This window comes from Cryptomeria japonica, chromosome 5 (genome assembly GCF_030272615.1).
Source record: "Cryptomeria japonica chromosome 5, Sugi_1.0, whole genome shotgun sequence".
Lineage (NCBI taxonomy): Eukaryota > Viridiplantae > Streptophyta > Pinopsida > Cupressales > Cupressaceae > Cryptomeria > Cryptomeria japonica.
This window is the reverse complement of record NC_081409.1, coordinates 59299100-59587457: the sequence shown is the minus strand read 5'-3', so window position 1 is coordinate 59587457 and position 288358 is coordinate 59299100. Positions and strand designations below refer to the sequence as shown.

General features: G+C 38.3%; 1 protein-coding gene across 1 annotated transcript; it reads left to right on the top strand.

Moving 5' to 3' along the window:
- The first annotated feature begins 111532 nt into the window (after window positions 1-111532).
- Window positions 111533-280592, top strand: LOC131032723 (probable leucine-rich repeat receptor-like serine/threonine-protein kinase At3g14840). The gene is made up of 20 exons (XM_059220329.1): window positions 111533-111625; window positions 111776-111871; window positions 112013-112084; window positions 130295-130384; window positions 130734-130773; window positions 130894-131065; window positions 131145-131216; window positions 159881-159952; window positions 160364-160435; window positions 160542-160613; window positions 176678-176749; window positions 176843-176914; window positions 177111-177182; window positions 177437-177508; window positions 177629-177700; window positions 197956-198039; window positions 199029-199091; window positions 279731-279793; window positions 280023-280067; window positions 280249-280592. Exons 1-20 carry the CDS (start codon window positions 111533-111535, stop codon window positions 280325-280327), a joined length of 1545 nt encoding a protein of 514 aa, XP_059076312.1. The 3' UTR covers window positions 280328-280592.
- The last annotated feature ends 7766 nt before the right edge of the window (window positions 280593-288358 follow it).

Here is a 288358-nt window from a genome sequence, read left to right as displayed (position 1 = left end):
GATGTAAGATGATTAAGGGTGCTGTGGTAGTTGCTAGAGGTGTCAGGTTTGACACTTTGTATAAGCTTGAAGCATAAACTGTTGAGTGTAATAGCACTTCTGTAAAAAGTAAATCTGTGGATACCTCACTGGAAGATTTGAAGGTTTCACCTTCAGCAGATGGAAATGGTTTTTGGGTACCTAAGGGTGCACTTTCATCTGAAGCAAAGTTACCTGCAGAGAAGACTATGTTATGGCACCAGAGACTTGGCCACATTGGAGAAAAGGGTCTAAGGACCTTGAAAAATAAAAACCTTGTTGAAGGTTTGAATGATTGTAATCTTGACTTTGATTTCTGTGAGCATTGCATTTATGGAAAACAAAACCGTGTTCAGTTTTACTCGAGTTCTCATAAAACTTGTGGTGTTTTGGATCTTATCCATTCTGATGTGTTTGGTCCAGTAGATGTCTCTTCGATTGGAAAATCCACATATTATGTTTCATTTATTGATGATTTTAGTAGAAGGACATGGGTATATTTTCTAAAGAGTAAATCTGAAGTTTTTAGTCGTTTTAAAGAATTTAAAGCAATGGTTGAGTTGCAGACTGGAAAGAAAATAAAATGTTTGAGAACTGATAATGGCGGTGAGTTTTGCTCTAATGATTTTGATAGATTCTGTAAAGACTGTGGAATTAACAGGCAGAAGACAACTCCGTATTCTCCACAGCAGAATGGAGTTGCAGAAAGAATGAAGAGGACACTGATGGAAAAGGCTAGGAGTATGTTGAGTGGTGCTGGTCTTGAACAAAAGTTTTGGGCTGAAGCTGTTGCCATTGCTTGCTACCTAATTAACAGGTCTCCTACATCAGCTCTTGTTGATAAAATGCCTATGGAAGCATGGTCAGGTCACAAGCCTTCATTGAGACATCTTAGAGTTTTTGGTTGCGAGGCATATGCACATGTGCCAAAGGAGAAGCGAACAAAGTTGGAGAACAAGGCTGTGAAATGTATCTTCATCGGGTATAGTTGTGGTGTGAAAGGATACAAGCTTTGGGACCCTGTTGCACAAAAGGTAATTCACAGTAGAAGTGTTATTTTTAGAGAAATTAAGTCTCCTTCTGTTACATTGCAGCCAGAACAGACTAAAAAAGAAGATGTGATTCAACTTCCTTCTACACCTGAAAGAGTTGAATCAAGACCCCTAGATAGGCAAGAATTTGAGGAGAGCTCGTCTAGCTCTGAATCTTCAGAAGAGGAGGAAGAACCTCCAACTCAGCTTGTTCGAAGGTCTACAAGACATAGACAACCACCTGAAAGGTATTCACCTGATGATTGGAGATGTATTTTTGCTCTGAATACTAGTGTGGATGAACCGAAATCTGTAGAAGAGGCATTAGGTATGAATGATGCAGAATCCTGGAAGATTGCTATGGAAGAAGAAATGGCAGCTTTGAAAAAGAATGATACATGGGATCTTGTACCATTGTCTGAAGGACGAAAACCTGTTGGTTGTAAATGGGTGTTCAAGAAAAAGATTGGTTCAGATGGAAGCATTGAGAAGTATAAAGCAAGGTTGGTTGCAAAAGGCTACTCTCAGGTTGAGGGTGTTGATTACGGTGAGATATTTTCTCCTGTTGCAAAAATGACGTCCATTAGATTTTTGCTTTCTATTGCTACTGCTTATGATTTAGAGGTTGAGCAAATGGACATGAAAACTATTTTCCTTCATGGTGATTTGGAGGAAGATATTTATATGACACAGCCGGAGCACTATGTGGTGAAAGGCAAAAGTAATTTGGTCTGTAAATTGAAGAAATCTTTGTATGGCCTCAAACAAAGTCCTAGGATGTGGTACCAGAAATTTGATACATATGTGTTGAGTTTGGGTTTTGAACGTTCTAAATCAGATCACTATGTTTATTATAAATCTTATGGTGATCATTTCTTATTCATTGCATTGTATGTTGATGATATGTTATTCATTGGTAAAGGGAAAGGTATGATTTCAGAACTGAAGTCTCAGCTCGCTGCTAAATTTGAAATGAAAGATCTTGGTGCAGCAAAGCACATTCTTGGCATGGAAATTAGAAGAGATAGGGTGAACAGAAAGCTATGGCTAGGCCGGAGTAAGTATGTGAATTCAGTGTTACAGAGGTTCAACATGCAGAATTGTAGACCATTGAGTGTTCCTTTTACAGTTGGAACGAAACTATCTGTTTCAGATTGTCCTACATCCCCATTGGAGATGGAAGACATGAGCAGAGTGCCTTACCAGAGTGCAGTTGGAAGCTTGATGTATGCTATGGTCTGTACTAGACCAGATATTGCCCAAGTAGTGGGAGTACTTTCTAGATATATGTCTAATCCTGGTAGAGTTCATTGGGATGCAGTCAAAAGAGTTTTCAGATATTTGAAGGGTACTTCAGAGTATTCTTTGTGTTATCATGGTAATTTAGTTGGAGACATGACTTCCCTTGATATCCATGGTTATGTAGATTCAGATTGGGCAGGTGATATTGATAGCAGAAGATCCACCAGTGCTTATATGTTTACTTTGTTTGGTGGTGCAATTAGTTGGATGAGTAAGCGACAGGCTGTGGTTGCTTTATCCACTACTGAAGCAGAGTATATGGCAGCTACTCATGCTTGTAAAGAGGCCATTTGGCTTAAGAGACTGTGTTCGGATATTGGAATAAAACAAGGTACAGTGACAGTTTACTGTGACAGTCAGAGTGCAATTAGCCTAGCTAAGAACCCGACATTTCATGCCCGGACCAAACATATTGATGTTCAGTATCATTTTGTTAGAGATATGGTCGAAGATGGTAGGGTGAAGCTGGTTAAGGTGGACACTTTGATGAATGTTGCAGATGCTTTAACTAAGGCTGTGAGCACAGAGAAGTTCAGATGGTGTTCAGAGTCTATGGGCCTTATGGCCCCTAGCAATTGATTCATTGTGTTGACATTCCCTTCCGCTCATGCAAGGTGTTCGACAAGTGGGAGATTTGTTGGGAAAAATGGTGTCTCAACCTTGCATTTATGCGAGGTTACTATTTATAGTAAGTTTTTATTTGAGCACGAAATGGTGCGAAACTCTCCCTGAAGCTTCTGGTTGGCTAGATAAGCATTCCGGTAAAGTTGCGTCGCAAGGTCACAGCTAGTTTTGAAGATATTAAAGTTTTCGTCTTGGAGGGGTGCAATAAAATGTTTAAACTTAATTTTGGGGACTTTAGAGGCTCCGAAATGCCCTGAAAAGTTTCCATAACCGGTGAAGCGGGTTACAAGGTGATAGAGCACTTCGCGAGCTTTCCGGCGCTTCAAACGGTTCGTCAATCGGACACCCGGTTCTCAAGTTATGGCCTCCGGAAGTTTGTACTCCTGAAATAGGAAAAATAATTTGTATCGAATACATAAATGAGCTGTAAAAGGGAGCGACACGTGTTGATGTGTGCTTTAACATGTCATAGGGCATCTAGAAGGGAGATAAGGTTGGCTACACCTTATTGGGTGGTTTTAGCCCATGGTTTTGTAATACCGTTTGACGGTTTCTTGTATTGTATCTCCTATTTATGAGGTGTGTGAGATAGAGGTTGTGTGTAAGAGTCTTATGGCTATTGAGTTGCCTCTGAATCTCTGATTAGTGGTACTCCTGCGAAGAGCTTGCTCTGCAAGTATTTTGTAATCTGTTTTTGATTGCTGAATAAAATATTGAGCTGCTTTTGGAGGGTGGGGTTTTTCTCCCGAAAGGGTTTTCCCCACGTAAATCATTGTGTTGTGGTATGATTGCTATTATATCTATTTCTATTTTCTGTAACTGTTGTAATGATCTGAAAAAGTTTTGCATTACCCTCCTCTCAAGGTTAGTGTAGGAAGTTGTTTCCGCTACTTAACTTCCTTACACTACAGTGCAGATTGAACCGCAATAAACTTGTGAAAGTTCCAAGATAGGAATGCAAGTCCCGAGGTAAGGTAAAACATTTTCAGATCGGAAGGATACATTGAACCTGGTCAAGTTTGAAGATCTGATGGCTAAGATTGATCATGGGAAATGTGATCAAGGAGATTTAGCAGTTAGCAATTGTTTATAAATAAGGAATTGTTGATAAACAATGTATGCGAGCAAGTGTATGCACAGGGATGCTACATAGTGATTACCGAGCATAGAAGCTTGAAGACCTATTTGAATAACAGAGTAGAGAGCCCAATAGAGGGACAAGATAAGTCCTATGACTAGATTGTTTTGAGCAAATAAAAATCTACTTTATTATTTTAGATGTGAAGTTGCAGATAGATTTTTATTACTGTTATTTTGTAAGTGACAGAAAATCTCTTAACCGAGTGGACTTAACAGTCTTATATGTAAACCCTCTAGCAAGGTAACATTCTAAATGAGTGTTTGAAATCCTTTAACAAGGTCACTTCTAACAAAGTGAAGATCCTAACAGATCTGAGGGAAATCCCTTAACCGGGTCACATCTAGCAATGTGTTTGTAATCTTTAACAGGATTTGCTTTTAACCGAGCATACTCTAGAAGAGTATATTTCTTAGTGGGTCTGAAATCCCATAGTGGTTTTTCCCTATTTAGGTTTCCACGTTAAATCTGGTGTTATGAGTGTTATTATGATTATGTGTTCATAAGTTTGCATGTTTAGCAGTTTTTGTTAAGTTGTTGAAGTATAAGTTACCAAGGTTGAATCTATTGATTTTATGGAAGTTTAAGTTTGTATGATTCACCCCCCCCCTCTCATCTTGTTAGCTATTGGCATCTGTACTTTACATTTAGTATCAGAACTAACAACAACACACTACAAAACTTCGCACAAGTTATCACATCAATCATCAATCGGATTTAGATTTTCAATCTCGCATATCTTCCATTGCATTATTCATTTTGATAATCCTTTACTTATACTATCCTCCTAACTACATAACCTTCCAAGTCGACCAGACAAAATTTGAAATAGGTCTGCACTAAGCATTCCTATGGTGGGAAGAAATGAGAAGTGGACCACACCACAACATGCTTCATCGGTCAACTCAACACGTTACACATCCATCACAAAAACTCATATGCTACATGAATGTTGTTACACAGTCTCCAATTCCAGATTGGATCAGACCCAAAATAACACTTCTTAACTAATCAAAATGAGAATGAAACTAAGATAATCATGAATCCAAGTGATCAAAACCATATCCAGAGAATGAATAAATCCAGACCAAAAACAACACTATAAATTACCAGTCAACACTAAACATCATCCGGAGCACAACTTCCGAAGCACCAAATAGATCAGAAAACACATGTCGGATCAACAACTCAGAAAACCTCATAGAAACCCACATGTTGACATCAATCACAACCATGACGAACATATCAACACCATCAACAATCTCCCCTTTTGTCTTTGATGGAAACATCCATCAACAACAAACATGCTTACTGTATCTCTCCAACTCTGCAACTCTCTCTGCATCATCATAATCATTAATAATAATACTGCATCACTCCCCCTTTGACATTGAGGAAAAAGGCAAGAACATCTCCCCCTATGAAATGTACTTTGCACCCCCTACGAGGAATCCCTCAAGCATTAGTCCATAAAAAATATAATCATGCAAGTCTCTGGACCAATGCACATTAGTTCAAACTAGTAGGGGGTAGTACCCCAAACTTTTGCCAGAGATACTCAATAGTATCTTTACACAACACCTTGGTGAAAATGTCTACAATATGCTCTTTCATGGGTACATATTCAAGCCTTACTTCATTATCCAATACCTTTTCCCTCAAGAAGTGATATCGAATAGATACATGCTTTGTTCTGGAATGTTGTATCAAATTCTTAGAAATGTTTATTGTACTGGTGTTATCACACATAATTGAGATAGGTTCATCAAACAACACACCAATATCCTTCAGTGTTTGTTTCATCCAAAGTACCTACATGGAGCATGAAGATTCTACAATATATTTAGCTTTAGCAGTGGATAATGACACAGAATCCTGCTTCTTACTTGACCAAGCAACTAACTGGGAGCCAAGGAAAAATGCTCCACTAGTTGTACTTTTTTTTGTCTTCAACGCTTCCTTCCCAATCTGCATCTGTATAAGTTGTTAAAGTGAATTATGAATATTTGGGATACCATAATCTAAAGTCTTTTGTTCCCTTCAAATATTGAAAAATCCTTTTCATAGCAACAACATGTGATTCTTTTGGTTCTTGTTGAAATCTAGTTGCTAAACAAATAACATACATGATATCTGGTCTAGTTGCAGTCAAATATAACAGTCTTCCAATCATTGATTTGTACTTACTTACATCCACCTTAGGATATTTATCATGTTTTGTTAACTTGCATCTAGTGGTCATTGGTGTACACACCGGTTTGGAATTCTCCAACCCAAACTTCTTTAGCAATTCATTGACATATTTAGACTGAGAAATGAAAATTCCTTTGCTAGTCTCATTCACTTGCAATCCACGAAATAAATTCAACTCACCGATCATGGACATCTCAAATTCCTTATGTATCTCACCGGCAAACCTTTTGCACATACCATCATTTCCTTCAAAAATTATGTCATCAACATATACCACAATAATAGACTTTACCTAAATCAACTTTGAAATAAAAATTATTGTTAGCAGATCCCTTCTCAAAACCTTGACCAATCAAATACTTGTCTAGCCTTCAATACAAAGCTCTAAGAGCTTGTTTTAATCTATATAGAGCCCTTCTTCAACTTGCAAACAATATCCAGATCATCTCTTAACTTAAATCCTTCTAGTTGTTCAATATAAACTTATTATTTCAATTCACCATTCAAAAATGTTGATTTTACATCCATCTAATAAACTTTGAAATCCTTGAAATCTACAAAAGCTAAGAACATCCTAATAGCTTCCATCCTAGCAACTAGAGTAAATGTTTATTCAAAGTCAATGCCTTCAACTTGAGTGTAACCCTTGCAAACCAACCTTGCTTTGATTCTTATAACCTTTCCATCTTCATCCAGCTTGTTCCAGAATACTCACTTTGTTCCAATTACATTTTTATCTGCCAGTCTGTGTACAAGTTCCCATGTCTATTTTTCTCAATCTGGTCTAGTTCTTCTCTCATTGCCTTCATCCAATTTTTATCATTGCAAGATTATTCTACTAATTTTGGTTCAATCTCAAAAAGTAAACATAACAAAAATTGTTCTTGAGTTGTCTTACTTCTTGTAACAACTCATTTGTTCTTGCTTCTAATAATCTGATCCTTAGAGTGATTCATCTACACATACCTCGGGGTCTTTGATGTAGTCGCTCAAGCATCCTGAGTTTCATTTTTCTTCTCTTCTTCTTTATTTTCTTCTTCCCTTCTTCTATCAAAGGACTCATCTGATTCATATCCTACCAATTTATCAGTGCCTTTAGAAATATCTTCATCAACCTTCACATTTGCACTTTCAACAATTTTTTAGTCTTTTTTTGTAATACCAATAATCTTTTCTCCTTGTAGAGTATCCTAGGACTATGCCTTCATCTACTCTACTGTCAAATTTTCCAAGATTATCCTCATCTCTTTGGATATAGTTGTAGACACCTACAAATGTCTCATTGATCATGTACTAATTATTCCTCTAATTGATTAAATAATTCTTTAATTAAGTTAATTAATCTTATTCTTCTAATCTCATATTTCTTTGTAATCTTACTAATTAATTCATTTCCAATTTTGTCATCATTTAATCATTTAAACCATTTTTCTACTGTTAATTAAATTTTTATTATTTAATTAATTCTGACTAATTCTCCAATTTAAATAATCTTTATTATTTAAATAAATTAATTTCTCAATTTCTATCTGTATTCAATTAATCATTAACACTTTTCTAAAAATTAATTAAATATTTATTATTTAATTAATTGTGATTTAATTCCTTTAATTAAAATAAACTTTATTATTTAATTAAAGTTCATTTCTAAATAATTAAATAGTTTCTTAAAAATTTTAATTAACTAATTAATTCTTCAAATTCCAATTCCAAATCCCCAAATTCTAATTTCATTTAATTGCATAATTCTTCTAATTTAATTTAATTTCATATTCTTCTAATTTAATTTAATTTCTAATTTCTTCCAGTTCCAAATACATGTGCATGATTTCAAAAATCAAATTGAATTTCAAAGTCAAGTTCTAAATATATTCAAATACTAAATTGAATTTAAAATAAATTAAATTATTTGAATTAAATCTCATGCAAAGATTAAATTGAAAATCCAAGTTAAAGTTCAAGCACATGCTAAATTAATTAATTCAATCAATTGATTAATTAATTCAATTATCTCTCCAATTCCTATTTCTATCTTTTAGTTATCTTTTTCTAAATAAAGCTCTCAATCAGTTAACTATTTCCTCCTCTTAATTCTCCTCCAATCATTCTTTTTCATCTTCCAATCAGTTTTTTTCTCAATCAGTTAACTCATTTTATCTATTTTATCTATTTTGTTCCACCTCTAAATCAATAGTTCAACTATCAATCAACATGTGAGCTCACCTGAGTTCCACCTCTTGATAATTTCGTTTCACCTTTCAATCAATCCTCTCCAATTATCTATAAATTGAGCATTCAATCTCCATTTTCAACAATCACAAACTTTGAATCTTTGTATCAATTGCAGGTTGCCAGCATGATATCTGAGAGTCACCATACCACAAAGAGGAGAAGAGCAATGGAAGCTATACACAGTCTTGGAATAAGGGGGAATTGATTGATTTTAATTATATTCCTATTTCTTGTTTCTGTGTTATTTCATTGTCTGTTTGTTTGAATTCTGATTAGGATAGGGATTCGTGATTTCCCTAGTATTCCTAGTTTACTTTACATTAGATGAATTTATACATGCGACATTTTGGTGAACCCGACGTGAATCTAAGAGCAATTTAACCTTTTTTTCTTATGTGTGAGTTTGCAAATCGTACGATTTTTTATTTTTTTTTGAAGGTTTGTACGGATTTGCAGAACAAATTCTGAATCACGCAATCGTGCTTACATCATCACGTAATCGCATAGATAGGCTCACGCAATCGAGTAGATCGGGTCACACATTCGTGCGGAACCCATCATGCAAAAAGCCCTTATAGGATCATGCAATCGTTATATTAGGATCACACATTCGTCAAGAATATTGTTGTTTTGTTTACTTTATGTTTTTTATTTGCTGCTCTTTGTTCTATCAAATTTTGTATAAAATTAGGTAAATCTGAATACGGTTTATTTTTATTGCATACTAAATTATGACATTTTATGGCACGTAAGGTACAATTCAAAATTTCAGGTGCTAAGAGGATGAAGGAACACAAAAGACGAGCTAGATGCTATCAGCAAATCCTAAAGGCAGAAAAGAAGATACCAGATCTAGAGGATCAACCAGCCATCGATAGATACAATAGCCTAGTTCTCTCTTATAGAGTGAAATGTGATTTGCTTAACATAGAATGGATAATGAGAGATCTTGTTAGGGCATCACAATCTATTTTGCAGGTTCCTAATCAGAATTAGCTTTCTTTTATTTTTAATTTTTTGTTGTTGTTGTTTTATCTATGGATCATGCAATCTCTCTGTTAGGATCACACAATCGCTCTGTTAGGATCATGCAATTGCTCTGTCAGAATTACGCAATCGTTATGTCAGAATTACGCAATCAATCATATAGGATCACGCAATCACTCAGGTATCATCATGCATTCGTATTTGTCATAGTTTATTTCTCTGTCTTCTGTGGGTTTTATTGGGTTACTGATTATCTATTTGCAGCATGTGGTGAGTTTACAGAGAGGATTGGATCTTTACTGAATCATAAACACTCATGCTCTCACACTTCAGTTTTGGGTTTAAAATAAACAATGGTTAAAATGGGCATGCATGTTATAACACTTCAGATTTGGGCTTAAAATAAATATTTGACATGCATGCATTCACATTTCAGTTTGGTGTTTTAACATTGACATGCACATGCGTATCTCACACCTAAAATTGGGTTTTAAAACAAACATGAATCAGGCTGCTGAATAGATTAACTCACATTTTATTTTCTTAAGGAAAAACTTTTATTGTGTTTGGGGTGGACCTACTATTGCATCAACTACCTTTCCACCCACCTTTGAGGTCTTGAGAGAAAGGGAGAAGGTGATAACAACGCCCAAATTTATCATCTTAGTAGAGAGTGGTATCTTTGACTATGGATTTCATCACCCCACATAGGTACTTCAAATTGGGATGCGTTAGGGATATCATCTCTCCCAACGTACTCTCGATCAGGTTTTTTGAGCCGCTATATAAATATATTGGTCAAGCGGCTAGAGTGTTGAGTGAATTCAATGTATGTGGGAGCCTTCCTTGCACCAATAAGTTCAACTAAAGTCTTAAGTGGCTTGCTCTGAGAATCCATCGTTGGATCGAGACCCCTCAAAATTTTACAATAAGAACCAACTTAGTAGCCCAAATCCTACATTCAGTGATTCTGGGAGTGTGGATCGTACCCCATAGATACCCTTCATGTACCTTACATATGATACAGAAATCCCTCAATGATAAGATCTTCGGATCTTCAGGGTAAGAGAGACTGACATGCCCAAGAAGTGTGTGTCATGGAGTGGAGCCAGTGCTGCCAAACTCTCTATATGTTCATTTTGTTTCGATATTTTATTGTAAGGGCCTCATTTGAATGGTTTCCAATATCCAGTCTAAGATTGTATTCTGTGCTTTTTTATGTATCGTTGTACTAGACTAGTATTGAGTTAGTTTTTTTGGGCTATTTCAAGCCCTATCTTGTGTATCTCTGAATTTTCAGAATTGGTCATAACATAGTTCAGTCAGCTATACTTGTCTTCAAACAATTGTTCTCAGATTTGGAAAACAACAAACTTGTCCTACACATAGAATTACCGGAAACAATCCATCTTGATACAAACTCAAAATTTTATATACTTGTGACTATAGGCAGTCCTTGCCTAGTCCCTGCACAGTCCTCATTAGTCTTCATTTACGTCCTTATTATCATCCTTAGTACTTGCATAGTCCTTGCATAGTCTTCATTTACCTCCTTATTATCATCCTTTTTCCTTGCATAGTCCTTGCGTAGTCTTCATTTACATCCTTGTTATTGTCCATTGTCCTTACATAGTTCTTGCATAATCTTTATTTACGTCCTTATTATCATCCTTGGTCCTTGCATAGTCATTGCATAGTTTTCATTTACGTCCTTATTATCATCCTTAGAAGTTGCATAGTCCTTATTTACATCATCATTATCATCCTCATATACGTCCTTAGATTTAAGTCCTTGTCTAGACCTCATATACATATGTCTTAGTCTGTCAACATTTGCATAATCATCTTAGAAAGTAATAGCATGCATCCTAATGGGTCTCCCAGGTGATGGTTTCCTCCCCTTCGAGCAACCTAATCTAGTGCCAAACGATGGTCAATGAGAAATTATTGACGGTTTAGATAACTTGGCATGGAAATTAAAGAGAAACACACCCCATTATATAGGAGTCGAGTATGAACTAAATATAGAGTATAACATTGCCCGTAGAATTGATAGAGAAATTGCTGTAGAATGTCTGAGAGAAGAACTTGAAAAATTTGCGTTGCAAAAATCGCAAAATAATCAACAAGTCTCACATCAAAATCCTCAATAGAGAGTCTGGTATAGTGTTGCATATTCCATATTTAGGTCTAGAGTCTTGTATTAGGTTCTAAACCATTTTCATATAGAATTCTTAAATGCCCGTCACAAGGTCACAAAAGGAAAAGAGTAAAATGGACCCAAATAGCGACTTGTTAGTAAATACAACTTGGAACATGGACATATCAACTAGTCAAGAGTCAAATTCTCAGGCAATGCCACAATACATGAACTACAACAAAGTTTAACATGCAAAGAAAATGAATCAGCTCAATAGGACCCACATGTCCTTATGATCTTAGAAGCTCTTATATATAATGATAGGGACAAGTATCTCTCGTTGTTATTACAAAATGGGGCTAAATTACCTGAAGATTTTGATATCACAACAATCTTACCACTAGGAAATATTCTAGGTCAAAATAGCAGTCAAATACCACATATGACACAAATGCAAGCGACGACCTCAAGTTTTCCTCAAAATATATTAATATCATATATACAAACAAATGACATTTCAAATGCGAATTCTCAATCAAGTGCATCATCCTCAACAATAAACGTCAGCACACCAACACAGGCTATACCAATGATGTCAAGTGTCTCAGCACCTATTCAAACACAAGTTCCTCATACAACAAGTGCAACCCAACCTCTGGTTTTCTATTCTATAGGATCTACATACAATCATCAAAATGCAAACCTAGGTTCCGCTAATACAACGAGTACAACTCAGTCAAACATGGGTTCACATATCGCTTACTTCACATTACCTAGTGGAACTCATAACACGCAAAATTATAATTATGGTACCTTTTAACAACCTCCTAGTTATACTACTATGAATCCTTTTGTGGGAAATATACATGCGCAAAGTGTACCTCTGACTCAAACGAATATTCTATCCCAACAAGTACAAAATCTACAACAACAGATGACAAAGCTATGCAAACCAGTAATGATAAAAAGAGCTATACAATGCAGGGTTTACGTCCTTATCCTTTTGATCACACATTATACATGTCAGCTTTCCCACCACATTTTGAAACACCAAAATTTGATATATATCAAGGGAAAGGTGATCCTTGAGATCACATCAAAGAGTTTTTTACGACATGTATAGAGGTTGCAACTAAAGACACTTATCTAATGAGACTATTTCCTAAAAGTCTGGGAGGCTCAACCTTGGAGTGGTTTTCACATTTACCACCAACTATCACATCATGGGGGGAATTAGTTGAACACTTCATTGCTAACTTTTCACCTAACATTGAAACCCCAGTCACTTTGATGGACTTATGTGTCGCAAAACAATATGAGAATAAAACATTCATGTCCATACAACGATGGAGAGCTCTCTATAGGAGGTGCAAAACTATTATTCCAGAAATAGAGCAAGTTGAAATGTTCATAGAAAACTTAATTCCTAAAATCAAATACCTGATAAAAATGCAATGATTGACCATGTTTAAAAAAATCACTGAAAAATCCCTAACGTATGAGAAAGGAATTGTAGAACAAAGTCTCATAAAATATGGCAATAACAACAACGATAAATCCAAATTTTAGTCGAAAAACAAAAATGTGACCAACGATGGTGTTGTAGACGCCTGTACAGTGAACAAAACTCAATCGATTTTGTCTTTACAAGGTCCAAGTCAATCATTTAGTCCACACACAAAGAATAACACTATCTCGACAAATGTAAACACTGCACAAACTATGAACACAAAATTTCCAAGGGTAAATGCTCCAAGAGGGAATTACACACCTCTAGGGGACCCTATTGAATCAGCGTTAAAAAAGTTGATACAGACAAACATGATCACTTTTCCAGAAGTAAGAGTATATGAACCAGGTCCTTTCAAACCTACATGATGGAATGATAGTGATTTCTGTGACTATCATCATACTAAAGGTCAGAAAACTGCAAGTTTCTATAAATTGAAAAACTTAGTCCAAGACATGATCGATCAAGGTGACATCACAATTGACACCAACAAAACATCAGCAAACACGAATCATACCATCTTTAAAGATCCATTTGTCCAACATGACAAAGGGAAGGCATCTACACTAGGAACACAAGATAATACAACTAACTACACAAAAGTCTCATACGACTACACTATTCATGCCATTATCTCAGGAGATGTGGTAAACGGCGATTCACAAGAAGCACTTGATAATTATGAGAAATATCAAGAGACTCACAGCGATGATAACCAAATTTGCATGCTATCAGAAGCACTAAAATATGACGAAGACAAGAATCTTTGTCTTGTGGACTAGGGCATGAAGAACTATTTCATTCGGGATGGTTTGAAGATGAACTTATAGCACATATCATGGATGTCATACTTGCACATGATGACTATAGGAAGGGATATGACATAAACCTTGATAACACAGCATATGTTACAGACAATTCCTTCACAAGATATGATATAGTGGCTACAATCACAATAAATCCCAGAGACAGAGATTGCGTAGTAGTTACTCATAGGAGTACCATCAAACCCACCATCAGCAGTAAGGACTTATAATATTGTTGAGAAACTCAAGAAAACCTCGACACATATATCACTCTTTGAGCTACTACATATATCACCAACTCATAAAGCTATTCTGGAGAAAACACTTCAAGATTCAGTAGTGGACAAAAATATAGATGAAAATGCCTTCCAATCCATGGTGGGGAATTTGGTACAGGGTACCCGCATTGCATTCACAGAACAAGCTATTCCTAGTGATAGAATTCTCCATAATAACCCGCTACATCTAGAAGCTTACATACATAATAAAAGAATCAGAAGAGTACTTATAGATGGAGGAATTGGTCTCAACATTTGTACATTAAATTTGGTTAAGGCATTGGGATATTCTAAGCTTCATATTGATTCTTTAAAGAGAATAAACATCAAAGCATATGATGATGAAGAGAGCCCCTCAAAAGGTATAGTTATGCTACTAGTGCAAATAGGACCTATAAAAATAGAGGTTGTTGGCATTATGTGAACCGGTATGAGGTCATAATGACATTGTATGTTGTCATTGATGTCAATATGCTGAAGAGGTGAGAACTGGCATATGTGAGAACCGGTGTAACACTGTGAACCGACATTTGTGCCAAAGTGAAGTGATGTGTTTGTTCAAGGTGAACCGGCATATGGTTATGGGAACCGGCACATGAAAGCGTTGTATGACTACCGGTTGGTAGTCTCAACTTTAGGGTTTCCAGTTGAAGTGCTTCAAGCCTATGTGGCTCAACCAATGACTTTGTGTGATGAGTTAGCATGGTAACAAAGAACAGATCATGTTGCCACGTAAGCCTTGTGCGCGTGAAGGATCTTGCATGAAGGAGATTGTTCCTATCTACCTCGGGAATGTGCAAAGTCTGTAAATGGTGATAACGTGTGATGGGTTATCAGCTGCTATGAAATCGGTGGAAAATGGATGATGGAGATTGGATCAAGACTGTTGCATTTAATGCAGTGTTCTCAACAGTCAGGATTGAACCGTTTGAATTCCTTAACCTAACAGGTTTTAGGGTTTAGGTTTTATGCTACCGACCTATCTGTTTTCCTATAAGGTCGATGTTGTGATTCTTTCTAAGGTTGTTTGGAAAAGTTGTGTGTGTGTATCCAAGAGAAGTGATACGTGATTCTTGCCAGACCAAAGGAGAGAAGTGATACCTGCAGAGTGTAAGTGCAGAAGGTGAAGAGGAGCTTAAGTGGATTTGCATTGGCATTGAGTGTTGTTATCAGATCATTGTAATACCTGTTGATCTCTAACCACTTCAATAGTTGAGAAATCCTTTAACAGGGTAGCTTTATCCGGCTTGGTGAAAATCCTTTAATAGGGTGACTCAAAACCATTGAGTTCTTGAAATCCTCTAACAAGGTAACCTTTAACAAGGTTCAACCCTTAACCGGGTATTCTAGCCATCCCTTAACCGGGTAATCCCTAACAGGATTGGTTCCTAATAGAACCTATTGTATCAGTCTTTAACCGGACAAGGCTCCTAACAGAGCGGACTTCTAAAGAGTTCAAAAACAAGCTTGTGGGTATTCATCCCCATCGTGGTTTTTCCCAGTTGGGTTTCCACGTGAAAAATATGTGTGTCATGTGTGATGTCTTCTTCATGTGATGCTTTGTTTTTTTTTTTGTCAAGCAGTGAATCATGTTGATCTAGTTGCTTATATGTATATCTTTGATGGTAGATTACTTGTTCATGCATAAGGGTGAAATGGAAATGAAGTGTTAGGGCATATGAGAAATAGGTGTCAACCGGTTTATGCTTGTCTTAGTTATTTTAAGTTCTGCCAGTTGTACTCTATTTTAGGACTGGTGTTACTGTTTGTCTGTCAATGCACAGTGTCTACTTACAAACCGGTTTAAGAGTATGTTTTTGCCTATACTGATTCACCCCCCCCCTCTCAGTACGGGTTTGGTACTATCCATTCATCATTGAGTTATCAATTGGTATCAGAGCATCCTCCAAGTCCTCTGTGTTATAAGCTTAACCACTTGAGGTAAAGATCCCAGTCTAATGATGAAGAGGGAAGGTGCAAAGTTTAACAGAGAAAATTTCAGTATATGGAAAGACAGAATGAAGATATACATCAGAAGCATGGGTGCTCAACACTGGAGCTATGTTGAGAATGCCTATGTTTCCCCTACCAGTACTCTCACCGATGACCAAAAGAGAGAGATGCAGGAGAATGGGCAAGTCATGGAAGCCCTAATTAGTAGTTTATCCGACATTGAGTTTATTGATGTCCAAGATAAGGTAAATCCCAAAGAGGTATGGGATACTCTTGAAAATATCTATGGTAGTGATGAGCATGTAAAACAGGCTAAGGAAGAAAGCCTTAGAGGGAAGTTTGAAGACATGTGGATGGTTGAAGGTGAGACCATTCAACAGTATGGAATAAGAATCAAAACCGTTGTTGGAGATATCAAGAGTGCCGGTGGTAAAATAGAAGATTCCACTGTGGTAAGAAAAGTCCCAAGATCCCTATTGCCGGTCTATGCAATAAGGGTTGCTGCTATTTAGGAGCTGAGATAAATAGATAAGACTAATGTATCCCTAGACTCCATTATTGCAAAGTTGACAGCCTATGAGCTAAATAGTTTTGATGGTAGTGCTCTAAAGACTGAATTAGCTTTTAAAGCTTTTGCGGTACCATCCAGAAAAGGAAAAGAAGCTAGCAGTAGTGGTGAACCAAGACAGAGCAGAGAAATGGATGGCGAGGAGATTTTGATGGCATTTTAAGCTCTCCTTGCCAGGAAACTTCCTAAAGGGATCGGCAAATACAGAGGTAAGCTACCTTTGAAATGCTTTTCTTGTAACCGGATAGGACATATTGTTGTAAACTATCCTAATGGCGACAACAAGGACAAACCAGAAAGGTTCAAGAAATTCAAATGAGGAAACCAGAGAAACTGTTTTGTGGCAGTTGATGAAGGTGTCACAAATGAGGAATCAGAGGATGAAGAAAATGAAGATATTGTGTTTGTTGTTGTCAAGGAAGATGTGTAAGACAAGAAGGCTCTTGTCTCCCGGTTTGATAATTCCAATGAGTGGATCATTGACAGTGGTTGTTCTCACCATATGACACCTGACCGAAGCAAGTTTCTATCCTTGGGAGAGTATGATGGTGGTGTGGTTCACTTTGGAAATGATGCACCATGTATGGTCAAAGGTAGAGGGTCCATCTCTCTACACGGAAAGAGTAGTGCTAACAATGTGTACTGGGTTGATGGTCTTAGACACAATCTCCTAAGTGTTGCCCAGCTGAATGACAGTGGCCTCACTCTGGAATTCAAGAATGGAGTTTGCAGAATCAAAGGAAAGAATGGTGAATTGGTGGCCACCGGCATGCAGACCAAAGGTAACCTATTCTAGCTAAATGCAAATATAAGTACATGTCTTATGGCTAAATTTGATGATAGCCGGATATGGCATAGGAGACTCTGCCATGTAAACTTTGATAACATTGTGAAGGCTAGTAAGATCAAGGTAGTTAGAGGGTTGCCGATGCTAAGAAAATTGGATAACACCTTGTGTAGAGAGTGTCAATTGGGGAAAATGTCTTCCTCAACCTTTAAAGGCAAATCTTTCAATACTGACAATTTGCTTGATCTTGTGCATACTGATTTGTGTGGTCCTATGAAAACTAGGAGTGTGTAGGGTGATAGGTACTTCATGATTCTCACTGATGATTGCTCAAGAATGATGTGGGTCAAATTCTTGAAAAATAAGTCTAAAGCTTTTATAAAGTTCAAAGCCTTCAAAGCATTAGTGGAGAAGGAAAGCAGTAAAAGGATCAAGTTCCTGAGAACTGATCAAGGAGGGGAATTCACTTCTAGTGAATTCAACAAGTACTATGAAGAACATGGCATCAAGAGACAATTGTCTGCCCCCCGGACTCCACAGCAGAATGGCCTAGCAGAGAGGAATAACCGGACTGTGGTTGAAGCAGCTAGAACCATGTTGATTCAAGGAAAGGTAGCTCACACCTTTTGGAGAGAAGCGGTGAGCACTGCAGTCTACACAATGAACCGGGTACTCATCAAGAAAGGTAAGGATAAAACTCCTTATGAGTATTGGACCGATAAGAAACCTATGGTTAGCTACTTTAGAGTGTTTGGTAGCAAATGTTACATCAAAAGGAGTGAACACCAGAGCAAATTTGATGCAAAATGTGATGAGGGAATATTCCTAGGATATTCCACCAAGAGCAAAGCTCTCAAGTGTTTCAACAATAGGACTCAGAGAATTATGGAACGCATCAATGTAAGAGTTGATGAAACCTCTGAGAAAACTAAGGAAACTGGTAGTGAGCAAGTGATAAATGAACCGGTTGTAACCTTCTGGGAACCGGTTGTCAGTCAACCAAGTACCAGTAACAGTGTTCCTACACCGGTAGATGTAGATGTTGATACTGATGGAGATGAGGATGAAGAAGAAAAGCAAGAGGAATCCATCAAGACCATTCCTTGGTATATCAATCTAAATCATGATCCTAAGCAGATCATAGGAGATAAGGATGCAGGAATCCTTACAAGAAGAAAGGTTAGAGAAAACTCATGTATGATCTCTGAATTTGAGCCTAAATCAATTAAAGAGGCCCATAAAGATGAAGACTGGATCAATGCAATGGAAGAGGAACTTGACCAGATAGAGAAAAATGGTACATGGTCTTTGGTACCTAGACCGGAGCATAAAAATGTCATTGGTACCAAATGGGTTTTCAAAAATAAGTTGAATGAGGATGGCATAGTGATTAGAAACAAAGCCAGATTGGTGTGCAAAGGATATGCTCAAGAAGAAGGAGAAGACTATGGAGAAACCTTTGCTCCTGTAGCGAGATTGGAAGGAGTCTGTATGCTTCTTGCATATGCAGCTATTAAAGGTTTCAAAGTATATCAAATGGATCTAAAATCTGCATTCCTAAATGGTGTACTTGAAGAGGTGTATATTGAGAAACCAGATGGGTTTACCCTATCTGAAGGCAGTGACATGGTATGTAGACTACATAAAGCCTTATATGGTCTAAAGCAGGCACCTAGAGCATGGTATGAATGTCTGCAGTCCCATCTTGTGAAGATAGAAATATCTACTTGAAGTCTGAAGGAGATCAAATCTTGATCTGTGAGGTATTTGTTGATGATATTATCTTTGGTGGAGATGACAAGATGAGTCATGAGTTTGCAAATGAGATGAAGAAAGACTTTGAAATGTCACTCATAGGGAAGATTAAATTCTTCATTGGACTACAGATCCAGTAGATGAAAGATGGAATCTTTATCACTCAGTCCAAGTATGTCAAAGAGGTGTTGAAGACCTTTGGCATGGAAGATAGCAAACCGGTTGGTACTCCGATGGTGACTAGTTGTAAACTATCCAAAGAAGATGACTCAACATTGGTTGATGAGAAGGAATACCGATCAATGATTGGTAAGTTGCATTATGTAGTGCATAGCAGACCGGATATTGCACATGCAGTTGGCGTTACTGCAAGATTCCAGAAAAGCCCAAGAGAATCCCACTTGGTTGCAGTCAAGCGGATTCTTAGGTATCTGAAGGGAACTGTTGACTATGGATTGTGGTATACATATAGCAAGGATTTCAACTTGAAAGTATACACAGATGCTGACTGGGCAGGCAATATAGATGACCGGAAAAGCACAACCGGTGGTGCATTCTTTCTCGGTGGTAGACCGGTCTCATGGATGAGTAAGAAGCAAAGTTGTATCTCTCGGTCTACAGCCGAAGCAGAGTATGTCGTAGCTTTCATGAACTGCACTCAGACAATTTAGATGAAGCGTGTATTAAATGGCTTCAAAGTTCCTGTATCTGAACTGGTAAGTATATTTTGTGACAATACTAGTGCAATTAATATCTCCAAGAATCCGGTTTTACATTCTAGAACCAAGCACTTTGAGCTTAAGTATCATTTCTTGAGGGAAAAGGTTCAGAACAAAGAGATTGCACTGGAACATGTTTCCAGTTAGGAGCAGTTAGCAGACATATTCACCAAGCCTCTCCCAAAGGCTACATTTATGCACTTAAGAGGTGAATTGGGGGTGTTGCCCCTTTAGGAGGTAAACTAAAGGTATATGCTCCACATCAGTTAGGTATTGCATAGTCAAACTTTTCTTCAGGATTGATGTGTTGAAGGATGCTACTCCTTAGGGGGAGCAGCATAATGGAACAGGGAAGCTTGTGCCTCCACTTTGGTATTGTTGTCAAAGGGGGAGAAGATGTGAAGCAGAGAAGATATTTGTAGAAATTAGGGGAGAAGATGTGAAGAGGATAGATATCTATGTATATTGCCATCAATGCCAAAGGGGGAGATTGTTGGCATTATGTGAACCAGTATGAGGTCATAATGACATTGTATTGTGTCATTGATGTCAATATGCTGAAGAGGTGAGAACCGACATATGTGAGAACCAGTATAACACTGTGAACCGGCATTTGTGCAAAAGTGAAGTGGTGTGTTTGTTCAAGGTGAACCGGCATATGGTTATGGGAACCAGCACATGGAAGCGTTGTATGACTACCGGTTGGTAGTCTCAACTTCAGGGTTTTCGGTTGAAGTGCTTCAAGCCTATGTGGCTCAACTGGTGACTTTGTGTGATGAGTTAGCATGGTAACAAAGAACAGATCATGTTTCCATGTAAGCCTTGTGCGCGTGAAGGATATTGCATGAAGGAGATTGTTCCTATCTACCTCGGGAATGTGCGAAGTGTGTAAACAGTGATAACATGTGATGGGTTATCAGCCGCTATGAAATCGGTGGAAAATGGACGATGGAGATTGGATCAAGACTATTGCATTTAATGCAGTGTGCTCAATGGTCAGGATTGAACCATTTGAATTCCTTAACCTAACGGGTTTTAGGGTTTAGGGTTTATGCTACCGACCTATCTGTTTTCCTACAAGGTCGATGTTGTGATTCTTTCTGAGGTTGTTGGCAAAAGTTGTTTGTGTGTATCCAAGAGAAGTGATACGTGATTATTGCCAGACTAGAGGAGAGAAGTGATACCTGCAGAGTGTAAGTGCAGAAGGTGAAGAGGAGATTAAGCGGATCTGCATTGGCATTGAGTGCTGTTATCAAATCATTGTAATACCTGTTGATCTCTAACCACTTCAACAGTTGAGAAATCCCTTAACAGGGTAGCTTTAACCGGCTTGGTGAAAATCCTTTAACAGGGTGACTCAAAACCATTGAGTTCTTGAAATCCTCTAACAAGGTAACCTTTAATAGGATTTAACCCTTAACCGGGTATTCTAGCCATCCCTTAACCGAGTGATCTCTAACAGGATTGGTTCCTAACAGAACCTATTGTATCAATCTTTAACCGGACAAAGCTCCTAATAGAGCGGACTTCTAAAGAGTTCAAAAACAAGCTTGTTGGTATTCATCCCCATCGTGGTTTTTCCCAATTGGGTTTCCACGTGAAAAATATGTGTGTCATGTGTGATGTCTTCTTCATGTGATGCTTTGTTATTTTTTTTGTCAAGCGGTGAATCATGTTGATCTAGTTGCTTATATGTATATCTTTGATGGTAGATTACTTGTTCATGCATAAGGGTGAAATGGAAATGAAGTGTTAGGGTATATGACAAGATAGGTGCCAATCGGTTTGTGCTTATCTCAGTTATTCTGAGTTCTGCCAGTTGTAGTATGTTTTAGGACCAGTGTTACTGTTTGTCTGTCAATGCATAGTGTCTGCTGACAAACCAGTTTAAGAGTGTGTTTTTGCCTATATTGATTCACCCACCACCCCCTCTCAGTACCGGTTTGGTACTATCCGTTCATCATTGGGTTATCTAAGGTTGCTTATTAAGTGTTGGATAGGGAACTAGCATACACCATGTTATTGGGTCGCCCATGGATTCACACCATGCAAGTTGTACCATGAATATTTTATGAATGTGTCAAATTCCCATACAATGGCATTGAAATCAACATAAAAGGTGATCCAAATCCATTCCAATACTGTAATCATTTAAAGGAAAGTGTAGATAACCAAGTACCAATTAATCAAGCAGCACCACTCACTACACAAATGAAGTCATTAACAATCACAGAAACACAAAAGAATTTGCCTACAACATCTTCTTTGCAGATAAAAGATATGGGTTGTGGAGAATACTCTATTTCAAGTACCTCAAATGGAAAACAATTATCTTTGTCTCCTAGGTCTTTTGGGAACCTCAAAACGTAGTAATGAAACAAGACAAAGGAAAAGAAATAGTCAGATACTCAGATTCATGCTCTAGGTGGAGAGATTTACAAGAAGAATCTCTGAATGAAGATGTCAATCACTGGATTTACAGAGAAGAATATGACATGACAATACCCTTGTTACCTTTAGATCAGTATGGCAATAGATTCAAGATGCTACAAAACATGGGTATGATGGTACCATAGGCTTGGGATTACAAAATTAAGGAAGATTAGAACCTGTTGTACCAAATGACAATCCAAAGAATCAAGGGTTAGGATATAAACATGTACCAAATATAACGGAAGCAAGACAACGTACATTGGATATACTGAACAAACCAAGGCTACCGTCACAATACATATCTCAAAGTCAATCGTCAACATGAGTGTTTCCCTCTTCATCTCAGACAAGCAAGAAAGTACCAACATCGCCTAGTGCGGAATCAGATGGTGAAGATATGAGACAACTTTTACAAGAACCTAGCATGAAATCACCCAGCAATACATTATCTGACACATCTGCATAGACAAATATGGTAACAGACATAGGCTTAGCACCAGTAAGTGAGCCTAATCCTTGGTTGTTGTCAATACTTCTACTAAGGGAAACAACTCAATCTCCACCCAATGAATCAGATGAAGAAGACTATAATAACTTATACCAGGTTTAAGAAGGGTAAGCCCCATTCAAAGGATGCCCGCCAATCTACAACAAAATCAGATGCAATAATAAGAGGAGATAAGTGATACAACCTCAGAAGCTGAAACATACATAGTGTCATGCCTGTGAAGTGTGATACCTGCAGCTACAACACAAACACTCAATAGATCATTACAAGCATGGCTAGGAAATAATAAGCAAATGAAAGATGAACCATGACAAAGAGACCTATCACCTCCTAAGAGATGTGAGTATGGATTTTCTCTCAGATCTAGATAAGCAATCCCAGTGACTTGACTACACCTAGATGGAGGATTTGAAATGATAATGATATGCAAAGATGAGATTGATTAAGCTAGATTGATCCAAGAGACTAATTAAGATAAAGATATGCATGATTAAGCTATGATAATTATGCAATTAAGCTAGAAAAGAGATTGATTAAGCTACATGTTTCAACAATTATGTTAGAAAATGACCAAATTAAGCTAAATCTAAGATGCAAATGCCTATACAACAATGATCAAATGACATGCCTATAGTAACAATGCCTAAATTGATAATGAGATGGGATCCTTTGTGCTCCAAAATGGGGGATATTTATAGGATTTCCAAGGCGAGGGATGAGGTGGTAGGAATCAACGGTCAAGATTGAGTCTAAAGATATCAAGGGTGAAATTGGAGGAGGTTGGAGAAGAGGTTGGAGGAAGATACACTCGTCATCTCTGTGGTGACAAGTGTCAAGAGGCATTGCTCATGAGAGGGCAAGTGTCCAAGGGAGGAGACATGTGGCCAAAGTGCCATGTTTCTCAAGGGAAGAATATCCACACCATAAGAGGTTAGGATAAGGAGGTTAGAATGTACAAGATAGGATAGGGTTAGGAAAACCCAAGGTTAGGTGAAATGGGTTAGGTTAGAGGGATGGTTAGGTTAGGTGGTTAGAAGTTAGGAGGCATGTGGGTAATTTGAATTTAAAAATTCAAATAATAGGAAAAGACTAATTAATTTTCAACAACTCATAAATTGATTTGTTTTAATTAATTAGAGGATTAGAAGAGTTGATTGAAATGGGGGGAAGGATTAATTAATTTGAATTAATTAATCAAAGGAGACCATGGAATGAACTTAATGAATAAATCCTTAGATTTATTAATAAGTAGATGAAAGGGAGAATTTAATCAAATTGCTAATGAATTCAATTAAATTAGGGAGGGGGATTAATTAAATAATTTCTTATTTAATTAATTATCTTTAGACCATTTTTAGGTGTATAAATTTTTCCCCTCTTTGAAGCGAGGTGTGATGACGTGTTCATTCAAAGAATAATATCATTTTGATGATGATATTAGTTTGATAGGATGCCCCAGACATTGATTGATAAATTGTGATACGATGATGCCCCCTCGGGAGATCAATTGAGATAATTTATTTTTGGAGTGTGTTAATTTTCGTGAAATTGATATCCCGATTAGAAATGATTTGATTTTTGCAACTGTGGTGGATAAAAATGTGAGTTCTACGATCACGGTGATGTGGTTCTTGATTATTGATAAAGCTTGATTGATTAGATTGATAAGATTGAGATTCAGTCTAGTTTCAGGAATGACACCTCTTGTATAAGACAAAGATGATAAAAGCATCTGGTTTCAGGAACGATATATCCTGTATAAGACATGATCAGAATGTCTGGTTCCAAGAAAGATACATCCTGTATAAGACATGGTAGAATCAATTTAGATGTGATTGATTGATAGAATTGATAAGTTTGATTGAGCAAAGAACTGATAGATTTGTTGATATCAAGTTGCAGGAAGATTTAGATATGTTGATGTTGGTTCGGTTGAGAGGGTAACATATGATTTGGGTTGGGTTGACAATATCTGGAGAGGGACAAGTCATCAATCTGATTGTGTATACACTTATGGTGATACCTTGATGATTCCTATGATAGATTTAACCTTGGATAAAATTAGCATGCAGGATCCCATGCAAGAATGAGATGCAAGCTAAATGCAAATGAAATGCAAAGCTACAACTGGACTAGTCACTAGGTTATTGCATTTTTTCATCATTGAGCTTTTTAAAATGTGGTAAGTGAGTGTAAACATTGATGGTATAATTAAACCATGATGACCTGAGCACTACTTTCCTGGATTTTGTATTGCAAGTTAGCACAAGCATCGAGGTATAATTGAACCAAGATGACTTGAGTGTTGCTTGCGTAAAACAGGTAGTATTAACCATTTCAATACACAAATTGGAAATGTCTTCGATGATACTCCGATGATCATGTCCTTAGACAAATTTTCACATATTAATGATTAATTTACAGACAACAGATAATAAAAATATCACATTCCTTCCTTGCTCCTCTAGTTAGAGACATCTTGGAGTCACTCAGAAATCATGATAGCAAAAATCAAGATAGAAAAGTTGAATAATTATGTTAAAATAATTATCTAAAAGATATTATCTATTGAAAGGTGTGTGAATGTGCTTAGACTGATATATGATAGTTTGATGGTTGAAAATTTAATCTTATGTTCAACGTTGGATGTGTCTCAATTTTTTCTTGATAAGAGTTGCCTGACTATTGTTCTTCCTGTTTGATTAAGCTCAAAAGTGATCAATAATTTTGCCCCCGGTTAGGTGCGGGATTTTGCACCAAGCTTAGAAACAAATTCATTATGATATACCCAATGATCCAAACCATGGCGAGAATCCACCTGGGATGCCTGCATATGTACAAAGGCTTTATTATGGATATAAACAACGTTGATGGAAAAATGAATGCAAGCGGAAGGATGCATGAACCAATAGATGGAAGAGCTAGCTGATAGATAGCACTTGTTTGCCAGGTTTTCACCATCTATTTTTATTACACTTTTTCTCACATTTGATTTTTTTTTCACTATTTTCGTATTTTCTGCTTTTTCACTGTTTTGGATTTTTCTGCTTTTTCATTGTTTTTGGATTTTTCTACTTTTTCAGACATAAAATTTCTTCAGATGCATGCTATTGATGGGTTCCTTAAGCTGATCCCCATCCTGTGTTGATAGTTAATATGCTCCTGACCCAAATACAGTTGTGACCACAACCGGACCTAACCAATTTGGTTCAAACTTCCCTTTCTTTTCTTGATCTGACTGGTTGCGTGGATTTTCTTTTAGTACTATTTCCCCAACTTGAAATGTTCGCGGTTTGACCTTATGATTATAATTGCGACACATTCTTTGTTGATATACCTTTAAATGATCAAAGGCATTTTTTCTTCACTCATGGATCAATTCTAACTCCTGCAATCTAGATACACGTTGTTCTTCATTTGGGATAAGACTTTTTAATGATACTCGTAGAGAAGGTATCTCTACTTCTATTGGCAGTATTGCTTCTGATCCATAAACAAGAGAGAAAGGTGTGGCACCTATTGGTGTGTGGATACTTGTACAGTAGGCCCATAGAGCAGGGTTCAATTGAATATGCCAATATCTGTCAGCATCATTCACTGTCTTTTTAAGGATTTTCAAAATAGTTTTGTTTGATGATTCTGCTTGCCCATTCCCTTATGGATAGTAGGGTGTGGAAAATTTGTGTTGGATCTTGAATTTCTCACATAGTTCTTGGACATCCTGATTCTTGAATGGTCGCCCATTATCAGTGATAATGGACATGGGTATTCTATAACGACAAATGATGTAGTTCAAGATAAATGCAGCAATTTGTTTTCCTATGATATTGATGAGAGGTACCGCCTCAAACCATTTTGTGAAATATTTTATAGCTACAAGGATGAATTTGTGACAATTAGATGAAGAAGGATTTATCTTTCCTACTAGATCAAAACCCCATTGGCAGAAAGGCCAAGATGTTGCCAAAGCATGAAGTTATTATACTAGAGCATGAATCAAATTCCCATAGATCTGACATTGTTTGCATGTTCTAGCTATCTGAAAAGAATCTCATTCCATAGTTGGCCAATAATAGCCCAAGCGTATGATTTTTTTCGAAAGGGTAAGACCACTTGAATGAGTTCCACAAATTCCATTATGGACTTCATTTAAGGCCTTCTCATATTCTTCTTGTTCGAGACATCTTAAAATAATATCATCCGGACCTTGTTTAAATAGGGTATCTGCGACGAGAGTATAATGGGAGGATTGGAGAATAAAGTTTCTCTTTTTATTTTTTGATAAGTCAAGCGGGAGGATATTATCTTTCAAATATGTGTAAGTTTGGCCATAGCAGGAGGAATCATGCCCAACAAGGTGACAGATAGTTTGGGAATCAGGAAAATTATGAGCAGGGTAAAACAACTCTTCCACCAGGAATTCATAACATTGTTGATTTACTTGTGTCTGAAGGAGAGAAGCAAGTGTTTCCATGACATCTACCACTTTGTTATCATTCCTTGGAATCTACTGAAAAGTTATTTCTATAAAGTATTTATTGATATCATCAACCATATTTTTATAAGGAATTAACTTTTCATCCTTTGGTTGATAATCATAATTTATTTGATTGATGACGAGCTGAGAGTCTCCAAAGACTTGAAGTTGTGTAATTTTCCATTCTATAGCCATTTTGATACCTATAACCAAAGCTTAATATTATGTTGTATTGTTGGTGCATGGAAAGATTAATTCGTATGCTTTTGGAATTGTATGTCCTTGTGGTGTGATGAATAGAATACCTGCTCCTGATCCATGTTGTGTATATGAACCATCAAATTATAATTGCCATGTTTTTGTGGTGACCGTTAGGATATAAGCATCGGGAAACTCAATCTATAAAGGAATATCATCTTGAAGTAGTGCCTCTGCTAGTTGGTCTGCAATGACTTACCCCTTGATAGCTTTTATGTCTACATACTCAATATCAAACTCGCTTAGAATCATGATCCATTTTGCTAATCTTCTTGTTAATGTTGCCTTACTGAGTAAATACTTTAATGGATCGATTTTAGCTATCAACTTGATGGAGTGAGATAGTAGATAGTGTCTTAATTTTTGAGAAGCAAAAACTACCGCCAAGCATGCTTTTTCTATTGGTGAATAGTTGATCTCGTATCCCACTAATGTTTTGTTGATGTAGTAGATGACTCGTTCTTTTTCTTCATTATCTTGTTGTGCAGGCAGAACTCCTAATGATACTTTGATGGTTGATACATGGAGTAATAATGGCTTTCCTGGAATTGGCAACATTAGGATGGGTGGTTGCATGAGATAGGCCTTGATCTGAACGCGTCCTCACATTGATGGTCCCACTTGAAATGAACATTTTTTTGCAATAGCTGAGTAAATGGTTGACATTTATTTGCCAGTTGAGCAACAAATCTTCTAATTGACTGAAGTCTTCCTTGGAGTGATCTGAGTTGACTGATATTCTTGGGAGATGCCATTTCAATGATTGCTTTGACCTTAGCTGGATCTACTTCAATACCTCTAGCTAAAACAATGTATCCCAATAGCTTGCCTGAAGTGACACCAAAGGCACATTTCTTAGGATTTAGTTGTAGCTTATATTGTTCTAACATGTTAAAGGTCTTTTCTAGTATTCCTATATGGTATTCTTTGTTGTATAATTTGGCCAAGATGTCATCTACATAATCTTCCATGAAAGTATGCATCATTTCATGGAATATCGTTGTCATAGTTCTCTGATATGTAGCACCTACGTTCTTTAGTCCAAAAGGCATGACGTTCTAGTAGAAAGTACCCCACGGACATGTGAAAGTTGTCTTTTCTTGATCTTCATGTGCTATTTTAATCTGATTGTATCCAGACAAACCATCCATTAGAGAAAACATGGAGTGTCCAGTCATTAAATCTATGATAATGTCAATGTTAGGCTAAGGAAATTCATCCTTTGGACATACATTATTAATATCTCTGAAGTCTATGCATATTTTGATACTTTTATCTGGTTTGGAAATAGGAACAATGTTTTATATCCATTGAGGATATGCTACAGGTCTGATGAATCCTACATTCAGTAATTTCTTTAGTTCTTCTTTGACCAGGAGAGTGATATATGGATGCATCTTCCTTGATTTTTGTTTAATTGGTTTGGCTCCTGGACTAACATTTAAGTGGTGCATAATAAGCTTTGGATCCAATCCTGGCATGTCTGCATATGACCAGGCAAAATTGATTTGTCATCATTTGAAGAATTCCATATATTGTTGCATTTCTTCTTCTAACAGAGAAGTTGTTGGATATAGGATCTTTGGTTGCTTTGTTGTCCCAATGTTAACTGCCTCTATTGGTTCGATCAAAATTGATGACCTTTCTTGATAGTACTTAGGTAAAGTGTCAATTCTCCCATCTTCTGGAACCTCAAGGAGGTTTTCACCATTAGATACATCCTTTCTTTTTACTTTTTCCTGATCTAATGTTGCCAAGAAATGGTTTTCAGCATTAGACTTGATATTGTTTTCTTTATTTTTCTTTTTGTGACAAGGAGATTTGGCACCTACTTGACTAGAAGATGCGTTATTGAAATTCCTAGTGAAATTTGTTGTGGGTTTGATTGCATTAAGATATACGGATATGGCATGGTCATTCAGAAAGGTATCAATGGCAGTATGTCCTTTATTTTCCCAATTAATAAATTCGGGGTGCATTAGAGGTAAGGGGTCCTCAGGTTGAGATGTTTCAAGGGTATAAAGGGTCATGATAGATATGTCAAAGTTTTTGATATGTATATGAATGTCTAGAATGATACCCTCATTGGAATGACCTCTCACAAGGATTTCTTGATCATCCTCAATTAAGTCCAAGTCAACCGAATGTGATTCTAATTTAAGTGAGCTAGTTCCTAACGTTTTCCCTGCATACATGTGAACTACATCGACTCCTACATCTTCTTCAAATCAATTTTCTTCAGTTGATTCCTCATAGTGATAGGAATCCCATTCCCATTCATCAGAATTCATCTCACTTGCAGCTTGAAAACTAAAAATTTGTTCATATAGCTTTTGATTTATTTCTTCTGCTTTTCTTGCTATATCTTTTCTTCTTTCATATTCAACTTCTTCTAGAATGAAATTGAGTTTCGTCAATCTTGCTATGACTTCTCCTTGAGTAATACTAGTTTCATGCTTGTTTTGATTGAGATTTAATGTTGCTTGGGAGGTGTTTTTAGTTTGTTTTTCATGTTGATTTGAAGCTTGCTTCTTTTTCCATTTCATGTTTTCTTGTGCTTTTTGCTTAGCTGATGTTTCTTCTCTTTCAATTGCCAGTTGTTCTTGTCTATTTTCATATTCTGCTTGTTGTTGGTTAAAAGATGTGTCTTCTGTTAGAGTAGCTTGTCCATACCCTAAGCCTGCTTTGTCTGTAGCCTGCTGAGTGTAAGGTTGGATAGGTTCTGTTATACCTTCTTTTATTTTTCCTATAGTACCCGTTCCAATGTATCCCATTTTTCTAAGAATGTTAAATCCTTTTCCATACTTTTTTGTAGGTATACAAACATTGTTGATCTTTTGTTGGACTTCTTCATCCTTGTATAGCCACTGTAGTACATATTTGTCTTATGTTTTCTCTGATGAGGTCCCAGCACTAACAAATGCTCAATCAAATATCGAAATATGTTTCACAATTGGTTGTTGTTTAGAGTTTGATGGTTTTCCAAAGGATTTAGGAGAAAGTGGTAATTGTGATATTGAATATCCTCCATTCCCTCGATCTCTTAGTTGCATTTGTTTTTCCATACTTGACAAAATTGAGGCAAATGATTGTTCCTTAGATTGTGTGTATGAAGATGATGCCTCCCTATTATGAGGAACAATGACTTCTTGAACTGGTTTGAGTTTACTATAGTACTGAAATGGATTTGAATCTGCTAAGATCGTGATTTCCTGCCCATTGTAGGGAAACTTTAGGCACTGATGATATGTTGATGGAACAACTTGTATATCATGTATCCAGGGTCTTCCCATGAGTATGTTGTATGATAAGTCCAAGTCTAGAACTTGGCATGTTGTGTCTTTCTATAAAGGTCCCACTCTGATGGGTAACATCACAATTCCTTTAGAGGAATGCTCTTCTTCATCATAGGCTTTGATGGTGATCTTTTTATGAGGATCAACTACATCTTCTGAATAACCTAGAGCACATACTAGACTCAAAGAGCAAATGTTTAAGACAACTCCTCCATCTATAAGGACATGTTTAACTTGTGTCTTATGAATGATGACTTTGATATGCAAGGGAGCATTATGGGGATGTTGCAATGGCATGTCGTCTTCTTCGGTGAATGATAAGCAGTGAGGGGTTGTGAGGTGTGATGAATAATGATGAAGAATAACTATCCAACAGGTACTAAGAGGGGGGGGTGAATTAGTATAGACAAAAACTTTCTCCACAACTCAAATAGCAAAGACTACATTAACCAGTAAATAGCATTACCGATATAAGTCAGGGCACTATCGGTAAAACATAGTGAGGCTGTGAAAAACTCAAACCGGTAACACCTAGATCAATTCAAGACCTAATACCTTATCACAACTTCACCCAAAATCTTAAGCAAGTAATACATCAGAAATACTTATGATCATTGAATCAACTTGCATTACCACTTAACATCAAACACTAACCATCACATGAAAAGCATCACACATGACACACTGATTTTTCATGTGGAAACCCAACTAGGAAAAACCACGATGGGGATGAATACCCACAAGTTGTTCTTTGAACTTATCTGAAGTCCACTCTGTTAGGAGCCTAGTCTGGTTAAAGACTTTTACAATAGGTTCTATTAGGAACCGATCCTGGTAGGGATCGCCCGGTTAAGGGATGGATAAATACCCAATTAAAGGTTAGAACCCTGTTAAAGGTTACCTCGCAAGAGGATTTGAAGAACTCATTGAATTGAGTCACCCTATTAAAGGATTTACACAAAAGCCTATTAAAGCTACCCGGTTAAGGGATTTTCCAACTGCTGAAATGATTAGAAGTCAACAGGTAATACACTGATCTGATAACAGCACACAATGCCAAGGCAAATCCACTTTAGCTCTTTTACTTCTGCAATCACACTTTGCAGGTAACAACACACTTCTTCAGTCTGGCAAGAATCAAGTATCTCTTCACTTGGATACACACATAACATTTGCCAACAACTTCACAATGCAAATTATCATTGACCTTATAGGAAACAGATAGGTCGGTAGCATAAACCCTAAACCCTAAAAATTTAGGTTATCAATACAATCGGTCCAATCCTGATAGTTCAAACAATTTGAATAGTGTAAAACAATCTTGAATACATCTCAATACGTTCTCCATTGTTTGTTCTTTTCCGCTTCTAGAAGTTGATAACCCATCACGCGCTCTCCACCGTTTACAGAGACTTCGCACATTCCCAAGGTAGATAGGATCAATCTCCATGCAAGATCCTCAAGGAAATCCTTCATGCATAAAAGATTGACGTAGCAACACGATCTGATCTTCATTTCAATGCTAACCCATCACTAGATGTAATCGGTCGAATTACACAGTCTTGAAATGCATGAACTGGAAACCCTGAAGCTGAGACTACCAACCAATAGTCATAGAAAATGAAACTCTGATACTGGTTCATATTTCAACATACCAGTTCACCACTTCGCATATACCGGTTCATAACATCATATCGGTTGTCTTCCTAGTTTGCTTTCTTCAATATTCTGGTTCACTCTTCAGCATATTGACATCAATGACAACATACAATATCATCATGTCATCAACCTCTACACAAATGCCAACAATCTCCTCCTTTGGCATTGATGGAAATATACAAAGATATCTCTCTACTTCACATCTTCTCCTCAATACTGCAGATATCTTCTTCGCTTCACATATTTTCCCCCTTTGACAACAATGCCAAAGTGGAGGCACAAACAACTATGTTGCTCCCCCTGAGGAGTAGCATCCATCAACTCATCAATCCTAAAAAGATTTATCAATGCAATACCTGACTGATGTGGAGCACACACCTTTAGTTCACCTCTTGAAGGGGTAGTACCCCTAATTCACCTCTTAAATAGGTAAATGTAGCCTTTGGTAGAGGCTTGGTGAATATATCTACTGGAAACATGTTCCAATATAACTTCTTTGTTCTGAACCTTCTCCCTCAAGAAATGATACTTGAGCTCGAAGTGCTTCGTTCTAGCATGCAAAACCGAATTCTTGGAAATATTAATTGTACTTGTGTTGTCACAAAATATACTCATCGGTTTAGATACATGGACTTTGAAACCACTTAATACATGCTTCATCCAAATTGTCTGGGTGTAGTTTATAAATGCTGCTATATATTCTACTTCTGTGGTAGACTGAGAGATACAACTCTTCTTCTTACTCATCCATGAGACTAGTCTACCACCAAGAAAGAATGCACCACTGGTTGTGCTCTTCCGGTCGTCCACATTACCAGCCAAATCGACATCTGTAAACACTTTGAGGTTGAAATCATTATTGTATGGATACCACAATCCATAGTCTATAGTTCCCTTCAGATATCTAAGAATCCGCTTGACTGCTACCAAGTGGGATTCTCTTGGACTTTTTTGGAAACATGCAGTTATGCCCACTGCATGTACAATGTCTAGTCTACTATGTACTACATAGTGCAACTTACCAATCATTGATCGGTATTCTTTCTCATTCACTAATGCTGAGTCATCTTCTTTTGATAGTTTACAACCGGTCACCATCGGTGTACCAACCGATTTGTTGTCTTCCATGCCAAAGGTCTTCAACACCTCTTTGACATACTTGGACTGAGTGATAAAGATACCATCTTTCATTTGTTGAATCTGTAGTCCAATGAAGAACTTAATCTCTCCAATTAGTGACATTTCAAATTCCTTCTTCATCTCATTTGCAAATGCATGACTCATCTTGTCATCTCCACCAAAAATTATGTCATCAACAAACACTTCACAAATCAGGATCCGATATCCTTCTGACTTCAGATAGATATTGCTATCTTCACTTGTTCTTTCAAATCCAATCTTTACAAGATGTGAGTGTAAGCGTTCATACCATGCTCTAGGTGCCTGCTTCAATCCATACAAGGTTTTATATAGCCTACACACCATATCACTGTCTTCTGATAGGGAAAACCCATCTAGTTGTTCTATAGACACTTCCTCTTCAAGTATTCCATTCAAAAATATAGATTTTACATCCATCTGATACACTTTGAATCCCTTGAAGGCTGAATATGCAAGAAGCATTCAAACTCCTTCCAATCTGGCTATAGGAGCAAAGGTTTCTCCATAGTCTTCTCCTTCTTCTTGAGCATAACCCTTACACATGAGTCTGGCTTTGTTCCTTACTATTGTGCCATCTTCATTCAGCTTGTTTCTGAAAACCCATTTGGTGCCAATGATATTTTTATGCTCAGGTCTGGGTACTAAAGACCATGTACCATTCTTTTCTATCCGGTCAAGTTCCTCTTTCATAGCCTTGATCCAGTCTTCATTTTTATATACCTCTTTAAATGTTTTAGGCTCAAATTCAGAGATCATGCAAGAGTTTTCTTTGACCTTTCTTCTTGTAAGAATTCCTTCATCCTTATCTCCTATGATCTTCTTTGGATCGTGATTCAGCTTAACATACCTAGGAATTATCTTAGTTGTTTCCTCTTACTTTTCTTCTTCATCTTCATCTTCATCAGCATCAGCATCTACCAGTGTAGGAGCACTGTTACTGGTACTAGGTTGTTTTGCAGTTGGTTCCTAGAAGGTTACAACCGGTTCATCTACCACTTTCTCACTGTCGGTTTCGATAGGTTTCTCAGAGGTTTCATCAACTCTAACATTGACACTTTCAACAATTCTCTGAGTCCTATTATTGAAACATTTGAGAGCTTTTCTCTTGGTGGAATACCCTAGGACTATTCCATCATCACATTTTGCATCAAAATTGCTCTGGTGTTCACTCCTCTTGATATAACACTTGCTACCAAACACTCTAAAGTAGCTTACTACAGGAGTCTTACCGGTCCAATACTCATAAGGTGTTTTCTCCTTAACTTTCTTGATGAGTACCTGGTTCATTGTGTAAACTGCAGTGCTCACCGCTTCTCTCCAAAAAGTGTGAGCAACATTTCCTTGAATTAGCATGGTTCTGGCTCCTTGAACTACAGTCCGGTTGTTCCTTTCTGCTAGGCCATTCTACTATGGAGTCCAGGGGGCAGACAGTTGCCTCTTGATGCCATTTTCTTCATAGTACTTATTGAACTCACTAGAAGTGAACTCACCTCCTTGGTCAGTTCTAAGGTATTTGATTCTCTTACCACTTTCTTTTTCAACCAGTACTCTGAAGGCTTTGAACTTTCCAAAAGCTTCAGACTTGTCTTTCAAGAATGTGACCCACATCATTCTTGAGCAATCATCAGTAAGAATCATAAAGTACCTATCTCCTTGAACACTCCAAGTCTTCATAGGACCACACAAATCAGTATGCACAAGATCAAGTAGATTTTCTATTGTGAAGGATTTACCTTTGAAGGTTGAGGAAGACATTTTCCCCTCTTGAAATTTTCTACACAGAGGATTCTCCAGTTTGTTCAGCACAAGCAATCCTCAAACTACCTTGATCTTACTAGGCTTCACAATGTTATCAAAATTAACATGGCAGAGTCTCCTATGCCATATCCAACTGTCATAAAACTTAGCCATTAGACATTGACTGATATTTGTATTTAACTGAAATAGGTTACCTTTGGTCTGCATACTGGTGACCATTAGTTCACCATTCTTTCCTTTGATTTTGCATACTCCATCTTTGAATTCCAGAGTGAGTCCATTATCATTCAGTTGAGCAACACTCAGAAGGTTATTCCTGAGACCTTCTACCCAATATACATTATCAGCACTTCTTTTTACATTTATAGAGATGGACCCTCTTCCTTTTACCATACAAGGTGCATCATTACCAAATCGGACTACACCTCCATCATATTCTTCCAGAGACAGAAACTTTCTCTGGTCACCAGTCATATGGTGAGAACAACCACTGTCAGTAATCCATTCATTAGAATTATCAAAGCGGGAGACAAGAGCCTTCTTGTCTGACACATCTTCCTTAACAACTACAAATACTATGTCTTCACTTTCTTCATCTTCTGATTCATCATCAGTGACACCTTCATCAACTACAACAAGACAGTTTCTCCTATTTCCTCCTTTGAACTTTTTCAACCTCTCAGGTTTGTCCTTATTATCACCATTAGGACAGTTAACAACAATGTGTCCAATCCTATTGCAAGAAAAGCATTTCAAAGGGAGCTTACCTCTGTATTTACCAGTTCCCTTAAGAAGTCTCTTGGCCAGAAGAACTTCTAATTCCATCAGGATTTCTTCATCATCCATATCTTTGCTTTGTCTAGGTTAACAACTGGTACTAACCTCTTTACCCTTTCTAGATAGTGTAGCAGATGCTTTAAAGGCTGAATCAGTCTTCTGAACACTACCATCATAACTATTTAGCTCATAAGCAGTCAACTTAGCAATGATAGAATCAAGGGACACCTTTGTCTTGTAAATAGATCTCAACTCCTGAATAGTGGCAACCATTATTGCATAGACCGGTAATAAGGTTCTCAAGACTTTTCTCACAAGGGTGGGATCATCTATTTTGCCTCCTGCACTCTTGCTATCTCCTACAATAGTTTTGATTCTTATCCCATACTATTGAATGGTCTCTCCTTCAACCATTCGCATATCTTCAAACTTTCCTCTAAGGCTTTCTTCCTTATCCTTCTTTACATGTTTATCACCGCCATAGATAGACTCTAGACTATCCCATACATCTTTGGGATTTTCTTTATACTAAACATCTATAAACTCAAAATCAGATAGGCTGTTGATAAGAGCTTCCATTACTTGTCCATTCTCCTGAATTTCTCTTCTTTGATCATTGGTGAGAGTACCGGTAGGGACAATATAGGTATTCTCAACATAGTTCCAGTGTTGAGCACCCATGCTCTTAATGTATATCTTCATTATGTCCTTCCATATCTTAAAGTTGTCTATGTTGAACTTAGGACCTTCCCTCTTCATCATTAGAATAGGATCTTTTCCTAAAGCGGTTAAGCTTATAGCATAGAGGACCTGGAGGACGCTCTGATACCAATTGATTAATAATGATGAACAATAACTATCCAACAGGTACTGAGAGGGGGGGGGTGAATCAGTATAGACAAAAACTTTCTCCGCAACTCAAATAGCAGAGACCGCACTAACCGGTAAACAACATTACCGATCTAAGTTAGAGCACTATCGGTAAAACATAGTGAGACTATGAAAAACTCAAACCAGTAACACCTAGATCAATTCAAGACCTAATACAACTTCACTCAAAAGCTTAAGCAAGTAATACATCAAAAATACTTAAGATCATTGAACCAACTTGCATTACCACTTAACATCAAACACTAAACCATCACATGAAAAGCATCACACATGACACACTGATTTTTCACGTGGAAACCGAACTGGGAAAAACCACGGTGGGGATGAATACCCACAAGCTATTCTTTGAACTTTTTTGAAGTACATTCAGTTAGGAGCCTAGTCTAGTTAAAGACTTTTACAATAGGTTCTGCTAGGAACCGATCCTGCTAGGGATCACCTGATTAAGGGATGGCTGAATACCTGGTTAAAGGTTAGAACCCTATTAAAGGTTACCTCGCAAGAGGATTTGAAGAACTCATTGAATTGATTCACCTTATTAAAGGATTTACACAAAATCCTATTAAAGCTACTCGATTAAGGGATTTTCCAACTGCTGAAATGATTAGAAGTCAAAAGGTAATACATTGATCTGATAATAGCACACAATGCCAAGGCAGATCCACTTTAGCTCCTTTACTTCTACAATCACACTTTGCAGGTAACAACACACTTCTCCGGTCTGGCAAGAATCAAGTATCTCTTCACTTGGATACACACATAACATTTGCCAACAACTTCACAATACAAATCATAATCGACCTTATAGGAAACAGATAGGTCAGTAGTATAAACCCTAAACCCTAAACATTTAGGTTATCAATACAATCAGTCCAATCTTGACCATTCAAACACTTTTCATAGTGTAAAACAATCTTGAACTCATCTCAAGATGTTCTCCATCGTTCGTTCTTTGCCGCTTCTAGAAGTTGATAACCCATCACACGCTCTCCACCGTTTACAAAGACTTCGCACATTCTTGAGGTAGATATGATCAATCTCCATGCAAGATCCTCAAGGAAATCCTTCACGTGCAGAAGGTTGATGTGGCAACACGATATGATCTTCATTTCAATGCTAACCCATCACTGGATGTCATCAATTGAATCACACAGTCCTGAAATGCATCAACTGGAAACCCTGAAGTTGAGACTACCAACTAGTAGTCATAGAAAATGAAAACCCGATACCGGTTCATATTTCAACATACCGGTTCACCACTTCGCATATACCGGTTCACATCATCATACCGGTTGTCTTGCCAGTTTGCTTTCTTCAATATTTCGGTTCACTCTTCATTATATTGACATCAATGACAACATACAATATCATCATGTCATCAAGATCCGCACAAATGCCAACAAGGTGTCCCATAATGGTTTGGAATTTATCTATATCAAGATCTTTGGACATTGTTGTATATACTAATGCTCTTTCAAGAATTTCTTTGTGTGCAGGTGAAAGCTTTAAAAGTTCTAAGATGGGTATTTGCGCGGGCATTTTCTACAATTGCTCCACTAGATTATATTGTTTTGGAGTAGATGACATATTAGTGGTAGGACCTAGCAAAACAACTTTAGCTTTACTTCTTATGATAGCATGAGTAGGTTCTTAATTTTTCTTTTCTTTAACTACAATCACATTTACCATATTATCATATGTGTGAGCCTAGTTTACCTTTGCTTTACCCTTACCATTATTTATTGTTGATGATTCACCCTTCTCATAGTTTGGAAGCGGAGTTTTAAAAGTTTTATGAGATTCATTTTTTCGTATGTCCATCCACATTTATTACTCCATTGTCAATCAAATCTTGGATGACATGTTTCAACCACCGACAATTATCTATGTGATGTCCCTTGTTTCAATGGAAATCACAATAATGGTTATCATTCCACCAAGGGGGTTTTACTTGAGCTTCGTAGTTCCTTCCTTCTAGAAAAGTAATGAATTTATTTGCGAGAAGTGTCTTTAGTGCTGACCCAAGGGGTTCACCAATGTTTGTAAATTGCCTTTGAAAGAAATGTTTGATAGTTATTTTTTGGTGATTTTTATTTTGCTAAGCTGCTGTTGAGTGATTGGATAAATTAAAAAATGATTGTTTTGGTTTCACATTCTTGTTATCCATTATCCCATCATTGATGATATTATGATTTCTATTCCAAAACTTTGGCTTATCATTGTTGTTGTTGTTAGTGTTGTTAGGAGGGTGAACTCCTTTGTATATTTTCAACTCACCCTTCTTTATCATGGCTTCCTCCATTCTGATTCCATTATCAATCATCTTTCCAAAACTTTGATTTACTTTCATTTTTAGATGATAACTCATTTGATCATTTAGGTTGTCGATGAATATGTCCATTTTTTCATACTCTGGCACTGTACGAGGATATCGTGAAGCTAACAGTCTCCATCTCTGTAAAAATGTCATGAAAGGTTCTCCACTCTTTTGTTTGGCCTTACATAGGTCTAGCATTGTTACTTCATGTTGTATGTTGTAAGCGTATTGTGAAACAAACTTATCCACCAATTCTGAGAATGATCTGATTCCAGGTGAAAGTTTGGGGAACCATTCCATAGCTAGTCCAGTTAAGCTTTTTGGAAATAATATCATCAAGTAGGTATCCTCATGTGCAAACTCCATACTCATTGTGAAAAATTCTTGTATATGATCTTGAGGGTCAGTGATTCCATCATATTTTTTGTATCTAGGAGTTTCACAACCTATAGGAAATGGTATCATGTTTAGATTTTTGTCGAATCGATAAGGACAAATTTCTTGAAGTGAGTATCTTCTAACATTTCCTCTCTGCATATCTTGAGTTTGTGTTTGCACTGTTTGTATTTGTTGTGTGAGAGTTGTGATAGGATTATCAACATGATTTTTTCTTGCATAACCATGATTTTTCATTCTAGGAGGATCTTGATCTCTTCTTGTATCATCTCTACCCCTTCTTGTATCCTCATTGGATTGAACGTTATTTTGAACTTCCACATCATCCCTTTTGGGAATGTAAGTTTCCTCATTGGTTCTGGTGTTACTAGTAATTGACGTGTCATTATTTTTTAGACCAAAAATATTGTTCGTTATTAAGGGGGGGGTCACTATTCTTTTGTGTCAATTTGTTCACATCAAAATCTTGGGAGAGTGTAGCACCAAATTTTGCTAACATTAGGAGATATTTTTCTTTGTCTCCCTCCAATATTTTCTCCATAAATTTATCGAACTGAGGATCTTTTTTGATGTCTCTGACATGTTGTTTTGTTATTTCCTCTTCAACTTTTATTCAATCTTTGTGTTTCATGTTTCTATAATCTTCATTTATTTCAAATATTTCTATTTTTGTTTCTGCAATCTTTCGTCTCTGAGCCCTAGTTAAAATGGGCATACACGTGTGTTAGATATTGCGCTAGGATTCGATTGTCCAAAATTTGTTTCGATAATTGATCAACTATCAATGTAAATGTGATATAATGATATGACACAAAAAGATGATTCAAGTGTTTTAAAAGTTTGCAAGTTTTTCAATCTTTGGTTTTGGCGTGCAATGATGATGATTTTGATAAAAACCAATTCCAATAGGAACGATATATCCTACGATGTGGGACAAGGTTGTCCTGACCAAGCGTTGTAGTTTCGTGATAGAGGATGATAGATCCTGATGAGAAACTATGTTTTGAGTGATCAATTTATCAAAGAGGTTGATAATGCACTTTCAGACATTAGATCTTGAACTTGTTGAAGTCGAATACTTGAAAATCTTGAGGTGTCTATTTCTAGAATCTGACTTGACAGATGATAACTTGATCAAGAAAACCAAGAAGACAATCTAAGCACAAAATGACAGATAACAGGTGTTTATGCTCACTGTAAACTGACCAAGCAAATATGGCAGATCTGAAAAAGACATGCAAGAAGACAGTTCTAGATAGACAAAGACATAAATTCGTATGACACCTTATACAACCCCAAATGACAATTTAGACAGGCTCCTACGACAAACCAAAAATTTTGCACGACAAAAGATATAAACTCATACGAGCTTTCTCACAGAACCAGATGACAAAAGATGACACAAAATTCTCTGCTAAAATGACTCGTACGACAATTCTCACTGGGCCATACGATAAAAGATAACACAAAGTTTTATGCTAAGATGACTCACATGACAATTCTCACTGGACCGGATGATAAACTAGAGGCCTCGTACGAAAAATTAACAAACTCGTACAACAAAGGATAGAATAGAGATAAAAACTTTGTTTGGACAGATTTTTTATTAATGAAGTTTGATGTTTTGCTTCTGTTTTCCAGTTTTTTTAGATGTCTGATTTTTTTTTGTTTTAGGGGTGAAGACAGAACAAACACACGATATGATAAGTGACCTCAATAACAACATGCTAAACCCTAAGGAAGTTGGCTGAGAGAGAAAACATTTTCTTGCAAACTTAGTTACACACCCAATAGCTAATTAGAATACAGTCGTTGAGTCTCACGCAATGGATTCTCAATGTCATATTATCTGACTCCAAACGCTAATGGGGGCACGATATGGCAAGTGTCTTGGGATAGTTACTATCTCTCTTGTACAAAGATTATCCCCCTTTTGGAGGTGAATCAGATAGCTTATAATTTTAATTGGAACTAGTGAGGGATTAGTTCGGTGCGTCTGGGTATAAACTCAATTAAGAGGTCTCCCAGCCTTGAAAACCAAGGTTTGATATACCCGAAGGTATGGAGGAAATCTATTCTCAAGCACTGTCATTGACTTGATTTTCATCAAATCACATTTATTTTATAGTGGGTTGGAGTACTTGGCATTAGCCATTCCCACTTGGGTCATTCTCCTATCACCAGCCTTAATGGCTTTGGCCTTATAGGCTCCTCGGGAGGGCAGGGCTACTAAAGATATGCACTATTGAAAGCAAAGGATGAGTCTGGATTTTTGTTCACCTAAAAAAGGTGAGAGCATACTCGCCTATCATCAAGACACATAAAACATGTTTGTTCATTTCCATTAGCCAAAACAAGTGTGCCTAGAAAATTTAAAGAAGACATAAAGTTTGGTTAAGTCCTCCTAGGCAACCTACAAAATAGATACGTTAGTAGTCATGATGTTTGGATGAAATGAAGCTTTGACAAGTGTAATCTTCAACAATCGTCCTGCAAAAACCAGTTAGGCTACCGAAAAACTCACAAATAGACCAAGTTAGCATTAGTAATAATCAAATTGAAGCATGGTTAGCAAATAATAAGCAAATGATACCTGCAACTACAACACAAACACTCAATAGATCATTACAAGCATGGTTAGCAAATAATAAGCAAATGAAAGATGAACCATGACAAAGTGACCTATAACCTCCTAAGAGATGCGATTATGGATTTGTTCTCAGATCTAGATAAGCAATCCTAGTGACTTGACTACACCTAGATGGAGGATTTGAAATGATAACGATATGCAAAGATGAGATTGATTAAGCTAGATTGATCCAAGAAACCAATTAAGCTAAAGATATGCATGATTAAGCTATGATGATGATGCAATTAAGCTAGAAAAGAGATTGATTAAGCTACATGATTCAACAATTATGCTAGAAAATGATCAAATTAAACTAAATCTAATATGCAATTGCCCATAACAACAATGCTCAAATGACATGCCTATAGTAACAATGCCTAAATTGATAATGAGATGGGATCCTTTATGCTCCAAAATGGGGGATATTTATAGGATTTCCAAGGCCAAGGATGAGGTGGCAGGAATCAATGGTCAAGATTGAGTTTGAAGATATCAAGGGTGAAATTGGAGGAGGTTGGAGAAGAGGTTGGAGGAAGGGACACTTGTCATCTCTGTGGTGACAAGTGTCAAGAGGCATTTCTCATGAGAGACCAAGTGTCCAAGGGAGGAGACATGTGGCCAAAGTGCCATGTTTCTCAAGGGAAGAATATCCACACCATAAGAGGTTAGGATAAGGAGGTTAGAATGTGCAAGATAGGATAGGGTTAGGCAAACCCAAGGTTAGGTGAAATGGGTTAGGTTAGAGGGAAGGTTAGGTTAGGTGGTTAGAAGTTAGGAGGCATGTGGGTAATTTGAATTTAAAAATTCAAATAATAGGAAAAGACTAATTAATTTTTAACAACTCATAGATTGATTTGTTTTAATTAATTAGAGGATTAGAAGAGTTGATTGAAATGGGGGGAGGATTAATTAATTTGAATTACTTAATCAAAGGAGGCCATGGAATGAACTTAATGAATAAATCCTTAGATTTATTAATAAGTAGATGAAAGGGAGAATTTAATCAAATTGCTAATGAATTCAATTAAATTAAGGAGAGGGATTAATTAAATAATTGCTTATTTAATTAATTATCTTCAGCCCATTTTTAGGTGTATACACATAGAAAGTGAGACAGATTCTCATGACTATGAATTTTTATCTAATCATGATTCCAGCCCATGAACAATTGACATGATAAGGTATCACAAATCGCCTATAGATGAAAATATACCACATCCCTCAAATAACCAGGTATGCATGTTATCAAAATCTGTTACAACAGAAGGGAGTAATGAATTACCCCTTGTACACTCACATTTGATTCATTGAGGACAAGAAGGAAAACCAACTCTAGATTGGTTTGAGAATGATGAAGCCATTGCAAAATTCCTTGGTGTCAGAGAAGGATTTCCACAAGGTGATCACAAGGCAGGATTTGTTGTAGACCTGGATAGAACAACATACTTTGGAGAGGCAAGCACCTTTGTAATAGAAGATATGGATTAAAGTGACCGCAATGGTAAGAGTGAGTTAGACAACTTCCCTATTGAAAAAGAGAATTCAGCGTTACTCATGGAAGAGACTGAAGAAGTGAATATAGCAGAAGGAGAAGTTGTACATAATATCTGATGCTCTGCAAAATTAACAATGTTAGACTAAAACCTGTGGTCGTATAACACACAAAAACACAAGAAATAAAGATAGATTTTAGTGTCAATCAACCAAAAACTAGTCTAAGTAGGCATATCAAAAGAGACCCTAAAAACATGATGAAATATTTAACTATGGAAGAAAATACAAGGCATCTCCAAATACCTTCTAACATGCTCTTAGCTCCTTCTCCCTTGTTCCTCTCCTCTCCAAGTTCCAAATTAGTGTAGCTCTCAGCAGCTTTTTGCACTATGGATGCCTTATGAAGATTCAAGATTGAAAAGATGATTAATCTAACATGTTATGCAAATGTGAACAAGAGCTAAAACAAGAGATTATTTAATTAGCTAGTGTTGATTTTAAAACAAAAGAGTGAATATAATTGATTATCTAATGCTCTCTAAAAATGGCTATAATATAAATGCATACAAGTTTTCAAGATTTGGATTATGAAGAAATGGGCTCTATTTATAGGAAAAATAGAGCAATGGATGGTTGAGATTGAGTAATCTAAACAAGGGTCTAGATTGAATGATATTCAATCCATGTGAGGAATTTCAACCTAATCTTAGGATGACAAGTGTCAATATGAGATAGGTTGAGAGGAGAGGGAACAAGCATTAAATGCTTGACATGACCTGAGAGTTAACTTGGGAGTTAAGGTCAAGGTTGGGTTGAGTGAATAAATTCATTATTCAAAGAATAATGCTTTTATCCAATGGATAAACTCTTGTGCAAAGGTTAAAGGGACAACCATGGTCAAAGAAATAAAAGCTTGAGAAGACACATGGGTCACATGAATGTTGAGTTAGGGGTTAACCATAAATGGTCATGTAAGAGCCATTAGTGGTTTGGAAGACTTTAGAGGTTAGCTTGTTGAACACATAAAGCATTAAATGTTTTTCAAAGACTTTGGAGTTTTTGAGAAGTGACTTCAAGTTTCTTAGGAATGTGACAATAATTTGGGAATGGATTAGGCTAATTAGGAAGGGGTTAGAAGAATCTAGAAGGGGTTTTAGAAGTGCAAGTGGATTTGGTAGGTGAGGGAAAATAGGATTTTAATTAAAATAAAATTAATTTATTTCAACTTGTCGTTGCAACTTGCATTTGTAGGAAAATGCAAGTGGGGGGGGTGTGATTTAAATAAATGTTTTTAATTATTTATTTAAAAGAGGAAAGGGGGATTTAAATTGAATAAATAGGATTTATTCATTTCATTGATTTGTGAATTTGGTTTAATGAATGAATTAAAATAAATTGAATAGTTTATTTAATTAATAGGAGAATGTTTGAAGATTAATTAATTAAATATTTAATTTAATTAACTAATGGCTAGTGGATTTTAATCAAGTAAATAACAAATATTCATTTAATTAAAATGGATAGATTTATGTGACTACATTTGCCCCTCTTTGAGATAGTGCGGTTTTATCACGTCGTTTCAAACAAAGAAAAATAGGTGTGAAGAATTATGCCCCATAAAATGTTAATTTAATGGGTGGTATGCCCCCTCGAGAGATGGGCCGAAAATTTTAAAAAATCGCTCGAAAAAGAATAAAAATTGGCAGGGAGGTAGAGGAGAAGAAATAAGTAATACTGGTGAAAAATAGAAGAAATCGGAGATAAAATGGAGAAATGGGAGCTTTTGGAAGTTCACGGGGACCACGGTGATGAGCGGGGTAAAATTAGGGTTACGACAAAGGGTATATATGAGGAGGAAGGGGTGAAAATAGGGTCATTTGCATTCGTGCCCATAGTGAAATTTGAGCTCTGGGAGTGACCTTTTAGAAAAGTAAGGAGCAGTCAGGATGTTGGTTCTCATAGAAGAGCACTGATTAGAACGAGTCTAACAATTCCAGTGGCCAGACGACTACGGACCACCGGTATGTGAATTTGAATTTTTGAATTTCATGCATTTTTATAGGTTTTTTGCTGGGTCCAAGTTGAGTCAACACAATAGCGCTAAAACTGTGTTTTGGCGCTATTGTTAACTAAATTAGCGCTATTGTGCCGCTATAGCGCTATTGCATAGTGGTTTTAGCGTTGTTGCCAAAAGTAGCGCTATTGTATAGTTGTTTTAGCGCTTTTGTTTGTGTAGCGCTATTGAGTAGTTGATTGAGTGTTGTTGTTGTCAGGTGGCGCTATTGTATAGTCAATGTAGCGCTATTGTTGGTTTAGCGCTATTGCATAGTTGAGTTAGCGCTTTTGTTTAGGAAATAGATGCCCCAATGTTTTTGAACAAGAATTTCCTGATGCCAATGATGGATGGATGGAGATGTGAGGTGAGAACTATTTTGAATCATAGCAGCCCTGGTGAGACTTAGGTCATTTAGGATAAATGCATGTTGTAGTCTAGGTGTGCTATGATTGCTTACCTATTAAGACCCGAAGATACTTGATCAAAGTATCTATTGATAGTCTAGGTTTAAACTTAAGAAAGTTTAAAACAAAACAACTGATGATGATGGTCGATGCATGTGTGTAGGAGGATCTTCGCGTCTTACAGATGCACGAGAGGCATCCCGCCACACAGGTGTTATACGATCGATTGACAGAGGTTGAGGTGGATTGCATTGTAGCGATAGGCCTGTATGATGTTATATATATTCCTGTGATCTAGATGAATCGCGAGTTGATCATAGCATTGGCAGAGCGATGGCATAGTGAGACATGCACGTTTCACTTGGCGCAGGGGGAGATGGCAGTTACACTAGAGGATGTATGGTGCATCCTGCACATTCTTATTCGAGGAGAGATGGTGACGTATGACCGAGCTTGGGGGATAGCAACAGTATAGAGATTTTTTCAAGAGGATGTCTACATTGATGATGGATCAATAGCCTGGGAGGATATAGCAGCTTTATATGAGCCATTACCATCAGTGCTATCAGGGATCATTGGGGGACTACTATGTCCAGATCGATGATCGCATGGACTTGTCATTGGTTGGGGTTAGGTGATCGAGCAGATGATGACAGAGGGGACCCAATTTGCATGGGGACCATGCATGCTATCGCACTTATATTGGGATCTACATGAGGTAGCATACCGAAGGGTGGGCTCATTGGGAGTGGGGATCACTCTGCTGCATATTTGGGCGTGGGAGGACTTACCGGTTACCTGACTAGTTAGTTTGAGATTCCAAGCAATGGATCAGCCATATGTATACATGTATGGAGGTATGATAAGTCAGCCCCACCTAGGGAAGTTAGAGTGGTGGCGGCAGGCACTGGACGATTTAGAAATAGTGATATGGAGGTCGTACATTGAGTGTGTGCCATGGGAGGATGATGCAGAGGCATTGTTGTATGTGTTCATGACATGATACCTCATTTGTAAGACAACCTACAATATGGAGAGACAAATTCCTGGCATATTTTTGAGACAGTTGGGGCGGCGGCAAGGATTGCCTAGTGGATCGGGAGAGTATGCACAGGTGGTACGAGAGAGGTACTTATGGGGACTAGTGTTACCTTATGATCAGGCATTGGCAGAGTTCTGCACATTACAGGCGAGAGCATGGCAGATGAGGTCAGGGGTAGTAGATGTTGGGGTGTCAGATGAGTACACTCAGTACATTGCAGCACATCTGATTCCTCGGATATCAGATCTAGCAGAGCTGATTCTAGATTTTGAGGAGAATAGAGGACGGAGACGGAGGAGGAGAGGAGGTCATGGAGTGGTAGGTGGAGGAGGGAGAGGGGATGGTGGTGGTGGGGATGGAGGAGGTGGTGATGGAGGAGGAGGAGGAGGGGGTGGGGGTTTTGGAGGAGGTGGTGGATTTAGAGGTGGAGAGGGGATGGTGGATGATTACAGCGGAGAGGGAGAGGTGGGTATCCTTTGTGGCTATCTCAGGGACCTTTGATGTAGGGAGGCATGATATTAGGTGGCAGGGATGTAGGTGAGGGACAGGTACCTATGGATACAGGGGAGGGAACCACTGGAGAGAGAGCCACTAAAGAGGCACCTATTGATATGGGGGAGGGAGCTATAGGTGGAGATCTGTGGAACTGTATGATACTATTTTTGCAGACTCGACTAGAGGATATGGAGGTAGAGGTGGTCACTAAAGATGTGCAATTGTTTGCATGAGAGTCAGAGCTAATGGTAGTGCTGCGAGAGAGAGATCGGGTCGTGGAGAGATTTGCGACATTGTAGGAGAGAGTACGAGTGGGAGCAGGAGTAGGAGCACAGGGTCCTATTGGGGATGTGATGAGGGAGATGCGACGAGAATAGGAGGAGATAGATTATTGGTAAGGGTTATATGAGCAAGTGGTGCCGGCTAGTCAGCGAGCACTTAGCTATTCATAGATGCAGCGGACGAGATCAGAGTGGTCTCAAAGGATGCAGAGCAGTGGTGGTGTGATGGGTCCTCAACGGAGAGATAGATCAAGTGATGCGGGGGCTAGTGGGGGAGTAGGTGGTGATGGTGGTGCAGCATCTGGTCAAAGTGGCATCTAAGAGAGCATTTTGTATGCATTTACATTGTCATTTTGGACTGTGTCTTGGATGGCTCTTGGTAGCCGATATTTTGGACTTCATTGTACTCTGATACATGTATTTTTTTGTCGATATGATATGATATATGAGGAGATCCCATATTTTGTGATGATATGCATGTTGATGATATGTATGGATGCTTATGCAAGATGATGATCTTATGATTTTTCTTAGATGGATACTTGTACTTTCTATATGGATGTGTTGATGAGATGATTTATTTATGCATGTTTCATGATGATTTATTCCTACATGATGTCTACATGCATATTTTATGAATGGGATGCTAATATGTGGATACAGGTTTATATATGTCCATGATGTGTTGGTGAAATGCTTTATGTATGTAATACCATGATGTTGATGTATGCATATTGAAATGATGATTATGATGGTATAGATAGTATCTTGAACTTTATGTTGCTACAATGATGAGATAATGATATGCAATGATGTTAATGTAATGTGTTGAATGAATGATTTATTTATGTAAATGCATCTAGATGGTTTTTAGATGAATGTAATATGGATAAACAAATGTAAAGTACAAATGTTTAAATGATGATTTTTAAATGAATGCATATGTATAATGTATGAACCAATGTTGAGACAAATGGTTTTGTTATGATTCTAAATGGCAAAAAATATGATGAAGCGAAATGATAATGTAATGATAATGCAACTCATGGGTAACGAATAACTGAACCTTAATGCAATTAAAAGGATAATGAATGCATTTTTAATGAATCTTAAATGGTATTGAATGCATTTGTAATGGTTAATCATGGTAGTAAATGCAAACAAAGACAATTTTATCATATAAATGAATCTAAATGTCACGATTATGCAATGATGAAAGGATATAATGATACTAATGCAAGTAAATGAGAATGAACTATATGTGTAAAATGTAACTAAATGATATTAAATGCACGCTAATGAAGATTTAAGATTGTAATAAACCTACATGCAAGTAAATGATAATGAAATAGGCTTATGCAAATACAACTAAATGTAATGAAATGATGATGTGATTATGATAAATGAATGCAAGGTTGTGTTAACTTTTGCATGATGCACTGATGATGTATCAAAGTACTTTGTCATGATTGTATCCAAGACCAACTCAATTTTCATATAACTCCTCATATTAATCTTGTTCACACTTGCATACAAAACCATACATATGAATAAGTGTTGGTGTAAATAATTATTCATCATGGATATTATTACACTTTACTTAAGTTTACTTAGTAAATGCATTTCATAGTAGTTTGGGTATGAGACACTTGGGTGTTTGTGCCACATTGGGATAGTGTGTGTAGGAGAAATTCCACCTTTATGGTGTGATCTTGTTGTTACACTCCACACTCAATGGGTGATCCACCTAATGTGGACTATTATATTATTTCTCCTACCTACCCTTGTTTCTTATTGAGCCACATGTCATGTTTGTGTGCTCACATATCCATATAGCCTTGCCTATATAAGCAAACTCATATTCATTGTATGTAACAACGAATGCTTAATGATCCAGTTGATCATATTTTTCATCTTGATAGAATACAGTTTATTTCTATCATCTATTTTGTTCTCTCTTATCTGTTCTTTCCATTGCCTCTTGATCTTTGCAAAATCTCACATGGTATACGAGTTGGTCCATGTCTCACATGGTATCAGAGCCATTAGAGTACCATTGGTTTGCCAATTGAGAGAATTTTGGGGTTTGCATTTTGGATCTTTCTATTGCAGGTTATTATTGGAGCTTGTTGGGTCAGATCTGAGGTCACCATTGGATTGAGGAGGTTTGAGAAAGTAAGAATCGCCTTTTATTTCATCCAAATCCGACATCTGAGGCCAAATCTAGAGTCGTTTGAAGGTGGAGGGTGGTGACTTATCCCGACAGTGATCTGCAATTTTGGAGCATTTTTTGTCAAATTTGTCATCACCATTGCGCTCAGAAGGCCCAAAAACCCCAAGATCGACTGTCAATTCATTAAAATCGGCCTCCGTCACCCCGAGTTGAAAAAATCTCTCCTCCTAGCCCGCCATACAGACTTGCAGGTACAGGTCTAAATTTTTTTTATTTTTTCTGTTTTTTAATTTTCGGAAAACAAAAAAAAAAATTTGGGGGGTGTGCGTTTTAAAAGTTTTTGTTTTAAAAAAAAAAATTTGGGGGTTTGACCCCGCAGGTGTACCTGCGAGTTCCGCAGGCCACCTACGGCCCCGTAGTGCACTGCGGGTCACCGTAGGGTACCTGCGGCCCCGCAGTGTACCTGCAGGTGACCGCAGTCATTGCGGCCCCGCAGTGTACCTGCAGTGGTCCCGCAGTTGTCTGTGGGCCCCTCCTCGTGTGGGGGCGGTACAATTTTTTTTTTTTTCTTTTTTTTTAGTAAATAATTATTCATCATGGATATTATTACACTTTACTTAAGTTTACTTAGTAAATGCATTTCATAGTAGTTTGGGTATGAGACACTTGGGTGTTTGTGCCACATTGAGATAGTGTGTGTAGGAGAAATTCCACCCTTTATGGTGTGATCTTGTTGTTACACTCCACATTCAGTGGGTGATCCACCTCATGTGGACTATTATATTATTTCTCCTACCTACCCACACCTATTTCCTACCTACCCTTGTTTCTTATTGAGCCACATGTCATGTTTGTGTGCTCACATATCCATATAGCCTTGCCTATATAAGCAAGCTCATATTCATTGTATGTAACAACGAATGCTTAATGATCCAGTTGAGCATATTTTTCATCTTGATAGAATACAGTTTATTTCTATCATCTATTTTGTTCTCTCTTATTTGTGCTTTCCATTGCCTCTTGATCGTGGAAAAATCTCACAATAAGGAATGAGTAAATGGATGGGTGATATGCAATGGAATACAATATAAACAAATGAGATGGAATGATGATCCATAGTGTTTTTATTTTCATCATTGAGAATGATAATATCAAACTTGGATGAGGCAATAGGAACCAAGGATGGAGCATTGTACCTGCAAACAAACAACATAAATAAAGAATACAGAATATGGGCCCTCCATAATGGTTCATACTCATATGGTCGAGGTATACGCTGTAGTCAGCAAGCCATAGTGATCCATGACTATATTTTACATATGATCACATAGCTTAGTGAACTTCCCACGTAGATACCATTAGGACATGCCCCAGAATTTCATCAGAATAATTCGTAGAAGACATACAAACAATGCTTAGGAATGATCCCGATCACTCTAATCACTTGTGGATATCTCGGAGTAGTGTAGGAACCTGATATAAATGAATAAATAACCTATAAATCTAACCAAGTATTTGATAGCTTAAACAGAATTTTCTTGTCAAAGAAAAATGTTATCATGTCTTTGTTTTGGTAAGGAAGGATGCATCCTTGCTAAGACAGTTTGTGTGTCGATTGTTGATTGTTTGGTTATTCAGACAAGTGGTCATCGTTTGATTATTTCACAATGTTTGTTTGGTATCTGCTTTGAAAAACGTATGTACAAGGTGTTGCCATGTTTTTGTTTGTTTTATGTTTTCTGATGTTTTTTGGATTTTGTGAGATAGTTTTCCAATGTTTTTGGTATTTTGATGATTGTTTTGAATGTTTTTGGAGTTTTGTGAGATAGTTTTGAATGAAGAACTCAATAAATCATAAGTAATGTAGAATCCACTTCCATCAACTAGATTAAGGGCATTGCCCCCAGTTTAGATATGACTATGAAAAAGCGGGATGCAAGACGCGTGAAGTACTATCCTTGATTGCAGATCAATAACAAGCCATGGTTTTGGATTGATGGATGAGTGAATGTAGTGAATGTGATTGCAATAAGTCTAAAAGATAATGGATCCATAGCCTTTATGAGTGGCACCTATTTGCCAAGTTTTCACCATCGCACTTACCCAAGGTGCCACCGGAGTGGTTGTTCACCGTTTGGATGCATGATTTTTCTTTACTATTTTGATGTTTTTGTATTTTCATCAGGACATTTATCTGAATGTTTTTAGTCTTTTTCCTGATATGTATGGGAGCATGATTCTCTGTGCAACTTAGGTATAAAACCATTTGAGGTGTATGTTGTTGATCGGATCTGCTAGCGCTTCTCCTTTGGACGTAGCCAACTGATATGCCCCAGACCCAAATACAACAGTGATAACATATGGACCCAGCCAGTTTGATTCAAACTTTCCCTGATGTTCTTTGTTTGACTGGTTACGAGGATTCTCTCAAAGAACAAGATCACCTACCTCAAATGTGCAAGGTTTAACTCGATGATTATAGCTTCTACTCATGCGTTGTTGATAGGCTTTGAGGTGATTGTATCTAGCTTGTTGTTTCTCATCAAGTAGCTCTAAATCTTGGAGACGTGAGACTCTGTATGCTTCATCATCTATGAGATTATGCAAGGAAACCCATAGAGATGGTATCTCAACCTCAATAGGAAGGATGGATTCTGCTCCATAGACTAGTGATTAGGGATTTACACCTGTAGGGGTTCGAATGCTAGTTTGATATGCCCATAGTGTTGCATTCAATTGAACATGCCATTCATGGCTGGAATCATTGACTGTTTTCTTGAGGATTCTTAATATGTTTTTGTTTGATGCTTCAGCTTGACCATTTCCTTGTGGGTAATAGGGAGTGGAAAAGCGGTGTTGGTTATGAAACTTCTCACAGAGCTCATAGACATCTTGATTTTTGAAAGGAAGACCGTTATCTGTGATGATGGACATGGGTACACCATACCGGCAGATGATTTAATTAAGGATGAATGAGGCGATCTGTTTGCCGGTGACTTGGGTAAGTGGAACATCTTCGATCCACTTGGTGAAGTATTCAGTGGCAGTAATGATGAACTTGTGGCAATTGGATGAAGATGGTTGGATTTGACCCACAAGGTCAAGGCGCCATTGACAAAAAGGCCATGGTTTTGTGATTCGTTGCAATTTTTGTGCTGGTGCATGTATCAGGTCTCCATGAACTTGGCATTTCTTGCACTTTCTGACAAAGTAGTAGGAGTCTTTTTCCATGGATGGCCAATAGTATCTAGTGTGCATGAGTTTCTTGGCTAGGGACGGATCGCTTGCATGTGTTCCACAAATTCCTTCATGTACTTCTTCCAAGGCCTTTGTTATGTCATCATGTTCCAAACATCGAAGGAGAGTACCATCAAGACTGCATCGGTATAGGGTTTCAGCAATAATGGTATATCGAGCGGTTTGGCGAATGAAGGTTTTATGTTGGTTATTTGATTGGTTAGGAGGAAGTGTGTGATCCCAGAGGTAGGTGTAGAACTCACTGTATCATGGGGATTTGGAACCGATAAGGTGACATATCATCTCGGATTCGGGGATATCATAAGCGGGAATCCAAAGCTGTTCGACCAAGAACTCGTAGCGTGTTGAATTTTGTGGCAGATCTAGGAGAGATGCAATGGTAGCCATAGCGTTAGCAGCTCGATTTTGAACTCTGGGTATCTGCTCAAAGGTGACAGTAGTGAATGATGCTTTTAAATTATCCACCATTTGTTTGTACGACATGAGTTTGTCATCCTTGGTCTGATATTCATCTGTTACTTGTCAGATGACCAGTTGTGAGTCATCATATATCTGTAACTCTTTCAATTTCCATTCTATGGCTAGCCTAAGTCTTGTGATCAAGGCCTCATATTCAACTATGTTGTTTATGCATGGAAATGTGAGTCTGTAAGACTTCGAGATATTGTTACCTTGAGGTGTGATAAACAGAATGTCGGCTCCCAAGCCATGCCTAATGTATGAACCATCAAAGTATAGTTTCCAAGGTTGTGTTGTTGTGATCATGAATATCTCTTCTTCTGGAAAATTGGAAATGAGAGGATGATCGCCTATGAGGGGAGCATCAGCTAGCTGATCTGCAATAACTTGACCCTTGATAACCTTATAGTCCACATACTCGATGTCAAATTCACTTAGAATCATCACCCACTTGGCCAAGGGGCCTATCAATGCTGCTTTGTTGAGTAAGTACTTTAATGGATCGATCTTTGCAATGAGTTTTACTTTATGTGTTAATAGATAATGTATCAGTTTAGTAGCTACCAAGATTACTGCTAAGCAAGCTCACTCGATAGGTGTGTAACTGAGTTCATAGCCAACCAGTGTGCAAGAGATGTAGTAAACAACACACTCTTTTCCTTCTGCATTGTGTTGAGCCAGTAGCACTCCCAATGCTATATTAGTTGCTGAAATATAGAGTAATAGAGGCTTAATCGGATCCGGTGGGATCAGCAATGGTGTATTCATGAGATAGTCCTTAACCATCTAGAATGCTTGTTGGCATCTGGTATCCCATTGAAAGCGGATATTTTTGTGTAACAGGTGTGTAAAGGGGTGACACTTATCTTCTAGTTGTGCAATGAATCTTAGGATGGATTGAAGTCACCCTTGTAATGTCCTTAGTTGACTGATATTCTTTGGAGGTGGCATGTCCATGATTGCTTTGACCTTTGCAGGATCGACCTCAATGCCTTTGCTTGAGACAATGTATCCTAGTAGCTTCCCTGAGGTTACTCCAAAGACACCTTTTTTTGAGTTGAGTCGAACATGATATTGTTCCAGTCTATCAAATATTTTCTCTAATATTTCCAAATGACCTTCTCTTGTGAGTGATTTTGCCAGTAAGTCATCAACATAATCTTCCATTATGGTATGCATAATATCATGGAAGATAGTGGTCATTGCGCGTTGGTAGGTTGCTCCTGCATTCTTTAGACCGAAAGGCATTACATTCCAGCAGTATGTTCCCCATGGACATGTGAAGGTTGTCTTATGTTGATCTTCTGGTGTGATCTTTATCTGGTTGTACCCTGAAAAGCCATCCATGAGAGAAAGCATGACATGTCCTACTGTTAGGTCTATGATTATGTCAATGTTTGGTAGGGGGAAGTCATCTTTAGGACATGCTTTATTCAGATCTCTGAAGTCAGTACAGATACAGATGCCCCCATTGGGTTTGCCAACAGGTACAATATTGGATATCCAATCCACATAATCAATTGGTCTAATAAAACCAACATCTAGGAGTTTCTTAAGTTCTGCTTTGACTAGCACCACAATCTAGGGATGCATCTTGCAAAGTTTCTGCGACAGTGAGGTGATGCATGACTAAGTCAAGATCAAGCCCAGGCATGTCTGCATATGACCATGCAAAGTTAATATGGTTCTTCTGGAAGAATTCTACAAACTTAGGCTATTCCTCTGGAGTTAAAAGAGATGCCTGATGTATGTGGTGAGGAGTTTCAGGAGTCCCCACATTGTACTCTTTTGTCTCTTCAATAAGGATTATTGATCATTCCTGCTATGTACTAGAGGGGAGAATGTCAAACCTTTCATCCTCAGGTGCCTCAGAGAGGTTTTCACCATTGGATAGGCTCTTTCTTATTACTTTTGTGGGATCAAACAGTGTCATAGTGTGGTTTTCATTGGAAGATCCATGTTTTATTGTTATATTTTTGCAGCTGAAAGGTTTGGCATCTGCCCCAAAGCATGTTGCACTATTAAGTTCAATGGAGAATCCATCTTTGTGATCCCCGCTTAGTATGTTATCCCATAGTTCCAAAAAGTCAATGATCGCCTCATTATTTTGGAAATGGTCAAGGCATGGGGGATTAGGTTGGTTCCATTCAATGAGTTCAGGATGGATAATGGGCATTACCTCATTGATTAGGTTAAGTTCGTTAGAGGTGTCAGTGAGGGTTAAGACGTTGTGGTGAAGGTCGTACTCTCCCTGTCAGAATTAGGCATAGGATGTGACGTAGGGTTTGTGGAGGATGTTTCCACTTCAAGAACCCAAGAGGTCTTTATCTGTGCTTCTCTGTAAATAGGGATGTCTTTGCAAGGTGGAGGTAGTGATGTGTCATCCTCATCTGAAGTATTAAGTTGGACGAAATCAAATTCCCACTCATGTGAATCAGTATCTGAGTCACGTTCCAGTATCTGATTACTATACCATACTGGGATGTCCTTTGAGTTAAACACTGCAGGTGTGATCGGATGATGTACCTAGATAGATGGAATGATTGGTACTACAAGAAGAATTATAGGGATCAGTGAATCTGATACGAGGAGTATCGATAGTGTTGAATCTGCTACTTTTGCTAGAATTGTCAGTGTCATAGATACTGTTGGGGGTTTTGATAGTGCTAATGGTGTTGTTGATGCGGTTGATGTGGTTGATAGGATTGTTGGTTTGATTGGTGGGATGATTGGTGTTTTGGATGGTTTTGCTAGGATTTTTAGCCTCAATGGGGTAGTTATTATGGTGCGCAGTGCTGCTGATATAATCAAAGGTGACCTCTTTAGAGTTTTAGGCTGATATAGAGGTTTGCTGGGTTTTCCTTTGAATATGAGTTTAGGAAGGATCTCCTTTTGAAAGCCTAAGCCTGTGTTATCTTCGGGTTTTAATTCTGGCTACAGTGGTTCATGTCATCCTTGCTTGCAAGGTCCCAAAGCACTCTGACCATCATAACCCATTCTTTGCATAATGAGAAGGCCTCTTCCATACTGATCTGTTAGAAGCTTAGCTTGTGGAATGTCTGTGGTGATTGGGTCTTTATAGATCCATTCTGCTAAGTCTTCGTCTCTAGTTTCTTCCTCTTGACTCTTTCCAAGGATGAAAGGAGTCAAAGTGCATGCTAGCTTGACCAGTGGCATTTGAAGTAACAATTGAGGTTTACCATGAGTTCTAGGAGAAGTGGGCATTTGTCCAACACAAAAGAGTTGGCTTAGATTGTACTCTCCATGACCTTCCTCTGCTATTTTCATCTTGAGCTTCTCTTGCTTGGGTATAGTGGTGTTTGAACTGGAAAGAGAGGCCGGACTTACGTATGATGTAGATGAAATGGCTTCTCTATTGTTGGGAATGGTAATCTCTGGTTGATGAATTATATTATGACAATATGCAAAGGGGTTTGCATCTCCCAGGATTGTAATTTCCACACCATTATGAGGGAATTTGATACACTGATGGTAAGTGGATGGAACGGCTTGCATGGCATGTATCCAAGGTCTTCATAACAATAAATTGTATGACAAAGGAAGGTCCAGAACTTGATAAATGATGTATTTCACCACAAGGCCCACTCGGATTGGTAGCACAATAGCTCCTTTGGATGAACACTTTGCATCATCATAGGATTTTATTGTTATCTTCTTGCGGGGATCCACTGATTCAATCGCATATCCCAAAGCTGTGACTAATTGTAGTGTACAAATATTCAGGCCTGCTCCATTATCAATCAAGACTCGCTTGATCCTATGTTGGTTGATAAATCCTTCAATGTGGAGTGAGGTGTTATGAGGTTGCTGTAAGGATATGTTGTCACTTTCAAAGAAAGTGAGCCAAGGTGATGACCTTAGATTTCCAACCATGGCATGGAATTGATCTATATTTAGGTTTACAGGGACTGACGCCTCTTGGAGAGCTTGATCCAAGATTGTTTTATGAGATGGGGATAGGTGTAATATCTCTAAGATAGATATCAGTGCGGGCATCTTATCTAATTGATCCACAAGGTTATACTACTTTGGGATAGATAGGGTGCCTTGTGGAGCTGCTTTTATGGTGATCTTGCCACAACGTGTAACAACATTGTAGTTAGAACTAGGATTTTTTATGGTAATAGTTGCAATTTGTTCAATGGCATCATATAGATTATTCACAGTGTAATTATACGTGGCTTGCGTATAATCAGTGGTATCTATGTTTCTCCCTGAAGTGGAAGGACCCATTTGATTGTGTGATGGAAGTGGATTTTTAAACATGAGATGATCATTGTTTGTTGTCTTTGGGTCATGCCCTTCAATTTCGATTTCACCTCGATCAATAAGATCCTGAATAAGATCTTTCAATCTGTGACAATTGCTTGTCTTATGCCCTTTCCCTTGATGGAAATCACAATGTTCAGTATCTCTCCACCATGAAGGTTTAACTTGAGGTTCGTAGTTTGATGTTTTGGATAAGGTCACCAGATTTTGAGAAACCAACTGACGTAACACTGTTTCAATGGGTTCCCCTAAGGGAGTGTATGTTCATTTTGGTTTAAAATTTTGCTAGCGTTGTTTGGGTTCCTCTTGAGATACGTTGTGTCCTTGATTTGGAGGAGCAACTGTGTTATTCTTGGGTGGGGATTCTGTCCTACAAACCGGACCACAGGTTGTGCACTTTTGATAGTTCTTGCATCCACAACCCCATCGTTGACAACGTTTTTGTTTTTGTTCCAAAAGTTAGGCTTGTCACTATTGAAGCGTGGGTGAGGGCCATCCTTGGGCTCATCATATATCTTGATAAGCCCTTTTTTGATGAAATCCCGCTCACATTTTAAACCTTTCATGATCATGTCATTGAAAGAGTCTGTCTTTTACATCTAAGTGAAATTCCATTTCTTTGTTTAAGTTGGAAATAAATATTTCCACTAGTTCTTGTTTAGGTAATTGAAGGGAACGTCTGCTAGACATTTGACACCATCATTATAGAAAAACTGAAAATAGCTCTCCTGGTTTTTGTTTAGTGTTACATAGATCCGCCATGGTGATATCACGTTCAATGTTGTGTGAGTAATGTGCCAGGAACTTCTGGACTAGTTCTCCGAAGGTCCTAATGTCACCTAGTAGTCGGGAGAACCATGATGTGGTTGTTCCTCCCAAGCTTTGGGGAAAAAGTAGCTTTGGGGAAAAAGTCGCATTAGGTATGTGTCCTCGTATGCCACTTCGAGGCAAGCTGAATGGAATTCTCCAACATGATCATGAGGATCTCCTTTTCCTCTATACTTTTCGAACTTGGGTGTTTCAAACCCTCATGGAAAAGGTGGCATATGTAGATTCATATCAAAGGGATAGGGAGAAATATCATTAAGCAAAAACTGGTTAGTTTTCACACCACTATGAAGTTGTTAGGCAAGATTTTCAACTTGTTTCCGCAACATATCTATTTCATTTGGATGATGAGGAGGTGGGGGATTACCTTGATGAAGGTTGTATCTAATGTGAACTCGACCTCTTTCATCCTCATTATGATTATGGTGTTCTGATGCTTGCCTTAGTTGTGCAACATCAAAGTTAGAGGGTAGTTTAGCTCCCTCTTGAGCAAGACTTAAAAAGTGAGCATCAGTATTGCTCCTGAGTATTTTGTCAAAAAGTCTACTAAAAAGAGGGTTGTGTTGTGCCCTTTCTATTTCCACAAGAGTAGGAGTACTTGGATTTTCATCATTTGGATTTCCTCCAAGAGCTTCTTGGAATTCATTGATATTTTCCTCCTCTTCTTCCTCAATTTCTTGTTGTCTAGACCTTGATCTGGTTTGAGCCATTTTGTTGACAAGTTTTTGTTGAAGTTCGATGAAAATGATGATAAGTTGTTGATGAAAAGAGAGATTTATGTTTGGTGGGGTGTTTTGCATATGAATCTCTAGCACTAAAGGTAGATGGTACCAAAGTTCTTTCTTGAATTGCTTATTGTGTTTGATTGACAAAGTTTGATGTGACAAGGTTTAGAGAAATCTGAGATGTGTTACAGACTCAACTACGTAGTAATGAGAGGATGCACTCATAGACTAGTTTTAACCTACGTAGAAATGCCTCTTAGGATGAGTTTATCCTAGATGTAGAGACACTCTAAAAGCGATGTGTTTGTGTTTGATTCAAGCAATATCGAAATAGAACTTAGAACAAAAACCTCTTCATGTTTTGAGAGTTGGAATGGATTTGATGAGATGTGAATATGATAATGGATGAAATGTGAACTTAAATAGAAACTTTGTGTTACAAAAGGAACAAACTCTTCCTCTTCTTGTTCAGGGGTTGGTGGTTCTTCCCTAGTTGAGTTATATGTGATACAAATGTCTGGAAAAAAGGCAGGATTGATCTTGCCTCCCTTGTTTTTGTGATAACTCAAAGCTCGATATTGAGTAAAAGCTTTGTGGTTTAATGACTCTTGATCAAACTCATTTGATTTCCCTTGAAGGTAAAGACGAATGTGATGTAAGAAGGTTCTATGAGAGACAAAGATTTGTCTATTAAGATAGAAGAATTTCCTCCTTTTTATAAAAGCCTTTGAGCTCAATGATATTTTCTTCAAGTTGATGTGTTGATGAAGATCCTTCTTTCTCAAGATGTGAAGAATGGTCATATAGTTTGATACTTTTGGTTGTTGCTCTTTGTTTTTTTGATCTTTTTGTTGGTATTTTGAAAAATGTTTATGTTGGATGAATACTTGTTTTTGGAACTAATTTCTTATCTTTCCTTTGACAAGAAAACAAAATCAACCACACAAACACAAGAATGTTGCCTCAAAAGGCACAAATAGGTGTGGGTCTAGATCAACCCAATCTTTTGAACTTTTTATGACCCTTTCCTCTAATGTTTTTTAGGTGTTTCCAAAGCCTGAAGTTGGCTCAATTTGCACCGGTCTTAACTCACAATGAAAAACACTTCAAACACTCTTTATCCCTAAGGTCAAATAGCCAGTTGCGATAATTTCAGCCCACATCTTGATATTTCTTCGACTTTGGTACTACATACCTTATGAATCCCGTCGTGGCAGGTAAGGATGTGATATACTATGTCTTGCATGAGCATAACAAATAGATGATCCCTATGATGGGGGAGTCACCACTTTTATCAGGCTACAAGTAACCTTTCAAAAAGCTATGTTCCTACTCAAGGAAATATGTATGTGTAGACGTCTAAAACTGGTCAACGCTTGCGGAGTCGTATTTTAACATTGGTGCATTGCCTTATTTTAGGGTTTTTACATCGCATTAACATTTCTCCTATGTTGCGCACTTGGTCTTTATCATTTGCAAGCATCAAGTCCTCCTTCTGCATTCTTCATTTGTCTCGCTTTCGAATTTGGTCTTGTCGATAACAATCTTCAATCATGATTTTGGTCGATCTTATCCTGTCGCATCAATGTGCATGCTCATTTGGCATATTTTGACATCATCAATTCGATTTCATTTTGGACATCATCAATCCTAATCGATGATGGAATTAGGGTTTTGTCCTCTTATCAATCTTATCATCTTGCGATCGATTTGTCATCAATCGTTGTCATTTTCAATCTTGTCATCTTGCGATCAATTTGTCATCGATCGTTGTCATTTTCAATCTTGTCGTTTTGTGATCGATTTGTCATCGATCCTTGTCCTCTCCTCAATCTAGTCATTTTGCGATCGATTCGTCATCAATCGTCGTCCTTCTCAATCATGTCAATTTGGATCAATTAGTCATTGTTCCTCGTCAATTGGTGCATTTATCAATCAAATCATTTATCAGCATTGGTCTTTTATCAAGTCAGAATCATGATCAAATCAATCTTACATCAAGACCTAATTGTCGTCCTTGCATTTCTAATTCATCTTCCAAGGTTTTATGATTTATTCATTTAATCTTGTTTGGCATTTTCCCTCTAGGATTAATAATTTGTTTATCCTAAGTCTTCTTGTCACAATTAAATGTTTATTTAATTGGCTAACTAATTTCTCCTCTCTTTGTGAATTAATTAATAAATGAAAATTTATTAATTAATTTACCTAATTTTCCAATTTACTAATTTCTCCTAATTCCTAATTTTCTAATTTTCATCAATTTTCTAATTTCCTAATATCTAATTCATCTTTTTTCTCCTATATTTCCCCTAATTTCATGGGAATGACAAAGCAATTTGTCATAATTTGTCATAATTGACAATCAATCAATTTTGACATAGCAATTTGTCATAATTATCAATCAATCAATCTTGCATAGAAAGTGTCAATTTGTCATAATTTGTCATAATTTGTCATTCTTGATTTGAAATTTCCTTTCAAATCTCCTCATGCTAATCTTGTCTTTTCTCCAATTTATCTATAAATTGGATGAATTTCTTCAATCAAAAGGTCAAATCAATCACGCTTCTAGTACCCTTATGCTGTCGTCTCGTCTTGACAATATTGCTTTCACATTATGCTTATGCACTTGAAGGTGAGATCTACAAAACAATGCTATTTGAAGGAGAAAGAAGGACAATGGAGCCACATGAAGGAGACATCTGCATTTGGTTTGCTTAGATTTCATTCTAAATGTCTTGTTTTCATGTTTTCATTGAATGTTTTTAGGATTGTTGTCATTGCATTTTAGTTTTCATGATTGAGCTAGTTTAATTTCAATTTGCTTTGATGAATTCTAGATTCCTATCCTACATTAATTGGTGAAACCGACGTGAATGCTTGGATCTAATATTTTTTTGAATGTTTTGTGAAGTTGCAGATTTTTTTGTGGAGAAATTGCAGATTTTTTTTCTAAAAAAAAAATAGTCATAATCAATTGATCACGTAAAAACTTTCATGTAGAATTAAAATAAACGATTTCTGGGTATATTAGATCACGTTTTTACCTTTCGAGATCATCTTACGTTTTGTGATTTGGATAAATATTGAGGAAGTTATGACATTTTTAATTATGCTGCTGTAAATGGTCAAAATTTTCAAAAACAAAATCATGCAACCTTCATCTAGATTAATTTAGCTTGGCAAATTAATCATGCATTCATGCAAATTTTATCTAGATTAATCTAGGGTGGTAAATTTGATAAATTTCACATAGATTAATCTAAGAGGACAAAGAATCACAACTTTTATGGATTAATTTTGATGGTGATTCATTTCTCTTGATTCTCTAACGTTGTTGGTAGCTTTGTGGCGAAACGCTTGACAAAGAATTATTTCACAAACTACTAATGAATTTGTTGCAGGACGCAGTCAAAGATTCATATTCAAAACTATGTGTTTGTGATTTCTATAGTAGTTGCACATTTCATTTCTTAAAGGTTAATGAACACCATGCATGCTTTGTCTGTTTTTAATTTGATTGCATGTTTTAACCCTTAGAACTGGGCCTGCCTCCTGATTTGCCTGGCACTTCGCACAGGCATTGGTGAGAGGGAATGACCCAAAGTGGTGATGGGCTAAAGCCAAGCTCTTTCAAACCACTCTAAATAATTGTGGATGCAATGAAAGTTGTAGACAACGGGTGCTGGAATGGTATTGCGACGATTTATTCGTCGGATCAATACCCACCCGAACGGATGCCCTTACTAGAATCTCTTATTTTTAGAGGCCAAAAATCCTTCTAGTTTCTTGAGAAGGACAAGTTCGGATACTTGGAAGAGATACTAAGTTCGCCATGGGGAGATTTCCATGGGGACTGATGCTTGGCTACCCCAAGAAGTGAGTGTCGTGGAGAGGAGCCCATGGGGTCAAGCATCTATGTATTCTCCTTGAATCTCATAACGAGTCTACCTCTCAAGTACCTACTACCCTTGCCATCCATAAGAAATGTGTGAATGAGCATGATTGTTTTGAGTCTAAGTTAAAATATCTTTTCTTCTTTGCTTGTCAAAAGTTGAGTTGTGTCTCATTTCAAAAACAAGACAAATTGATTCAAAACAAGGTTAAACACAAGAGTATTTCATTCAACAAACTTCAAAACACCTTCAAACGTGGTTGTCAAACATTTTTCAAAATCTTGTCTCAACACTCATGTCACTTAGATTTAGGTTCATCCTAGGTTTGCATTTTGCAAATTCATTGTCAACTACCAAGGTTAAGTTTCACCTAGGTCATACTCCTTTGCATATCAATAAAGGTCATCCATTTGCATGTGTCCTCTTGCATTAGAGTAATACCATTTCATAATTCAACCTTAGGTTGACATTGTCATACATTTACATTTGCAACCTTGTCCTCATAACATTAGGTCACATTTGCATACCCTAGGTCCCTTCATTAAGCTTAAGTCATTATCATATCATATTAGGGTCACTTGCATAGTAATTGTCCCTTTGCATATAGTGTCAAAACTAGGTTTTGTCATACTTGAGTAATCCAAATCTTTGATAAACCCTAAGTCATTGTTAGGAAGTCTAGACCTTATCAAACCTTTCTCTTTTTTTCATTATTGTCATTTGGTCAAACCTAGCTTAGTATCCAAGCATATAGGTGAGACATTGTCAATTTGTCCTATTGTCACTTGGTCCTTTTGTCCTTTGAGGTCTAGACATCATTTCAATTTCCTAAGGGTCTCATTTTTAGAATTGCATTCGTAAGTTTGTCAAAATCTTGAAAAAAAACAAAAACATTAAGTTGCATTGTCATCCTTTAGGTTGCATTTGTCAATCCCATTAGTTGCATTGCATAGTGACATGTTTGTTGAAATGAGGTCTCAACCTTCTTACGAATCCATGTCATCACAATTGAGCAATCAATCATGTCAATCCAATCTCTACATGTCTCAGAACTTGGATCAAACTTATCATGATGATGTAAATGTCCAAATACAAAAACTAGAGGAGAAACTAGCTCAAGAAAATGAGATTTTGGAACAAAGAGTGAAAAACATTGAGAAGAATAGATCACAAATGTCCAAAATGTTTTGAAAATTTCCAGGTCAAAATCCAAAGATTGAGCCAATTGATGTAAGATCTCTTCTTGAATGATCAGACATACCAACTCTCCTCTCCCAAATAGAGATGATGAAACAATTTCAAGAAAAGAGACAATATCAATTTCAACATTATGTGCCTCCACAACAAGAACAAGAAGGTGTTTGCTATCAATCAGATTTTCAACCAATACAACCAATGGTTCAACATATACAACCAATACAACCAATGGTCCAATTTCAACAATATGTCCAACCAACTATACAATGTCCACAAATGGTTCAACCAATGGTGGAATATCAATGTCAACAACCACAACCAAACATTCAAAAACAAAGGTTGCAGCACACACCAACCCAAGTTTCAAACATGTCAGAACAATTGAACCAAGTCCAATATCAAAACATGACATCAAATCAGAACCAACTCCTTGCCAAACAAGTTCAAATTCCAGATACAACTATGTCAAAACCTCGAAAGAAAGGTGGCTTTATTGCAATGATCTTAAGGAAATTACCAAGTGAGTTCTTTGAGGAAGATCAAGATAATACACTTATGTCTAGCAATGCCTCATACCCCCACAAGCAAATTGACTCTCCAGTGGCATCTATCCCTACACCTCTAGAAGTTTCACAAGAACCTTCCATATTGTCCTCATCAAACAATACACCCAAGGATGACATTATCCAAGGGCTATCCATAGGTGATTGCCAAGATAATCCAATTCATGATGCACATCCTTGTCATGTTTCAGAAATACAAGACCCAATGCCACCATACACTTTATGCCATTACCTATTTTAGAGGACCCCATTCGAAGTCCCTCTTCCTCATGTTCAAGCATTGATTCCTTGCCAGAATCCATCACAAATGTTCAAAGTGCATTTCCTTCATGTCAAAACATTAATCCCTTGCCAAAATCCCCCATGCATATCCAAAGTCCAACCTCATGTCAAGAGGATAATTTAGAGCATGAAGAAATGTGTCCTAAAGAAGATCAAGATCAAGATCTTGAAACCTTATCATCCCATCCAATTTTTGACCAGAACCCCATGTTCCCAGACACTCATGATGATTCCCCTATTCTTGTCCATCCTATCCAAAGTCCTATTGACACTTCATTCCCCAAGCAAGATAAAGATATCCTAGTCCATCCAATCCCAAATGATCCCCTTCCATTTCATGAAAAAAATGTCCTTTCAAATCCCATTGGCATTCCACTTCCTAAACAAGATAAAGATATCCCTTCCATTCTTTCCGATGATCCCTTTAAAAGTCAAGAGCAAAGCACCTTTAAAGGGGATTCCAATGATCTTCCTCCTTGTCAAGATCAAATTATTCCTTTAAATCCTCCACAAGATCCTTTTGTTCCTCCATCTCCTTGTCTTAATGCTCCATATACACCCCAAGATCTCATTTCTTTTGATGATCCCATTATTTCTCCCATTCCATCTCTTGAAGAGCCTGTCATTGAACCATGTCCACTACACAATCCTAATCCCCCTCATGATTCTAATGTGTCAGTGCAAGATGTTCATGAACCCTCGACATGCATAATGGGTTCTTCCACTTTGGTGCAATCCGATCCACTTCAAGATCTCATTATTTCTCTCATATCATATCCACCTCATAATGGACTCACGTCTTCTTCCCAAAGAAAAGAGTACCCTACAAGTCAAGATATTCATAAAGGCAAAGGAGTAGATCTCCATAAGAAAGCATCTCTTCATGTTAAAGAAAATATTAAGGGTCATTGCCTCAGTGAAATTCCTCAAGATGTGGGTACCCCTACTAAATCCAACATCCCTTCAAAATCAAAACATACACCTTCCCCATCATACTTTCCATCCATCTTAGGTCCTTATATCCCTTCATCCTCTATGCAAGGTCAGCAAAGGCACACATCCTTGAGTAAATTCCATCCATCCAAAAGAACTCCATTTCATTCATATCCATCCATGCATTTCATTCCCCCTCCAAGCAATTTGGATGCCAAGCATAAACGTCATCAGTCTCGCAATCCACATGTATTCAAGGATCAACATGTCCAATCTAATCAGCATGTCAAAACAAAGAACAATATGATCTATAAAGAAAAAGAAATATCCAAAAGGCCACAAAGGCCCACTGAGCAAAATAAAGCAAAGTCAAAATATATATGGGTTCCTAAATCCCTTGTGCAAGCAATGCACTCCAAGGAACCACAAAAGCATGAAAAATCAAAAACCATGTGGATCCCTAAGCAGCTCCTTGAAGCACAAAAGCCTAAAGAAACATCCAAATTGGCATCTAAAATTGCTATTCCTCCATCCAACCCTCTCAAATTTGTTCCTCCATCACCTTCTTCATCCATTTTTGGCCCTTATGTCCCAAAATCCCAAGCTATTCCTCCATCCAAATCTCAATATCCAAAATACATTTTTTCTCCATCAGTCCACCACCCATCAAGGTGTGTTCCAATGTTGATCTTGCCTTCATTTCCATCTAGTGAAGCCCAATCCTTCCAATACCCTATCCATTATCCAATGCATATTTTCCATCCTTCCATCCCTATGGTCCAATCCTTTGCATAAATCCTTGCCTTAATTTCATCTCTTTTTCCATGTCCTTATCCTACCAATGTCTTTGAGCATACTTTTAAAAGTCATGGTCTATTTTTTTCAAGGCTACTATCCAAAAAAAAAAAAAGATGCTTGAGTCCTTCTTCCATCCCCTATCATGTGTCCATCTTCTATTGAAAAAGTCAAAATACAAAAAAAAAACAAAAAAAAGTGAAAAAAAAAAAGACAAAAGAAAAAAGTAAAGCAAAAATAATTCGTCCACTGGTGAAAACCTGGCAAACAGGCGCCTTGGGCAAGTACCATGATGAAAACCTGGCAAACAGGCATCATGCGTAATCTATGAACTTCTTGCATATCGTACTTGGGGGCAGGTTTCCTCCTTCATATCCTATTGCCCTTCATTATCCTATCATACCATGTCATACTCCTTCATGTCCTATTACCCCTTCCTTGTCCTATCATCCCTCATGTCCAGTTTCTCTTTCCACCTTTGATCTTGACAAGGCTGAGGATCATCATGAGCATCATGCATCTTGTTTGCAGCTTTTAGTCCATCATAGCTTTTGGTCTTTATCCATTTGCTTATTACAACCTTTCATCCATATTCCCTGGCTTATTGCAACTTTCTGCCACTATCCCTTAGCCTACCCCGACCTTCAGTCCATGTCCCTTATCCATTCTTGGTCTTGCTTATCCTATCCATATCTTATCACTATCCATACACTCTTTTTTTGTCCCTTGATCTTGATCTGACATAAAGACGCAAAATTTAAACATGTTTTTCAAAACCTCTTGACATGTCCCTCATGCCATGTTCCTGCTTTACATTGTCATATCCAATCTCTTGTCCCATCACGCAATAGCCCTTGAAAATTGCATCCGTGTTGTCTCCATAATAAAAGGCCTTTGTCTTCCCTCTATCCACCAACATTTCAGAAAGCCTATTTATTCACCTATCATATTCCTTGCCTTGCTAGACACTGGGGGCAAAATCAAAAAAATTGAAAAATGTCCTGAAATAATCAAAAAAAATTGAAAAATGTCCTGAAATAATCAAAAAAATTGAAAAATGTCCTGAAAAAATCATAAAAATTGAAAAATGTCCTTAAAAAAATCATAAAAATCATATAATGTTCTGAAAAACTCCCTAAAAAGTCAAATACAGTCCTAAAAAAATGAACACAAAAAAATTGCATAGACAGATCGTTGAGCATACCTCCAACGACACGCAATCACACATTGCGCTTTAATGAAATCATGCGTTCATAGATGAACTTTTTCAATCCAACCAGACATTCAAACTGATCACAATTGTCTTCTCAATCAAACGTTAACATCAATATCATTTGACCTTGTCACCATTATCATGAGTCTTATACAAGGTGTGGTATACTCGAAACTAGACTGTGTCCTTTCTTAGACGGGGTACCTCATGTCCTGAAACCAGACAGCATGATCGTCCTATCAACACTTTCAACTTTTGACAATGAAGATCAAGATGTTTGTTTGACTTGTTGAAATTAGTGAGTCTTATCTTTTTATTGATTTATCTTTGGCTTCGATCATGTTCCTATGTTGCTCGATGATGTCACTGAGTGATTTAGAGTGACCGGGATGGTTCGTGGTCCCTTTCTTTTTTTTGTTGTGATTGCTATTTGTGGAATGTTTGTTACAAACTGGGGCAACTATATCATTGGGTGTTTATGATAAGTACGTTCGCTTTGTGAATGCCACACATACCTAGACCCTTGATGTATGCACCCTAGGATGCTTCACTCATTCCTTATGTGCAATGTGTCTATCTTTTGCAAAAAGGGTTGCGTTTCAGCTCTGGCCTTCAATGCCATGATGCTATGCATCCATTTTGCTACATTAAATAAAGGTTCTCACCTACAAAGTGCATTACTGAAAGCAAGTTTTTCTTCGTCTCTAACTGTCCTCTGTCTCATTTCTTCTTACTAACATTTCTTCTGTTAGTTCGGATAGTCAGTTCGGTCTAGTGCTATGATTTCCCCAAACACATATGTTGCATCTTGCATTCATTGGTTAGTACATTTGCATTATATCAAACATCACATCAAGTATCATATCAAGCATTTTATCCATTTCATATTATAAATGCATCAAAAACACATAAAAAAATATATCCATACATTTTCCACAATAGTACATCAACAGTGCATAAGTCATCCATACAGGGAAAGTAAACATAATTCATAACCCATTGCATCCCATCATATCGATGCATATCATATCATATATCAAAATAATATCAGAGTACAAAATTGGACTGTCTGTCCTAAGTATGGCCCGCAGGCTGACTACAAAAAATCAACTGTTTGTCATAAAGAGCACATGCCTCTGTCACTGGGTGCTCCCCCTGTCCTCCTCATCTCAGCCATGTCTCAAGGATGATGTCCCTCCTGTCCTTGGTCCTAGCTGTGGTGGTCTCCTAGGTCCACTCACCCCCATGCTGCTCACTGACCTACGAGAGCGTGCCCTGCTCTCTATCCTCATTCATGCCCGATATGATGATGCTCTCTGCTCTGGTGGAATTGTACTCTCATATAGTGTCCTCCAATGGCATATCTCCTCTTCGGTCTCTACCAACATCTGTGCCATCTCACGTGCACTGGCATCCCTAATCGACCCAATGTACTCAGTGACTCTTTGCCCTTCTCGTTGTGCCTGGGCTATTGTTGTATCTCGAGCCACTGTAAGTCTGGCTATCTCTGCTCTGAACTGATCATGCTCTATCCTCAAGATGGAATTCTGTCTCTCTCTAATGTCGCAATGCGATCATGCTAACTCGTTATGGTAGCCCTGCACATCTCCATCTCCTCTATCCTCGTTGTCTTCGGCTCTATGGGTATATCCTGCAATAACTCCTGATCGGCTGAATCTGGCTCATAATCTTCATCCTCATCACTGCCCTCATCCTCCTCATCCTCATCTTTGTCCTCATCCTCTCTAGCGAGTGGGAAGTCCTCCTGTCTCCTCGGTACTGGAATATCCAAATCTGTCAATGGCACTGGCCGTCGTCGTGCAAACCATCGCTCATACTCCTCTGTCATCCCGGTGCCCACCACATCTGATCTCCAATCCCACTATCTCTGTTGTAGCTGTGTGAAGTCAGCATATGCTATGTGTGGATGAATCATCCTCCCCCACTGACTCGTCTCTCTATGAGATCGGGCAAAGTGTGCAGTCCCTCTAGGTACATCCTGCCTCTCTCCAAACTGTCGTCTAACTCTCTCTGGCAGGTACATCTCAATCACTCTCTGGCAATTCACTGGTCACCCAATCAGGTATCTCTCTTGTCTGCAATATGATAGCTCATCACTATCATCTGACCATCCAGGACAATCAAGATATGGCCTCCATGTGAACTCTCTCAATCTGTCTAGCTTATGTCGCCAATACAATATGTATCCAAAAGGACCTTGTCTCAGTGCTCCCCCATAGTAGTACACATATGGTCGGTGTGCTACTACCTGTCTCTCTATGATTGGTCGACATATAGCTATGTGCTCAAATGCCCATACCTGTAACAGTGTGACTCCACAGCTCAAAGTCTGCACTCCCTGGTATGTTATCTGATGCAGCTGAAAATATAGCATAGCAAGCACACATGGTCCCCATGTGTACACTGTCCCCTCTGTCACCATCCACTCTAGCACTCTTCCCCATCCAATAAGGAATCCATGTCCTCGTCTGTCCCCTGCTAGTAGGCATGCTATAACCACGGCTATCACCACATATCGCCGATCATACTCTGATGCCATGGTTTCCCAGCCAATCTCCCTCTCTACAATATCTAGATCATCTATGTTGCACTCAAATAATCTGCACAAAGCATCTCTCCCTATCACTGGGTCATACTCTATCATCTCCCCATGAATCAGAATGCGGAGGATACACCATACATCCTCTAGTGTCACAGTCACCTCTCCAGTCGCCAGATGGAAGAAGGAAGTCTCCGAATGCCATCGCTCTGCCAATGCGGTCAGTAGTCCTGTGTTTGCCCTAATCTTAGGCATGAATGTGATATAGTATATTCCAAGTTCTGCTAATGTATCTCTGTCCGTGCTCCTGAGTCTATGTCGTAACATGAAGCAGTCAGGTCGGTTCTCCCGCGTGATCAATGGATATTGTCGACTCTGCATCACAATTGGGGCACATTTTGTCAGTTTTAGGCTTTTCTCCTATGGGCTGCATTTCCTTGTTTCATGTCCAAATCAGGGTGTTTCTAGTCTATTTTGACCTATCCTACCCTTATCCCCCTTTTTGGACCCTTCGCATGCTGTTTTTGACCAAATTTGAGTTCCCAGTGCACAACTGCGCCTGAGTATTGTGTCTTGCGCCTGTGTTGCATCAACTTGCACCTGTGTACCCTACACAAGCGCAGGATACCCTACACAAGCGCAGGATGCGCTCACACAGGTGCAGAAGTCACTTTCTGCATTCTCTGTGGGCCCCGCAATGTCCCGCAAGCAAGTCAAATTCATAAAATTGACAATATGAGTCTTTGAGATACATACCATTGCTCCTACATCATCCAATCATCTGTAGGTGCGTACATGTTCCCCGAGGTGATCTGCCATTGGAATGTTCACCATCTCTCTGCAAGTGTCCTTTTCCAGAGCAACAAATTCTCCTCTTTGGCTAGTGCAAATGAGCTCTTTTCACTCTCTTTGTCTCATTTATAGATCTTTGTCAGTGCATAGATGGACGTGCACCCTCTCCATCTTATGCTAGTCGCGGTCTTTTGCACCTTCAATTGCTTGTCCTTCATGCATCCGGTCTTCGATTGTCAGTCTGTTTGCTCCTATCATGTTCTATCATTATTATCGATCAATTAGCCTCTTTTCTGGATGTTTCTAGCCAATTCCTCGAGGGGGCATGCATATGTCATTGTCATTGTCTGGGGCATTTTCATTATTGTTCTTTGAAACAATGCTTAATATCGCATTGTCTCAAAGAGGGGCAAAATGTAGACGTCTAAAACTGGTCAACGCTTGCGGAGTCGTATTTTAACATTGGTGCATTGCCTTATTTTAGGGTTTTTACGTCGCATTAACATTTCTCCTATGTTGCGCACTTGGTCTTTATCATTTGCGAGCATCGAGTCCTTCTTCTGCATTCTTCATTTGTCTCGCTTTCAAATTTGGTCTTGTCGATAACAATCTTTAGTAATGATTTTGGTTGATCTTATCCTGTCGCATCAATGTGCGTGCTCATTTGGCATATTTTGACGTCATCAATTCGATTTCATTTTGGACATCGTCAATCCTAATCGATGATGGAATTAGGGTTTTGTCCTCTTATCAATCTTATCATCTTGTGATCGATTTGTCATCAATCGTTGTCATTTTCAATCTTGTCATCTTGCGATCGATTTGTCATCGATCGTTGTCATTTTCAATCTTGTCATTTTGTGATCGATTTGTCATCAATCCTTGTCCTCTCCTCAATCTAGTCATTTTGCGATCGATTTGTCATCGATTCGTCATCAATCATCGTCCTTCTCAATCATGTCAATCTGGATCATTTAGTCATTGTTCCTCATCAATTGGCGCATTTATCAATCAAATCATTTATCAGCATTGGTCTTTTATCAAGTCAAAATCATTATCAAATCAATCTTACATCAAGACCTAATTGTCGTCCTTGCATTTCTAATTCATCTTCCAAGGTTTTATGATTTATTCATTTAATCTTGTTTGTCATTTTCCCTCTAGGATTAATAATTTATTTATCCTAAGTCTTCTTGTCACAATTAAATGTTTAATTGGCTAACTAATTTCTCCTCTCTTTGTGAATTAATTAATAAATGAAAAATTATTAATTAATTTACCTAATTTTCCAATTTACTAATTTCTCCTAATTCCTAATTTTCTAATTTTCATCAATTTTCTAATTTCCTAATATCTAATTCATCTTTTTTCTCCTATATTTCCCTTAATTTCATGGGAATGACATAGCAATTTGTCATAATTTGTCATAATTGACAATCAATCAATTTTGACATAGCAATTTGTCATAATTATCAATCAATCAATCTTGCATAGAAAGTGTCAATTTGTCATAATTTGTCATAATTTGTCATTCTTGATTTGAAATTTCCTTTCAAATCTCCTCATGCTAATCTTGTCTTTTCTCCAATTTATCTATAAATTGAATGAATTTCTTCAAACAAAAGGTCGAATCAATCACGCTTCTAGTACCCTTATGCTGTCGTCTCATCTTGACAATCTTGCTTTCACATTATGCTTATGCACTTGAAGGTGAGATCTACAAAACAAAGCTATGTGAAGGAGAAAGAAGGACAATGGAGCCACATGAAGGAGACATCTGCATTTGGTTTGCTTAGATTTCATTCTGAATGTCTTGTTTTCATGTTTTCATTGAATGTTTTTAGGATTGTTGTCATTGCATTTTAGTTTTCGTGATTGAGCTAGTTTAATTTTGATTTGCTTTGATGAATTCTAGATTCCTATCATACAGTATGGTGAGTATCTTGGGAGGAAAACCTTATATGCTCTTGCATTGAATTTATCACAAATATACTCAATCAATAGAATGGGTGGGCTACTACATAAAGGTGTTTAGTAATTTTTGATGTCTTTGGACATAAGTTCATTCTGCAGTGACTCACTTAAGAGCCTTGTAACTTGTGGTGGGGCCCATTTGTCCTCTTGGCAAGTTACACTGTAGGAACAGCTATACCCAAGGCTACAGCTTTCGCTCTCACCTGATTTCTATAGCGGCTCGAAGGATTTACCGCGTGAGGTCGTTCCCAAGAGTGATGTGTCTCTTGGCAGTCCTCTCTTAAAAAGATAAAATTTTGAGTGTTACTAACACTTTTCTCTTGCACCTAGGACCACGAAAGCCAAGGGAGAGGATAGTGTGTGTTAGAAGTAGGACCACTCGACAAACTCTTTTGCACAAGTGTGCCAAACACAAAATAAACTTGTTCTTTTTAACTTGTCATTGTAATGATGTTCTATCTATTTGGAGATGTTGCTCCAACAACCATGATGTTCTTTTTAACTTCAAAGGCAATATGTTTGAGTAAACTAGGAATTTGAAATCCTGGTCAACACGTATGCATGAAGTAAATTGTTTTGCAAATGAGACAAGTTGATTGTTCTTTTTACTTGGAAAAAAATTGAAGTGTTGATTGTGAATTTCCTTAAGTTTGATGCAAGAAATGAGATTTGTCTTGTCTTGTTTTAAGCACCAAATATAAGTGAATCCTAACTTGCAATGAAAGCAAATTTGTTTGTGAGTTTTAGAGCACCAAAAATGAAGTGTTTCTATGGTTGATTTTTAAGCACCAAATGAAAATTTTCAAGTTTGCCTATCTTGCATAAAAAACAAAATTTGTTTGTAAGTTTTAAAGCACCAAATGAAAATTTTGATCTTAAGCAACAAAGTTTAAAACCTGCACATGAAACAAAATGTTAGTAAAATCCAAATATATGGTGGGCTTCCACAAGCCTAAAAAAATAATTTTATTAGTTACAAGGCCTTTTTTACAACGTTCTGTTACAATAACGCTACTCTGTGTGAAAATAGAAGTGCTACTTAACACAAATGCGCACAAGTATAGACAAAAGCGCTAAAGAAGGATATTAATGCAGAAGGACAATGTGCTAAAATAGAAACAAAAGCGCTAATAAAAAGACAAAAGCACTAGAATACTAAATGACAATAGCGCTAAAGCGCGAACAAAAGCGTCGAAGCGCGACTTGTGTGTCAAGCTAAACAGTCAAAAAGTTAGTTGTCAAAAAAAAATTTGTTGTTGGGATTCACGTCGGGTTCACCAAATGATGCTCTACAAAATTAACAATTTTAGACTAAAACCTGTGGTCGTATAACACACAAAAACACAAGAAATAAAGATAGACGTTAGTGTCAATCAACCAAAAACTAGTCTAAACAGGCATATCAAAAGAGACACTAAAAACATGATGAAATATTTAACTATGGAAGCAAATACAACAAGGCATCTCCAAATGCCTTCTAACATGCTCTTAGCTCCTTCTCCCTTGTTCCTCTCCTCTCCAAGTTCCAAATTAGTGTAGCTCTCAGCAGCTTTTTGCACTATGGATGCCTTATGAAGATTCAAGATTGAAATGATGATTAATCTAAAATGTTATGCAAATGTGAACAAGAGCTAAAACAAGAGATTATCTAATTAGCTAGTGTTGATTTTAAAACAAAAGAGTTAATATGATTGATTATCTAATGCTCTCTAAAAATGGCTATAATGTAAATGCATACAAGTTTTCAGGATCTGGATTATGAAGAAATGGGCTCTATTTATACGAAAAATGGAGCAATGGATGGTTGAGATTGAGTAATCTAAACAAGGGTCAGGATTGAATGATATTCAATCTATGTGAGGGCTTTCAACCCAATCCTAGGATGACAAGTGTCAATATGAGATAGGTTGAGAGGAGAGGGAACAAGCATTAAATGCTTGACATGACCTGAGAGTTAACTTGGGAGTTAAGGTCAAGGTTGGGTTGAGTGAATAAATTCATTATTCAAAGAATAATGCTTTTATCCAATGGATAAACTCTTGTGCAAAGGTTAAAGGGATAACCATGGTCAAAGTAATAAATGTTTGAGAAGACACATGGGTCACATGAAGGTTGAGTTAGGGGTTAACCATAAATGGTCATGTAAGAGCCATTCGTGGTTTGGAAGACTTTAGAGGTTAGCTTGTTGAACACATAAAGCATTAAATGCTTTTCAAAGACTTTGGAGTCTTTGAGAAGTGACTTCAAGTTGCTTAGGAATGTGACAATAATTAGGAGATGGATTAGGCTAATTAGGAAGGGGTTAGAAGAATCTAGAAGGGGTTTTAGAAGTACAAGTGGATTTGGTGGGTGAGGGAAAATAGGATTTTAATTAAAATAAAATTAATTTATTTCAACGTGTGGTTGCAACTTGCATTTGTAGGAAAATGCAAGTGGGGGGGTGAATGATTTAAATAAATGTTTTTAATTATTTATTTAAAAGAGGAAAGGGGGATTTAAATTGAATAAATAGGATTTATTCATTTAATTGATTTGTGAATTTGGTTTAATGAATGAATTAAAATAAATTGAATAATTTATTAAATTAATAGGAGAATGTTTGAAGGTTAATTAATTTAATTAACTAATGGCTAGTGGGTTTTTAATCAAATAAATAGCAAATATTCATTTAATTAAAATGGACAGATTTATGTGACTACAATATCCACTTAGCAAAATCATTGAACCAGGAAGAAAAGGATAAATTCATAGAGTTTTTCAAACAACTCCCTATCAATTTCGTTTGGTCCTATGCGGATATGCCAAGCTTAGATCCAAAATTGGTATTACATCATTTACCCTTGCTACTAGGAATTAAACCGTACAAACAAAAGCTAAGAAAAATGCATCCCCAAATTGCATTACTGGTCAAAATAGAACTCCAAAAGTTGTTGGATGTGGGCTTCATTCGACCTATTGACTATGTAGAATGGATATCCAATCTGGTACCTGTGACTAAGCCCACTGAGGGCATAAGAATCTCTATTGACTTTCAAGATCTAAAAAAAGCATGTCCCAAGGATGATTTCCCATTACCAAACATAGACATGATAGGGAATAAAATGCTTTCATTAATGGATGGTTTCTTGGGATATAACCAGATCAAGATTGCACCGGAAGATCAACACAAGATGACATTTACCTATCCATGGGGAACATCATGTCATTTGGTCTTAAGAATGTAGGAGAAACATATCAAAGGGCTATGATGACACTATTTCATGACATGATCCACAATATCATGGAAGATTATGTGGACGATCTACTAGCTAAATCACAGACAAGAGAAGGTCATCTTGAAGTTCTTGCCAAGATATTTGATCGATTATAGCAATACAATGTCAGGATAAACCCAAAAAAGTGTGTGTTTGGAGTAACAACAGGTAAAATTCTAGGGTTTATTGTATCTAACAGAGGAATTGAAGTAGATCCTGCAAAGGTCAAAGCAATCGTGGCTATGCAACCTCCATCAATAATTAAGCAGTTAAGAGGGTTACAAGGAAGACTACAATCCATAAGGAGGTTCATAGCACAACTAGCAAATAAATGTCATCCATTCCAATATATAATCAGAAAAGGAGTTACCTTCAAATGGACAGAACAGTGCCAAGAAGCTTTCCAAGCTTTAAATTTTTATCTTCTGAATACTCCAGTGTTAGTTCCACCCACTTCAGGAAAACCCCTATTACTATATATATCAACAATAAACTCATCTTTAGGGGCTCTGTTGGCACAACATGATGATCAAGGAAAGGAAAGAGCAATCTACTATATAAGTAGAACCTTGATTGTATATGAGCGTAATTACACTCCTATAGAACGAGCATGTCTAGAGGTGATTTTTGCATCTCATAAACTTAGGCATTATATGCTGAGTCACAAAGTACAGCTCATCGCACACTTTGATCCACTCAAATATTGTTAAGCAGAGAAAATTGACTGGGAGATTGGCTAAGTGGGTCATGATTTTAAGTGAGTTTGTATAGAGTATGTGGATAGAAAGGCAATCAAAGGGCAGATTATAGTAGATCAATTAGCAGAGGCTCCTTTGCAAGACAATCACTCGCTACTAATAGACTTTCCTAATGGATCTATGTTTACATTGACAACATCTACCATGTGGAAATTATACTTTGATGGGTCCTTGGTGTAGGAGCACCCTTCCAAGCTCTCCCTCCTTTTTTTGTTGGTACTATGCTTCTTATGAAGCCATTGTATATAAAATAATGAGCCATGTGCTCATAGGTCCTAGTTAGGGTCCTAGAGGAGATCTTAGGGGTACAAAGTCAAGATTGTGATTTTCTTGAAAATGGAGGGTATGTGTGTCCTTGTGGTGTTTAGGAGTCCTTCATAACATGGTGGTGTCCTTAGGTTGGCCCAATGTGGGTTTAGGAGTCATGAAAAGCAACATTGAGAAAGTTGCTCAAAAGTTGCAAAAGTTGCATGACAACTTTTAAAAGTTGTCAAGCAACTTTTCCACCAGGAGGACTAAATCCTTAGTTTGGCATGGACAACCCTAATATGGGAACACAAATAAAGGCAAGGGTGGTATAAGTATTTGAAAACCCTAAGTTAATGGGTTGGATGTCAGAGATTGTACAGCTCAAGCAAACTGAATTGACTGTGACTATTTTTTTGGTTACCAGTCAGTTTGAATGAAGCTACCGAGCAAGATAATGGATTGATTTGCATGCAAAATTGTGTGAAATGTCTTCTAAGGTGTATATATCTTCATTGTGAGTGATTAGATTAGCTTTTTGTTTACCGGTTGAGTGTGTTTGTAAATAGTTTGTAAATTGCAGTCTCATTGTCCAGTTTTGGACTGGTTTGTGCAAATGAAGTCTTAACTCCATTCCCCATTGTGGAATCACCATGAAACCATGGGGAATGAGAGTGAAGACCCTATACTATAGTCCCATGCAAGAAGGGCCCTTGGCAATGCAAGGAGGCCAAGAAGAGACCCACTCCTTGGCAAGACTGGACAGTGCCCGGTTAGGAGAGGTCAAATTGCAGAGGTCTTAAAGAGCAAGGTTGGTTAGTGGAGAGTGCATCCTTTGGAGGAGAAGTAGAGGAGTGAGTGAAGAATCAATGGTGTGAAGGAGGAGCCTCCACGAATCCAAACAAGGTGGCTAAAACTCAAATCACTCACTATGACCCAGGTAGACCCTAAAAACCCTCACAAAAACCCTTGAAAACCTTAAAATCCACCTAGGACAGTGTACGAACTCTTGGGGGCCTAAAACGTAGAAAATCCTTGAGTCCTTGCCAAATGAATGGTAGTCCATTTTGGGAGTTTGGGTTGTTTGTGCATTGTTTGTGAGAGGGATCCCTAAAGGACTGGGTAGGAGGCCTAATTGGTCCTAATCCTTGTAGCCCTATTTGAAGGCAAAAACCCAAATTTGTGAAATCGGTAAGGGGTTAGAATCTTGAAACCTCTTGGGGGCATATGAATAGGTGGAAACATCATGAAATAGACTTGATACAACCTTGCTAAGACCTTGGAAGGTGTGGAAAAATCCTAGCCCTTATTAGCCATAGTAAGGGGTTTTGAGTCTCATGAGTAGGTGAGACCTTAGGAGCAGCATTGCAACTCATTGGTGGGTGGATTGGGCAAGGTCAGGGGATTCCTCAAGAAAAGGAAGTCCTAGAGACCCTAGGGTGTGTAGAGAACACCAGGTGATCCAAGGAAAGGATCCAAGAGCATAGACTAGGCTAGTCTATCCCATTCCCCATCCCATCAAATTGGTATCAGAGCCAGTAAAAGACTTGTTGGACAGTGTATGTCTCTATATACTAGTGAATCAGTAGGGGAGAGAAAAATGGTCACTAATGCAGAGCTGGCTAAAGAGGTGGAAGAACAGAAGGAGAAAAATAGACTCCTTGAAGAAGCTATGAGTGAGATAAGGGATAAACTGCAGGAAGTGGTGGATCAGAGGACACAAGGACCTTGGGATGAAGACACCAAGGGTAAAGGCAAGAAAACAATAGACATAGATGATATTATCCCTGAACCAGATCCCTTGTTCAATGAAGAACCTTTTGTGAAGGTTATTAAGGCCTTGAACACCAAAGCTTTTGAAGGATTGCCACATTTCAGTGGAAGAATGGACATTGACACTGTTATGGAATGGATTGAGGGCATGGAAAACCACTTTGAGTGTGAAGGAGTGACAGAGGCTCAGAAGGTTAAAGTTGCCAAATTAAGATTAAGGGGAGTAGCTTTGACATGGTGGAAGTACCTGCAAGAAGAAAGAGTTAGTATGGGGAAGCTACCTGTAGCTAGGAAATTGGAAATCATCAAAGCAAATATCAATATTAGTAATCTAGCTCAATCACAAAACCTCAAATGCAATGATCAATCCTAATTACATCCAATAGAGACATGAAAACAAGATATTCAAGATTAAAAACTAAGCAAACCAAATGCAGATCTGAATGTCTCCTTCATGTGGCTCCATTGTCCTTCTTTCTCCTTCAAATAGCTTTGTTGTGGATCTCACCTACTAGTGCATGATCATGATATGAAAGCAAGTAGAAAAGATGATTGCTCAAGAGTACTCGAAGCATGATTGATTCAACAAAGTGATTATTAGCTCAGGTTTGAAGAAATTCATCCAATTTATAGATAAGTTGGAGAAAAGACAAGATTAGCATGAAATTGATATTAGAGGCAATTGATTTCAAAAATGGCACAATTGAGTGGAAAGAAGAAGGTTATGACACCTTCTATGTCATGAATTATGACATATTGCCAATGCAAAGGTTAGAGGACTAAAAGCCTATGACATCTTGCTATGCCAATAGTATGACGCATGAGAAATTCATGCTTCCACCAAAGCACAAAAATGGGGAAAGACTAGAGAGAAATTAATTAGGTGGAAATTAGGAATTAGGAAAATTAGAAAATTAGAAATGATGTGGAAATTAGGAAATTAGAAATTGATGAATTAGAAAATTAGGTGAATTAATTAATAAATTTTCATTCATTAATTAATTTACAAAAATAGGAGGAATTAATTAGCCAATTAAATAAACATTTAATTGTGCCAAGAAGACTTAGGATAAATAAATAAATTATTTAACCTAGAGGGAGAATGGAGAGAAAATGACAAACAAGGTTAAATTAGAAATGCAAGGACGACAATTAGGTCTTGATATAAAATTGATTTGATGTTGATTCGATCATGATTTTGAATTGATAAATGATTTGATTGATAAATGCGCCAATTTACAAGGAATAATGACAAATTGATCCAAATTGACACGATTGAGAAGGACGACGATCGATGACAAATTGATCGCAAAATGACAAGATTGAAAATGATAACGCAAAATGACAAGATTGAAAATGATAACGATCGATGACAAATCGATTGCAAAATGACAAGATTGAGAAGAGGGAAAAACCCTAATTAGGATTGACGATGTCCAAAATGATGACAAATTAGCACGCACATTGATGCGACAGGATAAGATTGACCAAAATCATGACTGAAGATTGTTGTTGACAAGACCAAATTCGAAAGTGAGACAACTGAAGAATGCAGAAGAAGGACTCGATGCTCACAAATGATAAAGACTAAATGTGTGACATAGGAGAAATGTTAATGCGATGCAAAAACCCTAAAATAAGGCAATGCATAAATGTTAAAGTACGATTCCGCAAGCGTTGACCATTTTTAGGTGTCTACACTACCTATTGCCAATTGGAAGGCCATGGTGAGTAAGATTAAAGAGAACTACTTACCAGAGGATTATGAAGTCCAACTTCATAAGAAGAGACAAGGATTGAAGCAAAAAGACCTTGATGTAACCTCCTACACCGAAGAATTCCAAAAGCTATGTCTTAGATCTAAAGTTCAAGAAGATGAATCCATTAAGGTGGCTAGGTATCTAAGCGGCCTAAAGTGGAACATTCAAGAGGAGATAAGCCTATGGACTCCTACTACTGTACAAAAGTGTCATCAGCTTGCTGCCAAGGTAGAAGAGAGGAACAAAAGGAAAGGAGACTCCAATAATAGGGGTAGAGGCAGAGGTAGAGATCAAATGAACCACCGGGGTGGTTACCAAAGCAAGTCAAATGAGCAGAGGAACCAAGGAGAAGCCAAGTTGACTGAGCATGGCAGTGAAACCAATCTTAAAGGAGGACATTCTAGAGGAAGAGGTGCACAAGGTGGTCCAAGTAGGGGCAGAGGTACCAATAGAGGTAACTCCTACTTTGCAACTATGAAGTGTTACAACTGTGGACAATTGGGACACCCGACATATAGATGCCCTGACAAGCCTACATCATCAAACAGTGGAAAGAGGGTTTCTTATGCACATGAAGATTCTTCAAGCTACAAGACACCTGAGGTGGACCATATTGAATTAGAGATTGGAGAAAATTTGATGTTCAATAGGGTCTTGATAAGGCAACCAGAGAAGAATGAACCCAAGCATAGGAGAGCATTGTTTAGGGTGAGATGCAAGATTCTTGGTAAAGTTTGCAAGGTGATAGTTGATTCAGGGTCAACTAACAATATCGTATCCGAAGAGGCAATTAGGAAGCTGAAACTCACAAGGATGCCCCACACTAACCCATACAAGGTGACATGGTTGAATCATGAGTAGAGTGTGCTAGTCAATGAACAGACTTGGGTAGAGTTTTCTATTGGAGGATATAAGGATAAGATCCTTTGTGATATGTTACCTGTGGATGCTAGTCACTTATTGCAAGGAAGACCCTGGTAATTTGATAGGAAGGTGATCTATGATGGAGAGGAGAACTCCATTTCCTTTAAGAAGGACAACAAGACCTTCAAGATTCAGTCTTTGACAGAGAATGAAGAGGGAACTTCAAGAACACCAAGTGTTTTATTGGCTACCGATAAAGAGTTATTAAACTTTCTACATGAGGAGGAGATAGTGAAGTGTGCCATCTTTGTGAAACCAAAGGAGGAAGAAGACAAGTTGCAGGCAGAAGTACCCAAGGAGGTGAAGCACATGTTGCAAGAGTATAAAGACATAGTGAGTGATGGAACACCTGCAACACTCCCACCAAGAAGGTCTATAAGTCATCAAATAGACTTTGTTCCTGGTGCATCCTTACCTAACAAGGCTGCATATAAGCTCACACCTGATTAGAATAAGGAGGTAGCAAGGCAAGTGCAGGAGTTATAGGAACAAGGACTGATTAAGAAGAGCATCAGCCCATGTGCAATCCCGGTAGTGCTAGCATCAAAGAAGGGAGGTAAGTGGAAACTATGCACTGACTCAAGAGAAATCAATACGATCACCATAAGGTATAGGTTTCCTATTCCTAGAATAGAGGATTTGATGGACTGTTTAGGAGGGGCTATGTATTTTACCAAGCTAGACCTTAAAAGTGGTTATCACCATATAAGAATTAAGGAGGGTGATGAGTGGAAGATTGCTTTCAAAACCACAGAGGGATTGTATGAATGGCTTGTGATGCCATTTGGACTCACCAATGCTCCAAGCACCTTCATGAGGTTGATGAATGAGGTGTTGAAAGATTTCACAGGCAGATTTCTAGTGGTGTACCTAGATGACATTCTCATCTATAGCAGAACCAAAGAGGAGCACCTTGAGCATTTGAGGTTAGTCTTGGAGAGGTTGCATGAGGAGAAGCTATCCATCAACCTAGAGAAGTGTGACTTCTTGAAGTAAGATTTTTTCTACATAGGATTTGTGGTGTCTAAAGGAACCTTGAAGATGGATCCAAGCAAAGTGGAGGCAATCTTGACTTGGCTTGCACCTAAAATAGGGACTGAAGTTAGAATTTTCCATGGATTAGCTCAATTCTATAGGAAGTTTGTGAGGAACTTCAGTGGTATATGTGCACCAGTCCTTGACACAATTAAAGGAGGTCTCAAAACCAAGTTTAAATGGACTGAGCAGGTTGACAACGCATTTTAATTGTTGAAGCAAGAAGTAGCCACAAAACCTATCCTTCTCCTACCTACGTTTGATAAGCTATTCACTTTGGAGTGTGATGCAAGTGGAATTGCAGTAGGTGGTGTATTGAGTCAAGAGGGAAAACCTATGGCATTTTTCAGTGAGAATCTTAATGAAGCAAAGAAGAAGTACTCAGCCTATGACCTAGAGTTGTAAGCATTAGTGCAGTCTCTAAAGAAATAGAGGCATTACCTACTTCCAAAAGAGTTTGTAGTGTTCATAGACAATCAGGCATTGAGTTACATCAACACTCAAGAGAAGCTTAGCAATAGACATCTGAAATGGATGGAATACCTCCAATCCTTCACCTTCACCATCAAGCATAAGAAGGGGCAACTTAACAAGGTGGCAGATGCATTAAGTAGGAAGTTGTTGATAGTTCAAGAGTTACAGTTGTAGAGCATAGGAATAGAAGGTTTCAAGGACCTCTATGAAGGAGATGAAGACTTCTCATTAGCTTACAAGGTTTGCAAGGAGTTTGAGAACCATTTCCATGGTGAGTATGTAGATTACACTCTCCAAAATGGTCTCTTGTTCAAAGGTAATCAGTTGTGTGTACCAAGAGGATCCATGAGGGAGAACCTCATCCAAGAGAAACATAATGGCAGTTTAAGTGGACACTTTGGAGTCAACAAAACCTTGGATTTAGTACAAAGGTACTACTATTGGCCAAAGTTTCCAAGAGATGTGAAAAGATATGTAGAGCAATGTGGTGTATGCCAAAGAGAAAAAGGGGGATCAAGCAATGTTGGTCTCTATCAACCATTACCGGTCCCAAATAGACCTTGGGAATGTATAAGCATGGACTTTGGAGTAGGACTTCCCAAGACTAAAATAGGTATGGACAGCATCTATGTGGTAGTAGATAGATTTTCCAAGATGAGTCATTTCATTCCATGTAAGACTACACATGATGCTAGCTATGTTGCACATCTCTTCTTCAAAGAGATTGTTAGGATTCATGGACTCCCTTTAAGCATTGTTTCAGACAGGGACAGCAAGTTCATGGGTCATTTTTGGCAAACATTATGGAGGATATTAGGAACTACCTTGTCATTTAGCTCAGCATACCATCCACAAATAGATGGTCAAACTGAAGTCATCAATAGAGTGTTAGGCAATTTGTTGAGGTGTCTAACTAAGGAGTATGGGAAGACATGGGATCTAATCATTCCACAAGTAGAGTATGCATATAATGACAGTGTGAATAGAACCACCGGTAGAAGCCCTTTTGAGGTTGTCTATGGTAGACATCCAAGGGGAGTATGTGAGTTGAGAGACCTTGGTACTTTGGAAATGAAGAGTGGGCAAGCAGAGGACTTCACTCAAACCATCAAGGAAGTCCAAGAGCAAGTTAAGAAGGCCATCCTTGAATCCACTCAAAACTAAAAGCCAAAGTGTATGAGAAAAGGAGAGAAGTTCAGTTCAAGGTGGGTGACTATGTGATGGTCCATTTGAGCAAAGCTAGGATGCAAAGTGGTAAGCCTACCAAACTGCAGATGAAGAGGGTAGGACCTTGTCAAATTTTGGAAAAATATGGTGAGAATGCCTATAAGGTTGATTTACCTTCAGACTTAGCCATTTCACCAGTCTTTAATGTTGTTGATCTGGTAATGTACAAGGGAGAGATAGCAGGGCAAATTGAGAACCAAGCCAAGGTACTACAATACTTGGATGTAAATACCTTACCTCAAGTGAAGAAGCCTATAACAGAGGAGATCTTGGAGTCAAGAGTGAAGAAATCTACCAAACACCAAGTCTACATGGAGCACTTAGTGAAGTGGGTAGATCAACCAGTATCTGAAGCTACATGTGGAGGAGAGCAAGTTCAAGAAGCTTGGCATAGACCCAGCTCTCATCTCTTCTCCTATTTGTTAATTGTGTGTAGAGGAGGAGTATGGTGTAGGAGAACCCTTCCAATCTCTCCCTCCTTCTTTTTGTGTTGGTACTATGCTTCTTATGAAGCCATTGTATATAAAATAATGAGCCATGTGCTCATAGGTCCTAGTTAGGGTCCTAGAGGAGATCTTAAGGGTCAGAAGTCAAGATTGTGATTTTCTTGAAAATGGAGGGTATGTGTGTCCTTGTGGTGTTTAGGGGTCCTTCATAACATGGTGGTGTCCTTAGGTTGGCCCAATGTGGGTTTAGGAGTCATGAAAAGAAACATTGAGAATTTGCTCAAAAGTTGCAAAAGTTGCATGACAACTTTTAAAAGTTGTCAAGCAACTTTTCCACCAGGAGGACTAAATCCTTAGTTTGGCATGGAAAACCCTAATATGGGCACACAAATCGAGGAAAGGGTGGTATAAGTATTTTCAAACCCTAATTTAATGGGTTAGATGTCAGAGATTGTACGGCTCAAGCAAACTAAATTGACTGTGACTATTTTTTTGGTTACCAGTCAGCTTGAATGAAGCTACCGAGCAAGATAATGGATTGATTTACGTGCAAAATTGTGTTAAATGTCTTCTAAGGTGTATATATCTTCATTGTGAGTGATTAGATTAGCTTTTTGTTTACTGGTTGAGTGTGTTTGTAAATAGTTTGTAAATTGCAATCTCACTGTCCAGTTTTGGACTGGTTTGTGCAAATGAAGTCTTAACTCCATTCCCCATTGTGGAATCACCATGAAACCATGGGGAATGAGAGTGAAGACCCTGTACTATAGTCCCATGCAAGAAGGGCCCTTATAAATGCAAGGAGGCCAACCAAAGACCCACTCCTAGGTGAGATTGGACAGTGCCCGATTAGGAGAGGTCAAATTGCAGAGGTCTTGAAGAGCAAGGTTGGTTAGTGGAGAGTGCATCCTTTGGAGGAGGAGCAGAGGAGTGAGTGAAGCATCAATGGTGTGAAGGAGGAGCCTCCACCAATCCAAAAAAGGTGGCTAAAACTCAAATCACTCACTGTGACTCTGGCAGACCCTAAAAACCCTCACAAAAACCCTTGAAAACCTTAAAATCCACCTAGGACAGTGTACGGACTCTCGGGGGCCTAAAACATAGAAAATCCTTGAGTCCTTGCCAAATGAATGGTAGTCCATTTTGGGAGTTTGGGTTGTTTATGCATTTTTTGTGAGAGGGAGCCCTAAAGGATCAGGTAGGAGGCCTAATTAGTCTTAATCCTTGTAGCCCTATTTGAAGGCAAAAACCCAAATTTGTGAAATCGGTAAGGGGTTAGAATCTTGAAACCTCTTGGGGGCATATGAATAGGTGGAAAGATCATGAAATATACCTGATACAACCTTGCTAAGACCTTGGAAGGTGTGGAACAAGCCTAGCCCTTATTAGCCATAGTAAGGGGTTTTGAGTCTCATGAGTAGGTGAGGCCTTAGAAGCAGCATTGCAACTCATTGGTTGGTGGATTGGGCAAGGTCAAGGGATTCCTCAAGCAAAGGAAGTCCTAGAGACCCCAGGGTGTGTAGAGAACACCAGGTGATCCAAGGAAAGGATCCAAGAGCATAGACTAGGCTAGTCTATCCCATTCCCCATCCCATCAGTCATTTACAAATCATGGAGCTGGAGCTGGGATTATTTTCATCACCCCTCAAGGTGATTCTATCCCTAAGTTATTCAGAATAAATTTTCCCTGTACAAACAATATAGCTGAATATGAAGCTCTCATCATAGGACTTCGTACCTTTGTACAGTGGAGGATAAAATAATTACAGGTCTACGGTGACTCACAACTGATTGTAAATCAAGTCAATGATGACTACAACACAAAAGATGATAAATTGTCACCTTATAAACAAATGGTAGAAGATTACAAAGAACATTTCAGTAACATCACTTTTGAACAGATTCCAAGAATGCAGAACAAAGCAGCCGACGCCATGGCTATAGTAGGATCTCTGCTAAATATGCCTAATAATGAAACTCGATTTGAGTTCATTATAGAACAATTTATGATACCGGTATATGAGATTACCTCATAAAAATATGTATGTGCAATTGTGGGTCCAGAATCCCTGTGGTTTAATGAGATATACACATACTAACATACTTAGTATATGTCTCCTTATTTGTCTAGAAATCAAAAGAAAACTCTTATTCGTCAGGCATCCAGGCACACTATTATTGATGACACATTGTATAGAAAGGGCTTTGATGGAACCCTTCTTTGATGTCTTGATGAAAGAGAAGATCAACTTGCCCTAAAGGAGGTACATGATGGAATTTGTAGGGTGCATCAAAGTGGCCCACCACTATCAAAGAAATTATTAAGAACATGATACTATTGGCCAACTATGGAAAAGGATGCCAATAAATATGTACAAAAATGTAAACAATGTCAAATGCATGGAGACCTCATTCATGCACCAGCACAAGATCTTCAACCTATTACATCACCATGGCCATTTTCATAATGGGGGTTAGATATAGTTGGTAAATTCAATCCTATTTCTTACATTATCTGTCGGTACGGGATTCCAATGTGCATAGTGACAAACAATGAACATCCATTCAAAAACCAAAAAATGAGAGAATTGTGTGAAAAAATTCCGTTTATGGTAAAAATGGAATAACCATATTGAAAGACTGAATGAATTCAACCACAAAAACCCTAGCCTAACAACAACAAAGATCCACCATAACATATGAAGATTACCTAAGACAATACAAATCAAATGAAATCACAAACATTATACCATCACATGTCCAATAGGGTTTAGATCTCCATTCTTCCTATCTCCATTGATCTTGCTTAATATATTTGTTCTTAGATTTTATATGTGCATAAGAGCTCAACAAAGAACGGAAATGTGGTTGCAAGTAGGCTTGATCGCATATGAAAGTTCAAAGTGTAGTTGGGGATTGATAATGAAGGAAGTATCCTCTTATATATAAGACACTATAAGAAATTGAAGGATAAGATTGAGAGGTGTAAAAGATAAATGATCGGCTAGGATTAGAGGGTAGGTAGAGGAAATAATAAAATAATGAGATGGTAGGTAGTGTAGGAATTAAGAGATGAATGACATGTGTCATGGGTAGAAAAGGCTAATGAATTAATTAAATAAATAGAGATTCATTTAATTAATAGAGGAAGTGAGATCAATTAAATAAATAAAGTATTTATTTAATTTAGAAAAAGGATAATTTAAATAAATAAATGTATTTATTTAAAAGAGAAATAAGGCTAGAAGAGGATAAATAAATGAATTAAATAAATAAGAATTAGGCTAAAATAATTAAATAAATAAAGATATTTATTTAATTAGACTGGACAATTTTAGGTGTCTATATTTTGCCCCTCTTTGAGACAATGCAGCTTGTCACATTGTTTCAAAGAAGATAAGATGAACTGATACAAAGTTGCCCCAAGACGGGAATGATATGCTCCCTCGAGAGATTGGATGAAAAATGTCTGAAAAGATTGCAGACACTCTCTCGATAAGAAAGAAAGGCTAGAATGAATTGACCAGATAGGATAGAGTGGCAGTCACGGGATAAAGAAGTCTGACTCGAGAAACAAGGGCTAGGGTAGTCTATAAGATAGACTACGAGGGAAAACATCCTCATTGTCATCCTCACACTGAAGAGATCAGAGTGCAGAGAGAGCAGAGAGCAGTCAACAGCGATGGCACTGGTGCACATATTCGATCACGTTCGTCAATTTCAGAGGCCAGCAGAGGCAGGAGAGTCGGTAAGTACCACAAAACCTCCTTGTACTTTGTTGCATTAATGGTTGTCATAAATGCATTTTAGGTAGTGAAATAAATGCACTTTAGGTAGGTCTAGAAAAATGTCAAGCGAGGGGAAAAAACGTTAAGGTGCATCTACGTTGGTGCCAAGCGTGTCTGGGTAGGATAGGCACATCTGGGTTGGTGTTAGGTGCGTCTGTGATTATAATAGTGTCTGTGATCAATGCGATCATGTTTGTGTCTTGCAGGCACGTTTATGAAGGACAAAAGTGTTTGGGTAGAGCAGAGGCACATCTGTGTGATGCAGGCGCGTATGTGCAGAGCAGGCATGTCTGGGTAGGAATCGACAGTTCTATGATAAACATACGTTGTCGATTGGATAAGATGCTAAGAGGATACACTCAAGCAGGTCCTCCAGGGAAGAATAGGATAGCAAATAAGGCTAGGATTGACAATTCTGTGATAGAACATACATTGCCAATTAGGAAACTACTCAAGAGGATACACTCAAGTAGAGGCCCTAGGATAGGATAGATCGAGGCACTTTGTGATCAACATGGAGTACCAAATAAATTGATAATTATGTGATAGAACATACATTGCCAATTGGATTAGGCTAGAATTGACAATTTTGTGATAGAACATACGTTGTCAATTGGATAAGCTACTCAAGAGGATACACTCAAGTAGGTCCCCTAAAAGATAGGATCAAAGCAGTATTTTGTGATGAACAGGGGATGCCACTAGGATAAAAAGTAGTACATTGTGATGAATAGGGAATACCACTAGGATAGAAAGCAACACTTCGTGATGAACAGGGAGTACCACTAGGATAGAGTGCCATATGATAGATATAAGCACTAGGGTAAAAAGAAGCACTTTGTGATGAACAGGGAGTACCACTAGGATTGACACAGTTGATTTGCTTGATTGTAGGAGGACTTACCTATGCTGGAGTCATGGGAGAGATTCCCTTCGACCCAGAGTTTGCGAGCGGAGGTGACATTCGAGGATAGAGCAGCAGTAGAGGTCACGGGACTGCGATATATTTTGTATGTGTCTAAGTTTCGAGTGAACATGAGTTTGCTGACTGCATTAGCTGAGAGATGGCACTCAAAGACTTGCACTTTTCATTTGCCAATGGGTGAGATGACAGTCACCTTAGAGGATGTATATAGGATACTATGGATACTGATCGATGGGGAGTTGGTTCCTTATGATTGAGATGGAGATAGGGATGCATTGAGACAAGTGTTTCAGGATCCAGGACTAGAGATGAGGGCAGGACATGTAGCTTGGGACGCCATGACAGCGACAAGATTGGTGCTACCAGCGGTGCTGGCAAGAGTTATCAGTGGGTTCCTCTATCCAGATAGGGTGACATGAGGGTTGGCTATGGGATGGGGGAGGACTTTGGAGATATTGGTGACCGGGCACACCAAGTTTGCATGGGGACTATGTTTGCTACCACACTTGTACTATGAGCTGCATCAGTTTGTGTATCACGGATCAACGGGATTAGGATGCGGAGTGACACTATTGCAGGTATGGGCATATGAGCATCTATCACTTACACATCTGATACACTTCAGGGGCAGAGGACATGGGCACAACTATGTCCACCTGTATGATATGATTACATCTCACCCACGGATTGGGAGACTGGAGTATTGGCGTCGGGTTATTGATGAGATAGATAGTGTGGTATGGAGGCCTTATTGGGATTGTGAGGGGTGGGAGGATGAAGCAGTGGAGAAGCCATATGTATTTAGGAGTAGGTATCTGATAGGGAGGACACCATATGTCATTGAGTGGAAGTTTATTAACAGAGTATGCAGGCAGTTTGGCAGGATACAACGGATGCCACGGGGATCTGGGATGTATGCACGGACAGTGAGGGATCAGGTGCATTTGGGTCCGCTATTGTCATATGATCGGGTAGTGATGCAACTGCAGGAGATGGTTCCCATGCCTTGGGACATATGGGCAGATGTGGAGGATGCAGGGATGGATGTAGAGTATACTGCATATTGGGCAGAGCATCCATTTCCATGGCTGATGGATATAGGGGAGTCGATAGAGGGAGATGGTGGAGGTGATGGAGATGATAGTGGGGATGGAAAAGGTAGAGGCCGATGGTGGAGGTGAGGCACAATGATAGAGAGGAGAGTGGCTCAGAGGAGAGAGGGTGGAGAGGAGAGACAAGCTCAGCAGGCTCATGTAGTGAGGGGCAGAGGTGGATTTCCATTACAGGTGGTAGCAGCACAGGTTCCTAGATAGGTACAGACTCCTAGATAAGTACAGGGACGGGGACAGGGACAGGAGTAGCCACAGAAGTAGCCACGGGGATATGGTGAGGGGAGAGAGGAGGATGATGAGCTACTATCCTTGAGGGAGATCTGTTAGGGATAGGTAGATGAGATCCAAGATCTGGAGAGGGATATAGCTAGACTCAGGAGACAACTAAGGGACATTGAGCAAGAGAGGGATTAGGCTATTCAATGCTATACGGAAGCTGAGACAACATTGAGGGTAGGGAGGCAGGTGATAGAGGACACAGGGGCTGGATACGCCTATGTTCTATGAGCAGGGGAGGAGATAGCCTACTGGAGAGACCTGTATTATGGAGTGGTGCCACCAAATCAGCGGGCTAGGAGCTTCCGAAGACCATCATGAACTGCAACGACCTCCGAAGGGAGAGACATGAGATAGGCATCTAACGGTGGGGTAATGGGTCCTCCACCACCGCCAGATAGAGGGGGCAGGAGAGATGATCCTAGGGTGGGTCCTTCCAGGGCTCAGACTTCGTCAAGGCCAACCAGCTCCAAGGGAGGGAGTTCATCATAGCCTTAGAGGGATCCCTATGTATCAGTTTTGTACCATTTTGTATGATGATGTAGACACCTTCAGGTGATTGTAGCCATATGATTTTGACATCATTGTATCATGACACTTATGATTTTTAAGATATATATATATATATATGAGATGATTCATTCTTGCGGCAGCTATATGCATGTGTACCTTATGTGATATTGGTTCTATGTGATCCATGTTTCTATGTGTTTCTTATGATATGGATGCAAATATGTACATGATGAAATGCAATATTTTTGTTCTTTTATGTTTTTATTTGTAAATGTGAATGTGAATGTATGAAATGCAGATGAATATGATAATGCCAATGATTATTTACATGATGAGAATGTAAAATGTGCTAACATGTGTTGTGTGTAGGATAAGATGCAATTGTGATATCTATATGTATGTATGAAATGCTTAATATGTGGTAATGCAGGTGCAGACTACATGAAATGCAAATATTTTTGGTGTGTCATTATACTCAGTCATGTGATAGCAGGCTACACAGACTCAAGAAGGACGATGGAGGTCAATCAAGAAAGGGGTATGGAAGATAGAAGATATGGAAGTGAAAGAGCTTCTTGTGCTATTATCATCATTGAGCTTTATTATGGCAAATAGGTTATGACAATCCAGATATATGTTCGACCCAAAAATTCATTGTACTTGTTTGCATGAAGATCAGACAATTGCAAACAAGGAATGCCCCAGTTCACACTAGACTCATAGTGTCCTCATATCCTTGGACAAGTCATAGCATTACTAAGAGACAATCCACAGACAGCAAAGAAAAATAGGTGACGATACCCCATCCTCACTTTTCTAGTCAAAGACATCCTGGAGATAAAATCTCTAGATAGAGACATCTCGGAAAAGCTAAAAGACATGTCACCAAAAGATAAAATCAAAAGAAAACCAAGACTCGACACCAACATCCACTGTAGTCCTCAAGTTTAGTGTCTCTTGTCACTTGTATGAGTCTATTTGATTGTGGTCACAATGTTTACTTTAACAAAAGGATAGATAGCACTGAACCATAATATTGCCTGAGTCAGTTGAAAGATTGATTTATGGAAGCCCATTGTTGTCGTTGTGCCTCATCTAAAACTAACTGAACCCATGAAACCGATACTTTATTGCAGAGAAGATGGAACTTTATTGTGGATCTGTGATGCAAGGGTTTCTTTATTATGGATTGTGCGTAGATAGACTGAAGAAAATTGGAAGAAACTGTACTCCTCGGAATGTTTCATGCTCTTAGTTCCACACCCATCACTAGAGTTGGGATTTTCCTTAGCCACAGATAGGAGTTGATTTATTATGGATGGAAAGGTTGTGAGTGTGTGCAAAGTGAAAGGATGAGATGGAATCCTGAAGGAGGGAGGAGCAATGTCTCTATACACGACGTCGGTGACCCGGTTTTGACCATGGTACTTGCCCAGGGTGCCACCAAAGTGGTTTTCACCATTGGACGAAATGTTTTTTTTTTACTTTTTTTTATTTTTCAAATTTTTTTATTTTTTGATATTTTTGAATTTTTTGATTTTTTTTGTATTTTTGAATTAGGATACTCTGAAGAGCTATGTGTAAAACCTGTGAAGGTGCATGTTGTTGATAGGATCCTCCAAAGGTTCTCCCTCTATGGTTGAGAGATGATATGCATCAGATCCATAAGCCATTGTGATGATGTAAGGACCAAGCCAGTTTGGTTTGAACTTGCCCTTCTTCTCTCTGTCTTGCTTATTTTTGGGGTTTTCTTTGGGAACTAAGTCACCTACCTCAAATGTGTGAGGATTTACCTTGTGATTGTAACTGCAACTCATTTGTTGTTGATAAGCCTTGAGATGATTAAAAGTAGTTTGTCTTCGTTCATCCAATAGTTCTAGTTCTTGTAAGCGAGAGACCCTGTAGTCTTCATCATTCATAATGTTGTGCAAAGAGACTCGTAAAGATGGTAACTTGACCTCAATAGACAAGATAGATTTAGTGCCATAGACAAGTGAATAAGGTGTGGCTTTTTTAGGTGTGTGAACACTTGTGCGATAATCCCAAAGTGTGGGATTAAGTTGGATATGCCAATTTCACCCACGGTCATCGATTGTCTTTTTGAGGATTTTAAGAATAGTTTTATTAGACACCTCAGCTTGACCATTACCTCAGGGGTAATAGGGAGTGGAGAAATGATGAGTAATATGGAAGCAATCACAAAGTTCACGAACATCTTGGTTTTTGAAGGGACATCCGTTGTTGGTGTTGATGGAAAGAGGAATACCGTACCGACAAATGATATAGTTGAGAATGAATATAGGAATCTATTTTCCAATGACTTGTTTGAGAGGCACAACTTCAATCCATTTTGTGAAATACTCAGTGGCAGTAATAATGAATTTGTGTCCATTAGAAGGAGGGTGAATCTTTCCTATAAGATCGAGTCCCCAATGACAAAAGGGCCAAGGGGTCATAATCGGTTGAAGTTATTGTGCTGGTGCATGAATAAGGTCTCCATGAATTTGACATTGCTTACATTTCTTGACAAACTGATATGAATATTTTTCCATGTTGGGCCAGTAGTATCCAGTCCTGATGAGTTTCTTGGCTAAGGTAGGACCACTAAAATGAGGACCACATATTCCTTCATGAACTTCGTGTAATGCAATTTGAGCTTCATCCCTTTCTAAACATCTAAGGAGAGTGCCATCTAGTCCTCGATGGTATAGGATATCAGCTAAAATGACGTATCAGGAAGATTGGCAAATGAAAGTGTGGCGTTGGTTGTTGGATAAGTCAGGAGGAAGGGTGTTGTTATGAAGGTATGTGAAAATGGAACCGTATAACTCAGAATCAGGACCAACGACACATATCATCTTAGTAGGAGTGATCTCATACGAGGGAACCAAAAGGTTATCCACCAAGAACTCATAGTGGGTTTCATTCTACGGTAGATCGATCAATGAGGAAATAGTAGCCATGGCATCTGCGACTCGATTCTACTCTCTTGGTATCTGCTCAAAGGTTAACTTCATGAAATGTTTCTTGAATCCATCTACCTTTTTTTTGTAAGGCATTCATTTTTCATAATTTGTTTGATAGTCATCTGTTGCTTGATGAATTACTAGTTGAGAGTCCCCAAAAACATGAAGTTCCTGGATCTCCCACTAAATTGCAATCCATAGTCCAATTGTTAATGCCTTGTATTATGCTATGTTATTAGTGCAAGGAAATGACAATCAATATGATTTTGGAATGGAATCCCCTTGAGGTGTGATAAAGAGTATGCTAGCTCCTGCACCATGTTGTGTGTATGAGTCGTCAAAGTACAGTTGCCAAGGCTTTGTGTGTGATACCATCAAGATGGATTCATCTGGAAACTCTAAAATTGGAGGAGCATCATCTATCATGGGTGCATCTGCTAACTGATCTGCGATAGTTGGTCCCTTTATTACTTTTCTGTCCACATATTCAATGTCGAATTCACTCAAGAGCATCACCCATTTGGCCAGTCTGCCAGTAAGCGTCGCCTTATTGAGAAAGTATTTTAATGGATTGATCCTTGCGACCAGCTTAATTTTATGAGTTAGCATGTAATGTTGTAATTTTTGCGAAGCAAAAACCACAGCGAGACACACACACTCAATTGGTGTGTATTTTAACTCATAACCAACCAAAGTATGACTGATGTAATAGACTATCTTTTCTTTGCCCTCAGCATCTTGTTGCGCTAAGAGTGCCCCTAGTGTTGTTGATGTAGCTGATATGTAGAGTAATAGGGGTTGTTCTAGGACCAATGGCATCAAGACTAGTGGATTCAGAAGATGATCTTTGATAATCTGAAAAGCCTATTGATAGTTATCATCCCATTTGAATTTGATGTTTTTGTGTAGCAAATGCTAAAAAGGATGACATTTATCCGCAAGTTGTGCTATGAATCTTCATATGGACTAGAGTCTTCCTTGTAAAGATCGAAGTTGACTGATATTTATTGGTGGTGCCATTTCTAGGATCTTTTTTACTTTTGTTGGATCAGCTTCAATTCCTCTTTTTGAAATAATGAATCCCAAGAGCTTCCCAGAGATTACTCCAAAGACACGTTTCTTGGGGTTTAGTCTTACATTGTATTTTTTCAATCGATCAAAAATGACTGAAAGGATGTCCAAATGTGTATCTTTGTCTATTGATTTTCCCAAGAGTTCATCAACATAATATTCTATAGTTACATGCATGAGATCATGAAATACAGTAGTCATGGCTCATTGGTATGTAGCACCTGCATTCTTTATCCCGAAGGGCATAACATTCCAACAGAAAGTTCCCCAAGGACAAGTAAATGTTGTTGTGTGCCAACCCTCGAATGCAATTTTGATTTGATTGTAGCTAGAGAATCCGTCTACCAAAGATAACATTGCATGACCCACTGTGGGATCTACAATCAGGTCTATGTTTGGTAATGGAAAGTTGTCTTTAGGACAAGCTTTGTTTATGTCTCTGAAATCTGTACATATTCTGATTCATCTTATTGACTGGTACCAAGTTGGAGATCCATTCAAGATAATAAATTAGGCATATGAATCCGACATCCAATAATTTTTCAAACTCTGCCTTGACTAATAATGGCACTTGTGGATGCATCTTTCTTAATTTCTGTTTCACTGGTTTTGCCCCCAGTTTAACTATCAAATGATGCATTACTAAATCCGGATCCAGTCTAGGCATATTGACATATGACCATACAAAATTCATTTGTCGCTCTGTGAAGAAACTTATGAACTTTGATCTTTCTGCCTCTATCAAAGATTGTACCAGGAATATGCTATGTGAAATCTCTTATGTGCCAATGTTTGTTTTGATGGTCTCCTCTACTAACATAGATGAATGTTGAGCCTTCCATCTCTGGGTGCCTTAGAGAAATTTTCACCCTCAGATACGTCCTTTCTTTTTACTGTTTTGGGGTCAGACAGCACCACAATGTGGTTTTCACCATTAAACCCTTTATTTGTTTTTATCTTTACATTTTTGTGACTGGAAGGCCCAACACCCTCACCAAAATATGCCATGTTGTTGAGTTCTATAGTGTATCCCGCCTTATGGTCCCCAAGTGGAAGATCATCTCATATGATAATCGATAAAGGCTTCATCATTTTGGAATGTGTCAAATTGTGCAGGTCCTCCATGGTCCCAATCAATAAGTTGGTGGTGAACAAGGGGAAGGCATTCAATGTTTTCAAAGTTAGCAGGTGTTAGGGTGTAGATACAGTTATATTCAGGTATGTCAAGGTAGTTGTCGAGGTCATCATTGGCACTTTCCTCATCTGTCTTGATTGTGAATGGGTCCAAATTGTCATTATTAAAAGCGAATTTGGAACTAGTGTCCTCATCCTTCATGATTTTGACCTAGAACATAGAGACAAAGACTGTGTGGGATCCTCAGGGGTTATTTCTTGACCAACTCTGAATTTTCTATGAAATTCCTCTTCTTTTGTGGGTTCGCCTAGTCCTCTGAAAGTCTTAGTGAGTTCATAGTCACTGGAGGATTTGTCTGAACCCCACTCCCATTCATTAGAGTCGGTGGAATAGTGGTTATCTTGTTGATCATTGGACATCATGATTTATAATGCTTCTTCTGATTTGTGAGTGTTTATCCTGGAAGAGATGAAACCAAGCCCTTTTGAGCGCTGATTTTTAAATGTTAATTCTGGTTGCAAAGGTTGAGTGATACCTTCTTTTCTTAAGCCAATAGGACTTTTACCATCATACCCAAACTTTTGTAGGATCTTGAATCCTTTGCCATATTTTTCACATGGTATGCTAATGATCTTATGTACCATCTTCAGGGTCTTTGTAAAGCATTTTGTATAAGTCTTCTTCTTCCATTTCACCCCACTTTTGGAAAATATTAGGATCCCATTTTAGTGTAATGATAGATAGCTATTTAGAAGGATGTGGTCGTACATATTCTTTTTGTGAGCTCATAACTTGTCGTAAGCACATGGTTTGATTCATAGTGTATTCACCCATGCCTTTGCTTTGATATTTCCCTTTAAGCTCACCTTGCTTTGATGTTGAAGGTTTCAATGATTCAAGTTCAATGTATGCAGAAGATGGGATAGCTTCTCTATTAATTGGAATTATTGTCTCGGATTTTGGTCTTAAGTTATTGCAGTATATAAATGGATTAGGATCACCATTAACTATTACTTCGACTCTATTGTGAGGAAACTTAATGCATTGGTGGTATGTAGATGGGACTTCTCTCATCTCATCAATCCATGGACGTCCTAGCAATATGTTGTTTGTGAGATCTATGTCTAGGACTTGACAAACCACATCCTTCGTAACTAGCCCAACTCTGAGAGGTAAGGTGACTATGCCCTTGGATGAGTGTTCTTCATCATCATATGCCTTGATGGTAATTTTATTTGTAGCATTCGCAACTTTATCTAAATATCCCAATTGTATTATTGTGTTCAAAGTACATATATTAAGACCATCTCCTCCATCTACTAGGACTCATTTTATTTGATGTTTGTGTAGGAAGGCTTCAATGTGTAAACATGCCTTATGGGTTTGCTCACAGAGGTATCATCAGCTTCTGTGAATGTAAGAGAATGTGGAACGGAAAGGTATCCCACCATGTCTTGAAACTGGTCCACGTTCAGATCAGTGGGTATAGTAGTATCTCTCAAAGTTTTGTCAAGAATGGCTTTATGTGCAGGGGATATGCATAAGAGATCAAGGATGGAGATAAGCGTGGGCGTCTTCCCTAATTGTTCTACTAGGTCATACTCAGGTTTGGCTGATGAGGAAGCGGTGTTTTTAGCTGGAGCACCTTGTAAAGTGGCCTTTCCTCAACGAGTTGTAACATTACATTTAGAGGTAGATTCAGAAGAAGGTCTAATGCCTTTTAGGACAACTTTGGGTCTTTGGGCAGAATTTTCAGGTGCTTTGTCGTTTATGATAATGGTAGAGATATAATTGTCCATCGAAATGTGATTAACAGTTGAATCATAGTTACAAGATGCTTTGGTATAGTTAGTATGCTCATATGTGGCTTTGGCTTTTCCCTTGTCATGTCTAGGGAATGGATCCTTAAACATCTCATGTTCCTGATTGGATGAATGTCCTTTGATCTCAATGTCACCTCTATCAATAAGATCTTGTATAATGTTCTTCAGCCAATGACAATTTCCTATTTTATGTCCTTTGCTCTTGTGAAATCCATAATACTCATCATCATTCCACCAATTTGGTTTGACCTTTGGTTCATATGGAGGATTTTCAGGAATTATTATTATCTTGTTTGCCACTAGCTTCTTGAAAGTTGATTCAAGTGGTTCTCCCAATGGGGTATATTTCCTTCATGGTTTGGAAGTTGTTTGAGTATTCACTTGCTTATTTGTAGAACTTGATCCAGAAAGAATGATTTTTGGTTATTTGTATTATCCGCAAAGCAATGGACAAGCAGAGGCAACAAACAAGACAATATTGAAGATCCTAAAGAAAGTTGTCACTGACGTAGGACGAGATTGACATCTCCAGCTAAATCCCTCTCTTTAGGCTTACAGAACAGGAATACACACCCCTATAGGAGCAACACCAGATTCATTGGTCTATAGTACATAAGTGATACTACCTATTGAAATTGAACTACCATCTTTAAGAGTCTCCTTAAAAAACATCATATCAGAGGAAGACTATCGGGTTGCAAGATTACAAGAGCTTAAAACGCTCGATGAAAAGAGACAAACTACTTTAATTCATTTGCAAGGTTATTAGAACAGATTGAGAAGGACTTACAATAAACAAGTATGCCCAAGAAATTTTGAAGTCGGAGATCTAGTTCTCAAGGAGAACCAAAGGAACCTAGTAGAACGAGAAAAGCCAAGGAAGTTTGAACCTAACTGGCTAGGTCCTTTTATCATAACAAGGGTTATAGGAAATGGAGCATACAATTTGGCTACCATGGAGGAAGATCCACTCCTTGACCCTATGAACAACATGCACCTTAAATGATATTATATCTAAGGGTCGGGTTAGTTTAGGTTTTACTTTTCGCATTGCATATCATTTTTATTCAAAGCACTGCATTGCATATAGTTTCTTTTTCAAATGCATTGCATTTGTAAAGTTTTTGCATTATCATATAGCAACATCAATAAAACAAGGCAACTGTCCAAGTTTATCATCTGTTTGCATTCAAGAGAAACAAGGGTTGTCTCCTTTCTTGGATATTTGAACATGAATTCTTTGAGGTCCTAAGGTCATTCAATTTCAACATTACCTGTGACGACACTTTACTTATGGTTGGGTAGTGATTTCACTATTTGAGACTTTTTAACCAAAAATCTATTATTTGCTATATCTCAAACACATTAACAAAATCTCTAATTCATTCGAGACACCTAGTTGATCATATGACTAGTGAAAAATCTAAAATTCTACTTCAACACCATTGTAATGCCAAATATCCATCTCAAGGCAAAAGAACAATGATATATAACTAAAATATCATGCATACAAAGTGTGACAATTTTTTTTAATACATGGGAACATATGAGTAACTCCATCAGGACTATGAACGTTTGTTGGCAATGGAGCAATATTTGAGAAATTACAATCTATAACCTCATCGGAGCTCTAAAAGCTTGCTGGCAGCGAGGCTCTATTCGGGATTCTTTTGAAGTTAGAATAATCTATGTAGCTAGTCATATGGGATGCTAAGGATCTTTAGTGAATATAAGAGCGGGAATTAACTCATTTGCACACACATGGGTGAAAGAAGATCAAAGTTTCAAGAACCAATGGGGAAGTTTTTTGCGTCTCCATTTGTAAATCCTAGTCACTAAGTGTGTTAATTTTGATGTTCCAAGGGACCTTAAGGGTTGATTGACTGCTATCTATGAAATTTTTTGTACCTCCAATTCAATTGGTGTATTATGACATGCTAAACAAACACAGTCATCCTTGTTCTAATAGGAAATGCATCTTAATCATGCATATTACATTAACATAGGCCATGTCAAAAATTCATTGTCTCCACATGCATTCTATAAATCATCATGTCATATAGGTCTGCACCCTGGGGTCATAACTGAAAAAATCCTAAAAATCCTAAAAAGTCCTGAAAAAATCCAAAAACAGTGAAAAACATAAAATCCAAAAACATTCAGAAAATGTCCTGAAAAATTTATCAAAAACATCCATATAATGTCCTGAAAAAATCAACCAAAAACATTCAAATAATATCAATCCACAAATATATCAAACATTCATATAAAGTCTGGAAAAAATCAACCAAAAACATTCAAATATCTATCCACAAAATCCAAAAAATATCAAAAAACAATCAAAAAACTTGCAATAAAATGCCTTGCAAGAAACAAATACCCTAGCAGATATCCAACAAACGCTTCACACGAAGTTAACAAAGGATACAACTATCCAGTCAAACATCTACAATCAATTAATCAAACTATCTTATCAATCATGTCATATCCATATCAAGTGATCATTATCTTGTCTTAAACAGAAGAGGATACACTCGAAATCAGACAGGTCAGTGTTAAATGAGGTCCGCAACTTTCTGAGATCAGACATTATCAACCATCACATCAAGCAACTGAGAACGAAGGCACAAGGTCAGTATAGCTGCTGAATTTTGTCTGGGTCAGTCTTTATCTTTTATCATTTGGTGACAGATTATGTTCCTATGCTACTCAAGGATGTCCACAAGTTTCTAGAGGAGCCATATGGGCATTATCTTTTTCTTTGTTTGTTGTTTGTGGTGTGAAACGATGAAGTTCTAGGGAAATTTCTCTAGTGGGTGTCTGTGATAGGAGCATTCAACTAGTGAATGCCACACATACCTCGACCCCTAGTGTATTTCCCAGAATGGAGGGGTTCACTCCTTGTCTGCTACGTTTTTGTTTCTTCAATGAGACATCTTTACATCTTGGTTCCTTACACCCTGATATGCTAATCTCCATTGTTCAATAAAAAGGCTTAATGATGAATATATATTATGCAATAAATAATGACACAGGTTTGTGAATCATTCGTTCTCATTCTCATCTCATCTGTTTATTGATAGTTTGTTGATTTCTCATCTTCTTTCTAAATCATTTTCTTTTCTAACATTATTCTTTCATCAATCTCTTCTTTCTTTCATTTTACTAACATTTCTTCAAGATGCATTTGAGTTAAGAGAATATTCTGGCATTATCATACAAAAACAAAAGTTGCATCTGTTGGTATTTTGGTATGGTTTGGTCATTGATGTCAACACCTACTAATACACCTACTTTGGAGATCCAACAACATTCACCGACAAGCAGTAAACTGTGCAACAGTTACTGGTATATGGTTCACCGGCAGGATATATTGTTCACTGGTACCTGGAATGATATGGAAGACACTTGGTAATGACGAAGACATAATGATGACACTTTATTTTGAAGAAATAATCATTGGTATATTCATATTTGCATATTTTCTTTTACCAGCAAATAGGTCCAGGTTAACTAGGGTTACACCGGCAGGTTTATCTTTTCCAGATCAACATGGCACGCTATGGAGATGATTTATTCTTGTTGTAAATGCATTAAGCTGACATTTTCAATCGGTTATTGCATCGGATATTATATTGTATGTAAAATGTTTTTATTGTAATATCTTGTAGAGCCGACCTACTAAAATTGGTCTTAGGGTATGGTATAAATATAAGATCTTATTTGTAAGATCAAGTGTGGAATGTGAAAAAGAATTAAGTGAAGGTATATGCCAAATCAAGTAGGGATATACATGAAGACATCATTTGAAGGTAAAGTTAGGTTTTTGTAGAATCATATCAGCATTACACCGATACTGAATCAAGCATATGAAGATGCTATTTTGTGCAGTACATTCTTATTGGATTTAACCATCCAACTGTAGTCAGTGTGACTCCCATTTTTTGATTGAGCAATGAGCTCTAGGCTGTTGGCCTTTCTGCATGTGTAGACCCCATTTATGTACACTTACTATCTGTAGTAGTATCATCTAATTGTGGGTAAGGTTTCCCACCGTGGTTTTTCCCCTTACAGGGTTTCCACGTACAAATATTGGTGTCATGTGTTGTGGATGACTTTTATGTTTATGTTTCATACATTAATCCTTACCGGTATAGCAATTTACTGTTAACACTGTCTACCGGCACAATTAACTGGTTTACCAGTATTAAGCATTAAGTTGGTTAATAAGTTTTTGGTTTGAATTTATTTGACAACTGATTCACCCTCCCCCCTCTCACTTATCCCTGGGACCTAACAACATCCATATAGCTAAAAGTTTCATCCATAAAGTTACATCCATAATTCTGCATCCGTATAGTTTTAAGTTGCATTCATCTAGTTTAAATTGCATTTAATAACCATTGTATTCATAACATTATTCATAAATCATATAGAAATCATGTAGACATGCATTGCATAACTCATAGCATCATGCAACATACATACAAAACAAGGCATAATAGATCGCCGCAAAAAAACAACTGCATATCATATATATATAACTCAAAAATGGTAATGTGTCTGAATACAATAATCATAAATAAGCTCGAAGGCTCAGATAACATGATCTAAATGTCTCAACCAACATTGCCTCTGTCAACAGGTGGATCCTACCCACTAGATCATGCCCCAGGATGTCGAGGTGGACCCATAACACCACCACTGTTTGTCCTTAGTGTAGAAGTCCTACTGGAACCAGAATGACCTCTAACCTCACTAGAGCTAGGAGTTCTCTATCCCTCAGGTACAGTGTCATAGTAGAGTTGTCGGTAATAAAAAACCTCCTATGCAGCATAATAGAGTCTGTCAGACTGTTTGCGTGCATCAATACCTAGAGCAAAATGTTGATTATAGGTAGCCTGAATCATCTGTGACCATATAACTGCCTCATCTCTCTCTCTGGAGACAATCTCTCTTGGTCTCTAGTGCACCATAGTCTATGTGGAATGTCTCTCGCTCAATATCTCGTCATTGCCTAAGTCTGGCAACCTCGTCCTCTAGACTCTGGATCCGCACTCTGTGAATCTGTGGATCATCATCATCATCTACATCACCACCCTATCCTCCTCCCCCCTCTATAGCAGGCACATCATCTAGCTCTAGCATATCATCATCACCCCCGTCCTCACTGCTCGATGACTCTAAAGAATCATCGTCATCTCCGCTGCTCACAGACTCAGTGTCTCCACCAATGTCTACATCCTCATCTCCTCCTCCCTCCTCTCCTCCTCCTCCCTCCTCTCCTCTATCGTCTCCCCTCCTCTCCCCCATGTCGATCCTCGATCCCTGTCTAGGATGTCGTATTTGTTGTGCTGTGATCAGAACAGTCATATCAGTCAGTGGAATAGGCCTATGTCTGGCCCACCATGCATATTTAGAAAGGAATTTTCTCCATATTGTTGCCTTAACGTACTATTCAATCTCTAACGGTTGATTTTTTTTGTGATTTTAAATATTCAATTTTTAATTGTCCCCATTTCTAACATCGTAATTGTAAAATGGTAGTTTTGCTCCTATATTTTGGCACGAGCTATCCAAGATGTTATGTAGGGAATAAAATGGGCTATAATGTACATGATGGGGTGGGAATAAACCACCCCATCTCTATGTGGTACAATCTATAAAGAGTTACAATTAGGATGAAAACAACTCTAAGGATTATCATTTATTTTTATGTGCAATTTATGACTGTTATGTATTAATGACATACTGTAATTATTTTTGTCTAGTTTTATCTAATTAAATAAAAATATTTTGAATTTTAGTTTAGTTTATTATCGTGATTTTAATGGGAGTTTAATTTTTAAAACTATATTTAATGTTTGTATAATATAATTATTAAATTTATTTTTTATTGAATTGCTTATTTTTTTAATATTAGATATATTATGTGTTTAATATTTAATTGTATTTTCAATATATAAAATTTATATTTATTATTATTATACAATATGTTTTATATAATATATATTTTTAAATAAAAATTAAATAATATATTTAAAATTTATTAAAATATCATATATATTATATGGTAACTATTTATTTATATTTATTTTTTAATATGGCTAGAAGTGGGTCATTCAATGGAATGATGAGATTTTGCCACTTTCTTGCTCACCATTTTTTTCATTTGAATTGTTTTGGTCATTTGTTTCTCTTTTTTTTTCATCCACATCATTTATTTTCTTGTTTTTCCCTTTCTTGCTTTATAGGAGATTACTTTATTTTTCTTTGGTAGGGTTTCCTAGCATCTTTCTATCAAACTCTATTCATTTTTTTCCTTGTTGGCTTCCTTGCCAACATGCCAAAATATGTGTAGAATATAGCACATAAATTTTTATGAATGGTGCGCAACACAAACCAATGAATGGTCCTCATCATAGTGGCCCTTGTGTCTCCATCCAATGGCCATGATCTCCCTCTTTGTTCTAATCCAACAAACACAATGAGATACTATCCACGATCTTGAGTAAATAAAGTATGTAAGGAAAACCTAATATTTTGGATTGTTTTTATAATATTTATTATTCTTTAATCATTTATTTTAATAATTGTTATATATATATATATATATATATATATATATAAAAGTTAAATTAAATCAATAAGGGCTTCGGCCCTAGCTCACCCGGTCGTGGATCGCAACTTAAGGTGTGGGTATGCTCCCCATGATCTTGAGTTCGAGTCCCCGGCTGTGTTAACTCTGTGTGTGTTGCTACCTTGTGAGTGGGTTGTACACACTGGGGGATTAGTCTTGCTTCGGCAAGGACACCTCCAGATTCCACGATAGTGAATATAAAAAAAAAATTAAATCAATCATAAAATTATGAATTATTTTTTTATCTTTTTAATTGGTTTCATTTTAACTGAGATTTAAGTTTGATTTTTTTTAATTATGTGTCTTTTTTAGAAATTACCAATAATAAATCATAAAATTAGGAATTGATTTTTTATCTTTTTAATAGGTTTGAATTTGATTTATATTTAAGTTTGAAAGTTATTTAAATTAATTATTTTTTTATGGGATTACAAATAATAATTAAAAGTAATTAGAATTAGGGTAAGTGCAAGAAGTTGTGTCCACTTAATGTGGAAGTTTTGGACTTAGTTAAAAAGTGGAAATCGGGTGGAGTCAATGGGAGACAAATCGGGATCCCGTCTACAAACGGGATCTTGAGCCGAAAAACAAACGGGATCCCGAGCCTAGAACCCCAAACGGGATCCCGTGTTGAAATGAAACGTGATCTCGTGTCATTTCAACACGTGATCCCGTTTCGAATATATAATTTATTTTTTTAAACAAAATGGGGTTCATTTTTGCCATAGGGATCCCAATTGAAGTAGTGGAGCCCTCCCAGAAAGTGCCAGCAAGCCGCCTGCAAGTCTTCCAGGTATACCCAACACCCATTTTTATTCAATATTTCATGTTTAAATTAATTTTTTAGTTAAAAAATTAGATTGTTAGTTTAAAAATTATTATTTTTTGTTAAAAAATATTGATTTTTAGTTTAATAATTAATTTTTTTATTAGAAAAGTATGTTTTTAGTTTAAAAATTAGTTAAATTTAGTTTGATTTTTTTTTAATTATTGATAATGAATTTTTTTTATGAATTGATTAGATTAGGATTTTTTTTAAATGAATAAATTTAATAAAAATGTTGAAAACCTTGAAACAAAACCAAAACCCCCCAAAAAATCAAAACCAAAACATTTAATTTACAAGATCAAAACAAAAACAAAAATGAAAACCAAAACCCAAAAATTGTACAACAAAAACGAAACTATTTAAAACATTGTTAAAATTTACCAAAACGAAAATCAAAACATAGAAATTTAACTAAAACGTAGAAAAACCAAAACCAAAACCCTTTTTTTTAAATAAAATGAAAATGTTGAAAAACCAAAACTTATAGGATCACATACATGACCATTTGACCCATATGACCTAATATATGACCATATAGGAGCACAATCGACCGTGAGGGGTCATATGTAGTCCTAAGGGGTCACGCATGTGTTCTAACACATGTGCGACTGCTTAGGACCACATATGATCCCATAGGATCACATGATGTCCTAAGGGGTCATATTTGGTCCTAAGGGGTCATGCATGTGTTTTTTAACATGTATGCATGTGACCCCTTAGGACCACATATGACCCAAGTTGTTAACATCTATTATATACAACATGCCCCTATGACCACATAGGATCACATCACATCCAACCCCTTACGACCACATATGACCCCATAGGATCAACCATAGTGTCCAAAGGGGTCATGTATGTGGTCCTAAGGGGTCACACATGCACATTCTAATGTACATGTGTGACCCCTTAGGACACTATGCATGATCCTATGGGGTCATACATGTACATGGTCTTAAGGGGTTGAACGCATGTGTGACGGGCCTTTAGGACCACATTGTGTTCTAAGGGGTCATATATGTGATCCTAAGGGATCACGCATGTGTTAGAACACATGTGTGACCCCTTAGGACAACATATGAGCCATATTAACATCCTATTAGAAAGGGGTCACACATGTGTTTGAACACATGTGTGACCCCTTAGGACCACATATGACCCCATTTACCATCCTAGTAGTTGGGGTATATTGTATACACTAAGTATAGGATGTTAAAAGGGCTCATATGTGGTCCTAAGGGGTCACGCATGTGTTAGAACACATGTGTGGCCCCTTAGGATCACATATGACCCCTTAGAACACAATGTGGTTCTAAAGGCCTGTCACACACATGCACTCACTCTAACTCATGCATTCAACCCCTTCTAGGACCATGTACATGTATGACCCCATAGGATCACATGGTGTCATAAGGGGTCATATTATTTGCTCCTAAGGGGTCATGCATGTATGTATTAGAACATGTATGCGTGTCCCCTTAAGCTATGTCTCATTCCCCTTTTAAGACACATGTCCTAATAAATAGTTTGATCCCCTTTCAAGTGCCACATGTCCCAATTAGGCCTGCATCCCCTTAAGACATATATATCTAGTTTAAACACATTCCCTTAGGACACAATGCAACCTTCTTAACATTTATGTACACAACATGTACCCCTTATGAACCAACTTGACCACATAAGATCTCATATATTGTGTACATACGTCCATCCCCTTAAGTCATGTGTCTTTTAAAATGATTAATTACAAATTTTGTAGATGTTAAATTTAAAATTCATATTCTAAGTACATGAAATTAACTAATTACGACTATCCCCTTAAGACACGTGTAATTAGGAAATGCATGTACATCCTATAATTTAGGCCTATCGCCTTAAGCCACATACATCCTAATTAGGCCTATAGATCATCTTAAGCCGCATACATCCTAATCAGGCCAATCCCTTTAAGATGTGTCTTAAATGATTAATTACAAAATTTGTAGATGCTAAATTTGAAATCCCCATTCTAAGTACACATGAAATTAACTAATTATGACCATGTACCCCTTCTAACATGTATATTATTATGACCATGCCCATTAAGCCACATGTGTTTCCTATTTAAAGTTTCTTCCCCTTAAGCCACATACATCCTAATTAGGCCTATCCCCTTAAGCCACTTTTCCTAGTTAGGCCAATCCCTTTAAGTCGTGTGTCTTAAATGATTAATTACAAAATTTGTAGATGCTAAATTTAATTACGACCTATTTAAGCCTATCCCCTTAAGTCAAAATTGTCCTAGATTTCTAGTTTCATCCCCTTAAGCCAAGTGTCCAAGTTAGGCCAATCCCCTTAAGTCATGTGTATTACAATAATTAATTACAAAAAAATTCATAGATGTTAAATTTTAAATTCTTATACATGATCAGATATGTAAAAACACATGTTCTTTATTTCATGTACACATACATACATACATACATACATACATACATACATACATACATACATACATATAGATATATATGTGTGTGTGTGTGTGTGTGTGTGTGTGTGTGTGTGTGTGTGTGTGTGTGTGTGTGTGTGTAAAAAAATTATGATTTATCCATCTGTAGAGATTGTATATGTATATGTTTACAATTTATATATATGTAGATTGGACATGTTTTAAAATAGAGATTGTATATGTATTTTTTTACAATGTATATATATGTAGATTGGACATGTTTTAAAATTATTTATAATTTATTCATGTTTTAGTTTCAAAAGTTAGATTTTAAATTTTTATTTGATTTACATAATTAAATGTATGTACATATATATATATATATATATATATATATATATATATATATATATATATATATATATATATATATATATATATATATATATATATATATATATATATATATATATATATATATATATATATATATATATATATATATATATATATATATATATATATATATATATATATATGTAGAGCTCAGATTACATACACATCATCACACATGGATGAGTTTGATATAGAAGATTTGCTTAATGCAGCTGAGCCTCAACCCCCTCAGATGACCCTGCCCATGGTGCACCACCTCCACCCCCACCTCCACCCCCACCCCCTCCTCCACCTCCACCCCCACCCCATCATCATCCTCCACCTCCTGATTGTACTAAGGCTCAATTTCGAGCCATTATTGATGAGAATGTTGTTTTCATACAAGGAAAAGTAAATGAGATCCTTAGAGTACCACATATATCCCCACACATGCACCATTTTGCATCGAAGATGCAAAACGCTATTGATGCAGTTAGGTCTATAGATGCAGAGCTCGATTCACATCGAGCATGGAGAGAGGAGAGACATCGATTTTATTTTGATGGCCTCTCCTATAGGGATATTTTGAGCTTAAGAATAGACAAATCTCACTTTGTTCCATATTTTTCAAACCCCATCATAGGTGAACCCATTCCACCAAACAAATGTTGCATATCCATGGGGTGGTGTACACATCGGGGCATGGCCGATAATTTTTGGGATCGATGGCAGATGGTATTTGACACCCCACCACATGTCAACTTAGAGTGCCCTTTATACTTCTTGAGAAAATTATATGCAGAGTTTGTTTTGGGTTTAAAGCCCAATTATTTTGATATTAGAGCATTCCAGGGTGTTGGTGGTGGTATGCCATAGGATAGGTTGGGGGCATGTATTGACCCCAACAGACATGCCCATTGCCAGGCCATTGTGTCTCCTATGTCTGTTATATCTATGGTTATTCATCAACATTTTGTTATCTCCACATTGGATTCATTGACCACACTCACTAGTGGCCTTAGTTAACAGACAACTGATTTGTTGGACCGTGGCCACATTGAGACTGGTCAGGATGATGTTGACATGAGTACAACCATTCCACATACATTAGCACCTCATTTTTGTATGAGTTGCCATCGACTATGCTATGGGCCTTGTAATGGTCCAGACCTTGCTTCGAGTTCACATCATGGTCCATCCTCTTCAGCTACACAGGGAGCATCCACTGATCATGATAATATTGGTTCATATGTCTATTTTATTTGTGTCGATGATCATCCCATAGATCATGATTCACGTGGTAAACAGGTATGGGGAGATCCAATACATACATGTACAATTTGCACTATATATATTTAAATTTTTATTTATATAGATCTCTCTATCTATATGTCTTCATTATTTACACATGAATGTCTCCAACCCATGTTTGGGGCCACTATGACATCGACTTCCATGTCGGATTATCCACCTACCACTGTGGTGAGTGCATCTCCTCCAACATCAGTTGTTGCAGATGAGAAGAGAGATTCAGTACGTTGACACTCTATCATATTATAAATTATATATATATTCAAAGATTTAATTAATTGTGTTCATCAAACTTACATGATATTTTAAATAAATAAATAAATGTATGTACAATTAATTTAATATCTAGATTTTATTGATTTTATTGTATAGGTGGACACGACCATCAGGATGAATTTACATTCAGATGGGCCATATGATCATCCTGATCTTCTTGTTAGTTTTCTGCAGACATTGTCTGCATTTCAGGTATTTAATGTTGATTTAAATTTAAAAAATTTAATACAAGTTTTAGAGTTTTTATTTAAAAATTAAATTAATTTGTATATATATATATGTACATGCGTGCATATAATTGACATGTGCAACTCTTTTTTAAATACCTTGTAGGATCTTGTTGATAGTGGAGCTTTTGTTGATGTCGCCCAGGATACATTGCGTAGAGGAGATGATCTGAGTCAGGTACATGCGTATGAACATTAAACTATCTCTAGTTCAAATTGAATATTTTAAATATAAATTTAATTTATATTTATATTTTAAATCATTGATCTTGATCTATATATATGTGTATGTACTATATAGCATGAGATGCCAGTGCCATTGACTGCACCTATAGCACCTATAGCACCTAGAGATGCAGAGCCCTTAGTGGAGTCTAGAGGAGATGAGCCTACTCATGTACACGTATGTGCTACTGAACTTATTAATTAATAATTAAAAATTATTTTTAAATATATATATAATTACACATGAACTACATAGAACTCTCACAAACATGAACATTTTTGTCTTGCAGAGTGGATCTTCTCCTCATTCTTGTCCACGTGGCTTGAAGAGGAATCTAGAATGATTTAGGGCTTACAGTCGTCTTAATTTTAAGGGCTGTATATATAGAGAGAGAGATAGATAGATAGATATATAGATAGATAGATAGATAGATAGATAGATGTTTCTTGCAGTTTACTGACATTTGTTCATTCCATCCCATGGGACTTGTTTATTTTGCACACTTTGATTATATATTTCATTTTGAGCATGGACTTGATGTACATGTGTACATGTGTACACATGGACTTGTTTATTTTGCACGTACACTTTGATTATATTTCATGTTGACCACATGTGGACTTGTTGAAAATCACACATAGACTTGATATACAAATGCACGTGTACATGTGATATATATATATATATATATATATATATATATATATATATATATATATATATATATATATATATATATATATATATATATGTATGTATGTATTTTTGTGTGTGTGTGTGTTTTACGTTCGAGTGAACTTCTAGTACACATACATACATGTTGCATGGACATTATATATGTGTGTGTGTGTGTGTATCTATACATATATGTATATATCTATATAGATATATGTATATGTATATACATATACATATATGTATATACGTATATGTATATGTATATACGCATATATACGTATATATGTATATACATATACATATATATGTATATGTATATACATATATACGTATATATGCGTATATACATATACATATACGTATATACACATATGTATATATGTATATATATACACATATATATCTATATAATCATTTGGAGCTATGTATTTTATTTAAATTTTTAATTTAAATCTATATACATGTGTACATGTGTACGTACAGACTAAAAATAAATAAATACACTAAAAATAAATGAAGCTTGCAATTGTTTAAGTAGAGATAACATAAATAAATGCATTAAAAATAAATGAAGCAAGTGCAATTGTACATATATACACATGAGCAATTGATATGTAAATAAAAATAGCACACTTGTACACATACATATATGTACATTAAAAATAAAACACTTGCAATTTCGGCATTTTTAAAAATAAGACATGTACACACATTGTATACATTAAAAATTTAATTAAAAGCAATTGATAATTTTTAAAACAACGCATGTACATGCACGCATATACATACTAAAAGCTTATATAAAAAAGTTTAATCCAGGTGCATCTCTTGAATATAATAATTTAGCTTCATCCACATGTCTCAAATTTAAAAGTTTCAAGATCCACACATCTTAAATCTTTATAAATTTAAAGAACTCAATATTCTGAAATCTAAAGTATTACATAAGTTTGATCCAATCTAAGACATTAAAATCAGTTTCAAAAGCGAGATCTAGATAAATTAGATCTCCACATTTTCAAAAGCGATCTAGATAAATTAGATCTCCACAGTTAAAAGTAGTTACAAGATGTACCTAAATGCACAAAAAAATAATAATAATCATAACTTAATTAGAATTAAATTATTAAATGCATGTATATAATTAACTAAGTCAAATTTAATTAAAAATACAAAAATATTAACTAAGTCAAATTTAACCAAAAAAATGATGCACATGTACCAGTTAGGACATGGCTTAAGGGGATGTAGGCCTTATTGGGACATGTGGCAAGAAAGGGGATCGAACTAAATAGGACATGGCTTAAAAGGGAAAATTTAAGTTAAAACTAGGACAATGTGGCTTAAGGGGAAATTAACTAATTAGGACATGCATGAGGCAAGCTGAAGGTGATGGGCATAATTGGGACGTGACTTAAGGGGATCAAACCAGAAATAAGACATGTGGCTTAAAAGAGGATCATTTGAACTAAATAGGACATGGCTTAAGGGGAAATTAACTGATTAGGACATGACTCGGCTTAAGGGGATGGGTGTACAATTGGGACAAGTGGCTTAAGGGAATCAAAATAATAAGGACATGTGGCTTAAGGGGACAAAAAAAATTAGAATCTAGATGGAAGTGCAAAATAGTCAAGTTCACATTTTAAATGAATTATGAAAACCTATATATATTTTAAAAGCAATTTATCAATTTAAATCATTGAAAGACATGTAATTTAAAAAACAAGTATGTACGTACCTCTATATATTAAATACTTATTCCATTACATCATGTACCACAATTGTGTAAGAGCTCTCAATAAGGGGATGGACCTATATATCAAACAATAATATTTAAACCATCTACATGATCAAATGGTACAATCAAAAGAAATTGTATATATATATATATATATACTTATTCCATTGTACCATCTGTATCCTCTTTTTTTTCCAAAGCATCTATAATTGTCTCATGATCTTTCATAGAAATTGTTCACAACTTTTTATTACTAGGTTTGTCATGATATCTCACTAGTTGTATATTTGTTACAACAATCAAATGTGAGTGGTGTGTTATCTTCTTATGTGTTTCATAATCTTCAAAAGCAGGAAAACCATTCTTCCTTGTCAAATATTTCCTTAGCCAAGTTCCAACAACTACCACTGAACCAATCGGATAATGAAAACCATCATCATCTTCTCCAAGATTAACTAGTTTATGTTTAGTCTCAACACATCGAGCCAACCAATATAATGTTTCCTCTTCATTGTCATCAAGTGCAACAACAACATACACATGTCCTACAAACAAAAAATTAATAAATTATCAAAATTTAGAATTAAAAAATTACCATTTTTAATTCACACGAAATATAAAAAAGTTTGAAACTAATTTTATTAAATGGCCAAAAAAATAATTAAAAATGATTACACGATCATAATCATCTGATGCAAATAGTTGATCATTATCTTCAATTGTGTTAATCTAATCTTGTGCTTGAGTAGGAGTCAATGATCTTTGATTCCAATCTTCAACCCATTCATTATTCTCACATACATCAGAATCACTGAAATACAAAATTGACAAAAACATGCAAGTTCACTTATCCATTTTGTCAATCCCCTAATTGTCTCACAGTCAAGTTTTGACACAATGTTTTCGTCTTCAACTAACCAAAAGAATTGCTGAATTGTAGAGTTCACACCTGATCCAGTAGATAAGGTTGTCTTGCACCAATCTACAATTGCAGGTGCATCTTTAAATTTAACATTATCTTCAAATTTTAATTGCTCTCTAGCAAAAATTCTTTTAACACATGCACTAGCTCCATCATGTTCTCCTTTACCATGTCCAGCTTCAAAAAAACTCCATATATGTTGGATATTGTATTCCTTGTGAGCCCTGCTTAACCAATAAAACATTCAAGCATTCTTGAATTGTCCAATACAATTATCTGACCATATAAGATGTTCTGTCATCTAGATTCTTCTTTCTCTTATATTTCTGTAAAATATGCTGAAACAATATTGAACAAACTCTGACAATTGCATCCTATTATCACTCACATAGAAATGATACTCCCTTGGGATTTTTCTATCATCCTCTGTGTTATCATCTGCGTGTCTATAAACAATATGAACAAAAATAGCAACTTGAGTGGAATTGTAATATTGAGATTGAATTTCCTCTTGTGGCTTAAGAGTATAGTTTTCTGCAAAGTCCACCACTGATAGTATACTTCCAACTGGAAATGTATTTCTACATGTGCGAAATTGAGAATCAAGCCATCTAGCATGTTGAGAGTGCGTCACATATTTTGGTACAATCTTACTTTTAAATTATGACATGAATGCATGTACACTAACCTTCTCTATGATTAAATAGACACACTTTCCTATTGTCCCATCCTTTAAGGGATACTCAACATTCTTAAATCTTCTAACATCCACTAGTTATTGTCCAAATTCAGTTTCACTACTCTCATGCATACATTCTACTAGTGATGAAAAATTGACACAACTAGAACATTATCCAGAGATACATGAATGTAAATAAAATAATTGTCCATCAGTTCTTTGACAAAATAAACTTGCTACAAATTCCTTGATTGATTCAGGTGGCATATCAATACCACATTCCTGGATAAGCATGTTACTATGCAAAACACAACGTATGTATCGAAAAACATCATAATAGTAATGAAATTGCATGTGCGTTTTACAACAACAGGAGACTCTTTACTTATTAATTTTCACATACCAAGGCTTGCATTTTTTAAATGATCTTTGAATTATAGTAATATTTCCAAGTAACATAACTTCATCCAAAAAATTTCTAGAAAATTCAGTTTCAGTTTTGTCTAATAGGTGTTTTGGATGAGGGTCACGAATTTTACACCCCACTCTCAACTTTAGAACATCTCTAGCATTAGATGATACCCTTCTATTATCATGCCAAAACTTTTCAACCAAAGATTTCACTTCAATATTCAATTTCATATCTGACCTGCGAAGTCTACCACTAAAACTCCAACTTTGGTTGATTGGATCATTTTCAATACTTTCTCTTCTTTTAGCTTCTCTAACCAATTTTTTAGGATGCATCTTTAAAATTCTACTAATGTTGCTTACCATTCTTTTATTCAAGGTTTCTTTATTCACTATGGAAGTTGTTATAGCTCGTCATGCCAAATTCTTATCTTTAGATCGACTCGTTGTACCGATAAATTCAATGACATTTGCAACAACAAACATAACATGCTTAACAGATTCATCTTTTTTTTTATGGTTTATCATAGATGCCTATTTTTTTCATCACTTTTCTTCTCATTTTCCACATTCTCATCAATTGCATCATAAGTTGATATTGAATTGCAAGTTTTTTTTGATAAAAAAAATCTTTGTATATTATATTGGCATATGTTCTTATCTGTCTCCAAGAAATCTTACCAGGAAGGTTATCCAAAACCTTTTTTTCAATTTTAATAAAAAAGTTTCCTTGATCTTCAACAATTGGAGGATTTTCATTTTCACCATATTCAAAAGGATTTTCACTTTCAACATTCAAAAGAATTTCATCTTTACCAACATGAAGGTTTTCATTTTCATGGACAATTCTACCAATCTCAGCATTGGTATATCCAGCTTTTACTAAACCATCAATATGAATATCACCTATAATCACATTATCCATGTCTTCTAGGGAAGGATTTGAAGATGTACCTGGATAATTTGAAGATGTACCTGGATTTGAGGATGTTGTACTTGGAATATTCTTCATAATTGTTTCATTCACATCAACATCATCCATAATTGCATCATCTACGTCCATCTGATCCCCCAAGGCATCATCTTGAATGTTTATCTCTTCCATTGTCGTGGATCCAGAAGCATCGGGATTATTCATTTGTCGAATCCTCATTCTTCTATCTCTTTGACATTTGGCCTCCTTCTCTCTTTCTGCTTGAATATCCTCGATGGTCAATTCCCTCCTTTGTTTCTTCTTCTGACGTTGTTTAGACCCCATGACTAAAAAAATATGCAATAAATGCCACCTTAAAAAAAATGGATCTAAAATTGCAACAAAAGAGCATCCAAATGACAACTAAATCAAAATATATTATGTAAAAACTCGCACATTTGAAGACATGTTTTATTATGTCTAATTATCTCTTATTTATACAAATCCGAAAAACAAAATTAATGAAAAATAGAACGGGATCCCGTTTTCAACACAGGATCTCGTTTTAATTCAAAATGGGATCTCGTATTGTTTTTGCATTTTTAATTAATTTGCAAAATAGAACGGGATCCCGTTTTAGATACGAGATCCCGTTTGTAAAAAGATATTTTTGGGGCCTGCTTGTAGGTTCAGAATTTGGCTTGGAAAATGGTTCGAAAAGCTGAACCTGAGGCTTGGAATTGGTTTGACTTGCAACTTGAAGGCCAAATCAAGCTTCATACAAAAAAATGACTTAAAAAATATATCTGAACACCTAATTTTCAGAATTTTTTTAAACAACAAAAACCCATTATAGTACACACTGTCTAGATTCCAAATATGTAATTTTTAAAAAGAATGGATCAATATATTTAATTTTAAAATAATTTCTAATGAAAGAGATTCATAAACTTGAAATAACAGGGATTTTTAAAATTTTAATATTTTTTTTGTCTTTAAGTTTTTTGAAAAAAAATTCTATGGCATCAAACTAGAGACAAATATATATAGTTTTAAAAAAATAAAAAAAATGTTAAAGTTTAGCTCAAATTATGCTTGCCATACACGCGGATTTTTCAAAACAGTGATTATGCCCAATTAAAAAATAACAAAAATAAATATATATGGAAAACAATTACAAAAAAATATCCTCATCAAAGGTGAGTGAGTTATAGATATTTTCCCAAAAGAACAAAGACAAATACTTTCATTTAGGTCAAATTATGCTTTTCGTACACGGGCATGGTATGGTCCTAAAAAGTGACTTTTAAACTATAGGTTTTACTAATGCCTATTCAAACTTCATTTTTAAGATCTGGGTATTAAAATAAATTACATATTTGGAAAGTAGACTTCTATCACTACATTTTCTATTACTGAATTTTTTCAAGAATCATTCTTTAAGTGCCTCAAATATTTAGGTCAAACGGGACGAAATCGAAAGAAAGGGAAAAAACTTCCACTTTTTGGCCAAAAAGTGGACACAACTTCTTGCAGGCAAATAAATTTAATTTATAACTATTTGTCTCATTTTCTCTACTTATATCATATTCACTCCATCTCTCTTACTCTTTATCTCTATCTTCCTATCTCTCTCTCCCCTCTAATTCCGCTCTCTCTCTCTCTCTCTCTCTCTCTCTCTCTCTCTCTCTCTCTCTCTCTCTCTCTCTCTCTTCATTTCTTTCTCTCTCTATTTCTCTCTCTCTCCCTATCTCTTTCCCTATCCCTCTCTATCTCTTTCCCTCTATCTATATCTATCCCTCTCTCCCTCTCCCCCTTTTCTTATCTCTCTCCTTCCCCCCCCATCTTCTCTATCTTTCCCCTCTACCTATCTCTCTCCCTTTTCCTCCATCTCTCTATCTTTCCCCATCACTCCCTTCCTCCATCCCTCCCCCTATTGATCTTTCTATCTCTACCTCTCTCTCCCTTTCTCTTCCCATATATCTTTGTTCTGCCCTGTACACTGTCTCAGTTAGCTACCAGATCAAGAATGCGCACGTGAAACTACGCCAAAATGGATTCTTGATCACTTCTCACTCACATATGATCATATCATCGACCAAAAATATCACCCACACCAAATTTATATACTAGTAACTACAAAAATAGGTTATACATCATGTCATCTTGAGAGTGTAACGTGTAGATACATGTCGGCTTGATCAGATCTAAAAAGATAAATGTGGATCACCAAAATGATAATAAGATGATGTATCTAAGTCGGCTCAATCAATAAAAACATGATTCAATGCACCGCAATCACCAGAAACTTCCAGACCCAAAAATGATATGTTCTTCCTGAAATATCGATTCACACGCTACCGATTAACACCTACTTTTGGATAGGAAGAATCATTACTACCGAATCAGATCTCCATGAAGAGTTGCCATCAATGACAACCCTAAACCAAAAATCAGTCATTGAAAACCACCAGAAATCATCAGATGAGTGTCAATTGCCAACAATCTCCCCCTTTGGCATTGTTGGCAACACCTGTGAAAAATGACTAAGTGTTGAAACCTGTGAAACCTGCACACCAGATCACGAATGAAAGAATTCTAAGGCTCCCCCTTAGATCAACAATCCAAAATCTGCATCACTGAATTGTATACTCCTGTACATTTTTCACCTTATCTCTCCCCTTTTGACAACAATGCCAAAGATGGGGTGTTGTCCAAAATTTATATACAGATGAAAAACACTTTACAAATACTTGAAGAGGTTAGCATAAAAACTCTTCAAAAATCCTAGGTGAGTATACCACCCACTCTTCAAGTTTCCCAAAACTATGATAAATGCATTAAATACAATAGAATGAATTTCTAACTCTTTCAAATATGATGATATAGGTCGGGCCATCTCCTTCATACAGTCCACCTTATTACTTAGCATAGTGTCTAATCGGACAGAAATCAGGTTTCGGAGTTCACCCAATTTCCTCAATACTTTTGGTTAATGTTACATTAGGGTCAAAAGATTGAGAAATGCTAGCAAGCTTGCCCTAGCAGACACCTATTTGTTTATCAATATCAACAGTGAACTTAGGCAAAATAAGGCAAGATTTATATAGTTTACCGGCTTCTGACAATGTGTCAGAAATAGTCTGCAATCTCTTATTCAGATTTACCCTATCATCTTTAATCATCTTTAGGAATGTTTGTTTCCTAACCTCCTTAAACTTATCCAAAAATTTATGAGTAGTCGTCTTCTCCAAAGAATCTAAATTGGCATTTACACTGTCAATCAATTGTAATAATTTACCAGAGGGGTTGTTATTTAAATCTAATTGTACACTGGGAGCCACCTTCTACAAAACATCTACATACATCAAAATTAGCTTTTTGTCTTCAGTCTCTGATTTCACAAGATCTTGACTGGATTGGGCTTGTACTGCAGCTGCGAGCATAAGCTTCTCTATAGGAGACATCTTCCTAAGATCAACTAAACCATCAAGATTGATTGGAATCTAAGGCGGGATCCCTGTAATTGAAGGAGTGGCAATTGCCGGATCATCTATGCCTTTACCTTTGTCAACCTCAGCTACCTTAGCCTCTGCTGGCACAACATCCTTCATCTCTCCCTTATCCCCTTTATCTATTGCACCGATGTCGCCACTTGGTGCAATATCAACCTGTTGAATCAAAGGGGCTACAGAGTTATCTACCACCAGAGGATTGCCATTGGTCTCAACATCAAGTGTGGTATTTCCTTGGTCTTCCGGTTGATCTTCAGATTGAGTCTCAACCTTTTGACTTCCCGAAACACCTTGCTTATCTTCCAACTGAGATGGTTTAAATGCATCTTTGTATAGAGGGTCATTCTAAATAATCTTTCTCCATATCTCTTCCATTTCTTTCCTTACCTCCTCTATATTCACAATCATCAATCTATTGATCCTATTTTTACTTCTGAATTCCTTTTTATTTGCCTCTTCAATTAGCCTATTCACTTCATCATGAGTAATAAAAGTACATACATTTACTAGCTCTCTCCTTCATTTCTCTATCAATTTTGCTTGCATTCATTCTTCTAGCATCTATTAAATTGTATAAGTCCTTTGGAATTGACTTTTCTAATTCAATTAATGTCTTACTGAAATTATGTAAGTATAATACAACTGCTTCCTCAACTTTCCTTTTGTCACCTTCATCAAAATACTCAAAAATTGCTTCAAGATTCTTTAAATTGCCATCCACTATTATTTCATCTATCAACTAGTCTGCTGATAGTGGAGGAATGATTGTGTACTTACCTTGTATGTTGGCAGACTTAAGGTCTTTGTCAAGTTGACTTTTGACCTATCTACCTCTTCGGGATCTTCCGGTAGGAACAAGGTCTGACTTAGCCTTTTTGCTTTGTTGTGCTCCACCGGATTGAGGCTTCCTCACTAATCTGACAAACTCTCCCCTTTTATTTTCTCTTCTTGCCTCTTCCTCAGATTTAGTTTCTAAGGCCACTAGAGATACAACAACATAGGTTCTTTTTGGCTTTTCTTTCTGCTTTGACACACTATTTCCGGATTGGCTAGGTTTTGCAGACTGTGCCACTGGAGTATGAGTAGACTTTGTCACTTTAGGTTTTTCCTTGGAGGGAACCAGATCAACCATGGGTTTATTGGTTTCCTCTTTGGCCTCCTTTTGTGCATATTTCTCTCTTTCTTTCTTTCTTTACTTCCTCCTTGGTGAAACCCATATGAGCAGCTACTTCTTCTGCCATCTTAGTGACTTTTCTCTTCCGGGCAGGGGCAGTGAATTGTGTATGCAGAGTGAGGTCTTTCTCCTTGAATGTGCCAAATCTCCCTTCCTTGGGATCCACCGATTGACTCAGAAGGTGTGCATATGCCTCAAGTGTATTAGAGTCAACTTCATACCCCATGGGCATGATCTGAACTATTAGGGGCTCCACTGCTTCCATCAGACACTGATCCTTATCGACCATGAAGCAAATGGTTTGTTCATATTTCTCAACTACCTTCTTAGGAATCCTTTCCCTATTCTTCATTGCAGCTTGGAAGGTTTTAAAGTATCCCCAGAGGGAAGATATCCTCATGATTGCATCACCGACTCCCCATAGACCTTCTTTGATCTGCATGACCACCGATCTATCATAGGCCCACTGGACCTTACCTTTGATACTGGGTATCTCATTTAGGAAGTACAATGCCAGACAAATTAGGAGTGTACCATATTTAAATGTATGCTTTTTATCCTTCTTGATATTCTTTAGATTACTCAACAATTCATTCAGAAGTGCAATGCATAGATCATACCTCTTATCTTCCTTGAGCAATTAGTACACAAAGTAAATAGTAGTACCAAAGACATAGGTGTACCGGTTGGACTGGTAAACCTTGTATCCAACTACCATTGATGCAAACTTCAAATCATTCTCCAAAATGTCATTCACAGTCATGGCTCTACTATTAAATTTGGATCCTGTGGTAGCTATGACGGTGTCATTTGATACTTTCCGTAAACTGGGCACATCACTAATTTCTGCTAAGATAGTTACAACATGGACCACTTGCTTGGTGATTTTGTGTGGCCTATCAAGCCATATAAACTCATCATGCAAACGACTAAGGATGTACCGAATCCATTCTGCCTCGTCAAACAACGAAAAATGCACAAACTGTGAGAAACCCTTATCCTGTAGCACCTTATACTCGGGTTTGAGATTTCCCAAACTGTCCACCAAAATGCTTGTTTTATAGGTCCAACATATCTGCATTTCCAAGCTCTTAAAAGGTCACAATAAATGTAGGCCCTGATATCTTCGTTGTGCAGCACGCGCGTAGGGCACTGATGAGAATGCACCTTCTGGATCATCCTCAACCGATTTAAAAGGATGTTTCTTGAAGACTAGACAAGCCCTATCCTTAATCTCAACCACCAAAGGAGTCGCAATACCAGAGACTAAAGCCATTTCAAATCCTAGGGTTTGTGAAAAACTGAGAGTCTAAACAGATAAATATCTTGCTCCACAACTAGGCGCTGAAATTCACTTTGAAGTCGTTGAAATCGTCAAGTTGCTTTTCTCTCTTCTCTGCTCTATTCGCTTGATCACATTGTGACAAATAAGACTTCAAAATGCACTTTTATCCTTCAAAAACCTAATTTTCCATTGTAATAAATGTAGCAACTGGTTATCATGATCTTCATGAAATTGCATACTAGAGCACCAAATCCTTTAGAAACTTTCGGATATCATCAACACACGTGATTCAATCCTTCTGCAATCTTTCAGAATCAATTGCAGACCACCGAAGAGGGGTTTCTTAGAATCTGCATGAAAAGCTCCCCCTAAGGCATAAAGCCCTAGTTATCGGATGAAGATCCTGCATCGGATTCGGGTGCAGACCCACTATCAGCTTTGGATTCATCCTTTCTTACCCATATTTTCTCATGCTTCTCCTTGATCTCTTCTACTTTCGCTTTTCCTTTCTCAGCTGATTTGTTTTTATCTACTGGAGCACTACTCTTGCTTTTGCAGTACTTTGCAATGTGACCGGTTTTGTTGCATGCTTGACAAACAACATTATTCTGCATAGGTCTGAAGTTCATCTGATTTGGTCTTGTCCTACACTAATTAGAGATGTGTTCAAACATTCCACAAGAATATCACCTTTTGTTTTGAAAATTATTCATTACTTCTCTACACACATTTGACTTGTGACCAAAATTATTGTATATAAAGCACTGACCAAAAAAGGTAGGAACATTATTCATGTTATCAATTCCATTACTCATCCTACTTTTGCATTGATTCGCCATATGACCAAACTTATTGCAAGTAAAGCATCTACCATTGAATTTATGAGCATTAGGTTGCCTTATCGAAGGATTCTTGCTCTTCTTCTGATCAGGTTTTGCATTGCCTTGTCCAGATCCGGAGGATTCACCTTTCTCAAATCCTAGACCTCGCACATCTTTACCATGTCTCCGACTTTCCAGCATCTCATCAAGCCTTGCTGAGCTAGCTTTGAATTTGTCTTTGTATTCATTGGTAGTAGCAAGTTCATCCCTTAAAGTTGCAACCTATCTTTCAAGTTCTTGACCATTATTTCTTGATTGTGTCAACTCAAGCTTCAACTGATCATTCTCATAGGTAAGCCTGAAGCATTCATCTGCTTTTTCCTTCAATGATTGTGCCAAATTCTCTTCATTCTTCTTCCGGTCCTCAATCTCCTTAGTCAACCTCATCACAATGGATTGCATCTCATTTTTGAAAGCAACATTCTCTCTCTTAAGCTTTTTAACTTCATCAGTTTTATCCTGGTATTCCATGATCTAATCTTCCTTTTCCTTTAACTTGTCCATCAATTCCTTCCTCTTCTCTCTAGAGATGTTTTCTTGATCTTTCAGGTCATTAATGAAATCATCAACAACATTCTTCAAGTTCTTTTTCAAGGTACAAATCTCATTTCTAGTTGCATCAAGATCCTCAAGTGCCACATTGAGTTGTCTCTGAAAACTGGAAGCCATTGAATCAATCTCCCGGATCTTCCTCAAGTGGTTAAACTTCCTTAGAGGTACTTGGGTTTGATACCAATTGTTGGAATCAGGGATCACTGAGAGGGGGGGTGAATCAATGATCTATGTAATGTCCCTACTAGTTAGGGATCACTATCCTGCAAAAACAGATTGTTAGAATACAACAGACATAAAAATATATATCTAATCTAAATTGCAATCGAACTTAAATATACTTAATTAACATATCATAATTTTAATCTAAAAAAAGGATACGAATGCTATACAAAGTATGTCCTTAGGCGGCCGCGAAGCTCGCCTTCTTGGAACCCATCTTGATTCCAAGCCCTCCAGGAAGTCGAAGGTGAATTTAACTCCTATCTTGAATGTAATTTCTTACATCCAAGCCCTCCAGGAAATCAAAGGTTAATTTGATTCCTGTCTTGGGTGTAACCTTTTACGCCCAAGCCATCCAAGGAGGACCATGTGTTCATTCCTTGCCTTGGGTGATGCATCCCATCACCCAAGTCCTCAGAGTGGACTGGCCAGATCCATCTCCTCTTGGTTGAACTTAATCAACCAAGCCATACATATGCATATCAATAATCAGTATATATTGCCCTAGGGATTAGCATAATCCCTCCCTTAAACTAAGGAAGTTTCCTCCCTATAGTTTCCATCATGTGATAATATATTTTTGCCTTTCCTTAATATTTTCCTATTCCCTATTCCATATGTTTATATTCCTGATTTAGCATGTATTTTTTTTCATATATTCCTTAAAACATTCATTAACCCATATTCACATATATTTTAACCAAGCATTGACATATATTCCTTAATAGTTGAAATCCTTTCATTAAAGCATTTATTAACATGAATATTATATATACATTAACTACATTAATTATATCCCTTCATTACCTATTTAATAGATTAATGCATTTATTATAACATTCATTATTTATATCCATTAATTACTTATATTATAATGTTAATTATTTGTATCCCTCTAAAATACACAATAATTAACATTACTACGACCTTGCCTATATTCATTACCTCCTTAGTATATTTACCCCTTACCTGTTGGCTTGCAACAAAATTCCCTTTTTATTCCTCTACTTCTTGTGCCTCTCCTTTTTCCTTTCATTGCTGCAACTGCTTCCCTTTAATGCCTCGTGAAGGGCTGTGACCCCCCACGATCCCCTTCTGCATGAAGGGGTGCGGTGGTAATCGCAGCCCAGGCTACGATTACCGTCGCACTTCTTTGTGCGGGGTGATTCGGGGGGGTTTATTTAATTTGTTTGTTTGCTTTTTTTAAGATGTATATACATGTGTATAACGCTTTATTTTAATATTGCTTTTTAATAATAATGTTTGCCTTTTAATATATATAAATGTGTAGTAAACAACACTTCATTTGTTATATATTTAAAATAATAACATAACACTTCTTTCATTATATGTATATATTAAATATATTACATATTAAATAATGCTTTCCTTTATTATATAAATATATTTCCTCTATTTAATATAATATTTCTATTATCGTATTAATCATGTATTTACAATAATCTTATTTACTCGATCCATATCCTTTAATATTATTACATAACTCTACATTAGGTGATAACGCAGGGGTTATCACAATCTACCAGTTGAGAGATTTTCAAATTTAACTTTTAACCACTAGAAGCATACACTTAAAACTGAAATGCATAAACAAATAACAAACAACCACAAGATCATAACTCTAGTATTTTTACGTGGAAACCCAAATGGGAAAAACCACAATGGGATTTGAACCCACAATATTATTCCACTATGGCCAGTAGCAAAACAATATTACAAATGAGAATGCACAAGCATTCAGGCACACTGCCTAGAGCTCACTGCTCAAATGTAATTGCCCGCAGGGCTACGACCCTTAGGGAAGTCTCATTGACTTACACAACTGATTACAATGATTAATTACATTGTATGAACTCTGAAATAGCATCTACTATGCTTGGATGACTTCCGGTTAGGCACAAATTAACTGACTGAATCACCTTCTTTGTTTTGTCCTGTACACTGTCTCAGTCAGTTACCAGATCAATAATGCACACGTGAAACTACGCCAAAATGGATTCTTGATCACCTTTCGCTCACATACAATCATATCATCCACCAAAAAGATCACCCACACCAAATTTATATACCGGTAACCACAAAAATAGGTTATACATCATGTCGGCTTGAGAGTGTAACATGTAGATACACATCGACTTGATCGGATCCAAAAAGATAAATGCTTGTCACCAAAATGATAATAAGAAGATGTATCTAAGTCGAATCAATCAACAAAAACATGATTCAATGCACCGCAATCACTGGAAAGCTACTAGACCAAAAAATGCTCTATTCTTCCTAAAATACCGATTCACACTTTATCGGTTAACACCTACTTTCGGATAGGAAGAATCATGACTGCTAGATCAGATCTCCATGAAGAGTTGCCATCAATGACAACCCTAAACCAAAAATCAGTCACCATAAACCACCAGAAATCACCCGATGAGTGTCAATTGCCAACAATCTCGCCATCTATATCTCCTTCCTCTATATCTATCTATCTCTCTACCCGTCTCTATCTTTATCACCCCCTCTACCTCTCTCTATCTCTAGATATCTATTTGTCCCCCTCTTTTGCTCTTGCTTTATCTTCATCTCTACCTCTCCATATTTCTTCTTCCATCTCTCCATCTATTTCTATCTCATTATTTCTTCGTCTCTCTCTACCCCTATATCTCTCCCTCTCTCTCCCTCTCTTAATATATCACTTCCTATTTCTATCTCTATCTTTCTATCTCTCTCTTTATAATTATTTATCTCTTCCATCTCTATATATCCCTCTTTCCTCTCTCTCTTTACCTTCTCCTCTCCACTCCATGTCCCTCTCCATCTCCATTTATATTCCGTCTTCCTCATTATCTCTATCTTCTTGCCTCTATCTCTCACTCTTCTCCCCTCTCTTTCCCTCTTTCTATCCTTATCTCTCCCTCTCTCCCTATTGCAAACATAACATAGAGCTAGTTGGTAATGGAGCTTGGATATCTTCTTGATTTAGAGGTTTCATTTCAATCATGTTTGTATCCCTATACATGGATGCATAGTTGATTTGAAACCATCACTTCTCCATTGAGACCTTTGTTGCACAAACAACATCATTTGCTATTTGGCCTACCAATTGACCTCGTGTTTTTTTTTTATATTGAATCAAACAATTCACTTCATGTATCACACAAATGTATGCAAAAAATAGACCCAAAAATTCCTAGTTGAACTTTTCGACATACCCATTGCACACCAAGGCACGATTGCTATTATAATTTGAGATGAACCACTTAAACAAATTAATAGATCTCCTCATTCAAAACTTCTTCATCCAAATGTTTATAAAATGAAAATAAATAACTGAATGATTTTAATGACATCCACGACACTAAATAACCTCCCACATTTATTATGTATTCAAAGTCACTACTTTCTTGTCTCGGCGGAGTTAAATAGAAGAGACAAAGATGAGTAATTGAGATTGCATGGTTGTCCCTCAGAAAAGCGACCTGTTTGGCTGTAAAGTTGAGAGAACCCAAAAAGTGAATGCAACCTGTTTGGCTGTAAAGTTGAGAGAACCCAAAAAGTGAATGCAGTCATGACCCACCGAGTAGTTGAGGAGACTTGACTCTAGAGCAGCCGCTGGACATATATTGACTTGCGGCCAAATCAAACGGGTTTATGGCGTCCATAGTCTTGGCGTCTTTGACGGGGTGATCTTTATCATATTCGCGGGTATAAGCAGACGTCATGATGGCCCTCTTCATAAGAAGTGTCGCGCGGTAACCAAGAATGTTTCGGAGTTTTAAATTAAAATATTTATATTATAACATCTCTCAATAAACAATAAACAACAATCTTATATTTAAGAAAAGATATATTCTGTTTGGCTTTTACTATTGCTTCATATGTAGTTAGTGAAGATAAAGATAATAAAATAATAATTGTTTTGGATGAATATGATAATAGAATTGTTATGATATGTTTTGTTATAAATTTAAAATTTTCAAATTAAAGTTATGATGGTACAATTTTTGGATCAATGATATGTTTAATTATATTGTATTTTGGAGACATGAATTTTCATAGTTCATAGTATTGTTGTGCATAGTTTTTTTGTTCTGATTATGTAATTATTTTCCTCGATGTTTCGGATCAAACTCCATGTCTCTTCTCTTGTAATGCTCTATTCCTCATGATGGATCATATAGTGAGAATTGAAATGTTGAGGAAAAACATCTACATAGTCAGAACTAGAAACCATGCACAACAATATATTGTATTTGTTCATGCTAGTGAGAGGCATCTACAATGACATACAAATATCCGTAAACAAAAAAACTGGTAGATGACAGGTAAATGCATGCATATTTTAGTTTTTCTATAAGTATTATTTTATTACTCGGAATAAAATAGAATCATTACCACTTGTCTCTAAGTATATGAAACCGTTACATCTTTAATGAGAGTGAAAGAGTGTAGCATTATTCAACTCCATGTCCATGTCTTTTTTGACAACTAATAAACATGCAAGACAATTATGTGATATCTCTCAGCATTATTTTACATATATTTTTTTAGAATATATGTTTACTAGTTTGATAGTTGAAATTGTAGTTAGAGTGAATGTTAGTAACAATTAGATTACATAAATAGTGCATTAGTAAAGAAATTTAGAGTCATTAATGGTGGATGACTTAAATTCGTGTTAGTCTTTTTAAGGGATAGAAGCAATAATAATGGATAACAACACTATCTCAATGAGTATGAATCAAAATTTGTTAAAATAGAAGTAAATATATTTAGTCTAAATCTTTTTTCAAAAAAAAATTTAATAATTTGAAAGTCAACCATACAAAAAACAATAAAGTTGCCATTTGAATTTTGAATTAATTACATTATGGATGTAATTGAAAATATATTAAAACATTTAATGCATTGACAATATAACAAATTTTAAATAATAGTTTTATTTATGTACTATTGTTAATTAATAAGAAAATAAAAAATAATATTTTTCAAAATTATTAACTAAAAATTTAATTATATGCTATTCAATTTTTTTTAATTTTATATGATAACTGACCATCACAATGGATAGCATTAATAATATTGCTGCCATAAGCAAAAACTGATAAGATAGCATTAATAATATTGCTGCCATGAACAAAAACTAATACTTCAACGAACCCTTTCCATAACAGGAACGCCTTCAGTATAACAGGTATGGCTCACATCAGTTGAAGAGACATTTGCTGGTCACAAAGACTTCAAGCCCCGTACATTTTGTCCTGGTAAGGAAGTCTCCATTCCGCGTTATCCGAACAGAGAGCAATACAGGCATTTACCAATAAGGTGTTTTCATTGAATAGGTTTAGTTTGAACATCTCGAACTGAAATTCTCCATACCTAGAACATTCCTTTGATTTTTTTCTGCTTACGTCATCCCCAACTTGTCTTCATGGATCCTTCATTTTTGTATTGTTGTCATTATCATTGCAATTACGGCTCATACCACCTCAGAATAAAAAGAGCACAAACCGGTCAGCTCTGCAATTTTTCCCTCCTGCAATGGCCAACATTTTTCATGCAGGTCTTAAGCTCTTGCTTTATACATATATAAGCCTTACATGCATTTTGCAGCCAGGAGATTCTACTGCTAATACAACAGACCCTCAAGAAGGTGACTTAATTCTCTTTAATCTTTTCAATGCTTTCTTTATCGCCCATTGGGTGTACTAAAAGAATTCTTTTTTCATCTTTTTTGTTCTCAAGCACTTACTTTTTCTTGCCTTTTGAACAGTCAAAGCACTGGAAATTATCGCAAAGAAGTTGCAATATAAAAAGTGGAACTTCAGTGAAGATCCTTGCAGTGAGAATGGAAGCTGGATTAAGAGCCGGGATAAAAATAATGAAAACCTGGTGTCCTGCAACTGCACCTTGGACGGAGATAGCTTTTGCCATATTACCCAAATGTATGTTGATAATATTTTCATTTTCGTCGGACTTCTAGGATTTTTTTATGGTTTTGTTCAATGGGGTACTTGATCGCAGATTTCTCAAGAGGCAGAATCTCTCTGGAGTGATTCCACCCGAGTTTGCCACTCTCACGTACCTTGAAGAGCTGTAAGTGTTGGGGACTCACTTCATCTTGTACTGTTACTGTTTTGACTAATAGCTTTGATTGCCCAGTGTTTGCTTTCTCTTTTGGTTAACAACTAACATTGACAAGTTTGAAGTCATGAGTTCTAATAAAGATTTTCAATAATGTCCACGAGGTCAAAGAAGCCTACCCAAAAGCAGCACACGATCCCCCAAGCACCAGTCTTAAAACAATTGTATTCTGCTCTCTAGATCATATCTTTCCCAATGAATTTTGCAATTTTGTTCAGCTTTGCCTTTTCAATGTCCTATGCTGAACTTTGATCAAGAAGTTTGCAAATTTGTTCAGCTTTGCCTTCTCAGTGTCCTATGCTGAATTTTGATCAAGAAGTTTGCAAATTTGTTCAGCTTTGTCTTCTCAACGTCCTATGCTGTAATCTACCGTGCAGTTTTAGCGCATTTAGGTGTACATGATTCTTTCTAGGTTTTTCATGAGCTTCAGGATGGTATAGTATGCATTCCAATCAGAGAAGATATCTGAATTTACTATTTTTAGTAAATTGCGACAGGCTGACGGCTGTTTGCTTTATAGGGTTTTTCTGGGTTTTTTGAGAGCTCCAGTGTGGTTTGTGTTGAGTTATGATCAGATTATCATGGGCAGGTAAATTTAAAATTTGATTTATGTTTTGATCACAGTCACCAATGAATATTGGTCTCCTAATGTATGAATGGCAATCTGAGATTATATTATCCAGTCAACTTGAGTATATCGATTGTCTAATTGGTTGTATTTGATCCAATATATAGGATATATATGATATGCTATTGGTTCCCTCCAGTCTGCTAATGTATTCAGTCTTGTATGATATGCTCTCACAATATGCTATATATATATATATATATATTGATCTGCAATCAATATATGTAATTGCTGATGTTAATCTGATTGCCACCGACTGTTGAGTGTAACTATCGATCTGCATAGATCAACGAATATGTGTAGATATATATCCAACCTTTGATTATAATGCAACCTCTACAGTTAATATTTATGCACTCCTGAATACGCCTTGCTCAATTGTAATTATGAACTGCAGTATATATTTGACTTCTTATTACGTATAGCATTCTTCACGAACTGCTGTATTTCAAATCCTTGTTGTATCGCTGTATATATATTATTGATCTCTTGCTACGTTAATATTCTTTTTCTTCAAAGGAAATGAATCATATTAAAATACGATGCCACATGACTTCCTAAGAAGTCGTGACTCTTCACTAATAGATCCGATGACTATTGGAATCAAAACGGATTCATATATAATCAGTTATGTATAATCGATTTAACTAAGTTGATTATTAACCACAGCGATAACAATTCAATCATTAACCAATACGATAATAATCGATCATAACCAAACATCGATTGTGAATGAAAGTTGATAGTTGGATATGTACGTTGAAGGTAATCATCAACTATATTTATTAAACGGCACATATAAACATTTAATATCATTTTCATTAATAGCCGACATATGTAATTGTCTAAGGCCGATAGGCCAATTAGACAATTACGTTGTCTCTGTTGGCCCTAATGGAGTCCGATCGTAGCTATTCTATCATCAACACTCCCTCTTAGCTAGGGAGGAATCCTTCTTAATTTCTATAAGTTACATCACCTCATCATGATGATTGACCACAATGGCTACATCCATATGTGGAAAGGAAAGATATCACCTTACTGTGATGTCAACTATCATGGCTCCTTCATATATATCACTTCACGTGATATCAATCATTATGGCTTATCCATAGATATCACCTCACATGATATCAACCATTATGGCATATCTATCACCTCACGTGACATCCACCATTATGGTTTATATATAGATATCTCCTCATGTAATATCCACCATTATGGCATGTCCACAGATATCACCTCACGAGATATCAACCATTATGGCATATCCATAGATATCACTTCACATGATATCCACCATTATGGTTTATCCATAGATATCTCCTCATGTAGTATCCACCATTATGGCATGTCCACAGATATCACCTCATGAGATATCAATCATTATGGCATATCCATAGATATCACTTCACGTGATATCCACCATAATGATATATACAACCATTATTGTGAGATCGTCACCTTACAATAATGGTGAGATGTACAAGTGTTCATCATTGTGAGATCATCACCTCACAATGATATTCACCATTGCTCATCCAAAGGATAAACACACAAGTACAAGAAAATCATCACGGATTCTCTCACATGATGTTTGTCATGGAGTCACACACATGACATTCACCATGCACCATATCAGAGGGTGAGAAAAGGGCTTACACCTCAAGTCTCTCCAAAGAGAAATGCATTAATCAAGAGTTTGCACTATAAACATCTTTTGAAAATAAGAAGACATTAGTATATATATATGAACAAAATATAAACAAGTCAATGTTGCTGAGACTCAATCTCAGCTAGGGCTTTATTCTCTACCATACCAAGCTTACCTCGAAAGTACACATTTATTCTGGAGAGAGGCTTGGTGAGAATGTCTGCCGTTTGCTCATTAGTACTAATGTACTTCAACTGAATAGCATTCCTTTCCACCATGTTTCTAACATAGTGATACTTGATCTCCACATGCTTTGACCTTTCATGAAATACAAGGTTGGAGTCTGCATCACTCTTGGTGTATTCCACGCTCACCAAGTATTTATCTATCCAAGAATATCATGACCTAGGAGTCAACATAAAGGACCTTCCACCCTACATACATAGGTCTCCATCCCATGAATCATAGTCCTTTGACTGATCACTAGAGAAATCATCTTGACATGGTCCACTCCCTTTGAACCAATATGACCAAGATCCTCAGATATCAATCGAAGCACATCCTCTTAGCTTCTCCCTCTGTTACGGAAGCATCCCCTTCTCACATGGTCCCTAATCATGGAAGATAACTTGCTTCAGGAGACTCATCATCTGGTATGATCCTCATAGGGCTGGAAGTGCTAGATCCAAAGCCACCATGGATCTATTGTCATAAGATCGAGCCCTGGCAGGAATATGACCATCTTGAGATTTAGAACAAAATCTCCTTGCATGTGCTCCCTCTCACTGGAAGAGCCTTCTTGTCTCATCTTGCTTCGTACCCCTAGATGCTATCATCACCTGCACAAATGCCTCTATGGCTTTCACAAGTGAATTGCACTTCTGCAGGTAAATATTTGTTTTGGAAATGCAAAATCTCAGAATCTCCACTAAAGTCCTTTGCATATTCTTCTCGAATTTCAATCTCTTCATCACAAATAGAACTTCAAAACTCTATAACCTGAAAAGCAACAGGCTGATTTTGAAGATGTCCTGTATGTAAGGGACAAGTAAATTGAAGAAATTTGAAAACAAGATATCCAAATGCAGCTTGTTGTAAGCGGACATTTGCTCACAATGTTGTTTCACAAATAACACACATAATGTAATTGCATGAATTAATAACTACATATGAAATTCATGAACATTATTCAACCATAAAACTTATCTCTTTCAAATGAGAATATGAATCCATCTGCATCCTTTTGTGGAAGAGTCTCACCAACATCCGCAATGGAAGCTTGAGGCATAAAACTGAACATTTCATTGCGTAGTGACCATATTTGTCACATCTAAAGCATTGCATTTCTGAAATATCCTTCCTTCTTTTGAAGTGTCCTTTCTTACCTTTTCTTCTTTGAGGAGTGAGAGGCAAGAACATGAATATCTTCATTTGTAGAACTTTTATCAATGCCTCTTGTGACCAATCTTGACTCTTCTTGAATGTAGTCTATTTTCAATCGATCAAACTTAGGAAGTTTTGATCTTGCACTTATCCCTTGAATAAATGACTCCCAAGATGAAGGGAGACCATTGAGTGCCAACATGGCTAACTCTTTGCCCTCTATAGTGTGTCCAATGGTAGAGAGTTGATCTCTCAATTCAGTAATCCTCATGAAGTATGAGGTGATGGATTCTTCTTTTGTCATTTTGATGTGGTGAAGTTGTTGCTTTAATGCAAGGGCTCGGCTAGTGCTGTTTATCTCATATATCTCCTCTAATGCTTTGAACATGCCATATGCTGTCTCCAACTTGGAGATAATTGGCACGATGTGATCTTTCACCGAGTCAACCAACTTCTTCATTGCTTAATGTTTCTTTCTCTTCCATTGAAGCTTCTCATCCTCTTCGGTTGGTTCTGGTATGGCTTTCTTCACGAATTTGGCTAATTCATTTTCCCCCAAGGCAAGCATAATTCTAAACTTCCAAGATACGAAGTTTGATGCCCCCTCAAGTTTGTCTTCAACTCTAATTCCATTCACCATCTTGACGTTGATAGAAGTAGTCGAACTTGAAGACAATAGTAGAAGATAACCCTGCCTCTATAAATCTGATCTGATCTTTTCTTAGGCTTGCTCTTATACCATGTTGAGTTATGATGAGATTATCATGGGCAGGTAAATTTAAAATTTGATTTATGTTTTGATCACAGTCACCAATGAATATTGGTCTCCAAACTTATGAATGGCAATATGAGATTATATTATCCAATCAACTTGAGTATATTGATTGCCTAATGGGTTGTATTTGATCCAATATATAGGATATATATGATATGCTATTGGTTCCCTCCAATCTGCTAATGTATTCAGTCTTTTATGATATGCTCTCACAATATGCTACGTATATATATTGATCTGCAATCAATATATGTAATTGCTGATGTTAATCTGATTGCCACCGACTGTTGACTGTAACTATCAATCTGCATAGATCCACGAATATATGTAGATATATATTCGACCTTTGATTATAATGCAACCTCTACAGTTAATATTTACGCACTCCTGAATATGCCTTGCTCAATTGTAATTATGAACTGCAATATATATTTGACTTCTTATTACGTATAGCATTCTTCACGAACTGCTGTATTTCAAATCCTTGTTGTATTGCTGTATACATATTATCGATCTCTTGCTACGTTAATATTCTTTTTCTTCAAAGGAAATGAATCATATTAAAATATGATGCCACATGACTTCCTAAGAAGTCGTGACTCTTCACTAATAGACCCGATGACTATTGGAATCAAAACGGATTCATATATAATAAGTTATGTATAATTGATTTAACTAAGTTGATTATTAATCACATCAATAACAATTCAATCATTAACCAATACGATAATAATTGATCATAACCAAACATCAATTGTGAATGCAAGTCGATAGTTGGATATGTACGTTGAAGGTAATCATTAACTATATTTATTAAACGGCACATATAAACATTTAATATCATTTTCATTAATAGCCGACATACATAATTGTCTAAGGCTGATAGGCCAATTAGACAATTACGTTGTCTTTGTCGGTCCTAATGGATTCCGATCGTAGCTATTTTATCATCAACAGTTTGACATGCAAATTCTTCGGAGATGATTTTTGGACTTACCATTTTTAGTAAGTCACGATAGCTGCTCAGAATATGCTCAAATGGAGATTGGTGTCACTTACTATTTTTAGCAGTGCTATTTTTAGTAAGTGCTATTTTTAATAAATGCTATTTTTAGCCATACAGTTGTGCAGCAGAGTAACACTTGGGGATCTATTCTCAACAATCCTGTTTAGCAGTGGTCTCTTCAAGATTCTTGGAATCTATTTTTGGTAAATAAATAACTTTGGTTATTTATTTAATATTATTTTCATGACTTTACTTGGGCGATATTTAATTTTGTTTTGTAAAGTAAAAAAAAAGTGTTTTGGGCGTCCAATCTAGACTTAGAGAATAAGGAAATATTTTATTGAATGGAAATTCATATTTGGCATCCAACTTTGGGAAAAAATAAAAAGAAGCAAAAGATACAAGTTATATTTTATTTTCCTAATGAGGCGTCCACTTTGGAGGGAAAGTGAATTCAAATTTTTGGGGCTCAAGTCTATAAATAAAACCCTTCTCTCCTTCATTTGGCTATGCTGAATATTGAGATAATGAAGTGCTACCGAATTGTCTGCAAAATCTTGGCTTCAGGGTTGTGTGCCCTCCTAGCTTATCACAGTTTCGAGTTTGAAAGACAATTCCTAGTTGTCTGAGGAATTTCATTCAGAGATTTCTAGTGGTTTTTTCAGAGAAGATTGGTGTGTTCTTTCTGGTGCAAACAAACCCTATAGCTGAAGTACGTTTCTATTCATCTTGGTTGGAGTTGTTATTAGATTTTTGTGGGTGCGGGCTCAAATTTCTCATATGCTCATGTCACCTGTTTGCTTATATTTTGGGAAATTTTGGTGGAGAGATTGATTTTTGGTTGCAAATCGAACTTGTTGCTAATTGCCCCAGCTCCATTTTCAGCATTGGAATGCGTGCCCTCTCTATGATTCTGTTTGGTGGCGAGTTTCCTGTCCTACTTTGATCGTCCAACTCTCATTCTTCATTTGCATTCTATTTGAGCTCTTTTGGTGGTGTCACGAGAGAGTTGTGAACATTTTGGTGATTCTACAATGGCTGGTTTTTCTGAAAATTAGACTTCATTCTTCATACTTCAGGGCTGGTAACATGGTCTTCGATCCTCTGATTTCAGTTATCATTTCTCTTCAAAGTTAATTATGTAATAACTTGTTTAGTAGTACTAAACAACCTATTGTTTCTCATTTTTGGAAGCTAGCTTCATCCCACTAGATAAGTGGAATTGGCTGGTTGTACCGCCAAGTTTTGTGATTTTCAAGTCTTTTTCTATTTACTTGTATTCCCGCTGAAAAGTGGAAGTGGCTGTTATACTGCCAAGTTTTGATTATTAAGTTTTTTCAGTGATTTGTAATTCCCACTGGATAAGTGGAAGTGGCTGGTTATACCACCAAGTTTTGGGTTGTTAAGCTTTGCTTAATTTGTAATTTTCCCACAAGAGATCAGTGGAAGTGGCTGGTCAAACCGCCATCATGTAATGCTTTCATTGTTTATGTTTTTCTGCCATTGCATAAGTGGTCGAGATGAATATTTGCTAATGCTATTGGTGTTGAATGTTGTGTTTGAAAATTAAAAAAACTAAGTGGGATATTTCAGTTTGCCTTTGGAAACTTCTCATATGTTGCTATGTCCATGATAGATGATGATGCCACAAACCAATCAAGTACATGCCCAATCAATGTAGGAGGTGACAAATCAGGACTTTGGAAAAATTGAAGAAGAATAAGCTCCATGGGTGATGAAGATGGGTTGACAACACAGATGAGGCTATCAACAAAGAGGAGATGAATGTCCTTCCTCCAAATCTGCAATATGTGACTCCATAAACAAGGATGATATGTCTATAAGATATGAATCCCAACTAAGTCTGTTTGGAAGAACAATGTTTTGTTGCACTAAGTCAATGGAGGCTATGCATGAGCCAATGCCAATATGATCAAGAACAACAAAATTATGAAGATGATTGAGATGAGATCTCAATGCGATGAGTAGGAACATGAAGATAGGCCTTTGATCCATTAGAAAATGCAAGACATGTGATATACTCAAGCTCCTCTAAAGTATCATCATCAAAGGGTATAAAATCTGCATGTGCAAGGGGAAGAAGACAATCCTCTGCAGGATCCTCTAGGAATGGAGAAATATGAGGGTCTTGTTGTGACCATTTCACACATCGCCCCATCGCAAATGGGGACCCCCTCTTTTTGCTTGTTTTTTTTGCTCGTTTTCGCTTTCGCTTTAGGGTTTTGTTAGTTAGTTGGTTGTCTGGATTTAGGGCCAAGCCTTAGGGTTTTAAATTTTGCCTTTTCAAGCCAAAATCCAGTCATTTTTGAGAGCTTTTTGAGCTTCTTTTCTAGAGTGCAAATTTTTGAATGCAATGAATTCGCCAAAATGGTCTAATTTTCAATTGGAATGTTCATGCAGAGCTTAAACTTGTCTAAATGATGACCGTCAATATGAATTTTTGTCTGACTGAATATTTTGACCAAATTTTGACTTTTTTGAAGTTTGATCCTGGGCATTGGAATTGATTTGTTTTCGCCTCGTGAAGTGTTAAAATGTGGAAAATCTTGTTGTTTTGGCCTGTAGGAGCAAAATCGCTCCTGTCCCTCACTGAAGGACGGGAGCTCAATTTCAAATATCTCATCATCCTTGCAGAGTCCAGACAAATTTTACGTTTGAAGTGATAGAGAACGACAAGATCTTCCCATTGAATATAAATTGAAGATTTTCATGAGCACAAAAAGGCCTCCAGGAAGAAAATCGCTCCTGTCCCTCAGTGAAGGACCGGAGCTACAAATTCAATTTCGCCTTGTCCTTGCAAGATTTTGATGACTTAATGATTTGAGGACGTCCAAAGGAAGATGCTTTGCCAAATGAATATAATTTGAGATGCAAAAACGAAGGAGAATGACCTATATTGACCAAATCGCTCCTGTCCCTCTCCAAGGGACCAGGGCGAGGTACCTTGTAGCTCTCGTCCCTCTCCCAGGGACCAAAGCGATTTCCTCCATTTTGCAAAATCCAGACAAGGGTCAAGGCAAGTTTACGTTCAAAAACGAAGGAGAACATGAGATGAGCGCATTGAATATAATTTGAAGATTTTTTGGACGTCCATACCAGTGTTAAATGCCTAGTTCGCTCCTGTCCTTCAGGAAGGGACCAGAGCGATTTTTGATATAATTGCTTTTCTTGCAAAGTTACAAATAATGTAAAGGCATGGGTGGATAGAGTGAAGAAGGACGACTCCGTTGAATATAAACTTGGAACCTGGCAAAGTAAGATAAAGGCCACAAAGGGAGGATCGCTCCTGTCCCTCTCCAAGGGACCAGGGCGATATGATGGTGATGATACGTCCCTCCAAAGTTCAAGGTCGTCCCTCCAAGGTTCAAGGCCGATCCAAGTCAAGACGAAGGGTGGCGAAGACATCTCAAGGCATTTCCATCAAGCGCAACGTTGCAAAGGTCATCACATGGAAGGATTTGCGCTCTAAGACCCAGATCGCTCCTGTCCTTTGGGAAAGGACTAGAGCGATATCTACATAATGGCGTAAATTTCAAAAGGCAAACAAGTTTCAAGTTACCAAGAGGGTCGAAAGGACATCATTCCACGCAATGAAGATAATTGCAAGTTGGTAAAAACAAGAACAAGCACATAATAATGAACTTCGCTCCTGTCCCTCAGGAAGGGACCAGAGCGATATTAGATGTATTGATCATTTCATGCAAAATTCACGTAAGGACAATATATTGCAATGTTCTGGAGGGTCCATGGTATGACAACAAGGTGATAAACAAGAGTTTTGAACGTCCAAACATCGCCAAATGGTGTAAAGGCCTCACATCGCTCCTGTCCTTTGGATAAGGACCAGGGCGATCCTATCAAAACACTCACGTTCCTTCAAAGATCAAGGCGAAATGAGGATAGGAAATGCGAAGGACATCGTCGGGGAGACATTGCAAAGGAGATCGAAGTTTAAAAGTCGCCAAGAACATGGAGACATGGAGATCGCTCCTGTCCCTCTCCAAGGGACAAGGGCGATGTTAGACAAAGCGCATGATATTCTTTCAAAATCAAGGGCGCACAGGGTTTTAAATGACATTCAAAAGTTGATGCAAGGAAAGGATCGTACCAAAATGAAGAATTTCAAGCAAAAACATGGAGATCGCTCCTGTCCCTCTCCAAGGGACCAGGGCGATAATGATCATGAGATGCATTTACTCGCACAAGAGAGGCATTCAAATTCGAAGGACCACCAGATGATCGATTTGGGAGGTGAAAATGAAGGAGTTAAACGTTAAAAACGCAAGAATCTAGACCAAAATCATGGATCGCTCCTGTCCCTCTCCAAGGGACCAGAGCGATGAGGTACGTCCTTTTATTTTCATATCTTTGGCGCCAAATTTAAACAATTCGAATTTCATTAAATGCTTAATCGATTTAAAAATTGAAAATCTTATTTTTTATTGGCATTTAATATGGCGTTAAACACTTATTAATTATTTTTGCCTTTATTTAAAATCGAAATCCTCAATTAAAAAAACGCAAGGCATTAAATAATTAATTAATTAATTAATAAAAAATCGATTTGAGCGCTCATATGTGGAGGTCGGCCTTGTCATTTCATTGCAAATCATTCAAAAAAATGGTTATATTTCATCAAGTCGGCCAAAGGGGTAAAGGATGCAAGCGCTATATAAGGGGGGTAAAAGTTATCATTTCTACATTATTATTTTACCTTCTCTACATGCGAATTAAGGGAGGCGAATATAGTGCGAATATTATCCAAGGTGGTGCGAGTTTCATTCATCCAAGGGTGGCGCGCTTAGCTATCAAAGGTGGTGCGATCCCAAACCAAAGGTGGTGCGAATTTGAAGATCACGCCTAAGGCGAATTTGCTAAAGACTTGGAGATTTATTTGTGCGAACTTGAAGATCCATTCGAGACCACGTCAAAGGCAATAATTGAAGATCACGTCCTGTCCAGAGGTGGCGAAGTCAATTTTGAGGAGATCATATTGAAGATTACTTTATACCTCAATTTTGCCTAGGCAAATTTTGTTTTTGCATTCTAGAGTTAGCTCTCTATTGAGGTATGGCGATTTAATTGTTATTGTTTTATTCATTCCTCGCCATATTTCAAATTTTGAAATTTTGATTCTTGAATTTCTCTTGGCTCAATCGTTGTATTTTAGGAAATAATAACTCTAGAGACTTATCATAAGGTTTCCTAAAATTTATCTCTCTTATCTACGTTATTTATTGCAAAAATCTATTTCTTATAATGAAATGTTGTGTAGGTATGGCAACCCCAAAGGCGGGAGCATCCACCAGTCGCTCGGCTCTCATGAAAGAAGATCAGAAGACTGAAGAAGTGGAGACCAAGATCGTGTCCAAGTGGAGCAACATTGGAGATACAAACTTGGGGAACTTTAGCACGAAGAAGTTCCGAGAGGTCCCTTACATCGGCAAGCCATCACCTGTCGCCCGGAGAATAATAGAGAGTGGCATCATCAAGGCGGCCGGTTTTCCTCCAGCCATTCAGTGTCACGAGTTGATGATCGAGTGTGCCCGTCATTACAATCCACAGTCCAGGACAATTGTGTCCAATGAGGGAAACATTTTGGCGTACCTTTCAGAGGAAGCCATAAGTGAAGCCTTCCATCTTCCAGAGCACAGGGACATGATATACAAGAGTATTGAAGGAGCCAGATCAGTGTACGATGATGATCCAGATGCTTGCCTAAGCATAATCAACAAGAACTGGCTACTTAAGAGTCGTCCCCGTCTGAGCAAAGTACCGAACACACCACACAGGATTGATTTCCAAGAGGAGTACAGAGATTTAATTACCATGCTCAACAGAATTACAGGAGCACCTCATGCCTTCTATTTTGAGAAATGGATGTTTTACTTCATCCAGGTGATTGTTCAAGGAAAGGGTACAATACATTGGGCTAGGATAATTAGCCATTGCTTAGACGTACAGTTGAGAAGACTCAGGGCTACTAAGTCCTTCCACATGAGTTCATACGTCATCTATGCCTTAATCAGGAGCGTTGAGTACGCAGGACTACCTCACAGAGGAGTGATTGGTAGAGGACCCGGCGAGGTCAGAGTTTGTGAATCCTATACCTACTTGCATCATCCACCAGGGAAGAACTACAAGTTAATCAATGATACTTTCACGATGAACATCACAAGGACGTTGCAAGGAGGGATTCACAACAGATTATCTCAGGATGCCCAGGAATTCATCAAGAGGTACGGTGCTTGGTTCATTCAGTTTCCCAAGTTCACTTACATTAGAGTGTATGGATGTCCTTTACCTCCATACATGTTGCCGAGATACCCGACAGACAGGATTGTGTTACTTGAAGTAACAAGGCAGTTGGCAGCGTATGTGAAGGCATTTAGACACAGGCATCAGAATGGAGTTCAGGTACCTATTATTTTGGGTAATTCAGATGAGGTATGTCCTACTGTCTTAGCCATGGATGACGCAGAGAGGGAGTTAGCCTTGTATCCTTTTTCATCTTTTGCTTGGAGGAATAGTTTTGATCCACATGGACATTTAGAGGAGACGGTCGGTAGAAGATTTAGACATGAGTACCAGATTGAAGATTTTATGATGAATCTCCTAGATGATCTCGAAGTGAAACGAAAGATACATTCTAGATTGCCTTTGGATTTCATCAGGAAATGTAAGATTTACCGAGTAGCCGACCAAGCTCAGGACAACGGCAGGCACATCCAATCTTCATATGATAGAGAAAGCAAAACAATAAGTTTGAATTGGAATGAGCCCGAGGCCGTGGATTTAGATGAATTGATGGCACCAGTCTTGTCTTGTACTCGCAGATGGGTAGACGTTCAACATCAGAAGTTGAGAGAACAAGGCATAGCCATGTCTTTTACTTTGGAAGAAAAGCCAGCCGAAGGTGGAGCCAGTGTTAGTGAAGGCAATCCTAATCCTAGGAATTCAGGTGAAAGTAATCTTCGATGTGCCAGTGAGGGCAATCTCCATTCGAGAGGTTCAAAGAGAAAGGAAAGATCAGAAAAGAAAGAGCCTTCCAAGAAAAAGCAAGGTGCCAACAAAGATCAAGCACCAGGTACTTCTTCCAGGCCAGAGGATAGAACAGTTCGAGTGGAAGAGTCCATGGAATCAATGGTACAGAATGACAGGCAGGAGGAAGGACAGGCACAGCATGTTTCGTCAGATGGATCTCTCCAAGACTATGATTTAGATAATGATAATGAAGTAACATCTCCTCCCAGACAAGAAGAAATGGTACATAAAGAAATTCAAGTTCAAGAGACAAGATCAAATATCCCAGATTGGTTGAAGGAAAGATTGACTAAGGTGATCGTAATAGAGGACGAGGACAGTGCAATTGATTTAGAGAGCCTCGTGGGACGTTCACATATGACAACAGAGAAGAAGAAGGCTATAAAGATGTCCAAGATGATTCGAGATGAGACTGGATCTAGAAAACTGCAGATAGCTACACCGGCAGCAGACAAATATGAGGGTGAGATCCTAGCAGAGGACTATCATATACAGACTATTGAGTTAGGACCATCCACAGCAGAGCAGACTTTAGATGATGCCACCGATACATTTGAGGCATTGAAGGATAAGTTTAGAGAAGAAGTAGAAAAGAATAGAAAGCTTGAGAAAGAGGTCGGTGCATGGAGGACATATTTCAGTCACATCAATGAACCTTTGGGACGTCAGGATCCAGTTAGATCACCATTGCAGGCATTGCCCCTTCAATCAATCAATGAAGCAGAAAGATTCAGGAATATGGTCCAGCGTACATGTAGTTGGATGGATAGATCTCACACGGTGGCCATTGAGTTTGTTACAAGGATGTCGAAGATCACCCATCAGGCTATCCAAGTTCTTGAGATAATCCACAGATTGATGGCAACAGTAGCCGCATTTGCCCATACCAAGGACGTTGTCATCCCTGTCTTGAAAGTTATAAGACATACATCCAGAAGAATTTTAGCACAAGAAAAGATCTTGGAAGGTGATTCTCACAGTTTGTTTCAGTGGTCAACCTTACTCCATATAAAGAGTGTTCTCTTTGAGGACATCAGTGTTAGATGTGGTCAAGTTGAGGAGGTGATCAATCCGATCCAGGACAGAGTATTTGAGGTACTTCGTACCATTCTTGGCAGAAGGATCGAGGTCGAGACAGATGTGGATTTACAAGAATTTGAAGATAGAATCAAGATCATCTTTCGCAAGGACGCAGATGTTACAGATGAGCAATATGATCAGATGTATGCTACCATGCTCCTGATCGATAGAACGAAGGAACTTGAACCTACTTGGGACACAGCTCTTCTAGATGCATTTGATCAGGTTATCCACTTAGAAGAGAGTATCAAGAATCTTCCCGAGATTCCAAGCACAGAAATCGAAGGAATCGTGACAAAATTCATTGCATATGCTAAGAAAGAGAATTGGAAAGGGAATAAGATTCTAGATGAAAGGTTGTTACAGATGACATGACATCTTATTTCTCATTGGTTGATACCTCCTAGATTTTTGTGCCAAATTTAATATTTGGCTATGTATTTAATATTGTTCAGTAAAAAGGAGGTCATTTGTAACAAACCCTAATTAGGGTTTAGGTGTCATGATCTTGTCCATTGATTTACTTTCAATCTGGACCTTTCATTGTAACTGGGGATGCTATTTATACCCCCATTTTCCATTTCATTTGTAATAGAATAGTCAATAGAAAAATAGTGAATAAGTGAGAGAGATAATAGTTGATTAGAGTTAGAAGCAATTTTTATTTTGTAGCAAGATTGAGTCTTGAAGAGAGGAATTCAAGCAATTGTTGTACATGATGACTTGGAAATCAATAAAATATTGAAGTTATGGTGTTTTGTTGCAAATTTCTTAAGTTATCTTCATGGTTGTTGGATGTACTTGAATCACGCTCAATCGAAGTAGTTTGTTAATTTGAAAGACTAAGTGTGAGATTTGATATTTGGTAGGATTCGCTATCCAAACCACTAGCTTCTTGCTGATTGTAGGAACGCCTTGCGTGGTTAACTGGAAAACATTTTGAGTCCTTAACCTTCAAGCATTTTCGCATCTAGGATATGTACCTTCGTAGTAGTGTCCTTGGTCTTTGATGCATTGAATACCATTATTACCCTAGAAGATCGCACTAATTTCAATTGAGTTGTTATCTTATGGCAAAATTGAAGTTGGTTGAGTCTTGCCAAATCTCATTCATGCTAAGTCATTCATAGGGTTAGGCTAGATTAGACTTTCTTAAACCCTGTCCTTTTTCCATTTTTTAAAAGTTCCTTTTAGTTTAGTGAAATCTTCGAGCCTTTGGAATACGTAAGACGCCTTGGAGGAAACAGCAAATCACATCATACCACTAAAAAGCTTGTCCACACGTGGAGACCCCACTAAAAGAACCTTGGAGTCCATCTAACTGATCCTTTTTGCAGATCTTCAGCAGTTAGAGACTATTTTCTCAAGAGAGGATAAGATGCCTATTGGTATTTTATTCTGTGTATGATTGTGTACAAAATACACGTCAACAGGTCTCCATTAATCTGCCAAAGTTGAGTCCAAAGTGTGCAAGGACGTTCAAGGTCCGATATAGCACACATAGTGTCATAATCTACACTAAAACAAATCACACCTACAACATGGTGTATGATATTACTCCAAGTTGATTTTCCTCTTGGAGTTGCTAGTTTAGGTACTAGTCCATACAAATAAGGCAACATATCTAGCCACCTGAGATGTGTTAGAATGCCATGTTGCTAAGACTCATAATTTCCTTTTGCCAGGTTGATAGCAGAAGGACAAACATAAAAACCCAAGATACCTCAAATGAAGTTATCAGACCCCAAAATTCTTAGCACATGTAAAGCACATCAAAGTGTTGTCTGTATTTTTGTATTCACAAAAATAGACAACACCTTTAAAATTTTTGTTAAAAATGAAAATTTTTACTCTAAGGCATGCTTCCTGAAGCAAAATTTTGCTTCGCCCTTGGACTGGCTTAATCCGGAGTCCATCCTTGATCCATGTTTCAAATTTCATCGCATTTTGAGTTCGTTTGGTTTTTTCTTCAATTTTGGGTTTTTTCTCCTTGACTGCAGGTGGGAAATTTTCCTTGGATTGCAAGTTTTATTTTTCCCTTGTTTTAGTGTTGTAGGGAAATTTTAAAACAATTGCAAATGCACTTTATTTAAAACTTGTCACTGGAAATTCTTTTTATTTCCCTCTTACTTTTTATGTCTTTTAAGTCATTGTAGGAACTTTTTGGATAAATTACAAGTGAATTTAAAATTATAAGTTTAAAGGAATTTGTAATTTCTTATAAAAATTCCTACTTAAGTGATTTTAAGTTGTGATAGGGATTCTTTTTCTCTATTACAAGTTTTAATGTTCTTTTTACTTGTAAATGGGATTTTATTTCCCTATTACAAGTCTTTTGTTTTAAGTCATTTTAAAACTTGTAAAGGGGATTTTATTTCCCTATTACAAGTTAATATGACATTTGTTTTTGCTCTTTCCTCTCTCAAACCCGAATTTGCCTTAGGAGTGAAAAAGTGAAGCAATTAAAACTTGTAAAAGGGTTTTTAAAACCTGATTACATGTCTTTTGCAAGTTTTTAAAACTTTTTTCCTTCTCTCCAAGAACCCGACCTGCGTTTTTCTCCAAGGAGTTCGAATTTGAATCCATTTCTTTTGCCTTGAATCTGGATTTGATGGTGCCAAGTGTTGAGAGAAGGAGGCGTGGGAGTTTTTGATTCCATTTTTGATGATTTTCTTGCCACGTTTTTGCCCTTTCTTAGGCATTTTGAACCAGCAAGTCGTGGCTCTTCTTGCCACATGTTTGGCACTCTTCCAATCCATTTCTACAACATTAATGGAGGCGTTTTTGGTTTCCTTGCTTCCATACGTGGTTTGCTGGGCATATTGACCCGATCTTCTTCCTCTTTGGATGCCGTTTTTGGTGCTTTTGGTAAATCCGAGTTTGTTAAGTCGTGACAAGGGTTTCAACATTTTGGTTTTGCCTTCAATTTAAGGAGCTGATTATTTCTTTCAAAGTTAAGTTCATCTCTTTGAAAGGCATCTTGATCAAGCAAGGTATGTTTTGTTTTCACTTTTGTCTTTATTTTATTTTGTTGTATTGAAATTCCTTGATTGATCATGATAGTTGTTTGTTTTGTTCTTGTTTCAATTCGGGTTTGAGAGAGATCTTCCCATTCCTACCCAAGTCTTGAATGCAATTTGAGAATTGTATTGTTTTTCCCCTCACATTTTTCCCTCTTTACTTTCATTCGGGTTTTTTAAATCTGATTGCAAGTAAGATGGAAATGTTAGTTTTTTCCCTTTGGTTGAAAAGATTTAATCTTCTTTTGCCAAAACTCCAAGTTTCAAAGTTGTCAAAAGCTTGTCTTTCCAATTTCGGGTTTTAAGAACCTGATTACAAATAAAGGTTTTTCCTATTCCCATGTGGTTAAAATGAAGATGATCTTTCAAAATTCATTTCATATCCATCCGCACTCATTAACCTTGTTCACAAACTTCATTCCCATCGTTTTTCTCATGTCAAAATCCCATTTCTCGCACATTCCTTCATTTTTCTTATTGCAAGTCTATTTGCATTTGGGTTTAAAAAACCCGATTGCAAATATGTTCTACCTCACTTACATACTTGTAACACATCTCCCAAGATCCGAAATTGGCCTAAAGCCAAGTTTCAAGTGTTCCTATTTATTCATCATTTTCCTCTTAAGAGGGATGGAGTTTTTCCGTATTAAGAAGAAGAAATACGTTTCATTCGGCTGATCTTGATGTTGCTTTGACACTTCTAGATCTTCATTGCAGCATGCCAGGCTCTTGTTCGATGACTGATTTACCGTCATCTTTTTCTCAAAAGAAGATGAAATACAAATAGGATTAGTACTAAAATGAGATCTCTCCTTCCCAAGTTTCCACTCTCATGGAGCACATCAAAGATACGAAAATAGGGCATGTTGACATGTCAGAGTTCGTTAAATAGGTGGAGGATCCCAAGGATAGCAATATGCAACGCCTGTTGGACAACAACATTCACCATGCTTCTTCCTTTCTAGTGGCTGCCCTAGAACTTGAGTTCGTTCTTGCTTGTGCTAACCATTTTGACAAAGAGACAAGAACTATCAGGAATGATAATGGGGAAGTGATAATCCGTCTTGATGCGGATACTATTGAGAAGGTTTTCAAAATACCACCAGCACCTGTGTACATAGAAATCTCCAGAGATAGTGCAACTGAGTACTATGTTTCAAGAGAGAAAGATTGCAAACGCCATATCAATAGATGGATCAGTGAGCCATGAGCTGCTTTTACACGGTGGGCTAAGTTGTACCGTTGTGATTTAAAGTGGGAGATCGGAGACACGATCACTCTTCTCAGCAGGATGATGGATTTGAAACATTCTAATGTTTTTGAACCATGAATGTATAAGTTCATCATTCTCATAAGACAGTCTCAACACATGTCTTGGGGTGAAATCATCAGTGATACCTGTTATCACAAAGGCTCGCACCCTTGCTGAGCTATCAACTCAGCAACCTTGTGAAACATGGAAACAACCCCCGAAGATTGGGACCTTGCGCAAGGGGGTTGAATCTCTGGAGAAGGCCGACTTCCTTCTCAATCCAGGTGCAGGTGTTGAACCAACTCAACACTTCAAAACTTACTCCTAGGCCTATCCTAACAACTTGCAGAGGTAAAGGGAAGAGAGAATTGCTTAAAATAAAAGGAGGTGATGCACCAAGAAGAGATTGTTCCTCTCCGTACCTGAAATGACACAAAGAATCAATTGAAATACCCAGGAGATGCACAGACTTCAGTTGTATGAGTGACCCCAATGCATGTATAGAGGTTAGAATTCGCTGAATGTCAAGAGGGGAGAAGGTTTCCCACAAGTCACACTCAGAAATAAGTTAACACAACATATATGAGAGAAGAGCCACAAAACATACACCTATGATGAAGGTAAAGAAACATACACAACATACATAAATTTGAAGGAAGGCAAGAATGGTAATTTCAATTCATTATAAGGCCAATGGTCAAACTTACAGTTGCATAAATGCAAGATAAATACAAGAGAAGTGAAAGACCATAGGATAGCTCAAGTCAGTAGGGAGAGAACCTTTTACAATGAGGCTTAACAACCTTTATATAGAAAATTGGTTACAAGAGTGACCATGACCCCTGTGTGTGCAGTGAAATGTCAGTTTGGGAGTGCATGCACTTGACTTCTGTACATGTAAGCAACCTAGCCATACCCTGAAAAGGCAACCCTAAGAAGGGTGGATTGATTGACCTTCCAAAGTCAGAGCATGCAGACATGACATAAGTCACCACAACAAGCATGGCCCTGTACCTCTCTTGATGGAAATCTTGCCAAAAACATTAAATGCACCCTTGTGGCTCCACAAAAGAAGGTGCACAAGTCACAAAAGTTGTCGAAGCATTTAAAGCTTTGAGAGTTGATCACGCCACCCGGAAGTGTTGCCAGTCGGAAAGAAGTCCGAGGACTTCGGAAACTCGTGTTCCCGAAGTGGGGAAGACAAGGAAAGAACTTCAGAACCTCGAGGTTCCGGGAAGGAGAAAGGAGAGCTGCAGGGGGGTTCCAGAGTTTCGGGGAACTGAAAAAAGGGCTAAGGAAGGAACTTCGGAACCTCGGGGTTCCGGAGTTCTGGGAAGGAAGAAGGGAAGCAAAGGAAGAGAACTTCGTGACCTCGGGGTTCTCGAGTTCCAGAGAAAGAAAGGAAGAAAGGCTAGGAGAGAACTTCGGAACCTCAGGGTTTCGGAGTTCGGGAGAAGGCAAGGGAAAGGAACTTCGGAACCTCGGGGTTTCGGAGTTTCGGGGAACTGAGAAGGAGGCAAGGAAAAGGCGGGACTTAGCAAAGGAACCTCGGAACCTCGAAGTTCCAAAGTTCGGGGGAAGGGAAGAAGAAGAGAAAGGAACTTCGGAACCTCAGGGTTCCAGGGAACAGAAGAGGAGGGGAAAGAAAGGGAGGAACTTTAGAACCTCGGGGTTCTGGTGTTCCGGGAAAAGAAAGGAGAGGCAGCAAAGGGAAGGAACTTCGGAACTCCGCGGAACCTCGAAGTTCTGGAGTTTCGGGGAAAGAAAGAAAACGAAGAGGGAACTTCGGAACCCCGCGGAACTTCGAGGTTCTGGAGTTCTGGGGAAAGAAAGAAAACAAAGAGGGAACTTCGGAACCTCGGGGTTCCGGAGAAGAAAAACAAGAGAAGGCAAAGAGAAGAAACTTCGGAACCTCGGGGTTCTGGAATTCTGGGGAAGGAAGAAAAGGCTAAGGGAGGAACTTTCTCCGAGCAAGGCAACACCTCATACTTCATAATTCTTCTGCTTCTCCTTGATCAACTGGGGTAGCGCTGGTCCATCGATCGTATCTCCGATCGGTTTTTACTGATGGACCAAGGGTGTCATAAAATGACAATGTTTTTGGCAATTTCTACGGGATGCTTGCCTGCTCAACATGAAGTCCAAAAGCCTTGAGATGAGTCATTGAAAGACCCAAAACATGTGTGTGCCATCACTTGGAGGAAAACTAGAAACTAGAACGTATACCCTCTTAAGGAGAATGCGGCAGGTGCACAAGCACTTATGAAAGCAAAACAACTTCTAGTCTAATATTTACATAGTCATCAACACCCTCTTCAGAAACTGGGATTGAGATGAATCCCATTCACTGGGATTGGAAGAACTTCGCCATCAAGCCTGGAGAGATGAAATGCATTGGCCTCCTCGCAAGTAGTGATGACATATGGGCCACTCCAGATAGCATCAAATTTGGAGTGTCGCCCAGCTTTGGCTCTGTCTGCATCCCACTTGAGAACTAGATCTCCCTCTTTGAAGACCCTTTTAGTCGCCTTTTTGTCAAAAAATTTCTTGACCTGCTCTTTATGAGTCTCAAGTGTATGCATAGCCTGACTTCTAACCTCCTCCAGCTCCATCAGCTCAGCCAACCTTACTGTCATGGCATCATTCTTTGTTAATTCCAGCTGATGTGTTAGTTTAAGAGAGGGTAACTCCAGGGAAGTTGAGAGTCTTGCTTCTTTCCCATATACTAGCATGAAAGGGGAGTTACCGATCGCCCTCTTGGGCGTGATCCTGTCAGTCCATAAGGCTGTCCTCAACTTAGTATGCCATGCCCTCTGATTGTCTTCAATCGTCCTTTTAATTATCCTGATGAGGTTCTTGTTGGAAGATTCAGCTAAGCCATTACCCTGAGGGTAATAGTTGGATGACGTCTTCAAGTATACACCATGCCTAACTGCCCAAGAACTAATTTGGGTTCCAACGAATGCCCTGGCATTGTCTGATATGATGGTAGAGGGGACACCGAATCTTGTCACAATTCCATCAAGGAATTCCAGCACTGAGGCCTCATGGCATCCCTCAATGCGACTGCCTCTGTCCACCTAGTGAAGTAATCTGTTGCGGCTAAGATCCACTTGTGGCTAGCACTAGAAGGTGGATTTATCATGCCAATGAAGTCTAAATCCCATTGTGCGAATGGTTGATCTGCTTGGATGGGATGAAGAGGTAGGGCAACTAGTCTTTGTTTTCTAGAGAAGAGAGCACATTTCTTGCAATTCTTCACCCATCTATGTGAGTCACTGAATAAGGATGGCCAGTAATAACCAGCCCTCATTATTTTGATAGCTGTAGTCCTTGCAGAGAAGTGGCCCCCTGAAGAGCCATCATGAAATTCCTCTAACAATCTGCTGACTTGGTTTTGCTCGATACATCTTAGTAAGACTCCATTAGAGTCTCTTCGAAAAAGAGTGCCATTCACTAAGACATACGGAATGGACTGCAACCTGAAATGCCTTCTTTTGGTCCTGTCCAAACCTTGGGGGTATCTACTTTCCATTAAGAAGGTGGTCATGTCACTTACCCAACTGAATTGAGTGTTGTTGTCAGTTGGTTGATCCTCTTACAACACAAGGGCAACCTCTGAAGTAGTCTCAGAAGATGAGACAAGCTGTTCACATAGGCCCTTGCCTCTTACAAGCTTGGTGATCTTGATGTTGATGTCATACTCCATGACCTTGGTTATCCACCCAACCCTCTTCTCACTGATGTCCTTGTTTAGAAGGAAATCTTTGACACTTGCATGTGGCATTAAGAGCTGGATCTTGTCATTGGACAACATGTGTCTGAACTTTTTTAATGCACTTACAATAGTGAGGACCTGCTTCTCTACATAGCTATATTTAAGCTCATAGTCCTTTAGCCCCTCACTAAAGAAAGCAATAGGTTGCTCAAATCAGAGGTCCTTAGATATGTGCGTGAGTGTCCTACTTGTTTGCAAAATAAACAGGAGCACACTTTTCTAGCAGGTTTATTGCAGCCCCTACCCATTCCGAGTAGGAAGTGGGAGTCTATCTTGTTGGATTTTATCATGGGCAAGTCTAGGGTAGAGATTCCATCTATGTTGTGGTGGACAAGCTTATGAAGTTTGCACACCTTTTTCCGCTCACCACTACATATATAGTCGTCCATGGCAGATTTGTTCTTCAGGGAAGTATTTAGACTTCATGGGTTACCGAGGAGTATAGTTAGTGACATGGACAATAGGTTCATGAGTCACTTCTGGCAGGAGTTGTTTAGACTGAGTAGCACTGAGCTCACCTTGAGCACCAGTTACCACCCCTAGACTGACGGGCAGACCGAGCTTGTCAATAAGTGGGTTGAGATACCTTCGAAATTACATATTAGGGTAGCAGAAGGCATGGGTTAGGTGGCTCTGTTTGTGCAAGTATTGCTACAATATGACCTACCACATGTCCATCCGAATGTCACCATTCATGGCGCTATATGGGTATGACAAGCCCAACTTTCTAGATTTGCTATTTGGCGACAGCAGATTGCCTAGCACCAAGGACCTATTGCAGGACAACCAAGATATCATGAGGTCCTTGAAGGAGAACATCCATAAGGCACAAAATTAGCAGAAATAGTATGCAGATCAACGCAAGGTTGAGCGTTCATTTGAGGTTGGTGATATGGTATACCTAATGCTACAGCCTTACTGTCAGTCCACGTTGAGGTAGAGTGAAGTAGAGAAACTCAATCCACGATATTATGGACTGTTTAGGGTCATCAAGCGCATTGGTGAGGTGGCTTATGAGTTAGAGTTGCTAGCAGACAACTAGGTACACAATGTCTTCCATGTGTCTCGCCGATACCCGAGAGAGGAGATCAAGAAGGGGGGTTATCAGGGAATATTTGGTGTAGTGGAAGGATCTGCCAGTGGAGGATGTGACATGGGAGAGTGAGTAGATTTTGCAACACCCGGAGTTGAGGTTGCTTGAGGACAAGCAATCTTGAGGACAAGCAATCTTGAGGAGGGTGGACCGTAATGTTCCCTTCCTAAGAGCAGATGGTTTCTAGCAGGGTTAGCCTACATCAGGGTTCTTGCAAGTTAATACAATGGATAGGGAGCCAATTCAGGGAGTTAGGTGACCTTTGGGGTTTGTGAAAAGTTTCAGGAGCTTCGAGCCAGTTTCCTATTTTTTAGGAGATTGGCAGTCAGCCTAACGACCACCTGGAGCTTGTGGAGACTTGCAGGGGGCTTTGTGAGCCTTTTTTGATGTTTTGAGACAAACTCCTATTTTTTAGGAGGTTCCCTATGTTTTAGGGGGAGACTGAGAGTCGGCCTGCAAATCATAGACATCACCCGAGGGCCAGGTGCATCATCAGTTCTCAGTTGGGGAATGACTCAATGATGATTTTGGAATAAGGAAGAAATAATAAAGTATTCATTTTAATGATTTTAAATTGAATAAAATAAAGGGGCTTATTATTGAGTACTTTATAATATTAACAAATTAAAGAGCCCCCACCCCCCATGGCACGCATCCCTAATGAGTACTGTTGATGTGTTTTTTATGACTACGTCTAACACATAATAAAGTTGCTTAACGGTCACTTCACTCTCTCTTGATCAAAGTGCGATTGCATGCTAAGATTGCAAGAAGTTCAAACAATCGACTCCAAGGTTCCTTTATGCTACGGACGTGACTCAGTTGGCTGATGTGATTGTTGGTAATCCAAGGGGCCTTACATTTGCATCATTCTTTCACTTCTTTGTTGTGGCTAGAACTCCATCATCGGATATGGCAATCTTGTGATGCTTTTGCTTTGAACTTATTAAAATGAACTAGAAATATAGGGGAAAGGGTTTAGAAGGATCTAAATCTATTCCTAAGGACAGTGATATCAATAGTTAATGCTTTGGTGGACAAATTTCAAATAAACCAAGCTCTGCTTCGCCAAGTTCAACTACAACTCCGCAAGAACTAGTGCAATCTTTTGAGGATGTTGAAGAATTTTCAAATCGAGAAAGTGCATTTGAATACCCAAAACAACGCAATCCAAACGACTGTCCACAACCGAACTTAACACAAGTTTAGTGGCTCAGGCTAACTTTACACTACAACTTACAATTAACAAGATGCAAAAAGTATGAACCATGAAAATTCATCAGACACCATTACATTCTCCATTGAAATCAAAGCACTTTACTATTTCTAATCTAAGTGAGGAAGTGAAACCATGCAAGTCTTGAAAAAATAACTTAAGTGGACACCATCAGAGAACAAAGTTTCATTGTTATTATCTCAAAAATTATCGCAACAATTTCATACAAATCTCCCTCCTCTACAAATGAGGGGGGTCACCCCTTTATATAGGCCTCAGGCCATGATTACATGCAAAACCCTAATTAGGGTTTCACCCTAGAAGATTCCCCACTCAAGATGCAACAAGTTGGGAATCAGCAATAAATACCCCCATAAAGCCCATATACAATTAATTACAATCCTTCCAAAAATGGCACCCATAAAGCATTAATTAACCATTACATTCAAAAGGTGCCCACTATGCAATGAATGCACCCTCATGCAAAAATCGCCCATGATGCCATAAATGCACCATCATCTCCTGAACGTGATGGTTGCATGCAGAAGGAATCTGCCATAATGCCATAAATGTGATGATTGCATGCAAAGAGATGCTTCATTAATTCAACGTGCGTTGACTCGGCTGCCACTTGGCGAGAAAACCTTGGAGAAAGAAAACTTCAGGAGAGAAGAATTTGATCCATGAAGAATTTTCTTGAAGTTTCTCAAATTTTCTTGAAGTTTCTCGAACTTTCCTTGCTTTGGAGGAGACTTTTTTAATGATTTTCCACCATCTCCTATTTTTTAGGAATTTTCCACAAATTAGGGTTCCACGGTCTAGGAGAGAAAATTCCCTCACGACTCCAAGTCTACCATCATTTTCAAATTCGGATGATTCTTGATGCTCGAGAATGGATTTTTTGAATTTTTTTCCTGGGGGGGGAATTTCTTGTTCAATTCATCCTTGATTTCTTCCTTGCCTTAGAAATTGTTTTTTCCACCTTCAATTCTTCCCGGTGTGGAATTCATGTTGTGAAGGAATTCTCCTTTGGAAAGAAATTTGTTCCTTACCCCTGAGGAAGGAAATTCTTCATGCCTTAGCCAATTTTCATGATCTCCAAGAACTATAGCCTGAAGGAAGAAATTTCAAACACTTAGTCAATTTTTCACCTTTCTTGGAATTCTGTCCTGAAGGAAGGAATTTACGACACTTAAGCCAAATTTTCACCTTTCCTGGAATTTCTTCTTCTTGGGTGCAATTATTCCTTGAGGAAGGAATTTTTTTAATTTTGAACCTTTCTTCCTGAACCTTGATTTTTACGTCTTGCTTCCAACCTTGGGCACATTTTGGAACTGGAGAAGAAATTCTGGAAATTTGTTCCTCAAGGAAGGAATTTTTGTGCTCTTTGAATTCATCATTCCACAGGGAGCATTTTGACCAATTTTTCACATCTCCTATTTTTTAGGAACTTTCCTAAAATTTAGGCCCCGGGTCCAGGAGATATAAAATTCTCCTACGGATCCAAATCTGCAAAAATCTTGAAATTCTGATGAGATTTGATGTCTAAAAATAGATTTTCCAAAAATTTTACTGAGGAGATTTCCTGCTTCTGTTCATTCTTCCTTGACCCTTTTATTTTCATGCCTTAGACAATTTTATCAGTTTTCCAACTTGGGCATGGAATTCACCATGTCTTGGAATTTGATCATTTTCCATGCCTTAGCCATTTCAATACCTTTCCAGGGCGTTGATTCTTTCCTGTCATAGAATTTGGCTTTTTAAGATTTTCCATGCCTTGTGTGTTTTGGTGTCTTCGTTTCACTTTGGGTGCTATGTAGGGAAAGAATTCACTATTTCTTGTCTTCCTTTATTTGGTGCCCCTGTCAATTTCTTGGGTGGAATTTCCTTCAAGGTAAGGAATTCATGACTTTTCCTTCCTTCCATGACTCTTCCACTTTGGCGCCCTCCTAAGGAGTAGGGCAAAATTTTGTTGTTGAGGAGGAATTTCATCAAATGTTGAATCCTCCATGACCCCTCCATTTTGGCGCCCTGCTGAGTGTTTGGGCAGAATTTCACTGTGGAGGAGGAATTTTGTCAAATGCTGAATCCTCCATGACCCCTCCATTTTGGTGCTTGTCCTTCATCTTGGGCGGAATTTTGCACTGGTGGTGCCTCCTTGATTTTGGCGCCTGTCCTTCATCTTGGGTGGAATTTTCCACTGGTGGAGGATTCAATGAATTTGTGAATCCTCCATGAGACCTCCATTTTGGCACTTGTCCTTCATCTTGGGTGGAATTTTGCACTGGTGGAGGATTCAATGAAATTTGTGAATCCTCCATGCCTCCTTCATTTTGGCGCTTGTCCTTCATCTTGGGCGGAATTTTGCACTGGTGGAGGATTCAATGAAATTTGTGAATCCTCCATGCCTCCTTGATTTTGGCGCCCGTCCTTCAATCTTGGGCGGAATTTTGCATTGGTGGAGGATTCAATGAAATTTGTGAATCCTCCATGCCTCCTTGATTTTGGCGCCTGTCCTTCATCTTGGGCAGAATTTTGCACTGGTGGAGGATTCAATGAAATTTGTGAATCCTCCATGCCTCCTTGATTTTGGTGCCTGTAAGAATTTGGGATGATTTTTCCAGACAAAGAGAATTTTTCCGAGCTTTCCATTTCAGGAGTGGGCTTCCAGCACTCAACCATCTTCTGGCTTCTCTGTCTGCTTTCTGACTTTCCGGAATTAGAAATAGTTGCAAATGCCTGATCTTCATCACCTTGCCAGAATGGTCTTGCTAGAAATAAATTTTTCAAAAATAGAAACTTTCAGAATGTCAGCGTTAGACCCCAAAACAGGACACAGGAATGACTTACTATAAATAGAAACTTAATAAAAATAGAAATTACTAAAAATAGTAAGTTTGATATTTGGCAAAATGACAACATTCCGGGACTCAGTAAAATCCCTAAAAAATAGGAACTTTCTAAAAATAGAAAGTTGCTCCGTTTTGGCTCAAATTTTACTGGGAGGTTCCTTGAAGGGTCTTGATTCCAATCGTAAGTTCAGTTTTTCCAAAACCCTAAAATAAACCCTAAAATTGACGAAATAGGCCCTAGACTTAACTAGATTTGCTCAAACGAAAAGCAAACTTGATCAAAATGACCCCCAAACACTCGCAAGCTGAGGGAATTGATGAGACTGCCGCCAAAAGACCCAACAACAAAAAACCAAAAGACCGAGAGGGCCTTAAAAGTAGGGGGTCCCCATTTGCAATGGGGCGATGTATGAAAACGTCACAACAAGTACAAGCTGTTTTAAAAAGGGGAAAAGGGAAATTATATGAAATAAAGGCCCATGAAAAAGTTCACCTAGGTTGAGAAAGGAGATGAAATAAAAAGTAAGAATATTCCAAGTAAAGTTTAAAGATGCCACCCAAAAGGGTTCCATTAGGGCTTGGAGGAATAAAGCAAATATTGGAGGCTTCATTTAGACATCTTTTGGCATCGTTTTTACAAGAGAAGACTTGGTTTTCAGTACAATGACATTTAGGGCAGAAATTGCAGGTTGTAGGGATGAAAACCCCTTCAATTTGGAAGGCCTACAGGAGTGAAAAATCTCCCAAGGGTCTGAATCAGCATTCTAATTCAGGAAAATTTCAAAAAGAACTCATTTTCAAGGGTGCAGCAGCAAGAAGAATTAGAGAATTGGCTGAGTTCCCTGTCCAAGGGCAGATCTGACCATTTTGGCATCATATATCAGCGCCCCAATCACTTGCAGCAAATCGCACATTGCCTAGAGCCATATTGTAGCCTTTCCTACTCAGATGTGGCGTTTTCCAGTCATCATTTTAGCAGATCAGATTAGAATCAGATCTGAAAGTATAGATCAGACCTAACCAAAGGCAGATCAGACCTGATATATGTCTGAAAATACAGATCAGGCCCCGAGGAAGCATTCATTTGTGAAAATTCAGGCCTACTGGGTCATTTCCAGCCAGTGATAACACTAAATCAGACCCGTACTTGTTTTGTGAGCTATGTAATTGTCAAATTGATCCTAATACAGTACCAAAGGGTCGGTCTTTGTTGCATTGATTCAGTTGTATTGTTTTTTCTCAGCATTCTATATTTGTTATTTTCAATTGCTTTCCAAAAACCCAAGCAAAAAATCCCCCCAAAAATCAGAAAATTGCAAAACCACACAAAAAATTCAGAAATCAGAAAATTTCCAAAGAAATCAGAACTTTGCATTTAAAGATGTAGGGTGGATCATTACAAGAAGTGCACACAAAATTTGATAACAATTCCAAACAATTGTTGAAAAATGAGTTGTTCTAATAGTAAAAATGGGCCATATTTTCAGCCTTTCAGGTAAATAAGATGATGGACAATACTAAATAATGTTTTCATACCTTTAACGTCTGTTGAAAATAATTGCATAATGTACATCCTAATTATTTTTTCACAGTTTTTTAATATTTTGTAATTAGATCAGTACTGCCTTACACTATGGGTTTGACACAATCAGATAATTTTCACTGAACCTTCATTTTATAGCAACACTCTTATATGTTTTTCTGTTTGGCAGCTTGGTTTAAACAGTTTTTTAAAGACTTTTGAATTTAAAATTCCATAAGAATTTTCATAACCTGTGGTTGTTCTTATCAAATTCATTTTCTTGTTTCCACAGTGACCTGACTCGGAACTATCTTAACGGTTCATTACCTGTAGAGCTGGGATCTTTGGTCCATTTGAAAAATTTGTAAGCTTTGTGATTTTATGATGAGTTTCTATTGTCACTTGTGTAAAGCAATCTTTTTTGTAGTTTACCTCAAAGTTTTCATTTGCACATAAAGTTCCTTAATGTTAATTAAACCCTAGGCTGTTTCCAATCAGCCCTTTGAAGCTCTCTCCCTCTCTTTCTCTCAAATCAAAATACAGATATTATATTTACAGGTTGAAATACTAGAAACACTTTCAAAATGATAATTATTTTCATGGATTGAATCTAGTATGTAGAATTGCTCTTTGGAAGATTACGATTCTGCTTCAGATAAATGTTGATGATGGGCAGTGGCACATATGAACTGAAATTATCGTACACGTGCATTGAGACTGTCTGTCTGACTTACCATCTTAAGTGTGTTTGAAATGCTTGATTTATTTATTTCAGGTCACTTGGCATAAACCGTTTGTCGGGCTATATTCCTAAGGAATTTGGAAACCTTAGTAGCTTGATTTCATTGTAAGCTTGCTATCTGATCTTTTACACATAGGACTTCTGCTCTAATTTCTAAATATAGATAGTGATGCATATATTTTAATTTAATAAATCTATGTGTGGTTTATAGGGTTCTTCTTTCAAACAATCTATCTGGAAGATTGCCACGACAACTTGCAAAATTGAGTGCTCTTAAGAAATTGTAAGTTGATGTAGAACCTTTTCTCAGCAAATTTATCCTACTTTTTCGGGTCCATTCTTCATGTATTTATGATTGACTTGAGATAAATATTCCATAGATATTTTTTTAATTAGAAGTAAAGGCTTTATTTATTTACAGAGTGAGCAAGAGATGTATCAGAAAACACAAAGTATATCATTCCAAGGGGGCAGGTATAGCCAAAAAATCAAAGTCATGAGAAGTATCAGTATTTTGGGATCTGAAATGTTGGATGGAGGCTGAAAAGATGCTTAGCTAAGTGTCTTCATAGGCCCTTTTATCTTCTAAAGGGTTTAGCTTTCTAGGGATATGATGCCAGCTGGTTTGGTTGAAAATTTGAGAAGCTTAGTGACTTGAGCAGGCACAATGCGGACCTGGATAGATTTAATCAGTAGTTTATCCAAGAGGCATTGGATTATCAACTTGTAGTCTCCATAAACATTGAGGGTCTTCAGATTTTCCCTGACAGAAAGAGAAAGGCTGTACTTGCATGTAATTGACTGCCTAATTTTTTTTTGTAATTTTGACAAATGTTTGACAAAATGCCAAGTAATAATAAATGCCAAGAAAATGACTATTCACTTGCTTCAAAAATAAGGTAATGGCCATAGTAGTTTTCCAATACAATTTCCACAAAAATTATATTCACTGATGTTGGTAATTGGTATAGAATCAAGAAACCCAAGTTCAATTTTCAATATATGAAGACGATTGAAAAAATATAAATTTTGGCTCTATGTAAAAATAAAGATTATACTGATACTGCTGTTACAATATTTAATTCAGATTTGTACCTTTAAATTTGTCCACCTTAGCTGATACAACTTCTGGAAGAATAGTGTAGCTAATAAAGACAAAGTATGCAGTCCAAAGAAATAGAATGCTCTAGAATTTGAGTGGCAGCTGATGTGGAGGGTGTAAATGTTGGAGTAATTAGGTGACCCTACAAAACCCCCAAGATTCCTAAAAGAGCAAAAAACCTTCCACAAGAGAGAATGACAAGAAAGATTGCTTCAACAGTGCAAAATTGATTGAAATGATAATTGGGCATACAAAATGTACATGAGAAGCTTTGCTTATAAAGGCAATGTGATGAGGTAGGATGATAACTACCCTTGATACAAACATTGAATGCATGATGCAAATATTAAATGCTAAGTGACCAAAAGTAAATAATGAGACATGCCTTCATTATAAGAAACTTCTAGAATGCCACCTTGAACAACTAATTTAGAACCTAAGTAAACTTAAGATGTGAATAGGTTCCCACTAATAATTACGTAGGTAATTACCTTATTCACACCATAGAAGCAAACATTTGGAATGAATCGCGATTATACGCGATTAATTGGGAGTCGTCAAGAAGGCCGATTTTTTCCCTAAATAAATCGGTAAAAATTGGTCAATGCCAGTCAACGATTTTTTGCATTGTAAATCACCAAAAATCGCGATTAAAACCCGTTTAAAATGCAAAAAAACCCCCAAAAATCGCGATCTGCAGGTTTCTTCAAGGGGCCTTACGTTTTCGATCTGCAGGAACAGGATTTTCCTAAAGCTAACAGGTTCTCAAAAAATAGCAAAAGATAAGGTTTGCAAGAGATGAATTCTAATCTAATCCTAAGAATGACTCAATGTAGGCTAGACTTGGTAAGATTCTACCAATTTCAGTATTGCCAAGGGATTACAACTTTACTGGAATTGATGCGATCTTCTAAGCTTGATTAGTGATTTTCAAATCATCAAGAATTATAGATGCTACCATAAAGATACATATCAATAGTTCAATAATGATTGAAGGTTCAAGCAATCTCAATATCTCCAGTTGACCACACAAGGCGTCCTTACAATCAGTAAGAAGCTAGTGGTTTGGAACATGAATCTCACCATAGATCAAGCACAACACTTAGTCCTTCAAACTTAAATACTACTTCGACTGAGAATGATTCGAGAAAGTAAACAACCATGAAGATAGCCACAAGAATTGCAATAAAACACCATAAATTCAATATTTTATTGATCTCGAAGCCAAAATAGACAACAATTGTTCGAAATTCTTTCTTCACTACTCAATCTTGCTACAAAATAACTTTCTTCTTTCCAAAGCTCTAACTATTATCTATCTCCTTTACATCTAATTTCTAATCTTCTAATGACAAAATGAAAATGAGTGAGGGTATATATAGCATCCTCAATTACAATGAACGGCCCAGATCAAAAGAAGATCAATGGCTGAGATTCTGACACCTAAACCCTAATTAGGGTTTGTTACAAAAAGTTCCCCTTTTAGATGAACATTATTAAATGCATAGCCAAATATTTAATTGACACAAAAGTCGAGGAAACATAGACCAATGATAATTAAGATGCCACATCATTCTATAACAACCTTTCTTCTAGAATCTTATTCCCTTTCCAATGTTCTTTTATATGCAACGAATCTGGACACAATTCCTTCAATTTCAGCAATAGGAATCTCAGGAAGATTCTTCATGCGCTCCTCCAAGTGGATAACCTGATCAAAGGCAGTGAGAAGGGCAGCTTCCCATCCAGGTTCGAGTTCTTTGATCTTCTCAATCAGGGGCATAGTAGTGAACATTAGATCCCGTTGCTCATCTGTGATGACATTCTCATTTTTGCAAAAGATGACTTTGACTCTTTCTTCCAACTCTTGGAGGTCTACACCCGTCTCAACTTCGATCCATCTGCCAAGAATGGTACACAACACTTCAAACACCTTATCCTGAATTGGATGGATGACGCCCTCAACTTGATTGCATTTGGTGCTGATGTCCTCGAAAAGAACCTCTTTCATCTGGAGTAGAGTTGACCACTGAAGTAGGTTATGAGCTCCTCCATCCATTATCTTTTCTTGTGCTAGGATCTTCCTTTGTGTTTGCCTGATTACTTGCAGAACAGGAATGATAACATCTCTAGTGTGAGCGAAAGCGGCTACAGTTATCATTAGATTGTGGACGATCTCAAGGACCTGGATAGCTCGGTGGATTGTTTTCATCATTCTTGTTGTAAATTCAACAACTACTGTGTGGGATTTGTCAATCCAAGAGCTCATAAGCTGAACCAAGCTCTTGACTCTTTTTGCCTCGCCAACTGATTCAAGGGGAAGTGCTTGCATAGGAGATACTGCCGGATCCTGACGTCCCAAGGGCTGATTGAGATGGTTAAAGTAACCTCTCCAAGCACCAACCTCTCTCTCAAGCTTCCTATTCTTTTCCATTTCTTCCTTAAGTTTGCCCTTAAGTGCTTCAAATGAATCGGTTGCCTCATCCATTGCCTGTTCAGTAGTGAGGGGACCAAGCTCAAATGTCTCTACATCATACTCATCTGCAAGAATTTCACCTTCATAATTGTCCACCACTGGTGTAGCTATCTGCAATTTCCTGGATCCTGCCTCATCTCTGATCACCTTGGACATCTTGGTGGCCTTCCTCTTCTCCGTTACTTCCTGAGAATTTCCTATAAGGCTCTCTAAGTCAATTACATCATCTTCATCTTCAATCACAATCACCCTTGGCAGTCTCTCCTTCAACCAATCCGGAATGGCGGATCTCGTCTCTCTAACTCGTATTTCTTTAGGCAATGGTTCATCTTCTCGGAGAGGAGATGTCGCCTCATCATCATTCTTTTCTTCATGCAACTCATCAACTTGGGGAGATTGACTTGATGAATGCTGAGGTGTCTGCCCCTTTTCAGTTTTATCATTCTGTACCATGGACTCCATAGATTCATCAACCTCGGGTACCGTCTTCTCTTGTCCTTCAGCTTGACTTGCTTTCTTTCCATGTCGAGAAGATGTGCCCGATGAGCGATCTCGATTGGCCTCTTGCTTCTTCTTGGAGGGTTCTCTTTTCTCAGGTCTTTCTTTCCTCTTTGCGCCTCTAGGATGAGAATTGTCTTCAGTTACGCTCGCTCCTCCTCCTTCTGGTCTTTCCTCCAAAGTAAAAGTCATTGATATGTTCTGCTCTCTTAGCTTCTGATGTTGTGCATCCACCCATCTGCGAGTACATGACAAAACTGGAGCCATTAAAGCTCTTAAGTCCAAAACCTCAGGTTCATTCCAATCTACCCTCACTGCTTTGTCTTCTTTGTCATAAGATGACTGGAGATGTCTGCCGCTATCCTGTGCTTGATGAGCTACTCTTGAAACTTTGCATTTCCTGATGAAATCTAAAGTTAACCTGGAATGCATCTTTCTTTTAACCTCTAAATCACTTGAGAGATTCATCCAAAAGTCCTCTACCTGAAATTCGTGTTTGTACTTTCTACCAACTGTCTCCTCCATATAACCATGAGGATCAAAGTTCTCTCTCGAGGCAAAGAATGTGAATGAATATAAAGCTAATTCCTTCTCTGCATCCTCCAAGGCTTGAGTATTAGGACATACCTCAACTGAATTCCCTAATATGATGGGCACGGGAACTCCATATCCATGCTTGTGTCTGGATGCCTTCGCATAAGCTGCCAATTGTCTAGTCACCTCAAGTAGCACTATCCTGTCTGTCGGATACCTCGGCAACATGTAGGGAGGTGAAGGACACCCATGAACTTTGATATATGTAAATTTTTGAAACTGGATGAACCATGCACCATACTTCTTCACCAGTTCTTGTGCATCCAGAGATAGTCGATTATGAATTCCACCTTGCAATATCCTAGTGATGTTCATCGTGAAGGTGTCATTGACTAACTTGTAGTCACCCCTAGGAGGATGATGCAAATGAACATAAGAGTCACAAACTCTCACCTCTCCGGGTCCTCTTCCGATCACTCCTCTGTGAGGTAGCCCAGCATATTCGAAACTCCTGATTAGGGCATATATGACATATGAGCTCATGTGGAATGATCTAGTAGGCTTTAGCCTTCTCAACTGCACATCCAGACAATGGCTAATAATTCTAGCCCAATGAATCGTTCCTTTTCCTTGGACTATCACTTGGATAAAGTAGAACATTCATTTCTTGAAATAGAAGGTTTGAGGAGCCCTTGTAACTCGATTGAGCAAAGTTATTAAATCTCTATACTCTTCCTGGAAGTCGATCCTATGTGGTGTGTTGGGAATCTTGCTCAGGCGAGGACGACTTTTGAGCAACCAGTTCTTATTGATGAGATTCAGGCAAGTGTCGGGATCATCCTCATACATTGACTTGGCTCCTTCTAAACTTTTGTAAATCATATCTTTATGCTCTGGAAGATGGAAAGCCTCACTTATAGCCTCCTCTGAAAGGTAAGCCAAAGTGTTTCCTTCCTTGGATACAATCGATCTCGATTGTGAGTCATAATGGCGGGCACACTCGATCATCAGCTCATGACACTGGACTGCTGGAGGGAAACCGGCCGCCTTGATGATGCCACTTTCAATTATCTTTTTTGCGACAGGTGATGGCTTGCCAATGTAGGGGACCTCTCGAAACTTCTTCACACTGAAGTTTCCCAAGTTGGTATCTCCGATATTGCTCCACTTGGACACGATCCTGGTCTCCAATTCTTCATTCCTTTGATCTTCCCTCATGAGAGCTGGACGACTAGTAGATGCTCCCGCCTTTGGAGTCGCCATCTTGACACCTACACAACATTTTATAATTAGTAATATATCTTGAAGCATAAAAATTAAGACTCAAAAGGAAGATAAAAGATATTAATTAGGAAACTTCATGATAAATCTTGAGTTATCATTTCCTAATTAACTACACCAAATGTGGAATTTTCAAAACAAAAGTTCAAAATTCAAATCTTCAATAATGGTGTTAAGGTGATTTCGCCATACCTCCTCTTGAGTACTAACTCTAAGAAATGATGCAAAATAAGGTGAATTACGCTAGGCAAAATGTAGATCAAGGCTCTCCTTTGAATAAAATGCACCTCCTTTAGCCTTCACAAGAATCAATTCCACCTCCTTCTAGCCTCCAACACTTGAAATAAATTCGCTCCAAATAGACCAGATTTCGCACCTCCTTTTTGTTCTCCAAATTCGCACTTGAAGCAATGAGTGAATGATTTGAATGATAAAAAACACCTCCAATATATAGAGCGCTTACCACCTTGCTCCCCCTAGGCCGACTTGTCAAAATAGGCCTAAAAAATAAATAAAATTGCAAAAGGAGGGGCCGACTTGATAAAATAAATAAAAAATAAGACCTTAAGCGCTCCATATTTAATTTTGATTTAATAAAAATTAATTTTAAATGCCTTTACAATAAAAATTCAATTTTTTTAAGGCTCAAAATTAATTTATTAAATGCCAATATGTCTTTTATTAAATGCCAATTTAATTTTTTTTCAAATGCTTCGAAGTTAGCAATTTTGGCATCTAAGGCAATTTGGAGGATATTAATGCTCAAATAAGGTAAAAATAAAGAATGCCACTAACTTCGCCCTGGACCCTTGGCAAGGGTCAGGAGCGAACTTTCAATTTAGGCCTTGCATTCCTCATTTTTCTTGTCCAAAACTTCATCTAGGCATTTAAATGGCATTTCTAATTGGAGTTTTGAATTTGATTTCATTTGGTCTTTAGGAGGAAAGTGCTATTAGGATTTTTTCGCCCTGGACCCTCAGGGAGGGTCAGGAGCGATTTTTCACTTTTGTTCTTAACCCTTCATCTTTTAATTGCCAATTCTCCTTGTGGGATAAGCAATGATCTCCTTCACTCATTCTATGCATGTTTAATTTGTTTTTGCAAGGCAAAATAAGGACTTCAAAGATTTTCGCTCTGGGCCTCCAGTGAAGGTCAGGAGCGACTTTTGCAATTTAGGCCAGGATCATCAAGTTTTGGAGGTAAACCCTTGTTCATCATGTTTTGGAGGACCTTTCCACCTTAGCACAACCTCGCCTTAGCGCGATCTTGAAGGGGAAGTTGTTGGTTTTGCAAATTTTGCCCTGGGCCTTTAGTGAGGGTCAGGAGCGATCTTGAGTCTTTTTGCACAAATTCATGATCACCTCAACTTCAAATTACCTTCAAGGCGTAGAATATCGTTCTCCACTCCCTTTTGAGCCTTGGAAACAAAAGGAATCATCTCGAAATGCAAGGAAAATGGGCACACTTGGAAATTTCACCCTGGACCCTTAGAGAGGGTTAGGAGCGATTTTCCCCATTGTCATCAAAATTTGCACTCTTAGCATCTCAATTCCACTTCAAGGCATTTCAAACATTGTTTCAAACTTGTGTCTAGGCATAGCTTCATTCAATTTTGGAGAAAAGGTTGGATATTAGGTTTTTCGCCCTGGGCCCTCAGAGAGGGTCAGGAGCGATTTTGCAAATTCAAGTTTATCCGTCCTTTGTTAGCCCTCCAAATTATCTTCAACGGGCAAAACACACCCTTCCTCATTCATTGAAGCAAGATTTTGTCTTAATTCTTCAAGGAAAGGAGAGAAACTTAGAAATTCGCCCTGGACCTTTAGAGAGGGTTAGGAGCGACTTTTCAAACCTGGCTTGATTGTCTCCTTGTTGATCGTCCAAATTATATTCAATGGGTAAAAGACACTTGCCTTTATCTATTCCAATTGTAAAAATCACTTTGTCTTTGCAAGAAAATGTGCCTTTCGAAAATTTCGCTCTGGACCTTCAGTGAGGGTCAGGAGCGAATTTTGTCCTTTAGACCAGAATGCTTCACTTTTCATCATGAAATGTCTTTGCTAGGGAAGATTTCATCTTGTTTCACGCTATGAATAAAAGTTCATGTCCAAGAATGGTCTAAAAATGTGTATATAAAAAATTTCGCTCTGGACCCTGAGAGAGGGTCAGGAGCGAAATTACCCTTTTTGGGCAAAACTCCATCATTTCATTATCTTCAATCAAGTCTGGATGCTTTATCCCACTCATTTCGTCCTCCATCATGCCTTTGATATCTCAAATTGACCAAATAAGGCTAGAAATGACCTCTATAAGCTTTTTTCGCCCTGGGCCCTCAGAGAGGGTCAGGAGCAATTTTGGTGATTCCAATAAGATCCTTCATCATCTCAAGTTAAAAACTCCTTCAGGTGGGTGGAGAAAGTCATTCATTTTCCATTCATGCTCAACACTTGGTCCTTTTTTATTGCTAGATGAGGGAATTCAAAATTTTGCCCTGGGCCCTCAGCAAGGGTCAGGAGCGATTTTTCCCTTAACCTTCAAAATTCATCATTTTTTATGCCTTCAAATCTTCCAAAGCATCAAATCACGTCCAATCATCCCTCCTGGAGACCCTGCACAAAACAAATTAGAAAAGTCAGTGACAAATATGCCTCAAATAACATTTTCGCCCTGGACCCTTAGCAAGGGTCAGGAGCGACTTTGCCCTTTCTAGCTAAACTATTCAAAATTTAAGTCTCCAATCACTTCACAAGGCAGAGTCAGGTCACTTTCAAGGTCAGGAACCAGTTAGCAAGCCTATCAAAAACAAGAAATTGCACTTAAAATGAATTTCGCCCTGGGCCCTCAGCAAGGGTCAGGAGCGATTTCTTTGTTTCTGGCATCATCTTACCTCCAAAATTTGATCAAAACTTACCCAGGCAAGAACACACAATTTCACCTTCAAAATGCTAACACTTAGATAAAATTTGGATTTTTACCCCCAAAAACCCTGATTAGACCTAACCTAAGACCTACTTGACTCCCCTGAAAGGCTCACCTTACTTCAATCGTCTCAACTCTTCGGGAGGACACTTAATAACTTTCAAAATTTGACTGGACTCTGCTTGAATAACATCAGAAGAAACCCCTAAGGTTTAGCCCTAGCCCAGACAGACAACTCACTCACTCAAAACCCTAAAAGCAGAGAGAAGAACAAGCAAAACGAAAGCGAAAAAAAAAGGGGGGGGGTCCCCATTCTAATGGGGTGATGTGTGAAATAGTCACAACAGATATGTGTATGAGGCCATGGATAGGGCCAAGGAGGTGATAAGGAGTAAGATGAAAAATAACAGGGATAGGTATATGCCGTTGTGGGACATAATTGATAGGAGATGGGATGGATAGATGCACACTCCTCTCCATGTTGCGGGATACTTGCTCAATCCCTTATTATTCTATAAGACTGATTTCATGGAAATTGATGTTGAGATCAAACAAGGCTTCTTCAAGTGCATGGAAAAAATGTTTCTTGACTTGGAAAAATTTGATGCGGCTGCAATAGAGTTGGAAGTGTACAAGCATTCTAAGGGTTTTCTCTCTTCTAGGGCTGCTATACAAAGAAGGAAGACCATTAAACTAGGTAGACTCTATAAACTTTTGACAATCTCTTTATTTTGCCAACATGCTCAATAAGGTTGACAAGATTATAAGATATTCTCAGTCTTACAATATCATCTCCATGTAATGTGTTTTTCAGCTGCATGGTGGGCTTCTTTTGGAGATGAAATACCAAATTTAAGGTGGATGGCAGTGCGCATTTTGAGCCAACCATGCAACTCATTGGCTTGTGAGCGTAATTGGAGTGTTTTTGAACATGTACATTCCAAGAAACGCAACCTCCTATCACAACAATGGATGAATGACTTGGTATTTGTTCATCACAACCTCCGCTTGAAGATAAGGAAAGCTCAAGGTGAGATTATTAATATATTGTTGCAGTTTTTGAAAGTGTATTCACTATTCATTGTGTTTTTCACTTGTAAGGGAAACACTAATTTCTACATGGGCAAAATCAGGAATTATCGAGGATGGCTTGCCAATTGACCTCGATGAGATGTATCCAGAGTGTGAGTTGATTGTTGTTGATGATGCTGATGATGATGATGATGATGATGTTTATGATGATGATGATGTTGTTGCTGATCGTCCACTTGAGACTGAAGATTTTGATATCATGAGGCAAGCCAACTTTGGTCCTCAATGGATTGATCAAATTAGGATAGGCTCTCACCCGGGAGCTTCATCATCAGAGCCTCCTGCCCTCTAGCATGTCATTGCCTACATTTGATATTTTGGAATTTTGTACTTAGTTTACAAGTTGACTTTGTTCAAAGTCACAAACTATATTGTAATTGACATTTTGACATCTATCACCATCTAGATATTATTTATGGTGTAGTATATTTTGTGCAACGTAATCAGTGATATGAATATAAACAACGGAAATCTATTTCGTGCAATTCATTTGTTCAAGTGTCTATTTTAGTTGCCTACAATATCTCTATGCTATGGAAATGCCTTAATATATATAAAAAAGTAGTTTTTGATTGTTTTTCTACAATTTTTTACGTTTTTTTGTAAATTCGATTTTTTCCCGATTTTTTGAAAAAATCTTATACTTTTGATTTGCCGATTAATTCCCCAAACGATTATTGCTACCTTGATTCACACTAACACCACCCCCCCGCCTTAAGTACAACTTAGGGAGAAGATTATCATGCAATATGATGCAAAAATCAATATGGGTCCCGACAACTAGGCCATGTTAGGTACCTGTTGATGTGTTTTTTATGCATTTCGAACACAAAATTAAAAAAAAAGTATTTTACCCTCTCTTGAACAAAATCATCCCAGATGCTAAATATCTGATCCACTAAAACGATTCCAAGGTTTCTATGGTCAGTTCTTGGCATGTGGGTAACTCAATGGTTTGATGTGAATTGCTGTTTTCACAAAGGGACTTACACAATTGTTCTAAAGATTTCAAACTTATCATGAATGGAGTAGGCTTGCCAATGATTTCGAATGACTTAGGATTTTGTATTTGAGCTCTCAATCTATTTCTAACAATGATTTGAAAATAAAATGCAAAACAGGAAGGGTTTAGAAACTCTATTCTAATCCTATCTTAAACCTAGAATGTAAGAGATAGTGAACGATTCAACGAAATTCAACTAGGCTAGGTATTGCTATCAAAGAGCAACTCTACACCAGCTTAGTGCAATCATGTAAGGTAATTTCATAGATGTTCAAAGTCATACTAAGCAACATTAACACCATCAATTGGATGCATATCAATGAGCAAGCACAAATTGAAGTTAAGTTTGATTTAAATTCTAGTTGACCACACAAGGCAAACTCACAATTAGCAAGAAGCTAGTGGTATGGATAAACGAATTTCATTCAAATGCATTCAAAAATTTCTTTCATTCAATCTAAAATACTTGAAAACAAATTCTAATCTAAATTTTGGAGGCATGAGAACCACACAATGCTTCAAAATCTCATAAAATCACCAAACTTCAATGATTAAATTCAAACTTGCAACATATAGGCGACGATTCTCAAAAATCTTTCTCTTACAAATGAGAGGAATGGGGTTTATATAGTATCCAACGGAAATGAATGGCTGAGATTCATTTGGAATCAAGGGCCAAGATCATGCCAACATTGCCCTAATTAGGGTTTACATCAAAAAGTGGAATAGAAAAGGAGGTCCAATGGGATGATGCCTAGTCATCAAGTAGGGAATCTTTTAAAATATTCCGGCCTGCATCCCTCTCTCTAGCTACACACTCAACGAATCTAGCTAAGACTGAGTTGAGTTCCTCCATCGTAACACTGGGTAGTCATCTTGCTGATTCTTCCTTATGGATTCCAACTGCTTGAAGTAAATGAACTTCATCTTCTCTTTCAACTCTTCCAAATTCAAAGTGCTGGAAGTGTGGACATCTAGTCCTAATAACTCTTCAATAGATGTAAGGATCTTGGATTGTATCTCTTGAATAGATCCTTCCATCTCCATGCACTCTTGTCTTGCATGGTCATACACTGACTTCTGCATGGACAACTCCCTCCTGGATCAATGTAGAAGTAGGAATTCGCTTCAACATCTTGAGGCGAGGAATAGTCTTTTCTTGCACTAGTTGGAAATCTTCCCAAACTCCCTCCAAGTATTGCATCTTGAATATGAGCATCGTTGTCTTATCAAATGCTTGGACAAACTGAGCTAGGAAATTATCCGCTTGCCTTAAACATCTTCTATCCATTTTCCAACCTCTTGATATGTATTCCTCATTGCCTCATGATCAAAGGGGGATACATGAGCAATAGAAATGGGTGAGACAAAGGTAGGATCCTCATGTCTTAGGGAATTCATCCCTTCAATATACTCCTTGAGTCTCCTGTTCTCACTTTCAAGCATCTCTTTCTTTTCAATAGTCTTGTCTAACGATGCCTCAATTGCCTTGACGGTATCATCTAGCTCCTAAAATTCTTGCTTCTTTGTAGTAGGTCTAAGGTCAATTGTGGTAACCTGATAATCCATAGCAGTGTTTACATCTCTAGTCTTATCACCTATCGGGACAGCCACTTGTGCAATGTGTGCTCCTGTATCGTCTCTAGTAATCCTAGAGAACATCTTTGCTTTCTTCTTCTCTTTTTCCTTGCCAACCCTGGCTAGGAAGTCATCAATATCTTTTGTGGGCTGTGCCTCTATCACCACCTTCTTCTCCATGTTGCTCAACAACCAATTGGAAATTGTAGAAAATTCCATCCCATCCTCGAGGTGTAGATCCTGATCAAGTCCTCTCAAGGCTGAAATAACATCATCTTCCATTTCTTTCTCCTTGGTTAGATCCACCACGCTATTGCCCAAATTGACCTCAAGCTGAATTGTGGGAGATCTCGGTTGCTCTTCATCATCTTCATGTGGTGCCGATTGTGCTATAGCATGTAAATCTTGATCAGTCTTTGGTAGGATATCCGTGTCGGAACATTATTTGGATTCATTGTCCTTCTTTGTCATATCATTCTCCTTCATGGATAAGGAACTCATGGTAGATTGAGGAGTGTTAGATTTATGTTTCTTATGCCTTGACTCTTGGCTATCAATCTCCCTACCTTTTGTTTGTGATCCTCTAGGCATACCTTTCCTTCTTTTGGGAGCCTGACTCTCCTCATCATTATGCGTTCTAACATTGCATATTGTCCTTTCATCATCATTGAGAGAGGACTCCTCATTTCTCATCTTCTCATAGGTTAGGGTGACCTTTAGTTTTCTCAACTCATTAATGTACTTGTCCACCCATTCCCTGGAGCAATCATTTACATCTCTAATCAAAATATTCAAATCTACCAACTTAGGTTGTGACCAACTAGGCAACGTGATAGGCTTGTCTTTCTCCTTTGCATACTGTAGATGGATGTGATCCCCATCATCTTGCACCTGATCTGGAATAGAGAAGAAGTTACCCTTCCTCATGAAGTCCATTGACATCCACGACCACATCTTCCTTCTAATTGCGAACTCGTCCATGAGATTAGCCCAATAGTCTTCGATGTCAATCTTATGTATAAACTTCCCTCCCTTAATCGTTATGATACTCTGAAATGGATTAAATCGATTCTTGCCTCTATAGATTCCAAGATGATAGAATTCCAATTCCTCATTAACTATCTTTGCTGCTGCTGCGGTGGGGAATACCTCCATCATTTTCCCAAGCATGATAGGAAAAGTAATCGCTTGCTTGTGCTTCGTCTTTTGGAGGAAATCATACTCTAAGAGCCGCCTCACTACCTCAAGTAACACCAATTTATTTTTCAGATACTTAGGAAGCTTGTACGACTTAAGAGTTGAGTAGAGTAGGAGGAGAAGGCAGAAATTGTTGCCAAGCTTGTAAATAAACATCCTTTTCATTGAATTCATGGTGGATAGTGGTGTTTCTTCTACATATTGCATGGTTTCTTGTTATATCCTCATCTTAGATGTTCATTGATTGTGATGGAGTAACATGTGGATGTTGATAATTCCTTGGTTCATACTATTTGTGTTTGGATAATTTTGAATTACAGTGCATAGTTAGCTTGAACCTCAAGATGTGCTAAGTTCAATTGTGGATATGTTTTTTCAAGTTGCGCCAGTGTATTGGGTATTTGGATGAATGTTCATGATATGAAAACCTTTCATTCCCTTGGAAGATTGCATCGGTTTTGTGTAGTTGTTGGCAACATGGCAAAGCAAAGCTCGGTTTAAGGAATATGTCCATCCAAGCATTTTTCAATGCTATCATTGATCTTAGGAGTAGATTAGATATCTCTAAACCTTCAATCCCTTTTTTTTTTTCAAATCAAGTAAATTTCCACGTTCTAGCCGCATTCAAGCATTCATGTACAATGTAAGTCAACCTTGTGAATCTAGAAATATCACATCAAACCATTGAGTTATCCACATCCATACCTGACTAGTAGAAACCTTGGAGTCACCTCGTATGATCACATAGCTTATCATTCGAGAAGATTTTTTTCAAGAGAGGATACAATACTTTTTATTTTATTCTGTGTATGAAGTGCATAAAAAAGCACATCAATTATCATTTGAGAAGATTTTTTTCAAGAGAGGATACAATACTTTTTATTTTATTCTATGTATGAAGTGCATAAAAAAGCACATCAACAAGTAGTATGCACAAGTTACCTCCTTAGAGTGCATTTTGAATGTGTCAGTGCACCAACATGGGCACAAGATAGACCCCCTTGGTTGTAATTAAGGCCCCTTGGTTGTAATTAAGGCCCCTTGGTGCAACACCTAGACCCTTAAGAACTTGATCATGAGGTTGGCTTGTCATTAATGCACAATTTGCCCCCCTTGACGTCACACAAATTTATACATGAAATGAGGGGGTTGATCCTTGTCAAATTTTCACATTTCCCCCCCCTAGGTCTTGTATTAGGCAAACTTATAATTCACGACCTTAAGTATTTTGTTTGCAGTTCCTGACGGAACTACAAGCAAACTTACCACTACTCACTCACATATCCATCCTAACGACATCTTCCACTCTAACAACATTGATAACTTTGACACCCTTTGACAACACTTGACAACATTAGCAACTTTAACAATTTTGACAACTTTTGCAACATTGACAACATGACCTCAACTTTCAACCCTGACACTCACAACACATACCTCCTTTCACACGCGAAGGTTAACAACTACGAAACTACTGCCAAGCTTGAAGACGACCTAACTAACACACCTAAGCAAAGCAAAAAGTGGGGGGTCCCCATTTGCAATGGGGTGTGTATGTTTGCAACATAACAGTTCAATCTCTCAAAACTGGGGTTTTTTAGAATACAATGTTTGGAATGCCTTTTTCCATTCCCATTCATCTCCTTTTATACCCTTTTTGTTGCTTTTTCACAAAAGCACTTTTTTTTTGTTGCTTATTTGAAAAAGCATTTTTTGTTGTTTTCAAAAGGGAATTTTTCTCCTTTTTTTCCTTTCCCCCAAGTGACTTTATTAATTTAGCTTTATATTTGAAACTCTAAAAATTCACTTTATAAAATAATTAATAAAATAAAGTCACCTGAGTTTAAGCAACTTAATTTAATTACCAAAGTTTTGGAAAATAATAAATAGCTGCAAATACGAATTCTGACCCACCATCAATACTCTATGGGCATAGGAAATCAATTTGTGTGCAAGTTAGCATTTTGTCAAGATATGGACTTTTCTAATAAGAGTGGAGTGCTCTCATATTGTTGGATCTGCACATGGATGGTACCATTATACTCATATAGGCTCCAAAATCTCTTTCCCTCTATCAAAATACTTGCCACATAATGCTGGTGCTCTCTGAGAAAGTTGGAGGTTTCCAAAGATGTTGGAATGGACCAAAAGGGATATTACATGTTGGGTACTTTAGAATTGTTAGCATAGGAATAGATCAACATTTGAATAGAACTAATGAAGGAAACAATCTCCTACAAAGATTCCTTTGAGCTTTAGAAACTGTTGTCTTGGAGGTTTCCATTGTTGGGGTTTCCAATGATAGGCAACTCTTCTTTGGTTTGGTGAGTAATGTTGCAGATTACAAGACATTTCAGGAGGGCTTTTGATCTCCCCTTCCATGTCAACACGGTCAACAGGTTCATGTTCCTCATGAGAGACCTCTTCACCCTTTGGAATTGACCCCTTGCTGATTGCCAAAGCTGACTCGCCTTGTCTAAAAGCATTAAAATAGGTGGGTTGGTTTTGGAACCCCAACAAGTAGATATGTTGTTTTTGCAGAATGCTTATCAGAAAAGAAACTGAATATGTGTCCCTCTCTATTTATGCCTGTGTATAGAGTAGTTGTCCTTTTAAAAGTGTTGATTAAAGTTGGACATTCTAGAAAATAATTGTTTCTTTTATTGACAGGCATATTGGAAGTAATCAATTTAGTGGACGTATACCTATAAGCTTTTCCAGATTCAAGGTTTTAAATGATTTGTAAGCCTCTACCTCATTATTCTCTGCTAAGGATTCAATGCTAATATCTCAAAGTTTAGAATACTAACACAAAACAAAATTCTTCTCTTGCAGTCGAGCATCTAGCAACAACTTTGAGGGCGAAATACCAGATTTCATTGCTAAATGGAAGAAGATTTCAATCTTGTGAGATGACTTTTGTCCTATATGATGTCAATTACTTATTTATATTTTCTATATAGAGATGCCATATGCAAAAGGAATACTACAAAATACTTTTTTGTGCCTTTGAGAGAGAGAGAGAGAGAGAAAATGGATGAAATAAAAGTCAGTTGTTTGCAAATGTTTGAAATGAAAGAGTATTGAATTATCTATGTTGCAGGAGACTTGAAGCTAGCTCTCTGAAGGGTCCAATTCCATCTAAATTTTCAAGCTTGATTAATTTAAAGGACTTGTAAGTATTTCTTTCTCCTCACTTTGTTCTCTTGTTCAAATTTTTACTTATAATATAATATGCCTAGAAACTGAGTATTAAGAGCAAAGTTCCTTTCCCTTTTAGCGTCATATCATACTAAATCGAATTTGCCAGTTCATATCATTTTATCATCATTAGCAAATACATACTTATATTTATATAAGCTTCATTGAACATATTCAGACAGTCTGATTTGTCTTTCAATTGTTCTATATGATTACATATCCAAACAGGAGGATAAGTGATCTAACTGGTGGTGGATCAGATTTGTCATTTGTGAGCAACCTAAAGAATTTAAAAATATTGTGAGTAGAAGTAAATCAATTATTTGATGTATTAAGTGTACTTGGAAGTTTTGGGGTTATTATGTTCAGAGTGATGTACTTATCCAACATATTCTTCTATATGTCTGTTTCTATATGTAGAGTGCTAAGAAATGCCTTGATTTATGGAGATATTCGACCGGTCATTGGAGAATTCAAGAATTTGAAGATATTGTGAGTCAGTAACTTAAAATATCATGTGTAAGCATTTTAAAGACATATTAATACTTAGTGCTATCTCTGGATGTTTCTAATCTGGTATATCTTTTTATGTGCCAGAGATATTATCATTGCATATAATTTTTATGATATTTATAATACGAATTCAAGCCCTATCTCCCCACCGATGCTCATACAAGTAATAGTATTTTTTGTATTCTCATAAATAATGACAATGTGAACAAGTTCTAAATGCCTTTATTTTCTTCTTCAAAAAATTCTTAAGATGTAATAACAAAAAAACCATAATATTTAATATTTTACCTTTTTCAAAAATATATTCTATATATCAATTTATAAATTTACATATACAGCACATAGTCTCATGCTTTTGGTGGGGGGAAAATTAATACTAGTAAACATAAATAAGTTGCAATTATATATTATTTGAATTTGATGTGGATTCTTTTATTGGTTGTATTTCATGCCATCAAAAGTATCATATCAAAATGGATCTCAGAGGCTTATTTTAATTGAAAGCTGTGGAAATTTCCAAAGAAAAACAAAATTTTCATTAATAAGGGCTAACCTATCTGTATAAGGGCTGAATCAGAGCTGACCTGATTCGATCAAAGCAATATGTTTATATGTAAATGGCTTATAATTTGGTATTTTCCCAACATCTCATCTGCAGCAGAATGACTGAGCAGTGAACAGCAGAAATAAGTGTTTGTTTCAGTCATATCCGATTCACCCCAAAGCAATGTGGCACAGTAGGTGGAGTGGGCCAGGAAAAACTGACAGACTCCAAGCAGCATAGACCAGAGTTACACATCAGAAGCTTAAAAAACAATTGAATGAAAATAAAATGAACATACAGTCTATTAAAACCTTAAGATTCCAACTACAAAGCCAAAGAGTTCAGCCTTAGGACAAAACAGTCTTAGTCCCATATACAACCACACAGGCTCTGACAATAGATCACAACAAAAATTGGAAAGCTAATCCTGGCAACTTAGACTCATGATGCCCAGAGACGTATGCTGAAATTATAAATACTCTGCCTTAATGCTTGGTCACTCAGGCCTATACTTCTGCTGATCAATATGCAGTCAATCTACAGTTCTGCTAATCAATATGCAGCCAACCTCAAAGAGCTCTGTTGGACACACAGGAAGGAAACCCTTCAATTGGAGGAAGAAGAACCTGTAGAAATAGTTTACCTAGTCATATTTATATAGGTTCTGTTTTTACCACTCTCCACGTTTTGGAAACTTCTTGAACTTGTGAGGATAAGTTAAGATCTGATATACTTCTAGAACTTGTGACTTGTGAGGGTAAGATAGGATCAGCCATGCTCTTAGAATTTGCAAGGATAAAATAAAATTGGATGTGCATTTCTCGTTACACTTCAATACAAAACAAATAAGATAAAATGGAAAAAGTTTTTTTGTTTTGTTTTGTTTGTTTGATGTAGATTCCTTGTGAACCTGTTGTTGCTGTTGCGTTGCACACGCAAGGTACAAAATATGAGCCCCTTCTTGCAGAGCTCCTATGAAGTGAACTGTCTTTTGTTTAAACAAGTGAATTCTGTGTCAGGGAACCATTCATCCTCCGTAGACACCTTTCCTTTCCATCTTACCAAATACAGTTTACAGTCTTTGTTTCTAGTCTTCTTCAGTCCTTTGTTACATTATTTTATTATTTTCTTCTTTTACTTGTTCTGGAATTCGGCGAATCCAATCAGCAATTTTTGTAACATGCTCATCATTTAGCAACACCATCTTTTTTTGCATATGGGGGCAGGTCAATAACATTGAAGATTGGTGAAATATCTATCCTTAGTGGAAGACCAACCTCATGCATTTTTATAGAGCTTTTTTCAGGGTCTATTTTTCTTGTATTTCAATTTATTAAGTTCCCTTGGAAAACCCCTCATTCTATAGAATTACCATAACTAGATCATAGATTGTAAGTGACTCCTCTCTCCTCTTCTCATCAACATTTTTATTGTATTTTAAATTAGTTATTGGTATATGCTTTTTGATTTCCTCGCTGTAATGTCCCCTCTCTAGGCCTAGACAGTTGGCAACCATTAGCCTATCCTTCGGGTTCAGGATAATTTGTTTGGTTAAGAGAACTCTTGGGTTTTGGGAGTCATTGCAGTTCTATTTCTTTGACAATTTTATGGTTGGTTTTGAGCTTGAGATTCAGTGTTTATTGCAATGACATTTTCAAATGTGTTTTCAAACACTCAGTTTGAGCTACACATTTCTTGGAGCTCATGTCTATTTATGGTAAGTCATCATTTTGGGCTCGGTCATGTCTCCTCATCTTCAGTGACATCCCGACGCCTTTAGTTTTCCATTTGATGCTCCGTTGTCGATTCCGCATTTTAAATGGGGTTATGTCAATTAAATGCTAAGTTATAATGCTAAGCCACTTAAGCATTTAATGATTTAATAAGCGCACCTTGGAATGTGCACCCAAGTTGATGAAATGAAATATTTTAATATTTTTAAAATTGTAATACTTGTTTTGGGTGTGGAGTTGTTGGGAGACATAAGGAGTTTAATAAATTATTATTTTATTCTTCGTTTCGATGTTTGTTTATTGCTATATCTGATAAATTAAGTACATGAAATAATAATATACATGACAATGCATACCAAACACAACAGTAAAATATATCTTTATTTGCTCATGAAATTATTATAGAGGAGAAGACCAGAGATGGTCGGCCAAGGATTATAATTAATTCGACTATACCATACCACCTTTCTTGGTGGTACACAACATATTTAAAGGACCTGATGGTTGCGGAGAGGAACACAATTGTCAACCAACTGACACATTAACTACTCGAGAGTGACAACCCACTTAATACGAACAATTAATACATTGATAGATAACAAATATTATCAAACATAACAATAGGCATTTTATGTTGACTACATCTTCACCCCCAAAAGAAAAAGTCGTCTTCCAGACGACAAGTAAACATCAAGTAATATTTGGGAAGACTAATGACAAACAATGACTTGGACTGGACAACCCCAACTTGTAGTGTACCTACGAAATCAAATGGGGGTTTGGGGGCAACACCCCCAATAAGGGTCTGGGGGTAGCGCCCAGGGTGCGCTCCTTGTCACGATGCAACGCGAGGTCGAGGGGTAGTGCACCCATCACCAAGCCCAAATTAAGACTTTCAAAACCACACAAAACTCCATGGCACACATGATTTTCGTGATTTTTAAAGATGCTAGAAACAATGCTGATGAAGCCAAAAACTAGAGCTTGTGCAATCTTTAACCAATGTATGCAACACAACAAAATCTGATTTATGATGGAGATAAGCAAGTTTGTTGACTTTTGCTAATGATGTCGTATTGGTATGTTGTATGCCCTCTTCATAGTATCCAACATAATCAAAGGTGTACTAAAGTGCGATTTCAAAATTGCTTGCTGTCCCTTAGATAATAGCCGTACTGTTGAAAAGTTTTGTTGCTCGAACTCGCATTGTAATGGCCGTACGACATTTGAAAAGATCCATCTATGTACTTGTTCTTCGATGTGGTATGAAAATTCTAGATATGCTAGTGATAATGCCGTCGTACAATATAACACGGATGTCGTACTGTGCTGGTGAAGAGCCATATGAGGAAGTGAAGCCATACTTCCAAAAATTGAGGCTGCCATACGATGGGAAATTAAATGAGCCATACGTAAAAATGATGCCAAGACTGTTGTATGACACAAGTCAAAGGATACTGTACGGGTGATTGTCATACGAGAGAAATAGGGGTCTGCCATATGACCAAGAACCACCGTATGGTGCTATCAAGCAACAATTGTCGTACGGTACCACCAAATAACAATCGACATATGTGTTGACGTGTCTAAAGTTGCGGAACTACGACTTCATCCGGTCAACGCAGAATAGAAATTCTAAGAATCCTATCCTCTCTTGAGATAAGTAAATCCCTAACGCTATGTTAATTTGATCAATGGGGATGACCTCAATGTTTCAGTTGTTAGGTCTTGACTGCAGGATAGGTTAGTGGTTGATGTGTTTTGCTGGGAACACAAAGGGGACTTATGGTTAGACGAAATTGGTTTCGTACAGGTTCCCTAAAATCTTACAGTCCTATCTCATCTAATTTGCTTCTAATTGATGCTACTTCAGCTTGACTTGCGGGCTTCTTTGATAAAAAAGAAAGAAAAGGAGGGATAAGGATAAAGAGTGAATAAGAACAGCTAGCTAATTTAACTAAGACAACATATTTGAACACATAGACGAAAGTCTTAAAATAACTAGAAATTACTTTGCCAGCTAATTAGCACAACTAGGTAAAAACCAGTGCAATCATCTAAGGATTTTGAATTTTCAAGCTACTAAATACAAATGATGGATTCTTACACCCACTCATTCAAATCTAATAACCGAACTTAGCACAAAAAGGCTCAGACTAACCATGTAGAGGAAACAATAATCAACTATTTCCTAATGGTATGAACCAAGATTTCCCATCAAATATATGCTTAAATAACTGTCTGAAAGTAAATACAGTTGCAAAAATATAAAACAAATGGAGAAGAGGACCATGCACTCACAGTAAAACAGACACAACTTTAACATCCATTAAATTTTGTATATATTTCGCCAGAGTTTTTGCAACAATCTTTGTTTTCTGCCTGAAATAAAGGAGGGACTAACTCCTTTATATAGAGTTCCCAAAAATGGATGAATGGCCAAGATTAAACTTTAAACAAGTGGCTAGATTCATCCTCTATCAAAACTGCCCATACCCATAAATGGGAGGCAAAATATCAACAACAACAAAAGGAGAAACAATAATTACCAAAAAGGTAATCAATAACTACCAAAAAAGCTGCTCCAAAAAGTGCACATGCACGGAGCTCAAGATTTACAACAGTTTTGGTAGTTAAGAATGAACTTTATGTCTGAAAAGTGCTTTTTAAGATTTAAAAAGAAACTTATATTTTAGGAAAGCACTTTCTGCTTTTTAGGCGGAGACTACCAACCGGTAGTCATACCATATTAAACCTTGATAGAAAACATTCCATATGCCGGTTCACATTTCAACATACCGGTTCACAACATTATACTGGTTCACTTTGCCAGTTGGTTAACTTCAACATACCGGTTCACAACATTATACCGGTTCACTCTTCAACATATTGACATCAATGACAACATAATATCATCATGTCAACATACTCTGCACATATGCCAACAATCTCCCCTTTTGGCATTGATGGCAATATTCAAAGATATCTCTCTTTCTGCATCACATTTTCTCCTTAATACTGCAAATATCTTCTCCGCTTCACATCTTCTCCCCCTTTGACAACAATGCCAAAGTGGAGGCACGAGCTTCCCTGTTCCACTATGCTGCTCCCCTTGAGGAGTAGCATCCTTCAACACATCAATCCTGAAAAGATATAGCAAAGTGAGATCTGACTGATGTGGAGCACAAACCTTTAGTTTACCTCTTGAAGGGGCAACACCCCTAATTCACCTCTCAAATAGGTAAATGTAGCCTTCGGTAGAGGCTTGGTGAATATGTCTGTTAACTGGTCCTTACTGGAAACATGTTCCAATACCACCTCTTTGTTCTGAACCTTTTTCCTCAAGAAATGATACTTGAGTTCAAAGTGCTTGGTTCTAGCATGTAAAACCGAATTCTTGGAAATGTTAATTGCACTTGTATTGTCACAAAATATGCTTACCGGTTCAGATACAGGAACTTTGAAGCCATTCAATACATGCTTCATCCAAATAGTCTGGGTGCAGTTCATAAAAGTTGCAACATACTCCGCTTCTGCTGTAGACTGAGAGATACAACTCTTCTTTTTACTCATCCATGAGACCAGTCTACCACCGAGAAAGAATGCACCACCGGTTGTGCTCTTCCGGTCATCCACATTACCAACCCAATCAACATCTGTGAACACTTTCAGGTTGAAATCATCATTGTATGGATACCATAATCCATAGTCAATAGTTCCCTTTAGATATCTAAGAATCCGCTTGACTGCTACCAAGTTAGATTCTCTTGGGCTTTTCTGAAACAGAGCGGTAATACCCATTGCATGTGCAATGTTCGGTCTGCTATGCACTACATAATGCAACTTACCAATCATTGATCGGTATTCCTTCTCATTTACCAATGCTGAGTCATCCTCTTTTGATAGTTTACAACTGGTCACCATTGGTGTACCAACCGGTTTGCTGTCTTCCATGCCAAAGGTCTTCAACACCTCTTTGACATACTTGGACTGAGTAATAAAGATTCCATCTTTCATTTGCTGAATCTGCAGTCCAATGAAGAACTTAATCTCCTCTATGAGTGACATCTCAAATTCCTTCTTCATCTCATCTGCAAAGTCATGACTCATCTTGTCATCTCCACCAAAGATTATGTCATCAACAAATACTTCACATATCAGAATCTGATCTCCTTCTGATTTCAAGTAGATATTGCTATCTTCACTTGTTATTTCAAATCCAATCTTCACAAGATGGGAGTGCAAGCGTTCATACCATGCTCTAGGTGCCTGCTTCAGTCCATACAAGGCTTTATGTAGCCTACACACCATGTCACTGTCTTCTGATAGGGCAAACCCATCTGGTTGCTCTATATACACCTCCTCTTCAAGTATTCCATTTAGAAATGCAGATTTTACATCCATTTGGTATACCTTGAATCCTTTAAAAGCTGCATATGCAAGAAGCATACGAACTCCTTCCAATCTTGCTACTGGAGCAAAGGTTTCTCCATAGTCTTCTCCTTCTTCTTGGGCATATCCTTTACATACTAGTTTGGCTTTGTTCCTTACCACTGTGCCATCCTCATTCAGTTTATTTCTGAAGACCCATTTGGTTCCAATGACATTTTTATGCTCTGGTCTGGGTACCAAAGACCATGTACCATTCTTTTCTATCTGATGAAGTTCCTCTTCCATTGCCTTGATCCAGTCTTCATCTTTATGTGCCTCTTTGAATGATTTAGGCTCAAATTCAGAGATCATACATGAGTTTTCTCTGACCTTTCTTGTAAGAATTCCTGCATCTTTGTCTCTTATGATCTGCTTTGGATCATGATTGAATTTTACATACCTAGGAATGATCTTAGTTGTTTCCTCTTGCTTTTCTTCTTCATCCTCATCTTCATCAGCATCAGCATCCACTGGTGTAGGAGCACTGTTATTGGTGCTTGGCTGTTTTGCAACCGGTTCCTTGAAGGTTACTACCAGTTCATCTCTTACTTGCTCACTGCTGGTTTCCTCAGATTTCTCAGAGGTTTCATCAACTCTAACATTGATGCTTTCAACAATTCTCTGAGTCCTATTGTTGAAACATTTGAGAGCTTTGCTCTTTGTGGAATAACCTAGGAATATTCCCTCATCACATTTAGCATCAAACTTGCTCTGATGTTCACTCCTCTTGATATAACATTTACTACCAAACACTCTGAAGTAGCTTACCACTAGTGTCTTACCGGTCCAATACTCATAAGGTGTTTTGTCCTTACCCTTTTTGATGAGTACCTGGTTCATTGTGTAGACTGCAGTGTGTTGTGACCATTTCACACATCGCCCCATTGCAAATGGGGACCCCTCTTTTTGCTCGTTTTTCGCTCGCTTTTCGTTTTGTTTTTTTTAGGGTTTTGTTAGTCAGTCAATTGTCTGGATTTAGGGTCAAGCCTTAGGGTTTTAATTGCCGTCTTTTCAGGCCAGAATCCAGTCAATTTTGAGAGCTTTTGAGCTTCTTTTGTAGAATGCAAATTTTGAATGCAATGATTTCGCCAAAATGGTCTATTTTCAATTGGAATTTTGAGTGCAGAGCTTAAATTTGTCTAAGTGTTGAAGATGAAGTGTGAATTTTTGTCCAAATGAGTGATTTTGACCAAATTTTGACTTTTTTTGATTTTTGATCCCAGGCATGGGGAATGATTTGTTTTCGCCTTGTGAAGTTATTAAACTTGTGAAATCATGTTATTTTGACCTGTAAGAGCAAAATCGCTCCTGTCCCTCAGTGAAGGACCGGAGCTACAAATCAAATATTACTTTGTCCTTGCAGGATTTTGACGACTTAACAATTTGAAGATGTCCAAGGAGATATGTTTTACCAAATGAATATAACTTGAGGCGCCGTTGTGAAGAAGAATGAGCCAAAATGCCAAAATCGCTCCTGTCCCTCAGTCAGGGACCAGGGCGAAATTCTTTGTAGCTCCCGTCCCTCTCCAAGGGACCAGAGCGAAGTTCTTCACAAGACAAAATTCAGGCAAAGATCAAGTCAAGTTTATGTTTGAAGGCAAGGAAGGAGGTGAAATGAACTCATTGAAGATAAATTGAAGATTACCAAATGCCAACAAAGGACCAAAATGCTTAAGTTCGCTCCTGTCCCTCAGGAAGGGACCAGAGCGATTTTTGTTATAGATGATTTTCTTGCCAAGTTACAACCGATCTCAAGGCATGAATGAATGAAAGGAAGTATGACGAGACAATTGAAGATAGTTTTTGGAGGTTAGCAAAGTGAAATGGAGCCTACAAGAGCAAGATCGCTCCTGTCCCTCTCCAAGGGACCAGGGCGATATAATGGTTATATTATAATGGTTATATTACCGTTCCTCCAAGTTCAGGACACTCCAAGGCGAAGAACAAGGTGGTGAGGACATTTTAAGGTATCTCCATCAAACACAAAGCATCAAGGGTCGTCAACATTGAAAGATTTGTACAAAATACCCTAGTTCGCTCCTGTCCCTCAGGAAGGGACCAGAGCGAAATTTGCATAAAGGCATAGATTTCGAAAGTTAAACAAGCATCAAGTGATTAAGGAAGATCAAGGGATCACGTTTTACCCAATGAGGACAATTGCAAGTTGGAGAACGCAAGCATGAACCCAAAGACTTGAAGTTCGCTCCTGTCCCTCAGGAAGGGACCAGAGCGATATATATTATATTGGCCAAATCTCTCAAAAATCACGTAAGGTCAAGGTTTTGCAAGGTCGTATGAGGTCCAAGGCATGATTAGAAGGTGATATACAAAGACTTCAAACGTTAAAAGATCCTCAAATTGAACACAGAAGCTATATCGCTCCTGTCCCTCTCCAAGGGACCAGGGCGATTTGCTTAGGATTCTTCATTTTCCTTCAAGTTCATGCCAAGTCAGGGTTTTTCGGGATCACACAAGGTATAAGGTGTCTTTTGAAGATGATATGCAAGAGTTTTGAACGTCAAAGTGTTACCAATTTGTGCAAGGAACTCATATCGCTCCTGTCCTTTGGACAAGGACCAAAGCGATTTCATTAAAACATTCATGTTCCGTCAAAACTAAGACAAGGCAAGTTCGTGCTAGATCAAGAATGTCCTTTAAGAGGCAATGAACGAAGAACCAAGTTTGAGAGGTGATGCATTTGGACTAGAGTTTCAAGATCGCTCCTGTCCCTCTCCAAGGGACAAGGGCGATAATCCTTCTAAAGTCTAAATGCCTTGTAAAAATCAAGTGGAACCAGCATGGAATGAACAAACAATGTTATTATTCGCCCTACAATGAAGATTAGAGATCAAAGATGCAAAGTCAAGAAGAAATTATTTGGATCGCTCCTGTCCCTCTCCAAGGGACCAGGGCGATAATACATCCAAAGGCACTCATGCACACATGCAAGTCGATCTAGTTCGAAGGACCTAGCGAAAATGGTAAATCCAACGTGGGGATGGAGACCTTGGACGTAAAAATTGCAAGAATCAAGACCCAGTTGATGGATCGCTCCTGTCCCTCAGCCAGGGACCAGGGCGATGAGGTTTGTTTATTTCATTTTCAAATTTTGGCGCTAAACGTACATTTTTGGATTTATTTTGAATGCTAAAATCGATAATTTTGAAAATTTAATTAAAAATTGGCATTTAAATATTGCACTTGATATTAATTAATTATTTTTTGCCTTGTAAAAAATCGAAGTTTATTAATTAAAAATGATGGCAAATTAATTAATTATTATAGAGCGCTTGGTATTTTATTGTTTTATGAAGGTCGGCCTTGTTATTTATTAAAAAATCGTTTAAAAATTGCTTTATTTTACCAAGTCGGCCTTGGGGTGAATGAGAGGTAAGCGCTATAAAGGGGAGGTGAAAATCATTATTTTCACATTATCATTTTCATCTCATATGCGATCAAAGGAAGAAGTGCGAATTGATATCCAAGGTGGAGCGAATTTCATTCCAAGCAAGGTGGTGCGAACTTGAGGTTTCCATTTGTGCGAACTTGTCAAATCCATTGGAGATCACGTCAAAAAAACTTGAAGGGTGGCGAACTTGATAAGAGGAACGTTGCTTTGAAGATCACATCGAGGACATATCAAAAGATGGTGAAATTGATATTTTAAAGGAGAGATTGCGTTGAAGACTATTTATACGTCAATTTTGCCTAGGCGAATCCTTTTTATTTTGCATTCTAGAGTTAGCTCTCTTTTGAGGTATGGTGATATTGGTTTTATTGTTTTAATTTTTGATCGTCATATTTTAAATTTTGAATTTTGAATTCCTAGCTCAATCGTTTTATTTTAGGAAATGATAACTCTAAAGACTTATCATGATGTTTCCTAAAATTTACTCTCTAATCTATGTTATTCATTGCAAAATCTAGTCTCTCATTATGAAATGTTGTGTAGGTATGGCGACCCCGAAGGCGGGAGCATCCACCAGTCGTTCAGCTCTCATGAAAGAAGATCAGAAGACCGAAGAAGTGGAGACCAAGATCGTGTCGAAGTGGAGCAACATTGGAGATACAAACTTAGGCAACTTCAGCACGAAGAAGTTTCGAGAGGTCCCTTACATTGGCAAGCCATCACCTGTCGCCCGGAGAATAATCGAGAGTGGCATCATTAAGGCGGCCGGCTTTCCTCCAGCTGTTCAGTGCCATGAGTTGATGATCGAGTGTGCTCGTCACTATGATCCACAGTCCAGAATGATCGTATCCAAAGAGGGAAACACTTTGGCGTACCTTTCAGAGGAAGCTATAAGTGAAACTTTCCATCTTCCAGAGCACAGGGACATGATATACAAGAGCATAGAAGGAGCCAGATCAATGTACGAGGATGATCCAGATGCTTGTCTAAGCATTATCAATAAGAACTGGCTACTTAAGAGCCGTCCCCGTCTGAGCAAGGTCCCGAACACACCGCACAGGATTGATTTCCAGGAGGAGTACAGAGATTTGATTACCATGCTCAACCAAGTTACAGGAGCCCCTCATGCCTTCTATTTTGAGAAGTGGATGTTTTACTTCATCCAGGTGATTGTTCAGGGAAAAGGTACGATACATTGGGCTAGGATGATTAGCCATTGCTTGGACGTACAGTTGAGGAGACTCAAGGCTACTAAGTCCTTCCACATGAGTTCATATGTCATCTATGCCTTGATCAGGAGTGTTGAGTACGCAGGACTACCTCACAGAGGAGTGATTGGAAGAGGACCCGGCGAGGTCAGAGCTTGTGATTCCTATGCCTACTTGCATCATCCGCCAGGGAACAACTATAAGTTGGTTAATGATACTTTCACGATGAATATCACCAGGACGTTGCAAGGTGGAATTCACAACAGGTTATCTCAAGATGCACAGGAATTCATAAAGAGGTACGGTGCTTGGTTCATTCAGTTCCCGAAATTCACTTATATTAGAGTGCATGGATGTCCTTTACCTCCATACATGTTGCCGAGATATCCGACAGACAGAATTGTGTTACTTGAAGTAACAAGACAGTTGGCAGCATATGTGAAGGCATTCAGACACAGACATCAGAATGGAGTTCCAGTACCCATCATTTTGGGCAATTCAGTTGAGGTATGTCCTAATGTCTTAGCCATGGATGACGCAGAGAAGGAGTTAGCCTTGTATTCTTTTTCATCTTTTGCTTTGAGAGAAAGCTTTGATCCACATGGACATTTAGAGGAGACAGTCGGCAGAAGGTTTAGGCATGAGTACCAAATAGAAGATTTTATGATGAATCTCTTAGATGATCTTGAAGTGAAACGGAAAATGCATTCTAGATTGCCTTTGGATTTCATCAGGAAATGCAGGATTTACAGAGTGGCCGACCAAGCTCAGGACAGTGGCAGACATATCCAGTCTTCCTATGATCGAGAAAGCAAAACAATAAGGTTAGATTGGAATGAGCCCGAGGTCGTGGATTTAGATACTTTGATGGCACCAGTCTTGTCTTGTACTCGCAGATGGGTTGACATACAACATCAGAAGTTGAGAGAACAAGGCATAGCTATGACCTTCACTTTGGAAGAGAAACCAGCCGAAGGTGGAGCTAGTGTGAGTGAAGGCAATCCTAATCCTAGAAATTCAGGTGAAGGAAACCTTCGATGTGCCAGTGAGGGCAATCTCCATCCAAGAGGTTCGAAGAGGAAAGAGAGACCTGGAAAGAGAGAATCTTCCAAGAAGAAACAAGAGGCTAATAGAGATAGATCATCCGGTACATCTTCTAGACCTGAGAAGAGAACGATTCAAGTGGAAGAATCCATGGAGTCTATGGTACAGAATGACAGGCAGGAAGAAGGACAGGCACAGCATGGTTCACCAGATGGATCTCTCCAAGACTATGAGTTAGATGAAGATAAAGAAGACAATGGAATGACATCTCCTCCCAGACAAGAAGAAATAGTGCATAAAGAGATTCAAGTTCAAGAAACAAGATCGATTATCCGAGATTGGTTGAAGGAAAGATTAACCAAGGTGATCGTAGTAGAGGACGAGGACAATGCAATTGATTTAGAGAGCCTTGTTGGACGTTCACACGAAGTAACAAAGAAGAGAAAGGCTACCAAGATGTCCAAGATGATTCGAGATGAGACTGGATCCAGGAAATTGCAGATAGCTACACCGGCAGTAGACAAATATGAAGGTGAGATCCTAGCAGAGGAATATGATATACAGACATTTGAGCTAGGACCATCTACAGCAGAGCAGACTTTAGATGATGCCACCGATTCATTTGAGGCATTGAAAGACAAGCTTAGAGAAGAAATGGAGAAGAACAGAAAGCTTGAGAGAGAGGTTGGTGCATGGAGGACATATTTCAGTCACATCAATGAACCTTTGGGACGTCAGGATCCAGCTAGATCACCAGTGCAGGCACTTCCACTTCAATCCATCAATGAGGCAGAAAGATTCAGGAACATGGTCCAACGTACAAGTAATTGGATGGATAGATCTCATACAGTGGCCATGGAATTTGTAACAAGGATGATGAAGATTATTCATCAAGCTATCCAGGTTCTTGAGATAATCCACAATTTGATGATAACAGTAGCTGCATTCGCCCATACCAAAGATGTCATCATTCCTGTCTTGAAGGTAATTAGACACACATCAAGGAAAGTTTTAGCGCAAGAGAAGATCTTGGATGGAGAATCTCACAGTTTGTTTCAGTGGTCAACCTTACTCCATATGAAAAGTGTTTTCTTCGAGGACATCAGTGTTAGATGTGGCCAAGTTGAGGAGGTGATCAATCCGATCCAAGACAGAGTATTTGAGGTACTTCGTACCATTCTTGGCAGAAGGATCAAGGTTGAGACAGATGTGGATATGCAGGGATTAGAGGATAGAATCAAGGTCATCTTTTGCAAGGACGCAAATGTTACAGATGAGCAATATGATCAGATGTTTGCCACCATGCTCCTGATTGAAAGAACAAAGGAACTTGAATCTACTTGGGACGCAGCTCTTCTAGATGCATTCGATCAGGTCATCCACTTGGAAGAGAGTATGAAGAATCTTCTCGAGATTCCAATTGCAGAAATCGAAGGAATCGTGACAAGATTCATTGCATATGCCAAAAAAGAACATTGGAAAGGGAATAAGGTTCTAGATGAAAGGTTGTTATAGATGACATGGCATCTTATTTGTCATTGGTTTATGTCTCCTAGGTTTTTGTGCCAAATTTAATATTTGGCTATGTATTTAATATTGTTTAGTAAAAAGGAGGCCATTTGTAACAAACCCTAATTAGGGTTTAGGTGTCATGATCTTGACCGTTGATCTACTTTCGATCTGGACCTTTCATTGTAACTGGGGATGCTATTTATACCCCCATTTTTCATTTCATTTGGTAATAGTCAATAGTCAATAGTCAATAGTCAATAGTCGATAGTTGATGTAAGAGAGTTTATTGTATTAGAGAGATTAGAGTTAGAAGCAATTTTATTTTGTAGCAAGATTGAGTTTTGAAGAGAGGAATTCAAGCAATTGTTGTACATGATGACTTGGAAATCAATAAAATATTGAAGTTATGGTGTTTTGTTGCAACTTTCTTGGTTATCTTCATGGTTGTTTAATCTACTTGAATCATGCTCAATCAAAGTAGTGTGTTAATTTGAAGGACATCGTGTGAGACTTCATCTTTGGTAGGATTCGTAATCCAAACCACTAGCTTCTTGCTGATTGTAGGAACGCCTTGCGTGGTCGACTGGAGAATACTTTGAGTCCCTTAATCTTCAATCATTATTGTATCTTGGATATGTACCTTCGTGGTAGTGTCTTTAATCTTTGATGCATTGAATATCATTTTGTTACCTTAGAAGATCGCACTAATTTCAATTGAGTTGTTACCTTATGGCAAAATTGAAGTTGGTTGAATCTTGCCAAGTCTTGTCTACACGAAGTCATTCTTAGGGTTAGATTAGATTAGACCTCTTTCAAACCCTACTCTTTTGTTTTTTTGAATAGTTTCTTAGTTTAGCAAATCTTTAGCTTTCGGAATGCGTAAGACCCCTTGAAGGAAACAGCAAATCACATCATACCGCTGGAAGCTTGTCCACACGTAGAGACCCTACTAACAGAACCTTGGAGTCTTCCTAACTGATCCTTTATGCGAATCTTCAGCAGTTAGAGATTATTTTCTCAAGAGAGGATAAGATGCCTATTGGTATTTTATTCTATGTATGATGGTGTATAAAATACACGTCAACACAGTGCTCACCGCTTCTCTCCAAAAGGTGTGAGCAACCTTTCCTTGGATTAACATAGTTCTAGCCGCTTCAACCACAGTCTGATTGTTCCTCTCTGCTAAGCCATTCTGCTGTGGAGTCCGGGGGGCAGACAGTTGCCTCTTGATGCCATTCTCTTCACAATATTTGTTGAATTCACCAGAAGTGAATTCCCCTCCTTGATCAGTTCTAAGGCATTTGATTCTTCTACCGCTTTCCTTTTCTACCAATGCTCTGAAAACTTTGAACTTTCCAAAGGCTTCAGACTTGTCCTTCAAGAATGTGACCCACATCATTCTTGAGCAATCATTTGTAAGAATCATAAAATACCTATCTCCCTGCACACTCCTAGTTTTCATAGGACCGCACAAATCAGTATGCACAAGATCAAGTAAATTGTTTGTAGTGAAAGATTTACCTTTGAAAGTTGAGGAAGACATTTTCCCCAGTTGACACTCTCTGCACAAAGGATTTTCCGGTTTGCTCAGCACCGACAATCCTCTAATTGCCTTGATCTTACTGGCCTTCACAATGTTATCAAAGTTGACATGGCAAAGTCTCCTACGCCATATCCAGCTATCATCAAACTTGGCCATAAGACATGTATTGACATTTGCATTCAGCTGAAATAGGTTACCTTTGGTCTGCATACTGGTGGCCATCAGTTCACCATTCTTTCCTTTGATTTTGCACACTCCATTTTTGAATTCCAGAGTGAGTCCACTATCATTCAACTGGGCAACACTCAATAGGTTGTGTCTGAGACCTTCCACCCAATACACATTGTCAGCATTGCTCTTTCCATTCATAGTGATGGACCCTCTGCCTTTGAGCATACATGGTGCATCATTACCAAAACGAACCACACCACCATCATACTCTTCCAAAGATAGAAACTTGCTCCGGTCACCAGTCATATGGTGAGAATAGCCATTGTTAATAATCCAGTCATTGGAATTATCAAAGCAGGAGATAAGAGCTTTCTTGTCTGACACATCTTCCTTGACTGCAACAAACACAATATCTTCATTTTCTTCATCTTCTGATTCCTCATCAGTGACACCTTCATCAACTGCTACAAAACAGTTTCTCCGGTTTCCTCCTTTGAACTTCTTGAACCTCTCCGGTTTATCCTTCTTGTCACCATTAGGACAGTTTACAACAATGTGTCCTATCCGGTTACAAGAAAAGCATTTCAAAGGGAGCTTACCTCTGTATTTACCAGTTCCTTTAGGATGTCTCTTGGCAAGAAGAGCTTCAAATTCCATTAGGATCTCCTCATCATCCATTTCTCTGCTGTGTTTTGGTTCACCACTGGTACAAGCTTCTTTGCCTTTTCTAGATGGTGCAGTAGATGCTCTAAAGGCTGATTCAGTCTTCTGAACACTGCCATCAAAACTATTTAGCTCATAGGTTGTCAACTTTGCAATGATGGAGTCTAGGGATACCTTAGTCTTGTCTATTGACCTCAACTCCTGAATAGCAGCAACCCTTATTGCATAGACCGGTGATAAGGATCTCAAAACTTTGCTAACAACAGTGGAATCTTTCATTTTACCACCTGCACTCTTGATATCTCCAACAATAGTTTTGATTCTTATTCCATATTGTTGAATGGTCTCTCCTTCAACCATCCGCATGTCTTCAAACTTTCCTCTAAGGCTTTCTTCCTTAGCTAGTTTCAGATGCTCATCACCGCCATAGATATTCTCAAGAGTATCCCATACTTCTTTGGGATTTTCTTTATCCTGGATATCAATAAACTCAATGTCAGATAGATTGCTGATTAGGGCTTCCATGACTTGCCCATTCTCCTGGATCTCTCTCTTTTGATCATCGGTGAGAATACCGGTAGGAATAACATAAGCATTCTCAACATAGCTCCAGTGTTGAGCACCCATGCTTCTGATGTATATCTTCATTCTGTCCTTCCATATTTTGAAATTATCTTTGTTGAACTTTGGACCTTCCCTCTTCATCATTAGAATAAGATCTTTTCCTCAAGCGGTTAAGCTTACAACACAGAGGACTTGGAGGATGCTCTGATACCAATTGATAACTCAATGATGAACAGTGAGTACCAAACCGGTATTGAGAGAGGGGGGGGGGGGGGTGAATCAGTACAGACACAAAAACTTTTCCTGAATCTATTTGACTGCAAACAGTGAACTTGACTGAAAATCACTAACACCAGTCTAAACCAGATTACTACCGGTTAAATTCAATGCGATTGTGAAAGACATAAACCAGCAACACTTAGCTTTCCATACAACCTACTCCCTCATTTCCACTTTATCCTTATGCATAAACAGATAATCTATCATCAGAGATACAATAATTTGCTAGAACAACGTGATTCACCACTAAATAGGAAATAACAAAACATCACATGACAGAGGCATCACACATGACACACATATTTTTCACGTGGAAACCCAACTGGGAAAAACCACGGTGGGGATGAATACCCACAAGCTGTTTTTGAACTCTTGAGAAGTCCGCTCTGTTAGGAGCCTAGTCTGGTTAAAGACTGTTACAACAGGTTCTGTTAGGAACCGATCCTGTTAGGGATCACTCAGTTAGGGGATGGCTAGAATACCCGGTTAAGGGTTAAACCCTGTTAAAGGTTACCTTGTTAGAGGATTTTTTGAACTCAATGGCTTTGAGTCACCCTGTTAAAGGATTTACAGCAAGCTGGTTAAAGCTACCCTGTTAAGGGATTTTCCAACTGTTGAAGTGATTAGAGATCAACATGTATTACAATGATCTGGTAATAGCACTCAATGCCAATGCAGATCCGTTTTAGTTCCTTCCTTTTGCACACACACTTTGCAGGTATCAATTCTCTTATTTGGTCTGGCAAGAATCACGTATCTTTGCACTTAGATACACACACAACATTTGCCAACAACCTCAACATGAAAAACAACATGGACCTTATAGGAAATAGATAGGTCGGTAGCATAAACCCTAAACCCTAAACATTTAAGTTGAGCAATTCAGTCGGTTCAATCCTGACCATTGAACACTTTGCATTTGAATACAACGGTCTTGAACAGATCTCAAGACATTCTCCATCGTTCGTTCTTCACCGCTTGTTGGAGGCGATAACCAATCACGCGTTCTCCACCGTTTACAGAGACTATGCACATTCCTGAGGTAGATAGGATCAATCTCCTTCATGCAAGATCCTTCACGCGCACGAGGTTGACGTGGCAACACGATCTGATCTCTATTACAATGCTAACTCATCACACAATGTCATCGGTTGAATCACACAGGCTCAAAACACTTCAACCGGAAACCCTGAGGCTGAGACTACCAACCGGTACTCATACCATATTAAACCTTGATAGAAAACATTCCATATGCCGGTTCACATTTCAACATACCGGTTCACAACATTATACCGGTTCACTCTTCAGCATATTGACATCAATGACAACATAATATCATCATGTCAACATACTCTGCACATATGCCAACAACTTACAAAGAACCTCAAAAACTGCCCAAGGTTCATAAAACAATATAACGTAAAAATGGGGACATTACAATAACCCTTTTAATTCCAATCAGATATTTCTATGGGTACTTGGGGCTTCTTGAGGATCTCCCAAAGTTTCCTTCAATATCCCGTGTTCTGGAGACATTTTAAAGGTCATTGGGGTGTTATAGACATTGCATAGACTTCCATAATTCGTCAAGCCATCTCAAAATCTCTGGGACATCTCAAGGGACCTCAAAAGTTCACAAGTCACCCAGAGTATTTATAGTTCTCATTGGTAGAATAACGGAAAATATGTAAATTTCTGCACTCATTACCAATTCAGTCAAAGTTTCCCACCTTTTCTATCTTCTTTGGCCGGCATTAAAGTTTTTCCTCTCATAATTGACATGATCTAAATTTGCAGGTTCCTCTTTTGTCATACGAATGAATTATGGATATTTGATAACAAATATTGAGGCAGCTACATATTAACATAGACATGTAGGGAACATTTATCGTAAATGCTTAGGTAAGAACAATAAAGTACATATTATCATATTAATTCTATTGAAGCTTGAACACAACCGTTAGCAAATAAAAATGTTGAGAACATTTATTGAGAAATGACTAGGAAGCACAAGAGCTTGCATATTCTCATATTAATTCTATTGAAGCTTGAACATAACTGTTAGCAAAATATAATAGCAGGACAATTTGATTGACCTGATATTTTTAATTATTAGGTTTCAAGTTGCAATATTTATTTCATGCGATTCAGATTGGAATCAGGATATTTACAGAATATTAAATGCTTAGTTTTATAAAATATAGAACTTCATATTCTTTTTTTTTCTCTTGATAAGAAAACTCCCCTTATGGGGTGCCTATTAGCTTAAATGTCATAACCAAGGGGCATTTCCTCTGCTAAATTCACCAAGCACTTGTCGTTGGCCTTGTTTGTTAAGATGTGCTACACCCAGAATATGATATTTTTCTGTTTAAACATGTAATATGTCTCTTGGGATTTGAACACAAGTATCCACTATTGAAGCCTCAATGATTTTACTGCTTGAACTCATTCTATTTGACAATAAAATTGTAGTCTTATTTTTAATCTTTTTGAGTATGAATGTATGTGTGTATGTACATATATTTGTGGTCCCTAACTGTCACCAAATTTTGATTTTTTTCCATTATAGTAGCTGTTCTCCCCATAGCAGAAACTCCATGGAATGTAACAAACAATGGTGCCAATCACACTTCTCTAAATTTCTTACATAGTCACAAGGAAACTCAGGTTCAAGGATAGTATCTGCTTATGACTGTATTTAAATGTAATAGAGGCATTTCCTTGTGACTGTTATGTGTAGTATAGTTCAAAATCACACTTCTCTAAATTTCTTACATGGTCCCAAGGAAACTCAGGTTCAAGGATAGTATCTGCTTATGACTGTATTTAAATGTAATAGAGGCATTTCCTTGTGACTATGTTATGTGTAGTATAGTTCAAAACGATGTTCCCTTCCCATAGCCTCATTTTGTGACTGTTGGCGAGTATGATTTATGATAAAACTTCTCCAGACACAACAAAGGAAAAAACAGTCTTAAATAAGGCTATAATGTCAGCTAAATAACTATTCATTTTTTTTATAAGTTCAGCTATTCATGTGTTTACTATGATGATAGCTGGAGTTGTAATTTGTTAATGTGAGAAACTTTTAGATATTTTAATGTACTTAAATTGATTCTTTATGCGTCAGGGATTTGGGATTCAACAATTTGACAGGACAGATTCCAGACACATTCAAAACTCAAAGAAATAAAGGCTACGATCTACAATATTTGTGAGTTATATGCTAGAAGCATTGCTATGGGAAATGATCTATGTTTATTTTTTTTAAAGTGTATAAGCATTTGCAACATGCAATGCCTAATAAATCAAAGAAACTTTTTTTTTTCAGATTTCCCTACAAAGAAGCCAGTGGATATATCTCCCCTCATGTTTATATCTCATATCTAGTTGAAATGGTTTCCTTATAGTAATCTGCTTGGGACGTTGTTCATCTTTCGGACTTTCTATCTCTTTCATATGTTCTTTCTTTTCCTCCACTTCAGTTTTAGATTTCTTTTCTCTGTCGTCACTTGAAGTTCAGCTTCTTTCCCCAGCTTATGAGGAATCTCATTTTTTTTCATTTATAGTCAAACTTGACCTTTAAAACTATTGACCTCCTTTGAAAGAACTACCTTTTCTCTAAAAATAAAAAAAGAGCAAGACAAAATAACCTTTACTTGAAAAAGCCACCTCGAACTGGATGGAGATTTTGACATTCTAAATTTCATTGTAGTGTGATCAAGTGTGTTGCTGCAAACCAATGAACTAGTAAGTTCTCCTGTTTTTGTTATTCCTACATATATCCCTCATGGTATGCTCAAGGAAAAATTCTAGACACAATTCCTCATGTCTATTTTAGATGCAAATATCCACCAAGATTGGACTAGATTTCTTTCTATACTTCTTATCAATGAAGTTGTTGCATACATCTCAGTAGTTCTTATTCAAACCCTGTCTTCGGATCCTTTTTAAAGCACAAGACAAAACCACAGATTTTTCTGTTTTCTATCCTTTTCTCAACCTCACCCTTCTCCACAAGGTGAATACCTATAGCTAGTCAGCCTGGAACATATAAAAGGCTCAAGAAATTCAAGAAATTCAATATATAACTTCACTGATATTTAAATTATTACTCAGCATTTTGGTTTATTAGTGCAATCAAAATCTCTTCTTGTAACGCTGAAAAGATATTCATTCTAAAGCAAAGTTTTGCTATTTCAGGTACCTTGGAAACAATACCTTAACAGGAAACCTCAACTCATGGTTAGGAAAAATTTCTCATGTGTAAGAAACTTTTACCTCATTTCTAGCTCAATTATCAATACAATATCTTTTTACTTGCGTGAGTTTTAAGTATTGTGTATGCTGTTGTAACCAAATGCACAATTAGTTAAAAATGGCATGTGTTGATGCTAACAATTGCTACTGTGAGTGATGTTGAAAGTTGTAGCATAGATTAACTGCCACTAATTCATCCCATATCATGCAGATCCATAAAATTCAATGACTGTTTGGATCGTGTTGTTTGTATTCAATTCCATCTTTATGTCTTGTTGAAAAGCATACAACTAAAACATTGCATAGGTTTATCATACTTTTATATGACATGGTATTGATTAGGAATAATGATTGCCCTTTTCTTAAACGAAAACTATAATGTCCCCAAATTTTTATAAAGTAAATTATTTAAATTATTTAATTATGTTGTCTAAAAATTAAATTTATTTGATAAGGATGACTTTAAATTAATTAATTTAATTAAAAATAAAAGTGGAAATAATAAAACAGTCAATTTATTAAATAAAGTTATCCAATTATGATAAAAATTAAAGTCAGCCAAATCTTTTAGATGTTTCTTGGAGTTCTTTATAAGGAGGCTTGTTGGGTGGAGTAAGGCATGCTTATGGTTTTGATAAGTTGAATTGTTGTGATAGTTTTATGAGAAGCTGAGGACGGAAACCTTCAGTTGATCAACAAGGGTTGGACAAAAACCTGACTCGTCTATGGGTGGACTATGATTTATCAAATTAATAAGCCTTATAACTCCAAAGAGTGATTTATTTTACTTTTAAAACATTTTGGGCACTTAAATTCACTTTTGAAATACTCGAGTGAAAATATTAAAATATTTTCTATCACCTTACGGAAACTTGTCAAGGTACCGAAAATGGAGAATCCAACATCCTGAAACCAACTGAAGTTGACAGATGATAATTGATGCTGACATGAGCTCATACTATAAATAGCAGTGTTCTTTGAGGATCAAAGAGAACAAACCCAAAAAAACCTAAAAAGATTGGTGCCATGTAAGCACTTACTATAAATAAAAGTGTTCTCAAAGAGCCAAAGAGAACAAAAATCAAAAAATTCCAAAAAGATTGATGCCATGCAAGCACTTGCTGTAAACAGCAACTACTATCCAAACACGGTGAAATTGAAATCTGAGCTCACCAAGAACATTGGAACACCTCTAGCGAAACTAAAAACTTTCGAAAAACCCTAAAAACTGGCCAACACTTGTAGAATAGGATGGCATAAAATTGGGGATATTATATTTCTCCCTTACTAGATATTGTTTGTCCTCGAGCAATTCCATCACAACTCCCAAATCATCAAACTAATGAAGGCTGAAACCAAGTATAACTTCCAGGTCCCATGTATATTGGGAGGGGAATGGATTAGAAGATGAATTGGCCAAGTTAGCTTCAGAGAGAGATAACAAGTGACTAGGCTGGCCTTAGTAAATGCCATGTGGCACTTTCACATCGACTTGGAATATACTCATCATGATGGAGGATTTCGATCATTTCTCAGTGCTACTCAAGGTAACGGTGAAATATGCATGACATACAATGGAGGCACGTTACTTGATGTACCAACTATGCTCAGGAATAATGGAACTTAATAACGATAGCTTACATATGGGTGTTATTTGTATGAATATGGATGACGTGTTTGTCACCTACAATGCCATTGGATATGGGCCTACTGGGGAAGGACGATAATATAGGTCACACAAAAACTCTCATTTTGATAACTTTAATTCCATGATCTAGTGTAGATTCATGATGATTTGAGTTGATTCTCAGTGATGAAGCCAGGTGTGGGGGGCATTGAAGCTTATTGGAGAGGATGCTAATTCCTATTTATTTTCTTCGGTGGTTCTTGATGCCTCATTAACCCTATCTTTGTTTGCTGAGATATTTGACCTTAATATGGACACTCCTATCAGATTAATTTTTGACAAAAGGAAAATGTCATATTTAGGGGAGGTGACAGAGAAAAGGCTCAAGGCCATTCTTAAGCACTCGCATAGCCTAGTTATTCATGCGGTTAGGGAAATATTGGGGGAGGAATTTCTAAATTCTTGTCATAGGCGTTGAGTCAATACAGATGTTTTTGCCATGTTTTTGGCATTTGTGCGAGGATGGGGGAGTTGGAAGATGGGGTAAAGCTATTATGTTGAAAGCTCTTCCAAGAATCCTTTCTTGGGGAATTGGAGATAGTCCTGGCCAATATGGATGAGGAGTTGAGGGTTTTGCTCTCGCAAGGCTACTTTGTCATTCGTCACCATGGGAAAGAGGTGCCCAAGCTGCTAGTCCTCACCACCTTCGAACTAGAGGTCTTTGAAAACTGAAAATTAACCTTTCTCAAGAATATGGTGTTTCTAAAAAAGCTGTTGGGGATCACGATGAATGAAGGGGGTGACTGGATTAAGGAGTATTTGAGGGCTGAAGGAATGGACAGCAAGGATGATGAAGAAGAAGAATTTGGAGCGGTCATCAAGGAGGTGGTATAGGTCGGGGACGTGGATGTGGGCGCGGGCCTTGGTCTTGAGGCTATTATCACTGGTCATGAGCATTGTGGAGCCGAATGTCTGGTTAGAGCTAATCTCAAGGGCAAGAAAAAGAAACGCATTGAATAATGGCCAGTATCAATCTGCTATTTTTGTTGTATTTTTCTCATAATATAGGCAGGCATAGATACTAATTTGGTATGCACCCTTAGTATGGGTTAGTCATGCTCCCGAAAGAAGGAAGGGTATGCCTTGATAATCTAAAATGAAGGGCAAGGAGATAGTTAGCAATCAGAGAAGATGCACAAGCCTAGCACTCCTTTATCCACCACTAGTTCCTCATCAGTGAAGGAAGTAGGAATGCTAGAGAAGAGAAAAGAATTTGAACAGTGTTCTAATATAGATATCTTGCCAGAAAATATTCAGGAATTACAGGCTACAGCGTAGTCGACACCACTAAATGAGGATGAAGAGCAGCCAGGATCTCCCACACTCCATTTAAATGTTAGTCTGGCCAGTAATATTTATGATTTGACTAAAGACAGGGAGGATGATGATGATGTCATCTCAGCATTGAGAGGACTAGATTGAGAGATGTGCCTTGATGATGGGATGGGTATGTCCACCATTCCCTATTGGTTACTACAGAGCATGGAGAAAAGCAAGATGATAGGGATGCAACCTATTGAGAATATTGATGATGTCTTAGCAGGGACAAACAAAGAGAAAGAGCAAAAGAAGGCTAAGATATTTTCCAATGTGGCTAGAGATGAAACAAGTGTGCGAATTACACAAGTGGCTATCTCGATGGGTGATGTGACCAAAGATGTGGCCACTCCCATGAATTATTGGATTACTTTGATTGCCCTCAGACGAACTACAAAGAAGCAGGAGTTCTGTAATGTCCTTGTTTTGGCCTAGAGTTGTTTGTATTTGATTGTTGGAGAAATAAGGGGAAATTATTTAATTTAATATTATATAAGTTGTCTCATTATATTTATTTAAAAACATATGTGAGATGACTTTATATTTTAATAAATTAATAAAGTGACCAAGTACAAAATTAAAAATAATTAATAAGTTACTTATAAAAAATAATAAAAAATATTATTTTATTAAAAAGAGAAGCTTCTAGAAGTTGACCGATCCTTGTGAGGAAAAGGATAAAAGGGGGGATGTGGCTCATTGTTTGGCATCGGTTATTTGTCATCTTCTCTGGTATTGTGGTTGTGGAGCCAAGGGTGTCCGCAGATTTGGTCATATGGAGCGATACCTTCCTTTTGATCCGCATAACTGAGGGGGTGAGAGATCCTCTGAAGGGTTGGCTTGAAAGTGAGGGACATTCAGTCCTTCATACTGAGCTAATTGGGGTTTGATATCAGTTTTTTTATGGTGTGCTATTTTTTGTTGAATACGTCAGCTCTTGGGTGAACGAATAGTGATGATTGTGCCTACACATTGAGAGAGGCTAGGGGATTTCCTTGGAGCACATTGGAGGAGTTTTATATTGTTTGCATGTGTTATATCAGATCTGAAACATATTGCATCAGACCCTCATCTACCACGATTTTGTTCATAGCCCATTGTGGATGCAGCAATTCAAGGGTTTGAGGACAGCAATAGCATCTTGGAGGAAGGGTGACTCTTTGATGTATTTTAGAGGAGTAAAAGGTGAAGTTCGAGGTCCAATTATTTCCTAAACCAAATTGTACCAGTCTGAAGCAATTTCACAAATTTGTTCATTGGCTCTCATTGTGACATCGATTTGGAGAATGGACTTGTGCAATCTTCTTGGAAAGAAATGGCGATTCTTTTGGCATTGTGAATAAAGGATCAGCACTTCAAAAATTATTAATTTTCAGACCTACTTAGCAACAAGGGCTATTTTGGCATAAAGGGCTATTTGGGTCATTGAAGGCTTCAACTACAAAGATATTGCTTGCTTCTTCAAGGCGCCACATTCCAGGTTCATCTGTCATTAAAATATCCATTGTAATTCTCAGTTTGTATGTGGAGTCTTTTGTTGTCATATGTTTTCAGACAATTTGAAAATTGGTCACTGTTATTAGTGTTGGCATTATGGATGAATTGATTATGTATTGCATTGATGTCAACACTAGCTGTTATGGTTGGTTACCGACAGACAGGTTTTGGTTACCAGTAGAAGATCTAGTGTTACCGATAGAAGAGATTATCTGTTGGACACTTCCGGCATGATTGGATCAATGAAGTATGTTTGATTTTATGTGTTACATGTTCTTGGAGCATGTTTTGGTCAGTTGGTATTGACTTGGTAATCGGATGCTATCATACACTCTTGTAAACCCATACCCGCATCGGTTTAAGGTTTAACCGGCAGAGCTTTCACTGAGGAATCTTGACAGAATGCATAAGTGGTGTTGGTGCGGCTTCTTCATGGATTTCAGGATGCTGAAGATGTTCTTTGATCATGCTTCAACTGCTTGAAGACATTGCTTTGGCGTGGTGAACCCAGAATAGTACCTATCTAGGTTATGGACCGGTATCATGTTAACGTGTACTCTACACGTTACAGGGATGTTTCGGGATGTTCTATGGATTGGTTATTATTGTTTTGGTCTTAAGCCAACATGGCATATCATTGTAATATGGATTTATGTAACGATCTTATTTTAATATCTTTTAGGTGGCCGACCTTATTGGTATAGGCCTTAGGGTTGTGTTGATGTGTCTTTTGTACACGACCAAACATAGAATAAAATACCTAGAGGTATCGTATCCTCTCTTGAATAAAGTTCCTGAATTCTGAAGATTTTGTAGAAGGATCAATCGGAGAAACTCCAAGGTTCTGTTATGTAGGTTCTCTACTCGTGGATAAGCACCAGTGGTCGTTGTGTTTGCTGTTTTACAAGGGGCCTTACGTACTTTCTGGGAAAGCTTGTTCTTGCAACTACTTTTCAATGAGGAAATTGAATTCTCCTAATACTAACTGATGTTTAAAAAAAAAAGGGCAAAAGATAAGGGCTTTAAGAAGGCGATATTAAACTAATCCTAGGAATGACTAAATGAAGACTAGTCTTAGCAAAATTCTACCAATTTCAGTATTGCCAAATCACAACTTTATTGGAATTGGTGCGATCTTCCAAGGGGATTCAATGATTTTCTAATCATCAATGGGATAGATACTATCACTAAGATACATATCAATATCTCCAACAATGATTGAACTCTTAAAAAATCTTAATATCTCCAGTTGACCACACAAGGCCTGCTTACAATCAGTAAGGAGCTAGTGGTTTGGACTATGAGTTTTACCAAAGATCAAACACAACATTCGTCCTTCAATCTAACTCTAAAACTTAAGTACTATCTCTACTAAGAGTGATTCAAGAAGATAAACAACCATGAAGATAGCCACAAGGATTGCAATAAAACACCATAACTTCAATATTTCATTGATCTCATAGCAAAATAAAACAACAATTGTTCAACTCTCTCTCTTCACTACTTCTTTCTCTACTGCTAACAATCTTAATCTTTTTCTCTTTTTCTGACTCTAACCCTTTAAAATGAATTGAGTGAGGGCTTATATAGCACTCTCAAATACAATGAATGGCTTGGATCTAAAGAAGATGAACGACTGAGATTTTGACACCTAAACCCTAATTAGGGTTTGTTACAAAGAGACTCCATTTAGATAAACATTATCAATCCATAGCCAATAGAAATTGGCACAAATAATGAGGAAACATAGCCCAATGGGAATAAAGTTGCCACATCATCTTACAACTTCTCATCTAGAACTTTGTTCCCTTTTCTATGCTCTTTTCTGGCATATTCAATGAATCTGGACGTAATCCCCTCAATCTCAACAATGGGAATCTCATGCAGGTTCTTCATTCGTTCTTCCAGGTGAAGGACTTGATCAAAAGCTGCGAGAAGAGTCATCTCCCATCTAGGCTCTAGCTCTTTTGTCTTCTTGATCAGGAACATAGTAGCATACATCTGATCTCGCTGCTTTTTTGTGACCATGTTCTCCTTTTTGAAAAAAATAATCTTGATTCTGTCTTCCAATTCTTGGATATCCACATCTGTTTCAATCTCTATCCTTTTGTCAAGGATTGTACATAATATATCAAACACCTTATCCTGAATAGGGTGGATAGTGCCTTCCACTCGGCTGCATCTGTTATTGATGTCTTCGAAAAGAACTTCCTTCATTTGGAGCAAAGTTGACCATTGCAGAAGGTTATGGGTTCCTCCTTCCATTATCTTTTCCTGTGCTAAAATCTGCCTTGACGTCCTTCTTATCACTTGCAAGACCGGGATGACTATGTCTCTAGTGTGAGTGAATGCATCCATAGTTATCAATAGATTATGAATGATCTCAAGGACCTGGATAGCCCTGTGGACTGTCTTCATCATTCTTGTTACAAATTCGATGGCTACCTTGTAAGATTCATCAATCCAAGAACTCATGAGTTGGGCTAAGTTCTTCATCCTTTCTGCCTCATTTATTGATTCAGGAGGAAGTGCATGCAAAAGTGATATTGCTGGATCCTGTCGCCTTAATGGTTGATTAAGGTGGCTAAAATAATTCCTCCAAGCACTAACCTCCCTTTCTAGCTTCTTATTTTTTACCATTTCTTCTTTGAGTTTGTCATTAAGTGCTCTCACTGAATCAGTTGCTTCTTCCATGGCCTGCTCAGAGGTAAGTGGACCAAGATCAAATGTCTCTAAATCATATTCCTCTGCTATAATCTCATCCTCATACTTGTCCACTACTGGTGTGGCTACCTGTATCTTCCTGGATCTTGCATCATCTCTAATTACCTTTGACATCTTTGTAGCTTTCTTCTTTTCGATTTCTTCTTGGGAATTTCCTATGAGACTTTCCAAGTCGAATACTTGTTCTTCTTCTTCAACCACAACTACCCTCGTCAGTCTTTCTTTCAGCCAATCTGGAATGGAAGACTTTCTTTCCCTTACCTGTATTTCATTAGGCAGAGGTCCATTGTCTCTGAAAGGAGGTGTTGCTTCATCATCATTCTTTTCTTCGTGTTGTTCATTAGCACCAACTTGGAGAGATTGACTTGATGAGTGCTGAGGTGTTCATCCTTTGCCTTGTTTATCATTTTGCACCATGGATTCCATAGACTCATCAATTTCATACACTATCTTTCTTTGATCTTCTCCTTGACTTATCTCTTTCCATGTCTAGAAGACGTACTCGGTGGACAATCAGGATTCACCTTTTGTTTCTTCTTGGAAGGTTTTCTCTTCTCAGGTCCTTTTCTCTTTGATCCCTTGGAATGAGAAGTGTTCTCACTCACACTTGCTTCTCCTTCTTCTGTTCTTGTTTCTAGGGTGAATGTCATGGCTATATTCTGCTCCTTCTCATAAGACGATTGGAGATATCTACCACTGTCCCGGGCTTGATCGGCTACTCTATAAACTTTACATTTCCTGATAAGATCCAAGGGTAATCTAAAATGCATCTTTCTTTTCACCTCCACATCATCCTGGACATTCATCCAGAAGTCCTCCACTTGAAACTCATGTTTGTACTTCTTCCCAACTATCTCTTCCATATGGCCATGCGGATCGAAATTCTGTTAGGATGCAAAGGATGTGAATGAATACATAGATAATTCCTTTTCTGCATCTTTTGCGGCTTGAGAATTGGGACACACTTCAATTGAATTTCCCAGTAAAATAGGTATGGGGATACTATTTCCATGCTTATATCTTAATGCTTTAGCATAAGCTGCCAACTGTATAGTCACTTCCAGTAATATTATTCTGTTTGTAGGATATCTTGGCAACATGTAGGGAGGTGAAGGACATCCATGGACCCTGATGTAGGTGAATTTTGGAAATTGGATGAACCATGCACCTTGTTTCTTCACGAGCTCCTATGCCTCGGTAGACAGTCGATGGTGAATCCCTCCTTGCAATGTTCGAGTGATATACATTGTGAAGGTGTCATTGACTAGCTTGTAGTCATTCCTTGGTGGATGATGTAGTTGAACATAAGAATCACATGCTCTTATTTCTCCGGGTCCTCTCCCAACAACTCCTCTGTGTGGTAGCCCTGCATACTCAAAACTTCTTACTAAGGAATATATGACATATGAAGTCATGTGGAACGACTTAGTAGGGACTAGCCTCCTCAACTGCACGTCTAGGTTGTTGCTAATGATTCTAGCCCAATTGAGCATCCCTTTTCCTTGGATGATCACCTGAATAAAGAAGAACATCCACTTGTCGTCGAAGAAGGCCTGAGAAGCACCTATAACCCGATTGAGCATGGTTATCAAGTCCTTGAATTCTTCCTGGAAATCAATTCTGTGTGGCGTATTGGGTATCTTGTTCAAGCGAGGCCTACTCTTGAGTAACCAATTCTTATTGATGAAGTTCAGACAGGTATCAAGATCATCTTCGTAGATGGACCTAGCTCCTTCCAAGCTCTTGTAGATCATATCTCTCGGCTCCGGGAGATGAAAAGCTTCACTTATAGCTTCTTCTGAAAGATAGGCTAGGACAGTTCCATCCTCGGCTACGATCGTCGTTGAATGTGAATCATAGTGCCTAGCACATTCGATCATTAGCTTGTGACATCTAACTGCAGGAGGGAAGCCTGCGGCCTTGATTATGCCACTCTCAATTATCTTCTTGGCTATGGGTGATGGCTTGCCAATGTAGGGCGCTTCTCGAAACTTCCGCACATTGAAGTTCCCCAAATTGGTGTCTCCGATATTGCTCCATTTGGACACGATCTTGGTCTCCAAATCTTCACTCTTTTGATCTTCTTTGATGAGAGCCTACCGGGTAGTGGACCCACTGGCCTTGGGGGTCGTCATTTGATACCTACAAAAAGAGGCTTAAGTTAGGCTTAAGTATAGTACCCAAGATAGGAGATTTGAGACTTTTAAAGAAATGATTAGATTACAATTTGAAAATAGAATGATAAACCTTTAAAATTATGAATTTTCAAATTAGTATCACTTATGAATCAAACCAGATTATTGAAGACTTAACCTCAAAAAGGATTGATATAGAAATTTGTATCAGATCTTCAATATACTTTCAAAAATCTGATTGTACATACCTTCTTGATTTCTAGCTATCAACTTGAAAAGGTGGATAAAAAAAATGAAGATTTGTGTTGGACGAAAGGTCTTTGATCTGCACTTCAGGTTCGCCCTTGATGATTTAGCCTTTACTTAGTCTTTAATCAGTCTTCATAGATCAGAAATTCGCCTTCCTTGTTACAGTCGGCTCTGCTATTTCTGCTCCTAAAATTCGCTTTAGGAAAGACACAAATGAATGAATGAGTAAACTTCACAAATCTCCTCCCCTTTATATGGTGATTTCTCCATTTCCTCAAGAGGCCGACTTCTTAAATGCACAAATAAAATAAAATAAAATTTCCTCTAAGCTGGCCGACTTAGCAATAAAGCTAAAAAAAAGATGTTCTTGGGCACTGTTGACGTGTTTTTTATGATGGCGTCCAACACAGAATAAAGTTGCCCAATTGTCACTTCACTCTCTCTTGATCAAAGTACGATTGCATGCTGATATGGTAGGAGAAATAGACAACCGGCTCCAAGGTTCTTTTTATGCTGCGGGTGTGACTCAGTTGGCCGATGTGATTGCTAGTAATCCAAGGGGCCTTACGTATGCTGAAGAAATCTATGCAAGCTCGAGAATTTATTGATGCGGATGATTTGCAATGAAGCTCTAAGTTTTAGATTTTCGGATTATGAAATATGCAGAAAGTAAATAGGAATAGGGTAGAGGAAAACTAAACTAAAGGTAATCTAATCCTAGGAACAAGGAGACGGGATAAACTTGTGCAAAATCCAAGCGCGCTTCGCTTCGCCAGCAAAGCACAACTTACACGAAGGCGGTGCAATCTTCAGGGGGAGTGCTAAGGATTTTCAAATCGTCAAAAGAAACCATCAGATAGAACAATCTCTTCCAACAATCGAAGTTGAACATTCACATATGACGAGGCTCAGACTAACTTTGCACGGTATGCAACAATCAGCTGCACACCAAAAGTATGAGCAGAAATTTGGCAACAAGTGATCCTATCAAATCCAGTTCATCTAATTGCATGAAAACAAATCTAATCTATGAAGAGAACAAGACCATGCGAGTTCCGAAACAACACAAGAACACACCAACAAATGAACAATGTATTAAGTGTTTGCTTCAAAAACTCTTAGCAACAATCTCTGACTATTTCTCTCTTGATTACAAATGAGGGGGTCACCCCCTTATATAGGCCTCAAGCCCAAATTACATGCAAAACCCTAATTAGGGTTTGCCCAAAAGATTCTCCACACATGATGCAACAAGGTGGGAATCTGCATTAAATAACCCACTATGCCCACTTACAATAAATTTAAAAGGGCTTAAAATAGCGCCCATGATGATGATCATGCCCGGAATATAACTGACGTCATCATAAATACCCATCACTCTTCAAGTGACGGCGACATGTAAAAAGAATCCGTCATAACACCATTATGAGGGGACGACATGCAAGAAGATTCCCTTATCCTGTGGTGGCATGCCTTCACCGGTCCCGCGCCTAGTCAATGTTCTCTTCAGCCATAAATACGCCATCATGGTTCAGTCAAAAGACTTTCGTCCAAAAAACGGACGACCATTATTTCGCTCATTAATGGTGTAAGTAATGAACCTACCGACGACGGCTTCCAATTCTCCGATGGTGACACTTGGCACATTCTCGATATTGAATTCCATCAAGGCAATCTCCTCTTCACTTCTGGAAAAGAAACTTTCCCAATCCGCCATGGCTTCCTGTGTTTTCTTCATCATACCGGAGAATGAAGAAACATTTGCAAAATGTTCCTTGGGAAACGAACCGACGAAGAAGAAATCATGCAACTGGGATTTCAAAGAGTTCATTGTTATTCCCCCGTCGCTGAGTTTCCTTGAAAATAAAGCTTCCATGGCACTGAGGATTTCTTCCTGTATCCCCCTGATGGATTCCTTCAAGGTGACGGAATCAATGCTGAATTTATCAAGGGTGTTCTTCCTTGAACAGATGGCGTAGAGCCATTGGGGAAAGTCGTAGGCTTCATTCTCCTGGATTACTTTCCCGTCTACCAGTGTTTGCCTTGGAGTCCTCATCAGAGCCCTGAGTCGAGAAATGGTTAAGTCTTGGTAGACATCAACATCTTCCCATAGTCCTTTTGCCGTTTCCAACCTACTTAGGAGGGCCACGAACCTTGAATGGAGCTAAGCTAGATCTTCTACAAATTTCCCTATCTCAGCATAAACATCCTCTACCCATTCTCGGGAATTCTGTGCCATTGCCTTTGTAAGTTCCGCATCGTAAATTTCTTCCTTAGGAAGGAAGGGAGGGGGAGTGGATGAAGGACCTGCTTCCCTGAGGGGTTCCTTGAAACTCTTGACATACTCGTATAGAAGTTCGTTTTCCTCCTTCAGCCGCTTACACTTTGCTTTTGTTTTCAGCAATTTCTCCTTCATGTCAAAGGAAGAATCGTCGAAATCTCCCATTACTTGACCGGTGGAAGCATGGCCAAGATCCACTTGTCTGATGACGTAATCTTCCTGCTTGATCTCACTCCTATCCCTATCCACAGCAGGTTCAGCAATGTGCAAGGTCCGGGCTCCAGATTCTTCCCTAACTACCTTGGAAAACTTCCGGGGGGCCTTCCTTTCCGGTGGCTGATCCATCCTCTTCAATAATTCTTCTAATTCCTGAGCAGGATTGGGCTCCCCTCTTGCTTCATTTCCCAATCTGCCTACCAACCAATATGGCGCGGGGATGGAATGGCTATACTCCCCTGCATGCTCCCGCTCTTGAGATTCTTCTTCCATTTCGCCAAAGATAGTCTCTATGAAATTATCCTGGCGAACTTCTTCCAGGCACGGGGAAACCTTTTGCCTCTGACTTCTTGGCTGATGACGGCCCTGTGAAGCATTGATGCTGAGTATATCAGGTGCTGGAACGTTTCCTGGAAGTGGGCCTGCAGGATGTGGGAACATTTCTACTTCTTGTACGCTCGCGGAGCTGACTGGTGAATGTTCCCTTCCTGTCCTCGTTCTCTTTTGTGGAGGCTCTTCTTGCTGGGTTTCCTGCTGAACCTCACGCGGGATTTCCTGTTGAGCATCCTTCGTCTTTGTTATCCTTGGCCTCTTTGGGGCACTTTTTCCTTTGTCTATCTGGGCCTCTCTTCCTGCCTGACCATGTGAAGAGTCTTCAGTTGCCTCGCTGTGAGAATCCAGATTTCCCATCAGCTGGTATGTCAGAGGGACATGTTTTTCAACCAACTTTCTTGTCTGCCTGTCAATCCAGTGCTTAGTGAATTTTAGCACTGGCCTAGCCAAAATGTTCAAATCATCTACCTCAGGCTCCGACCAATCTAGCAACAGGATAGGTTGATCTTTTATCCTCTCGAATTCGGGTTGCATCAAATTTGAGTCTTCCTTTACCTGATCTGGCACCTGATGGATCTCACTTATTCTGATGGTGTCGAGGGGCAGTCTGGAGTGCATTCTTCTTCGGACCTCAAAGTCATCCTCGACACCAGTCCAGTAATCCACCAAGTGAAATCTGTGTATGAATTTGACACCGGCAACCTTCCTGATCTGGCTGTAAGGATCATATTGGGCCCTGGAAGTGTAAAATGGTAGTTGGTAGAATGCCAACTCTCTTGCTGCACTTTCAGCGGCCTCCAATCCTGGGCATATCTCCATGAAATCTCCCAAGACAACTGGAAATTCAATAGACTGCTTCTTCTTCTTCTTCTTCTTCTGCAGCTGATCGTAGGCAGTCAATTGCCTCATGAGCTCGAGCAGTATAAGCTTATCTGATGGATATCTAGGCAATTTGTAAGATTGGAAGGAGAAACCCTGTGTCCTAATGTAGGTGAACTTGGGGAATTGCAGGAATGCGGCGCCATACTTTTGGACCAAAGCACTTGCTTGCGGAGACAACCTCATGTGCAACTTATTTTGCATAAGTCATGTCAGGTACATGGTGAAGGTGTCATTCGCCAATTTGTAAGAATTCACGTTGTGGAGATGCAGCTGAGGATAACATTCATGTACCTTTAGCTGAGCTGGCTCGCAGCCCATGATTCCTCTTGTTGGCAGCCCATCGAATCCACCCCTTCGTGCCAGCATATAGAATAGGTAGGAACTCATGAAGAAGGACTGAGACCTTTTCTCTTGTAGGTTCTTCAATTGTTCGTGCAAGTAGTGGCTGATCAATCTAGCCTAGTCAATCAATGTATTAGAATTCATGATCTCGCCAATGTAGAAGAACATCCAAGGCTCGAAGTTCACCGTGTGCGAGCATCCCATTACTCTGCTCAGCATTTTTATCATGTCCACATATTCCTGCTTGAACTCGAAGATTGTGAGAGTTTTGGGCATCTTGGAAACGTGCACTCTAGGTTTCAGCAACCATTGCTTGTTGATCAAATCAACACACTTGGTGGGGCCTGCTTCATAGACTGCTTGGGCTCCGCTGCTGGTCCTGTATGTCATGGAGTAATGTGAAGGGATTCTGAAGGCTTCACCAATTGCCTCTGGAGTCAATGTTGCCAGTAACTTGCCGTCTGGCGTTGAGATCGTCTTCCGCTCCAGATTGTAACGTGCTGCACATTCTAAGACTAGATCTGGGCATTGAATGGCAGGAGGAAAGCCAGCTGCTGCAACTATTCCGCTTCTCACAATCTTGATAGCTGTTGGAGATGGATTGTGTCTTGCAGTTCTGAACATTCTTATCTTGAATGCAGCCCAGTTGAACGTGCTGAAGTTGGTATCACTGATCTCTTTCCATCTTGAATTCAACCGAGAATGGGGGAGAAAACCCTTCGTCTCTGCTTTGATCATTTGCTTGCCTGGAGATAGTAGTTGTCCTGCTAGGTTCCGCCATCCTGGGAATATTTCAAAATGATGAAATAGAGACTAAGTATAAAAAACTTTTCACTTCTTCACTCTTCCTTTCCCGAATCTCGCACGTGAAAAATGAAATGTTTTTTCCAACTTATATAAATTCTCAAGAGGCATCAAATTAGTAACTGCATTTATGGCGCGTCATACTTTCCTTAATTATTATGACATGCAAGGCAGTTTCCCATGCATGTGAGTTCGAATTTAGAACCTTCCTTAAATGCTCCCAGTCATGCGTCATGCTTTGGAAGATTCCTCCTGCCAACTCGTTGATTCCATACTTTCCAATTTTGGAGGGAGATTACAGGATCTTTCTCGGGATTTGCTCAATTCCACTCTGACTTGTCATCTCGTGCCATCGAAGGAACTTTCTTGGCTTTTCTCCATATCCCTATTTTTTAGGGATCTTCCTAAATTTTAGGAGTCAGGTTCATTGGATGGGGAATTTCGTCCCGATTCGGAATCCATAAAAAATTTCCATATTTGGCCGGGATTTGATGCCTAAAAATAGCATAACTGAAAATTCGTACGATGGGAAGTTCTGCTTTTTACTCTTTCTTGACTCCTTGGATTCCGTGCCTTAGGCAAAATTTCAAGTTTTTCTTCTTGGGTGAAATTTTACTATGCCAAGGATTTATGAATTTCCCACTTGTGAATGCCTTCATGGATTCAGCGCCCCAGACCTGACCTGGGCGCATTTTTGCCCTGTCCATGGAGAGGTGGAAAATTGTGCCTGTGAATGCCTTCTTGATTTTAGCGCCCCAGGCTTGACCTGGGCGCATTTTCACCCTGTCCATGGAGAGATGGAAAATTGTGCCTGTGAATGACTTCTTGATTTCAGCGCCCCAGGCTTGACCTGGGCGCATTTTCACTCTGTCCATGGAGAGGCAGAAAATTGCAGTTGTGAATGCTTTCTTGGTTTTAGCGCCCCAGGCCTAACCTGGGCGCATTTTTGCCCTGTCCATGGAGAGGCAGAATTTCCTGCTTGTGAGTGACTTCTTGATTTCAGCGCCCCAGGCCTGACCTAGGCGCATTTTCACCCTGTCCATGGAGAGGCGGAATTTCCTGCTTGTGAATGACTTCCAGAGTTAGAATATTTTGACCTTCCACTTCAGGGATGATTCTTCAGATTTAGCCATTTTAGACCCCTGCTTGTCTGCTTTCAACTTTCCAGATTTAGAAGTGATTATGCATGTTGACTCTCTATTGCCTGCTAGCCTGATCCTGCCACAAATAGACTTTCCCGAAATAGAAACTTTCCAAAATGTCAGAGTTAGAGCCCAAGACAGGGCGCAGGATGACTTACTAAAAATAGAAATTTACTAAAAATAGAAATTACTAAAAATAGTAAGTTTGATTTTTGGCAAAATGACGACATTCTGGGACTCGGAATAATCCCTAAAAAATAGGGACTTTCTAAAAATAGAAAGTTACTCCGTTTGGGCTCAAATTTTGCTGGGAGGTCCCCTGAAGGGTCCTGACTCTAGTCGTATGCTTAGTTTTTCCAAAACCCTAACAGGAACCCCTAAAATCTAGGACAGAAGGCAAAACCCTAGAAAAAGGACAAAACAGGTCCTAGACCCCACAAAATTTGCTTGACAGAGAAGCAGATTAACCCCAACTGACTCCCAAACACCTGTAACGCGGAGAGATTGAAGAGATTGCCACTAACACACACAAAAACGAAAGCCAAACGACCGAAAAAGGCCTAAAAGCAAAGAGGGGGTCCCTATCTGGGATGGGGTGATGTGTGATTAGGTCACAATAGGCGCCAAAGGATAAATTTTTAAATTTTAAGACTTAAAAATCACTTTACCCATTTTGATAGGTGTCTAATTCAGGCAGATTTGCATTACTTATTCAAATGAGGTTTGATTAGCAATTAATGAGAGGGAAATTGTGTCTTGAATATGGTTTAATTTGCGAATTTCTCAAGAGGGTATAGGTAAGCCTAGAAGATGCTAGAGTTTCTTCAAATTTTGATGAAGGCACACTTAGTCTTCATAATCAATAGAATGTTCATCATGTGAGAAACTTCATCTTTCCATACCTTCACAAACTTGATTTTTCACTACTTCATGCTCTTGTCATCATGACCTTGCAACTTGCCTTTGCCTAGCTCAAACAAGGTGAAAAATAGGCATTTCAAAGGATTTCGCCTTGGACCCTTTGGAAGGGTCAGGAGCGATTTCCATGATTAGGTCTCAATTGCCTCACTCCTTCACTCCAAATTGCTCTTCAAGGTAAGCATATGCTAGTTTTAGCTCTTCAAAGCCTAGGGATTCATTTTTTAGTTTCCATCATGGGTGAATTAGGTGATCATGAGAATTTCGCTCTGGACCCTTTGGAAGGGTTAGGAGCGAAATTCATCTTTTCGGCTTGAAATTCATACTTCTTGAACTCAAAACTTACTCAAATGCAAGCTTGTGGCAATCTTCAAGTCTAATCCACCTTGATCATTGTCCTGGCTTACCACAAACTTGAAGGAAACATGATATTTTGTGAATTTCGCTCTGGACCCTTTGGAAGGGTTAGGAGCGAAATTCAAGTTTTAGGCTTGATCCTTCATTTCCTTTACTTCAATTCATCATGCAAGGCAAAGTAACATCATTCCATCGTCAACCACGCCCTAGGAATCAAAGTCTTGGCTTCATACAAGGAGAAAATAATTGGTTTGAAGAATTTCGCTCTGGACCCTTTGGAAGGGTCAAGAGCGAAATTCATTCCTTGCTTGTCTTCTCTCACTTAGCTCCATTCTTTTCACTTTGTTTCCCCTTGACTCCCTCATTTGGATCCATTTCTCAACTTGACAACATTTGCTTGATCCCCAAAAGGCCTGAAAGAGAAAATTTGCTCAAAATCATGGCCAAGGATAGGACCTATCTAGGATTTCGCTCTGGACCCTTTGGAAGGGTTAGGAGCGAAATCCTTGTCCTAGCTTAAAATCTACATTTCTGGTGGCCAAATTCCATTCAAGGGCAATCCTAAGGGCTTCTCTCACCTTGGTCTAGGCCTGGCTTGGCACAAATTTTGGAGGGTAGGATGGGTTTTAGGATTTTCACTCTGGACCCTTTGGAAGGGTCAGGAGCGAAATCCTTGTTTTAGGACAAATTCTACCATGCCTCTCACTTCAACTCACCTCAAAGGTCAAGGAAACTATGCTTCATTCTTCCCTAAGCCATAAAAGTCAAAAGTTTGACTTGATTTGCAAGGAAAATAGGTGATCTTAGGAATTTCGCTTTGGAACCTTTGGAAGGGTCAGGAGCGAAATTCTTGGTTTTGCTCAATTCCTTCAGATTCATTGATTACTAACAACTCAAAGTCATTCCTAAGGACATACCTGTTGTGACCATTTCACACATCGCCCCATCGCAAATGGGGACCCCCTCTTTTTGCTTGTCTTTCGCTCGCTTTTGCTTTCGTTTTTAGGGTTTTTGTTAGTCGGTTAGTCGTCTGGATTTAGGGTCAAGCCTTAGGGTTTTAATTTTTTGTCTTTTCAGGCCAGAATCCAGCCGTTTTTGAGAGCTTTTGAGCTTCCTTTTCTAGGATGCAAATTTTGAATGCAATGAATTCGCCAAAATGGTCTAATTTTCAATTGGAATGTTAATGCAGAACTTGAATTTGTCTAAGTGTTGACCGTCAATGTGAATTTTTGTCCGATTGAATATTTTGACCAAATTTTGACTTTTTTTGATTTTGATCATGGGCATTGGAATTGATTTGTTTTCGCCTCGTGAAGTGTTAAAATGTGAAAAATCTTGTTATTTTGGCTTGTAGGAGCAAAATCGCTCCTGTCCCTCAGTGAAGGACGGGAGCTCATTTTCAAATATCTCATCGTCCCTGCAGAGTCCAGACAGATTTCAAGTTGGAAGTGATGGAGAACGGCAATATCTTTCCATTGAATATAAATTGAAGATTTTCATGAGCACAGAAATGCCTCCAGGAGGAAAATCGCTCCTGTCCCTCAGTGAAGGACCGGAGCTACAATTCAAATTTCGCCTTGTCCTTGCAAGATTTCGAAAACTTGATGATTTGAGGATGTCCAAAGGAAGATGCTTTGCCAAATGAATATAATTTGAGATGCAAAAACGAAGGAGAATGACCTATATCGACTAAATCGCTCCTGTCCCTCTCCAAGGGACCAGGGCGAGGTACCTTGTAGCTCTCGTCCCTCTCCCAGGGACCAGAGCGATTTCCTTCATTATGCAAAATCCAGACAAGGGTCAAGGCAAGTTTACGTTCAAAAACAAGGGAAAACATGAGATGAACGCATTGAATATAAATTGAAGATTTTTGGGACGTCCATAACAGTGTCAAATGCCTAGTTCGCTCCTGTCCCTCAGGAAGGGACCAGAGTGATTTTTGATATAATTGCTTTTCTTGCAAGGTTACAGATGATGTCGAGGCATGGACGAATGGAGTGAAGAGGGACGAATCCGTTGAATATAAACTTGGAACCTGGCAAAGTGAGGTAGTGGCCACAAGGGAAGGATCGCTCCTGTCCCTCTCCAAGGGACCAGGGCGATACATTGATGATAATACTCCCTACGCAAGTTCAAGGTCGTTCCTCCGAAGTTCAAGGTCGACACAAGTCAAGACAAGGTGGCGAGGGACATTTCAAGGCGTTTTCATCATGCGCAAACACTCAAAGGACGTTAAAATGAAGAAATTGACACCCTATAACATAGATCGCTCCTGTCCCTCAGGAAGGGACCAGGGCGATGTTAGATGCATTGGCCATTTCATGCAAAATTTACGTAAGGACAAGACATTGCAATGTTTTAGAGGGTCCATGGTATGGTAAAAAGATGATAAACAAGAGTTTTGAACGTGAAATGATCATTATTTTGAGCATGGAGACTAGATCGCTCCTGTCCCTCTCCAAGGGACCAGGGCGATTTGCTTTGGATTCCTTGTTTTGCTTCAAGATCAAGCTAAGTCAAGACGTCTTAAGATAGCATATGGTCCAAGGCATCGTTTGAAGATAATTCGCAAGAGTGTTGAACGTCCAAACATCGCCAAATAATGTAAAAGCCTCACATCGCTCCTGTCCTTTGGACAAGGACCAAGGCGATGTTATTAAAAACACTCACGTTCCTTCAAGATCAAAGCGAAGCGAGGTTAAGCGAGGTAAGGGACGACGTTTGAAGGACATTGCAATGAAGATCGAAGTACAAAATTGCCAAGGTCAAGGAAAGGACATGGATCGCTCCTGTCCCTCTCCAAGGGACAAGGGCGATGGTCCCTTTAAATACGTCCAAACACGTAATGAAGACAAATGGAATAAGCGCAAAAGGAATGAACATAGGATGTTATTCGCCAACAATAAAAGATCGAAGTTAAAAGATGCAAGATGGACATGGAAACAAGAAGATCGCTCCTGTCCTTTGGACAAGGACCAGGGCGATGTACACTCAAAAGGCACTTAAACACACATGCAAGATGATCAAATGCGAAGAACCTATCAAGATGATCGATTTTAACGTGGAGATGAAGGGGTTAGACGTAAGAAATGCAAGCTCAATACCAAAATCATGGATCGCTCCTGTCCCTCTCCAAGGGACCAGAGCGATGAGGTACGTCCCTTTGTCTTCCAATTTTGGCGCCAAATAAACAAATTTAAATTTCCTTAAATGCTAAATCGATTTAGAAATTGAAAATCCATTTTTATTTAGCATTTAATATGGCGTTATCTCTTATTAATTATTTTTTTGCCTTTATTAAAAATCGAAATTCTCATTTAAAAAACGCAAGGCATTAATAATTAATTATTTAATTAATATAAAAATCGATTTGAAGCGCCCAATTAGGCAAGTCGGCCTTGTTATTTTATTGCAAATCATTTAAAAAATGGTTTTATTTGTCAAGTCGGCCTAAGGGGTGGAAGGATATGAGCGCTATTTATAAGGGGAGTGAAATGTTCATTTTCACATAATCATTTTTACCTTTCTTCATGCGAATCAAGAAGAGGCGAATATAGTGCGAAGTGTGTTCAAAGGTGGTGCGATTTCAAACCAAAGGTGGCGCTAGTATCATCTTGTGTGGAGTGCGAATTACGTTGAAGACCAAAGGTGGTGCGAATTTCATTCATCCAAGGGTGGCGCTTAGTTATCAAAAGGTGGTGCGAATTTGAAGACCACACAAAGGGCGAACTTGGAGATCCATCTAAGACCACGCCAAAGGCGAATTTGAAGATCATTTAAGACCACGTCTAAGGCAATACTTGAAGATCACGTTCTCTCCAGAGGTGGCGAAGTATATTTTGAGGGAATCATATTGAAGATTATCTTATACCTCAAATTTTGCCTAGGCGAATTTTGTTTTTGCATTCTAGAGTTAGCTCTCTATCGAGGTATGGCGATTTAATTGTTATTGCTTTATTCATTCATCGTCATATTTCAAATTTTGAAATTTTTGAGTTTTGATTCTTGAATTTCTCTTAGCTCAATCATTGTTTTTAGGAAATGATAACTCTAGAGACTTATCATGAGGTTTCCTAAAATTTATCTCTCTTATTTCCGTTATTTATTGCAAAATCTATTTCTTATAATGAAATGTTGTGTAGGTATGGCGACCCCAAAGGCGGGAGCATCCACCAGTCGCTCGGCTCTCATGAAAGAAGATCAGAAGACCGAAAGAAGTGGAGACCAAGATCGTGTCTAAGTGGAGCAACATTGGAGATACAAACTTGGGGAACTTTAGCACGAAGAAGTTCCGAGAGGTCCCTTACATCGGCAAGCCATCACCTGTCGCCCGGAGAATTATAGAGAGTGGCATCATCAAGGCGGCCAGTTTTCCTCCAGCCATTCAGTGCCACGAGTTGATGATCGAGTGTGCCCGTCACTACAATCCACAGTCCAGGACAATTGTGTCCAATGAAGGAAACACTTTGGCGTATCTTTCAGAGGAAGCCATAAGTGAAGCCTTCCATCTTCCAGAGCACAGGGACATGATATACAAGAGCATTGAAGGAGCCAGATCAGTGTACGATGATGATCCAGATGCTTGCCTAAGCATAATCAACAAGAACTGGCTACTCAAGAGTCGTCCCCGTCTGAGCAAAGTACCGAACACACCACACAGGATTGATTTCCAGGAGGAGTACAGAGATTTGATTACCATGCTCAACAGAGTTACAGGAGCACCTCATGCCTTCTATTTTGAGAAATGGATGTTTTACTTCATCCAGGTGATTGTTCAAGGAAAGGGTACAATACATTGGGCTAGGATAATTAGCCATTGCTTAGACGTACAGTTGAAAAGACTCAGGGCTACTAAGTCCTTCCACATGAGTTCATACGTCATCTATGCCTTAATCAGGAGCGTTGAGTACGCAGGACTACCTCACAGAGGAGTGATTGGAAGAGGACCCGGCGAGGTCAGAGCTTGTGAATCCTATACCTACTTGCATCATCCACCAGGGAAGAACTACAAGTTAGTCAATGATACTTTCACGATGAACATCACAAGGACGTTGCAAGGAGGGATTCACAACAGATTATCTCAGGATGCCCAGGAGTTCATCAAGAGGTACGGTGCTTGGTTCATTCAGTTTCCCAAGTTCACTTACATTAGAGTGCATGGATGTCCTTTACCTCCATACATGTTGCCGAGGTACCCGACAGACAGAATTGTGTTACTTGAAGTAACAAGGCAGTTGGCAGCATATGTGAAGGCATTCAGACACAGACATCAGAATGGAGTTCAGGTACCTATTATTTTGGGTAATTCAGTTGAGGTATGTCTTAATGTCTTAGCCATGGATGACGCAGAGAAGGAGTTAGCCTTGTATCCTTTTTCATCTTTTGCTTGGAGGAATAGTTTTGATCCACATGGACATTTAGAAGAGACGGTCGGTAGAAGATTTAGACATGAGCACCAAATTGAAGATTTTATGATGAATCTCCTAGATGATCTCGAAGTGAAACGAAAGATGCATTCTAGATTGCCTTTGGATTTCATCAGGAAATGTAAGATTTACAGAGTGGCCGACCAAGCTCAGGACAACGACAGGCACATCCAATCTTCATATGATAGAGAAAGCAAAACAATAAGTTTGAATTGGAATGAGCCCGAGGCCGTGGATTTAGATGATTTGATGGCACCAGTCTTGTCTTGTACTCGCAGATGGGTAGACGTTCAGCATCAGAGGTTGAGAGAACAAGGCATAGCCATGTCTTTTACTTTGGAAGAAAAGCCAACCGAAGGTGGAGCCAGTGTTAGTGAAGGCAATCCTAATCCTAGGAATTCAGGTGAAGGTAACCTTCGATGTGCCAGTGAGGGCAATCTCCATTCGAGAGGTTCAAAGAGAAAGGAAAGATCAGAAAAGAAAGAGCCTTCCAAGAAAAAGTTAGGTGCCAACAAAGATCAAGCACCAGGTACTTCTTCCAGACCAGAGGATAGAACAGTTCGAGTGGAAGAGTCCATGGAGTCGATGGTACAGAATGACAGACAGGAGGAAGGACAGGCACAGCATGTTTCGTCAGATGGATCTCTCCAAGACTATGATTTAGATAATGATAATGAAGTAACATCTCCTCCCAGACAAGAAGAAATAGTACATAAAGAAATTCAAGTTCAAGAGACAAGATCGAATATCCCAGATTGGTTGAAGGAAAGATTGACTAAGGTGATCGTAATAGAAGACGAGGACAGTGCAATTGATTTAGAGAGCCTTGTTGGACGTTCACATATGACGACAGAGAAGAAGAAGGCTACAAAGATTTCCAAGATGATTCGAGATGAGACTGGATCTAGAAAACTGCAGATAGCTACACCGGCAGCAGACAAATATGAGGGTGAGATCCTAGCAGAAGACTATCATATACAGACTATTGAGTTAGGACCATCCACAGCAGAGCAGACTTTAGATGATGCCACCGACACATTTGAGGCATTGAAGGACAAGCTTAGAGAAGAAGTAGAAAAGAATAGAAAGCTTGAGAGAGAGGTCGGTGCATGGAGGGCTTATTTCAGTCACATCAATGAACCTTTGGGACGTCAGGATCCAGTTAGATCACCAGTGCAGGCATTGCCCCTTCAATCGATCAATGAAGCAGAAAGATTCAGGAACCTGGTCCAGCGTACATGTAGTTGGATGGATAGATCTCATACAATGGCCTTAGAGTTTGTTACAAGGATGTCGAAGATCATTCATCAGGCTATCCAAGTTCTTGAAATTATCCACAGATTGATGGCAACCGTAGCTGCATTTGCCCATACTAAGGACGTTGTCATCCCTGTCTTGAAAGTAATAAGACACACATCCAGAAGAATTTTAACACAGGAGAGGATCTTAGAAGGTGATTCTCACAGTTTGTTTCAGTGGTCAACCTTACTCCATATAAAGAGTGTTCTCTTCGAGGACATCAGTGTTAGATGTGGTCAAGTTGAGGAGGTGATCAATCCGATCCAGGACAGAGTATTTGAGGTACTTCGTACCATTCTTGGCAGAAGGATCGAGGTCGAGACAGATGTGGATATCCAGTTATTTGAGGATAGAATCAAGATCATCTTTCGCAAGGACGCAGATGTTACAGATGAGCAGTATGATCAGATGTATGCTACCATGCTCCTGATTGATAGAACAAAGGAACTTGAACCTACTTGGGACGCAGCTCTTCTAGATGCATTTGATCAGGTTATCCACTTGGAAGAGAGTATCAAGAATCTTCCCGAGATTCCAATCACAGAAATCGAAGGAATCGTGACAAAATTCATTGCATATGCTAAGAAAGAGAATTGGAAAGGGAATAAGATTCTAGATGAAAGGTTGTTACAGATGACATGACATCTTATTTCTCATTGGTTGATACCTCCTAGATTTTTGTGCCAAATTTAATATTTGGCTATGTATTTAATATTGTTCAGTAAAAAGGAGGTCATTTGTAACAAACCCTAATTAGGGTTTAGGTGTCATGATCTTGTCCATTGATTTACTTTCAATCTGGACCTTTCATTGTAATTGGGGATGCTATTTATACCCCCATTTTTCATTTCATTTAAAAATAGTGAATAGTATAATAGAAGAATAGAGTAATAGTCAATAGTTGATGTAAGAGAGATTAGAGTTAGAAGTAATTTTATTTTGTAGCAAGATTGAGTCTTGAAGAGAGAAATTCAAGCAATTGTTGTATATGATGATTTGGAAATCAATAAAATATTGAAGTTATGGTGTTTTGTTGCAAATTTCTTAAGTTATCTTCATGGTTGTTGGATGTACTTGAATCACGCTCAATCAAAGTAGTTTGTTAATTTGAAAGACTAAGTGTGAGATTTGATATTTGGTAGGATTTGCAATCCAAACCACTAGCTTCTTGCTGATTGTAGGAACGCCTTGCGTGGTCGACTGGAAAACATTTTGAGTCCTTAACCTTCAAGCATTTTCGTATCTAGGATATGTACCTTCGTAGTAGTGTCCTTGGTCTTTGATGCATTGAACATCATTATTACCTTAGAAGATCGCACTAATTTCAATTGAGTTGTTATCTTATGGCAAAATTGAAGTTGGTTGAGTCTTGCCAAATCTCATTCATGCTAAGTCGTTCATAGGGTTAGGCTAGATTAGACCTCTCAAACCCTATCTTTTGCTTTTTTTTTGAAAGTTCCTTTTTAGTTTAGTAAAATCTTCGAGCCTTTGGAATCCGTAAGACGCCTTGGAGGAAACAGCAAATCACATCATACCACTAAAAAGCTTGTCCACACGTGGAGACCCCACTAAAAGAACCTTGGAGTCCATCTAACTGATCCTTTTTGCAGATCTTCAGCAGTTAGAGACTATTTTCTCAAGAGAGGATAAGATGCCTATTGGTATTTTATTCTGTGTATGATTGTGTACAAAATACACGTCAACAATACCCAATTTCAATTCATCTTGATCCACACTTGTCTTGGCGTAAAATTGAGATAAAAGAGAGGTTTTGGGGAATTTCGCTCTGGACCCTTTGGAAGGGTCATGAGCGAAATTCCTATTCTAGGCTTGATATTTCATCTTTTCAACTCCAATCTTCTCTGGAAGGCAAAAATACATCACTCTTCGCCCAAGGAACAAGGTTTGTAGCCTAAGCAAGGAAATAAATGAGGTTTATGAAGAATTTCGCTCTAGACCTGTTGTGACCTTTTCACACATCGCCCCATTGCTAACGGGGACCCCCTCTTTGCCAGCTTCTTGCGTTGTTAGGTTAGGGTTTTGGTTGCTTAGTGGGCAATTTTGCGTTTCCCGTGCCCGAGTCTCGGAATTTTGATCATGCCTAGTGCCGTCTAGGGTTTTTGAAGTGTTAGGATCAAGTTGCAAAAGATGATATTTTTAATGATCCTAAGTTTTTTGCTAAGTGTAGACCTATTTGAACGTTAACGTGTTTTTAAACACGCGCATCAGTGATTTTAAAGTGCCAAGATATTCACAGACCTTTTTGAGTTGTTTTCTCGCTCCTAAGGTATTATTTAAGTTGGTTTCGCACTTTATTCCAATATTTTCCTAGCGTTTCGCTCATATTTTTGGAAAATTAGTCTAAGTCCAGTTAAATTTAAAGTCGCTGAGTGATCTTGAGTGGTTAAAATGCTAAAATCCTAAGGGAAATTCATATTCCAAGGGTTAAAGGGTCAAAATCCATGCTAGAGGTGATTTCCCCCTCACATTCCAGACTACCCAACCCATTCCCCCACTCAAAATCCATACTACACATGGGTTTCCCTTGAAATCCAAACTGGCTACTAATTTCCCCCACTATTTATCCATACTGCCATCGAATTTCCTCTGGAAGTGCTAAAATTTGGCTAAGTGTCAGGATTTATCCAGACTGTCATCGAATTTCCCTTGGGAGTGCGGACTGGAAGTGTGGACTGGAATGCAAGGATAATTCCATGCCTGGGTCGATTTTCCACCAGGATTTTTGTGACAACTAAGTGAGGATTTTTGTTCGGATTTTTATCCAGACAGGGATCGATTTTCCACTGGGAACATTATGAAGAGTTTTGAGTCCGGATTTTCATCCAGATTGAGGTCGAATTTCCACCAGGGAGGTATTTTTCCAAGTTAAGCGAGTTTTGAGTGTGGATTTTTGTCCAAACTCGCATCGAATTTCCCCTGGGAGGTTTTTTATGTGCATTTTGATGAAGTTGAGCATGGATTTTTTATCCAAGCATGGGTCGAATTTCCCTTATGGGGTAGATTTTGACACTTAAGTGATTTTTCGAAGGGATTTCTCAATCCCAACCTATAGCGATTTTCCCCTGGAGGCTTTATTGTGGATTTAAATTGTAATATTTTAATAAATAAGCCCCATTTTGACTGCTTTTAAATAATTATTAAATGATTATTTAAAATTTAAAAGCAAATTCAATAACTTGCAATAATTATTAAATGTTTGAACCTTCTAGAAGCAAGTTAGGGTTTCACCAAGCAAGTATTTATACAAGTGTTTTTTTATCCCACATTGCTTGTGTGGTGAAAGTTGGAGGTGAAAGCAAGTATATGAGAGGAACTTCAACATTATTTTATTATTATTTCTACCAGGTGTCTCCATGAAAGCGATTTTTCTCCAAGTTGGGTGATTTTTTTAACAAGGCGTTTTTGTGAAGTGTGGGATTGAGGATTTATTTTCCTCCATTTTTTCTAGCTTGCTGATCTATTCCTCTTGGCTGCCATTAAAGACCAGTTTTAGATTTTCGATTTTGCTAAGTTTGGCGATTTTTTCCAAATTTAGCATTTTTGGGTGAAAGTTGGCAATTTCATGATTGGAGACTTGGGCGATTTTTTCCTCCACTATTTGTGCTTGCTGTTCAGACCTTCATTGCTGCAAATTGCTGCAATTGACAACAATTTTCAGAATTCCATTTTGCCGCTAGACTTGGGAAAATTTCAATTTTGCTTAGGAGGTGATTTGGTGCCATATTTTGATGATTTTCCTACATTCTTGTTGGCTGCCATCATTTCCAGCCTGCTGATTCGCTTCAGATCTGAGGTTTGCTTCAGATTTTGACCTCCATTAATGGCTGCCATTAATTTTTAAACTTAAGTTTTTATTGCCTAGCCAATTCCAGCGTAAACATTTAGCATTTGGAGGTGTTTTATAGAGTTTTCTGTGCATTTTTTAGACCATTTTATCGCTGTTGCAGGTCTGAAACTCCATTGTTAGGCGATTGTCCTCAGAAATTTTCATTTCCAGCCACCTAACCAATTTTGGCGAATTTGCTTGGGGCTGTTTCCTTAGCAATTTTTCATCATTTTTTAGGGATTTAAACCACTTTGCAAGGTGCTGGTAAGTCTGAAGTATCCGATTTTTAGACTTGTCCTCATAAAACTAATTTTTACCAGCCATACTTACATTCCAGAAAATGATTGTTTTCATCAATAAAACTGATTTTTGTTGATTTTATGCACATTTTGAAGATTACCACATGTTTTAAAAGTCTGAATTTTCAGGTTGACTTCAGAATTTTTGACCTCCATTGTTGACTGCGGAAGGTGTCTTCAGACATTCATTGTTTGAAAACACAACCTTTCACACCTTTTCCTTAGTCATCATCAATCCGGTATACTCCTTTGCACTTTAGCTTGCATATTTTCTAAGCATAAGGAGGTATAAATGAATTTTATGGAAGGCTTCCATGCCTTAGTGTTGTCACACCTTGAACTTAATTGCTAAAATTTACCAAGTGTATGGATTATTTTCCTGACTCCATGCTCTAAATTAGCTAAATCCTTAGAAAGTCAGGAATTTTATTACGAATATTTTCCTAAGTCTAACTTCGAGCTTCGTACAGGTGTGATGTCAAAGTCAGGATATAAGGAAATGAAAGAACTGTTGAAGACTGGATTTTATCCAGAGTTTAAGATTTCATCCAGATGGAAGGAGATCACAGATACAAACATGCATTTCCTAGACTTCGACCAGATGCAGCGTCGGATGTTCGGAGTCAGAGATTAGGTTCCTTCCCTAGCATATGCGAATATTATGAAGAGTGGCATTTTCCATGCCGCTGGGTTTCCACAATCCATACAGTGCAGTGAGTTGATCCTGGAGTGTGCACAATGTTACGATCCGTTCACAAGAATGATCAAGAGTCCTAAGGGCGTTGTCATCACCTACCTTGCTGAGGATGCCATTGTTGAGGTGTTCGGAATTCCACGCGGAGCAGACATGAAGCATGTGACCAAGGAGGATTATGCGGACAGATACACGAAGAAGATGGGTGTATGTAAGAATATAATTAACAAAGAGTGGATGATTGAACCTAGGTCTCATCATTCCAAGGCTCCCAAGACACTTATGTGCATAGATTTTAAGGAGGAATATAGTGATTTGATATTCCTACTCAACAAAGTGATGGAAATGTCGCAGGGAGCAATATTTCATGGATGGATGTTCTACTTCATCCAGGATTGTCTTAGAGGAACACTAGTGAATTGGTCCAAGATCATAAGTGACAACCTGGATTTCCAGCTGAGAAATGTAGAGCGGTCCAAGTCATTCGCCATGACTTCTTACCTGGTGTACCTGCTTGCACGATTTGTTTCATACAGAGGATTAATATGCAAAGGTGAAGTCGGGAATGGGCAAGGACAGTTTAAGAGTTATGAATGCTACCCCCAGCTAAGCATGCACAAAATTGAAGACTATAAAAGAGTGAATGATGCATTCACTATGTACATCACACGGATGCTGCAAGGCGGAATCCACAGAAGAGTGTCCAAGGAGGCAACAGAGTTAATAGAGAAATATGGATCGTGGTACATACAGTTCCCGACTTTCACATACCTCAGGATTCATGGGTTTCAATCCAAACCCTACAGACTTCCTAGGTATCCAACCGACAAAATGATATTGTTGGAAGTGGTGAGACAGCTTCTAGAGTTTGATGTTATCCAGAGAGAGAAGCACAGGACAAGAATGACATTCCCTATTTCTGTTGGGAAGACGTCAGAGGTCTGCCAATCCGCCATAGCCGCCGGCACTGCAGGTGAGGAGATCGCATTCTACCGATTTGCTACATACAAAAAGAGAGAAAGATTTGATCCAGACAAGAAGGTTGGAAGGATCAGGGGAGAGAAGTTCACACATAAGTTTGACATAGAAGATTATTTGGCTAACCTGATGGACGAGCAAGCAGTGAAGAGAAGAATGTGGTCCAGAATGTCAGTAGATTTCATGAGGAAGTATGGACTTTTCCTCATCCTTGATCAGGTATTAGATGATAGAGATCATACACACCCGCATTATGAGAATGAAATGAAGAAGGCAATCCTATTGCCAAATTGGTCAGAGGCAGAAGAGATTGACCTGAATGTATTGATGAGAGAGGTCTTGAATTTCTCCCGCACATGGGTGGATATACAAATAAATAAATTAGTTGACATGGGTGTTCCCTTCACTTATGAAAGGATGAAGCCGGAAGAGTCTACTTCCGAGGATGATCAGAGGACTGTCAGTGATGTCAGGATTCATGCAGACGAAGAGAGTCAAGCTCCCAAGAGAAGGAAGAACACGCCTGGAGAAGTCAAGGCCAGAGGGAAGAAGATTGAGGAGGTGAAGAAGAAACAGAAGACTATCACTCCACTTATCATTCCTTCGCCCCCTCCCAGTGTCTCATCAATCGAAGTGATTGAAGTAACAGAATAGAATAAGGAGACTCAACAGTGTTCCAACATAGTGATACTTCTAGAGAATATTCAGGAGTTCCATGCCACAGCGACATCTGCACCTCCTGATGAGAATATTGATCAGCCGAAATCCCCTACTGTCCTTTTGGAAGTTAGCTTGGGAAATGAAGTATATGATTGGACCAGGAGTAATCCTGATGATAATGAGGATGTTATCTCGGCATTGAAAGGACTTGATCGAGAAGTATGTCTTGATGATGGTATGGAAATAGCCGCTATTCCTAAATGGCTGAGGAGAAGCATGGAAAAAAGTAAACAAATGATAGAGGTACAGCCTATTGATGATATTGATGACTACCTAGCTAGGAGTGCTAAGAAGAAGGAGCCCAAGAGAATGGAGATTTTGTCGCACATAGCTAGAGATGAGACAGGAATGCGGATTGTGCAGATTGCTGTTCCTAGAGTCGGCGTGACAGTGGACACTGCTACTCCCATGGATTTCCAGATCACTTTAGTCGCCCTTGGTCGTCCATCCGCAAGGCAGGAATTTCAGGAGATTGGTGACAACCTCCAAGCAATCAATGCGAGGTTAGACACAGCAATTGCGGAGAATGAAAAGGTACAGAGAAGAAAATATTAGACCCAGAGAGTATATTGCAGGGACAAGGCGTGGAGATCCCACCCTTATTACCCCTATTGTAGTTGACCATGGAATACATTCACACTGCGAGGTAGCGAGAGGTACACACTCAGAGGTGGAAAAGTGGATTGAAAGCACAAGAAAGTAGGCAGATGATTTCCTTACTCAGTTTGTTCATGCATATGATAAGATAACAACGCTTGTATTCAGAATCCAGTATTTGGAGGGAGTTTGGGAAGAATTCCGGCCTATTCAAGACAAGACTATTCCACCCCTCCTGACATTGAAGAAGGTTCCTAATTCCACCTTGGTCAGCGATAACATTGTGCACGATGGAGACAAATATGATTTCCATGGCTGGTATTGTGCATTAGCCTTGAAGAAATCAGCTTATGAGAATGCCCAATCGAGTTGTATGGAGATGGAAGGATTAATTCAAGACATTCAAATGAAAATCCTTGCCTCGATTGAGGAATTATTGGGTGTTGATGTTAGTGATGCTAGTGGTTTGCACTTAGCCAAATTAAGAGACAAGGTGAAATTTATGTATTTTTGCCAGTTGGACTCTTTGTAGAAGAGTCAAATTGATGACTTGGTCTCTTTGTTGATTCATGTTCATAATTCGCAGAAGCTCATGCTTGAATGGGAGAACACTTTGAATGCTTGCTCGGATTCATTGGATGTGATTGATTTACAACAGGATACCTTGCCTAGCATTTCCATGGAGGAGTTAGATTCAGTATTGGCTAGATTCTTGGAGTATGCTAGGAGAGAGAGAGATGCAGGAAAGAATCTTCTAGAAGATTCCTTATATGATGACTAGGTATCTTTTCATTGGGCCATATGTTGGTGGCGCCATTTTTGATGTAACCCTAATTAGGGCAATTCTAGGGTTTTGTTGGCATGATCTCGACCGTTGATCTTAGATCAATCTAGGCCATCCATTTTGTAAGAGACTCTATATATGCCCCTTTGTCTCTCATTTGTAAGGGAGATTTTTTGTAGAATTGTTGGTATATGTTGCAGCTATTTGAATCCTAATCATTGTTCAATTGTTGGTGATTTTGTTCTTCAAATGTTTTCTTTGCATTCATGGTTCTCAATTCCTCCAAGTTAGATTATAATTTAGATTAGAATTTATTTTCATGTATGTTAGATTGAGTGGAAGATTTGTTGAATTTATTTGTGTGGAATCCTTAGTCCATACCACTAGCCTCTTGCCGCTGGGAAGTGCGCCTTGTGTGGTCAATTGGAATTTGAGTGAGCATAACTTCAACTATTACGCGTCCGTTGACAAGCATCAACTTGGATGGTGTCTACGTTTGATGGTAATAGTCTGAAAATCATTAAGTATACCTTAGATGATTGCACTAAGCTTGTGTCAATACCTGATTGTGAGACCTTGCCTGGTTTGATTCCACTAGATCCATTCATCATTTCCTACATTCCTAGTTTTAGAATAGATTTCCTGAACCCTATTCTTTTTCCCCCTTTTTTAGTGAGAAGTAAATCCAGAGCCATATTGATAAATCTTAAGTTGTCAGCACACCTATTCCGTATCATTTATGATAATCCAAGCATTTGCGTAAGCCCCCAAGTGAAACACAGCAATTCACATCAACCACTGAACTTACCCACTTGTCAAGACCTGACATGTAGAAACCTTGGAATCATTTTAGTTGATCTCATTCTTAGCATCTGAGGTGATTTTGTTCAAGAGAGGGTAAATTACCTTGGTACTTTATTCTGAAATGTTTTGTGCATAAAAAACACATCAACAGGACCCTTTGGAAGGGTCAGGAGCAAAATTCTAGTTTTGAGCACATTTCTTCATTCTTTCAACTCCAAACCACCTCATAAGGCAAGGACACGTCACTCCACACCTATCTATGCCATAAAAACCAAGAACTTGACTTGCTTTGAAAGGGAAATAGGTGTCCTTCAAGAATTTCGCTCTGGACCCTTTGGAAGGGTTAGGAGCGAAATTCAAGTCTTAAGCTAAAATTCTTCATCTCCTCCACCTTTAGTCACTCCCTAAGGCAAAAACCATGTCAAACACTTACTAATATGCCTTAGAAACTAAGAACTTGGTCTGAACAAGGAAGAAATTGAGGTCTATGGGGATTTTTGCTCTGACCCTTTGGAAGGGTCAGGAGCGAAATCCACATTCTTGGTTGGTTTTCCACTTCCTTCATCCAATTCTCCTACAAACTTGATCAAATTCAAGCTCCTTTCTTCTCACTTAAGTGAATCTACCATCAAATTAGCTCAAGACAAGGTCATTTTCATCATTTTAGGCAAGATAGGGGGTCAAACTGAGGATTTCGCTCTGGACCCTTTGGAAGGGTCAGGAGCGAAATTCTCCTTCTAGGTTGATTTCCACTAATTCATCACCCCAAATCTCCTCTCAAAGACAAATGTGCATCAAAGCCTTCCCATCACACCTCAGAAGTCAACAAAGTTGGTCATATCAAAGAGCAAAGTGGAGGAAAAGTGGATTTCGCTCTGGACCCTTTGGAAGGGTTAGGAGCGAAATTCATTCCTTAGGTCAAAATCTTCATCTTTTAATGCGTTCAATCACTTTCAAGGCAAGAACATATCAAAACCTTCACAATATGCCTTAGAAACCAATGCCTATCCAAAACAAGGAAGGAAATGAGAGTTATAAGGATTTTCGCTCTGGACCCTTCGGAAGGGTTAGGAGCGAAATCTTCTTTCCAGGTTGATTTTGCACTTCATTCATCCAATCCTTCCTCGAACTTGCTCAATTCAACTTCCTTCCATCCCAGTCAAGGCAATCCACCATCAAAACTAGCTCCAGACAAGGCTAACCTAGGCCTTAAGGCAAAAAGGAAGGTCAAATGGAGGATTTCGCCCTGGACCCTTTGGAAGAGTTAGGAGCGAAATTCCTAGTTTGGGTTGATTTTCACTACTCCATCGCCTCAATTCACCTTTCAAAGGTAAGAGCACATGAAAGTCTCTCCTATCATGCTTGGAAGTCAACAAATTTTGTCATAACAAGGAGCAAAATAGAGGAAATTTGAACTTCGCTCTGGACCCTTTGGAAGGGTCAGGAGCGAAATTCATATTTTGAGCACCTTTCTCACTTCCTTCCTCCTTTTCATGCTTTGAACATAACTTCTCGAGCCTCCTTCAATCATCATCAAGTGAATTTGCTCATCAAATTGGCATTTAGTTCAAGATTTTGTGAAGAAATAGGGTCATACAAGAATTTCGCTCTGGACCCTTTGGAAGGGTCAGGAGTGAAATTCACCCTTAGGCTTAGATTTTGACTTCATCTCCCATATTTCTTCATCCAAACAAATGTTTTGCCCTCAATAACGCCTAGGAATGAGTTAGTTCTAAGTTTGGGTCAAAGTAGAATGTCCTATAGAGGAATTCGCTCTGGACCCTTTGGAAGGGTCAGGAGCGAAATTACTGATTTTAGGCCTGATTCACTTTGGGATTAACTTGACTTTTCCCTAGACTCAACCTTTGGTGCATATCCTTCCACATCCTTGCCAATTTGCTCAACAATTCCTTAAATCACCTCCTGAATCTTCCCTTGGCCACTGGCTTACCCTAATCGACTCTGACTTGCAGGAAGACAAGACTTTGACATGAAAACCAACAATCCCGACCTACCTTGACTTGAGACTTTTATCTCTTTTGCACAATTTATCCATCTTCAATCTCCTGAAAGGTAAGACCCCTCTAAGATAACCCTAGGGTTCAAGGCACACAACATATGACTTCCCAAATCCAGGTTACACTCAGCTTTGAAGGAAACCCTAGGATGAGCTCTTTGAGAGAAACCCTAATCTACCCAACCCAGGCGACCACTAACTCACTCAAAACACCTAGCAAGCAGAGAAAAAACCCAGCTAAGGGAAAGCAAAACCCAAGAAAAAGAGGGGTCCCCATCCTGATGGGGCGATGTGTGAAATGGTCACAACAGGTTGGTATAAAATGATGTAAGATCTCATTGTAGATTGTGGGTATGGAATGAGGATTATGTGTCGTGGTTTTGAAATGCAATATCATATGCAAAGGAGGTTTGGTCGATCATAGGTGATCGAATTGAGATTAAAGAAGAGGTCAAAGGCCTCTGGTATTGAGCTTAACCGGGACTGTAATCAGGCATGGTAGATGCTATCTCTGGCAGTTCATTATTTGGATTTTTGTCCATTTATCTTGAGGTGGTTATAACCTCTGTGTAGTCAGTGAGACTTTTTTGTAATGAGCAGTACACTATAGGCAGTGTGCCTTCCTGCATGTGCAGGCCCCTCATTGTATCACATACTTTTTGCAGAAGTATCATCTGACTGTGGGTAGGCTTCCTACCATGGTTTATCCCTTTCCGGGTTTTCCATGTACAAATCATGGTGTTATGTGGTATGGCTGCATTATGTTGATTATTTGTTTCATTATTAAGTTTTATTGCTTACTGGTATCCGTTTCTTCTTTACCGGTACTTAATCTGGTTAAAGGTTATTAAGTGGATTAAATGATATAATCTGTGAACAACTGATTCATCCCCCCCCCCCCCTCAGTTGTTCACTGGTTATCCTAACAATTAGTCAATGTTTTTTGGGTATAAGATGGCCAATGTAATGAGCACTTGATTTCTAAATTAAGGGAGATATACGGTTTCTTAGTCTATATCTTGTTACTTGATTGCATGCCAACTATTTGTCATAATTACAGTCTGTTATAATCACATATTTCTGCATATCTATTCATGCATTTTCATCAAAACATAAAAATATAAGTTGCATCCATGATTATTGTCCTATTGTTTGCAAGTCATCTGCATTAGAAAACCAATCTTCCTAGTGTCAAAATTAGTCTGAAGTGTTGCAGAAATCAAAATAGCATAACACAGGTGGTCCACAAATCTGCATAACACACAGGTTATACAGTTAGGAAGATTGAACAGTAGGGTAATCAGCACATTGTTTGACAATATCCCTTGGGTATCTTAGTTAATAACAACATGGATATTACAGTGGTATCAGAGCTTCCATCCTGCCATCCTGTGATCAGATTTTGTTGAATGAGTGCAAGAGAAGTTAGGTAATATAAGAGGGAACATCGGAGACAGTAGTACCAAAATCCACAAGTACTTGAAGTAGATACATTGTTAGCAGGACTAAGGGAAAGAGACATTGGTAAAACAATTCAGACTATGGTAGAAGAAGACAAAGATGTTCATATTGAGAGAAAATTTGACACTATGCTAGACATGATTGCATTTCAAGAGGGTAAATGATACATTTTTAATGCATATCACACGAACACTGCAAGGTGGATTACATCAGAGATTCTCTCAAGAGTCCATGGACTTCATAAGCAGATTCGGGTATTGGTATATTCAATACCTGAGATTCACCTATATCAGAATTCAGGGATTTTCCGGATCTCCCTATAAGCTCCCAATCTACCCTACCATCCAAGTTGTGCTACTGGAAGTTGTGAGGCAACTAGAGGGCTATATGATAGTTCAGAGAGAGAAGCAAAAGAAGGCAGAAACATTCTCTCTCACTATTGGAAATGGACTAGAGACATGCCCGTCATCATAAGCTGCTGCCATTGTAGAGAAAGAGATGGCTTGGTACCCCTTCTACCAATACAAGGCAAGAGGGAACTTTGATCCATTCCATAAGATGAAAAAGGTAGAAGGAATGGTATTTGAACACAAAACTGATTTGGAAGATTATTGGGCTAATGCAGCCGATAGTTTCGAAATCAGAAGAAGATTTTGGTCAAGGATTCCCCTAAGTATGGTGAGAGCAACAAAAGTATTCAGAGTTGTTGATCAAATAGAAGATAGTCCCGAGCTTCAGTAGTCGGGCTTCAAGAAGATAAGAAATGAACCACTGGCCTTGACTGATTGGTCAGACGGGGAAAAGTCAGATTTTACAGACCTTATGAGATCAGTGGTTGAATACTCCAAGTGGTGGACATCTGAGAAGACAAAGCAATTGAAGTCCAAAGGTGTTGCCCTGACTTATGATTTGATGGGAATGGATGACTCTATGTCTTCCAACCCTGGTATCTCTACAGGCAATGCTCAGAATCTAGAAAGTGTTGGGTCCCAGAAAAGAAAAGGACTTGTTGGAAGTTCTGGAAAGGCCAAGGGGAAGAAAATTGTTGGGGAGATACGTGAATCAAACGAAGGTCATTCCATTTTGAGTGCCCCATCTGCTGTGCTTGACCCAAATGCAGTTGAAGAACAAGAGATGGACACAAATGTAGGGGATAATGAAGTAAGAGTGCCTTTTGCTTCAATTGAAGAAATAATGAGAGAGACTGTCCAAAACCTCGACAAGGAACAAGTTCTTACTAGAGCCACTGAGGTTGAAGAGCCAAAACCTCTAGTAGTTTTTCTTGATGGTATTACTGGACCAGGAGAGACAGATGGTGGATTTGATCAAGATACTATGGAGCAGTCAAGCATTCCTGATTAGTTGAGAGAAAGGATAAGGGCTAAGGTTCCTAATGAGAATCACTCTGAAGAGAATACAACAACATTTTTGGCGAAGGTGAAAGAACCAGTCATGATTAAACCACCTAAGCTAGCTAGAAAATTCTCTTTGATTTAGAGGGATAGTGCACGGTTTAGAACGGTTCAGATAGTTGTGTCGAAAGAAGGTAAAACTCGAGACAATGTTGCCCTGGAAGATTATAAGATTACTATAGTAGAGTTGGGTAAGCCTACTCAGGACCAAGAAGTCCAATACTTTGACGACTCTTGCAACACCCTCAAGGCAAGACTAGCCAAGGAGAAGGAAAAGAGAATGAAGGTCAAGGAAGAGAATCGACAGTGGAGGAAATATGTTCTCCATCTAACTAAGCCACTTAATCATGAGATACCAGTCACCCCTCCGTAGCCTCTTCTGCAAGAGTCGATGAAAGATTATGAGGACATGAGGGGCACGTTCACGCAAGCTAAGGAATGGATCTCAGATGTTTCGGCACGTGCTGACATACTTGTGGAAAATTTCGTATCAGCACATGAGTCGCCTTCTTCATTGGATAGTAGAATTCAAGGCTTAGCTGCTGTTGACGTGTCTAAAATCGCTGAACTTACGACTTCATCCGGCCAACGCAGAATAGAAATGCTAAGAATCCTATCCTCTCTTGAGATAAGGAAATCCCTAATGCTATATTAATTTGATCAATGGGGATTACCTCAATGTTTTGGTTGCCAGGTCTTGACTGCAGGATAGCTTAGCGGTTTGATGTGTTTTGCTGGAAACACAAAGGGGACTTAAGGTTAGACAGAATCGGTTTCGAACGAGTTCCCTAAAGTTCAACATTCCTATATCATCCGATTTATTTGTTTGGATTGATATTATCTCAGCTTGACTATATGGTTTCTTTTAATAAAAAAGGGGGAAAAAAGGAAGGGAAAAGAGATAGAGAATATTCGAATTAATTTATCTAAGATAACATATTCAGGAAGATAGACAGAAACCTCAAAAAAACCAGATTTAACATTATCAGCTAATAAAGCACAATGTTGTAAAATCTTGTGCAATCTTCGAAGGGAGTTGAATTTTCATGCTACTAAACATAAATGCAGAACTTGACATTCATTCATTTGATGTTTAACAACCGAACTAAACAGATAAATGGGTTCAGACTAACCATGCAGGGGGAATTGGCAATCAACCAATCCTTAATGGTATGAACACCAAGGTTTCTATCAAATATTATCCCAAAATACTATCTGAAAGCAAAATGTATAACAAGAATATTAAATGGTGAAGAAGGAGACCATGCACTCACAAAGAAATAAGACAATTTTAATTTCCATTAATTCTGTATGAATTTCGCCAGAGTTTCAGCAACAATCTTAGACTTCTTTTTAAAATAAGGGAAAACCAACCCCTTTAATTAGAGCTTCAAAATTTAGATGAATGGCCAAGATTAAAACAAAACAAGTGGCCCAGATTCATCAATACAACATAGTACCCATGCCCATAAATAGGAGGCAAAATACCAACAACCACCAAAGGAGAAATAATAACTACCCAAAAAGGTAATTAATAACTACCAAAAAGCAGCCCAAAAAGTGCATATGCATGGAGCTCAAGATTTATAACTGATTTGGCAGTTAGAAATGAACTTTATGGCCAAAAAGTGCTTTTAAAGATTTTAAAAGAATTCCGCACTTTATGAAAACACTTTTTCCTTTTCTGCTGTAGACCCTTTGTCTAGAAATTCATCCTGGGCGTGCAAATATTCCTTCCAGAGGTCCCAACTTACTGCACGTTCTTCCCGAACATAGTCTTGAAATCTGATGCATAGCTGGAACAACACCATGAATTGAGGCATAGGATGATGGCGTATTTTATATTGCATAACCTCCAAATGGCGATCTACATGCTTCAACCCATCCTTCCAGTCGGACCGATGAGCCTCAAAACATAAAATGTCTAAATGCAATCCACTGGAAAACTCTAGGTCCTCCGTGGAGTATGCGACCTTATCCATTCTCAATCTATCCTCCCAGTCCAGCTGCACCAAGTCATCGGACAAACTATTTTTCCAGCCCAAAACCATTGATCGGAGGATCCTTCCACCAAGGTCTCTCATGTCTTTCAAGATTTCCTCGCATTCCGCCTGCTCTTTATTAATGGTATCTTTTGTTTCATTCTTCATGGTGGCGGTCCATTACCATTCTTTAAAGACGCCGATGTCATAGGGATCCAGGATAGCGGACAATGTGGGAATCTGCGCATGGGTCCAGAAAAGAGCGCTCATGAGGGGAAGAGTTGTACCAACCACCTCATGAACCCTGAGACATTCCCTCTTTACCTCGAACAATTTGACCAGAATGGTCTCTCGGTGGTGGGCCATTTCCTTTACATCTTCAATGATCCGCTCTCCCTTTTCCTTAATGTCTCGAATCCATTCCTTGACAGCCTTGGCGGTATCACGTACTCTTTCAAACTTTGTTGTAGTCCTTTGCGCCAATGCCGATGGGTGAACATGGGATTCAGGTGCATGTTGCAATGGTTTTAGCAGGTGATCAATATACCCCTCAGCCTGCTCAGCACGAATTCGGTACATGTTTCTCTCAGCAGTTATTTCGTCGAGTTGCTTGAGCATATTTTGCACGGAATCCTTGAACTCCTCCCTTTCTTGTTCTTTGGTGGCTCGCCCTATCGAGATGGTTGTAATGCTATAATCGGCCAACGCAATTTGATCTGCTGGCTTATCGACAGGCGGGGTAGCGATATGGATGGTGCGGTTCCTTTGCTCATCCTTGGTGATCCGGGAGTAGGTCTTAGGCTTTTTCTTCCCTTTGGACTTTGTTTCCCCTATGCGAGAGAAAATATCCTCCAAGTCGATAGGTGGCTTGGTGGCTGCCTTCCGCTGTGCACGAGCAACTAACTAGTCTTGAGGTATGGTCTGCTTGGATGTTATGGCCAAATTTCCACTCTGCTCCTTAGAGGTCTCAGCTGGTTCACTGCATATCTGCAATTGATTTGTCATAGAAGGAGCAGATGCAGTATCCAACCCATTACTTATAGTTGAGTTCTCCCCTATCTCACCGAACAACTGTCGGGTATCCCTATGTGATGGTTGCTCTTCAGTTCTGTCGGGCTCGTGGGTCTCATTCGCCTTTCGTTATCCTTCGATGGTGGTGTAATGGTCTCAGGAGTTGATCGATGTATCCCTCGGCTTGCTCAGCACAAGCTCGATACATGTCCTTTTCAGTTGTTATCTCTTCAAGTTGCCTGAGCATGTTTTGTATTGAATCCTTGAATTCCTCCTTTTCTTGTTCCTTAGTGGCTCGTCCTATGGGGATGGTTGTGATGCTATAATCTGCCAGTGTGATTTGATCTGCCGGCTTGTCTACAGGCGGGGTGGCGATGTGAAGAGTACGGTTCCTTTGCTCATCTTTGGTCATTTTGGAATATGCCTTGGGCTTTTTCTTCCCCTTGGCTTTAGCTTGATCTATATGTGAGAAGATGTCTTCCAAGTCAATGGGTGGCTTTGTGGTTGCTTTGCGCTGAGCTCGAGCAATTAACCATTCTTGAGGTACAGTCTGGGTTGATGCTATGGTTAAGTTTGTACTTTGTTCTTTGATGTTTTCAGCCGCCTCATCACAAATTTGCAGCTGTTCGGCTACCGGAAGAGTGGAGGAGGTGTCAAGTTCTTTGCTTGCAGCAGAGTTTTCTCCCACTTCACTGAACAATTGTCTGGTGCTTTCGTGTGATGGTTGCTCTTCAGTCTTTTCGAGCTTGCCGGTATTATCTGTCTTTTGCTCTCCTTCAACAGTGGAGTCATCCTTGGTAGTGTTATGGAGCAGCAATTCATGGCAGCTCTGTTGGGTGGGTTAATGCACTTCGATCCCCTGATTGGATGGGATCTCTCCTTCCTCAATTTGGTTACCTGGCTCGGCTGATTCAATGGCTCTTAGCTCTGCGTCTAGCATGTCGGGTGCAGGGGGATCATCAACTCCAAATGCATCAATATCACTCTGGGAAGGCAGAGCAGGTATATAATCTAGTTCTACTACATCGTCGGACGAACTGGGGTCCTTTGACGATGAAGTGACCTCTGGTCTCCTAATGGGGATCTTTTCCGTTCTTGTTCTCTTGGATGTTCGAGTTCCTCTACGGGCCTTAACCTTCTTCCTTTTCACAGGATTTTCAATCTCTTCCCTAGGTGCACTGGAAGTTCCCTCATCTTCGGAGGACTGAGAATCAAGGCTACCCATTAAGTGGTAAGTGAACTGGAATCCTTCATGAATTAGTCGCTCAATCTGCTAATGCAACCATTGGTCAGTATATCTTCTTGGGGCGGCCATGACTGCCTCAAAATCAGTGATCGGGTCTTGCGACCAATCAACGCTTGGCAAAAGATGCCTTACTGCCTCAAATTCCCAGATTTGCAGGCAATTTCCTGAATTTGCGAGTTGATCTGGGACCTAGTGATATTCATAGAGTCGCATTTGCTGCACACTCAGCCTTGAATATTCACGCCTTCGGACCTCATAGTCATCAAAGCAGTTTTTCCAATAATCTTCAACTGATTCTTTTGCTCTGTACCACCTGCCATAGGCTCTCTTCGCCAGATTGTTGTGATCGAATCATTTCCTTGGAAAATGCTCTTGTAGGCCATAGGAGGCCAGCTCTGCCAAGGATTCCTTCGCCTGGGATGGGGTCTTTAGATGGACGTCCTGGTTGCCTATAATCATGGGGAATGCGAATCCAACTTGCTTGCTGTCTCTGAGTAAGCTACCGGCCAGACGTGACTGCCTTGCGACCTCCATGAGAACTATCTTGTCGGTTGGGTACTGTGGAAGCCGGAGAGGGGCACCATCGAAGCCAGCTATCCGGATGTAGGAGAACCTTGGGAACTGGATGAACCAGGCTCGGATCTCTGTACTAGAATAGCTCCGAGAGCCTTATGTGTAATCCTCCCTGCATAAGCTTGACCAAGCGCATTGTGAAGGCGTCATTGACGCGCTCATACTGGCCAACTGCATAGGTCGGGCTGTTCTTTTCCCTCTGGGCTATATCGTGATAGTGCAGTCGTGGGTAACAATCGTACACTTTTACCTGACCAGGCCCATTCCCAATTTCACCTTTCACTATCAAACCTGGCAGTGGCTGTTTCTTGGCGAACATGTACACTAAATAGGATGTCATAGTGAAGTACTTCTTTGCCTCAAGTTCGATCAACTGGGTGTGGATATTGTCGCTTATGATCTGGGCCCAGTCAAACCTGGATTTCCCAGCGAAGACCTGTTCTGTGAAGTAAAACATCCATTCTTCAAAGTAGTTGGATTTGGGGAGTCCCTGCTGAGCAATGTGACCATGTCCCCATGCTCATTGTGAAAGCCACTTCTTGGGGTCTTTTTCCCAATTCTAACGCTTGGAGGTCTTTTCTCCATGTACCACTCTTCATTGGTCAGTGTTCTGCATCTGGCAGGATTCATATCATATGCCCCCTGCGCTTCATCCATACTCGTGGCCGTGGGATTGTTTGGGAAGGGAATATAAAATGCGTCGCCAATGGCCTCAGGAGTGAAGTTAGCGAGGACCATGTCTTCGAGGAGCACCAATCTAGAACCTGGTTGGTAATGCCGGGCAGCCTCCACTACTAACTCATAGTTTTGCACTGTTGGGGGAAATCCTGCTGCTTGGGTGATGCCACTTTCCGTCATCTGCCTAGGCTTGCCATAAGCATTAGGGGAGAAGACTCGGCTCCTGAAATCTTGGATATCGATATGGCCTAGGTCGGTATCACCGACATTGTCCCAGACACTTTGAACTTTTGACTCCCTCAGTCCCCCTCTTTGATACTGGTACTTCATCCTTTCGACTCTGCGAGGGATATCTGATTTGGATGCTCGCGATGTCTTGGCTGTAGCAAGCGTCTTTGATGATTCTACCGCCGATTTAGGCATTTATCCTGCACAGCCGGATGCGGATTACCAGGTGATAAAAAGGAAGTAAAGCGGGTTAGATAAAGGATACATCAGCATCCAAGGATCAATTCAAAGAAAACCCGAATTGAAAGAACAACATGATTTCGTTGGCTAAAAGCTTGATTGATTTAAACATGAATAGTTATGGAGCATTTGATTGCAAATTTATATTTAGGCATTGATTTCAAAATGGACAAAGCTTGAGAAATTTTCCTAAGTTTAAAAAAATGCATTTTCTAGCTGATTCTTAGGAGTAAGTTCTGATTTCAGTCGCTTTGCATGACGCCTTACAAACGGAAAAAGATGCGATTTGAAGACTTTAAGCATTTTAATCAAATTTCTTTTTGCACAGACATCCATCCAATTCTCAAATATTTCAGAGGATTGAGAGAGGTAAAGCACACTTACCTGGTGAAAATGAATGGCGAGAAATTGCACGATTTGCAAATTTGGTTGGGAGAGTTCTTGGTGGTTTTGACTTCTGCATTTTCTTATATGGCGTTGAATCTGGGCGTTTTTTGAGCTCTTTCTTTAAACTTTCAACTTCTGCGTGATTACTATGGCGATGAGAATGGTGTTTATGGCGTTTCACTTCATAAGGTTCATAAACTTCGCAATTTTACCTTGCGCGATCTTCAGCAAATGGAGAGGGTTTTTCAAACTCAGAAGATTTTCCTGCAACTAACCCCTAAATCATGATTTTCGGTGCCTTATGTGTTTGTTTTTTTTGAACCTTTAAAAATCGCACCTTCTTTTGAATGTGATTTTCAGGGTTATTGCGGGCTTTGCAAGCCCTTGCATTTCGCACTTCTACGAACTTCGGTGGTTGGAGGCCTTCGTGAATCTACCTTCAAACCTCTAACTTTCATCGCTTATCTTCCCAAATCGCGATTTTCGGCGATTTGAGGGTTCTTTCAAACTTTTCTTTTCGCACTCTATCCTCCAACTCGTGAATTTCGGGAATGTGGAGGTTTTTGAAACTTCGGCATTTTTGGAGCCGTCGTAAGTTTTCGCCCTTTTCGCACTTTACCCTTCATCTGCAAACTTCGGCGAATGGGAGGAGTTTGCAAATTTCGGCAATTTGGCTTATTTCACCAACTTCGGACTTTTCGCACCTTTTGTCAATTTCGGACCTTTTTGGTCATTTGCAAACTTTCAAACTTAACTTTCTAATATTTTGGCCTAAAGGTTCGAATTTCAGCCCTTTTGGCTATTTTGCAAACTTTCGTATTTTTTGACATTTCGGCCTACAGGTCCGAATTTCGGCCCTTTTGGCCATTTTGCAAACATTTTACTTTTTTGGCATTTCGGCCTTAAGGTCCGAATTTCGGCCCTTTTGGCCATTTTGCAAACATTTTACTTTTTTGGCATTTCGGCCTTAAGGTCCGAATTTCGGCCCTTTTGGCCATTTTACAAACATTTTACTTTTTTGGCATTTCAGCCTTAAGGTCCAAATTTCGGCCCTTTTGGCCATTTTGCAAAGTTTGGCACCTTGAGGCACTTTAAAGATTTCGCCCTTCTTTTGCCTTTCAGCTGGCGAGAATCGCCATTCATACAAATCTCGCAAACTTGTAAAAACAAACGTCATATAATCTCTCTCATTATTCTTATGTGAAAATCGGCGACTTTGGGTCCTCATGCGACCTTCAGACACGTTGTCCCTTACTTGGCGGACTTCGCCAGTTTCTATCATCCCACGCCTATTCAAGGTGATTTTACAAGCTTGAACAATCTCTTGGAATTCGTGCCTGAGGGCTCGACTGACCTAATGGAATCATCCGCTCCTTCGCTCAATCATCATCATCTCATGGACTGATCGCAGGCTCGCTTGAAAGGACGTGAGACACTGCGCGGAACTCACGAGGGCGAAGATGGAAAGGCCCAAAAAGGAAGGGGGACCCTGTCGGCGACAAGGAGCGTGTGCAACGCACAACACATAGCAGACCTTATCATGCACAAAATCAGAACTATCAACAGAATAGGCCACCCTTGCAAGGGCAAAACCAATGGAGCAACGCCAGGCCTTTGAATAGTGTAAATCCCACAACTGCAAGCAACTCAAAGGCGGTAGTTCCAATTCAAAATAACCTCGCCCAAGAGCAAGATTGGTGTCAACCATGTAATCAGCCGCACAACCAAGGTGCATGCAAAAATGGAGGGTTTGTCCAAACCTTAGTGGTGCAGGATGAGCTGAGCACTTTTGGCCAGCAATATGACTCAGATCAGCCTAGTGTTGGCACTCAGGCTTACTTGCAAGGGGATTCTACCTTTGTCAATTGGCAAGAGGCAGAATTTTGTTGTTTGAACCAAACAAATGGTGAGTCTATGCTGCAGTATACGAGGTCAAAGAAGAGAGCCATGGAGGCTGCCTCACCTTCAACATCAGCTCAAGCTCCAACGCCCAATGTAGCTGTCCATGATACAAGCCAAAATACCATGCAGGGGAGCAAGAGAGAGGAGGCCCAAGTCGTCCAAAGAGAAAAAGTAGACCTTGTAGCCTCAAAGGGCCCCATAAAATCAGTCGGTGTTCCTTTCAACATAGTTGATTAGATGAAGAAGGCCAACCTCAACGACACTATGTTGGAGGCCCTTTCAATCCCATCTCAAAGGGATTTGCTTAAAGAGGCACTGAAGGACGTCAATTAGTCAGGTGATGAGGCATCAGTCAGCAAAAAGGCAGTCTCCACCAGTTTGGTGCAACACAGGGAGGAAGAAGATTCAAGCAAGATCAGCAAGCCTCCCCCCCCTTTTATCTCTCCTTAATCATAGGAGATAACTTGGTTCATAACTGCATGATAGATTTAGGAGCTAGTAGCTCAGTCATGCCTAAGAAGGTAGCTGATCTTCTTGGCATAGAATACGAACCTGTGACTAAAGAGGTGGTCCAATTGGATGGCACTTCTATTAAGACAATTGAGGTTGTAAAAAATTTGAAGTTAACCTTGCATGCATGCCCTGGTTGCACTGTCTTGGAAGACGTATCAATCATCGGCCTCCTTGCTTTCTTTGCCATCTGCCTGTCTAGAGACTTCGCCGCCAAGATAGGTGGGTACCTGTCTTGTGAATACCCATCCAAGAATGAAAATCTTTTTGAGCCACTGACTTTTTGGAGGATCTGCTTCATAGAGGGAAGGGGATAGTGATCCTTGAGGGAGACTCTATTGAGATCCCTAAAGTCTACACATAGTCTAATTTCCCCATTCTTCTTTCTTACAGGTACAAGGTTAACCGCCCAGGAGGAGTGCTTGATAGGGAAGATGATATTGGCTTCTATGAGCTTGGTCAACTACTTCCTCATTAGTGGCTCAATCTTGGGGTTTATTGGCTTTTGCTTTTGTCTAATTGGCTTTGCATCCGGGTTTAGCTCTATAGTATGTTGGGCTAAGCTAGGGTCAAAACACTTCAAATATTCATAGGTCCAAGCAACTATGTCATCATATTGTTGGCAAAGCTCAACAAAGGCCTATTGCTCGGTTGAGGAACACACCTTGCCCAAGTTTAAGGACCTACCCTCAGCGACAGCAACTGACTTGTAATCACCCTTCTTTGCAGCCAAGTTCATCTTCTTCTTCAACTGATCATCTGAGTTGAAAATGCCTTCCAAGGTAACTAGACCTTTAGGCAACTTGTTGGAGTTGAGCTGCATGATTTGGTCTCCATACTGGTCTTGCAACTTAGATTGATTTTTAGCAGAAAATTCTGCTTCATTTTGCAAGAAGTTGACGATCTCTTGAACCCTTTTTAACACTTGCCAATTTACTTGATTGTCTGGGACAGCAGGCCTCACAACAAGCTTGATGTGTGCTCCTTCTCACTTGCAACATGCGTTGGTATATCAAATTGAGCACCAACCGCTGCAAGCCTATCAGCATGCTTGTTTTGACCGCTAGGAATGCTCTAGATATTGAAGGCCACAAATCCTTCAATCAAATCCCAAACCCTGTGTTTGCATGATTTGAGTAGGTTGTTTTTTGCTACACTTTGAGCTCGGGTGTGATTGACAACCAACTCACTATCTCCAAATGCTTGCAAAGATTTGATCTTTCTGCTTTGTGCAAGTTGGAGACCTTGGATCAAGGCTTCATACTCAGTGGCATTGTTGGTGCAACCAAATTGAAGCCTAAAAGAGAAGAAATATTTCTCCTACTCAGGAGAAACAAGCATCACACCGGCACCTACACTGCTCTTGTTTCTTGAACCATCAAAAAACATGCTTCATAGCCCCTTTGAGTTTCCTTGTATCTTGATGAGGTTAGGGATAGGAGTATCCTCTTCATGGATACAATAGGTGCCAAGCCCAGTCTCTTCAGTGTCAGCTAATGGATCAAACTGAAAAGCATTGGCCCATTCGTCCAACAAGCAGTCAGGGACCTCTTGCAAAAGAATAGCAGGCTCACGGACAATACACTCATCTGCCAATTGCTCCCCCTCTTCATGCAAAGTGCAGTTCATGTTTATAGGGTTGGGGGTGTAGGGCTCAATGTGGTTTTGGGCAATGGGCTCTGCCCTTATGGTAACCTTGGTACGATACCTTGTTCGAAATAGCATGTGGGACCAATCAGAAGACGGGTATCCACCTATCTTGGCCAATTAGAAGACAGGGCCAAGATCTTGGTCCAAGAATCAGACCAATACAAGACTGCATTTATTACTAAGTGGGGTACCTATACTTATTGTAAAGTGCCTTTGGGCTAACTAATGCAGGTGCCATGTTCCAAAGAGCAATGGACATGGCTTTCGAGGGTGTACTAGCAAAGTTTGTGCTTGTATACCTTGATGACATAACCGTTTATTCGAAGCATGCAGCTGACCATCTTGGTCATCTTGAGCAGGTGTTCATGAAATGCAGGGAGTATGGCGTGTCCTTGAACCCTAGCAAGTGTGTATTTGCTACTGATCAAGGAAGATTGCTACGACACATCATATCCAAGGAGGGTTTGACCATTTACCCAGAGTGAGTGGAGGCTATTCTTTCTCTTCCACTCCCTAGTCACAAGAAATGATTGTAAAGTTTCCTTGGTAGGATCAACTTTGTGAGGAGGTTCATTCCCAACCTTGCCACCATGGTAAAACCTCTCACTTCCATGTTAAAGAAAAACTTGGCTTTCAGTTGGACCAAGGAGGGGAGGGGAGGGCCGACTTTGAAGAGATCAAACAAGCAATTGCTCAGGCCCCTACCATTCTCAATCCTAACTATGAAGGGATTTTATCCTCTATACCTTTGGAGGAGAATCCAGCATCTCAGCTTTCCTAACACAATTGAACGATGATAATTTGGAGCAACCTGTTGCTTTCTTTAGTGAGGGGCTAAAAGACTATGAGCTTAAGTATAGCTATGTAGAGAAGCAAGTCCTCACTATTGTAAGGGCATTAAAAAAGTTTAGACATGTTGTCCAACAACAGAATCCAGCTCTTAGTTCCACATGCAAGTGTCAAAGATTTCCTTCTAAACAAGGACATCAGTGAGAAGAGGGCTGGGTGGATAACCAAGGTCATGGAGTATGACATTAACATCAAGATCACCAAGCTTGTAAGAGGCAACGGCCTATGTGAACAACTTGTCTCGTCTTCTGAGACTACTTCAGAGGTCACCCTTGTGTTACAAGAGGATCAATCAACTGACAACAACACTCAATTTAGCTGGGTAAGTGACATGACCACCTTCTTGATGGAAGGTAGATACCCCCAAGGTCTGGACAGGACCAAAAGAAGGCATTTCAAGTTGCAATCCATTCCCTATGTCTTAGTGAATGTCACTCTTTTTCGAAAAGACTCTAATGGACTCTTACTAAGATGTATCGAGCAAAACCAAGTTAGCAGACTGTTAGAGGAATTTCATGATGGCTCTTTAGGGGGCCACTTCTCTGCAAGGACTACGGCTATCAAAATACGAGGGCTGGTTATTATTGCCCATCCTTATTTAGTGACTCACATAGATGGGTGAAAAATTGCAAGAAATGTGCTCTCTTCTCTGGGAAGCAAAGACTAGCTGCCCTACCTCTTCATCCCATCCAAGCAGATCAACCGTTCGCCCAATGAGGTTTAGACTTCATTGGCATGATAAACCCACCTTCTAGTGCTGGCCATAAGTGGATCTTGGCCACAACAGATTACTTCACTAGGTGGACAGAGGCACTGAGGCCTCAATGTTGGTCCCTCCACCATCATATGAGACAATGCCAGGGCATTTGTTGGAACCCAAATCAGTTCTTGGGTAGTTAAGCATGGTGTATACTTGAAAACATCATCCAACTATTACCCTCAGGGTAATGGCTTAGCTGAATCTTCCAACAAAAACCTCATTAGGATAATTAAAAGGACAATTGAAGACAATCAGAGGGCATGGCATACTAAGTTGAGGACAACCTTATGGGCTAACAGGATCACACCCAAGAGGGCAATTGGTAACCCCCCTTTCATGCTAGTATATGGGAAGGAAGAAAGACTCCCAACTTCCCTGGAGTTACCCTCTCTTGAACTAGCACATCAGCTGGAATTAACAGAGAATGATGCCATGACAGTAAGGCTAGCTAAGCTAATGGAGCTGGAGGAGGTTAGAAGTCAGGCTATGCATACACTTGAGACTCATCAAAAGCATGTCAAGAAATTTTTTGACAAAAAGGCGACTAATAGGGTCTTCAAAGAGGGAGATCTAGTTCTCAAGTGGGATGCAGACAAAACCAAAGTTGGACGACACTCGAAGTTTGATGCTATTTGGAGTGGCCCATATGTCATCACTAGTTGCAAGGAGGCCAATGCATTTCATCTCTCCAAGCTTGATGGCGAAGTTCTTCCAATCCCAGTGAATGGGATTCATCTCAAGCCCTACTTCTGAAGAGGGTGTTGATAACTATGTAAATATTAGACTAGAAGTAGATTTTCTTTCATAAGTGATTGTGCACCTACTGCATTCTCCTTAAGAGGGTGTGCGCTTTAGTTTCTAGTTTTCCTCCAAGTGATGGCACACACATGTTTGGGTCTTTCAATGACTCAGTGCCCAATGGATGCTCAAGGCTTTTGCACTTCATGCTGAGCAGGCAAGCATCCTGCAGAAATCGCCAAAAATGTTGTCATTTTATGACACCCTTGGTCCATCAGTAAGAACCGATCAGAGATACGATCCATTGACCAGAGCTGCCCTAGTTGATCAAGGAGAAAGTAGAAGAATCATGAAGTGTGAAGTGTTGCCTTGTCCGGAGGAAGTTCCTCCCTTCCCTGGAACCTCGGAACCTCAAGGTTCAGAGGTTTTTTCCCTTTGCCTTCTCTTGTTGTCCTTCTCCAGAACTCCAAAACCCCGAGGTTCCAAGGTTCCCTCTTCGTTTTCTTCTTTCTCCGGAACTACAGAACCCTGAGGTTTCGAAGTTCCTTCCCTTTGGTGCCTCTCCTTTCTTTTCCCGGAATTCCAGAACCCCGAGTTTCTGAAGTTCCTCTCTTTCTTTCCTTTCTCTTCCGTTCCTCGGAACCCCAGAACCTCGAGGTTCCAGAGTTCCTTTCTTTTCTTCTTCCCTTCCCCGAAACTCCGGAACCCCGAGGTTCCGAAGTTCCTTTCCCTTGCTTTCTCCGGAACTTAGGAACCTCGTTCTCCAGAACTTCGGAACCCCTCCTAGCCTTTCTTCCTTCCTTTCTGCGGAACTCCAGAACCCCGAGGTTCCGAAGTTCTCTTCCCTTGCTTCCCTTTCTTCCTTCCCAGAACTCCGTAACCTCGAGGGTCCGAAGTTCCTTCCTTAGCCTTCCCTTTCTTCTCTCTGGAACTCCGGAACCCCAAGGTTCCGAAGTTCCTTCCCTCGTTGCCTTTTCTCTCTAGTTCCCCCGAAACTCCGGAACCCCGAGGTTCCGAAGTTCCTTCCTTGGCCCTTTTCTTAGTTCCCCAGAACTCCGGAACCTCGAGGTTTAGAAGTTCCCTGTTGCGTCTCTTTCCTCTTCCCTGGAACTTCGGAACCCCACTTTCGGAAGTTCCTTCCTTGTCTTCCCCACTTCGGGAATCTAAGTTTCTGAATTCCTCGGATTTCTTTCCAGCTGGCAACTCTTCTGGATGGCATGATGAACACTCAAAACTTTAAATGGTCGTACAACTTTGTGACTTGTGCACCTTCTTTTGTGGAGCCACAGGGGTGCATTTAATGTTTTTGGCAAGATTTCCATCAGGAGAGGTATGGGGCCATTGTGGTGACTTATGTCATGTCTGCATACTGTCACTTTGGAAGGTCAGTTAATCCACCTTCTCAAGGTTGCTTTTTGTGGGTATGGCTAGGTTGCTTGCATGTACATAAGTCAAGTGCATGCACTTCGCTGCACTCCTAGACTGACATGTTGTTGGCATATGTGCAGAGTATGATGACATGATGATATTGTATGTTGTCATTGATGTCAATATGCTGAAGAGTGAACCGGTATATTGAAGTAAGCAACTTGCAAGAGAATCGGTATATGTGATGCAAGAAGAACCGGTATGATGTGAACCGGTATATGTGAAAAAGTGAAGCGGTATGTCTATCCTAGTGAACCGGTATATGGAATGTTTTGTATCAGGCTTCATATGGTATGAATACCGGTTGGTAGTCTTAGCTTCAGGGTTTCCGGTTGAAGTGTTCTATGCCTGTGTGATTCAACCGATGACATTGTGTGATGAGTTAGCATTGTAATGAAGAACAGATTGTGTTGCCACGTCAGCCTTGTGCATGTGAAGGATCTTGCATGAAGGAGATTGATCCTATCTACTTTGGGAATGTGCAAAGTCTCTGTAAACGGTGGAGAACACGTGATGGGTTATCAGCCTCCAAGAAGCGGTGAAGAATGAACGATGGAGAACATCTTGAGATCTGTTCAAGACTGTTATAATCAATGCAATATGCTCAACGGTTAGGATTGAACCGACTGAATTGCTTAACCTAAATGTTTAGGGTTTAGGGTTTATGCTACTGACCTATCTGTTTCCTATAAGGTCTATGTTGTTTTTCATGTTGAGGTTGTTTGCAAATGTTGTGTGTGTATCTAAGTGCAGGGATACATGATTCTTGCCAAACCAGATAAGAGAATAGATACTTGTAGAGTGTGATTGCAGAAGGAAGGAACTAAAGCAGATCTACATTGGCATTAAAGTGCTGTTACCAGATCATTGTAATACTTGTTGACCTCTAACCACTTCAACAGTTGGAAAATCCCTTAACAGGGTAGATTTAACCGGCTTGCTGTAAATCCTTTAACAGGGTGACTCAAAATCTTTGAGTTCTAGAAATCCTCTAACAAGGTAACCTTTAACAAGGTTTAACCCTTAACCGGGTATTTTAGCCATCCCTTAATTGGGTGATCCTTGGCAGGATCGGTTCCTAACAAATCCTATTGTAAAAGTCTCTAACTGGACTAGGCTCCTAACAGAGCGGACTTCAAAAGGGTTCAAAGAACAGCTTGTGGGTATTCATCCCCACCGTGGTTTTTCCCAGTTGGGTTTCCACGTGAAAAAATATGTGTGTTATGTGTGATGCATTTTCATGTGATGCTTTGCTATTTTCTGTCAAGTGGTAAAGCATGTTGAACCAGTAAGTCTTTACATTTCTGATTGATATTTCACTAGTGTATGCGTATGGGTGAAGTGGAAATAAGATGCTAGATTGTGTGGAAAGCTGAGTGTTACCGGTTTAGATCCTTCACCGTCTCACTGTGTTTAACCGGTAGTAATCTGGTTTAGACCGGTGTTAGTGATTGCTAGTCAAGTGCACTATTTGCAGTCAAACCGGTTTAAGTAAAAGTGATATTTGCCTATACTGATTCACACCCCCCCTCTCAGTATCGGTTTGGTACTAACTGTTCATCATTTATTCATCACATGTAGGGGTCATGATCACTCTTGTAACCTTTTTTCTATATAAGACTGTTAAGGCTCATTGTAAAGGGTTCTCTCCCTGCTGCCTTGAGTTTTCCTATGCTCTTTCTCTTCTCTTGAAGACTTGTAATTTTTTTTGCATTTCTGCAACTGTAAGTTTGGCCTTTGGCCTTTGAATGAATTGAAATTACATTCTTGCCTTCCTTCAACTTATGCATGCTGTGTATGTTTCCTTACCTTCATCATAAGTGTATGTTTTGTGGCTCTTCTCTCCATATATGCTGTGTTAACTTGTTTTTCTGAGTGTGACTTGTGGGAATCCTTCTCCCCTCTTGACACTTAGGAAATTCTAACCTCCATACATGCGTTTGGGTCACTCATACAATTGAAGTTGTGCATCTCTTGGGTATTTCAGTTGATTCCTTGTGCCATTTCAGGTGGGGAGAGGAACAATCTCTTATCTTGGTGCATCACCTCCTTTTATTTTAAGCATCTCTCTCTTCCCTTTACCTCTGCAAGTTGTTAGAATATGCTTAGGAGTAAGTTTTGAAGTGTTGAGTTGGTTCAACACCTGCACCTGGATTGAGAAGGAAGACGGCCTTCTCCGGAGATTCAACCCCCTTGCGCAAGGTCTCACACTTTGAGGTTTTTTCCATGTTTCACAAGGTTGTTGAGTTGTCTTGGTGCATCACCTCCTTTTATTTTAAGCATCTCTCTCTTCCCTTTACCTCTGCAAGTTGTTAGAATAGGCTTAGGTGTAAGTTTTGAAGTGTTGAGTTGGTTCAACACCTGCACCTGGATTGAGAAGGAAGTCGGCCTTCTCCGGAGATCTAACCCCCTTGCGCAAGGTCTCACACTTCGGGGTTGTTTCCATGTTTCACAAAGTTGTTGAGTTGATAGCTCAGCAAGGGTGCGAGCTTTTGTGATAACAAAACCCAAGGGATGGGATTTGATTTTACCATAGGCAGAGTTTGCATACAATAATTTTTTCAATAGGAGCACTAGTAAGTCACCAATCTAGATTGTATATGGAAGTAGTCCTAGGAATGCTTTAGACTTAAGGAAGATGGACAAAGGAGAAAAGAGTAGTGCTGAAGCTGAAGACTTTGTAGAGCACCTGAAGAATTTCCATGAAGAAGTGAGATAGCATATTAATAAGATGAATAGTTAGCACAAGGCTAAGACGGATCAGAAAAGGAGATATAAGGAATTTCAGATTGGAGATGAATTCATTTTTCATTTGAGAAAAGAGAGGTTCCCAATGGGAATATATAATAAGTTGAAGATGATGAATTTTGAGCCATGTAGAATCTTAATGAAGCATGATTCAGGAAATGCTTATGAGGTAAGGCTACCCATTGGACTTAACATTTCATTTGTTTTTAATATTTCAGATTTGATAGAGTATTATGAAGGAAGTATTGAAAATGAAATACTATAAGCACAGTGGAATATTCTAGCCCCTATGTTAGATAAGAGGGAGATAGAAGACATCTTGAATAGTTGTGTGGGTAGAAGAAAAAGGAATAGGCAATATGAAGAGTACTTGGTTAAATGGAAAGGAAGACCTATTGAAGATTCATCATAACTATTTAAGGTAGAGGTTGACCATCTTGGTTTTCCTCAAAACACTTGAGGTGTTACAAGGTCACTTCTTAAATTACCCTGGGTGTCTGATGCAGGAGCATCTAGGGCGTAAAAGCAATCTTTCATCATTCAAAAATATTGTTTAAATTTTCAATAAGGGCTATTTCGACAGGGTTACTATTTTTGGCAAGGTTAAAATTCGTAGTAATTTTGCATTTGTGCATGTATGGACTCGAAAACCAACCCCAAGAAGCAGATTTAGAATATAATTACTGGAGAAAGGATCATCTCAATATCATGTATTGTTTGGGAAATATTAATGTTTCAATGTTTAAAAACCCTATTAAAAATATTCAACTTCAATTTTGGACCCTTAAATGATCGAATTGGACCTTGATGAAAGTATGATCAATTTTTGATATGGGGAATGTATGGTGTAGATCTCAAAGAAACTGTACGAGGCCCAATCGGGTTCTCGAATCAAAAGATATGGCCTGCAGAAGTTGTGCTACTTTAGGAGAAAAAAAAAAATCTCAAAATATTCCAATGAACGCCAAAACCCATTTTGGGCATATTCTTGGCATATTCCAATATGGAAATGGGATACAAAAGTGGTTGGTCTCAAAAGGGGGAGTTACACTTTCCAAAACATTCTAGGGCGATTAAACCTCCCAATATAAAGAACACAAATGGGGGTTATAGAGGACAGTTCCAGTAGTGCAGATTGTGGCTTTGGCTTGCAAATTATTGTAATGAGAAAGCCCGTGTGGTTGTACCATGTTATTTTTTGAATGTTTTAATTTTATTTCATTGAGATGATAGAAAGAAAGTGTTTCCTTTCTTGCATCTTCTGTTCATTTCTTTGTTGTTATTGTGTGTTTGGGTTTGTAAAGGGAGTACCCTTAATCAACATGTGTAATGTCCCCATATACACACACACACACACACATACATATATACATATATGTACATGTACATGTAGGTTAAGGGGAGTACCATTCATCAACATGTGTAATGTCCCCATCCATATATGTATGTATGTACATGTATATATGTACACACACACACATATACATATATATAATATATGTATATATATGTACACATGCATGTGTAATGTCTCCATCCAATCCCTAAAACGAAACAAGCAAAAGGAACAATGTATGGTCCAGGTGTGGCAGGCCTAGGACAGATTCAATTCAGTAGCAGAAACAATAATTGAATTTAGCAAGAATAATAAACAAAGGGATGTTTACTAGTCTTCATTAAGTGGTTTTGATACGCAGCAAACAGTTATGTTGTGAAAAAGCTTCTTTTATTATCTTTATGAATGATGATAGCATACAATACATGAACAAAGCCAATATAAAGACTGATAAAAACAAACATTAATGGTGCAGCGATTGAATACAATGTCATCTACTGAGCATTTGACTTCAGCATTTAACTCAGCAAACATTTCCCGATTTAAGATAGAGAAGAAACAGGTTTGCTCACAAACACCAATTAATATTTTCTAAGACAAGGAAGGCACAATCCATGAAGAATGAAATAACAATGATCAGCGATCCAAGGTTTATGACAATGATGTGAATAAGGAGCAGTGAATAAACTTGTGATATATGACAATTATTACGTGATATATGATATATGATAATGACTACAAGATGATGCAGCAATATTGAAACAAACAATAGTAGACCTCTTGAGGCACGACAAAGGAATGGTATTACAGTATTACTGTTTGCAGCAGTAATTGACAAGTCAGAAAACAAAGCGTGATTAACAATATGCGATTTACATTAATAAGACAACAATTCATAATTCATAAGAAGCGATTTATTATCCAATATGTTGTTTGTATTTTTGTATTCACAAAAATGGACAAGCCCTTTAAATTTTTTTGTTAAAAATGAAAATTTTACTCTAAGGCACGAGGCAAAATTTTACTTCGCCCTTGGACTGGTTTAATCCTCAGTCCATCCTCGATCAACGTTTCAAATTTCATCGCATTTTGAGTTCATTTGCTGTGTTTTTTCTTCAATTTCGGGTTTTTTCTTCTTGACTGCAGGTGGAAATTTTTCCTTCGATTGGAAGTTTTATTTTTCTCTTGTTTTAGTGTTGTAGGGAAATTTTAAAACAATTACAAGTGCGCTTTATTTAAAACTTGTCACTTGTAACTTACTTTTTATTTCTCTCTTGCTTTTTATGTCTTTTAAGTTGTTGTAGGAACTTTTTAGACAAATTACAAGTGAATTTAAAATTATAAGTTTAAAAAGAACTTGTAATTTCTTTCAAAAGTTCCTACTTAAGTGATTTTGAGATGTAATAGGGATTTTATTTCCTTATTACATGTTTTAATGTTTTTGGTCACTTGTAAAGGGGATTTTATTTCCTTATTACAAGTTATTTTGACATGTCTTCTTGTTTTTTGTTCTTGCAAACCCGAATTTGCTTGGGAGATGAAAAAAGTGAGCAAATTAAAACATGTAAAGGGGTTTTAGAAACTCGATTACATGTCTATTACAAAGCATTTTAAACTTGTTTTTTTTCCTCAAGAACTTGACCTGCTCTTCTCTCTTTAGAGTTCGATTTTGCCACAACTTCTAACCGATTTTGGTGGAGGAATCTATGGGATGAGGGGGCATTTTAAATTCAAGGCGGATTTCATGTTTTTAGAAACACGTTGCAGCTTGTATGGTTGCCATTGCATTGTTCTTTGACTGCGTTTTTTCCTTCATTAGCCTTTTTTTGGAATGCCACGTTATGGAGTTGGAATGCCATGATTTGGAGTTGGAATGCCATGATTTGGAATTCGAACTTAGGTGTTTTGGTTCTTATTCTTCCTAGTAGGTTTTCCATGAGATTTTGACCTATTCTTCCTCCATATTGAAAGCCGTTTTGCTGCAATTTCGTTTCTCTTTGGACGTGGCTAGGGTTTCAACGATTTGGTTTTGCCTTCTAGTTAAGGAGTTGATTGTTTCTTCCAAAGTTATTCCATCTCTTTGGAGGGCATCTTGATCAAGCAAGGTTTGTTTTGTTTTTAGTTTTGTCTTTATTTTATTCTTGTTGTTTTGAAATTCCTTGATTGATCATGGTTGATGTTTGTGTTCTTCTTCTTCATTTTGGGTTTGAGAGATCTTCCCATTTCTATCCAAGTCTTGAATGTAATTTAAGGATTGCATTGTCTTTCCCCTTCCATTTTTCCCTCTTTACTTGCATTCGGGTTTTTAAAATTCGATTGCAAGTAAGATGAAAGAGTGAATTTTTCCCCTTTGGCTGAAAAGACTTCATCATCTTTTGCCAAAAATTCAAGTTTCAAAGTTGTAAAAGCTTGTCTTTCCAATTTCTGGTTTTAAAAACTTGATTACAAGTGAAGGTTTTTCCCATTCCCTTGAGGTTAAAATGAAGATGATCTTCCAAAATTCTTTCTTTATTCATCCACATTCATTACCTTTGTTCACACATTCCATTCCCATTATCTTTTCCATGTCAAAATTCCATTTTTCACACATCCTTCCATTTTTCTTATTACAAGTATACTTGCATTCGGGTTTTTAAAATTCGATTGCAAGTAAGATGAAAGAGTGAGTTTTTCCCCTTTGGCTGAAAAGACTTCATCATCTTTTACCAAAAGTTCAAGTTTCAAAGTTGTAAAAGCTTGTCTTTCCAATTTTGGGTTTTAAAAATCTGATTACAAGTGAAGGTTTTTCCCATTCCCTTGAGGTTAAAATGAAGATGATCTTCCAAAATTCTTTCCTTATTCATCCACATTCATTACCTTTGTTCACACATTGCATTCCCATTATCTTTTCCATGTCAAAATTCCATTTTTCACACATCCTTCCATTTTTCTTATTACAAGTATACCTGCATTCGGGTTTTAAAAACCCGATTGCGAATATGTCCTACTCCACTTGCATACTTGTAACACATCTCCCAAGATCCGAAATTGACCAAAAGCCAAGTTTCAAGTATTCCTATTTATTCACCTTTTTCCTCTCAAGAGGGATAGAGTTTTTCCCATTGAAAAGAAGAAATATGTTTCATTCATTTGATCTTGATGTTGCTTTGACACTTCTAGATCTTTGTCGCAGTGTGCCAGGCTCTTGTTCAATGATTGATTTACCGTCACTTCCTCTCAAAAGAAGATGAAGTATAAATATGATTAGTACCAAAATGAGATCTCTCCATCCCAAGTTTCCACTCCCATGGAGCACATCAAAGATACAGAAATAGGGCATGTTGATATGTCAGAGCTCGTTAAACGGGTGGAGGATCCCAAGGATAGCAATATGTAGTACTTGTTGGACAACCACATTCACCATGCTTCTTCCTTTCTAGTGGCTGCCCTAGAACCTGAGTTCGTTCTTTCTTGTGCCAATCATTTTGACAAAGAAACAAGAACTATCAGGAATGATGATGGGGAAGTGATAATCCGTCTTGATGTGGACACTATTGAGAAGGTTTTCAGGATACCACCAGCACCTGTGTACATAGAGATCTCCAAAGATAGTGCAGCTGAGTACTATGCTTCAAGAGAAAAGGATTGTAAACGCCATATCAATAGATGGACCAGTGAGCTACGGGCTGCTTTTACAAGGTGGGCAAAGTTGTACCGTAGTGATTTCAAGTGGGAAATTGGAGACACAATCACTCTTCTCAGCAGGATGATAGGTTTAGAACATTCTAATGTTTTTGAACCATAGATGTATAAGTTCATCATGCTCATAAGGCAGTCTCAACACATCTCTTGGGGCAAAATCATCAGTGATACCCTTTGTGAACAACTTGCAGCAGTTCCTTCCACCATGATGTTCTACATGAACTCATATTTGGTGTATATAGCAGCATCACTCAGACACTTCGTTGGCTTTCCTACCAAGGGTGATCGCTCGCTTATACCAGTGTGGGATTACTATGACCAATTGCCTTTGAGACCCAACAGATTGCATTTCAGGAGGGTCTAGGACACCTTCTTTGGTCATTATATGTGCCTGTTTGATAAGACATTGAAAAACAGAAGAGTGTTAGATGCTGCCTGGGAGAAGGTGAATGAATATGGCTGCTTATTCCTTCAATTCCCAACTTTCACTTACATGAGAGTTGGATGTTATAGCGGCCAGCCATATATGCTTCCTAGATATCCAACTGATAAGATCATTCTTATGGAGTTGGGAAGACAGATCATGGCTGTTCATGCACACCAATCTGTTAAGAATAAGGTTGGAATGGGAATTTCTACAAATAACCCATTGAAAATTGGCCATTATTCCCTCATTACATCCACTAAGGCCAAGGCCATGGAGATCGAAATGCAGAAAATAATACTCAAAAGGTTCAAGCCAAGAGTAGATTTTGACTACCGAGGCATGAAGGAGAAGATCAAAAAGTCCTTCATGCATGTGCATCGGATAGAAGACATTTGGGTTGATCTCCGTACAGAAAAGGAGGTTCGTAAGATGGATTATTATAGACTTACTCTTGAGTAGATTGTTATCCTGAACTTGGTAAACATTCCTGAAGGAATGATTGATGATGGAGAGATACTTGATTGAAGTAGTCACCGGTGAGGAGGGACCTCAAAGAGATCAATCCGGACCGGTCAGCAAGAGTAAACACAGCGGAAACACACAGATATGATGGAGACAATGCAAAACAGATATTTTTATTGCGTGAAATTTGATTACATCCAACCGTTAATAACCGAGTTACAACATACCGACACACAGGCTTGGTAGAATAGGTCACAACCGGAACCTTGAATCGAAAGATCCATCTTCTAGGCACAGTCTATCTATCAGATACTCTGATTGATTCTAAATTGATTACATTCTAAAGCATGATTACAAATATATATATCGATCCAAAGGATCTAGTCGGGCCAAAAGGGATCAAAAACTCGAAGAACAAGACCTAACGTGCAAAATGAACAAGGTCGGCCTCCGCCAAGAGATTCCTCTGGAAAATCCAAAGGATGAAACGAAGAAGGTTGGCCACACGCCAAGAAACATCGAGATCAACGTCCAAGGCTCCACAAGCTTCAGAATGGGTTCCGGAAGATCACTAGAATAGGTCTCAGGCAATCGGTAACAAAGGAACAACCGGTAACAAGAAACTGTCATGAAAACTGGTAGCAGTATCTTGCCGGTAAGTGATCCAAATGCGATGCGGTCTGAAAGAAAGAAAGATGATCAAGTCTTCAAGTAGAATCCAACTCCATAGGATTTGGTGAGCCAAAACCGGGACAGACAGAAAAGAAAACTGAAGTTGCAAACAAAACAGAAAGGAAAATGTTTTTGGTTGATGCAAGATTGTTGTGAACTGGGGATGCTCCTGCATCATTGATTCTGAATATGATGAAAAGAGAGTTGATGAAGCACCACTTCCATCAATTCAATGGTCGCATAAGGAATGCACTTCTATTCTTGATATATTTCAACCTATCTTAGCTAACACCAATACTTGGCTCACGGGTAACGGTGTTATACTCATCAAGATCAAGGTTGGAAAAGAAGATGATTCTACAGGACCTGTCGGACTCAAGTCTAAAATCAAAGTAGACAACAAGGAAGGTGCATCATCTTCAAGCACAAGAATCAAGTTGAAGGTTAGCAGAGCAATGGCACTTCCTCTTGAAGAAGTGACAGTTTGAGGGAAAGAAAAGACTCAGCTTCATATTCATGTAATTGATGTTGAAGATCCAGCGGAGGAACTACAATTAGATAATGCTCCCAAGTCACCCATTTCGGAGTCACCTCATGAAGTTCCCCATCAGATTCCTTTAGAATTACCTATGCCTTTTGTTGACGCGAATGTGGATGCTTTTTCCACTGTTCATATTGTTCCTGTTTCAGCAGGTGAATCTCCTCGGAGAGTCATTCCGATTTCAGTAGTAGAGCCATCTCTTGATCATCCTTAAGGGAATTCGATGAATATCTTTGAGGATAATCCTGCATATGCCCCTTTGTCAGAGATTGATACTTCTGCTTCTAGTTTTGATGAGTTCATGATGCAGTCATCGAGACTTTTGGTTAATGAGCAGTCTATAGTTGAAGTTCAAACAACAACTTCTCCCAGGATGACGACAACTTCTCCCAGGATGACGACTATTGTTCAAACAGAAACTGCTTCTCCTTCACTTTCAGCTGTTGCTCAAGGAGAATTGATGGCTTTACCTCCATGGCTTAGTTTTTTTACACCTAAAAGAAAGAAGCAAGAAATTTCTCTTGACATCTTTGATTTCCAGCATCTCAAGCAATCGAAACCCAAGGTTGCCAAAAGGGCTAAGACGATTTCAAGGGTAACAGTTTATAGTAACAGGATGAAGGTGGCTTAAATTGTTGAGCCTGTTATCACTGTTTAAAAAATGGGTTTTCCTTTCCCATAATCGGCTAAGTTTTTGAAATTTTGAATTAGACACACTATCAATTGCTTCAGCTCTGTGTTAGGTCCTAGGGGTTTAGGGTTTTAATTTTAAATCGTTCAATGTTTTATCAAAAAACCCTCTGGTTTCTATTCCTTCGTTACTTTATCCACTTAAGTAATGGGTCTTGGCGTCGTGAGAGATGTCCCCCCTTGTCATTTGCCTAGGCGGTTGTCGAATTAATTAAAAAATTTATGCCTTATGTATTTTCTTCCTAATGTTGTCGGGCCCAGTAAGTTGTGCGCAACTCTCAGGTGGATCTATGGTTTTCGCTATTTCGTTAGGCGAAGTTGTGTGTGGTTTAAGACTCGTGAAATGGCGAAAGGGAGAAGCGTTCTAAATGGCGCATTTTGGCCGGGTTTAAAACGGCAACATCTCGTCCAAGATCCAACGGTTGGCGTTATTTCACAGCCTGAACTTGCAAGTGAAATACCTTTCGCGAAATGGCGAAAGCGTTTGGTGGGACCCTGCAACGAAAACTTTCTAAGTGACTAAAAGGTGATCAAGTCCAATCTGATCCGACGGTTCGCGCTGTTTCGCAAGATGAAAATGCTCGACAGTTAGCTTTCGCGAAGTAGCGAAATGACATGGCACTCCAAGCAGACGGTCCAGCTGGTCTAGAGAGCGAGTAAGATGATAGCACGTGGCAAAGGCCACAATAGTCAGCAAGGCGGGCCTAAGGGTTAAAAGGTGGGTCTCAGAGGTGAGTCATGCCGCGGGATAAGAAATGACCTGGGAGATACAGGTGGCAAGGATGAGGTGGAACCCAGTGTTTTTTCCTAGCAAATGAAAGACTGACATGTTAGTTTGAAAGTGACTAGATGCCAGGTGTTTGAAGTTGAGTCAGAGGGCCCACGTCTGCCGGATTCAGTTAAGATTGTTAAGCATCGAGCAAGTCGAAAATAATCTAACGGCCCACGTGAGTTCGCAATGGTAAAGTGCTCATGTTTTATGCCCTGCGAAATGGCGAAAAGGTTTTTCGGCCCCAAAGACCAATAAAGCATGAGGTTAAAAGAGGATCAACTCCGTTTTGATCCAAGGGCTTGCGCTGTTTCGCGGTTGCGAACCAACCGAAGGATATGCTTCGCGAAATAGCGAAAAGAAGAGAAGGTATCCAGGTGTCATGCTAGATGGTGACGTGTCCATGGACACGTGGTTTTAGAAGAAGTTGAGGGCCCACCAAGGTGTAACCGGTGGTATAAGGTAGCGACATGTGGCTGACGTTGAATTAGGCTTAAACGGTTTTCTAAAGCTAATGGTTGAGTGCCACGTGGTAGTCAGTAACCAATGAGAAAGTGGCGTAAGTAAAGCAAGCATAAAGGTCTCCCTTAAAGGATGGTCATCTTCGATCTGATCCAATGCTTCGCGTTGTTTCGTGGCCCGAAGTTGAAAGCTGTTTATGCTTCGCGAAATAGTGAAAGACTACTAGCAGTCAAGGTAAAGGCGCGGTTAATGAAGATGTCGACGGTTTTGGTAAGAGTTAAATGTCGAGCAGTTAGAGTTCCATCCAACGCTTGGCGCAGCTTCGCGAAGGAGAAGTGCTCGAAGGATAAAGCTCGCGAAATGGCGAAAAGGAGGTAGGGCTCAGCGTGAAGGCAAGGCTGTTAAGTCAGTGTAAAGGCCGATTAAGTTTCTTTTGATCGGACGGTTGGCATGATTTCGTTTATCGAAATTGCCCGAAAGTTATGCTTCGCGAAACAACGAAAGAGCGAAAGGAAAGAATGTGAAGGAATGTTGTGACCCGTTGGAGCGAAAAATTCGAATTCTCTCAGGAATTCAATTCTGAAGGGACGGCCGAAGCATGTGGTATCAATGTCGCAGTTAAGAGCCTGGGTACCATATATGATCTCCTGTCGATTGAGTAAAGGTATCATTCAAAAGAATTGTTGCAGAAGAGCAGATACAAAGCTATTTTCTTCACATAAAGAGCGAGTCAATTCAGTTGCAGAGTGGATTCTTTCGAGCTAAAAACAGGTTTTCTTGTACTCTTGTGTGGCAATTTCTTTGTGGTGTTTTAATTAAGGTCTTGATTTGTCACAGAACTAGTTGGGGGTAGTATTTTAATTGCTTGCATTTTCAAAATGGCACCTAAGAGAGAATTTTCCGGGAAAGTTAATTATCAGAAGAGGGCCATTTGTGATGATTTTCTTGAGCAGTTGACATTGTCAACTAATCAGGCATCAAAAGTGAAAGAATTAGTGCCTAGAGCTCCTCGCTTGAAGATAGAAGAAGGGTTGTATGATAAAGGTAATTGGTTGAGAGATCCACAGGTTGGGTTATCTGGGTTGGGGTTATTCAAAGTTGGATTCGGAATGAGAAATTCTCCAGCCCCACAGAATAGCATCTGGGAGTTAGATGTCGGGAAATTGGTAGTTCCAAGAGTATTCATGGATATGGATCTATTGACTCAAATTGCACATAACTATGATCCAGTCACAAGAAGCATTAGGGACATAAATGGGAAAGCCCTTATTGAAATAAAAAATGAAGAATTCAGAAGTGCTTTTGTGCTTAATGAGTTTACCAATTTTCTGGAACCCATTAACTTCAAATCATTAGCTCAAATATACAGTGCATAGAGGAACCACCTTAGAAATGGGCCTCTTAAAGAATTTTTTGTGAAGATAGGTGGGTTGACAGTTGTAGGACCCAACACTGAAGAGCCCTTCTCATTGAATTTGTTCACCCTTAGGGCTAAGGGAATGTATTGGTCACTTTGCCAGATTTTAGGAGAGGATGCTGAGGCAAATATGCCCAATCACTACTTGCTAATGATTGCTCAGATTTTGAATCCTTCTCTTGCAGTAACATTTGATTATGCTTCTTTCATTACTGATGCTATCCATGTAGGGTTGGTAGGAATAAAAAATGGGAAGGTGGATAGGCCTTTCGGATGGTATTCACTCATGCATCTGTTTTTGTTCAAAGGTGGTGATTACTTTGCAAGTGGACTGGACCTCATAAAAGAGAAAGAGGGAGAAAAGATGCCAGTGCAACTATGGAGTACTGTGCTGTCATGGGACAGAGATGATGGCAGTTTCTTAAAATTTGATAAATATTTTGCATCAAAGATTAGGACTCTCCTCTGCTCAGAAAACCCAAGAATCCCCAAGGTTATTTTGGAATTTGTTAGACCAAAAGAATTTGCAGAAAGTATAAAGATTGTTCATAATTGGGGTGATATTTACTTATACGCAGTCTCAACAGTTTTCAGAGGCACTCCATTCTTGTTGCCTTATCAGGTCATTCTCAAAGTGGGAATTGCAGAAGTCCTCAGACAGATTGGTAGTGTACAAGAGGTAGAGCTAACAAGTAGGGGTAAAGGGACTATTTTCCCTACGGTTACCATAGCCCATCAATTTATAATAACCAAGGGAGGTTGGAATTGTTTTGAAGACTTTCTCAAACCTTATCATTTGTCAACTGCAATATCCAGGTGTGCCGATCCAGAAGACTTCTTCAATGGCATGTTTAGAAAGAGAGCAGTGTGCAGAGGTAGACCCCATCAATTTCAGTTTCCTGAGGACCTCATTAGAAATGAGTTTGATTTAGATGAGCAGGAGCTGAGGAAGGAAAAATGGGTGGCTTATAAGAAAGCCTTAGATTTTGTACATCAGTTTGATGCTAGCTATGACCCATTGTCTAGCTTTTTCCCTTTTGAGGAGAAAATAAAGTTCCTAATTGTTTGCTTTGAGGATATGATGCAGACTCTAAAAGAAAAGAGGGAGGCTGTGATTAAAAGCAACCCTGAAAAGGCAAGAATGGTTCTAAGTAGGTCTGCCTCCACTAGAGCAATCCCTCTTGGTGACTATACATTGCACAAGAAATCTAATTATAGTGTGCTGATGCCTACCATAGGAGAGCCCTCTACCTCCAAAGGAAAGAGGAAGATACAAGATGCCATTGACATCCAAGAGAGCCCAAAGAAGCAGAGAGTAGGAAAAGAAGTACAATCTGATACACCCTTGTACTCTCCATCCCAATCCCCTATTCACATAGGAGATGAACAGGCAGTAGCTAAACAACTGATACAGTTAGGCAGTCTAGGAGAAATAGCCTACACTTATGAAGTAGAAGAGGGAATGCCAGAAGAGCCCCTTGCTGCCGAAATGAACATCACTACCAATGAATTTAAGGGCCAGGAGTGGGATCCTGAGATCAAACAGGCCAGTGATGACTTCTTGGCTGACAACAATTTTGTTACATCAGGAGCATTTATGCAGTTTGTATGGAAGCAAAATATAGACAAATACAATGCAAGATGTGAGAAGAGAAAAGGTGAGTAGCCTCACAAAGATTCAGCTCTGGTGGAGGAGGAAATAAAGCAAGAAATGATGGATGAATTTAAGACCATCACTCCTGAGCAAGGAAGAGATATGGTGGCACAAGCTAGAGTGCTCATTCTCCCTAAGTGGGACATAGCAGATGCTCTGGTACTGGAGGCAGTGAGAAAAGAAACCAAGCCCATGGAGGGAATTACTTTCAGCAAAGATAATGCTGCACTTGTCATGTGGTCTCTCAAGAGAGATGAGAATAAGAGAAGTAAAGATACCCCAGGGTCAAGCTACCTTGGTGGAATGATAGTGAAGAGAGTGCAGAACACAGGGGTGGTAGAAGCTGCTAGCACTGTGCTAGAGACTGCAAAATTTAGTGTTGCAGTAGCAAAAAGGGAGGCTAAGGAAAAAGCAGACCTCCAAGTCAAGTTGGAGACAATTTTGAAGGCTTATAATAGTGCTAAGGAAGAGGTAAGAGGTAAAGATAGCATCATTGCTAAGCTGCAAAGCCAGTTGACAGGACAGGACAGTACCATCAAGGTGAGTCTTCAACACTGATGATCTCCTCTTCTCCTGCAAGACCTCCACCTAGCAGCCCCATCATTGAGTTCCCACCATCTCTAGCACCTTCTAGCTCCCAAATGGTTGAGATTACTCCTCAGGAGTTAGAGAATTTAAAACAGGCTCAGGCCTTATATGCAAAGAAGTATGAGGAAAGAGTAAGGGCTACCATTTCAAGTTTTGCAGATACAATGAGTGCCTCACTGTTATATAATAACATAAACAAGATTTTGGATATGTGGAATGAGCTTAATGGAGATAAGGCCATTTTGACACCTATTTTTGACAAGTGGAAGCCTAGAGAGCAGGACTTGGAGCTTATTTGTGCATCTTATGACGAAGCAGGGGCTGATCCTATCATCAAATCCACTTGTGACACCACCAAGGACTTAGTAAAATTAGCAGAAGGGGTGGACAATGCTGACAGGAAAATCAACTTGTACAAAAAGGAGTATGTTGATCAGGTTTTTGAATTGCTCCCAGGAGTTTTTGTCAACCCAGATCAACTGAAGGACAAACAAGTGTGGCTCAAGGAATTAGAGGCCAAACTGTCAGCCAGAATAAAAGGAATTGTTGATTTAGATGATGCTTCCTTCTTTGTTGTGACAATTCAGGAGATAGAGAAAATCAAATCTCATTATGGTTTTCTCAATTCAGAAGTCAACAAGATGAGAAATTCCTGGAAGAGGTTGACTAAGGCAAAGGCAAAGGTGATTAACTTCGCGTGGCCAACTGATGATGTGTACAATGAATGGACAAGAAAAGATGCCATCCAGGATGTAGAGCAATTAGAGGGCGCTCCTGAATAGTTAGAAGAGGTTGTAACCGAACAACAAGTAGAAGAAGCTGCAGAGGTCGAAAAGGACTTGTAACTGTTTTTTGTAAAAGGCTTTGTAACTTCTTTTAGAAAAGAAATGATTGTAACAAATTCTCCTAGGAAAGTCCGAAGCTATGTGCATCCATATTGTTATAAATGGATACTAGGACTAATAGAAAAAGGATCGCAAAAGAGTTGTAAGAAAACGCTGCAGAAATTTATCTGAGCTTTTCTAAGTTTAATGGAGAATATTCAAAAAATTTTGTAATACTTTCTTGAAGATAATATCAATATACAGACCATCGGCTTTGAGTGAAAACTTTGTGTCGTCTTCAAATGTGTTTGCAATCGTTTACTGTTTCATTCTGAATAATCCAGTGTTATTTTGTTTGAATAGAGTTGTAAGGCAACTTTCAGTAGATATTCTTCTTAGCTTTTCTCTTCAGGAGGGGAATTAAATATGCAAGGATTATTTCTACCAGTAAATTCTCTGTAGGATACTTTGAATCTTGATGAGCATAGTTTAATTTGGTATGCTTAAATTCTTATGTGTGTCAGGCATATATAGGGATTAATAGAAAGCCGAGCCAATGGGATGTGTAGAGATATTTTGTTTGGGGAGTATTGTTTGAATTTAGATGACTCTGTGACCTTGGATAAGGCACTGGTATAAATCGAGGTTGTCTATTACATGTTTTGTAGGTCAAAATATTGAATATGAGTATAATTTTCATTCCTTTGTTTTAGTTAGTTTCAAGGTGATTAGATCCACTAGTTTTCTGGACTGCTTTGCTGTGGATTTATCTTTTGAAAGTGTGAATTTAGTTCACAAAGGTATACCCGCCTGGACTCTGAGTAGGTCCGAAGTGTAGAAGGTTAAATCAAACCTTGTCATATGTTGTCCTAAGAGTTTCCTTCCCTTTAATATCTCTTCTGCACAGAGTTTAATCATTTTATTATAAGGATGTTGAAGTGAATCAGATTTTGAAGGCAACAGAGCCAATTGTAGACAAGCCATAGGAAGATATGCAAGCTGCTGATTATAGGATGACAAGGCTAGAGTTGGACAAACAAACACATGAAGTGGTCAAACATGATGCTCAACATTCTGTAGCCTCATTGGTGCAGCGGTATGATGAACTTCTAGCAAAGAAGGATAAGCTAGAAGAGGAAAATGTGCAACTTGCTGCTGCAATTCAAAGGATCAGCAAGTCTTTTAATGAAGGGGACAATCCTTCAACTTCGTCAAATGCAAAAGAATCAGTCCAAGGAGTTGAAAGAGCTGCTCAAAAGGTACAAGCGTTGGATTCTTGGGTAAATCAGCTTCATGATTTATGTACTCAAGTATTGAAAGATGTGTACCAAATGATGATCAAGTTGGAGACCATTGAAGAAAAATTGAACCAAGCTTCTGATGTTTTCAAATAGATCCTGGAAAGGGTTGAAGGCAATTTGACGGTTTGGCACAAGATGTCTCAAGAAAAGTTGAATGTTCTCCAAGAACATGACATTATTCCTTCGAGAGTCAAGTATCTAGAATTTGAAGAACTTTTGGAGAACAAAGTCCTTGTTCTCAAGTCACTCATTGAGGATATTGATGATGCCATGAAATGACGCAGTGAAGCGTTGCGAGATGTTGTTTCTTGTTGTGAGAAAGCCTCTTGTAATATTATGGATCAGAATGGGGAATTGTTGCCAGAAGAGGAAGTTCTCTCAGAGCTACAGATGAAGATTCACCATGAATGGAGTAATGAAATATTTTCAGCTGTATCGATTCAAGCTTTGGTGAAATACCAAATCTTATTGCAGGAAATCTAGTCTTCTCTTGAGAAGAACAACATCATAATCCTTCATTGCAGTGATGTTGTTGTGAAAACCATGATCGTTGCAAATAATACTCACGAAACGAATCCTGATAAACTGCAAATGATCATCCAGAAGTTTGAAGGGTTCATGGCCAAACATGCTGTACAGTGTTTTTCAACACTTAGTTGTAGTCTCAAAGTTGTAATTTCAGTATTGTAGTTTCCTTGTTGACAAGCTTACTTGTAAAAGAAATTTTGTAAATTGCAAGCTAAGTCATTACTTACATTTTTGTAATTACAAGTTGGCTGATTACAAGTCAAATTAGAATAGGACTTGTAATTTTGAATAAGTCTTAGTAGTTGAATAAGTCATGGCGGTTGAGAGAATTTCTCAAGTTAGTTGAGATCCTCCCACCTTTTGTTAAGATATAGCCCTCGTGAATCTAACTGATGGTAAATCGGTTATTAGCATACAGTTTGCAAATTAAACATAAACAAACTAATTGTTATGAACGGTTGCCTCCGTAGGGACATGTCCATATGTGGCAACTGCCACGTATGGCATATCCCTACATCGGCAAACTTTCCTCTTGTATTTAAACCGGATTCAATGATGGAGACGATCAATAACTCACGGCAATCAGTCTTCCAGAATCGCTGTCATTATTCTTCGATCCATATTCCACAACATGGTATCAGAGCCAGCATATTAAGAGAATAAATTAGACAGCCATATTACTCATAAGCATTTATCAGAAGTAAATAACAAATCAATGCAGAGGCTATATATGCAGAGGATATATCCGACTAAGAAAATATTCAAAATGTCAAGTAATATGAGAGTGGAAGATAGACTCGAAGGAGCCTCCAACTTCGTTTCCTGGAAGATACGAATCATTGCCATTCTTGAAGAACTAGAATTAGAGCCTTACATAGAAGAAAATCTAGACATGCCAAATGATGAACCGGAGAAATCTACCTAGAAAAGGCGTAATAATAAAGCAAAGAAAATAATTATTGACTCAGTCAAAGATCATATTCTTCCATCTATAGCCAGACTGCCTAAAGCATATGAAGTATTTAAAACCATTAAAAATACATATGAAGTTAACAATGCGAGCAGAATGTTAACCTTGAAACAACATGGATGTCCCCTTCTAGCTAGAGACATCACTCTAGCTTGTGATTAGCCTATCAAAGACCCTCGTAGGCTAGTAGGATTGGATAGAGGGTCATCTTGGCGTGGAGATCTTCCGGGGACAGAGCAGAGTACACTTCTGGGTTGCCAGAGTTTGTTTATGATGAGTTTTGCTTGGCCAGGCTATTTTTAGCAGTTGGAGATGGACCCTTGCTATTTTTAGCAGACATCACAGTCATATGGGTGGTCAACTGGTGAGCTCCAGTTTTAGACGGCATAGCTAAATTCAAAATATTCGTGGAGTTAGACAAGTTTGAATAACTTAGCATTTATTATTAAGTGATTTAATAATAAAGTTATAAAGTGACTTTATATTATAATCACTTAACTTGAGGGTCAACTCATCATTAGACGGGGCCATGTTTTTAATTAAATTATCTGAGCCAGACTATTGAAATATTAAAATTAAATGCCCATTTAATGATTAAAATCGTTTTGACACCCAAAGTGAAATTAAATGAAACTACAAGCAAAATTGTAATTAAGAGGATTAGGGTACGATTTGCAAAAAAAGGATATATAGCGTTGAGTTTGGAAAGAAGAGGATGGCTATTTTTATTTTGACATTGTGAAATTGAAAGGGTTTTGCTCTGGAGACTAGGGTTTTCAGCCACCATTGGAGGACGTAGTTGCTTCAATGTTCACCATCTGAGCTGATGAAATATTCAGTGATATTTGGTTTTAGGAAGACTTCATTCAAAGGTCTTATTTGCATCTAATTGCCCAGAATTGAAGAGTAAATTCATGAGAAATTATTGCAGATTTATTGAAGAAATTTTGGTGATTAACAAGTACGGCACGGATTGCTACAGTACTGCTGTACGGACTGCTACAGTGACGCGTGAACAGTACCACCGTACGGACTGCTACAGTACCGCGTGAACAGTAAAAAAATTTAAAAATCAAAATTTGCAGTTTGCAGATTTTTTTCATCTACTGGGACAGCAAAAATCAGGTTTTTATCTTACATTGTAATGAATTTGTTTTTCAGGCATATTGGCCATAAAACAGAACAAACATTCCCTTGATAGTCTCGTAAATTAATTTCAACAGTAATATATTATTGTTTCAGTATTATTTTAAGCATAGGAGTTTATTTCAGTATTGTATCATTGCTCATTATTACCAAAAAAACACAAAAAAATCCATAAACATTCAAAAACCAAACAAATTCAAATCTACTGCATTCAAAAGAAACAGTCAGCAGAGGAGAGCCAAGTTGGGTTCTTACACAACAACTTTTAAACATAAAGATGAATAAAGATGATACAATATCTACATACTTTTCAAGGATATCTGAAGTAAAAGACCAATTACAAACTATTGGAAATGAGGTAGATGATCAAGAAATCTCTCTCATAGCCCTAAGAGGATTACCAATTTCATGGGAATCCTACATTCAATGTATTAGCAGAACACCCCCCTTACCCAAATTTGAACAACTTAAGAATGAGTGCATTCAAGAGGAATCTCGACTAATCTCAAGAGGATTAGGGACAAATAAAGAAGGAGAAATCCAAGCACTTAATACAAATACCTTCAACAAAAATAAAAAGTTCTCCAAACGGAAGAGAGGAAATAAAAACCATCAGAAAAGAGATATGTCTAAAATTCAGTGTTACAAATGTGACAAATATGGGCACGCTCACAGAAATTATCCAGAAAGGAAGAAAACACAAGCTACTCTAGCCGAAGTCAAAGGAGAAAACTCACTTTTCTTCTTAGCCCTATCAAGCGAAATAAATACAAATAAAAACACTTGGATCGTAGACAGTGGAGCATCAAGGCATATAACTGGATTCAGAAATCAGTTTGAAACACTTAACGGGCACTCAAGTGAAGAGGTTACTATTGGAGATAATTCCACATATCTTGTGAAAGGAATTGGGACCTGTACTATCAAACTAAGAAATGGAGTATCTCTACAATTAAAGGATGTTCTGTTTGTACCTGGAATAAAAAGAAATCTAGTCTCAATCTCAGGCCTAGCTGATCAAGGATATTGAGTTACCTTCAATGAAGATAAAGTTCTACTCTGGCCTAAAAATACAAATATCAAAAATGCCATAACAGTAGGTTCAAGAGATGGTAGCCTATACAAACTATGCAGTGATCAAAAGGAAGCACTAAATCTTGAAGTTTCAAATAATAATGAATTATGGCACAAAAGATTAGGACTCCTAAGATATAGTGCTCTATCCAACATAAAGAAGATTACTTCAGGACTGCCCCAACTAAAATCTGAACACACAGGCATTTGCAAAGGATGTGCCTTGGGAAAGAATGTGAAAGTTTATTTTCCCTCAAGTGAGCACAAATCAAAAGTTATTTTAGAACTAATTCACTCAGACCTATGCGGTCCCATGTCAACACCATCCCTAACTGGATCCTTATACTACATAATCTTTGTTGACGACTACTCTTGAAAAACATGGATATATTTTCTGAAGTGCAAAGACTAAATGAAGTACTATCTAAGTTCAAAGAATTCAAGGCACCAGTAGAAAACCAGTCAGGGAAGAAAATTAAGGTGTTAAGATCCGACAATGGGGGAGAATATACATCTGACAACTTCAAAGACTTTTGTAATTCTGTTGGGATTAAGAGGGAGTATACTGTACCATATAATCCACAACAGAATGGAGTAGCAGAAAGAAAGAACAAAACTATAATTGAAGCAGCAAAAGCCATGATGCATGACCAAAACTTACACACTTCATTCTGGGTAGAAGCTTCAAATACAGCAGTCTACATTCAAAATAGATGTCCGCACTCAGTTCTAGAAAACACAACTCCTGAAGAAGCTTTTACAGGGAACAAACCAGACTTAAGTCATTTAATGATATTTGGCTGTCCCATATATATACATGTTTCTAAAGAAAAGAGGACAAAACTAGAACCATCCGGAAAAAGAGGTATCTTCATTGGCTATAGTGAAAATACTAAAGGATATTGCATTTACATTCCAGGGAAAAAATCTGTTGAGATAAGTAGAGATGTAAAGTTTGAAGAAAACACTACACTCAAGAACCTGAGGATGATAACATTACTAAAGAAGAAGAAGATCATATAACTGAGACTGAGAGGGAGAATATCATAGAAAATTCCAAACCTTCAGACACTGAGAGGGAGGACATCATAAGAGCTTCTGAACCTCTTGTTGATGAAAATATTGAAACACTCAATAATAAGAAAAGACCTCTATGGGCAAGGAAAATGATTGAAGAGAATAATGTAGAACCAAATGAAATTTCCAAAGAAAATAAGAGAACAAGAACTCTAAAATGTTATGATGCACTTCTAACCGAACTCACAAATTCTGAACCAACAAATGTCAAAGAAGCCTTATCAAAACAGGCTTGGAAAGATGCTATGGTTGAAGAATATCAATCTATACTAAAGAATGATGTTTGGGATATAGTGCCTAGACCAAAAGACAAATCAGTTGTCTCATCCAAGTGGTTATTCAAGATCAAATATGCATCTGATGGTAGCATTGAAAAACATAAAGCTCGCTTTGTGGCCAGGGGAATTCTCTCAAAAAGCAGGAATTGATTATGAAGAGACATTTGCCCCAGTTGCTTGGTATACGTCAGTAAGAACAATCATTGCAATTGCAGCATCCAAAGGATGGAAAATTCACCAAATGGACGTAAAGACTACCTTCCTAAATGGTTCAATTGAAGAAGAAGTATATATAGAACAACCACAAGGATTCACCATACATGATAAAAATTGCTATGTTTGTAAACTAAAGAAAGCTCTCTATGGGTTAAAACAAGCACCTAGGGCCTGGTATGCAAGGATAGACAACTATCTCTCCAAACTAGGGTACTTTAAGAACCTAGCAGATCCCAACATCTACTTCAAGGCTTCAAATGGCAATATGATTATATTGGTCCTTTACGTGGATGATCTTTTGATAACAGGAGAGGATAATCTCATTGAGAAATGTAAGCAAGATCTGGCAGCAGAATTCGATATGAAGGATCTAGGGCTTCTACATTATTTTCTGGGATTAGAAGTATGGCAGAAGAAAAACTACATCTTCCTAAATCAAGGAAAGTACACCACAAATATTCTAACTAAATTTGGGATGATGGAGTGTAAGACATTAGCTACACCAATGGAAACTAATTTGCACAAGCTGAAAATTGAGGCAGAAGATTCAGAACCTATAGATTCCACACTCTACAGACAAATCGTCGATTCACTCATGTATTTGGTAAATACTCGTCCTGATATCTACTATGCTACAAATGTATTAAGCCACTTCATGTGTGAACCTAAGAAGATACATCTAATAGCTGCTAAACACATTCTAAGATATTTACGAGGCACAATTGGACTTGGCTTAAAGTATGAAAATGTTGAGATTCAACTTGAAGGATATTCTGATTCTGATTGGGCTGGAAGTACCACTGACCGGAAAAGTACTACAGGGTGTTGCTTCAGTCTGGGTTCTGCTATGATATCTTGGTTCAACAGAAAACAATCAGTAGTTGCACAAAGCTCCACCGAAGCAGAATATATGGCAGCCTCCATGGGAGCTTGTGAAGCGGTATGGCTAAGAAAGTTATTATTTGGATTATTTGGAAAAACTTTGAATTCAACAATAATTCACTGTGATAATCAAAGCCGTATCAAGCTCTCAGTAAATCCAATTTTTCACAATCGATCCAAACATATTGAGATCCCTTATCACTATATAAGAGATATGGTAGATCGAAACATCATAAAACTAGTGTACATCAATACTAAAGAACAAAATGTTGATATCTTCACCAAGCCACTTGCAAGATTGAAGATAGAATACTTTAGAAGTAAACTTGGTATGACTAGATTATAATTGAGATTATTAGGATGAAATTCCTACCATGTGTAATTTGTTCATGAATAAATAAATAAAATGTATATTGCAATATTCTAACTGTGTTCAAGAAGATGACGATCTTCTTATGTTTAAGGTTACTATTTCAAGGTGACGATCTTGACAATAGTTGACCAAGTGTCAAGATTGACTACATTAAGTTGTTGTCCCAGACTATGCCGGATATCTTGATCCTAAAGTATGTGATCATCTCATGATTGACTTCTTAAGTGATTGTCCCGGACTGAGCTGGATATCATGATATTGAGTTTATTGTCATGACAAGACTATTAAATGTTGTCCCGAATTGTGTCGGAAGTCATGACAGAATATGCTCCCAAGAAAATTACTTAGATCCACTCCTGCTAAGAGGGAGTGTTAAGATATAGCCCTCGTGAATCTAACTGATGGTAAATCGGTTATTATCTGGAGAGTGATATATTAACAGAGCATACAGTTTGGAAATTAAACATAAACAAACTAATTGTTATGAACGGTTGCCTCCGAAGGGACATGTCCATACGTGGCAACTACCATGTATGGACATGTCCCTACGTGGCAACTGCCACGTATGGACATGGCCCTACGTAGGCAACCTTTCCTCTTGTATTTAAACTGGATTCAATGATGGAGACGATCAATAACTCACGGCAATCAGTCTTCCAGAATCGCTGTCATTATTCTTCGATCCATATTCCACAACACCTTTTTCTCAAGACTCCTCTCCGATAAATACTTGAGGGGGTCTATTGTAATCTTTATCTTTTGAAAAGCAAGCAAGTAAACTCTGCTAAAATTTACAGCAAGAAAGACTTTGTACTTTTTATATGTGAATTGAAGTACTGCCACGTAGGGACATGTCCCTACGTAGGCAACCTTTCCTCTTGTATTTAAACTGGATTCAATGATGGAGACGATCAATAACTCACGGCAATCAGTCTTCCAGAATCGCTGTCATTATTCTTCGATCCATATTCCACAACACCTTTTTCTCAAGACTCCTCTCCGATAAATACTTGAGGGGGTCTATTGTAATCTTTATCTTTTGAAAAGCAAGCAAGTAAACTCTGCTAAAATTTACAGCAAGAAAGACTTTGTACTTTTTATATGTGAATTGAAGTTGAAATAAATAGAAGAAGATTGCTCAAGGATTGACACTTTGTGCTAAATATCTTGAGCTTGTGTTCAATATTATCTTTCTTGCTAGTGTTTCTATAAGAGCTTAATCAAATTTGATTTGAAGACTTTGTGTTGCAAGTATTGGAGATTAATATCAGTTAGAGTAGATATTTTGTTAAGAGAAGTTGTAGGACTTTGTGTCTACACTTGTTCTTGAGAGAAAGTAGAAGTAGATTTTGTGATAAGAAATAGTTGGGAGACTTTGAGCTCACACTGGTTCTTGTTGTTTTATGTAGAGAAGAATAAGATATTTCAGACATTGTGCTGCCACACTTTGTTCTTGTTATCATTAATTTCGAAAAGGGTAGATAGGACTTCACATATTCAAGACTTTGAGTTTGATATTGCTGTCCCGTCCCGAAGGAAGTGACAGAAGTCTTTGTGCTTCCAGGAAACTTCATTTCCTTTCTCACTTTGTTTTATAAGTTGTTACTGCTGTTATTTTCAATTGCTATCACTTTTCTGTGAAGAGAAAAGGATATAGTTTTTCTTGAAGGAAGAAGAAGAAACTGTTGTCTCATCCGTTTTTAGTTTAAGAATAGTTTATAGGTAGGGGGAGCCTTCCCTTAATTAGGAGAGTATCATACTCACACACTATGGTTGAAACCACAATTTTGTGCATTCCCCAGGTGTACAAAATTTTCAACCAACACAAGAGCAACTGCGATTTACAATAACTATTACTAAGGTGCGATTCAAATAAGAGACACATCCGATGATAAATAATGATTAATGAGACTTCATCAAAAAGGTGTGATTCAAATAATAGACACATATGATGGTAAATAATGATTAATGAGACTTCATCAAAAGGGTGTGATTTTATTAAGCAAGGAGGTGCGAGTCACTATGAAGAGGTATAATTTACTTATAAGGTGGTGACTACTTTTATGAAAGGAGGTGTCTCTTGAGAGAAATTTGGAGATATAAATGATATTTGAAAATCAAAAGGAGAGGGATAAGATTTGGTGTTATATATTTTACTTCATATTTTGAAGCACTCAAGGAGCGCTACATAGCTGATTGAAGAGGGAGTTCATCCACTACCTCACAAGGCAAGAACGCATGCACAAGAATGAGATAGAGAACATCAAGAGATTACATGACCACAGGGGATACATCAGGGAAAGTAGTCAGAAATTAGAACTTAGCTCTTTAGATCAAAATTATTGTTGCCCCATCACATGATTATAAAGAAATCTTTCAGGCACAGTGATCTTATCAGTGAGAGATCAGAAGTTATATTTTTATATTGATTTCAAATAGCTGAAGCACAACAATCATAGTACATTCGGCATATATAACTATTAGACCTATTGTATGTTAGAATCTACATTAGATTACAGAACTTCCTTTGGATAAGCATATTGAAATTTACATCAAATAAAGAGGATTATATTATTATTTATTAAGGCAGTTCATGTTCTTATAAGTCTTTTAAGTTAATTTTGATATAAACCTTACATAGTAATCAAGCCATAAGAATTGTAAGTGTATTTGGATCAATAAATTGCAAAAATCAGAGATGATCTCAAAAGGGGACATTACAACATTATATATATATACATATATACATATATATGTATGTTGTAATGTCCCCTTAACTATGTCACCACATTCACCGAATTCCATGTATCAAATTCGAAATTTGGCGAATTTCCATATAAAAATTCGTTCTAATTCGTTCCAATGTTCTTATGGAACAGAACTAGGGTTTTTTTTAATTGAAATACATTCGACCGTTTGACATATATTTTGCAGGAAAAGGTGTGAATCTCGGGCGGAGGTAAAAGCGAGTTTCTTTATGCCGTGCTGGAACCAGGGTATGCATAAACCGTGAGAAGATGCCATCAATGTGATGGACACCGCTGCAAAAAATGCCTTCGGAGAGAAGATGCAACGATGGACATTATATCATCACAAGTTGAGTTGAACCAGCGACATGTACTTTTTTTTAATATGCCCTCGATCTCTAAGAACTGGGTGGTAACGAATCGGTAATTGAGGGTAATAATATCATCAGATTTACGACAGGGTTAGGTTGAACTGGGTTTGGGTATCCGGTTACTATAGCATTCGCTCGGGTTAAACCATGTTGGGTCACTTTCGAATTTGATGAATACCGCCGCAAAAAATGCCTTCGGAGAGGAGTTTTCCGGAAACGTGATGTATAGTTGAATACATATTAATTTTTAAATAATAAATATATTGTAAGCTCACCATGGATGCGATATGAAGCTTTAATTGTATTTATTATTTAATATATAATGTTTAACATATTTATTATTTATATATTAATAAATTAAAAAATTAAAATTTTGAACACATTGATATTATAATATTTTTAAAAATTTATTATAATGCATTAAAAAATTCATAATATTGTTTATTTTTAATAATTTTAATTTAATATATGAAAAATAATTTTTAAATTTAATATAATATTATTTTATTTAAAAAATAATAAATTTGATCATTTTATTTCAAATATATTTAAAAATGTTAAATTATTTTGACAATTTAATGAATTTATTATTTATATATTTATAAAATTCAAACATGTATAGGCGAATTTAATGTCAATTTTTTTTGCGAATTTTTTACCCTTGTCGAACTTCATCCGAATTTGATGGTTGCCGAACTCGAATTCGAATTCGAACACGGTGACTTAGTGTGTATATATATATGAATGGACGTACCTATACCCGTACCCAAGGAAATTTTTTTGCCATACCCGCGTATCCGAATCCGTAATCTTATCTGTATTCATATCTATACCCAAATCAACAACTTAGGTTTTTAGCATTGATATTTCATGGACTGATTATGTAGCTCTAGTTTTCTATCGGGGCTGTTATAATTTTAATCTTTATTTTGGAAGGCTTGCCACCAGAGCTAGCATTTCTATCAGACTTGTAATTGCATTGGTAAACATTGTTAGTTGTGTGGCTTGCCACCAATAACAAATATTTAATATTAGGGTCAACATATTATTTCACCTTGCTCATTTTGGGATCTTGGTGATTAGAAAGTGCTAGAATTCATGCATTATTGTCAAAATGTCAAATATATCTGTTTGGGACATTATAGAATGCTAACTCCAGATTTTCAATGTTATGATACCATATTTGAAGAAATAATTTTCGAGAACTAACTTTTGACACACTTCTAGGAGTTTTCTTATTCTTTGGAGAGTTGCAGTGGCCAAATTTTCTCAAGTTTCCTTCTACATCATAACTTCTAATCATGTAGACAAACTCTCTTTTAATTTTTTCTCTTGATGACTTTTCATTTGAATCCTTTAGGTACTTCTTATGCCTTTTTCAAGTTCCTTTCTGATTTCTTGATGATGTATTGCTTTTCACTATTCTACTTAAAGCTTTTCCATACTCTATATTTGTTGTTTCTAATCATTGCCTTAAGGCTATTAGTTTTACAATTGCCTACAGTATCCTTTTTTTGCATCCAAAGACCCTTTTTTTTTTGTTCTTCTTTTTAGTTTTCTTCTATTGAAGATTAATTATGCTTAATGAAAGGATCCAAAAAATTTCTATTTTTACTACTGAAAATTGAATAGCCACCCTTCATTGGCTACTTGTTTCTACAATTGACTAGAGAATCTTTTTGTTGCATCCAAATTTTTTTGTTTCATGGTCTTGTTTTTATTTTTCTTCCGCTGAAGATTAATTTATGCTTTACAGAAGGATCAGAAAAATGTTTATGGTTAAAACTGAAAATTTAATGGCCTATCTTCTTGAAATTTTTAACTCTCTTTCAATCCAAAAAACTTTTTGATGATGGAGATATTGGTTTTTCAAATTTGAAACTTGGATATGCAATGCCTGAAATGCCAATGAAAAATTGGGAATGCAAGGCAATGTGAACATTCATTATATTTAAGATAGTTATTATTTACCCATGGATGTTCACATTCAGCGGTTGTTCTTTGCAGAGACTTGTCTTTCAACAACTATTCAGTAGATTTTCCTTCATGGGTGACTCGTGACACACAATTGTAAGTGCATTTTATGAGTGAATGGTTTGGTCCATGTATTCCAATTCTTAGTCTGTTTAATAAGATTTAGATTGAATCTTTTATAATCTCTATAATGATTCAAGCTGAAACAAAATTATTTTAGAGGTTTCTTTCACTTAAATATATTGCGACATGGTTCATTTTTGCCTCCAATTTAAATAATATCATATTTACTCACATTGAATATTGTTTCTCATTAAATCTACAGGAATTTGATAGGGAATTCATTTAAATTCAATTTTTCTGAAGAAAGGTGTGCTTCTTTTGCATCCATTAATTTTTCTTCTTTAAATAATGTATTGACTTTGTTGTATTATGTGATTATCTGAAAACAAAAGTATAATTAAATTTTTCTTATGGTGCCCAACAACAAAGCAAATTTCTTTGATTGGTAGTTGCTAATGGGCATATTTTTGTTATTGATTTGCATCCAGAAATGAAGCTTATCTTCAACGAAACTTCAAATGCAACAAAAGAGATCGACATTGTAAGTTGCTAGTTAGCATTGGTTGATGTTCCACTGTTGTTATGGGTGGACCAAGTATTCAATGTAAATAAATGAAGATAAACCATCTTTGTAATTTTTTTAGGTTGAATTTTAATATGACTTCTGTGGCATAATTATTGTGTTTATGGTTTTGGATATTATATGAAGTAATATGCACAATAGTGTGTGAACCCACTATCTCTCATAGAAGTACATTTGACCACTAATGGTCATCTTCCATCACACATGTTAGTCATGTTAGAGTTTGACTTCTTTCCTCAATCAATTTATTCTTTGTACATATTCACATTGCATAATAATAATATTAGTAGAATGGCAGTGTTAGAATATTAATGATAATTTTCCATGGTAAGAATGCCAATTGGGTGATGAGTTGGCAAATTTGTCAAGATCTAGAAGGTTTGACTATATGCTCACGATGTGATTAATTGTAAGAATTGAATATGGGATTTAAATAATCTTCCATCTGAGCAAATGCATGCCAAAAGGTCAAGTTACATCATATTATGATCTACTCTATACGGATTGCATGTGATTGTAACCTAAGGTGTAATGTATTCTAGGGTGAGTTATTGAGTTTGTTAGGCCACCCTTACAAAACCTAAGGGTGGCATATCTCTATATGATAGCCCATTTAGTATATGTTCTTTGGCATGTTGTATGATGATAGTGTCATAATTTGATAAATTTTATTGTGCAATATGATGTAGTAATGAAGCTATTAGAACCTCAAAGAGGAAATGGCAATGACAGAGTTGGGAATTAGTATTACATCTTATCATAATGCTTTAATATAATCAATATTAGTTAAGTAATAAATTAATATTTTGGATTTGCATTTCCATAAAGAGGTAAGTAATCAGGAGGTTACTTTAGTAGTAAACCAATATTCAGGAGTTACTTTAGTGTGAATATGAGCATTTGACAAATGTATGGCATTGTAATTAAAGATGCATACAATATTAGTTGTCTAATGCATGGTTTTTTTAATGTATAACATATCAGTTACTTTAATCAATATTTGTGTTGACCAATTTTTTGTGAAATTGTCAATGAAAGGTTGATGCATGACAAGTTTTTGTTAAAATGCCCACGAATTGTTTAATGCCTACAAATGTTTGTAAATATGCCCAATAATAAAAGACAATTGCATCTATTCCTAAGCACTAAATTCAAAAATATTGATTGGTTGAATGTTCCACCAACTGCTTGATGAATTATTTGGGAGTAGCAAATTGTAAGTCTGTTGAAATATTTTGGTAGGGAGTTAAAGACTGCTTGATCACTAGGGCATCGTGGAAGTTTATGGGGATGAGAGTTGAACCTTCATACTTTCATATAGGTGAATGTGGGAAACTGAATAAACCAATTAGCCCACTCTAAAATGAGGGCCTTGACATGATTTGTCATGCAAACATGATTTTGATTCCTCAAGCTCCTTAGTGTTAGTATTAAGAAAGCATCATTTATCCTTCTAAAATACTTCATGCCTTCTCTATACACTAATTGCAGATGTGGCTTGTAGAACAATGGTTCATCTTTTATCTTTTTCAACCCTATGAATTTCATATGATTTGCAAAAACTAACTTTCAACCGTCCGGGCTTGAACTGTTCGAAACTGAGCAAGGCTTGGTAAAACTGAAGCGAAAGGTCACGGGTGCTAGCAGAAACCCTAGAAAGCAGGAAAAGAGAGGGTCCCCATTTGCAATGGGGCGATGTGTGAAAAAGGTCACAACACTTCCTCGCTTCATTTTCTGTTTCATGTACTGATCCAAGGTGAGAATATCTCGAATCTCTGTAGGGAGAGAAGCATACTCCATATAGCTGCACCTTATCTCATTAGCTGTAGGTATCTCAACTTCATCTTGTGGTGCTTCTCTAGGTAGGAAGACGGGTTGCAAAGGTCTTGGAATTGAACCTCCATTGTTGCTCCCATTGTTACTCCCGTTTCCATTTCCTCCAGGAGTATTAGAAGTGCTAACTTCTGGGCCATTGTTGGGTTCATTAGGGGTCCCAACAACATTCTGGTCAAGTTTGGCCAGCAACTGAGACATCATATCCATCATGGCATTGAATTGCCTCTCAACCTTTTTGTCAGGTGCCTCATTCTGTTCTGCAACTCTCTTTGCCATTGAATCTACTGAATCTGCAAAATCCACTTCCTTCTCTCTGTTTCTCAATACCTCTGAAAATGTATCTTCTTCTGGCACTGTTGGAACCTGAAACTGTTGTCTTCTTTGTTCCCGGTTGTAGTATTTGATATCTCTGTCACTCATGGAACTTTTTAGTCACACAGGCTGGTAGGATGTGTGGCTCTGATACCACTGTAGTATCCCCAATAATTTTCAACTTGTTACAACTTAAACTTTGGCTTAGAACCGCTAGGCATGCTTTCCAAGAGTCTGTGTCACTTTAGAACTTAACATCAACCAGCTAGGTACACTCTTCACTACCTATTGCCATTTAAACATTGACATGAAATTGGAAAATACATGCTTCTTATGTATGCCACTTTTCAAGTACTTTTAAAAAACTCACCCTCTTGATATTTTTTCTCGAGTGTGCCTCTTGTTGATCTTGGACACCTAAAATACCCCCATCATGTCTTTGATATGGTAGATTACCTTGAAGCTCATGCTCCAAGAGTAACCATCCCAAACCCTTAGACCTATTCATGCTTCCGTCAAAGTGCATTGTAGTCAGCAAATAATTTAATTAGTTTTATTATTAGCTGGCAAACTTAGTTCCTACTTGAAAAAAAATTGACAGTTGTCAAGGGTTTGTAATCCTCAATCACCATCAGCCACCTTATATATTTTCATTGTAAACAATGTAATGTCTCTGTGCACAGGGAATGGCTTGTGCATGGGGACTTTGGCGGCCACATGTTTGAATGGGGTCCTCAAATGCTTGAGTACTTTGACTGGAATGCTTGTTGGGCTTCCCTTAATGCTTGTGGGTCTTGTCCTAACCACAAGGTTGATCTTTTGGTGTAGTCGTTGGGCCTTTGTGGTAAGCTGAGATCTCAAGATTGAGACCCATGGAGTGTGGTGGGCTGTAATGTCTAGAGTGCGGGGAAGGCCCAATGTGGTGTCCTAGAGGCCATGTGTCTCAATGGGGTTGTTGAAGGCTCAAGTGCTTGGGGTGGAATACCTGCAAGGCCACCCTTGACGCCTGTGGGCGCTACCCTTACCCTAAGTCTGGGCTTTTGGTGTAATGGTTGGACCTTAGTGGGGTATTACATGATCACAGACTGCATGTGTGAAAGTTCCTAAACTAATTTCATATTGGTATTACATGATCACGGACAGTAATATCTTATGAATGAAATACTGAGACAAATTTTTGAGTAGTTGCTGTTGTAAGTCCTTCATGATTTTGGTGTTTATTATACTGTTTGCTTTGCACTAATCATTCAAGTAGAACTAGTCAATAAACATGAATCTCCGAGAACACCTTGCAAATTCACTTTTGTTTAATCAAATTTTAATTGTTTGAAAGATACGTGCCTTGGATCATGACACTCAGATATTTGTATCCACTAGTGAATCTGGAAAACCTATTAGCACAACCCTTAAAAACAGAAAACGTTACACAAAACAAAACAAGAAGCAAGGCATGACCTTGGTACTCCACATCTATAAGCAACAAATTGACAAACAAATCTGATAAGTAAAAATGACTTCAACATGAAATGTTTCGTAGGGTTGTAATAGGTATCAAACGAGTTTCAAATCTATATTCCCTTTTGGCATCCTCTACACGTCCTAACATTCATGAATGGACAAAATTCCATCCATCATATTAGTCTTGCTTGGTATGGAAGAATACCAACAATTCAAATGCCCATAACGTCATGCCAAAGTATACTGTCATTTTCCACTTATATTAGTGCATGTGACTGATATTTAGGAGTCAACAAGCTTGTACAATGCCTTTTCACCAATAACAATTGCAATTACCTTGTTATTGTGGAGAGTTTTGATCATACATTTGGTGCCTTGAAAGTTGAAAGAAAGAGAAAGATTCTTAGTTATTTTGCTAATAGAAAGAAATTTTTTGTTTATGTTAGGAACATATCAAATGTTCTTGAATGTATAGAAAACATTATTGGATACAAACATCACCACACCCTTCTAAAAGATGAGTTCACCCATCTCCTAAAGTGCGATATTCACTTTTACTTTTAACCTCAGTAAATTATACATACCAATCTTTATGGCATGCATAGTGTCTAGATGTACTTGAATCAAAGTAATAGATTGTTGACTCCATGTTAAGTGATGCAAAATGTGAACCTGTCTTTTCACCTCTGGCTTATTCACTTTTTGATCCTCCAAGTTTCACCAACATTTGCATGCTTTGATATCTTCTGCTCACTCTTTAGTTCAGTGTTATTCCCATTATTATAAAAGAACCTCCCTCTTGATCTCCTAAATGTGCTATCACCTCTTGATGAGTCATTTCACACCGATGCCTGTGATCTGTGCACTAAATTCACTTTTTGACCTTTTGTAGATTTTAAAGTTGATGCTTTTGCCCAATATTGTCTCCTCACCTTTTTTGAAGAGAAGTGTGGAAACCTTGTCATGTCCCCTTTCTAGAGTGGACATCAGAGACGGAGGAGTTGGCCTATCATTGGAGTCTCGTAGGCTAGCAGAGGTTGATTGGGACTCATTCAGTGCATATAGTGATTGGATTTTGGCTTTACAGGCAGTTTGGAGCCAGTTTGGAGCAGTTCCTAGATTTTAGGGGGTATCCCTAAATTTTAGGAGGTCGTGACAGTTGCCAGTCATGAGGTTATTCATGACCTTTTAGATGGTTTCAGTTTCAAAGAGATTGGGCTTGTTTCCTAAATTTTAGGAACATCCCTAGATTTTAGGGATGAGACTACCAGTGAATCCTTGATTTCCGACTTCAGTCACAGACAGGTGACAGGATGATTTTAGGGTTTGTAATGTTAGTTGGGCATTTTGTGGCTATTTGGGTTATATTTTTAATATTTCCTAAGTTAGCGTTTAATAATTAAATAAGGCTAAGTTGTTAGCCATTTTGGAGTAATAAGGGGATTTTTGGTCTCATCTGGATGCGCATCCTATTGTGTGATAGCTCGTTGGAAAGATCTTGAAATTCTTTAAATCTTTCTCTTTGGTCTCAGGGCAATTCAGTGAGCGGATTTCTGTCTATGGGGAAAAAGGTCATTTTCTAGTAACATGACCACTTTAAAATAAGAAATTATAACATTTCCACTAGACCACGCCACTTGGAGACAATTAGGGTTCGATTTGCAATTGAGAGGGGTTATAAGGGGATAGGAGCTTCATTCTATGATTATCTTTTACACATTTTACATCTTGGATTTGAGATTTGGCTCTGGAAGAGCTTTTCAGCATCTGGGACGCCAACCCCAATGCCTTGCCTGTTTGGGACGTAGCCCCCAATACAGTGGTTTGGATTTGTTTGCAGCTATTAGCATCTTGGAGATTGTACGGCATTCTTTCTGGAGGTTCAGCAATTCTGACAGAGTTCAGCGTGGGGTTTGGGGTTTCTAACCAGTTGGGTGTACTTGGCAACCATACAGCTGTACCTAGCAGGCACTTTCCTTCCCACGTGCAGCACTTGGAGGGCTGGAATCTTGCCACAACTTCATTCCTAGTTATGTTACTCTTTCAGCATCCAGGTTGGAATTATTCCTGATTGTAATCTTCCTGAAATTATTGGAAATCTTCATCTGGTCAAATATTTGATTTTATATTCAGAAATCTGCCTTGAATCGAATTTGTTTTGGCTGTATATTAACTTCATTTTCAGTACTTTGTTCATGTACTTGTACTTCATTATTTACTTGTTGAAAAATCATCAAAATACAAAAAGAATTCAACCCTTCTGCAACTTCTGTCTATTTCTGAAAGAAAATATTAATAAGCAGGAAAAATCAATTTAAATAAATAAAAATTACAGCAGATTGGTAAAAGAGATCCATCAGGGATCTTTCAGTGGTATCAGAGCTTTGATCTTGCCAGCCTGTTGGGTGAAGATTAAGAGTTCTAATTCAGATTTGAGTTTAGTTTGGTTGAAAATCAAATTGGACATCATGACAGGGTTGTTTAGAAATAAACAAGCAGGAAAAGAATTTGAGCAAACACCTTCAAGGAGTTCCAGACAGTCTAAGGGTACAACTCCTTCAACAAGTACAAGGAGAAGGTCTCCTGCCAAGACATTCAATGATATAGTTATGAACAACTATGATAAGTATTGCTCTCTTCCTAAAAAGATACGTGACCACCTTTCCTTCACACAATTCATGGGTGTACCAGTTGAAGATGACTTGATGTTTTCAAGTCCACGTCATCAACCAAGAACAAAACAAGAGTCAATTGAGAGCAAGGGAAGCAAAGGAAGAGGAGCAGATATGATGTTTACCAGTGAGATTGGTAGGAAACTATTTGAAGATTTTGAGAGACATGTAGATCCAATTGGTGCCTCTTTGGTTGGTTACAACGCTGTCCCATCATTTTTGGTGGAAGATGTGAAGGAAGAGTTTGTAACTTCAAGCAATACACAAGACATTCATGAGAGGTTTGATGAGTTTTCAGATTGCCCAAAGACTGATTTTGAATCAGCAATTGATGAAGAACATGAGGTTGAAATGGACAGCGTAAGTTTGGATTCATTTGTCACACTACTTCCTCTTCTCAATTGGGAAGACCATGAGGAAAGTCGAAATTTAATGGTGTGTAGTGAATCCAAAGATTTGTCACCACAGTATGATCATAATTCTGAAGTCCATAACAGCAGTGACATAACTTATCTCCCTCAAGATATGACAGCCTTTGGTCATGAAGAGAATAGAGATTTGCATTCTACATTTGCGGGTGCTTATGGTACAAGCATGGGTTATGCTGATGCAAATAATACAACTCACCATAAGTCTGATTTTGTGTACTTTGGGGCAGCTGATATAAAACATTGCCAAAAGTTGAACGAAGATTGGTTACATAGAGCTGCCCAAGCAAAAACGCTTGCTGCCCAAGCAAGACACCACCTCCAAAGAGTCAAAGAGCGTCACAATCGGTTAGATGATGCAAGGATACAAAGAGAATCATCCATTAGATCTTTATTTCTTCCAAGGGAAGAAAAGGACAGCGAAGATATATTGAATGGAAATAGAAATCAGTTTGATTTTCTGAGTTTGATCAGCAATTTTCCTTCATCTAATGAGTCAAATTTGAAACCTTGCATTGAGAACATTCAAGTTGGGAAGACTAGGTGTGAAGTTTATGAGTTGTTAGGTGGCATTCATAGTGGACCAGCCACTGAAGGTTTATCCATGTTGCAGAACAAAAACATCTACTATTCATTTGTGGACTTGTCACCTCTTTCATATGATAGGGCAGCGATGTACTTATTAATTGGTGACTCAGTTTTCTTAGATGTGATAGTGGGCTATGAAGATCAGCGTGTAAGAGACTATATTTGGTGCATGGCTAAACAATATATTTATTTGGCATCCTCCAATGAAGACATACTAACTTGTGGAGAAATTGGGCAAGTTGCAGCTGCTGATCAAAGGTTTTGGAGAGGTTTCCATCACACTTTGCTTGTTGGAAATTGTCTTATTGATGGGTCCATTTCAACATTGAAGATTGGTGGTATTTATGGTTTCACAGTGGCTATAGAGAGACACGGTATCGAGGATGCCTCTTACTATCATTGTCTATTCATGACAGATGGATGTGGATTTAGTTTTATTTGGGATCCAGGTGTTGATTCATTTGATACAGCGTCTTATAGGGATTATAGTATGTTGCTCCAGATATTAAGATTATATGGCACTTATATCAAAGGAGAGCAGCAGGAGCAGTTTATGTCCTACAGGTGGTTTGTGTGGGATCATGGTATAGACATGTGTAGTACCTTCCTTTCGTGGATCCTACATGGGTTGCTTCACTTCAGATGTATAGATGTAGTCGTGGGTGTACAATGGTTGTTGACACTTGGACGGTATGTTCGGAATATCACGAGGATGGAGCTG

Coding starts and splice junctions, on each gene's coding strand:
- LOC131032723 (XM_059220329.1), top strand. CDS start 111,533: ATGACATCGACTTCCATGTCGGATTATCCACCTACCACTGTGGTGAGT. Junction 176,750..176,842: donor TTCAAGGTTTTAAATGATTT/GTAAGCCTCTAC, acceptor CTTCTCTTGCAG/TCGAGCATCTAGCAACAACT. Junction 279,794..280,022: donor GTGACTCGTGACACACAATT/GTAAGTGCATTT, acceptor TTAAATCTACAG/GAATTTGATAGGGAATTCAT.